The sequence below is a fragment of the Archocentrus centrarchus genome, chromosome 7, assembly GCF_007364275.1.
Source record: "Archocentrus centrarchus isolate MPI-CPG fArcCen1 chromosome 7, fArcCen1, whole genome shotgun sequence".
Lineage (NCBI taxonomy): Eukaryota > Metazoa > Chordata > Actinopteri > Cichliformes > Cichlidae > Archocentrus > Archocentrus centrarchus.
Genome location: NC_044352.1, coordinates 13,793,124 through 14,080,815, shown reverse-complemented (window position 1 = coordinate 14,080,815; position 287,692 = coordinate 13,793,124). Strand labels below are relative to the sequence as shown.

Genomic DNA, 287,692 nt, shown 5'->3' with positions numbered 1-287,692 from the left:
TATTTTCAGTTTCTTGTCCACTGGCAAAGAAGAGTGTTTCTGTGGCATCAAGTAAGAATAACAATGGAAAGGAGATTAAGAACAATGGGCTCAAAAGCTGTACTAGATTTAGCTATAAGGGCAGGAAGTCTTTTTGAAGGCACAGCACCAAAACCCAATTAGAAGACCCAGGATGGATTTGGATTTGACTCCTCTACCTTTGGTCCAGCTCAAAACATCTCACTGTTATGGTTTCAATTTAGCCTTCTGTGGTGTTGAAGCCTTGCTCTAATGGGAAAGTAAAGCCCAGCTGCATAAAGACCAGGAGGAAAGGTAGACAAGGATAAAGAGAAACAGAGATGGGATAAGACAAAGGGGAGTCAAACAGCTCCTTTTTTTTTCGAGTCACAATGAAACACCTTCCATTTGTGCAACCGCATGCAGGAAGAATAGGAACTCCTCCTTCGCTTAGATTGAAGTTTCAGGAAACATTTAATAGTATTTTCTACTCGTTGACCAACAGTCTCAAAATCTTGCTAAATTGTGCCTGATTAGGCACAACAAAGACAATGAGACTGCTTGTTTCTTTATCTGCTTTTTTGGACTATGAGGGCCTGTGGAAAATGCTAAACACTATCACACTGTGTCATCTGGATCCGTTTGGTTACTCATTCTGTGCTGGAGTTCACCCTGGATTCCAAAGCAGTGTTTCAGCAACACCGAATTCTAGTCACTGTTAGGGTTGTCATTGTAAGCAACTGCAGAGGAAGAGAGGAGGAGCGGGAAGGGGGGGAAGAAAAAAAAAAAAAAAAAAAAAAAAAAGAGTGAATGGATTCTCTTGCCTCGTGAATCACAGCTCACGTGGAGTTGCAGTTTATAATGATAAACAGACATGCTCCCTTTTCCCCCGCCATCCTGTCCGTTTCTCCATCTCCATTCACAGGCCACTGCACATCGAGGGACTCGAAAAGACAAATAGCTTCAAGGTGTGTGCTGATTCTATATTTAGCTGCCCGCTCACAACTGTACATATTAAACATATGATGGGGCATTGTGTTAAAAGTCAAGAGACCCACTGGTGAACCAGGGTGACCCTGCAACATGTACTGTATGCATAACCTAGCAGGCTGATACACTACTTTACGTTTCACTTATTTGCGTGGAACATAATAGCTCTCTGTGTTGTTTCTGCAACAGCGTGTAAGGTACTGTAACAAATGCAAATCATGTCACACAGTGGTACATGCTTTTTTTTTTTTAAACTGCTAACTAAATTTACTGAGAACACTGTTGCTGATCAGTGCACATTGCAACAAAGCCAGTGACAGTTGCTATAATGAGTAACAGAGTAGCTAATTATTTACTCCAGACTTTACTCTTCAGTGGGAGTCAGATGGAAATGAAAAGACACCTTCACTTTCATCTCGACAAAATCCATGGAGGTTATGATTAACTTTCTTGCAGTGGAAAGAGCTAGTCTCCTTCCTCCTCTCTGACAGTTCCTCCCCAAAAATCATCTCTCTCTGTAAATTTGGACCTTTAAAACCAATTTTCTACAGCCAAGTAAGCAATATTATAACACTAATTCTTAGATATGTACTTGGCATTTTCATATTGAACAGTGATATATATGCAAGGCCTTAAATGTGCCAAGCAGAAGGAGCAGGGGGAGGGAGAAGAAAAGAGGGTGAGAGAAACGCAAATGAGGGAGGCAGAGATATTTGCCGTTGCCTGGCACGGAGCCACATTGATTTGCTGCATAGCACAGAGCTGCTGGGCTATTATTCACACACACACACAGGCCTGGACAATTTCACAGCCTCAACACACACACACCTCATTTCCAATTTTACTAGTGTTCCTTGCAGTCAGCTATACTGCACCACCTGATACTCCACACCATGTTGAAGCTTGTTCTCCCACCTGAGATAAAGGTGGAAGAGGCAAATGCTGCAAACCTTGTAGGGATTCCACCCAAACTGCAAACAGCTCATGCTTTCAAAGAATAGAGTATATATGTATATATGCTAATGGAAAGGAATATTTCAGCGAGATCATCAGACAGCAGAGGTCAAAGAAACACACCTGCGTGTGACTTTATGAAATGCAAATTTCCTTGAAAAAGAAATGATTTCGCCTCGAGCCGAGAAGCTGCATGTTCTACCATCATGGGACTAGAAGGGCGTGCACCTCCCAAAACCAACTACAAAGCTGTGCCAGATTGTGGATCTATTGTGTTGCAGGGTAGGACAGAAAAAAAAAAGATAATGCCAAAGGGGATGGAGCCACTGGGAGTAGGTAGACACATGCAATTTAAGCACAAACACACAGGCTTCTGAGTAAGAGCAATGTACTAATCAGACTCATGAGGCCCTTTACACAGCTGACTGAGAGTCATCCTCAATGATTAAAAAAAAAATATCAGAATACCATAATGGCAGGGACTTGGTTATACAAAGTAGCTACATAAATTCCACCAGCTTTTTTCAGGCTGTAATGAGCAAGTGCTTATTAGAGCTTTCATCAGATCCGGCTGGGGAAAACTGCATTTCATTTTTTATTCCAACATTAAAAAGGCTACCAATCTGAAGAAAGCATTAGAGATTCTGTGTGAAGTCAGTCTTTGGTCAGATCAGCCTTCGCCTTCAAACATGCCAATTTATATACATCAAACGTCTACAAAGACTGGACTTCCCAGAAAATACCTTCTTTATAAAGTGAAATACCTGCAAAAAAGGAGCCCGACCAGGTTCTCACTGCCATTATGCTGTCTGTGTTAGCCTGAAGGCTCAACACTATGGGTGTTACTGACTGGCTCCTGTGTTATTAGAGTGTAAAAACAGTCATTATGCCCTCGGCAGCAAGCTAAAGAACCTCTGTCTAAGTGCAGTTTACTTTAGCTCGCAGCCAATGTAATATACTATAAGATGAAAACAAAATACACATGATACAGAACAGGTACTATTCATGACCGAACTGTTTACAGAAATGGAGTTAGACCTTTCCTAAATGTCTAACTCCAAGGTTTATCTTGACTTGAGCCAAAAACAAACGTAGTTTTATATTTGGTTTTGACCCAACAATGATTGGCTGCTCTGCCTTGTGTGATAGGACAAGTAAAGTGCAAGATTTAAACTCTTTTGTCTTTATTAATTAATCTTAGCAGTCAATTAAAAACAAGAGAGCATTGTATGTTGGGTCTATTGTCTACCAGCTAAATCTGCTACAGAATGGAATAAAAAACCAGAGTGTGATGGGAGAGCAGAGATTCAATAGGCCCTTACAGAGAAACTGCACCACCATATCAGCGTCTGAGCTGGATTCTGGGTTCTTTATCACTGTTTATATCACTGCAATGTCCTATACAAGTACCAACCTCATTCATTTGCAATGCAAAGCCAACATTATCTGGGCCTGCTGGTTTCCCTTTCTCCCTGATACTCTTTCTGGATGAGATCTCCCTGGTCCACGTGCCCACACCCCAGAGGGGAGAGCTGTTGTTATGGTTACTATGCCAATTACAGTGACAGAGTGAGAGGCAGGTCAGTAAAGGCAAAGCGAGGGGTGCCACTGACACAGATGGCTGTTTCAGATCTCAGCCTAGCACAGCTTGCTCTCCTCCCTCTTTCTTTGGCAGCAGTCGACACCCATGCCTCTCCAGTTTTGTCTGCACAAAGAACATCCTGGCCTGACATTGATTTGAAGCATGTCTGATTTTGCTCTCTGCTATTAGCTTGCTGCTATTAGATATATCAAATTACATCACAATATGTCCAGAAAATTTGTGATAATGATATTTCTGACAATATAGGAAAAAAAATACTCAACCTTCTATCAATGCTTGCAGCTTACAGGCAGCAGCATTTATGAGTTCAAGTAAATGAAGGACATTTTCCATCCTTCTTTTCCAATGAGCTACTGTGATTCATCAATAGTAAATAATGAACACTGAATCAGACCGAGTCTTTTTTTGGGGGCCCCTATATACAGTTTTCCCTGTGGAACCTCAAACATGATTTTCAAAAGTGAACAGCCTCTTGATACTGACATTCAGAGACAAGGGGAACAGCTGGGGCTGCAGCTGAGGCCGCACAAACACAGATATCTGCATGCATTTGTGAACTCAGACACCCGCATGTGAGTATACCCTGTCAGGATCCAAGGTCAGGCACAGAGGAATGAGGGGGAGGGTAAAGAAGACTAATCGAAAAGCTGAATCTATTTGTTTGTGCATTTGCTGTCGAAAAGCTTCACTATTAACAATAACCATTTATTAGATTAATGCTATATGAAACCCTAATGCATTTACTTTCATCATCCTAGGCTGATACATTAATGCTGAGACATGTCTAATCGATCAGGATGTACTGACATAATGGGGGAAGGATTACAGAAACTTGATTTGCCCTTTTCCGCATATTCTCAATCTAAGATGCCTCTAATGTCCTTTTGGATACAACTATTAATCATTCCTAATCAACTCTGTCACCACCACTCCAGTCATGAATCAGCATAAAATGATCTTACTCGTTCTTCAATGTGTTGTCCTATTTCACCTTCTCGTATCTCTCCACTGACCATCCTAAACCCAGAAGATTGTCTCTTGGGGGGGTTCTGGCCTTGCTCCTGGCTAGACAGAAACTAATGGACTCCCCTCCCCAGTTACAGTAATTAAACCCTACAAATGATTGTGCGTGCACAGATACCAGTGAGGCTAAACCCTGGGTCAAAGTGGAAAGACTTCTATTTCAGGTCATATCAGTTTGAAAAGTGGGGGCTCGATAGGACAATACTGAGTGTGTAAAGGATGGTAGGTGTGTGCAAATAAAGACTATGGATTACATATAATTAAGTGTTCACGTGATCACTTCTTCATACTCTTCAAACCTCTCTGCCAACAGAGAATACAAGCAGAAAGAGAAAACCAGATAAGACAAAACACAAAGCCCTTCAATGCTTAACAAATGATGGAAAAAAAAGGCCCACAATTCTTTCATGAGATACTGCAATAAGCCATGTTTTTACACAAAAATTACAGCCAATTAGTCCCAGCACTTAAAACTCATTAAGCCAGCTGATAGAGGAACTCCTCTTCTTTTTCCATCTAAAAGAGCGAGCTGGTTCCCACAGGAAACCCGGGCATTTCCCTTTCTCTGTCTGCAATCCCCACTTCTCAAGACTGCTGAGAGACTGGCACATATCCAATTAAAAACCTTCCTCTCTTTCATCTCACAACCCCAAACTCTAATGTTATTATTGTACAGCCAGCCCCCTGCCCAACTACACAGTTCTGTCTTCTTATCTCCCCTCCCTCCCCTGACCCACTACGCCTGAGGGTTTCAAAGTGTGGGAGACTTGGGTATGGCACACTGGAACAGGAGAACCCAGACCCACTAGCCTATTTACCATTGGGAGCTTGGGGAATGAAGAGGAAGGGGGAAGGGAGGGAGGTGACATGGAGTGATTATGGCGTGTGGGGAGCATGCAGACACACTGCTGTTTTCTGGTGCTAAAGTTAAAAGGACCCCTAGGGTAAAGGGACAACCCTTTGAAATTGGGTTTGCTAATGTCTGAATAGACGGCCTAATAAAAAAAGCAAAGATGCTTTTAACAATCTGCCCTCTGGTTTTAATTAATTTAAGTGAGACAGAAGGCACTACTTTGCCACTCAGGGAATAACTGAGATAAGTGGACAATGTAGAATTTCTGAGGAACCAGAGAGGGGTGTGCCAGAAAGTACCCACATAAACAAAGAGCTGGTTCGGTCTCGATTTCATCTCTGATCTCTTCATCGGCTGTTTCAAAATAGAGTGCCCTGGGACTAGCTGCAGACGAGAAGCTGTAAACAAAAGTCATCTTTAAGGGGAGGATATGGGTGGGGCATACCCAACAAATGTTTGTGCAAGAAGACGAATATCTTGGGGTGAGATTGGGGTTACCCACCATCGGTCTACTTATAGCTACTCCAAGTTTCATTCAGGCTATTAAGCAAGAAGTGCACAGAGCCACCTCTATCTTCTCTTCCTCTTAGTATAGTCAACTTAACTCAAAAATAACCCTTAAACGGCAACCCTTACTGCACCCTGTATAAGTCAAAGTCCAGAAGAGTAAACTATCCCTCAATTACAGGAAACATCAACATCTTTTTTAAGGAGTGATTAAAAGTGCATCAGCAGCTGCAAATCTTATCTGGGCTGCTGTATTGCAATGAGGTTATAATTGCTGTTGTAAACTTGCAAATCTGCCTTTGATCAAATCTAAATGTTTCTAGTGCAACTGCAGTGTAAATCTGAAATAATGTTAAACAGTAGAGCTGGACTCTAAAGGTTATTGAATTTCAGTTCCTCTCCATGTTGCTGTGGTAATGCCATTGTGAGAGGAAAGGCTCAATAATGCATGTTGACCTTAACACACCCTTACACACCAGATATTAAAAAAAAGAAGCATATTAATCTTGATTAAAAAAAGCAAATATATATATTTTATGTTTTCAGTTTTTCATTGTTAGACAAGGAATTGTCCACTTCCTCTTATCCAGTAAGAGGTATCCGCTCTGATACAGAGCCATATTTCAAATGCTTCCCATCCTCTATAAAAAGACTCCTCGCAAGTAAACAGGATGTGGAGCTGGGGGGCACGGGACGTGAGTTATGACCTCATTTCAATAGGAGGAAGAAGAGATTTGATAGAGCAAAGCTTGCTTGTGCCTTATGATTACAGTAAACCCACAGCCAAGATTTATTATCAAAACACAAAGCCATAAATAAGAATTTGAGGCCGTCAACATGTTTCATATGAGGGTGTCAATCTGTGTCAATGTTGTGTGGATTTTTCAACAAAGTAGATAAGGAAGGTTTGAGGGCAATCTGATTCAGCCCTAAGACTTAATCTATGGACCCTTTTATAGGAACGATACAGGCAGGGTTTATAACACAAAATCAAATCTATGCTCTACACACAAGCCCGGCTGATTCATCACAGACTCAGCATAAAGAAATATGGTCCTCCTGCAAACCAATTAAGCTTACCTTAACTAGCATACTCAACAATTGACAGGTGTAAAGCTAACAGAACAGGAAAAAGTCTCTCACAAACACTTTGTGTCTTGAGTTGAAACAGCAAGGTATTACTGTACTGTGAAGAAAACCTGATCTAAATACCATATACCATGGTTATGAAAATCTACCAAATAAATGAATGCAAAAACTAACATATTTGTGGTGGTTTGGGTTTAAGCAGCTGCTGAAAATTTTAATGTCATCCAAGAGACACAATGAAGCTATACAGCAAAGACAAGAAAGCATGTAGGAGTGAAGGGATAAGTGCGTCTATTGTGTTTCTTACCCTCACAGACAGGCACACACAGACACACACACACACACATCTAGCTTAATCACGTGCATGCACACAATGCTCTCTGTTGATGGAGTTGGAATTGTTTAAAGTCAGTATGCAGTTCAGGAGATGGAAAACTGGAGACCTTTTGCCTGAGTGAACTGTGTTGTATTGTCAGACACACACAATCATTACTATGACCTCATCTTCTGCTTTTAGCCTGGACTCCAGCCTGATCTGGCCCTAGTCTCCACTAATTGGATTAAACTAGCAGAATCATGACTGTGCCAGGTTGCAAAAACAGCTTCTCTACATGTACTTCTGACTTATCTGAATGCACATAACACGTCTCTAAAATCTGCATTTCAAAATATATAATTTTGGTTTCATCATAAGCATGATGATGAATTTCATATTGAGGATTAAGTATGATAAAGACACAAAAATATCTACTTTTCTTAACTATTCTCAGGTTAAAGTGTGTATTCTATCTTAGATTACTTAATAACTTCATCATGTTTTAGCCAAAAGGCAGCACCTCAGTGTATGACCTGATGATGCACACAAAATTAAATTGGATGGTATTCCCATGAACAGTAGAAAAATGAATTAGATTCTGCACCCCAGAAGTAGCTACCCTTCTTCAGCCAAGTCTGAAGAAGCAGTTGTTCCTGAAACGTCACACGTGTGGTGATCTCCATTAAAGTTGTTTAGGAGCTACTTCTGGTGTGCGGACTCTATGGTTGTTTTTAGTCCCGCACACAGTTCTTCACTTTCTTGGATCGTGCGTATTTCTTTTTTTCTATTTTATTCCCATAAACACTCACAATGCCATAACTTCTGACATGCTCAAGGAGAAAATTAAGGAATCTCCGCCGTTTAAACAACCAGCAAACTGCTACAACATACACGTTTCTTCTACATCACGCCTTGCCTGAGCAGTTCTTTTGAAATGCTCAGTTTGTTGCATTTAAGCACACTGCACAAAAACACCATTCTTTAAATGTCCAGGCCAAAAACATTCCAAGCAGCCTGAACAATTCACTCACTGAGGCCGAGAGCAGCCATCCACTGCTGCTGGAAAAGTGGCCTCTGTGTGGACTGTGGACGGCCGCTGATGGTATTTTTATTTAGCAGAGTTAAGGAAAAAAGCTTTTTAAATCATCCTGGATTAGAGGGCCATTTTACCTAATACCAGGTGAAATGATTCTTTTAATACTTTGCAATACCATATGGCCATGCTTCTTCAAAGCAGAAAGCAACATTTCTATATGTGAGTGGACCTTATGTGTGTGGAAACATAAAAGATATAGTGGAAATTTATTTGTAAAATTATTGCGTGGGTGTTCGTCACAATAATTTGCTCTTCTAATACTGAGACTCGTGGAAGAGCCTGCCAGGCCCGACAGCACTCAGAGAACTGGAGTAGGCTTACGGACCAGACGAGGCTGATGAACCAGAAAAAGGAGAACAGGGTCGTTTCCCAAGAAGACCTGACAGCCTCTGTGGAGCATTAACCCAAAAAGCATCTACCTGTCGCCAGCTATGGAAGCTGCTGAGTTTTGTTGGTCCTGGCAGACTCCCAGACTGCCGTAAGCCCTGTGCATAGCGGCTGGGATTCATCCTCTTATGCCCAGAGGGAAGGGGATTTGGGACTTTATTTAGTGCCATTTAGAAAAGATTACCCTTTAACTGCAGTCTTGCCATTGGGCAAAAAAAATTTTATGGATAAAAGGGCTGACCAGAAGCCCCAAAAAGTGCTGAAAGGCCCCATATTAGGTCGCAGATAACAATGAGCACAGACTGAAAGCCCACTGAAAATATTCAAGCTTTGAGCGTGATAAACAACAACAATGGCTGGAATAAATGTGTGAAGAGAAAAAGGAAAAATTCTTAGAGTGCGAGACAAGCAGCTGGTGATGAAATATAGCTCGGGTTGGCAATACAAATGAGAACGACTTTATTTGTGACTCTTCATACAAGAGACCAGATGGATCTGTGTCCACGTCGTATCGTACATCCAATCAGCATTCAGCCCATTTAACAACACATGGCTTAGAGTCACACCAGATAGCTTTGTGTGGGGACATTGGTATATATTCTTTAGTGGTTTTGCCATTTCAAAAGGGACAAAAGTGACCAATCCTTTCAAATGTAACCACAATGGAACGCCTCTCTCAATCGCTCCTTTGTCATACACTATGTTCTGCCACCATTTAACCCTCTCTTCATCTGTACCACTCAAGACCAGTTAACCCCAGTGGGCTGAAACACACAAAAGGACAAATAGCCGAGCACAGAGAACCCAGGTTCAACCGACCTTGACAAAATTCAGTTTTCTGATTGTCTGGTTGAATTCCAGTGTTGCTGCTTTACTGGGAGAGTAGAACTGAATGACAAATATTCTCCCTTCGAATCAAATCATTTTTTTTCTACAATAACTTTATTGTGTATTTAGCAAGTGCATGCAAAATTTTGTTTTCACACTGTGAAATTTTTCCATGCGCAGGCCCTCAGAGTACAAAGGGGTGGGTCCAGTATTTTTGAGCCTTCACGACTTCCTACACAAAATTTTCAGGGATGAAAAAAAAAAAAAAAACACATTTAACCTCTGTCAAAAACTGCAACCAGATCAGTTTTAAACCCAGGGATTTATACAGGATTTGTAATGCACAGCTTTCCTATATACAGGAAAGCTATGCATTACTCAGACCTGCATTAGCAGTTGGAGGTATGGCATATGATGTCATCTGTGAGTAGCTTAAATTAAGTATATCAACAGCACCGGACAGTCAATCATCTTATGCTCTCACACTGCTTGAGTGTGATATATATCATCAACCACTTCACCATGTGACTTAACCTGTGATATGTAATCAGTATGACAGCTTGATTAAAGTCCACACAGCTTAGTCATATGGTAATTAGCAACCAGGGGGTGGGTGCTTTTATCAGAGCTGCTTGTTAAGTACAAATCAGCTGTTGAGCAGTTTAGATATAATTTACTGTGTCCAAAAAAATCATTGAGGAAAAGTAGCATCACCAAAAATAAATGGAATATGAAGTCTGAGCAATGTGATAGTCAAGGTCTCCCAGAAGTAGCAGGGGGCATTGGGTTAACTGACTCATATTCATTATAATGTACCAGCAGATGAATCACTCCATCAGGCAGGATGCTTTTGTAGCTGGAGTGTAGTAAGAAAGGAGAAAGGCGGATGTGCTGAGAGTCCCAGATGTACAAATGATAGCCTTTAAAATGCTCAATGCTTATACAGTCAAATGATACAGAATGCAGCAGGAACACTGTATTAAAATTACGGCTGGTAAAGTATGGCTGCTTCTAGTCTTTGCCCTGTACTATTCTAGCTAGCTCCAATCATCTCTCAGCAGTCACCCACAAACCTACTCAAAAAGCAGCACCTGCTGAGGAAGCAGCACGGAGCTGGACAGTTACTAAGCAACGGCAGTGCACGGGATTCCTCCATCTTCCTGCCTCAAGAGGAACGCGCATGTGTGTGTGCGTGTGTGTGTGTGTGTGTTGATGAGGGGTTCGGGACCGGCTGTGTGACTAGGGAAATTTTCCCACTGTCATGATGATTTCTCACTGAGTTTTTCTATCCTCGAGAAGGCAACAAAGTGAATGCATTTCAGTTGCTATGAATAAATCTCAGTCGTTTTCTTTTGTATTGTGTTTGCGCTTGCTACCAAGTCAGAAGACGTTTGGGGTAACTGGACAGAATCCTGTGTTAAGCAACCTTGTAAATCTCCCAGAGTCTGTGAAAAGAGACTAGCAGTCCAAACAGTGCCGCCTTTAGTGTAAATAGTAGCTGTGTACCAAAGACAACGTGACATTTTTACCTGACCAAAGATATGCGCTTTGGTCACAGTTGCAGGGACTGGTGACTCTGACCTGAAAGAAAGTTCTACCAATGAGACAATCATATGGTATTTGTCCTGCAATGATAAGTTGGATCTTTTCAAAGTGGAGCCTGACATAAGCTTTTCATGTCACCCCTCATCTTATGCTTTCTACCCACTACCTAGTGTAGAGTGGGTTTGTATTTCCCCCGTGACAGCATCACTTCTGCCCTTCATATGCAGAGGCTGGGCTGAAGGTTGGGTATCATCTTTCAAAGGTTAACATCTGATCAGCAATCTGCAACCAGCACAACTCAGCCCTGTGGCAAAAGAAAGAAACTCGGCTGCGCCTTTCATCAGCAAGCAAACCAGTTTACTGCCCACACAGATGGATGTTTGTGCTCCGTTTTGAGAGAGAAAGAAGACCAAAAATAATCAAAAAGTCCAATCGGGCTCACAGTGAGGCCTTCCTTTCCAACTGGCATATCTAGAAAAAGTAAGAAAATCTCTACAAATGTTTCCACTTATTTTTAACCACTTCCAGTTTGCTGCCATGGTGACTCTTTTGGTCTGTTTCTTCTATTCAGAGCTTTTAGAGGTCGTTCCTTTCTGACAAAGTGAGACTCTCTTGGCAAAAAAGAAACAAAAAAAAAAAAAAAAAAGCATGAGAAAAATTGAGCAGCAGTTGCTGAGACAGCCCAAAGACCTCCTCCTCCCTATTTTAACAACCACAAGAGAGTGGGCCATGGGAAGACAGGGAGAAACAAGAAGGAGAAGCAGAGAGCTGGAAAACACCTCCGCGTGTGTCTCAAAAAGCAAAGGAAGCAGCAAGCAGAGATCTGGCAAGGCACTAAAGGGTTTATCATGAAGTAAGCTTTCACACATTTTGGTTGTTTTGCTTAGTGGAGGGGACATAAGAAGAACTGGTATTAAAGGAGGATGTGAGCAACTATGAACAGGCCTGTGTCAGTGCAGGAAACTTTTTTTTCACCATGAGTGGGCAGAGAAAGAAGAATCAGAGGAAAACAGCAGCTGGGGGACTTTTCTGCCAAACCTCACTCTAAAGTCATACTCCTCTCCATCTAAATCCCAACACAGTGACAAACTGCTGCTCTAGTGAAGAAAACTGGACACACTGTGATATGACAGTAGGGAATAAGTAGGGCCACTGTTCAGAAAAAAACAGTCACACCCTTTATCTGACTCTCAAGACCAGCTTGAACCATTGCTCTTGAAATTCTTTCCATTCCCCAAAGAGTCACAGCTCATCTGGTTTCCCTCTGAAAGTTGTTCATCCCTCTGCTCAGCGGGAAAGTTCAAAATTCAAATGTACTCCCGCCCTTTCCTACTTAACAAGATATTCTTGTTTGCAGGACCCGCCTGAGCTCAGAGAACACTCTGACAGGCAATCTATGGATCTCAATGTTATTTCAAAACGCTCAACGGAAGTAAACAACTAAATAAGTGTCCCACATCCCTTTTATGTCCAGCATCAAACACAGTCCTACAGATCATTTGCGGTAATAATGATTAAGAATTAATTAAATAAATATCTGTGGAAACACACTGGGCTTATGCTAGCTTTGAGCCAGACAAGAACGTCTTGAAGAAGGGGCCTAAGAGCTGCAGCATCAATAAGTGAAAGTGGCAGTGAAATGGGGAAAACCCTGTGTATGGAGGGGGTGGGGAACAGAGAAAGAATCCCTTCCTCTGATTGCATTTGTGACCTTGCTGGATAAGAGGCAGATGCTTGCCCAAATGTCACAGTAAATCACAGTAAGTCCCAATATTGAACATTGTAGTGATAGGTTTACATACTGTGAAAATGACAAGGATAATCATAATGTAACCTTAATATGTACTCTTAAAGGTAAATCTAAGGTTTATAGTTTTAGGGTTTATGTTAAGGGGCTATCAATCCTAGATGAGAATCTTATCTTCACATATTCTGTGATTTATTTATTTTTGTACACTGCCTACCTCTCTCAGCTGGTCGAGCTCCTGTCGGACGGCCTCGTACTCCATCTCCAGATCTTCGTACTGCTGTTTGAGTTGCTGCTTCTCCTCCAGTACCGCCAGCCCGTATTCCGCCGCCTGGATCTTCTCGTTCGTGGTCTCACTCAGCTCCCGGGAAAGACGCCCGATCTCGGCCCGCAACCATTCCGGGCCGGCCTCCATCAACAGCACAGCGTCGGGATAGCCCTGCTCTTCCACGGACATGATCGCCACTGGTGAAGATCAACCAACGCACGCTAGCTGATCTGCGACAGGAGGATGTCAATGCGTCTTCAAGCGGCGTAACCTTGAAGAAGAAGCGGTTACTCAAATTCTTCTGTATTTAAATTGCATGATTGTTACATTTGCGTTTCTCGTTGCCCGGTCTTGTTTCTTTGGTCATGTAGATGACTCCGTTCAGTTATGTTCGTCAGCGGAGTCCGCTGTTATCTCTTACTGACGCTCCATCGTTGCGCTCCTGCGTTTTCGTCTCCACTCTCCCGGTTAGTCGGAGCGACAGCGCAGGAGCAGGAGTACCAATTGCCAAGGCGAAAGAGCGAGGATAAACAATATCCGGTTCTTGCCTTCAAAATAAAACTGCGGTTGAAGAAAATAGCTTGTGGTAGCCGATTTATTCTGCCTTGTGTACGTAATAAAAATATAAAGGCACAAACATTTTAGAGAATCTATGAAGCGTACAGAAAGGGATTGATACTGTCACACCAAATCAGCACTTTTGTACTTTATTTTGAAGAAGAAAACAGCTTCTCTTCAGCTAGTGCGACAGGCTTGTTTGAAACAGCTGAATGGTCGGTTTGGTTTAATGAGATGCACCTACGCAATCAGCTGGGAAAGCGCCTGCCCCCTGCTAGTGCTTATCGGGAAATGTAGTACTCATAGTAGGTGTAGGCCGCAAACCGGACCGGCAAGCCCACGAAAGAACTCATTTCCCATAAGGCCTATTAGTTTGCTTATGTGGAGCGCGGACATCTTTGTCCAAACCGCTTGTTGTCATAGAAATAGAACGAACAGACGCGCTAACGGCTGACCCGCGGCAGCTGACACGCGTATATCTGCTGCCATCTGTCGGAAAAGTTTATAATTAATATTGAGACGCAGCCATGCTCACTTTTTTGTCACTGGGGCCACACTATATATTATTTGTACATTAAATCAAAAGTAAGCTTGCTACTTGCTTCTCAAATGGAACTTGCCTTTAACACGCAGACTAGAGGAATTAGGGACATTCTGATTAGTAGACAACCCACTCTACTTCCTGAGCCACAGCCACACATTAAAATAAGCATTGCAAGAGTATACAGTCATGTGAACAAGAATGTCTTCCTGGTCTCCATACAGTCCTTTACACCTTCATGAATTCCATAGGAATTAAGAGGGTAAGTAGCAGCCAGGTACTGCTAATCAAATGCACTTGATTAGCTGATTGTGTTAACACAATGCCATCATCTTACCAGGAGTGGGCGTCCCAGGAAATACACCCCAAATACACCCCATGCAATTTTCAGAAAAACTTCAAAAACCCTAAGATTTACATTTCAGATTCTACAGGTCTCAGTTAGCATGTAAAAAGTTAACGTTTATGACAATAAAATTTGAAAAAGACTGAAGAAATATGGCTTGTTTGGAAGGGTTGCCAGGAGAAAGCCTCTCTAAAAAGAACATGGAAGCACAGCTTGGGTTTACATAGTTGCTTCAGAGCAAACCAGAAGACTTCTGGAGAAAGTCCTTTGAACAGATGAGACCAAAGTTGAGATGTTTCTTTATAATGCACAAAGCATGGTACCATTATAGGATGCCACATATGGAACAAGTCCAATTGTGAATTTTTCTTGTTTCTAAATATTCCACAGTTAACTGTTAATGATATTATAACAAAATGGAAGCAATTCGGAATGACAGCAACTCTGACATGAAGTGGTAGGCCACATAAAATCACAGCGTGAGGTCAGTGGATGCTGAGGCGCATAATAAGCAGAGGTCACCAACTTTCAGCAGAGTCAGTTGCTACAGACTTTCAAACTTCATGTGGCTCTAGAGCAGTGGAGATGTGTAATCTAGAGTGACAAACCATTCCTGTGGATGAGTCTGGGTTTGGTGGTTGCCAGGAGAACAGTACTTGTCTGACTGCATTGTGTCAAGTGTAAAGTTTGGTGGAGGGGGTGGGGGGGGGGGGGGGGGGGGGGGGGGGGTTATGGTGTGGTGTTGTTTTTCAGGAGTTGGGCTCAGTCCTTTAGTTCCAGTGAAAGGAAATTTTAATGCTTCAGCATACCAAGACATTTTGGATAATTTCATGCTCCCAACTCTGTGGGAACAGTTTGGGGATGGCTGCTTCCTACTGCAACATGACTGCACACCAGTGCACAAAGCAAGGTCCATAAAGACGTGGATGAGTGAGTTTGGTGTGGAAGAACTTGACTGGCCTGCACCAAGTCCTGACCTCAACCTAACGGAACACCTTTGGGATGACTGCAAGCCAGGCGTTCTCATCAAACATCAGTGTCTGACCTCACAAATGCGTTTCTGGAACAATGGTTCAAAATTCCCATAACCCCCCCCCCAAACCTTGTGGAAAGCATTCTCAGAAGGGTTAAAGCTGTTATGGCTGCAAAAGGTGGGATGACATCATATTAGACCCTATGGGTTAAGAATGGGATGGCACTCAAGTTGTGAAGGCAGATTAGCAAATACATTTGAAAATAAAGTGTATCAGCACAAACACCTCACGCCATCTGTCAAGCACAGTGGTGGAGGGGTGACTGATTAGGACAATGATCCCAAACAAAGCAGCAAAGCTACAACAGAATGGCTGAAGAAGAAAAGAATCAAGGTGCCGCAATGGCCCTGTAAAATTCCAGCTCTCAACCTGATTAAAATGCAGGACCCTGAAAGAGCTGTGCAGAAACGAATACCCGCAAACCTCGATGAATTTAAGCAACGTTATAAAGAAGAGAGGGCCAAAATTCCTCCACAAAGAGGTGTGAGACTGAAAGGTCATAAAGAAAATTATTAAAGTTATTGCTGCTAAAGGTGGTTCTGCAAGCTATAGAGTCATGGGGTGTACTTAGTTTTTCACAAGACTGCATTGAGTCCTGCAAAAACATTATTTTTTTCCCACGACTTCTCTTTATTAGGTGCATTAATAATGAATATGTTAATAATCCCCTAACATATGTATTACAACACAGAGAGAGACTTTTTTTTCTAAATAAAACCTTTTACATTTTGCTGATAATACTTTTCTATGTTTACTCAATTAACTATCTGAATACAATACATTTGTGTGTTTTACAGTGAATTATTGCCCCTTTTACAGCAACGATTTCTTCCACCACTGCGTATTGTTCTTGACAGATTGTATGCCAGATTTGTAATCTTATTGTAAATCCAGTCTTTAACGCTTGTGACACAGAGCTGGTTTCTGACTGAAGCACACTCTGGTAAGTGAGCTTTTTGAGAATGGACTGAAAAGGAGATGTTATGTTTATAGTTACAGATAAGAATGCGCAGATTAAATCTAAGCATCACATGCTTGTTTGAAGGGATCATAAGACACGTCTCCTGTCGTGCAGTCACCTGTTTTGTCACTTGTGACCAGGATCAGGGACTTCGTTAAGTTTGAACTGAATCATTTCTAGATTTTTTTGTTTTTTATTCGTCTGTGATCATGTTTTACTCCTGCAGGTGAAAAGTTCAATATATTTATATTACAGCACCATATAGTTTTGTTTGCACTTCACTGTATTAGTGAGGTCAAGCATAAAAATCCCGGATGGCCGCACTCCTCACCTTATCTCTAAGGGAGAGGCCAGCCACCCTTCGAAGGAAACTCATTTCTGCCGCTTGTATTCGCGATCTTATTCTTTCGGTCACAACCCAAAGCTCGTGACCATAGGTGAGGGTAGGAACGTAGATCGACCGGTAAATCGAGAGCTTCGCTTTTACGCTAAGCTCCCTCTTCACCACGACGGACCGGTGCAGCGTCCGCATCACTGCAGAAGCAGCCCCGATCCGCCTGTCGATCTCCCGTTCCCTTCTCCCATCACTCGTGAACAAGACCCCGAGATACTTGAACTCCTCCACTTGAGGCAAGAACTCGTTCCTGAGCCGGAGATGGCACTCCACCCTTTTCCGGCTGAGGACCATGGCCTCAGACTTAGAGGTGCTGATTCTCATGCCAGCCGCTTCACACTCGGCTGCGAACCGTTCCACTGCGAGCTGGAGGCCCCCCCCGATGAAGCCAACAGAACCGCATCATCTGCAAAAAGCAGAGATGAGACTCTGAGGCCACCAAGGAAGAAGCCTTCCGCCACCTGGCTACGCCTAGAAATTCTGTCCATAAAAATTATGAACAGAATCGGTGACAAAGGGCAGCCCTGACGGAGTCCAACACCCACAGGAAACAAATCCGACTTATTACCAGCTATACGGACCAAGCTCTCACTGTGGTTGTACAAGGACTGAATGGCCCGCAACAATGGGCCAGACACCCCATACTCCCACAGAACCTCCCAAAGGACACCCCGAGGGACACGGTCGAATGCCTTCCCCAAGTCCACAAAGCACATGTAGACTGGTTGGGCAAACTCCCACGCACACTCGAATATCCTTGAGAGGATAAAGAGCTGGTCCAGCGTTCCGCGACCAGGTCGAAAACCGCATTGTTCCTCCTGGATCCGAGGTTCAACTAACGGACGGACCCTCCTTTCCAGCACCCTGGCATAGACCTTACCGGGGAGGCTGAGGAGTGTGATCCCCCGAAAGTTGGAGCACACCCTCCGGTCTCCCTTCTTAAAGATGGGGACCACCACCCCGGTCTGCCAATCCAATGGCACTGCCCCAGATCTCCACGCGATGTTGCAGAGTCGTGTCAACCAAGACAGCCCTACAACATCCAGAGCCTTCAGGAACTCAGGGCGAATCTCATCCACCCCAGGGGCCCTGCCACCAAGGAGTTGTTTAACTACCTCAGTGACCTCACCCCCAGTGATGGTCAAGTCATCCCCCTCATCCCCAGACTCTGCTTCCACTACAGAAGGCGTGTCAGTGGGATTCAGAAGGTCCTCGAAGTATTCCTTCCACCGTCTGACTATAGCCTCAGTTGAAGTCAGCAGCACCCCCCCCCGCACTATAAACAGTGTGAGTGAAGCACTGCTTTCCCCTCCTGAGTCGCCTGACGGTTTGCCAGAATCGCTTCGATGCCGTCCGAAAGTCTTTTTCCATAGCCTCACCGAACTCCTCCCACACCCGAGTTTTTGCTTTGGCCACTACCCGAGCTGCATTCCGCTTGGCCTGTCGATACCTGTCAGCTGCCTCCGGAGTCCCACAGGCTAACCAAGCCCGATAGGACTCTTTCTTCAGCTTGATGGCTCCCTTCACCTCCGGTGACCACCATCTGGTTCGGGGGTTACCACCACGACAGGCACCAACCACCTTGCAGCCACAGCTCTGAGCAGCAGCCTCAACAATGGAGGTGCGGAACATGGTCCATTCGGACTCAATGTCCTCAGCCTCCCTCGGAATGCTGTCGAAGTTCTGCCGGAGGTGGGAGTTGAAGATCTCCCGGACTGGGGCTTCTGCCAGGCGTTCCCAGCGCACCCTCACAATACGTTTAGGTGTGCCAGGTCTGTCCAGCATCTTCCCCCGCCACCTGATCCAACTCACCACCAGGTGGTGATCAGTTGACAGCTCAGCTCCTCTCTTCACCCGAGTGTCCAAAACATACGGCCGCAGATCTGATGATACGATTACAAAATCGATCATCGACCTGCGACCTAGGGTGTCCTGGTGCCATGTGCACTTATGGACATCCTTGTGTTCGAACACGGTGTTTGTTATGGACAAACTGTGGTTTGCACAGAAGTCCAATAACAAAACACCATTCGGGTTCAGATCGGGCAGGCCGTTCCTCCCAATCACGCCCCTCCAGGTCTCACTGTCATTGCCCACGTGAGCGTTGAAGTCTCCCAGCAAGACTATGGAGTCACCAGATGGAGCACTCTCCAGCACCCCGCCCAGCAACTCCAAAAAGGGTGGGTACCCTGAACTGTCATTCGGCGCATAAGCGCAAACAACAGTCAGGACCCGTTCCCCAGCCCGAAGGCGCAGGGAAACTACCCTCTCGTCCACCGGTGAAAACTCCGACGTACAGGCAGCAAGCCGGGGGGATACAAGAATACCCACCCCAGCTCGCCGCCTCTCACCGAGGGCAACTCCAGACTGGAACAGAGTCCAGCCCTTCTCCAGGAGACTGGTTCCAGAGCCCAGGCCATGCGTTGAGGTGAGCCCAACTATATCTAGCTGGTATCTCTCAACCTCACGCACTAGCTCAGGCTCCTTCCCCATCAGAGAGGTGACATTCCAGGTCCCAATAGCCAGTTTCGATAGCCGGGGATCAGTCCGCCAGGGCCTCCGCCCTCGGCCACCGCCCGACACACACTGCACCCGACCCCTACGACACCTCCTGCGGGTGGTGGGCCTGCAGGAGGGCGGGCCCATGTAACCTCTTCGGGCTGCGCCCGGCCAAGCACCACAGGCTAATGCCTGGCCACCAGACGCTCTCCCTCGAGCTCCCTCCCCAGGCCTGGCTCCAGGGTGGGGCCCCGGTAACCCTATCCCGGGCAGGGTAAACTGTTCCCTTGTTTTTTCACTCATAAGGGTCTTCTGAACTGCTCTTTGTCTGGACCCTCACCCAGGACCAGTTTGCCATGGGAGACCCTACCAGGGGGACAAGCCCCCAGACAACATAGCTCCTGGGATCACTGGGACACACAAACCCCTCCACCACGATAAGGTGGCGATTCACGGAGGAGAATATCACTCATTTCTCATATTTCCTATTTGATCACATGAATGCAAAGAAAATATTAGAATGTAACTTAAGTAATTTAGTGAAAATACAGCATATGTATACTAAAGCAGCCATTTATATGTTGATGGTGCCGCTCTACCACCATCAATACATGGTAAAATTTTTACAGCTCAGCTCACACCATAAATAATTTTGGTAATCAAGTCTAATAATTTTAGTTTTAGTCAAATCTTCCTGTGATATGTGCAGCAGCAATTTACATTTACACTGAGATTATTGGCTTTGAAGTCTCTTCAAATGCTGCACACAATAAAGTGATCTCTCCTCTCTAACCTGAAGCTAACCAGCTTTAGCAAGATAAGCCAATAAGATTTTATCTACTTGCTGTGCTACTAAGGTCCCACTATTTGTTGCAGCAGAATAGCGAAGCTTAAGTCTACTGATATCAGAAATCCCTTTATGCCTATTCACATCAAAAGATGTTCTTATAATTAATAAAATATGTAGTTTATGCAGTGTGGTTCGGTGTTAAGTGAATATAATCATGTATTTAGAAAAGCAAAATTTGCATAAGCCCATTAAAAGGCAATGTAAATGTGGTTGGTGTAAGATTTTCTTGAGGAGTGGCTGCTCTATTTTATACTTGTTCCTGATAAGATTAGTAGTCTAATCTGGGAGGAGTCAAGAATAGTCTTACGGTCCCCCCAGAGCTGCAGACTAAGGATCCTGTACATGGAGCTAGTTACAAAGGACACAATCTCTGCTTCCTTTCAAAAGACATCATATGTTTATTTACTTCCAGTCTGGATTTGTCATTTTAGTGGGATATATAGCCTCTCACAAAGGAGCACACAGGATCCGTTGGAAACTTGCGTTGCCCCACCAGAGATAATCTGAGACGAATCAAATCAAGTAAGGCCACGGGATTGACTTTACGCAGAGCCGGGGATGGAAAGACGTCAGTCAGAGCTGTGGAGCTTGATGTCAGAAATGGTGGCACCTGTTGTGAATATTTGTAAATCAGCTACTAAAGGTAAATAATTGATTTTGCAACTTTCTTTTTTTTTTTAAATAGTATTCATTATTAGATTAATTGCAGCTGTTTAACATTTGACTGTTTTGCATGCTGGTTTTGAGGAGTAAGAATGAATTTTGTACTATGATGAGGCAAAAAGGAAAAAACATCCAAGAATGGCAAGTTGTGAATCCTTTAAAATGGTTAAAAATGCTTTACAGTTGACTGCATGCGACTTATGATGTTGATCTTTGACTGTTACTGAAAATGGCTCTCTGTAACCTGTCATATCTCAAAATATCTCTCAGTATCAGTCATATATACATTATAATTTTTTGACATCTGGTTCTTTATGAGATACGTTATTTTTCCTTTCTTTCTTTTCAGAATTTAGGGCCAAGGCTCTGCTATGACTATCAGACTAAGTGACGGTTCATATGGCATCACATGCAACAACAAAAGGTGGATTTCTGATGGAATATAGTAAGTACGAATCCTGTAAACTCTTCAATTAAAAAACAAAATTTGGTCAACTGCAACTGTTTTACCTTACCAGTAATGTCAAATTAAAGCCCATTTTAAAGATGCCAGAACAGTAGCTATTTTTACTGAAATGCACTGATGACTTGCAATGCCAAACAAGATTAAACACTTATAAGTGAGCACTGATGATCTTAACTATTTAGGTGTTACAGTACAGCCTACATTTGACAGTCTCTGTGCTGCACAACAGTTGTGTATTTGAAACTTCTTAAAGGATTTTAACACTATCGCTAATTGACTCGCTAATCAAATAACACTGATTTCCATTTAGAGAACAGATTTAAGTCATTTAAATAATCTATGCTAAAAAAAAAAAAAAAAAAATGAATGTGTATTTTTTTTTCCTTTTTTCCTTCATTTCCCCATAATAACTGCAGTCAGAGCCCCCAGAGCAAAGTACACAATAGTGGGAGAAGCTATACGGTATGTCGTCCCTGGGCATATGCAATGCTCAATCGGTTGCGGAGGTCAAGCCTGCAAGTATGACAATCCAAGTTACTGGAGTGATGACCAACAGGCCATACGAGGGCTCTACTCATCCTGGTAGGCACGCTTTATGCATTAGTAGTTAATTTACCAGAATTATCGGTTTGAGTTTGATGTTCTTAGTTTTGATGTTTCTTTGAAGCCCCGTTTGGTAAACTGAGAAAGGTGGGAACTGCTATTCAAAACAGACTTCACTGTTTTTTTCTGTTGTTGTAGGATTACTGATCACCTCCTTGCCATGTCCAGACCTTCAACAGAGATCATTGAGAAATATAACATTATTGATCAATTCAGAAGGTATACACAACTTTGTCTCATGGTCAGTAGCTTTCAGTGTCTTTCTAAGAATGCCCAGAGAAAATAAGACTAATGAAGTGTTCTCTGTGTTTGTGTGTCTGTTTTGGGGTGAAGGAATGGCATTAAAACAGTGATCAACCTGCAGATTCCTGGTGAACACGCTAGCTGTGGAAATCCACTGGAGCCAGAGAGTGGTTTTTCATACCTCCCAGAGGTCTTCATGGAGAATAACAGTAAGTCATTTATGAAATTCTTGATAGATCCTGTATAACTGTACACTTAACCAAAAACTTGTTGCAATTTCAGTTTATTTCTACAATTTTGGCTGGAGTGACTACGGGGTGGCCAACCTTACAACTGTGCTAGACATGGTGAAGGTCATGGCCTTTGCCCTGCAAGAGGGGAAAATAGCAGTCCACTGTCATGCTGGTCTCGGCAGAACAGGTAGCTTTGTATGGAATGGCCTATAAAATGTTTTAAACTGTTTGAAATAGTCTGATCTTTAATATGTACACTAGACAGAGTTAACAATATTTTTTTTCTGGCCCTCCAGGTGTCTTGTTAGCATGTTTCTTGGCCTATGCTACTAGAATGACAGCCAACCAGGCTATTTCATATGTACGTACCAAACGCCCTAATTCCATCCAGACCCGAGGTCAGCTGCGTTGTGTCAGACAGTTTGTTCAATTCCTTAACCCTTTAAGGAGCGTGTTTTCCTGTGCTAAGCCCCGATCCAACGCAGTTACTCTGCCCCAGTACCTGAACCGTCAGAGACATATGCTGCATGGCCATGAGAGGAAGGAGTTGAGGCACCTGCCAAAGATTGTTAAGTTAGTTTCTAGGCTGCTCTTGGACATTGCAGAGAATCGACAGGTGATTGAGGAAGATATCCTGGAGGCCCCTGATCTCCATGACATTGAAATGTATCTCAGCATTATTGAGAAGATGGATTTCGAAATGAAGGAACCCCGCTTACCAGGTTCACCCACTTTACCACGACATTTTAACGAGCCACCCATCTTCTACCACCGTAAAAGTCTGAGCTACAGTGAGTCTGACTTGAGACGGCTGGGCTCAGAGCTAAACCTTCTCACGCATCCTCTGACCTCCCTGTCACAGAGTAATATTGAGATGTCCATTTACCCATGTGAGCTCCCTGCTTCCCAGTCTCATGGTTGGAGCAGCAACACGTCCGATGTCTCTCACAACTCCACAGGCTCACTCTGGTACATTAAGAATGAGGAAAACCAAAAAGATGGACCCATTCTACTGAAGAAAGTGAAGAGGAAACCAATTAAACGTAGTGAGTCCGTGGGAAACAGCGAAACTACCAAAAAAGATAGCATATTGTCCAGATGGAAGGCCGAGCAGAGGGAAGAGCTAGCAATGAATGGGGTAAAATCTCAAGGTAGAGAAGAGGACCAATCAGAGGTACCCTTTATCACCCTGCAGACAGAGTTGTCCCTGGAGGCCAGGAGGTTGCTTGTGGCACAAGCCCTGGCAGTGGACCTTTTTGTGGATGGGGAAGAAGAACACAAGAGCAAAGTTTTGGCTTGGCAGGTATTTGTAGTGTAGCGGTGTTTGTTTTTTAAAAAAAAAAAAAAAAAAAAAAGCAGACATGTAGAAATGAGCTTAGTTACACAGTGTTTTAAATGTCAGTTCACAGTTGCATCCAGGGTAGTTCAAACTCACTCCTACAATACATTTTCCTTTTGGCATTTATATATATTTTTTCTGCTTATAATAATTTTTAAATTAAAAGTGAAGGACAAAAACTCACCACCAAACCCTGACATGGATTCATACAGAGACATGCTTGTTCACATGTGCAGGCAGAGCTGAATCAAGGTGGTGCATGGGAAAGGCTGTGTATGGAGCGAGATCCCTTCATCCTCACTGGACTCATGTGGGCATGGCTAGAGCAGCTTAAAGAGCCAGTCATCTCCATTCAGGAGGCCAAAGCCCTGAACCCCGATAATACGGATGCTCAAACTGTCCTAAACCAACTTGATCAGGTCACATGTTTTGTACAGATTAAGATTTAATACAAAAGCAATAGCATGTTAAATTGCTGTTAAGTGTTTAGTGTAACCTTCCTTGTCATCTCCTCTTAGGCCCCGAAAGAAACACTAACATGCATATTAGATTGCATGGCTCACATGCTGAAAATACCAGAAGAGGTTGAAAATGCCTTCCTGAGTCGTACCATCAAGGCTTTTACCTGGGTAACGAAAAACCAACACACTGAATTACTTCTGATTTCTTTAATAATTCCGTTCATTTCTTTGTTATTGGTTTGTTTAAACAACTTCAAAATCTCGTTTGTGTTTCAACAGATGACCATTAACTCAGAAGATGGGAGCAAAGTGTTTGAGTCCATGACCAGAGTCTTAAGGTGTGTTCTTGGGGACATGAGATCTACGGCCATCGAAGCAGATCAGACACCCCTGTCTCCCTTTCTTGTAACATAAATATAGATAATCTAGGTTTGGTTCACCGAGACTGTGAAAAAAGATAAGGATGCTTTTGTGCCTTGTGTCAATGTTATTTAATGTGTAACATAAACATTTGTATGTTAACCTGCCTCAGTAGATTCCAAATAAAACCAGATGAAAAGAATTCTTTTTCCAGTACATTAGGCCTTGGGCTTGGTCACCTCATACCTCAGCTCTGAAAGCACAGTGATCAAACCCTTACAGACTTCTCACAACAAACATGTTCACACTCTGCTGATGCCTTTCACGTAAGTACCATAAGGATCCTTAACTGTAAACATAGTGTTCCCAAAGAAAATGTGTATTATAGAATTAATAACAGTTAGTATTAAAGATGAGATCTTGAATCTTCTGGTGAGTGGTGCAAACTGAACGCAGGCACTTTTGTTGGGCTGTGATGCTCAGGTGTTGAAGGAGTAAGCCTTTAAGACGTCTTTTCCATTGTTCCCTGCTACTGAGGCCACAATGCTGGAGTAGTCACAGGCGACGTGAGTAAACCCTCTAGAACAGAGTGTGGCGTAAATATAAGGTGATGTTTAGGTTATCATAAACAAAGAAAAATGCTTTTTTTTTTTCAGTATTTGCCAGCAATTACTGATGAAAACATGGATGGTGGTAATACAGTAGGGATGCTAAAAAGCCAGTGGTTATAGTACCTGGACATTGTGTGAGAGCCTCCCAGTAAGTGGTATCGGCTCTCCAGTGTCAGCCCATGGTCTCTGTCATCTCTCCATGTCAGCACTCGTAAGGAGAGGTCCTGGGATGCTGTCACCACACGAAAGCTGTCCTGCAATATGAAAACAACATAAACCGATCCTTTACACACGCTAATGTAGTGAACTTTTCACAGTACGTTGCATTGCATAAAACCAATAATTCCAACCGCTGCTGGCAATGTCTTTGAATTTCAAATGAGAAAGCAGCCTACCACGCAGATGGAAGAGATTGGCTGAGTATGCTCTTTAAAGTTGGCGAGCATGGCTCCTTTCAGTGAGTACACCCATAGTTGTTCACCAGCTGCCAGCACTATGTGATTGCTGTCCTTGGCTGCTAGAAGGATGTTTGAGTACCAGGTGTTCACTGTCAAGGGGAAGGACTCTACCTGCTGGACTAAAATGTGAAGGAAGCTCAGATTACACCAGCACAAGACAAATACTTAAGAAAATCATCTTTTTTAACATCCCTTCAGTGTAACGCCAGTTCGTCAAGCCTGATTCATAGTGCTGTTCAGGTCTAGGCTTCACATGTGGCTCTAAAATTGCAGTAACAAGAGTACGGCATGTCTTCCAGTTAAGGAACTCTCTCTGGCAGCTCTCTGGAATTTCAAGGTTGTAGTGAGTGCAATACTTGGCTTGCCTTGCTTTCTGTTTTCCTCCTGAAAGTCCCTGGAACACGACTCACTATTATTACGTTCAGAAACAAACCTAGATGCACAATGTGTTTTTAATGTTTAATTCTAATCTAGTTTTCTTATATATGTGCTGAGACAATTGCATCTTTATCATCTAGGGAAATGAGCAAAACACAGACAAATACATCAAACTGCATATTTTCACATACCAGCATTGGCTATAAACAAGTTTCCTTTTTGACTCGACAACTGAATTTTATTTTCCTATTGACTGATTAGTTACTAGTTGCACATATCTGAGCCCTCACCTTGGATCTCTGACTTGTACTTAGTCTTTTTCATGATGACGTCAAAGACCGTGATGGCTCTGCTGTGTTGGAGCTCGTGGTGAAGGACGGCCAGTCTGGCAGGCTGGGTAGGTATAAAGACAGCAGCCTGACACCCAGTGACTGGCACAGACTGGCAAAGGGGATCTTCATCCTCAGAGGGAGCAGTCAAACTCTCACTGTAAAATACCTGGCAAAAAAATAAATAAATAAATTAAATTAAATAAACAGCAGAAATCTACAACAGATTTCTGTTCTGATTTTTCAACATATATTTTCTCCACTGGCTCATTTACAGAGAGGTGATGTGGTAAAAGAATCAGAGCAGAGCTGTCAAAGACAATTAAAAAAAAAACAACCTTTGGGCATAAATCATTATTCTCCGTAGTTCCAGCTGTGATCCATTTCTTGTCAGGTGAAACTAGAAGTATGTTGACTTTAAAGGTGTCATACACCACAATACTGGACTTTTTAGTCAGAGAACAATCTGCTAGTGTACACACAGACCCCTGACCGGTTCCAACCTGGAAGGGAACATAATACAACATATTACTTTAAAATGCTTTCATTTCATTTTCTAATCTGAAACTTGCAAACGTTGTGGTTACTTACAGTTAGAAACCAATCATTGTTTATGTTGTATTGCAGTAGTGTACAGTGTGAAGATGCAGTAGGAAAGGAGGCCAATTCCTGGCCAGTCTGGCCTCGCCAGGTCTTAATGAGGCCCTGAGAATCTGTTGTGATCACAACTTCACGACGTTCATCACTTAAAATCCCCGTCAAAGGATTCTGCACAGGACTGCACCACAGAGGCTCACCCTGAGGAAAAAAAAAAAAGTGCTACTCTATGTTACTGCCTTAATGGCAAACATTTATCAGAGCAGACTTCAACTTTCAGAAAGTACAGGAGAACTGTCTGAAAGGTTTTGGTTCAGCAATGATGAGCTGAAAGAAAACCTGCACAAAGGTGGCTGCAGAGACACTAGTATTTACCAGCACGAATGCAGAATTTATCTTAATGAAAGCAAGAAACAGCTTTGCTTCGATGCACTGGTGCAGATACTTATAACACTGACTTTTTGGATGTTCCATGCTCGGACTGTCCCATCAGAAGACACACTGCAGACCGTGGCATTGTTGCTCCACAGGTCTGGAAGCTGGCTTGAATTCACCTGCAGGTACACAAACCCCTCAACCCGGCCTAATGGAAAGTGAGATAGACAGAAAAAAACAGATTATAGAGATATTATAAAGTCCTGTAAGCCTAAGTTGTTACATTTTTGTCTTTTTAATGTTTTTTTTTATTTTAATTTTTGTTTTATATTCTGTTTAGATTATTGTAGTTTCTACAGTACAGCTAGTTTGAGTTTTATAGTTTAAAAACTTTATTTTTTTTTTTTTCAACAAGCTAGTTTCCAGAGCATCTTTGCTTGTTTCAGTGTGCTTGTTTATTTCTTTATTTCTGTTTTCATATTTTTTTCCAGGGGCAGAGTTAATAAGCTCAGAACAGGTGTTACAATACAAATACTTGATTAACAGCCATGTGGAATCTCAGTTTCAATAAATCTATGCACAAATTAGAAAAATTAACACGAAAGATCATTCTATTTTGTACATTTTGAATTCTACTTTCATCATCTGCAGCATCTGTAGCTGTGTATGTTCTATTACACCTTGATGGCAAGTGTAGTTTTTTTTTTTTTTAATGCAGCAGTGTAATGCCAACAGACTGAACAAGATGATCACGAAGGCTGATCATACCTTTTGATGATGCAGAGGAGTTTCTTCATCATCCTCCTCTGCATCATCAAAAGCTATGTAACGACCAGGTTAAAAACACAAAATTTTCCTTAAGGTTTAATATATTTCTTATCTTGTTTCATTTAGTTTCCCACTTGCACAATATTGTCACAGTTAGTATTTTTAAAAGTTCACTTGTTTTTGTTTTGAATTTTCAGTTTAATTTCAGTTTTCAAGATGTTTAGAACCCCCCCCCCCCTCCCCCATTTTTGTTGAAAGTCTGCTTTTAATTTTTTATTGCAGTTCATTTAAATGTTTTCCCCTCACATTTCTTTCAATTTACTTTTAGTTAAATATACAAACAATGCTGTAATGGAGACCCCACACATACACACACAAACACCGGGAGAGAGCGCATACCTGTGTGCCCCCTGAGGCTTTTGCAGGTGTAGCCTCCTGTCCGACCTTTCGTCATGTTCTTCTCCAAGTGGGATCGTCGCAGGAAGTATCTCTTCCACGAGTGATTGGCATGTTCACTCCCCAAGACGGCGAGGTTACAGAATCCCCAGCGTTGCAGACACAGCTTCCTGAGGGGGGGGGGCACGGAATCGGATGTTTACATGAACATTATTATGATTTCCACGCCCACCGCCTAACAAATGTCGTGTTTTAGGTTGTAAAACTGGCAAACAAGTCACCTCCATAACCAAGGAGTCTCTGCAGCGTCATTCCAATCCTGAAATATAAATTAGCAATTACACACAACAAATAAAAGTCTGACTTTTTTCAATTACTCCGCGACTTCCGCACATTGGACGCTCGTTACCTTACACACACTGGAAGCGTTGATTAAATCTTCTTCGGTCAGAAACGTAAAAATATGAATAAGGCAGTCATCGATCAGTTGCGGTTGACAGGGGTCCATGTTGGCATCAATATTTTTGTTTAAACCGGCTTTCTGCCAGAGTCCTCCCAACACGTCAAAGTGAACGTGCGATAACAGCAGATTTGTGCACGCTACGGAAGGGATGCAGGGACACGGAGGTTGGGTTCGCTTTAACCTGCAGTGCCCTCGCTGTACCATCAGATGTCGCCATCATAAAAGACAGAAGATCCAGAGACAAGTCTGGGACAGAGGCGCACAACAGGTAGCGCGCACCAGACACACTGTACAAGGGCAAGACTGGTGAATACTATTTTTGAGTTAAAAAATAATTAATGCATGTATTAAATTCAATAAATGCGTGATTTAAGTGTTCATCTAAAAGACTTGAGAGAGTAGGCTATTTTTCAATCAGATTCTCCGGTCGGCTTAAAAATCAACTTAGTCGTCTTGATTTGAATTTTAATATTGTTCTTTTTGCTTTGTTATTCTTTTTGCCAAATGTGAGATAAACATAGTTAACGACAGTGAGCCAAACATGTTAACCTGTGGAAAATAAAAGGTGAAGGCTATAAGATGTATTCATATATTGAGACATTAATAATCAAGTCAGTAGGCGTCCTAATCAGCCAAGGTGAATGCACAGTAGAGGAGTGCGCAGTGTGTGTGTCTGTGTTTCAGCCCTGGCGGGATTCTTCAGCAGGGCCCCATGTCTCCTGTGAACACGCCCCAAATAGATGGGGCAGATATATAACCAAGACCTGCGGGTAGTAGAGGAACCGTGAGACTGAGATAATCGCACTTGCTCACCCCAAGAGTTACCTGTGACACCTTCGCAATGACAAGAGGGCCCAGCGATAGGGGCCACGTAATGGGATTTTGGATGATACCCTAGTCGGTGATTTATAAAACTAAATATCTGCTGCTTTTTTGATGGTTTTCGTCAGTTCGGACTTCCTTTGGAGTTACCTGAGTCGTGATCGACCGGAGAATAAGCGAACCGAGTGATTAATCAGCTCCACGAATCGTTGCACGAAACTGAGAGCTGGGCCGAAATGACTCGGAGAACACGACGTTGGATTTTAAGAGTTTTACTTTGCCTGGGAATTGTTTACTTGAAAATCGGGTGAGCTGCGTTTCATTTGAGTTCTCATCAGTTGCTCTAAGTCAGTCACAACACAAAAGACTTTAATAGGTGACGACTGGCGGAGTTTTAAGTGCTGTAGGTCCTTCAGAAACGACACTTGAGCCCTGCATTTCCTCAAAAGCAGGTAGAAGCATGCAGCTGAATTAATAAAAAGCGCAAAGAGCGTGAGTTTATGTGCCAGAAGCGCGCTTATAGGTGAATCTTGCTACCTTTATCGTATCTTTAAATGATCATAAAAAGCATACAGCCATAATAATTACAAATGTATGAAACTAATGTAGGTAAGTTGCAGAAATCGTCTTGGGGTGCACCTGAGCTCACACATGATAGAATCTATTGTAAAGTAAAACAAACAATTATATTGATTATATTGCTCCTTAAATTAGAATTATTCCAGTAAAACTATCTTCAGTCCACAAAGACGTGTTAAATACTCGGATTATTACACCAACTGCTATTTGTTAAAGCAGGAACTGGGGGTGCATCTGATCTGAGAATGTTATGTAAGATATTTAAGGGTCAAACAAATAAAAATTAAATTAACAAAGCTACTAAGAAGTTGATAGCTGCTTTCTCAGTCGTATTCATCTTCCGTTTACAGTGGTTTCTCATCGGTGGTGGCCTTAGGTGCGAGTATAATCTGTAACAAGATCCCCGGTTTGGCCCCAAGACAACGGATTATCTGCCAGAGTCGCCCCGATGCCATTATCGTCATCGGGGAGGGAGCTCAAATGGGCATCAACGAGTGTCAGTTTCAGTTCAAAAACGGACGCTGGAACTGCTCTGCGCTTGGAGAAAGGACCGTCTTCGGAAAAGAGTTGAAAGTGGGTATGTTGCTGTCTGTTAACGTTTGTTTAGCCGGCTCTCTGAAACGTTTTATTTTTATTTTTATTTTTTTGCCAGCCGCAAACACAATTTATCAATCACCTTTGCGTCTTTGCGCACTTTGTGCGTAAAACATTCATTACATTTACATTTCGCTCTTTTATGATTTCTCTCAAATCGTTTAAAAGTACAAAACACACTTAAAAATTAAGTTGCTTAAAGGCTTAAATTTTTACTTGGTGACTTGAGATAACAAAAAAGTGGTCTGTTTTGACCTTGACATGCACTTTATTAAACAATCTAAAGCTGCGTTCACCGGTCAAACACCTGCACATCCTAAGAAAAACCACCACCTGCCCTGCACATTATTGGATTCATAGCATTAGGAGTCACATCAGGCTTAGCCTTGCTCCACACTTTTCAATGAGAAGGGCTTTCTGAGGTATCTGAATCCAGCATTGTATCAAAGCTCTTGTGACCGTTGGTAGCTTTTCTTTTCAGCCCCTAGAGTCTCTAGAGGCACATTTTCACTGGTCTTTATCCTTCTAGTGATGGGTGGCTCTCACTGTAAGGATGTCGGTCTTACCACGGATATAAGTTACAGTTTAGGAATAGCCAAGAGGAAAGCAAGGCTTGAAAGTACTAAATTAGAGAAACAAATAAATCTCAATCGAGTTCCTGCAGCTGGAATAAAGTTTCCTCTATAGAGGGATGAACCCTCTCCTGGGGATGTTCAATTATCTTTGAAGTTTTGTGGCTTGTTTGCTAAAATGGATTAAAGATTATTAGATAGTGGAAAGGAAAGTGTTTGCTCAAGACTAAAGGCATTTTGTCTTGTGATGGCTTTATGGCTACAGGTAGTGGAAGACTTATAACGACAGAGGCAGCTTTGTAAAGCTTTTTTTTCCCTAGCCTTAAAAGACCTGAAATATGCTTTTGTTCCATCCCTGGCTAAAGATGCTGAAATTTAAAAATCACAAATACCCTTACATACAATGGTCAGTAGCGTGGACCAGCTGTTGGAGGCTGCAGCTATTGGAAAGAAAAGATTATCTCTTCATGCTTCTGAAATGAAAACAATGCCTTTGACAATCTGTTCCTTTATGAATGAGTGGTTTTAGCCAATGAAGAGTTTTGGTCTGTGTCTCCAAAAAAGAAGTTGAAGTCTATTGCTTAGACAGCCATACCAAATAGATTGGTTTCACTGATCAGATTAACTTAGAAGACGAATGGTTGTAAACGAATACCATTGTTGATGCCCGGGCTCAGTGGAGCTGTGTAGCTTGCAATTGTTCTGGAAGCAAAGGAAGAACGACCAGGGGACTGACATAGTGCTGACGCAACTCGCACCAGATCTGATACAATTTAGGCCCAGACTATGTTTGCACTTGAACGTTGTAGTTACACTAATAGTTTGAGATGAGGATCATACAAAGAGACTGCATACTGAGAGGTTCAAGTGTGAGTAAACTGGCACTCCTAGTTCAACACGTACAGGCTTTTGATTTCTTTTTTTTTTTTTTTGTCTACTTTCTTTTAAAGATCTTCCTTCTGTCATTACAAGGTTATGAAGTATTCATACCATCTCTTGTGGTGAACCCATGCACTCAGAAGTGCAAGGGAAAAATTAACAACGGTGCAGCCAGAACTGACTGCTCTGACACACCTTCTTTTTTGGCTCTGAGCCCATCAAGTCCACATAATTGATGCCTCAATATGAGGTTTTTTTTTTTTTCAATGCCAAGGGCGCACATCCAAGATGTTTATCAAAAACATGGCAGCTTTACACAGTGAACCTGGTGGCTGGAGGAAGCACAGAGAAGGTATGATGTTTGTTTTGAACAAACAGTAACGAGAGGAGTTTATTTACACATAGATATGATGAATGAAGCACTTAGGAGTTTCCTGTTTGCGTTATAATGAATCATAGATCTGAAACTAAAACGTCCTACTGGCTGATTATGTTTAAGAATGCTTATATACAAATATGTATATTTCAACATTGTATTAGAAGGTAAGTTACTGCTTTGTTTACAGTATACTTGAGGTTTCAAATTTACGAGTGTTATTAGACTTTCTCTTGGCTCATTCAGCTCGGGAACTTTGCTTCCGGTTCTGTCTTTTTCTCTGAGTCCTGTCCGATTAACCTTTAGTTATTTGTCGATATTTCTGTGTGTGTAAATGATTTGTCAGCCGGGCCTGGAACTAGATAACAGCAGAATGAAGATTCTGATGTGACTTCCTTATGAGTTTACACAGAATGTGACAGCTTCAAAGTGGATCAATATCCCTCCTTTGCCGACAACCCTCTTATTCATGCAGCTTTGTTGACGATATGGCCTGCAGACATTTTGGTTCACGAGCACAACAGTTTCCGGGTCAGGTTTCAAAACACTGCAGCCCTTGAGTGATATGTCAGTAAGACTGTGATGTAAGCACACATACTGTTAATAATTGACCTCTTTTTCCTATTTAAAAGGCCTCTTCCATTCTCTAATATCCCTTTTAAACGAAAGGGGAAACACTATAATCTTCTCCTTTTAATGAAATCTAAATGCATACCTACATTTTATTATTACACATCATTATCATATTATTCATCATTTTTTTTCCTGCTCCCCCAGGCAGTAAAGAGGCTGCATTCACGTACGCCATCATTGCAGCAGGAGTGGCCCATGCGATCACGGCCGCCTGTACACAGGGTAACCTGAGTGACTGTAGTTGTGACAAGGAGAAGCAGGGTTTCTACAGTAAAGACCAAGGATGGAAGTGGGGAGGCTGCTCAGCAGACATCAGCTACGGTCTGGGCTTCTCCAAAGTATTTATTGACGCGCGGGAGGTCAAACAGAATGCAAGGACACTCATGAACCTCCATAATAACGAGGTGGGACGCAAGGTAGGTAACTAGCAAGAGGCTTTTGCCTAACTTTATCTATCAATAAAAGTCCTGCTCCATTATCCAGTTCTTCTTTTTGGACTTAAACATAATGGTGAATTGATGTTAAGTAGTCTAAAGCTGGTATGCTTCGGTAGGGGTGAGCCAAAGCACTGAGCAGCGGGTCCAAGCTTAAACAAGGAGTGGAATAAAAGATTGCTTTTAGCTTTCTAAATGGCAGGGTTTGATTACAGCCCAGATCTCTGAACTGAAAACAGATTGACACAGTACAAAAAGGCATTAGCCCAGTCCCCCCCCCATGTTTTGCACCACTGGGACAGTATACAGTTACCTTATGACAATCCCCACCCACAGTTTCCCTGTTCGCACAAACCCACATCAGGTGCAATGTGCATGCACATCCACCTCGGGGGTGTTTACAGTTTGGTGACTAGGACTGATCATCATTGGGTAATATGTGCCTATATAGAAGAGTGCAACTCCACTTTCATGTTAAATCACAGTTGAATGAAGTTAGATATTCGGTCAATGCTGAATGCTCATTGGATTTTTATTCACAGTGCAAAAATAAATAAATGAATTGAGAAAAACACAGGAGAACATATCATAAAAGTATAATAAAAACCAGCAATATCATATTAAAATACAAAAATGACAGTTTAGACAGCTTATTGTTTGGGTTTGTTTCAGTTACATGTTAATTTTATTTTATTTTAATTTTTGCACTGATAGTTGCATAACGCTGCAGAGTGACAAAGAGACTCCAGTACGTCTAGAAGTTGGAACCTGAGTGGAATAATGTGTCTAACAGCTAAGTCTTTGCCCAGCTTTGCCCAAGTTAACCCATATCCTCTCTCCCTGTATAACTCTGCCAAAATAGCCTGATTCCCACAACCAAACACATTCAACACAGAGGCTGAAAAGCCTCCTAACACAATAGTACTGAGCAGATAATTTTCTGCACCCGTTTCAGGACCGTGAATTCAGATTGGCTTTTCTGGACAGCTAAATTGCCTCCCAAGGAATAGACTACTCGTGGATTCAAACTTTGAGCTGTCTCACTTATTTCCTATTCTTTCTGCAAATAAATAGACTCTCTGTTTTCCTTTACGTATGCTAATCAAAAGCAGTGACACTGAGCAGGAGCAGCGTTCACAGCTCCCTGGTCGAAGACGTCCACACAAAGGCTGTCACAAGTGTTGGTCACAGGACAAGTGATGGATTAGGGAGTGAAGCCAAGGTTTTTATGAAGTGGTTTGCTCAGGGAGAAGTTGTTCTTTTTGGTCCTTGTATTTGGGTTTTACTCTTACTGTTTGCTTGCCAAGAACACAGACACGTAAATTTCTCACGATTGGCTTTAGGAGACCGTATCGCATACCAAACACCTAGCATTTTAGAAAAAAACGGTAATTGTAATTGACCTTGTTGCTAAAGACATCTCTAGTTTAGTCAATGGCACTTCTTATTGTCATCAGTTCAGGCTTTAGCAGTAATCCCAGTCACTCGGCGCCTTATACAGTCACTCTTGACATTTGTGTGTTGTGTGTGGTAACTACACACACAGAGCCTGAAATCTGATACATTATTTTGGCTTCTGTGTATATGGTACCACACTGCTATGTGGTGGGGCTGTATTTAATCCTTAGCCGTAGTGTATTTGTCAGTCATGTTGCTTAATAACTTGCACGTTTTTCGGCTGCTTTAGAGTATGGCTCGAGACACGGTCTTAGAATATGTAAGCATAGCTCCATTTTTAATCATTTAACACGATCATGTTCCAGAGGTGAAACAGTAAAATCATTATTATAGTACTTGATTGTAAAACACTCATCACTGAAGTTTGTTTACTACCTTGCTAAGTTGTTTTTGTGTGCCTAGGTCCTGGAGAAGAACATGCGACTGGAATGCAAGTGTCACGGTGTCTCAGGCTCCTGCACAACCAAAACCTGCTGGACTACACTTCCCAAGTTCCGCGAGCTGGGCTACATTCTCAAGGAGAAATATGCCCACGCCGTACACGTGGAACCAGTCAAAGCCAGCCGCAACAAGCGTCCTAAATTCCTCAAGATCAAGAAGCCATACTCTTACCGAAAGCCCGTGGATACAGAGCTGGTGTACATAGACAAGTCTCCTAACTACTGTGAGGCGGACCCTGTGACGGGGAGCTTGGGGACGCAGGGAAGGGTGTGTAACAAGACGATGATGCAGCACATCAGCGGCTGTGACTTGATGTGCTGCGGTCGGGGATACAACACACACCAGTACTCCCGCGTCTGGCAGTGCAACTGCAAATTCCTGTGGTGCTGCTATGTTAAATGCAACACCTGCAGCGAGAGGACAGAGGTGTACACATGCAAATGAAAATATTTATTGGACGGTGTGTGTGTGTGTGTGTGTGTGTGTGTGTGTGTGTGAGATGTATGCATGTGAGTGGTCATGTTTTTGTGTTTTGATGGACAAACTTTGCAGTCTTTACACATGTCATGAGAAACTACTGTACTGTGTATACAGTAAGCTAAAAATGAGGCATCATGATTCTTTTGCACAAAAGCTCTTCACCCCTCTTCTTGGACTGCTGGTTGGGATGTAGTGTTGAAGCATTGTGACAAACACTGTTAAAGGGAGAAAAAAGAAATGTAGCCTGACATATGCGACTGGGTGACCACAAAGGGAGTCTCTAAAGTAAAATGTCAAGACTTTAAGCTATGTGGACATGCACTGACATTCTGACTGCTTGGACTTTGCCAGTGCATCTAAATGATGGTGGACGTGGTGCTGGGCAGGACACACTGCTGTAGTTCTCGCTCCGCCTGTGCACAGATGAAATTAAACAGCAATTTGGAATATTTAACATACTTGTATTTAGAGAGTGAAAAGTAATTAATATTAATTTATTCTATAAATAACTACTGATTTTGTCCATTATGGACCCAAAAAAAGAACTAAATGTCATGAGTTTATTAAAGGATCACAACTTGTGCATGATTAACACACTGGAATGGAATCTGTCTGGAATAATGTGTAATGCTGTAGAATAATGTTGTTCCAGATGAAAATGCTGTGGGCTACTCAAACTGACCTTTTGACCTTCTCATAAGTTTGTCTTCCCTCTGTTTGCTGCTAGTCTAGAAAATGGAGGCAGAAGGCTGTACCTGTATGCTGTACTCACCGTCTTCAGTGCCATTTCTCACTTCAAGCTGATTTAGCTTAACTGGAATCACTGATCACAAAAAAAAACAAAACAACAACAACAAAAACACACACACACACACACACACACACACACACACAAGCACACTTTCCATATTTGGCAAGCATTGGTTAATAGAGTATATTTTGTAAAAGCCTATTTTTATATGAATGTTTTATTTATATATTTTGCATATTCAAGGTCGCATTCTGACCCAGACGTCTGTTTTTAAAACCCCTGTGAAAAAAAGACGCTGATATATGTAAGTTGGCCCCTGCTGTCACTGCCATAGTTGTATATTGTAAGTGATAGAGACTGTTTATATGTGTTCAAATGTCTGTGTTTACTGCATTTCATGACTACTACTGATGGAATACAGGAAAAGAATAACACTTACAAGACACGAGTTCCATTATTTCTTATTCATTCCTCAAATTTGAGCTGTTATGACATAAAAAAAATGTTTTGCAGCAGCCTTTCGAAGCAACTGATCAAGTTGCTTCAAAAGTGAGTTAGAGTGTCTTAGTCTACAATAACTGTAAATGAAAGAAAAGGAGCCCTAGCTATAATTTTGTTGCCACAAAAAAAGTGACGCAGTGAAGCCGCTGAACATTTATGGCTCTGATTATTTTAATTGCTCATAAAAAAAGAATCAAGTAACTGAGAGAGCCATTACTTCATTCAAATAAACATAAAAATTAATTTAATTAATAATAGTTTGACATTTATCACAAAATAAATATGTTTGTTAATATCACACGGTTACCGCAAAGATAAATCAGCTCTCAAAGAACTAGTACAATGTGTGTGATACTCAGCAGAAACAGAGATGTTCTTTGAGAGGGGAAAGTTATTCAGGCTCAATTGAGGCCACATCTTGCACACTGGGAAGGAGTTGAATGTGTCCCAGAAGAAAAGTGTTTGTCCACTAATGGTAGGGTACCGGTGTAATTGATGAGACTGCTTGGGCGGACTGTCACGGTGATGACTTGCTCAGTCGGGGGAGTGGGAGCTGTCAGGTGATAGATTACTTGCACATCTGCTTCATTCACTTCTGGGCCACAAGTTGCTACAACAACTCCAGTGCTGCAGAGAAAATGCAGGGCAGTCTCTAAGAGAGGCCGGCCAGCGTGTCAGGGAAATGTTAACGATGCAAAAGCCCACAGTCGTTTATAGATTCCACTCTCATCGGCCTGGAAGTGGAGTGAGGAGATGGGCCAGAAGGTGCTGATGGAAAACCTGCTCCCAGTAATCTTCAATGATTGACAAATGTAGCCTGTAAAGTTTTCACCCGTGCTGTATATTAGAGACTGTCCAAATGGGCATGTTCTCTGTAAAAGCACCTTTTTTTTACGCCTCCTTTGTGAAAAAAACCCCCAAAAACTGAGACACATGAGAATTCAAGTTTAATTTACAGTAGATTAGCCATATCATGTGTCATTGGCAGTGATAATCTACCTAGAATAAAGGGAAAAGGGCGTGAAGGGATAATAACAGGGGCTTGTCTCTCTCTGACAAAGGCTTTTAGCTTTCATAATATTGATACAAAAGACTCGCACATAAGAAAAGGCAGCTGCTCAGAAAGCTCTGGTTAAAACTAAACTAGTGTTTTGTGTGCAAGACACACATCCCGCTATCTCAAGAACAAAACACTTGCGCCTCAGAGACCTTTATATGTGTCACCCATTTACTTTCACTTGCAGCGATCTCAACGCATGAATGACAGGGGCAAAATCCCAGCTTTGTGCGGATACTCTGAATGTGGCGCTCTAAAGTTACAAGGTGCCCCTTGGTTCTGCTAATGCAGATTTGGAAGATTTACACCGCGAAACCTTTGATGCTATTCTTTACAGAAAAACACGCCTTTTTCAAAACAAACAATGTAGTTTAGCTACTGTTCCAGGTAATCCACCTGCACTGTTTTCCAGTCAGGTGCAAACCCCCGCCACACAGAGGCCACAGTCACTTCGTACTCGAGTCACAAGAACAAAATACCACCTTCTTTGATAAGTCAGACACCCTGCAGGATCACTGGATTGCTAATTATACTCTTAGCTGTGTTTCTCCATAAACAGGACCAGGCCCATGCCAAGATGTTCAGAGGTGTAATATCCATGTTGCTCTGAAGTGGGGTAGTGTTACCCTTTGGAGTTTCATTTATAAACACGCACACATAGACACACAAACACACGCGTTCAGCCATCACCTGCGGTAGCTGGAAATTGGTGGTAGCTGCAGATTTATGTTTAGTAGTCTGGCTCGCTCCCTTTGTTATTGCTGGCCGACTGCCACGGCTTCCCTCTCTGCTCCCATGACCTGATAGATCGGGGCAGCCCAGCGGTGAGCTCCAGCCAGCAATTAGCCTCAATGCCAGCGATGAGCCTTTAAAATATATTTAAGCAAGACCCATCCTGCTCTATGTTTTATCATTAGATCAAGCGTGACTACAGCAGTGATCAGATTTATAGCCAAAATGTGAATCTGTTTGATGTTGCAGACATGAGTTGGAACTAGCGATTGAATTTAGGATTTAGTTTCAATTCATATAATGAACCCAAACCCAATGAACCGCTTACAAAGTGAGCAGATTTCTTTATGCAGTCATACTTCACACCTGTAGCAGATTACACATGAAACGAAGAAGATGCTACTGAAAATATACCACCAATGAATAGGGAAATGATTCAATTTCACAGTTGGAGTGGTTCAATCATACATCTCACAAGGCTTTCATTAGCACATGGCTCTGAGAGTCTATTCTGTTTTAACTGTTTCCAACATTTCACTCAAACAAGTGGACGGCACTAAAGACAATAATTTGAAGGCGGAGGAGGAGAAAGAAAACGTGCTTCCCAGTTTTTCTCTCCCCTCTGCTCTCTCTGACCATAAATCTTCTGACACATGATTATGTCAGTCATACTTTTGTTTTTCCTCTGGTTGAGACATGCACAAGCACCTGAGCGCTGCACAGTAAATTGCAGAGCACAAGGTTGTCTTTATGTGATTCCAGAGATACTGTATGGGTGCAGAGCTCACTCATGCACTCTCTTAACTCTGTTTGAGGCTGCGATGGAAGTTGAGATAGCTGAAAATATCCACTCCCCACAAGAGAGATCCACAACTGTTTGGCCCTCACAGGGTCTACCTGACTTCCCATGGTCTATCTGATTTTACAGGTAAACACAGTGGTCAAATAGCTTCAGGGTATTGTTGGTGGCATTAAGGTAAGAATACAGGCTGGATAAGCTCTCGGGGGGGGTATTTTGAGTTGCACATTTAGAGTGATTTGAATGAACATACCAGCCCGCTTAACCTGCTTCTGAAAGCTTTTAAAATATTTAATCACGGAACAGAAGTGCATCTGAGACATGGGGTAATAAGAATTTTGAGTGAGTTTGTCAAAAGCTGCCTTTGATGGTGTGAAATGGTGTGTCTACAAATGATCTGAGCACCCCATATGATACTTTTCCTTGTTTTTGGAGTGGTTTGGAACAGGGCTATAGAGGGCCCTCATGCCTGCCCCTACCCCAGAAGACGTCACCTGAGCTAAGCTTACAGTAATCCTCCAATGTCTCGAGCATCCTGACACGGGATGTTTTGAACAAAAACACCAAACTCACTACAACCCCGTAAGACTCAGAGACGCTTAGGAAATATCACGGATCATCATCCGGAATCATGACAGTCAGCTGGTCTGGCAGCACCTGACAGCCTTTCCTTGCCCTTCCAAAGAAGATGACACTATCTTCTCTCTTTGATTTGATTGTTTCTTGTTGATTTCACAATGCAGCTCAACTATACTCACGTCTGAGGAAACATTTTCCCTAAAAGTGCTCACCTCACGGAGACCCAACTTTTAAATCGATTTGTAATGGAGCGAACCAATCACTTAATCGGTTTTCCAGTGCTTCAAGCCTATCATTTCTTTGACGGTCCACAAGAAAAGAAAGGTGCACAAACAAGCTGCTGGGATGTAAACATTCTGCGTGTACTTTACGGATGGTGTCATAGCTTCCAAGTTCCTCTCTCTTGGCTGAGTTCAGAGGGAGTTGCAATGAATTCTCTCCTCTAGCATATTGCAACCTGTCCAGACACGCTCCTAAATGTATCATTGCAGAAAGCCATGAAACAATTTGAGCTGATGCTGCCAGTTTAAATAACTAAACCGTGTGGTCAGAGCTATTATATCATTAATCTTCTCCTTCTCTCCACTCATGCTTTGCCAAGATATGGAAACACCCTCACCTTCAACCCAAAAGAGGTAAAGAGATACCTGAAAGTACTTCTTTTGATATGTATCCCTCAATGCTGGTGACAAAAGTGTTTTGAAGTCAGTGCCATGGACCCTTTCAATCATGTTATCTTCATTTCACTGCCTGCTGCTGGATTGACATGCATGTTCCAGAGGAGTCTTTGAAATGAAAATATTTTCGCTACAACGATTTGAGTCCCACCTCTGCGTCCATGGGACTCTAACTGGTCTTAGCATGTGGTTAACTGTGCACACAGTGTCATGAACTGTAATAACCACTTGTATGAGAGTTTTATGTCTGTGTGGCTCCCTGTAAATAATAGCCAGTGTTGGCTGTAAACAAGGTAAAGGCCTGATGTCTGACAGGTGGTGTCTTGGGTCATTTTGCTCATTTGTCATATTTTCCATTTGTAGCTCTTTCCTATACAATGCCTGCATATTCATTATTATGTTCCAAATCCACTTTTGAAAAATGTAATTGAAAAAAAAAAAGGAGTTGATGTGCACCAAATGACCCCAGAGTTGTGGAGGTTACTCAATGACAGTGGTAGATGAGGCTGTGACAGTGGTGGATGATCCTACAGTTCAGCTTAAGGTCAGAGGTTTGTCTGTGGGGCAGGGATGGATGCTCTGAGGTCAGCTTCAGTGATGGTAATGAGATAGAACAAAAAGAGAGACAGGATAAAGAGGGCAATGAAGGGGAGCGAATCTCACTTTCACTCTCCTTTAATGATTTTAAAGAGGCTTTATACCTGCAGTACATTGATTTATGGTTATTGTAATGCTATATTGCGCTTGTTGTCTTTGCAGTACTGAGCTCAGGCAGTACAAATGGCATTTCTTTGGACGGTCATTCATTAGTGAGTGTCTCCTCCTGGCCTAGTTAAAGCCAGAATGAAAGCCTGATGGACAGTGACTCTTGATACTGTGCTAGACAATGACACCCTAAAGGGTTTCTGGGAGGAAGTCTTTAGACTCTTTGCTCTTTGGCAAGCAAAGAAATGACCCTGTCATACACTGACATTGATATTAGTAGGGCATGCAGAGAGAGAGCTGCTCTGTGCAGAGTCTCCTCCATTATTTATCTCCTACCGTTGCCACAAGGGGAAGAATAAAAAGCGGGATCTGGACTATGATCTGATGTCATTTGTGACTCCTGAAGAGGGAACAAAAGGAGCTGGCACAGATGCCGCAGCGATCAGTTCCATCATAAATCACCGCTTTTCAAAAGCCTAGGTGTCTGGTGACAAGATGTGACGGCTGAACAAAGCGGTGTCTGCTGTGACAGAAACTCACATGAAGTGGAAGTAGTTCTTCACACTGCTTAAGCTTATGGTTTCTGCTGGGAAGAGAGATCCAGAGCAGACTGTGAGCATAAGGACGCATTCCAAAAAATGTTTTTCTTTTAAAAAAAAAATATGTCAAACACAGGCTGATGTTAGGAGGGGCTGCAAAATAAATGTGCACAAGTTTGGCTATTTGGTGTGATCCTTTTTTATTTCTATCATTTTGAAAATTCACGCTGAATCTCAGCAAACAAAATGTTAACTTGTGTGACAGTTTAGTCTAGCAAATCAACTTGTTATCATGTTTGCATGTATAGTTACAATATGAAAACTCAGCATATTAAACAAGGTTGTTGGAATTATTTTATTTGCTATTTTCTTGTGTCTTTATTCTTTAGATATTCTTTCTGTTTAAACCCAAAGGGTTAAAACTGCCATTAAATTATGGCTCAATGCCAAAATGAACAGAGTTCACTGGGCACTTGGGGGCAGCAAAAACAAGCAATAAACACTGACAACGTCACTTTTTTTGGACAAACTAAACAACCTTTCCCATATTATGGAAATTTGTGGAGTAGTAATTTGGAGTTCAGCTTCTAGCCAGCTATAAAGCTGTTCTATGCAGTATGAAACAAAACTTTAAGGCTTTATGCTGTAAAACAAAAACAACAACTTAAAGGAGATTTTCTATAAAGTCTTGCAGGACTGTAAAGGGTTGCAGGACTGAGCCGGGGTACACCCTGTACAGATCACCTGTGTACTGCAGGGTTCACGAATATCCTGATGGGAGAAATCTCTTGAATGAGATTGGAGACAGACGACCAGCTAGCTGGCCATCGGATTTAAACCTAGAACCTTCTTGCTGTGAAACTATCCCACCCGCCAATAATATGAAAGGGTTTATTAAAGAATGGCACTATGGTGCAGTGGTTCTGAGTTCAGACCTGCTGGTTGGCTAGGATCTTTCTATGAATATTTGAATATTCTCCCCGTGCCTGCTCCAGCCTGCAAGTTGATTAATTACTTAATTAATGTGAGAGTTAGTGGTTGTCTGTGTTTCTGTGTTGGCCCTGTGAATGGACTGGCAGCCTGTCCTGGGTGTATCCCACCTGTTGCCCAGTGACAGCTGGAAGAGACTCCAGACCTCACCCACCTCTCACCTCTTGGTGGAAAAGCAGTCAAGAAAACAGAAGAATGGATGGCTGCTGCTTTAAAGACTAGTCACAAACTGTCTAGAGAGCTTTTAGAAGTGAAGTGTGCATCAGAGCAGCTTAACAGGTGAATGCTTGCTACTTTTGGGAGGCTTTTTCAAGGTGGAATGGGATACATAGGCTGTTATGATGTCAACCCACTGTGCTGCAGCAGTAAAGCTGAATACTGCCAGTTGTAAATTCATGATCACCCATTAGGACAGTGTGGTCCAGACAGGTCCAAACTGTAGATAAGTTATTTCTCAGTTGTGCTGAAGAGTATGCAAACTACTAAAGGCAACATGAGGGAACAAACAAGCTAAAACAGTTACAATTAGTAAGGCAGACTAAGAGCAGTTCTTCATGGTTTTATATATAAATATTTCAGAAAGTGTTTTAATGGGCTTAACATATTCTCCCCAAGAGAATCTGAAGTGAGTCTAAAATCTGAATGACTCTAAAATCTGAATGAGATATTCTAAGTTATAGTGGATAAAAGTACCACTCTGGTCTCTTTAAGTGACTAAATTACTATTATTATCAAGAGAAGATGATTTTGTGATATCCACAGTTAGCATGGTTTTCTCCTCTAACCCATTAGATAAAACTGATCTATGTTCTCATCAAGTTACGTCCCGTTTCCCGAAGAAGAATTAAGAAGGAAAAGAGAAGAATGTTTCGGGTTTGTCAGTGCTCAGATGACAGGTTTATCTTCAAGGGAGTCAGACAAACATTACCTCAGAGCTGCCTCCTCTAATGCTGCTGCAGACTTGCTGCACACCCGCAAAGACAGTGTCAGTTCACCGAGTCTGTACTGATCTGTCCTCAGGGAAAATTCCTTTCTACTACTGTCCCCCTGTGAAGCAGACTGTAGTTGTCACTCTTGGGTCATATGATGATATATTTGTGTGCTTCAGTGATGGAAAAATACCACTATTGTGCATGAACAGTAAGTCTGAAAGACGTGCAGGATTTAGATGGGGACTAGACAAGGTGTTTTAGATATAGAAAACACAGTGCTTAGGTTAAACTGCTTGGTGGATTATTAGTTAATTCCTGGATCAACTGTTTAGCTTTAAGGCTTTATATAGAAGAGGAGTTTGGGAAGGTGAGGGATATTTGAGGGCAACGTATCTCAGTCACCTAAAAAAAAAAAAAAAGAAATCTAGAAGTGGCAACAAACATGAAACAATGACTGAAAGTGAAATAACCTTTTGCTAAAAGTTACTGGTTAGATGTATGTGCAGTGTAAGAAAGACTATGTCCCTCCTTTCACAAGCTGCCTCAAAGCCAGTCATGCAGGTTTTCTGTAATTAGATGAAAAATGGCTTTGGTCCCTCCGGGGTTTTGGCCACATTTGAGAGACAGAAGAGGTATCTTTGCGTGCTTTTGTGTGTATGTATAACCGAGAAACGCTGACATACAGAAGAAGCAATGAAGGTTAGTATGTGTATATAGAGGCAGGTGGCAAATGAAAAGAAAACAGAACGTAAAGTATCTTAGTAAGGTCCTGTGCAGCCACGTTCCAGCATCGGTGATCCTCAGGAGGGAGGGATAAACTCTATTCTTCCAAAAGATATTCCCTCATTTGGTGTTTTGATGATAGTGTTACTGTTTTGATGATAGTGTTACTGTCTAACATGCCTGTCCAAAATCTCCCATAGGTGTTCCATACTCATGCTCATCAAACCCTTTAGTGAACCATGGTGCCCTATGGATGGAGGCATGGAGACTTCTCCCATCAGGATAGACATGTTCCATAAAAAAAAAACAAAAAAAGATCACTCAAGACATTTTTTAAAATTTGTTTTGCAGTGACCCCTTCCTCTAAGGTGCAGGGACAGGGTGGGGGTCATTTTCCTTAAAGGCCATGTGAGAAACTGGGACTGTTGTGGAGGGCCGCAACAATAAGCTTACAAATAAATAAAATGAATACTGAACAGAACTAAGTTGAGTTTATTGTTGCGGCCCTCCACAACAGTCCCTGCTTCTCACACTGAGAAAATTAATTGTCAACCCTTATTCTCAAGGGTAAAGTGGGCCCAAACCATACAAGTCTGTCTGTATGTGAACAGAAATCTTCAGCATGGGTGACAGTCTAATTCACTGGCTTGCACATATGACCAATATACCAAAAGTCTACTGCAGGAGCCTGGGATTGGGCCCGACCTGGGTTGTTTCCTGTGTGTTATTCCCCCTGGTGTCTGTCCATACTTTCTTCTCTGCTCTACTGTCCTATCAAACAAATATCAAGGCTAAGAAGGCCAAAATTAATCTAAAGAAGTCTTCAGTGCTATAAAATTCTCAGTATTATGATGATGAAGTGTCTGTAAGCATTTCTTTGATTTAAAGAATGTGACAGTCTGTCACGGCTGTGTGCGGGCAGGACCCCAGTGCAGGACAAGGCGAGAGCAGGTTCGGAGGGAAGTTTATTTGATAACACAAACAATTACAAAACAGAAAACTCGAAAGCAGAAACTAGGAACTCGAAGACAAAACACAGGCAAAAACTGACGAAGACCCGAACACTGAACTAAACAACACTGAGACTTAAATACCGTGAGACGTGATGACGGAAAGGGAAACAGGTGACAACACAGGTGAACGAAAAACACTAACGAGACAAGGGGAAGAAAACCTAAACACAAAGCACAATGAACACAAGATTGTCAGAATAAAACAGGAAGTGACCTAACCAAAAACATGCCGACTTAACACAGAGACTGACAAAGGGAGTGAGAACATGACCAACTAAACCAGACCTGGGACAAAGGAGAGACACTAAGAAACACAGAGAACTAAACCAAAGGGAACCTAAACACAAGAGGGTCACGACTTACACACACAGGAGAACAGGGAAAACCAGAACATGAAAAACCAAAACAGAAAACAAAGAAACTAAGATTCCAATACTAAACTATAACCAAAACTAGAAATAGAAATAAACAGAACTTCACAAATAGAAACCAAAAGACTGGGCCACTGGCCCAGGATCATGACACAGTCGGTAAAGTTTATAAACCAACATCAATCAAATCTAAATTACCACATCTGTCATCACCATGGAGTAGTCACACTGTTACAGTCTCCTTAAGAGTGTGTGTACAACTCCAAATGCCACTGGCATTGAGCATCCTTGGTTTATTCTCCAAGACTACTGTGATTTGTGTTAAATTGTGTGAGATTCCTCCCTAAATCCTGGTAATCAATCAAAACATTTCCAAAACAAGCCTTGGGTAATATTTTCAGGAAAAACCCTGTCATGTTTTTCCTGCGGAGGAGGAGCTGAAGATGGCTTAGGTGAGTGTAAACCCCCGCTACCCCCACCCTCCCATCCTGGGTGAGTTTATGATTAATCTAAGTTGTATCAACAGAATCAATATTTTTGCTCTGCACAAGAAACAAGCTTTGAAACTCACAATATCTGCTAACTAGGTTAATCTTTGGCCCAAACAGATGTTGTCTGCAGTTTGATAGATTTGGGTGAGAGTAGAAACTGTCTGGAGCTCTGAAGCCTGCCAGATGCTTCTGTATCAACACCTCTTTTATCACCTGATGAGAGTCATCCTGCCAACTATGACAGTAATTCTATTTAAGAGGGCCACACTGACGGCACTATCATCCCATCACGGATGAGTGGGACTGACTGAATGCACTTATTTACATTTGACACGTGTTTTCTGGGAGTACTCCTGGGTAGTGAGTGCTGTCGGCCAATGTTTGGGCTTCCTGAATTTATGCATTCAAAAAAAAAAAAAAAAAAAATCAGCACATTCTGTCAGAGTTCTGTGCCAACCTGCATAACTGTATTTTCACATGGAAACTGTGTTTTGTGTGTAGGAGAACACCACTAAATGGGCTGCTGTGATGTCAGGTTGATCCTCCTACATGAACACCCAAGAACACAATGATTAAATATCAAAACTCCTGATTCCTGCTACTGGTAGGAGAAAAAAAATACAGTCAACATACCACCTGATGACTTTCTGCCTTAGGTACACAGACTGTCTAATGGTAAGAAGAACTTGTGTTGCTTTACACTTGTCAGATTATACAAACACACATGACATGTCTCACGCTATAATCAACTAATCAAGTGGCAACAGTCAACAATACAGCAATGGGCTTTAAATAGCCTCAGGGGCAAGTCGACATGTGCTCAGTTTTATGGGAAGACCTGCACACTGGGATTTGGCAGCTACTTATACTCACAAGTCTAATTAAAATGTGGTAAACACTTCTGTATATTTATTATTGTTTAGCTGTATCTCTCACTCACAAAAACAGCAGAGTTATGCAGAAAGGCTTTTTTTTTTTTTTTTTTTTTTACATACCTGTGTTCTATGTGCAAGTCAAAACTGCACCTCATGTTAACTGATTCCTGCCTGTTCTTGTGTGCTGGAACATCGTGATGCATCAAATTTAATCCTAATGTAGATTAAGGATATGAATAAACAGTGCAGGTAAGGGAATCAAACAGATTAAGAGTTTTAAAGGAGCATTACGACAAATTAAACCGCTTTGCTGCTTTTGCAGACTAAAAATAAAAAAGTACTATTCTTTCAAATTGCATTGCTATTTTGCACTGCTGTGCAAAATAGATTAATATTCATTATTGTGGACACATAATAACTGGGAACTATCAGTTTTAAATGAAGTTAATATTATTCAAGACCCCAAATAACTTATTTTTTTTTAAAATTTGCAATCAATCTGATCTTTTCAATCGCATCAAACACACTCATACTATTTTTGGATCCTTGTCGTCTTCACTGACAGACATTATTTTTGGGAATGCTAAAAACAAATCCCTCTTCACATTTTCTTTTCAGTACAACATGCCACAGCAGAGTCCACAACTGTATGACGATTGCACCTTGAAGAGGAAAAATGCCTTTTGAAATAACAAACACTTGAAGCCAGCTCATTACTTGGGTGACATTGTTTCTTCCAAGGCAAGCCTCAACTCTTCATCATTATACAACTCTGCCCATTGCTCACCAAAAGAAAATTTATTACCCTTGCTCAAATCCACTTAGAGTAGACAATATGCATTCCATAACTGGTTGGCTATGAGAGCCAAGCAGTTTGGGATGAATGCTTTGCACCAGCTGAGGAGATGTTAGGTTTGAAGCCATGCCTCCAGTGATTTTGGCCACAAATAGATAAATGCAGGGTAATTAGTGCAGGCTTTCAAGAACAGTAAAATCATTCCATGTTTATAAGGCTGTGTAGCTGTGCTAGCAGCTCTGGGACTCTGCAGCTAGTAGGCGCAGCAGTGCTTTGAGCTCAATGCTAATGCTACACTCCTAATATGCTAACAGTATTATAATTCATAATATTTTACCCCTGCTAAATTATTCCATGTTTGTAAGACTGTGTAGTTGTGCTAGCAGCTCTATGACTCTGCAGCTAGTAGGCGCAGCAGTGCTTTGAGCTCAATACTAATGCTAGACTCCTAATATGCTAACAGTATTATTATTCATAATATTTTAACCATGTATCTCAGCTTTTACATTAATATGCCAAACAGCTTATTTTGCTAGTGACTCATTTTGAGCTTCTGTTACCCCAGGTCCTGACAATCAGGTTTGTCATCATTTGAGACTCAATGCAAAGAGATATTGAGATGAGATTCTGCAACCACTGTCAACCCCATATCGCCACAGATTGGGACCGAACTCTATCCTTCAAGATGACAATGCTCACGGGGTTTAATAAAAACTACCTCCAGAATTTCTGAGTGGAGAGGATGGAATGGCCTGCCTGCAGTCCTGACCTCAACTCCACTGAACACTTTTTGTCATGTCCCTGGGTTTTGGACCAGGAGTTTTGAGTCATCTTGCCCCAGCTGTGGCTGTCTGCACTTAGACATCAGGACACTGTTGGTCACATTCAGAAAGGAAGAGGAGGTCTGGGGTCTGGAGAGAGCAGAATTGTGGTCCAAAGCAACTCATGCATAGTGCAGAGGCTTGGTGGTGGAAGAGGTATGTCAACAGGAACAGGCAGGGAGATGTGCCAAAGCTGTTGCTCAGGCAAAGCTTTGGCACATTTCAAATATTGAAAAGAAGAGGCTTACTTGGAAGGAAATGTGGCGCATGGATGTTCACCAAATCAGCTTCCTCATTCTTTCCACATTTGATGCCCTACCATCTCCAGTCAACCTGAAGCAATGGTGTGGAGAAGATCCAAAGTGCTCGCACTGTTCTTCTCCAGCCAGCCTGAAACACATCCTGGTAGGCTCCTCTGCCACCTAAGTCTATTCCTGTAATAGCATTTGTGAATGCTGGTACAAAATCAAAAACAGGCAATACAGTCAAGGAACATCTTGGCCACTTTGGGGAAGCGCAGGACTGGAAGCTGGTGGTGGACCAAAATCAGCGACTGTGCTTTCCTCCAACCCGACCTTGTGCTGTGGTCCTCTTCACTTCACAGAGCTTTAATTATTGAACTAATAGTGCTGTGGGAGGAGTCCATGGACAAAGCCCACAAATGGAAGAGCCTTAAGTATGCTGACCTCGCAGCTGATGCAGAACAATGCGGCGGGAATGTGAGGGTCTGCCCAATCGAGGGTGGCTGCAGAGGGTTTGAGGGCATATCAACTACTAGGCTGTTGAAAGACTTAGGAATTAGAGGTGAAGTCTTGCGGCAGCCCATCAAGGCTCTCTCCAACGCAACGGAGTCACTGACTTGGCTTAAGAGGAGAGATACCACCTTCAAAAGAGCAGACCTGATGGCAGTGTAAGAAGAGGATCCAAGCAGAGTGGGGCACACCTGGGATGCCAGGTGCTGCTGATGAGCCCTTTGGAGGTGTTGTGAGATCATCATCATCATCATGGAAACACCAGGGAAGGAGGGTACCCATCCATCCATTTTCTTCTTCTTATCTAGGGCTGGGTCGTGGGGGCAGCAACCTAAGCAGAGAACCCCAGGCCTCCCTCTCCCCAGCCACCTCCTCCAACTCATCTGGGGGGACACCGAGGCATTCCCAATCCAGTTGAGAGATATAATCTCTTTAGCATGTCCTGGGTTTACCCCTGGGCCAGTAGGACATGTCCAGAAGGCCTCACCCGAGGGGCACCCAGAACGTATACTAGTCAAATGCCCGAACTACCTCAACTGGCTCCTTTCGATGTGGAGGAGCAACGGCTCTACTCTGAGCCCCTCCTGAAAGACTGCACTCCTCACCTTATCTCTAAGGGAGACACCAGCCACCCTTCGGAGGATACTCATTTCTTGCTGCTTGTATCCGCGATCTAATTCTTTCGGTCACTAACCAAAGCTCGTGTCCATAGGTGAGGGTAGGGACGTAGATCGACTGGTAAATCGGCAGCTTCATTTAAACACTCAGCTCCCTCTTCACCACAACAGACCAGTACATCATCCGTATCACTGCAGACGCAGCCCCAATCCGTCTGTCAATCTCCCACTCCCTTCTCCTCGTCCACTCGTGAACAAGACCCCGAAACTCCTCCACCTGGGGCAACAACTGGTCCCAGAGCCAGAGTGGGCACTCCCTCTTTTCTATCTAAGGACCATGCCCTCAGACTTAGAGGTGCTACTTCTCATGCCAGCCACTTCACACTCGGCTGCAAACCATTCCACTGCGAGCTAGAGGCCACCACCTGATGAAGCCAACAGGACTGCATCATCTGCAAAAAAAGAGATGAGATTCTCAGGCCACCAAGGTGGAAGCCTTCTGCCATTTAGTTACGCCTAGAAATTCTGTCCATAAAAATAATGAACAGAATCGGTGACAAAGTGCATCCCTGGCAAAGCCCAACACCCACAGGAAATGAGTCTGACTTATTACCAGCTGTCTTAAAAGTTTCTTTCTGATTACTTTTTTAAGCTGAATGCAGTTATAAAAATATCTGAATTCTTTATGGACTTAACAGGAGATATTATTCAGTATCTACATCAATCACCAGTGCAAATATTCACCAACATGTTCAATTATACGCACACTATCTATATAATTTATATAATCTATATAATTTCTGGGCAGATTAACAAAGAGGAGAGGAGATAAATTTAGGGGGTCAGCAAACTTGTTAGAACTCATTCTCCAACTATTGTTCAGATTTCATGGCAATCAATCTCATAGCTAATCAAAATATTTAAGTCTGCACAAAAGTGGTGGACTGATTGAGAAACCAACATTATTACCCTAAGGCAGAATTCATTTTTGTATTCATGAGAATATATTTTTTGTATTGGAAGCATTAGAAGCATTGCCTTCATGTCCACAATGTGCTGAGATTGCCATTTCTGCTTTGAAGTATGTGTAATTTACATATTCATTCAGTTACTTTCAGAAGCTTTTTGGATGGGAAAGGAACATGCCTGGGTGTGGACTGGCTGTGGCCTCAGGAGCCTAAGGCTTCTAATTTGTACAGAAGTACAGGAGAAGAAACGCAGCTGCCTTGCCATTTTATATATACCTTCCATGTTTGCTTCTTCTGCTGACTTTGATATTTTGATTATGCCTTTAGTGAAAAATGCGTCAAATTCAGTTGTTTCAAACCACAAAGATTTGAATTCTCATCTTGCATCTTTCAGATCATTTTGAGTCATCAGCTCCTGTGGGAACAAGTCTGAAGATAACCCATTCAGGAAGCCCATATTAGAGTCAATGAGGCAGAGGAGAACAAAAACACAGAAAAACACAGCCCTGCAGGTAAAAATACTGAATAACTTGCTTTGCAAAAAGGAAAAAGCCATATCTGCAGAACAAGCAAGAAATAAACACACACACACACACACACACATAGACATATATGTAAAGTTGGTGGCTGAGCTGGGCACACAGCTTAGCCACCAACTTTCTATGATGACAGAGGCACACGGACACACAATATGTCATTCGAGACAAACAGTACTTCCTGTGTTAGTAGTGATATATTTGTTTTGGGCTGAATAATCTTTTTCCCATCATGAATGTAATGAAAAGAGAGGATTACAGTACCATAAGAAAACTAAACAAAATACTTTCCGGTCTTGAAACTTCAAAGCTTGACTAAGACTGACAGGCAGCAGATAGTCACAGTTGCACATTTAAATTTTGATTCTCTGGAACCTTTTGGGGCCACCCAGATCTGTGCATTTCAACAAACAAATCTCATCAAGGTAGATAAGCACCTAGCCAAAGTAAATAAGACTGCGTCATCAGTCTTTTTTTCTTTGCTCTTTTTCTTTTCAGATGCAAAGCGTCTCACGGATATGAGGTAAAACTCAGTCACAGGCTCAAAAAACCTTTTACTCATACTGAGCCAACAACTAATTCTACACACAGGGAGCTATTTGGTCATCATTACATCAGTCATAATAGCAGTGGTGGAACCACTACAACTGTAAGTTTTATAGTTGTAGTCAAGTTTAGATCAGTACTTACATTGAGGTGACCTATAAGTGACACAGGCAACCCCAGTAATGATATTTAATATTAATCTGTTTTAAATATTATAAAAAGCTACTTTTGGCTGCTCCCTTGCCACAAGGGGTCACCACAGTGGGTAGTGCAGCATGTTTGACTTGGCAGAGTTTTATACCAGACGCCCTTTCTGATGCAACTCCAAAGGGGATTTGTGTCTCCAGCTAGAATTAAAACAGCAAGTAAGTGAATGTGTTAACCACTACACCACTGGATGCCCAACTGCAAAAAAATAATCCCCCCAAAAAAAGTAGAGTTGGAAAAATAGTATTTATTGAATGTAACTTAAGCTTAGTGAGTACGCTGGTAGCCCCCTAATTAAGCACCAACTGTGTAGGGTGGCCAGAGCGTATTACTATCACAATCTTACAAATGAACAAAAGAAGGAAGTTACAGCTGTAACCTTAAAACCTGCAGAGGTAGTTACTCTCATTACCTGCAGGGGGTCCTAATCAGCAAGTCAACTTCTCCTGGTGCAAACTGCTGCTGCTGCTAAAGTTATTTTTTCTTTCTAAGGTGACTCTGGTTAGATCAAAACTGAAGGTCCAGAACTGCAGGTGTGAAACTTGATAGTACCAGCTATCTAGCATCTACTGTTACCCAAAGCAACTGGACAGACATTGGAGCACATTTCATCACTAGAACATGTGCAGTGATTGCCAAGTACTTTGCAGCCTCTCTGACCAGCGCTAATACTGAGCTTTGTCAACAACCTTTAATGCAGTGCACCTATTCATTATAAAACTCAATAATTCAGCTTAATCATGCCAAATAATTTACCATGAGTATGCTTTTTTAATAAGAGAGTGTGCATTTGCACAGTCCAATTACATATCCATTTGAGTCTGAGTACAATCAGCTGTTTTCAGGACTCTGAGTAGATATGCATCTATAGACTCTGGCTACAGTGGAGGGCTTCATTTCCAGTGTATTGTTGGCTCAGAGCTGCCCTCTGTGTGCATACCTGCGTTTGTACATGAGTCTCTGCTTGTGTGTGTCGTTCTTTGTGTTTATGTTGCTTAGAACTTGCCTGCACCAGAACTTTCGGATCACAGAGCCTGAGATATGCACATTCGTTGCCAGGATCCTTTGTGTTACTGCACATTGTACTGTTATATGCAAACGTGTCATGCAAATAGATGCATTTGCTGCAAACAGAAATCATCTTTTCCCTCTGCTATCTCTGAAACCAGCTGTTACTTTCACTTTCCTAATAATCTTATTATTGCTCAATAGAAGCTCTCTATGGAAGCTATAGAAATTTCCAGCATGGTCACATGACTTCTACCTTTTTATAGTCATGGTTATGATTAAGGAATGCCTCCTGCTCATCTCTGATCAACTAAAGTGCATAAAAAAAGATGAGAGTTCTTTTTTAAATCAGGCAGAAAGGAATGCACACTTACACTCAACTCACCTTGCGGCTCATCATGCACTAAACATGTTTTTTGGAGTGTAGAAAGAAGACTAATGGGGGCTCCTTTATGTATTGAGCTGTTACGGTATACTGTCCAAGATCTGTCTCTAAAATGAATTCATAGTTTTATTAAACCTAAAATGTGGCAAGAAAAGCACATACTGGGTGAAATGTGTTGCAGATCATTTCTCACATTTGCTGTCTTGTTAATGTCATAAATTACCTCATATTTAGTTTGCATTCATGGAGCTCTATAGCTGACCTGCAGCTGACTTTTATGAATCTCTTATATAATTTAAACAAAAAGAGGTTGTGCCGTTCCTGCTGTTTGTGTGCGTGTATGTGTCCACGTGCACACATGGATACAAGTGGAGGCATGAGTGTGTCTGAAAACATTCACAGATTTTTCAAACATGTCTTCCTGCTGTGATTGATTTTTTTCCACTGACCAAGAAGATGCCAAACCAATTATATTGGAGACACTTTAAGCAGCCTTTTCTGGTGCACTCAGCTCTAACTAAAACATTCACAGTTCAATAGAGCCTCTTGCAAAAGCCGCGCATGAGACAGAGAAGACACGCACTGTCACAACTTTAATGAGCTTTCACACCTTAAGCTCCATGACAGAGAAAAAAACAATAAATGAAAGACTAATGAAACAAAGGTTTTCAAATTGGAAATTCCCCCTCTGATTCATCAGCAGCTAAATTATCCCAAAACAGAGGGATTTCACAACATAGCACACATGATCAATTAAAATGCTGCGTTTATGGGCATAATTCAAATATTGACAATAACAGGGATACACCTTAATGTGTTGTGTGTTTTCTTGTGTTCTTAAAGTCAGATGAATGATACTACCTCTAAATGAGCAAAAAGCCTTGATGACAAAGGCTGAAAAGCTTCTCCAGCTTAGCCTCAACCTTAATAGTGGCACTGTGGGGACACCTAACATAGAATTAAATGCAATTATGAAAAAATGTTTCCAACCCAAGAGGTGCCTGTGAACCATAGAGGCTGCATTCATTTCACACAGCCCCGGGTGCCGAGAGGATATGGTAGTCCTTTTCATATTGGCAGCTGTTTGATCAGACTAACAGCGCTCCTTAGCCATACCATAGCTTCAGGTGTGATGTAAACTCCTCATCAAATTCAAAGGAGACACCGCGTCTCCAATGCACTCCAGGCTCTTTCCATAAACACCGCTGAATTATTCCTTTGAGCGCCCCTTGTTTGATAGTGGCGTCCACTTTTCTTTCAGAAGAAGAAGTGTTAAGGACCGACAAACTTTACAGCAGTAGATATGGAATGATGTTGGACATTGTCACCATATCTTCCAGCAAGGGTGTGAAATTTTACTGTGAGGGCATCTGATAGCTTGTAGATCAGCTGTGACTGATAGCGTTCTCTGTGCTTTGTTGGAAATAAACAGGGAAAGTAGAGCGCAGCAAAAGCAAGAGAGAGAGAAAGAATTCACCACAGACACTGACAGTGAAAGGAGATGTAGCTCGCCTGCCTCTGTGTGTTGATCATGGTTATCGGACCCATACTAGATGACTGATAACTAAGGTGTGGTGTTGTATAAGTGTGTGTGTGTATGTGCCTGTGTGATTTGAATGACTGCACAACAAAGAGTCTGAATGGATTTAGTCAAAGCTCAAACGCTGATGCAGCTGCATTCCTGGAGGTTTATGATGTGAAACACCAAAGGAAAGGAAACAATGATCACATTCATAAGATGTCATTTTCTTCCACTTTTATCTGAGGAATTTCTTAAGTTTTTTGCCCCCCTTTTTTCATAACGTAATGTGTTCACCTTTTGCAAAGTGGGCCCCTGTTAGGAGGTCTTGTTTGAAAACTTGACCTTATTCCCACTAATAATGTCCAGGATGGCTATACATCCATCCTCACATGCACAACCCCATTTCCAAAAACATTAGGACACTGTGTTAAATGTAAATAAAAACAGAATGCAATGATTTGCAATTCTCCCATATTTGTAACAGAACATAGACAACATATTAAACGTTTTAGGTGAGAAGAAAACATTTGAAAACATTTTTAAATTTGATGGCAGCACCACAGTTCAGAAAAGTTGGGACAGGACCACATTTCCCACTGTGTAGCATCCCCTCTGCTAACAACAGTCTGTAAATGTCTGGGAACAGAGGAGAGCAGCTGCTGGACTTTTGGGAGAGGAATGTTGTCCCATTCTTGTCTGATATAGGATTCTGGCTGCTCAACAGTCCTGGGTCTGCTTTGTTGTACATTTTGTTTCATGATGTGCCAGATGTTTTCAATTGGTGAAAGATCAGGACTGCAGGCAGGCCAGTTCATTAGCTTGACTCTTCTACTATGATGCTATGCTGTTGTAATAGATGCAGCATGCAGTTTAGGATTGTCTTGCTGACTTGCTGATATGCAAGGACATCCCTGAAAAACATGTCATCTGGATGGGAGCGTATGTTTTATTCATAATCTAAAGTGTCTCAGTTTTTGGGGAACTGTGTTTATAGTTAGCTACACCGAAAACAGTGTTTTACATGCTCTGTATGAATCATACTGAGAGGCTCAGAATGTGTTTGAGAACAATGCAGTACATTCATCTTATTGTTTGATAAACTACCCACTACCTTTTCTTTTACCAGTGCAGATAATAATTTCATGAGTTTGTTTACAAATGCTTCCAATTATAAGTACCTGCCTTTAATCTGTAATTTAAAATATGAAACTCAGGCCATACTTTTGTGATATTGCAACTATTGTATGGATGTTAAGCTTGTCAAACATTAAAGTTACGATGAAGTTAGTATAGGAGAGTTTTAATTTATTGAGAGAATGCTCCAAAATCACGCATCACTTTTATTTTGTTGAATTTGTTTCCATAAATCTGCAGTGCACAGAAATAAAAAACAGTCCTTTGTAAACATGATATTACTTTAGTCCTGCATCCAACTCATATGTTGGCAATTATAAAGGAAAGAGCAGAAAGCCACTAAAGCTTGTTCTGTGGTACTGGTCATCCCAAACCATTCCAAAATGCTGTAGAGAAACAACATCTCCCACTTCTAACTGCAACACTACACCATTGGATGCATTGTCCTCAGGATCTGACCAAGATGGCGGAACATCCCCACTAAAAATTATGGCCTCATTATTCTTGACAAGTCTCATCATTTTATAGCTCTCAGACACTGCTGCATGTCCAGTGAATCTAAAATAATAGACTCCTCTTACTGGTGCAGTGAAGAAACCTAAAAAAGAGACAAAAGAAAATAGTCACAACTGATGGAAGTGAAATGAATGAACCCAAACTAAAAAGAAGCCTAATCTGCCTACCTGTGTTTGGGTTGTAGTGGTTTCCAATGTTGGTAAAGACATTTTTGAAGATGAGTGTTGTATAATCTGGGCCGCTTTCAGTGTTGCCTTCACCAGTTGCCAGGAGGGAGGCAGAAAAAGCCACTTTCCTCACTGTGGCAAAGAAAAGATTCACATAATCAGTTCTGATGATCCATCAATTCTTTATCTACTTACTGCACACTTATCAGGAAAATAAAATAAAAAAAATCTTTACCATTATTAATAGTTTGAAGTTCCTGCACTGCTGCATTTTGTTCTGAAATCACATGACACACATTAATAACCATACGCTCAAATCATTGCATACATTCCAAGCCTGAGCCTGTACCTTCCTGCTGTTTCTCCAGTTCCTCCACACGAAGTTCACCAACTCTCAGTGTTTCCTGGATAGCACTGAGCTCCAACTGAACTGCTGCAAGCTCTCTAGCTTGAGCTAACATGGTGGAAGAGGAGATAGAAGAAATGATAGCATATTGTAAAGGCTCGCAAGTCAGATAGTCAACACAAAAATGCCCAAATTAGGTCTGGGTGCACTTATTTACCATCATTCTCAATCTGAAGTTCTTCAACCATGATCTCAGCTATAGTCATCCTGGCCTCCATGGCTGTAACAAAAGTGCATATAAGGAAGGTACATGTATTCTGTTTTAAAGTGAATCCCTCTTTGCTGTGTACCTGTATTTTCTTTCTGTAAGGCCTCCACCAGGCTATCCAAAGCTGTTACTCTGTCTTTCAGGTACCTAATCTCTACACTTTGCTCCACCACCATGTCTCTGAGAGCCCTCAGCTCAGCCCAGATGTCTGACTGAAGCACCAGATCTTCTTCACCTGCCCCAGTGCTCGGCCTCTGTGTCTCAGTCAAATCTGCTCTCGTCTCGTCAGAAGAATCATTGTTACTGCTGTATCTTTGGGCCCTGCACACATCACAAAGCAGCAGAACCAGTAATAAAGCCAAAAAAGACTTCATCTTCAACAGGGAAATGACCACTGCTCTGTTTGCTGTGTGTGCATGGGTTATTTATGGGTGACTTCAATGACAAATTTGTCAGGTGGATGGTGATTTGCCAAATTCGTGAGAACGATCACAGCTTGTGTGGAAGATACAGATAAAGGAGTGGATGGTGCAATGTAATCCTTTTAATAGTTCAAATTTTGCTAACTGGCATAACTTTCTTTGTTTAATAATATTTCTTAACTGAAACAATAAGAAAAACTTGATCACATATATATATATATATATATATATATATATATATATATATATATATATATATATATATATATATATATATATATATATATATATATATATATATATATATATATATATATATATATATACACAAGACAAGACAAGACACGACACGACACGACACAACACAACACAACACAGGGATTTGGGCTGAGGTGACCCAGCAGACCACACACACGGATGCCCAGAGGACAGGCATCAATGGACTGTAGATTTTGGTGTTGCGGGTGAGAGGACTGTTTGCTGTGGGCTGAGAGAATTAGTGTGTGACTGTAATGTATGCATAATGCATAGCTGGACTGCAAAGTTTACCTCTGTTTTTAGTTTGTGTTGCCTTTGTCCTCTGTTCATTTTTTTTTAATTGTAAATAAATTGCATGTTTTGACAGTTCATCGGTTCAGTTTACCCTTTGGCTACCACCTATTTCTGTGTTTTGTGGTTTTTTGTTTTTTTTTAAAAAAGCTGCTCTCCACCTGATTTAATTGAACCCCCACCACCACTACCACCACATAAAACACACATGCATCATGAATTCAAAACCCTGACATTCCTGCTAGTTTTATAATTCCAGATTAGTTCTTATTCAGAAACTTGGTGATTGTTTTTAAAGCAAGATCCAAAGAGCTGGCTAAGACACTCAGGTAAAAGAAAAGGGTTGTAGATGCCTGTGAGTCTGGCAAGGTATAGCCAGCTCTCTTAAAATAATCCCACTATTTAAAAAAACAAAAGCCATCTATGCTTAAATTTCAAACAACTGAACCATGATGCCCTGACCCTCTCGTCTCCGTTGGCACACCCCCACCCACCCAACCATATTGCTAATGCGGCTTTAAATGTGCGATATACTCATATATGAGCACCGTACCAGATTAGTTTGTTTTTTTGTATGTCTTGCTGTATAATGACAATAAATTCTTCTTCAGACAGGGCTAACTGCTTCAGCAAATTCAGCTAGACAGCAGACCTGACAAATGAATTTTACTACATGATCATAGGGCGTCAAAGTGTTATCAGAAAGAGAGAGCGTGCATTTGGCCTGAATGAATGAAATGGATGAACATGTAGACAAAGGAACACTGTGCTCTGGATAGATGAATCCAGTAAGTTAGAGTTGCTTGATATGGCTCACATCCAACATTTTTTGGGAGAAAAAAACCAACTGGTGATTTGAACCACTCAGTACAACCTTTAAACAGCTTGCAAGTGGAATAAATTCACATGACATAGCTGTCAAACATTCCAGCAAGCTGATGTCAGTGATTGACGGACAATTACAGAAAGCATATATTTAAAATGGATTCTGCTATTATAAGTTTTGTTGTCCAAATACATGAAAAACCCAACATTTTCCATAGAATATCTTTTCTTTTTTTTAACATGTACACTGTAATAAGATTGCAGTAGTGTTGAACTGCACCACACTGTAGTTTGACATTATCCATGACCTATTTTCAGTGGCAAACATTGATATTAGTGTCCACTCTGTGCACTGACAGCTGGATTCTGTCATTTCTCGGTAACACTGTTTGATATGAACATGGTGATCATTTCCAGTGGTACTGTGGCTTTTTTTTTTCTCTGACAGGTGTAATTGTTTCCCAGAAAGGTTCTGTGATTATCTTTAACTCTTTGAACGCAAAAGGGCATCCACACTGGTCGTTTGGCTACCACAAGTTATTGTGATAAGCTAGGGAAATTTCCCACTGTAACAAGACCATTATGTGGGCGTGTTGCTTGTGAGTCATGAGCGCGTGCATCAGTGACAAGTTAGACAATTAGACAGAAATAACAACAAATCAATCTGTCGTTAAAAAAATATTTCTTGAAGCACATAAAGTGGTTTGAATGACATGATTTATGCTGATTGCTGCTTGTGTTTATGAATAAGAATATTGAGCAGCTGTCAGTCAGAATGAAAACTGCTCACTGCCACATACAGCTGGATTCACACCAGATAAACACACAGACATCAATCTTTCTAAGAAAACACTCAGGTGGTGGGAAAGAAAACACAAATGAGTAAGAATGTTGTTTTTAGTACAGCAAAAATGCTGGATATTTTCAGTTTTGACTGTTAAAAAGTTTTTTTCTATCCATTTTCTCTCTAAAAATGTCATAAAAAAACTTTGCTGTAGGGGTAAACACAAACAAATGTACATATCCCACAGAAGTTTTAAAGAAGTGGGGTTTCTTTTGGAAAGAGAACATAGAGTTTTCTACCCTCGTGCCGGAGGGGGCAGAGATAAAGACAGTAATAGTTAGACTGTGGTCACACTGGTATGCAGACACTCATGAAAGCAGCAGTACTTGTTGCATCTTGTAAGTTCATTTTCTCAATATGGTGAAATTTACCCACTTAAATTAGGGAGACCCTTTCTTATCACAATAATTCATTGGTGAATTACAAATGATTTTTTATTACGATTATCTACTGATATACACTTGTTTACTGATAACTGTAAACCTCGTGATCAGTGTCATCAAAAATGTAATTGTAAATGACTGTAAAATGACACAATTTTGTGAAAGATTATATAATATCTTATATAATGTGTAAATAATGCAAAAACAATCTATGCAGCTTATATTCTTGTCATTTCATCAATACAATATCATAGTTGTTTTGTTCTCTGTTGTGAAACAGCATACATAACCCACATTTATCTTTTGCCCCATATCTGCAAATACACAGCTAGTTGGTTCACAAGTTAATTCAATTCAGTTGGATTTTAACAGGAATCAGCGAAGACTTCAGGAGAGCATGTCCCCAGCATTTCCCTCTGACCATCAACAATGGTGCTGTGGAGAGGGTGAGCAGCGCCAGGTTCCTCCACAGAGACTCTCAGCACCAGTTCTCTGGCCAAGAAGGTTCCCCAACGCCTCTACTCAAGCTGTGAAGAGCCAGATAGCCATGCTAAAGGCTCTGTGAGACTGTGGTTAAGTTTTTAGCTAAATGCTAAATGCTAAAAAAAATGGAATGCTAACAATTCAAAAATGCAGCTACAGATGTAATGTATATCATCATAGTTCGGTATGTTATCCCTGTTACACACTGGACACTTTGTCAGACACACCTTGCTAGTACAGGTTTGGACACCTTTTTACCATCAGAACTGCCTTAATTCTTCATGGCAGAGATTCAGCAAAGTGCTGGAAACATTATGGTCTGTGCCAGTATGATCAAAGATTTTGAATAATATTCACATGATAGTATCACACAGTTCCTGCAAATTTGTTGGCTGCACATCTGAGATACAAATCTACTATTCCACACCATCCCAAAGGTGCTCTATTGGATTGAGATCTGGTGATTCTAGAGGCCATTTGAGTACAGTGACCTGTCATTTTTAAGTCTTAAAGCATAGAAACTAAAATATTTGGCAAATATTTCAGTTACCAGTAGCTATAAAGTGGAGGATTATCAAAGTTGGAAATCACATACTCAAGATCAATTGGACATGAAAATTTAATGATAAGCTAACAAATATTTGTGGCAGAACTCTGAAAACAATATCTCAAAAGGAAGTGAATCAAACCTGCTGGCAGGACTACAGAGGTAAGTAAGAAATGTGCCAGTAATTTGGATAAACTAAACTTTTAATGAAAAATTTCTGCAGGTGTAACTCTATTTCAGCAAGTCGATACAAGAAACCCAGAAAGAGGAAAACGTTGCTTGTAGTCTCAGAAGTACCACATGCCAAAGATATCTGGCATTACATTCTGTCAAAATGGCAGTTAACAAGGCAGCACATCACCTGTGACTTCTCTCCCATTGGTTGTTCTCCTAGAGCCTGTTGCCAAGGTACTGACCTGTGATTTAGACTCTAGTAAATCTTTCCGCCCACTGAGGTCAGTTTACTCTTACAGGGATGAGTCTTCCTTTCTTCTGTATCACCAAATCTCACGTCAAAGTCTCTCAGAGACTGGAGACAAAGCTTTGCTAGTCTTATCTGGGCGTGCTTTGTGATTAATTCAATTCTCTGGAAAATGGTGAAATATCTAAGTGTGATAGATGACAGCCTGGTTGAACTGCCAGGCGCCTCAAAGCGACAGGCAACTTTGCATACCTTCCTTCAGTCTCCTGTCAGGCAAATTCCTCTCCTTCTGTCTCTCCTTCCAGATTTCCCAACTCTTCTCTGGCTTTTTTTTTTTTTTATTATTATTATTATTGATGTCCTTTTATATTTTCCATCAGCAAGACAAGCATAATTTCCTGCTCTGAATTTTTCTGCCAGCACCTATTTGCTTCTTTTGACCTGTTAAGTTTGATCGAGCCTTGCTATGCTCAGTCTGTATCAATTTATTCACCCATTGGCCAGAGTCCTTAAGAGATGGGGTTCTAGGTATTTCTTTTGTCTCCTAATGTGATTCAGATTTTCTCTCAATGATGATTTATGATATTTGGTATAAATGCTATAATGTTGACACATAGTGCAATCTACAATAATACATCTCTCTGTGCTGCAGGTCAGCAAACTGACCAATCACAATGCAGAACTTCTAGACCACCTTCTGATCAAGCTAATGAGAGAGGATGCATCTGTTCACCCTGCTACTGTAAGAAGCGGGCTTGACTGCAGGTACTTAGCCTCAGCTTAATCTAATGATGCATATTTCCCCCTGTTTACGGCAGCCAGGGAAGAGGGAACACTAGCCTGTGCTTGTCTGCTGCTGAGAATGCCCATTAATGCTCTTTTTCCCCTCGGGTGGTGACCACCTGAGCTATCAAAGACAAACGTGTCTGTAACACCACCCTCCCCCTTCCTCCTCCCACTCTCATCATGCTCCATCCTCACCCCTCCTTTGCTCTGACCTCCACCCAGACACACGATGTACAGCTGACTTGGTTTTCCCCTGCGAAAGATTATTTAGATTTTGTGCAACATCATCATCATCATTATCACCAGTGTAATAACAATCTTTCTGACTATTATTTATCCTGTGCAGATAAACAGCAGTCAAACTGTTACATAAATTCTGTTCAGTGCATTTCACTCTCTCACTCAGTCACTCACCCCATGCAGTATTTAGCCAAGCAGATAATTTAGGTTTTATTTGTCAAGGTTTTTAAATGTCAGTGATTTCCGCTGCCCTCTTAATTCAATGGAGGATGTAATTTTGTTTGTGATACTCATGCATGTCTGTCCATCCTGATTCCTTCCTTTGTTTTTTAAACTTCTTCATTTGTTGCCCATTAAATGGGTTTTGTGAGAGTTTTTCTGTATTAGAAACACTACAGGTTTATCTTATTTATTTGTTTGTTTATTTATTTTAGGATTATGAAAGAAGTTGTCAGGGACAAATCATGGTACAAGTGTCCCTTGGCAAATTTCAGCCAGATGGCATACTTCACTGTTGGCAAACAAACCACAAGCACCTGTGCCACCAGTACAGGAACTTGGACGCGCAGGGTCAAAACTGACCCACTTTGGGTCTATTCAGTAGTGTCATATTTATTGCTTGTTAGTGCATGATGTTCAAAATGTCAAGAAATCCCATTTTATCAATAAGTAACTATATAAATAATAAAATATGCATTAAAATACAGCTAGAGTGGATGATAACATTTATGATATTTTTAAAAGTCTAGTTAAATAGTAGAACAGTTCAAAAGAAAAACATTGCAAACATGAAGAGTCGATGAAAACACCATCAATGAACAAATATAAGCTAACCAAGTATTGATTTGATGCTACACTGATCAGCCACAACATTTAAGCCACCTACCTAAAATTGTATGGCCCATCCTTGTGCCTCCATAACTGCTCTGGTCTGTCAAGGTGAATTAGTTAGCTCTTGTCAGTTGTGGAGCCTCCTGGGCTTCAGTTTATCCAGCACATCTCATGGATGCTTATTCTTTTAGGGAACGATGGAATTTCAAGGCAGAGTCAATGCCTTGGACTCCTTATGTTCCTCAAGTTGTACCTGAGCTGTTTTTTAGGGTTTGCCACAGTGTCCTTATGGGGGAGACCACTGCTGTCAGGGAGTGCCCTTACTATGGATGAAGTGCTTGCTCTGCAGCAATGTTTAGGTAAATGGTACATGTCAAAGTAAAATTCAGATGAAGGTCAGGACCCAAAAGTTTTCCATAATTGTCACAAAATGATTAATATTATTCCGTTCACCTGGCAGTCGTATGTGCCTTGCTCAGAGGCTTGTCCACACAATAATAATAATAATAATAGTAACCTTTTAAAAACAGTGTTGTGAAGATATCTACAGTCACATGAAAGATAAACTTTTCACAGCACTCTACACAGTCCTGTGAAAAATACCATGATTCAGTAGCAGCAATAACATGATGTAATCTGTTTCTGTATGATTTTATTTTTAACACTTTGGTGTGCAGAGGAGTTCATGGTTGGCACAATGACTGCAAGGTGCCCAGGTCCTGTGATTGCAAAACAAGCCAAAAATCATCAGTCCTCCAGTGCTGTGCTTGATATTTGATATGAGGTGTTTACGTTGATATGCTGTGTTTGGTTTTTGCCAAGTGAGGTGCCGTGCTGGGCCAAACATCTGCGCTTTGGTCTCATCTGTCCAAAGGACATTGTTTCAGAGGTCTTTTGGTTTCTTCAGAATCACCTTTGCAAACCTAAGCCACGCTGCCATGCTCTTTTTAGGAAGAAAATACTTTCTACTGGCTGATCCCTTACTAATCATATTCTCCTGAATTTAAATATTTAACATGATCACTGAGGCCTGTCAGATGCATTGCACAGTCTGGCCTTGGATATCAATTTCTGGGAAACCTGTGGTGTTTGTTAATACACATTTGAATACTCCAGACCACCAAACTAACATAATATCTGATTTTATAGAGGTCCTCACACTCAATTAATCAAGCACATTTGATTAGCAGCCCCTGACTGCTACTTCCCTTTAGTAAGGGTGTAAAAGAACCATATAGAGTCCTGTGAACACTTTCTTTTTCACATGACTGTAGGTGATGAAATGTCTTTTATGGAACTATTTACACATATATGTATAATGTATATGCTTTACATTTCTTATTATAAGTGGATATTTGGCAGATATGTCACCAAGCATATCTGGGATCACTGAGGCTTCACGGGTCTCTATTAGAGCAACTTTGCACGACTATATTGGTCACTTCCATAACTGCCCATTCCCATAACTCCCCTACAGTCCATCTTTCTTTGTCCAGAACATTTCACAACTTCCTGTCAGTATCGCTAAACCCATAATAGATGTGTATATCTTCCCCTGTCTTGGATGCGTGATTCACTGTCCCTGAAACCCAGCACCACCTAATCTTGAACAGCAGATAAAGCTAATTAGGGGAAAGAGACATCAATCAGTGCTCCAGGCCTTGTTATGTAGGCTACAGCACATACCAAGAGTGGCATCTCAGTCAATGGGTGTGTTTGAAAACTTGAGTCAGTCATACACACATAGCTATTATTATGAGTTATGTCTAGAGGAAGCTCTAAGACTTGAAGATTATGAAAGTAGAACTGAATGTTTCCTTTATGCTTTTTAAACTAAACAGATATGATCATTTTCACCAAGTAAGTAGACTAAAATTAGTGCAAAATTACAAAAATTACTCTTCTGTTGAAATGACCTTTGACAGTATAACTCATCTGGGAGAACAGTAATCTGGTAAAGGGCTCTGTTTGGATCTGTAACATGCATTAATACAGCTGTCAGAGAAAAGCACACACCCTTTCCGATGATTACAGCAGGTCCAGAAGGTTCACTGAACTCCGAGCAGTGACAGATTATAGCTTAAAGGGGGGGAAAGAAAATCATCTGTTTTCCAGGGTTTTTTAATACTGAATTTGATTAAAATTTATTCACAATTAATGACCTACATTTTTTTTTCCTGCTGTTGCTTAATTGTTACATTTGAGCCAACATTTGAGAATGTAGCATTTGTTTCATCCTGTAGGTGGGAGTGTAACACTTTCTATTTTACAAACTACAGTAGCTGGGGCTGTAATGTGCAGAGCCTACAAGACCTCGCATGTTAGGATAAAAAGATTACATATTTTTTTATTAAACACTTTACATTTATGAGCCACAAAATTGTGTGTGAATTAACTGGTGTGTGATGATGTATGCTTATCCTAATTTCACCAACCTGTGTGAACAAATACAAAAGCAGGTATGGGTATTTATGGTGTGACAGGCACTGTGATAAGTTAACTGGGGAATTCTGTTCATAATATACAAAGCACCAGATCTAATTAGTTATAAAAATAACTAGTTTGTCACGTGAAAAGAAAATACCATTCTTCTAGAAAAAAAGGAAAAAAATGCACACCTTTACAAAAAATATTCTTTCCTCCAAAAAAACAAAACAAAACAAAACAAAACAAAACAGAAGAAGTAGGACAGCACTCACCAAAACGCACAAGTTGTTTTTAAAAAATATTTTACTAAAACACTTTGTCGTTTATCAGTCTAGCATAAAAATATGATACATCCATCCATAATGTGTCAGAATACAAAGATACAAAAATATATGATACAATGCAAGATTACATTTTTTAAAAATGTGTCAAAGACAAAACAAAAGCAACAGCGCAGAGTAAAAAGAATAAGACAGTTTGTCTGAAATGGAAACAAAGAAGTCTGCTTTTTTCAAAGTTTTCAAACTACAAATTGGCACCTCACAACACAATGATATCAGCAGAAAATAGATATATAAAAAATAAAGGCCAGAAGCTAGCTTGTCTATCATTTTGCAAAACGGGTCATTTTTAATGGTATTATAAGCATTTTGTATCCCCAAATATGTTATTTCCGATTAAGACTTTGAAGAGTTTTAAGTGGCACAAAGTAGAAAGCTCCTTTCTACTATTTCTACTGCTAAGTTTTAATATTAACTTTAGTGAGATTAACTTTCCAAGATCATTAAGACAGACAGTGGAATTGTTAAATAGTGCTAAAAAAAAAAAAAAAAGTCCTAACAAATTGCTTAAAGGTCCATATTGGCCACAGTACAGCTCCAGCTGTTAAAGTGAATTGCCTGTGATGAAGACATATATCTTGGCATGGAAGGTGGTAAATGTCCCTTGTCTCCATAGCTTCATCTCCAGGTTGATTAAGAAATCCCTCGGACCCTGAACCTGGCGGTTTAAATACACGGCACCCGTATATGCATTCAGTTTCCTTGTGCTGAAATAGTTTTCCTCATTTCCACTGGTGATACTAACAATGACGTTGTCTCCCGAATAAGCAGGAGAGGGTCCAATGCGGAAGATCTGAGCAGGGATGATGATGTTGGACTGGAAGCTGAGGTAGTAGTAGGTGATTCTTAGTGGAGAGTTTTGACACTGCAGGTAGTTAGGACAGCTGATTCGCTCACAGCGTCTATGAGGGACAAGGAAAGGAACATTTTATTTGTAAAGCACCTTTCAAGAACAATACATTTCAAAACATAGACTTTAAGAGAGATTGCTTTAACTGGGGAGGGGACCAATGTTGCTAATGCAGCTCCATATTTTAATTTTTGATAGTTAAAATAGCTTTGCAGTTCAAAGTATTCAATATTTATCTTATCCTGCAGCAAATCAGTTCATTCACTCTCAGAATGAACTGATTTTGGCTCCTTTCCCTTTAAGGACACCCTGCCTTTAAGTTATAATTCTGATTGGTTACACCACACAAACAGAACAGATATTTGTGTCAAGCTGATTCTTCAACAGTTAAAGTGATCCTTCCCAAGATTATACACCCTCTGTGACTAAAATACCATACACAATGTTAATCTTTACAAAGACACACTGTGAAAACAATTTTTTAAGGGATGTTATAACTTACGTGTCAGACACTTTTCGGTAGTTCGCTGGACAGCTAAAAGAAAGGCAGCGGTACCCTCCTTGAATGTTGTAGCAGGTCTCAGCTAAAGAGCAGTTATGGGCCCCTGTGGCACATTCATCGATATCTAAAACAGACAGTTAATACACAAGTGCAGGTTTAGTGCCTCGAGAAGGAGGGAAAGTGAGTTAGTCACAGGATAATAGAGGAAAAACCTCCTTGTGGAGAAAGGACTGCTCAAGTTAAAATTTTTAGGCCAATAAAGTTTTATAGGCTGTGTAATGACTCCCGACCTGTTCAGGGTGTACCCTGCCTCTCGCCCTATGACAGCTGGGATAGGCTCCAGCCCCCCCGCGACCCTGACCAGGATAAGCGGAAGTGAATGGATGGATGGATGGATGTAATGACTCCACCACTGTACAACTAACAATTATATTTATCTGAGCAAAACCATTACCATGTGCTCTATTAAGAATAAAGTGGGTGTTGAGCCATTTTTAAAAATCAGTTTCACGGCAGAGTTCAATGAAGTACATTTGCACTGAGGCGGTCGCAGTACAGTGAGTGGACGCGTGTTGTCTCTGTATGGTTTTCTTTGGTGGGGTTTCTTTGGAGGGGTATTCACCTCTGCAAGATCGTCCATTTGGAGACATGGTGTACCCATAGTCAGGACAAGCACACTGGTAACTGCCTGGAACATTCACACACTTATAGGTGCACAGATGGCCAATGCTCTGAGAACATTCATCAGTGTCTGCATAACAAGGATGATAAATCATGTCAAATTGATATATGAACTTGTACGTTTTGTATAAATACGGTGCTTTTGATGTGTAATAGAGCATGCTGCACCTTCACAGGTATGGCCATCCTCCTTGAGGTAGTAGCCCTGTCTGCAGTAGCACTGGTAGGAGCCATAGATATTGGCACACTCCTGACTGCATAGGTTGGCCAGGCACTCATTCACATCTGGAGATTAGAGGTTAGAGCTCATTACTGTCACAATTGACTTGATCAAAGCAGTTTCAATGTTTTTATCCTAACATATAAATAAGATGTTGTTATGAAGCCAATTATGGTTTTAATGGTTCCTGCTTGAAGGCATGGCATGATACACAGTACAATACGCTAATACATCTAACCGACTCTTGTTGTTCAGTACCCAGCTTTAATATAAGCTCAGTCTTGGAACTTGGTCTATGAATGCATACAAGCGTGGTGTCTCAAATACACGAGAACACGCATATTTCTATGCACAAATGCACAAAAACCTACAGTGACATGTGTCAGCATGCACAGACTGATGCAAACACACCCATACAGGCAGACATTAACACATACACACCTTCACAGTTCTTGCCATTACCAGATAAGCGGAAACCAGAGGTACAGGAGCACTCATAGGAGCCTGGGGTGTTCTCACAGGTCTGGGCACACAGACGGCCTCGGTAGCTCCAGCACTCGTTTATATCTGAAAGGAAGCAGCAGCATCATCGCATCATCATACTTCGGTGAGTGCACTTGTGTTTGTGAGTTTGCACCCATGTGTGCAAGTGCATGTGTTGCAACCAGGCATGTGCAGCTTTGCTGCACAAATGCGTACGTGTGCATGCCTGTGCGCGCTTGCGTGCATGTTAACAAGAGTGTGATGCGAGGGGACCATCTGTCTGCTGATAGTCTAAACACATGAGCAGAGTCCATTATTATGAGAGTCACAACACAGTGAATCCCAAACAGAGGGAGCAGCAGCAGCAGCGGGGGCAGAACAAAGTCCTCTGCTGCAGGAGGTGTGATGGGTTGCCCAGTGGCTACTGCAGAGACCAATAGAAGAGGCTGGGAAACAGCAGCAGTTCTCCCACAACAGAATAATAAACAGGAGGAGAAGGGTGGTTGTACTCTGGTTCAAGGAGGAAACTGGAATTTAGTGTTCTTCTTCACATTGCATATATAATATCCATCATACCTACACACATCCTTCTGAATGAATCATACTGATAGCCTGTTTGACATTCACAACGATAGGAACCAGGCAAATTGTGGCACAGCTGGCCCTCTCCACATCGATGCAGGTTGCTCTGACATTCATCCACATCTGAAAGAGACACGCAAATTGTAAAAAGAAGGTGAAAAGGCAGAAATTATACTCTCAAATAGCAACCAACATAAAAATTTGTTATCATTAGCTTGATGTTTGTTTTAAAAAAGATAATATTCTGCCGACTTTAACCTTAAGTCTGTATGTAGTAAGCTTGTGTGGTTAATACACGTTTTAATATGGATCTTACCAACACATCTGGACCCATCAGGGCTAGCATGATAGCCACGGCTACACATTATCTTTCTGTTGCAAATGTAGGATCCCACTGTGTTGATGCAGTTAAATCCTGGACTGCACGGCTGGGTCAAAGTACCACACTCGTCAACATCTGGTATTGAGGAAACCGTGAGAGGAGGAAGATATATTTTAAGAAAGGTAGGAGGAGAGGAAAGTCCAAGGCACAAAGACAAGGGTTCTGAGACCAGAGTGCAGCATTTTAGCGACACTGTAGCAAAGCAACCGCACATCACACAGTCGCATTCCCCTGGATAACTTTGTTTTGTGTGTGTGTGTGTGTGCGCGTCAGTTATTTTCTCCATTTTCTCATTTCTCAGAGCATTTCTTTTCACACTCCTTTTATAGTGGCATCTTCTGCCTCGACATGCCTCAGTTCCTGCCCCTGGGGGCTAATTCCACAGCATCAGTTTGTACTGGAGGAGGGCAGAGGATTGGCTTTTATCCACCCCTTTGCAACCCCTAACAGCAACTTCTCTGATCTCATGTCTGTGTGGCATTTAACCCCTCTGTCACTGCAGCCCTGCTGATTCACCTGCATGGTGTACAACCGTGCATCTTCCCGCACTATGATTCACCTGTGGGGAAATTTCTTTTCGTGCATCTGCCCGGATTCACTCATTTGTTTTAGAACAAGATAAGAAATCTCTTCTAAAAAACAAAACAAACAAGGCAAAAATTGTTATGTTTTGCCATTTCTTTAGTTTTTTTTTTTTTGGTACCTCTTTCATGCATTTTGTCTTTTCCTTGTGTGTCCTGTATTTCTCTGTCTCTTTCCATGTCTGCCTGTATAACTTTGGTAATGACTTCTATCTCTGTGTCTCTTGTTGCTTCGCATCCTTTGTTTCCCTTCCTTTTTGACTGTCTGCCTGACACTCATTAGTTTTATCGGTCTTTGATAAGTTCTCAACATAAGTATTTATGGCACTCTTCGTCTCCTTATCTTTTGTCAGGCCATCTCTGTTCCCATAATTCCCTGGCTGGTCTTCACCCCATGTTCCTGTGTTTTTGGATTTAGTTTCTTTGCGTCCTTAATGTCACGATTTGGATTTTGCCTTCATTTGTTCCTGAACTTTTTGGCCACCTTCTCTTTGATCACCTGCCTGACTTTTGTATCTTGGCATATAAGTTTTGGATTAAGGTTCACAATTTCTTCCTTTTGCAAGCTTGCTAGAGGATCTAACCCCACATAAGAGGCACATTTTCTATTCCAGGAAAAAAAAAGTGTTTATTTCCTGAATTGCAGTTAAAAACAGAACAATACATTGACTTAAAAGCTTACTGCTGAAATGAAAACTACATAATTAACATAAAAAATCTAATTTAAAAAAAAGTATTACGATTACCTATAGAACCATATGTTTATTCATCTTATTAGTAGTGATGCCTAATGAAATGAAAAGAAATGAATGAAAAGGACAAATTTATATGTAGAATATTGAGAACAAGGACTTTGCAGCTAATCTGAGGTAAAGAGTAAGCTCATTTAGAGACAAATGTGGAAAAAAATTTAATTAAAAGCAAAGAGAAAATCTGTGATTAAAATCTGCAGCACTATGGAGTTGGGCTAAACAAAATAGAGCATTGAAAATGGTGACATTTGAATGTGTCTTTGTACATGTATCCTCTCTTTCTTATATTTTACAGACAGAACAGACAGAACAGAGTTAACTGAGGATTTCAGGCCCAGCAAAGACATTTATTGGTTTCTCTTACCTACACAACTGCCCTGTGCGTTGTGGTTAAAACCCACAGGACAATTACGTTTGGGGTTGCATCTGAACGAGCCCTCTGTATTCACACACTCAAAGCCAGTTCCACAGTTATGGCGTCTCTGCACACACTCATTGATGTCTGCGGGAAAAGAGAGGATTTAACGAGGATAGAAGAAATGTTTAATTTCAATGTATACACATCCATGTAATTGCATATTTTGCCACTAGATGGCGCTGTGGTTAAATGGCAGATTAAGTACTGCTGTTCAGTGATCATAAAGCTTTTTAAGTCAAGGCTAAAAATGTATATTATTACTTAGAAATCATATCTGTGCTAAAGAAATCTGTTACAAACAATAGAGCCTTGATGTAATATTAGCCTGATTAGTACATCTAGCCAAACCGGCACCAGTCTCCTGTGCATTGCGTGAGTGAACACTGCAGTATATTCCCCGAGAGTCCCCCAACACCTGTCTACTCAAAGATTTACCTGCTGACAATCAGCCTTTCACATCTGCTGCCACAGTCTGAACCAAAGCTGGAGGGAAATCACAGTCTCAAATATCACAAAATGTTCATGTGTTTGCATATGGCTGTGCATGAAAATGAAAATCTATGAAAATAATTCATAGATGGCTTGTGCTTTCAAGTAGGTTTGCAGAAATTCAGCACTGTAATTCCTGTGTAGAGGCCTAAACCAGCACTGGCAGCCCTGCAGACATAGGGTAGATCTCTAAACAGCAGATAGTGATTGAGCATCTCACTCCTGACACAAACTTGGCAGAGTCAACAAGAAGCTGAGTGAGCCTGACACCAACGGAAAGACAGAGAAAAAGCAGGAAGCAGGATAAATGTGTGAGAGACTGGTAGTGATTTCTCTCCCAGTGAAGTAAAAGGGATCAAGGAACCTTGAAAGGTCAAAGACTCCACATGCTGCTATACTTTTTCGATTTTTTTATTAACAGACGTATAGTTAAATTAAATACATTACTGCTAGATACTGTAGAGTTGGGCAATGCAATCATGTTCAAGGGTTGACAAATGATTGTTAATATTTTCTAGCTTTATTCTCCCCCATCCTGCTCTGGGTGGTGCAAACAAGAAATGTATCCTGGCTTAGCTTTGGGCTACACATGTTTATAATCTCCTACTATTAAAATACTGGCAAATTTGCATGACAGAAAATCATGCTGCATTTGCTGCTAGCTGTTTCTGTTTGTAAGTACAAATGCTCAATCTGAAACTGCACTGTATTTCATAATGGGAAAAGTCTTTATTTGCTCATCATAAGCCAAGATTTTCAAAATCAATGGCAGCGAGTACTGATGCGACATCGCTCGATTCATTTTCTGGTCTTAACTGAGTCATTCAGTTCCCCAATGAGGGAGGAAAACATTTGTTTCTTTTTGAGGGGTGACTGCTGCATATGTGAGAGGAAGCAAAAGTGCTTCATTACGGTATCATAGTAAGATATTAAGTTGGAATAAATAGCACACCACAAAGATGTTTTTGCATTACACTATCTTGGGTAAGACAGCCATGTTCTTGGCACTGCATGAAAAAAAAATGATAAACTCTGTCTGGTTTTGATAGACTATCGTTAATATTGTTTCCAACATGCTTTGGATAAATTGGTAATTCAGAGCCAATGATCTGTTTGGAGGCTTACCCATTAAACATAATTTCTTCTTAAATGCTCACTTTGCCTGATTGAAGCTCCTTTACCTTCACAAGGAATTGGGATTAGCTGTGTCTCCTTGCTCGAGCCCACAGAAAGCCCATCTGCAGTTTCAAATAGCTCTAAAACTGTTCTTAGAGGCCCTTCTTCCTGAACACTGCTGGTGCTTTATGATTGAGACCTCTGCACAGGCCCAATTTATGGTGCGTGGAAATAATGAGACGCATAGGGAGGTTTACTATTTCATCCCAAAGTTGGGCACCACCTACAAAGAGCCTGGCAGTTCTTCAAACAGTTAACAGCAAGAAATACTATAGAAAAAGTAACAATGTTTTGGGGTGGGGGGTTGTCATTTTGTGGGGGGTGGGGGGATGTTATTCAGTCCCAACTGTGTGCTTACATGCAAAACTTCATAATTACTGGGTGACCTTTTCAAAGCTCCCAAGGCTAATAAAGGTGATTGTGCTGGAACAATGCGCTTTCCTTACATTGTAGTAATGCAGCAGTGCACATAGTCCCTTCTTGGTACTTACAATATAGTCACTGTGGGTGGAAGTGAATATGTTGATGCTGGTTAATGCTGATAAGGTGTGGTGTACCTTCACAAATGTCATTGTTGATCTGGTATCCAGGGGGACAGGTGATCAGTCTCTGACAGGCATAACTCCCTGCAGTATTCACGCAGCGCTCATTCAACTGGCAGGCGTGTGCAGACAAACACTCATTTATGTCTGGATGTTGAAAAGAAAAGAATCAGGACAAATGTGTGAGTGCAAAGAAAGAGAATAAACTATGAGAAGTGCACAGAAGAAGACGTACAGATTTAGAGAAGCCAGTTGAGATGTAGGAAGAAAAAAAAAAAACATCTTTGTCTGCTGTCTGACAATCAGCAGTCTGACGCAGAATAAAGAGACAGGTCAGACCCTCCTCCAAGAGAAAGCTCAGGAGTAAAGCCAGTGGGTATAAAATCCACACAATGAGAAATTTGTTGCCACAGTGAGCTGCTGTCACAGTTTGCTGCTGCTAAGTAGAGAACAGACCAGTGGTTATGGCTTAAAGATAGATCTCCAGGGAGAGAGCTTATATGCACACAAAGCAGTAGCTGATCGGACTCAGGATAAAAAGGATAAAAAGTCCATTCTGGATGTAAATAAGAGTTATGGTATGCACTTTGTAAGCTATATTGTGATGATGCATGGATAGTTGGGATAGTCCTTTTGGAAGATCAAAACTTCCACCACTTATTTTTTTTTTTTTTTTCTTCCACTTGGTGGCTGAAATTGAAAGGGATTAGAGCTGTAACTCCTCTGCAAATCTAGAGGCGCTGATCAGAGAAAGAGACAAAACAGTGGCAGGTCAGTCTTGCAAAGAAACTTCTCAACTGGAACCAAATTTCTCTGAGCCGAAGGAAAAAAAAAAAAAAAAAAAAAAAAAAGCAAAATGAGCACCGAAAATGCTTTCCGCATTACTGCTCCATTTTTTACCTCCTTACCTTCACACGAGCGTCCGTCAGCTCTCAAGGCGAAACCTGGAGAACAGAAGCAGTGCGGCTCTCCACCCACTGGAGTGCACTGTTGCTCGCAGATGCTGTTTCCTGAAAATGAGGCCGTGCAGTCAGGTCAAATGAAATGTACTGCATTATCATTACACACAGCACTATTTCAGCAGAAACAGAGGAGGGCTTGTGCTGGAGGGAAAAAAAAATACTCTGTTTACTGTAATGCTGTTTGCTTATTTTCTTCCAGGTTTCCAGGTTGATTCCTGACCTGGTCATATTGAATTTCATACTATTGGCTCACAGTGTGGTGGACCTCCACCCTGGTGTCATGGAAACCAAACAAGAGCAACAAAATGTGACACGGCACACGCGATGATGTGAAGAATGAGTTACCAACTCCAAAATGCCACTTGTGTTTGACATTTGTGGCACTATTGCATGTGATGGAAAGGGAGAGTTATATTCAGCAGCATTAAGGTGCATGCTCCAGACTCTGATGAAGACATAAGGATGCAGAGCCACCAGACCTGCAGCCCACTCTCCATTTATCAAGCACTGCATCTCTAACCTTCACAGGGGTCGAGTAGGACAGAGGACTTGGAGGGAGGCGGAAGTGGAGAGGTGGGTTCCGCTGCTGCTCTGGTAACCTCCTGGAGTCTGTTCTCCTCATCCACCGTCTCTGCACAAACATGAATAATGTCAAGACAGAAGCGATGAATTACTCTGTAATCACAAATTCCACCTCGCCACGTACAAAGGTCTCCGAGACTTAGATCTTGCTCAATACCTGCATTTTCAGATGATATGAGACTAGTGGCTACGGATGAAAGTTGTAATAGCAATGGAGGTGAGACAGGAAAAAACACTGCCTGCAGACAAACATTTGGTTTTATTAGTGAGGCCCATCGCTCACTGTAATTTGCTGAGAGCTCTGACATTAGTATCCTGTTGAGACAGGCTTGTGTTGGTAAAAGCCACTGTTGATTAGTCTGGTGCGTCGCACAGTCTTCTCTAAAAATACTCCTGAACTGTGGATCTGAGCAGATCTTCACTCGTGACTTGAAAAAAACAAACATGCTTTCTCTTCAGCTAAAACCCTTTTGACGACAGCAGAGATGTGACCAGCTGGCCATTGCTGTCAGTCAGGAAAGGGATGTTGTTTGAATAGAATAATTATTATTAGGCACTATCAGACCTTGCAGACAGGAAGGAACTCAATAGGCCAGGAAAAATAATACACAGTGAATGTGTAGATAAATGGGCTCTCTCTGGGATGCATGCAGACTGTAAATCACCGCCTTAAAAAATTAAATGGCAGAGAGAGCCTTTTCCCTGTGTGTTGCTATCACTAGAAAGGTCTGGTGGTATTTTGTGTGACAGAAGAAGATTGGTGATCTTTACTTACCTTGTGCACAAGAGAAACCGTCCTCTTGCAGCACATACCCAGGGTTGCACTCACACTGGAAAGAACCTATTGTGTTAACACAGATCTGTTGGCAGATGCTGCCCTCATATATCAGGCACTCATCCATATCCTCCACCTCAACAGGACTCTCTGCTGCATTCTCCCCATCCTGCACTTGACCAATGGAGAAGGCCTCTCTAGGATACGGGCTGTCCAATACTACAGCACAAGGAGAGAGTAGCTATTAGTCTCACAAGCCATAACATACCATAAGGGACAAAACCTATTAATTAACTACAATATTTACATGGAAGGTAGTTTTTTTTTTTCCCCACAAGGAAACAATAACAAGGTGGATTTCTTCTCTTATTTTTTATTGTAATGTTTATTTTTACAGGGCTATCTGCAGTGGATCAGCTGTCATGACAAATTTCTAAGGTGGGCACTTGTGAAAATCCACATGCAGCATAACAAGATAAACATAATGTGCCAAAACATGCACCGTATTTCTAATTCTGTTCCATATTTAGCCATGCAATGGGTAAAACATTTGTTCAAATCAGTGCAAGACAACTTCCAATAACAGAGTGGTGAATACAGTGCCAAGCGGCCAGGCAAACACTAGATCTCTTAGAATTACATTTGGCTGTTATACATGTATTCTTCAATATTGTGTAGCATTTTTTTCCCAAGGTTGGTAAAAAGGTTGGTACCAGGCGCAGCCTCTTTCCCATCAATACTCCTTCTTTTCAACCTGAAACATGCCTTTCATATTGTGTATTCATGCATGTCAATATTTGTTCAGAATACCTTTTCTTGGTGGTGGAGTAACGTTCAAAGGAGGCCTCTCTCTGATAGTGTGCCGACCATCTTGACTCACAGTCCTCCCCTCCTCCCCCTCGCAGCAGCTTAAAAAGATGTGTCTGCAGTGGAAACCCATATACTGGTGGGCTTCGCAGCGATGCCCCTCACTGCGGAACTGTAGCCCAATGGAGCAGCAGCTGCAGCAATCCTGCAGTTCACACAAACAGCCTTCCAATGTGAAGTTATGGATTATGTAAGTTTTGAAAGTAGCCACGGTACACGGTAATGAGTCCAACCCATTTTACAAAAAACAAAACATACTGTGGTCCATCTCATGTGCATGATTTGTCCTCCTGGCAATGCAGGTCTAATGATGGCAGTTTTAATCTTTCGACTAGCAGATCAGCTGAATTGCCAAACAGTGAAATTACTTTTTTTTTTTTTTTAAATCGAGAATAAGATCCCTGAGGATAATGCTTTGTGCTTTTAATGAGCCCCTGATGTCTCCTCTAGTGGCACTGTAAATTGTTTTTTTAGGCAAATGTTTGAAATGGGATTGATTTCAAGAAACTTGGTGGGCATGCATGGTGTCCATAAATCCTACAGATTTCCCCGGACTCTTCATAGCGCCACTAGCACTAAGGTATAGTAAAATATCTCAAGATTTGTATTGTACTTTGTGGATTGGTTTTGCGCAGACATTTGAGGAATAGTTTGCAGAGGAGACACATTTCATTAGGTACATCTGTTCAAGTGCTTGTTAACACAAATATCTAATCAACTGATCACATGGCAGCAACTGGATATAAGAGAACCTGCTGAAGTTCTAACTGAACATCAGAGTGAGGAAGACCGGTGCTTTAAGTGAATTTGAATGTGGCATCCTTGAAGCAGATGGCCACTGGCAGCTAGGAACAGGAAACTGAGCCTACAATTCGCACCGGCTCACCAAAATTGGACAATAAAAGATTGGAAAAATGGCACCTGGACTGGTGAGTCACAATTTCTGGTGAAGCATTTGGAAGGTAGGGTCAGAATTTGACATAAACAAAATGAAAAAAAAAAAAAAAAGGCTCAATCCTGCCTTGTAGCAACAGTTCAGGCTGGCTGTGGTGCAATAGTGTAGGCAATATTTTCTGAACACACTTTGGGCCCCTTGGAATACACTGAGCATCGTTTAAACACCACACCATACCTGAGTATTGTTACTGACCACGTCTATTTATTTATGACCACAGTGTACCCATCTGCTGATGGCTGCATCCAAGCTGGATGACGCGACATGTCAGAAAGCTCAAATCATCTCAAACTGGGTAATTGAACATAATGAGTTCACTGTACTCAAACTGGCCTTCACAGTCACCAGATTGCAATCCAATCCAATCCATGATTCTGCCATATCAGTATGGACCAAATATTTTCAGCAACTTCTTGAATCTATGCCACAAAGGATTAAGGTGTTTCCGAGAGGAACAAGGGGATCCGACCTGGTACTAGTAAGGTGTACCTAATAAAATGCACCATGACGTTGCCATTTATGGGTTTGTTTCAGAGAACTAGTGGATTAATCATCCTGAAATTTCATACACAGATTTCTGTTCGCCTCTGGATAAATTTCCCTTAACTTTTCTCTTGTGCTATCCTTAAGTCAGCTAGTTTTCTTCCACCGTGAAAATGAATGAAATTCCCTCATCCTCAGAACCTATTGTGTTAACCTTTGTGTTAAGTGCTTATTTCTAAATTGAAGATTGTTATTATTGTGCGCATGTTAGCAGGCTCCTGTTAGCATTTAGCCAAAAGTACTGCTGTGCAAAGAAATTCACCAGGCTGCAAGCTTTTCATCTTGTTGAATTGATCTTTAGTAGTTACAAGTCTGAATTTGGGGCAAATCTTCCCCTGTGTGTGGCCTCTTACTCGTTTTCCCTCTGGCTCTCAGCAAGAGCCAGAGTGCCCAGGAGTATAGAGAAACATAAAACTGAAGTAATGATTGCTGTGATGGAGCGTGGTTGTAGATGGAATAATATTACTAAAACTACAGGGGTTCCTCGGAAAGGTGGTGAAAGCCAATATTTAATACCTGTACAGCACCACAGTGCCAGTAATGGCCTCACGCTGCTCAAGCGCCTCTGAACAGATGGGTTGATTTCCTTTAACAGGTCAGGTAGCAAATGAGCAACTGTGGGTATCTGGACATCTAGTACTTATGCAGTCCTCATGAATGGACCATCACTGATCACCTCAATGTCTCTACTGTACTGCTGCTCTTTAATTATCACTCCATGTTTACACAGTTTCACACAACTGCTAGACATGCATGTGACATGTCCAATAGCTGAGGTCTGCTTTGAAGATAGTAAAGCCTGCAAAACTGTGGGACTCTTCAGTTGTTAAATGAGTTAAATAGGATGATTAAATAACAGGGATTTGGCACAGCAGCAATAAACCTCAGAGGAGATCTACAATAAAACACAGCAGACTGTATTAATATGACCTTATTTGATTTTTAAAATATCAAAGTTTGTCTCTGAGTCCAGAGAACTGTGTTTCCCCTTTTTCCAAGGTTACCTGGTCACATATACTTGCCTTGTAAGAATCAATCCCACATTTATTGCTGGCATCCTCTCCACACATATTTCCTGCTCTGGCTGCATTCATTCCAGCCAAGCACTGACTTTCTCTCAGGGAGCCGAGGCAGCACTGTTGTTGGGCAGTCCTGACAGAGAAAAGCACACATGAGAAATGACTGCAGAAGTGTTTGGACTGCAACTGTGGCCTTCCAGCGACAACAATTCTTCCCAAGCCTGTTGCCACAGATCTGAATGGACTTTCAGGTTTTTATGAATTCTATCAGAGAGAGAAATTGAAATGGAAATCTTAATAATTTAGCAGTCAAAACACAGAGGCTCATTCAGAAAAGTGAACTAAAAATGATATTAAATCATGCGAGAAAACACCTCGCTGTAACAAAATGTGAGAATTACTTTGCCATTATGTCTTTTAACATGAAAAATATGCTCTTCTGATAATAGATGGGTGTTATTTAATAATGCTCTTACAAGCACATAGAATGCACATCATCAGCAGGTGGTTCAGTGTTGTTACAGTGGCCATTAGCTGAAGCCCATTTGGCCCCTGTCTCACAGCAGGTCTTCAGCAGCTCCTTGGCAGACACTGTAATAAAACGCAAACACCAAAATCCAGATTTATCCTGCTCAATGTGCCAGGCTTTCAAGACACATAAAAAAATGTTTACAACATGCATATCACTGGATTCAAATTGTGTCATTTTTATCTAAGAAACCCATCAAGTGAGATGCTGTAAAAATGTGGTTATTGATATCTGAAATACAATCAGATCTCATCTCCTACGGGACAGAGTTTGCTGGATTTGGTGACTACATTGTGAGAATAGCAATTGCAGTGTGTGCGTGTGCGTGTGTGTGTGTGTGTGTGTGTGTACCCTTTTCTTTTTTTGTTTTTTTTTGTTTTTTTCTCTTTTCAGACTCCTCGACTCTGCTCTCACTTTAACTGCAAGGAAAAGTATAAAACCCAAGACTTTATAAAATTACCTTCAAAATAAAATTGCTCTTTTTTTTTTTTTCCTGAAATCCTAGTTAATGACAGCTGGATCCGAGTGAAAGGGTAACACATTAGCACTTCATTTCAAACTGGGAGCAGACAGAGCAAAAACACATGATCCAGTTTACAGGGGGAAAAAAGTGTATATGTGTTTCCTGAATAATAGAGCAGTGCATTCCAGTGCTGATTTTTGGCCCCTGCACTACTGTACAAGACAAAACTCATGATATTTATGTCCTCTCAGCCAGTCACACCTTGCAGGATCATAAAAATCATAAAATCCACACCTAACTTAAACGCAGTGGTTATGCTTTGCTTTTTTAACTCGTCCAATTAAATCAAAGCACTAATTCCACAAATTACATTTATTTAATCATTCAATTTTACACATGTTAAGACAAAATTGGCTGTTAGCCAATCAATTCAACAGTTAAGCAGATATTTAACACATCAGTGGTCGTGAAAGTTAGGCTTCAGTCTTGTGGGAATCGTTAATGTCTGTAATAGATTAAATAGCAATCCATTCTTTGGTTTTGGAGACAATTCCGTTAAGTCTCGATCAGAGTGGTAGATGCTGGAGCATGGCAAAAAAAATTATGAAAATAACTCTCAGGAAGCTTTAATTGGTTTCTCACAGCATGGTTGTTTGGAAAATAAACTTTAAATAAGGGCAGAGGTCATAAAGAGGGAAGACCGAGCACAAATCTTTTTCAGAGAGATGAAGCTCAGGAGAGAAATCGTGCACGTCTGAAGCCATTTTAGAATTTTAACTTCCACAGTCACTTATTTTTGTTGAAATATTTCTCTCTGACCTGCCTGTATAATAAGGCCAAGGCAATTACTCACAGCAGAGTGAGTGAATGCTGCAGTGTGCATAATTTAAGGGTTTAGAAATGAGGAAATCTAAACCTTGAAAGGTATGATGCCTCTTTGATACACAACTACAGTGTCTGTATCTACCCCGTGCAGGTAAACAAGTCCTTTTGAACCTGTGTGAAAGTATATTAAAAGACAGAGAATGTAATCATTCACCCTGTCCTTATGCCTCCTACTCATTTTCTCCAAGTGGAAACACTCCACTTGTCAGGAACAAACACAAATTCCACATGTCAAATCAAAATGTGGGATGTATACATACAGCTCATGTTCCAAAAGGATTTTGCTTCTGGAGGAGATTATGTTTCATGAAAATAGTTACTGGGGACAAAAAAACTGAAACTATTTCAGCCAAGCTATATCTAGTCTAACCAAGTCTTTTCCTTTCTCTCTGACAGTCTTTATAATTAAGCCCGTGTAGCAGCATTTTCCATTCAGCTGTGCAATAATTAACTAAGCTAATTATTGTGCTTCCACGACAGCGATTCAAGATACACTTGAAAGGTGGCTCTCTGTTCCAGTCCTGTCATTATACCTGTCCATTAGACTAACATTAACACCAGATGCTTCACTTTTCTCCAAATCCAGAACTGGTGACATCACACCCTCTGAAAATATGAAGCTAGAATAACAACTAAAACGGGCAACTCTCAACATGTCTTGAGGTGTCATAAAGCAGCTCACTGCCACAAATCAAGGCTCATGTGTCTCTTCTTTTGTGGACTTGGACAGGTGGGCTGAAGAGATCAAGATCAGCACTGAGGAAAAACAGCACATGCCAAAGGTCCCCAACATACAAACTCACGAGGCCGGATGATTTATGCTGAAAGCTTAAAAGCATGAGGATGTGTGTGTGTGTGTATGTGTGTGTGGACTGGAGTTAAGCACCAAGGAGGTGACACAATGTTCTTCCCCACTTCTACATGAGTACTTGCAGAGATATCATGTCTTTTGAAACACATGAGCGCTATCCAAGAACAGCTGGCTGTGACATAACAGGGATGACTCGCATGCTATGATTTCATTTCCAAAACAGACATTTCAGGTTTCAATTATTGACAACTTTGGCCTTAATTTCCCGGGAGATTGTGAGCCAATAATCATGGGATTACTGGCTCGCCGACTTTTGTGCAGTCATCAAAGCCCTGAAGGTTTGTCGCATCGTTTGATAGTTTTACACAATAAACCCCAGTCCAATTACCTCCTTGTGGTTAAAATAATCTGAGTGAAACACTAATACATGCTTTCCAGAGCTTGTCACTTTTTGGTGCATTGAATTACTTTGAATTATGGCTTCCTAATGTTTCCTAATGTTACCACCCATCATCACAGCCCACACAATTTTGTGAATTTTGAGTTATTTACAACATCTGAATCAGAATCTTTTTTTTTTTTTTCTTTGTATGAGTGTACACTCCACAGCTCACCTCTGTCAAATTATTTTCCACAGTCTTGTAATTTGAACTAATTTCCCCCTGCTTCATGAACTCTTATGCATTCCAAGTTAGGTTCACAAGCTGAGTTAGGTTCATACCCAATTTATGGTTATCAAGTTTTAAAAGTCTGATTAGAAATAACTATTTGTTGCATTAGATTCATTATATCACTCAAGTATTAATAAAATATTTTGTGTTTCTGTGTGTGTTGTATATTTGGAGGTGAAACAGTGAATGTCTTCTTGGATTTCGTGTCTTTATTTATATGCTGTTTGTGGCAGAACTGCAAATTGGTGCAAGATATAGACCTGTTATTCTTCTACAATTTATCACCAGTGTCCCTTTACTTATACTGTGGGTGAGTTTTATGAGTCGTTTCCAGCATCTGGAATTTAAAAAAAATATATATTTATAAGCACGGGTGACGTGAGGCTCAGGCGGTTTTTTAGTAAGCGCATGTTGAGTATGGGAGATAAGCCAAAATTAAATGGACTGAAAGGCATTCTAGATTTATTATCTTCTTCAAACTGATCTTTACAGCAGTAGGAATGAACTCTCACATGGCCAAATCTGGATTTCACCCTCCTTTAATCCCAAGGAAAATTATACATCTGCCTTCCCACACCCGCATGCAACATGTTGTGACAGTTTTGTTGATGAAAAACAAGCTCTTCTCCACTTTATTTCAACTCACCTCAGATATTTGTCATCCTTTCCGCTTGTGTTTTGTCCAGTTTAGTTTAATTTTGTGGTTGGTATTTGGTAAGGCAGAAGGGGAAGTTAGTGAGAGTAGATTTGTGCAGAGGTGTGCTTCAGATGAAGTGATTGCTGGGAAGATTACTGGGAAACCAGCATTCTCGTGAGAGATGGGTAATCACACTGACTCACGAGGGAGCAAGAGTAGTGCCTGGCAATCAAACCATAACAGTGGGCTCATTCATCACATGGGTATTATGCTACACACAGGTACAACCCCCAAGAAATCCTATACCAGGTTGGAAAGTCTAAACAATCCCACCCTCCTTCTGAGCACATCCTGGATCTGCCTGGAAAGAAGAAAAGGCAAACGAGCGGAGTTATTGATTGAACAATAACATAAAACATTTATCTTGAGCCATTGCAAAGGCAACCTGTTTATGTTTAGTGAAAAATGCCCATGTGCTTGTTATTTATGCTTTCTGTTTCCTTGTCCAAATAACTTTGGCATCTTCAGATAATTGCACTGATAAAAAGGCATTAGTCAGGACCCTTATCAGCTGGATTTTTTTTCCTGTTTGTGCTTAAAACCTCACCAAACTGGACATCTTCCTTTAGCCCAGCCCAGAGAACTGTTATTGTCATTTTACTGTGCAAACTGAGTATTCAGACCAATTAGTTCAAGCTCCTTATGACCGGAGAAAAAAAAACATCCCTGCTTAGACTTCCAGCTGTGTTGCATAATGTTTATTTGCCAGTGTCTGAAAAATGTCTATGTAAGGATAGATGACTTGCCTCCTGCAAACCTATGGGTACAATTAAAGTAACCTCTCTGTATGCGAGCTTCACAGATACTTCTTGAAGTGCACTCAAACAGAAACACCGCATAGATGCATTCTACATATACTGTACATACCTGTAGGGGCCAGGCGTTGAAAGGAAAAAAGGTTCTGACAGGTCTCAACAACAAATCGGAGTTGCAAAGCAGGGTAACCCCACACCTTTGGACGGCAGTTTGCTGGACAAAAGCCTCTCCCATTTGATCCACTTATTATTTTATAATACAGTGAGCCCCCCATGCCTTAAAGCCATAAAGCCCAGCATAATTAGATTTCCTTGAACTAAAATTCTTCACTGAACCTGAAGCAACGTAAATTTGGGATTATGAAATTGTATTTCTGAAATAAAGATTACAGCGCTGACTTTTTCGATTTGTTGCGTTTATGTAAACTACCTTCACATATTTCTTGTGCCGTGTAACTTGTCTTAGAGAGACTTGTAATTGCTTCATCATCTCCTTTCTATGCAGTAGTTTGACCAGCATTATATGCACCCAATAGGAACCGTTCTGTTAGAGAATATGCTAATACTTGCATGAAGGTTTTAGACAAGAGGTGTGATCTCACTGGAGCAAAGCAAGGAAAGCTATCAGAGACAGACTTATCAGAAGCATTGTAATGTATAAAAAAAAAAAAAAAAAAGGTGCCTGGCTTACTATTTGTTGCTGTTTAGAAACCTCTAGAGAAATAAAATGAGCATTCTCTTAATGTGAATGTATGAAAATGAATACATCATAGATACAGTAATTTTCCCTGAGTAAGGCAGATAAATGCTATCTTGGGAGGACAGTCTTTCCACAGACAATTGTTTTTCCTGGATTCCTGCCAGCTAAAATAGAGTGATTATAAATTCCTCTTGAAAAGAAAGGATGTGAGAAAAGGAAAGGGAGATTTCCTCTAAAAGAGGACATCAGTACATCATCACAGTGCGATTTATTTTGAAGCAGGTCTTGAATGTATCAAAACATTTTATGTTTCAGATTTGTTTTAAATTCAGTAACTTCACTGAACATTCAACTGTGCAAGGATGCTTTCATTTATCAAAGATTAGGATGACTTAAAACTGTCTATTATATGTTAACTTACTTTCTGTGTAGGCCTCAGCATCCCGAGTTTGGTAACTGTTGAGGGCTTGAGGTTGTCTTTGAAGCTCCTCGCCTTCCTCTCTCATCCTGACTGGAGCTCTTCTCGTGGCACTGAACTGGACTGTAGGGTACAATCGTTGTTCCTCTTTACCAGTCAGCTGCTCATGCTCCACTACTTGTTCATGTCCCTTATGGTAGACAGAACGGGAGTTGCCCTGATTTCCAGTAAAGCTACCCTGACTGTGCCTGTGCTGGCCAAAGTGATGGCCGTTGGTACGGGCAGTGTGCGCTGTGTCTTTTAAAGTCTCCTGTCCCGCTGTGTTTCTGTGACTGCCATGTTTCATGGGTCTTCCTCCAGTTTCCTGTTCTGGCCTGTGGTGCTCGGTGGTCACTATCTGTGTGGTTGTAGTTGTTGTTGGTGATGATGTTTTGTTTTCACCCCCTGTAGCGGTTAGATCCAAGTTATGAGTACCCTCATCCTCAGTGCTCCTTTGTGGATTTGGGGTTTCTTCTTGCAGCTCATGACTCCTTTCATCATGAGAGCTGAGGCTAGTGGAACTTGACTCCGGGTAAGCTGGTGGTAATGTAGTAGATTCCAGTGGTCGGGCCAGATTTTGGATAGTGGAAGATGTCGGTTCTGCCAGAGTGTAGTCATAATCCTCTGTGCCAAAACTGGGTGGGTCCTTCTTGTACAGTGGTAGAGTGTTTTTGTGCACCAGCTTGGAAAATGGTTCTGCAAGGCTTGTTTGCCGGCTGTCATGACTGCTTCTAAAGTCTCTCAAAGGTTTGTTGTTCTCAGTAGTTGATACCCTCACAGGCTTGGTAACACTACGAAGGTCACAGCCAGGGATGGGTGAGCACATTAACCGTCCACCTTCATCTGGACAATGGCAAACTTGGCAATGATCAATCTGAAAGGAGTGTCCTGCTTCATACTTCTTGTTGCCATGGGTACAACCAGTTCGACCACACTGCGGACATCCATCTGCAGGTTGTAAAATGTCAATGCAGTTAGGGGGAATTTCAGGGCATGGAATAAAATGACAGCTTATCTTCCCTCCTCCCTGAGGACAGGAACACTCGGTACTTCCGAAATCCACAAAGTAAGATTTCGCCTCTGGGACTTTCCCGTTGCTGAAGCCTGCTCGCACGCAGTCGTAGTACTGGTACCCCTCACAGGTGCAGCCGTGTTGTATACATTTAGGACAGCAGGCACCTTTTTCTGAAACATTTTTGATGCAGTTCTGCAGAACAGGACAGTCCACGCCTGTGCAATCGCTCTGGCTTAGACACAGGTCCACATACAAAATCGTCCAACATAGAAACAATGTTGCTCTTTGAATGTTCATTTTGGATTTAAAAAAAAAATGATTTAAAAAATTAACTTCTTCAGAATAAACTTCCAGATGAGAAGGATTTTCCCTGTAAAAGTAAAATAGTGGTTATTAATATAAAAGTCACATCTATTACCAGAAACATATTTTTCACTTAATAACCTGTCAGCTTTAATTTGACAACACGCCAGATGTACATTTTTTCTATGCCTAATGTTTTGGCACCAAAGTGGGTGAAAGCTGTGGTTTATATTTGATTGCACATGGAAATTTGGCAACCGGTAATGTTGACTCAGGGAAATATAAGCAATAATAAGCCAACTACATTTCTCTGTGCCTGAAAACAGTTGCTCAATAACAAAAACACCCTTCATACATTATAATAGTTTACGATTCAAAAATCTGCTTGTCTGAGTTCATGAATCCATATACTATATTCTCAAAGTTCCTGTCTACGTCCCTAGACTATCGTGGGTATGCTGACAAAGTCACTTGCTGATATCTGCCCATAATAACCGTTTCTAGGAAACTATGCTCTTGCTGCGGCATACACAGAATTAATATTATAAGTACATCTGACATATTGCGCTACACAAAGTATTACACAGGAGCTATAAATGCACGTCACAAGATTTCTGGAGCCTTTTCAGTGCACAGAGTGGCAGCATACAGTCAGAAAAGTGATGCGACTTCAAATCCGAGAGCATATTGGAAACCAGGTGGTTTCTATTTTACTTTTCCTGTTTTTCCTCTCTGCTTGCGCTCGTGCCAAGTGCAAAACACGTATGTGACATTTCCTACTAAAAAAAAAATGATTCAAAATTAGAGATTAGCCCAAAGCTGTTCTGCATGACAAACTTGTCTGTAGTCATTTCCTGCTGAAATGTTTCTAACCAGTTTAAGCACAGCTCTTCCTGAAGTTTACGTTGTTATCACATTTGCCCCAGAATCACTGTCCTTGCAGCAGATTCCCACCAAGCGAAGAGCTGCTACACAAGGCAAAGTGTATGTACTTTTTTTTTTTTCCTCAAGAGAAACACCTGACTTGGGTTCTATACAATCTAAACATATGACTTTGAACCTTTGTTGTAAGTTAGTTATTTTGTGAGAAGCTGAGTAACTGTTCATAAAATATGAAATCCATCAATTCCAAAGTAATAAAATGAAGTCTAGATGCAATCGCAATAGATTCCAGCTCATCAATGGGACATCTACTGCTATGTCTTATTTCATAATACAGGCACAGCCAGAACAACAAAGAGCTTTGCAGCTCCATTTAAAGAATCAATGATGTCTTTGTGCTCCTCATGCAAAATCATTTTAGCAGATCTTACAGTCTCTAACCAGCACTCTGCTGTGGTGCTTTAGGAGTGTTAAACTCAGCCCTAAAAGCACTAAAGCCTCTGCCCGTTTGTCTCTAAAAACCCATAGTAAGTAAAATGGAAAATTCAACATAGAAAGGACCACTGATGAAGAAATCTGATGGACAGTGCTTTAAGACTCAGATAATGTTGATTTCTGTAAATAAAAAATAGTCTGTGGGGTTGGCTGTTCAGCAATCAGCTCATAAAATGTCCAGCAAAGCATGTCAATCAGCGACTGTGTTTTGCCATCCCAACAGCCAAAAGTTGACTTTTATCCTTGTGCTCAATGGAACATGCGCGCGTGCACGAAAACACGTGCAAGAACTGTTTTCGCCCTCAACGCAGAAGCAAACGCGCTGACTCGTCAAAGCGTGAACGTTGATCACCTTTTAAAGCAAAGCACGAACGTCATTTCAAATTATTTGTGATGAGGAGTACTCCGCCTCGGAGGTGATTTGACTGAACGTCTCAGTCACAGAGACGCATCCAAAGATTACATAACTGAGGTTTTAATTCATTCATCAGATTATCAGGACATGACGAGAAACAGCAGTCCAAAACTAACTCTTAAACTAATATGATCAAAAATAGCTATAACAAGGCGGTGGAGTACACTGCGTTTAATCTAAGTTTCCGTCCATATGCTCACATGATGTTGCACGGGATTTAAGCGCCAGTCAAAAATCTAATTTTAGCAAGCAGTTCACTGACATGTTGAGATTTTATTTCTTAAAGTGCCTACCTCGCGTTCAGGATCTTGCAGCTCTGGTGTGCGTCTGAGCAACAATTGTGCGTAAAGTTTGGACTGACTCTTTGAAGGCTGGGAGCGCCTCCGCTCTCTTTTTTGGGGAAGGGCGGGACAAACTTCTATAGAATTAATTCCAACTTTTTTCAGCCTTCTCAGTTTCCTTTTTAGCGCAATGATTCTATAAATGCAAGAAATTACAACACTGAAATGTGCGTTGCGAAGAAAAAAAATGAAGGAAGTTGCTGTTGTGTAAGTCTCTCTGGAAACCTGACAACAGTGAAATAACAGTACCGCGTTTGAAGTGGTCTTAAATGAATATAGGGATGATTTGAAAATCACAGTTGTCCTTTGTTTTGTACGTATTGCACAATTCACCTTGAAAGCCTGCAGTTCAGGTGCCTAATTATCAACTGATCTTAAAAAGGTGCACTGACAAATCAAGCTCAAACGAGTATTATTAGACATCACATGTTGTCTGTGATCTTTTTCAGTGGGGTTTTGGAGGGAGCTGTAACTGTATTACAGCTCCAATTATTCAGATCTGATATTTAAGAACTCCTCTCTGAATTTTGCCTTCTCTGTGTTTCTCCATTGTTTTATAGACAAAAGATGTTTGGTTGGGTGGATAGATTAATCAGCTAGACACAAGGGGCAGATGGGCCAATGGCCAGTTTGTTTGAGGGTCATCCCTTGACTAATCAATGACACGGATGAGTCAGTGGCCCTATTATTAGTATTCTCTGGTCATTATAAACCTCCCAGGTTCTCTTAAATGTATGACCTGCTTGAATGAAGTCCTTATGTCTCATTTAGTGCACAATTCAGCATAAATACTCTGCTTTTCATATTCCTGATTTGTTAGCAATGTGTGGATCAAAGCATGCAAGGAAAAAACACATCCAGGGAAGCAGCATCCAAGTCTTTGACAGCCATGGTTGCACAATTTAGAGGGATTAGTACATGAGTCAGCTACATTTTTTTCAATAATGGTCAGTGATATGATCTCTTCCAGAACTCCTGGTAGTCAACTTGTGTTATGCCCCAGCAGGAGAACTATGTATGATGTCCACTGAACTCAAGTTCATCCTAGAACTGACCCACACGTAAGATCATTAAAAATCAGGACAAAAGAGCTAAGTAGCTGGGGAGCTATTCTACAGGGAGGCTGTTGTCACTCCTTTGCAGAGCTTTGCCCTGTTGTGGAGTTTTAAACCGAACTACATAACGCCCATCAGCTTCAGACCTTTAGAGTGAGCGGCAAGCAAGTAAACTCCCGATTAAAGGTATCAAAGTTTTACAGGAGCCTTTCTTCCACAGGTGTTGTATAAATGACAAAGATGATATAAAACACATTTCCTCTGGGCACCTGCAGTAATTTGTATGCTAAAATACACGTGACTCACACATTTGGTAATTACCACTCCAGAAATAGATTAGCCCTTGTGCCATTTCAACAATCACATATGCTGGTTCCAGTTCTAAATTGTACTGAAACCAGCATATTCTACCGGTTCCAACATACACTTAAAAACGAAGCCTGTAATTAACAATGTTTTAACAGAAGTGAAACCCTAAATGCCTCATGCTTTGCAGATTTTAGAACATTTGAAGGCCTCAGACTCCACAGAGATGTTTTCATGTTGCAAGCAGGGACCGAATGATCTTTTCCCCCCACAGTAGTTGACCCCACTGACTCTTCTGTGTCTTGAAACTCTCAGTGTAGTAATAGCTCTCAGCCGGTGAGATAATGTCATCTGACACGCAGTGATTTAGGAGAGCTAATTGCACCCCACACTGTTGTAATTTCTTATTCATGCATGCTTGAATGGTGACTTATGCCACTGATAATTGCCCAAGCCCAATGACTGCACCTCTGCCTTGTATCATCCTGCCTAATGGGCATTTTAACTTTCTTATACAAGAAATATTGAATTAAACTTTAATACAATGTGTTTATCTTTTGATCTTGAGCAAAGTGACGTCTTTCTGCCCTCAGTTTATTTGCTAGCGATAGTGCTCCACATGGATGCAGTTAATGGTGTTAATGTTATCTTTCCATTGTGTGATACATTGTTCTCTGCCCTTGTTTAAATAGGTGGGTTGGATTGTGACCCCTGCTAAGTAACAAGCATGTAATGTGGTGTAAGTTGAGGGATTGCATATATTTTAAGTGTAATCTACACAAAGTGTGACTAGAGTCATCCTAACATATAATGCCATTATAGCATCAAGTAATATGGTTGATCTGCCAGAATCCCCTCAGTAAGTACACACAGATAAAATATACCAGATGAATCTGTTTAATCTTCTAATAATAGCGTTCACATTTTTGTAAAACTGAAAATGTTTCTCTTGTGTACTCCAATATGGTTCTTGTCATTGCACCGCTGCAGGTCGACTGGATAAAGTGACGAGAGGAAGTCTTTAAAGTGAACCAGCAAAGACAGGGCACTAAAGCGCTGCAGGGGGTTACACCACTGGAAATTAAGACCCAAACGTAATGCGGTGAAAGTAGCTCCCCCACATGTGTCTGGTAAAGACTTTCCAGGCTGCAGTAATATGTCGTGCCTGCTGATAAAGGGTGCAGCCCCATGCTGCAACAGGTTTTAGTTTAACTACAGCAAAATGTTGGATTCTGCGTCATTTGTTAATTAAATATCTAGCAGTTTGTAGCAAGTCATTAAGTGTTAAGTGTGTTAAGTCATTAAATATTAAGTGTGACTTAAATGGAATCACTTTAGCAAAAATTACAATGTCCACGATCATTAATGTGCAGAGCTGCAAACCCAAACCCACTGAGCTCAGGTTGTTGGGTGTGCCATGGAAATGGCAAGGGAATTTAAAGCATGCTGCAGATTGTGTAAATGGATTTAATACTTGCTGCACAGCTCTTTTGGCTTGCCCTGTTCTGCCTCTTTTACTTTATGTAGACCATGTTAATCTGTAAGTGAAAAGGTGTTTTACTTCTCAAGGGAAATGTCGATATTTAAAGATTTTTTTCTTCTGTTATGATTCATAAAAACATCACCTGATGCATGCAGTAGAAACCCTGTGGACACATATACTCTTATCACAGAGTTATACCGTGGAAATCGTTTGTACCACTCCCACTTCCCTGTCCCCTTTTACATCTCTTGGAACACCCAAGAAAGTTCCCCGAGGCAAAGGCTGATTTCACCGGATAGTAACACCTTTTATTATGCCTACCTACAGCAGCTTTTACTGCACCTCACACCTAGGGGACCTTAAAGCTTTGTGCTTCCAAAACTATTTGAAGCAGTGACCCCTCCAAAGCCTATTACATTTCTGGTGAAAGAAGACCCACCATTTGAGAATGCTGCCAACGAGTAAGAGTTTAAGTAATCGCTATGGCCTTCTGCACCCACTTGTTTGGGCCAAGCCAAGCACGGTGGCCAAGAAAAGTTCCTGATTTCAAACCAGGAAGGATGTAACTGCTGATGCATACCAGATGAGGAGACACTACGCAGCTTTGCCAAGCAGCTGCAGGCATTTGTAATGCATGAAAATATTTAATGTGCAACATATGAGTGCTGTGACATCATTTTGGTCTAATAGTAAAGGTGAAAAGTTTTGAATGGCCATTACCTAATTTTTAAGAGGTTGCCAATTACAATATATTGAAAGGTAAGTGAAATAAGTGAAAGGGTAACCTTAGAAAAATAATCATTTGTTAAATGTTCTGCATAAACATTCCCATTCATTTGAGAATTGATTTGAGATGAAAACACATAAAAATCTATCCATTACCAAGAAACAACTCAGATAGAGTGCAAACACATTTCCCTTGGAATGAGCTCAGTCCTGCACTTTGTGTTTTCTAGTCTTGAGCCTGCTCCTGCACTCACAGAGCATGACATTCAGGTATTGTTTTCCATGTTCACAGACATTACATCATTCACTCCTAACATTAATTATATGTGAGCTGCCCATGGACAGGGTACAAAGATGAAACTAAATGTGATGCTGGAGCTTGCAAAGTGCAGCCTTGTCAAAGTAAATGAAAGCTGTATTTTCTTCTCAGGTTTCATTCTCGGCTGGTATTATTGCGCTGAAGAAGGATGTGTGACTTTATTTCAACCCCAAAACAGCTTGAAAAAGTCAAAACGAGTTGAAACACCCATCGCTTTGGTCCATGTTAGCTCTGCAGAGTGAATGTACAGTTTATCTCTCATATATTTTGAATGCAACTTTATGGATGATATTAGAATCTGCTGAAACACAGCACCAGTCAGTGATGGACATTGTTTGCTAATGCAGCCTGACAAAAACAATATGTCACCTTTGGCACAAAGCAGCATTATGTAAAACACTTCTAAACTATAGTGCATCTGCTAATCGAGTTGTGCATCTCTCTCTGCGTCTAGAAGATGAACAATTCAGGAGGAGCATTTCTGTATTGACTTCAAAGGAGATGAGAGGATAGATCAAAAATAATACTGCTGCCAGTTGAACCCGCAGTGTATAATTAACAGTCTGTTAACAATTCATGTTTTATCTCAGGACCAATTTTTAATGCCAGAAAATGATCTCACACAAAAGGAGAAATTAGATTTGAGATTTTTAGAGCGCTGCCCTTGATTTTTCATGCATTCAACTTTCAGACATGTCACCATTCAGCTCATTTTTATTCATATGGCTTCAAAGCACTGTTCATTTGTTAAATATGACAGTGTCTGAAGAGAAGTGGTGACTTAAAATGAACTTTACATTAGTGTTATTCATGCCCAATGACAAACAGGTAGCTGTCAGTGACACCTAGGGGTAAAAGGTTGAGCATTACATTTTCATGACTAAACGATCAAGGCCCAAACAAGCATATATTGGTAAGAAAGAAAGAAAGAAAGAGTTCTGACAGAGCCAAAAGCCATCCATCCATCCATTTTTCAGGGTCAAGGGAGAGAGGCTGCAATCAGGACTCTATGTCAGCTGTCATAGGGTGAGAGGCTGGGTACACCCAGGACAGGCTGTTAGTCCATTGCAGGTTTGGGTGCTGAAAATGTATTAGGGAATACCAATTTTGTTTTCATTATTATACATGGTACATGGTCTACAAACAAGTTAATCAGTTGGTTACACTTGCCAGAGTGCACTTTCAGGTTACCATAAGAAAAAATATATAAAGTTATCAGTTTACTTTTGCATTCTGTTCTATTGAGACAGAATCATATCTTTGCAAGAGAACAAGGGTAGTTTTTGTTGAACTTAATAGTCAAGTTTGAGGCCACCTTTAGAAAGACTAACACTAAAGATATTTCCTGTTTATTTTTAGTTTAGTTTATTTTGCAAGAGGAAACATTGTTTAGTTAATTTTTGTTCTGCTTTAGTTTTAATTTAAATGTTTTATCTTGGCAGACCAGGCAGCATTTTCCCAGTCTTCTATTGTTCAATTTTCTTGAGCCTGTGTGAACCATAGCCTCAGTTTCCTCATCTTAGCTGACAGTGTGGTTTTCTGCTATTGTAGCCCATCTACTTCAAGGATGAGATGTTTTTCTGTATAAAGCTATTTTTGGCTGCTCCCTTATTCACAAGGGGTCACCACAGCGAGTAGCTCTGCACGTTTGATTTGGCAGATCTTTATGCTGGATGCTCTTCCTGATGCCACCTACTCAGGATCTCCTCACAGGATCTCTTGCTTGTCAGGTGAATGTGTAAACCACTACACTATGGAGACACTACGAGACGCTCTTCTGCATACCAAGTGGTTATTTGTGTTGCTGTTGCATTTCAGCTTTAAGCAGTCTGGCCATTCTCCTCTGACCACTGCCGTTCACTGGATATTTTCTCTTTTTTGGACCATCCTCTTTAAACCCCAGAGATGCCTGTGTGGGAAAATACTCAGACCATACTTATTTCCAGCAACCATGCCACTTTCAAAGTCACTTAAACCAGCTTTCTCTCCTATTCTAATGCTCGGTTTGAACTTCATCAGATGTCTTAACAATGTATACCTAAATCTATTAAGCTGCTGTCATGCGATTGGCTGATTAGATAGTTGCATCAATGTGCAAATGAACAGGTGTAACTAACGGATGGGGTGTATTTTAAGCTTGTCATTTGAAATGAACTGAATCTCTGTAGTTGACAGTATAACTTTAAGAACTAACCCACCAACTATAGCCCTCCCCCTCTGTTATGACGTTTCCTAACTCCCGGCATGCTCACTGGAAGTCCAATTATTGCTAATGGCGGGTATTGTACGAAACATGCGTATTTTAAGCTATTGTCCGCTTACTGTTAAACAGCGAATTTCAAATTAATAGCTGCTTTGTGTTTTGAAGCCCCTTCGAGGATAAACAAAGCCAAGGAGTCGAACAGAGCGCCGGGGAGGACTTTGCAGCTCTTTTCGTCATGTGGTGGATCTCCGTTAATAACTGATACAAACTGAAACTGTGAGGAAGGCAGCGTGTTTGGCTGAGAAATAGCTTCAGTGTTGGCAATGCTAGCTCACCTAAACGCCTGTCTTAGAGCCATAACCCCAAAACTACTGCAGAAATAGCTAACTTAATGAGACGGAGGAAGTTCAGCTAGTAGGACGGAAACTTGGCGTTCATTCATTAGACCGTTGGTAAATCTCCGCACTTGTGAATCGGAAATGAAAGCGTTGACATTATCAGCGTTGGTGTTGCTGTTGTCATTAACTGTTTATCAGGTTAACTGTAGCTCGAAACTCAATATTCCCAAAGTGTTGCTACCGCTTGCCAGAAGTACAAGAATTAACTTCACACTGGAAACAACTGAAGGCTGCTACAGATGGTGAGTAGACAAATTACAAATGCTTAGCCGAGGGGGGAGCATAGTTGGTGAGGGAGTGTCGTGTTGCATGGTGCCTGAGAGGCCACATGGCCATCTGGGCTGTATGCACTGTGTGTACAGGTAAGGCCGTATTGGACCATAAACGGCTAAACTTTTTGAGCTTAACATGGATTGGCAATGGCTTAATAATGTCCTTTGTCGGCTTTTGAGTTTATCTTTGAATCCAAATTAAAGCTTTTTGTTAATTAAGGAGCTCATAGTGGGTGATGTTGGTGGTTCACTGGGCTAAGTTGCATTTGCAACCATCCCATCAGCGCACAACGGTGGAGGTTTTGACAGTCTCAACAAAAACTAAAAATGTAGAAGCTTTAGAAAAGAAGAATTCACAGATGCTACCGAATAAAATGGCCATTGGTTCAATATAACTTATAGTGGTCCTTGTTCTTCAGGTCCTCCACGAGACCAGAGGTAGCAAGCATCCAGGCTGTGGATGAAGACCTCATCAGAGGTTGCTCCAGGAAAGCTGTTCTCCAGGCGCTTTCCACACAGCCATCCAGACTGACCAGTATTATTCTAGCCGAAGATGTTGGTAAGTACAGCAACAGCCTTTAATCAAGTTCCATAGGAAATTTAAGGCATAAGTCATGCTGAAAAAGATAGAGGTATGAAGAATATGTGACGATCGCTGATCCCTTGCCACTTCTTCATAGCAGTCGTCACTGCAGTTTTGTTAATATTTACATATATTTTTAAACAGCACAAGTCTGGCATGCATGTAGCTGCGATATACGAAAATCACAGTAGATCAGCAGTTTCAGAAATACTCAGACCAGCCTGTCTGGCACCAGCAACCGTGCCACGTTCAAAGTCACTTAAATTCCCCATTCTGATGCTCAGTTTGAACTTCAAACCACGCACCAGGATGGGGAAGTCAGCTATATCTGAATAATAGAACTGAGTGATGACAGCATCTCCCATGTTCAAAAATGGGCTTTGCAGTTCCTTTGGTTAAATTCAAATTGGATAACAGAACTCAACCAGCCTAGAAATCTTGATATTTACAATGTGGTGGCTTGTTTTTAAGTTTTTATTGGTATTGACAGAGGACCCTTTATTCGATACTTTATGGGCGTGTGACCACACATTTTTGCGGTTTCATTTTTACAGCGTCATTCTCATTATGGCCCTCCTGGATATTTAATTGTCTCTGTAGGGTCTGATCATTATTTTATAATCTATCCAACTAATGTCTTATGGTTAGTTTCATACAAATCATGATGTTGCACAACACACTTTCTCCATCCTTCCTTTTTATTTTATTTTTTTTTGCAGTTGTGAAATGCTGTTATCTGTTGCCAGAGGCACTTTGTGTCATTGCTGTGACATGTTTACCCTGCTGCATGCATCTGAAATGTTTTACATAAATAAATCTGTGTATTCCTTTCACACTGCCTGCACTGTTTTAGGTTTACAAAAGCATAATCTAACCTTTCCACTCAAGCAAATGCCCACTAACCAAAAAAGCCACAACATTTGACTTGGCTGATAACAGCGCATACTACAAGGAATAAAGGAATTTTTTTTAGAGCTGTTGCTCTCCGCTCATTTCCATACACTCATGATAAAAGGTTTTAGTCAGGAGGTAGATTTCAGGCTTTGCATATTAGCGAGCGTGGCTGTTTCTTTAAAATTCCCAAAGCATTTGATTCAGTTTGGAGAAAATCCATTTTAACTACTGTCCCTACATACATGTATAATAATGCTTTGGCTCATCATCTTTTTGCAGTTACAGGACAGGTGCTGCGTTGTGACGCTATTGTTGACATCATCAGCGAAATCCAGATAGTGTCCACCACCAGAGAGCTACATCTTGAGGATTCACCACTGGCACTCAGGATTCATGCACTGGACTCTGAAGGTGAAATTAAAAAGGCTTATTATAGGAGAGCATCATTCTAATTTTAGGCTATTGATAAGTAAATAGCTCCTCATATTGTACAATTACTCAGTTCTCAAGTTGTAAAGAGTCCACATTGTTTATTTTGTGCTCTGGAGAGTTTTCAGAGTAATCAGTGTACTGGCTCTAGGTAGTGTTTTCTTTCCCCTCAGGCTACTGCTGTGAGGTGGCTGTTTGTTCTGTGCGACTGGTTCCATTTAGGGCAGGCACACTTAGTTTAATGAGCTGTAGCTACAGCCTGATTCTTTCTGATAGTGGCTTCAGGGTCTGATGTTACGGGTGTTATGCTTTTACTCCAAAGGGTCTGTATATATGCTGTAATTCCTTCTTGGTTTTGATTTGCCTGTCTCAGCTGCTAGTTACAAACAATTGTGATTAGCAGCAGTTTGGAGAAAAAGTTAAAGGGGCAAGTAATGGTTTGGACATGTGCAGAGGAGGAATGGTGGATATATTGGACAAAGAATGGTATATATGGCGCTCCCAGGCAAGACGAAAAGAAGATTCCTGGGTGTAGTGAAGGAGGACATGCAGAGGGTTGGCGTAATAGAGGAAAATGCTAGGGACAGGATGAGCTGGAGGCAGATGATCCATGTGGCAACCCCCTAAAGGAAATAGCCTAAAGAAGAAGGGGAAATAAATAAACCACTAATGACTTTGGCCTTAAAGCACAGGTTGGAAATCCATTGCAGATAATCCTCACGAAGTCTCACACAGCCACGTTTTGTTTTGTGACTTGAAAGAAATCTTTTCTTATATTGCAGGAAACACCTTCAGCACTCTTGCAGGTCTAGTGTTTGACTGGACCTTAGTGAAAGATGTAGATGTGAATGGATTCTCTGACTCTTACAATTCATTACGGTAAGCTTGCTTGTGTTATTACTCTTAACACTCTCCATTGAACTGCATGGGTTATTTGAACTCTGATAGTAAACTTAAATAAACAAAGGTATCTCGCTGATTTCTTTATTTTTATTCTGTATGCAAGGGTACTTAAATTCTCTGAGTCCACATATACCCCTCCTGGATACATATCTGAAATGGAGCGTGTTGGGAAACAGGGTGATATTATTTTGGTATCAGGACTGAAAACAGGACATGCTAAGCTGAAAGCGAAAATACAAGAACAACTTTATAAGGTAAGTTTAAAATCTGGCCTTTTTTTTTTTTTCTCACTTATGTCACCAGTGCAGTCTATTTTGGAAGAAAAAAGAAATCTGAAGAGTAAAGTGAGTTCTGGGAAAATCTGGCCAATTTTTAGTGATATCTCACATTGGCGATGAAGACATCTAAAGACAATAATAGCAATACTTTAGGATGTCAGGGCTGCCGTGACAGTTAAATTGTATTTCTGTCTTGTCAAAAATTTATTTATTTTTTAAGGTGGCGTTTCCTTTTCATTTCACCCACTTTTATTAGGAGTAAATATCCAAATGAGTCTATAAGTAACAAAGAGAGGTTTTTTTGGGTCATATATAAATTCTAAAACTGAACTGGTTTGCTAAGGCGGGAAGCTGAAGTTGTGTTGTGTTGTGTAACCATGGTATCCATGCCCACAGGATGTGGGTGCTGCAGAGGTGAGGCTTCTGATCTTAGAGAACATCCTGCTGAGCCCTGCACATGATGTCTACTTGCTGGCCGGAACTTCGATCAGATACAGAGTCTTGAAGATAAGACAGGGCACGATAACAGGTCTGACTCTGTTTTAATGAAGAGTGAAGTTCTTCATTTTATGTTTACTTAAGCTCATGTGTACTTCCTGAAGGTATATGTCCAAAATTCAGTACTGGTACATGAGTTTAGCTGATATATGAAATGAAAATGTGGTTGAGTCAAAGCTTTGCTCCTCCCTCCCCCAGTTTCAAATTTGTGCATTGGACGGAAATGCCAGCCTTTGAGCTAATTTCTGTGTGTGTTTATCTAGAGCTCTCGATGCCTTGTGATCAGTATGAGCTGCATCTTCAGAACAGTGTTGTCGGCCCTAATGGAAACCCAGATGTTGCTGTAGCCAGTCTGGCTCAGAGCACCTCCACTGTTACAGCAGTTCAGCTGGGACACATCAATGTGGTGTTGGATCATAAGAGTATCCTTCTGACCAGTTGCACCTCCATTATAACAGTTAGTGTAATATAGAGTACTTTGCAAAAGTCTTGAGCCACCCCTGATTTCTTTGTATTTTGATAGTAAAATGGGGATGTAAAATGGTTATTTATTGAAACATGTTCAAGCATAAATGGAAATACAGTGTATAAGGCAAAAACAGAGTAATTCCAATTATAATGAGCTTGACCAACTTTATACTGCGACACAGCGTGAAACCTCTTAGGCAGCTTTCTTGTAATTTCTTTAAATAGTCTTCATCAATAGTTCTCCAGGCTTCTGAGGGACATTCAAAACTCTTTGAATGTTGGCTGCCTTTTGTTCTATTCTCTGTCAACATGATCCCGCGCTGCTTCAGTAATGTTGAGGTCTGGGCTCTGGGGAGGCCAGTCCATGGCTGATGTTTCATTGTGTGCCTTTTTCTAGCCAGGTATGCTTTTGCTGCATTGGTCTGGCTCCTTGGAAGCAAAATATAAAGAAATGAGTGGTGTCTCAAGAGTTGCACAGTACTGTATAACCTAATGTTTACTGGAACATGTATTCTGTTGTTTAATTAACTACAGTGAATAAGAATCTATGCTTTAAAATGCTTTAAGCAGTCATTATACATTTGACAAAAAAAGAGCTGTCTTTGTCAAGATCATTCCTGTCTTAATTTTCCTTAGCAGCATCTGCTTAGGCCTTCGGATGCAAGGAGTGTCTCGCCTACCCAACAGCACCCTATATGTCGTTGAACCGGGCTACTTAGGTCTGTTCCTTTCACTTATCATTAAAAGCCCAATTTAAAAATTCTATCATGTGTATATATATATAATTAGTTTTTTCTGACATTTTTTTTTTTTGTCTGTAATTTGTTTTAGGTTTTAAAATTCACCCAGGAGAGAGTTGGATTCTCGAAACGGGAAGAGTGTATGATATCCACATTGAAGTATTTGATAAATCCAGCAACAAAATTTACCTCTCTGATGTAAGTGCTTCTGTAAAATTTTTTTTTTTTTTTTTTTTTCCATCTGTGCCAATGCTGTGTCTGTTACTAAAGAATTTCAAAGCACTTGTTAAAGTCAGTTAAGTATTCTTTTTTTTGTGTGCGTTGTATTTGCTAGTTGCAGATAAAAATCTAAATTTAGGGAGTATTTTATAAATCTGTGTGTGTGTTTTTTTTTTTTGTTTTTTTTGCAGAATGTCCGTATCGACACTACTTTCCCTTCGGAGTATTTTGAAATCCTCGAATCTTCTTTGAATGGATCCTATCATAATGTCAGAGCACTCAAAGAAGGCCTAACACTCATTGATGCCACCTTAAAAGCTGTTGTGGATGAAGTAAGTTTACATACAGCTGCCTGGATTTCTTATTATTGTAATAATCTGCTCGCCCTTTCCGCCCCTTCACAAAAGAGTACTTGATCGTTTCCTGTGGCATCTGTTCTGTTTCAGCGTGGAAATGTCCATGCTCTCGCCAACCCAGTCAACAATGAACAGGATGTGGAAATCTATAATCCTATAGTGCTTAGTCCCAGTATTCTCACATTTCCATGGCAGCCCAAAGTTGGAGCATATCAGTACACAATAAAGGTAATTATTTCTTATCAGTTTTCTGTCATGGGGGTAGATAATTTGAACATAACAGTCAATAAATTGCTTTTAAGTGTTTACCTTCATTCATACTTTTTGAAAAACCCTAGATCCAGGTTTGTTACCACCAAGTCAGCCTGTGAGATCTAAAATTAACTCATTTCTGCTATTAAAAAAAAAAAAAAAAATGTGATACCTGTTCTCTGGTGCTTGTGACAGGCAACAGGAGGTAGTGGAAATTTTAGCTGGACTTCCTCAAATGCAGCTGTTGCCACAGTGACTGTGAAAGGAGTGATGACCACAGTTAGTGACATTGGCGTCAGTGTGATTTATGCTCATGATCTACGAAACCCACTGCACTTTGGCCAGATGAAGGTAGGTTGATATGCCAAACTGTTACACTGTGACACAACAGAGCTTTTTTTTTTTTTTTTTTTTTTTTTTTTTTTTTTTTTTAAAATAAGCAGGGTTATTAGTCTTTTTCTGTCTATAAGTGCATTATTCTCTAAACATGTTATGTTTTGGTAACAATTTAGTGTCTAAATTTATTTTGCAGCCATAGAAGCCATAAAAATTATATCAGAGCGGAATTTTACTCTTATAACATGAACCCCCCCCCCCCAGTTTTTTTTTTTTTTTTTGTTTGTTTTTTTTTTGTTTGTTTGTTTGTTTTTTAAGCTAACCTCCTTTAACACATTTTGGATCATGCTTTCTTCCAGGTGTATGTTGTTGAGCCTGTAGCAATGGACTTTGCTCCTTGCCCAGTCGAAGCCAGGTTGGGCCTCATACTGGATCTGCCTCTCAGGATTTTTGGCCTGATTGAAGAGGGGGAAAAAGAGCGGGTCATGTTAAGTGACTGTTCCCATTTTGACCTGGTGGTCGAACAGGAGAACCATGGCATCTTCGAACTGCTGGACGGTGAGTCCAAGTGATCTGCCTGGGTTGGACTGTGACACAGTAAATAAGGCACAAAAAAAATCCCATACAAAAATGTAAGCTTTTAGATGGTTTAATAACATCAGATAGTGTTTCATTTCACCTTAATTTTAGAATGACTTTTGATAAAGGCCACTAACCAAGTGATACTCATTCTTGGGACTGATTGATCATTCTGTTTGGTGTCAGTTAATCCAATGCATCCCCCCAGGTTGGGGTTTGCGGGGGCAGATGGACTATGACTGAGAGGTGTTGGTGGAAAATGTATAGTCCGCTTACTTGTGTACTGTTGACCATTGTGTATTGTAGTGGCTGCACCCTTTCTTTTTATTGTATTGTTAGTAGAAACAAAGGCTAGAGAAGAAAAATCTTTATGGATTTCAGACATTTATTCTATATCTGTTTGGTTTTCATTTTGGAATTGTTTTTGCTGATAATCAGGAGTCACACTCTTAGACCCTGCGGAGTGTGAATCCTTTTTTTTTTTTTTTTATAAATTTGTACATACATTTATCGTATTGAATTATGGCTATGGCTTTCTCCAACGCTGTTTTTCCTGATTCAGGGAGGCTGGCTCCAGGCCAGGACCACTGCAGTGGAGTGAGAGCCAAGGCTTTAGCTCCTGGGTATACCGTACTTAGCGTCAGCTACACTCACGGCAATGTTCACCTCAGTGCCAAGATCACCATTGCTGCCTATCTTCCTCTCAGAGTGAGTTTAAAGGTCTTGTCCTTTCAGGACTTGGCTCGTCATGATGCATGAGGCATATCACTTCACCTCATCTGTAAATAATATACATTTCTTAAGGTTTCCATGTCCAATTACTAATGTAATTTTTGGGGCATTTTTAGTTGTTTGTGTGTGACAAATCTTAATGTGTATCAGTGTTTCCCATAGAATTAGATTCTGTTTGTGGCTGGTAGCATTGGGATGTGCACATGTATGTGTAAAGCGCATAAAGGCACACCCCAGTTTCCTTTAATAAATGATGCCATCCATAAGGTGCACCTCTATTTTTTTTTTTTTTTTTTTTTTTTTTTCTTCACTTGTTAAGTACCTCATAATAAATAACTGAACAAAATATTAAGTCACATCTGCAATAAATCTCTTGCCCTGCAGTCAGACAGAATGCAAATCTGATCTGTGAGAGATTTTCAGTAGTAGCAGCTAAATGTCATGGACTGCAACAAAAGTGCACTAGTTTACCAGCCTGCAGTGAAACACAAGATCAGGTGGTTAGCAGCGACTGAATTTTCAAAATAAAAGCAATAACAAATCAATCATCTGACTAATTAAAAATGCTAAAATATATTTAAGCTGCCATTAATAAACCTGGATAGCCTGCTGTCACATCTTTGCATGGGAATGCTCTGTTCATCATGTCACACAAAAATCTTTGCCTTGACTGTGATTTGCTTTTGTTCTTTCACCAAGTGCCAATTAGCACTGATCTTCTGAGGAAACATGTTCATTGAAGCACATTCATGCACATTAATGAATGCAGACTAACCCTACAGAAGTGCAATGATCAGCGAGTGTTACATTTTTCGCCTCTTGGATTTCTTTTGTGAATTTTGATATTGCATTATACACAGTATACTGCTTTGCTTTGGGTTTTTTTTTTGTTGTTGTTGTTTTTGTTTTGTTATTTTTATACACTGGCTCTGAATAAATCTGACAGCTACTGCAGTACAGTAACTGGATGTAACAATGTGACACATCAAATCTTCTCTGCTAAAATATTTAGTCATTTTTTTGAACAACACATACAGTAGCTGTGGTTTTTGTGCATATAACAGTCAAGCTGTCAGTAGCATACAGCACTGTTTGATGCCTCACATGGCACTGATTTCTGTTCTTCAAAATAGTGCACACATGTTTAGTGTTTCTTCACTTGTTTTGCCCTGGTAGCTAAAGTTTGACCCAGTTTTGTTTCGCTGTTGTGTAATACCTTGAAATTTACCTTAAGATCCCCATAGCTAAGTTCTTCTTAACAGCTGAATGTTATCTGGCAGGCAGTTGACCCTGTATCTGTTGCTGTGGTGACTCTGGGCTCATCCAAAGACATGCTGTTTGAGGGTGGGCCACGTCCTTGGGTTTTGGAGCCCTCGAAGTTTTTCTGCAACTTGAGTGCTGAAGATGAGGCCAGCCTGAGTCTTACCCTGATTAGTCCCTTGTCTCACAACTATAATCAGCGCTCGGTCAGAGCAACTTGTCGGGCCTTGGGAGAGCAGGTAGGAGCCTAATTGTATAATGTCTATTAGTTCTATTACCGGTGTGATTACTATTATTGCAAAAACGTTTTTAATAGATTTTTGGGATAACAGAAAATTTTTTAAAATAGAGTTGTTTATCTTTCAACTGAATTTTAATATTGTTGTTCAGGTGTTGGAGGTGATGGTGGGGAATAAAGCCAGTGTGACCAATCCTTATCCTGCTGTGGAGCCAGCAGTAGTCAAGTTTGTGTGCGCTCCTCCATCTCGCCTTACTCTGGTCCCCGTGTATACGAGCCCACAGTTAGACCTGACCTGTCCACTGCTGCAGCAGAATAAACAAGTGGTATGCATGCGGTCTCTCTGAATAGAATTCTTTGCTGTATTTATATGTCAAATGATTTTTTTTTTGTTTTTTAAAGTGGCATTTCTTCTACTGAAATTTATCCATTGATCTTAACACTCTGCCTTAAGAAATGTCATTTTGATGTTTTTAAATATGATAGTCACTTCAAGAATTTTAAAAAAAGGCAACAGCTATCTATATGAAATGGCATTGGAAAATGATAGTTAATTATATTTGTTCAAAAAGAAGTACAGGCTTAGAGCTCTTTTTAGTTTTTCTTTAATGGAAGTAAACTGTTTGAAAAGTACATTCATCCAAACAATGTTCTTCTAGGTACCCGTTTCAAATTACCGCAACCCCATTTTGGATTTAGCTGCTTTTGATCATCAGGGGAGGAAGTTTGACAACTTCAGCTCTCTGAGCATGCTGTGGGAATCAACAAAGGTGTCGCTGGCCAGTATTGAACCCACTATGCCAATGAAGCTTCAGGTGATCAAGGAGGGCAACAAACAGATGAAACTTCACGGTAAAAAAAAAAATCATATTGTGTTTCTTTTAAGATGGGGCTTGAGCTCAGTGTAAGTTTAATATCATGAAATAAAAACAAGGAAAAATGTGATCTTAAGACAGCTGAATGAAATGGTGAATCATCAGTTTACCTATCACCAGCAATATGTTGTTTTTATGTGTTGCTATTATTTATTAGTTGCAAAAAAGACCTTTGCATTGGTGTTCATGCATATACTGGTTGTTTCTTTTTGTAATCTATGACAGGACTTCAGGAAGTTCTTGTCCATCAACAGACTGGCATTGCTGCCATTACAGCAACAGCTCTGGGTTACCAGGTTTCACACCTGGCTGCAGCCAAAGTCCCCAGTCCAGTAAGTGAAAATAGTTGCTCTGCTACCAAGTCATGTCAGGCAGCTTCTCACTTCCTCTTAAAAAGCAGAAGCAGCTCGATAAACATTCCAAAAAAAAATTAAAACTTGCACATCTGTGTACTTTGCATATAATTAATGTGTGGAAAGTTTTCATTTGCTTTCAACAAATGATGTCTGTTGTTATATATTTACATCATACATGTAACCACTTCACTAATCATATTTGAACTTGTCTTCCTCTTCTGGCAAGTATGACCCCATGACTCCTGTCTCAGCCACTCTGGAGCTTCTGCTGGTTGAAGATGTGAAGGTTTCTCCTGACACAGTGACTGTATACAACCACCCAGATGTGCGAGTAAGAGATGGCTTTACTATTCCAGTGGACTGACACATCACTGCGTTATGTCTTTATCTTCACAAGTCTGGACACCAGCACTCTCACTGACTTGTCATGGCTTGTTTTACCGAAACATGTATTTAATATGATCATTTATCATAGGGGATGTTATTTGATCTTTTCACCATTCCACCACTCAGCAGGGCAAAAATATTAATTAATCCCACAGATAACTGCTGAATTAATTCAGATGTTACTTATCACCACAAGCAGTGGAAGCTTGTACCTTTTGCCCTCTTTGCCTCCTTAATCCTGTGTGACATAGAAGCAGGGTTTGGCAGGTGTGGGGGTTAAATAACTGCTGGTGACCTTTTGTTAGGTGATTTTAAAGGGTGGTCAGGGGTCCCCTGATATGTAACAAGCAAGGCCAGTTGCCTGTCAGAAAAACGATAGCGAGCAGAGATGGTGTTCTGAATCCTTTTTGTGATTACTTTTAACAGCTGACTGTGTTTTGTTTTCTAGGTGAATCTGGCCCTGCGAGAGGGTTCAGGGCACTTTTTTGTTAATACCAGCGCTAAAGGGATGGTGAATGTGGTCTTCCAGGAGGCCCAAGGCACTGCTCAGGTAAGAAGGAACATCTGGACTGTCTCTTAGAGGAATGACTTTGGTGGAATGCACATCTGTGATATGGAATGTATAGAATTTCCAACAAAATGTGTGGTTAAATTCTTTGAATAGACTTTATTGCACCATCAACAAAATGTTTTATTTTCTATTTATCCAGGTGTCTCCCATCCATCCAGGCACAGTGAAGGTGATGATTCATGACCTTTGCCTGGCTTTTCCAGCACCCGCCAAAGCCACTGTGCATGTTTCTGACATCCTGGAGGTTTATGTAAGAGTGGTTGACAAGGTCAGTTTCCTGCCTCATCCCGTTGTCTTGGTCTAGGCACTGTTTGACTATAAAATCTCAGTATCACACATCCCTGAAATGCTTCAGTGACTTCTAAGCACTAAATATGGTTATTGTCTTTGAGCACTTCCATTCCAAATTCCAGTGAAAGTCAGCTTGCCTTTAACTAGCATCATTAGGTCTGCCCTTCCTGTGAACCAGAATTATTTCGCCATTAATGGATGCTTTTCATCTCTTACAGGTAGAGATTGGCAAATCCGTGAGAGCTTATGTCAGAGTCTTGGATGATAATAGGAAGCCATTCCCTGCCAGCTATTTCCAATTCATGAATCTTAAACTCAAAGCAGCTTCTGCAATAGTCTCTCTGAAGTAAGTAATATAAAAATGTGTTTTTTACGTTTTTAGAATGGAAGTGTTTCTAAGGTTTTATTTCTTTGTTTCTGAATGTCCCCTCTACAGACCATTAGTGGAGTCTACAGAAAGCGATACTGCTGTTTTCTTGGTGAAAGGTGTTGCTATCGGTCAGACCACTCTGTCAGCTGCTGTTGTGGATAAAAATGGGAGAAAAATTGCTTCAGCACCCCAGCAAATAGAAGTATAATTTTGTGTTTTTGGTATTCAGTTTTGGCTCTTCCATTAGCGGCACACTTTGTACAAAAAATGTGACTTTTTTTTTTTTTTTTTTTTTTTTTCTTCTAGGTATTTCCACCATTCAAACTCATCCCGAGGAAGATGACCCTGTTAGTTGGAGCAATGATGCAGGTACTTGTAATATTAATGCTTGGATGGTGTCTGGAAACAGTTGGCCTCAATTCATTTTGCTATAATAGTTGACCTGCTCTTTAGTTTTTCTCCTGCTGGAGCTCAATGCTGGAACTCTTTGTTAGCTTAATTTCTCATGGTTACTTTCTGACCCTCCCTGTCATTTGCTTCATCTCACGCTCTAATTAGAAAACATTTACCATCTATCCAATTAAGCTTCCTTATTACTGAACATTAAACTCAGTACTTCATGGTTACTAGACATTTTTTTGCTTTGGATCTAGGTTTTTATAGTCTTGAGCATTTTTTTTAAAGTGGGGTGGGGGGCTGCTGCCAAATAGGCATAGTATAATATAAATAAGGAAAAACAGACTTGAATATCAGCATAATAGGTCTACTGTAATACACAAAACATAACAGCTTTCAGCAAATCCATATCCTATGCTCATGACAGCTGTGTCTAAATTGTCAGTTTAGTCAAGATCCCTTGAAGAAAACTACTTTTGGCTGCTCCCTTATTCACATGGGGTCGCCACAGCAGGTCGCTCTGCAGGTTTGATTTGGCAGATTTTAACATCAGATGCTCCTCCTGATACAACCCAAAAGGAATTTGTTTCCCCTCCCAGGAACAAACCAGGAACCTTTTGGTTGTTAGGCCAATGTGTAGACCACCATGCTGTGGAGTCAAGGTCCCTTGAAGTTTTTAAATTTTGTTTTATTTTAAACTAAATTCCTTCTCATTCCTGCTATTATTTACAGATCACGTCTGAAGGTGGCCCTCAACCTCAGTCCAATATCCTGTTTTCCATTTCCAATGAGGAAATAGCTTCTGTTAATGCCATGGGCCATGTCAGAGGTATTGCCATTGGTAATGTTTCTGTCACTGGACTGGTCCAAGCTGTGGATGCGGAGACTGGGAAGCTAGTTGTTGTGTCTCAGGTAAATGTATATCAGTGGTTTTGAACAGTGTAATGCTCGTGTAGATTTTGCACATAAGACAATTGTTTTGTTTTCTCAGGATCAAGTAGAAGTTGAGGTTGTGGTTTTGACTGCCATTCGAATCAGAGCACCTATTACAAGAATGGAGACAGGAGCGCAGGTTTGAACATTTAATACTTCATTCTCTGCAGCCGACTCAAAATCGAATCATTGATTAGAGTCTAAGCACTACTTTTTAGTACTGTAGTAAAATCTAAATGCATAACTGAATAGTGCAATGTTATTTATGTATTCATAAATCTTCTTTCCTTTTCTAGATGCCTGTATATGTGATGGGTCTGACCAATAGTCAAACACCCTTCTCATTTGGCAGTGTACTACCTGGTTTCACCTTCCACTGGTCTACCACTAAGAGAGACATCCTGGATGTCCAGCCAAGACACATCGAGGTACCCTGCACTTCATTTGATATCGGATGCAGTTTCAATTTTTGGCTCCCATCTCCCTTTGATCATTTTTATTAGATTTACTTCAGAACTGCTGTCCCTCCATTTCAATGTGGTTTTATAAACTGGTATCTGCTTTGTCTCTGTTTCCTTGTCAGCCTCTGCTTTGTCTCTGCTTCCTCATCACTGTTGCCTTTTTTATTTGATTTGCTGCTTCTATTTTTGCCATGCCCATAATGGTCCTTGTCTTATCTAGGCTAATGTGGAGCTTCAGTCAGAGCACAACTTTGGCATGAGGGTGACTGGAAGAACACGAGGGCGGACAGGGCTGAAGGTGGTACTCAGAGTTTCTGACCCTAAGGCACAGCAGCTTGTGAACAACCTGCAGGAGCTCAGTGATGAGATCCAGATTCAGGTACAGCACCACGGCTACAGCTCATTTTTTATAGACGTGTAAACAATGCATCTGTCAGTCCATAGAATCAGTACCATAAATACTTTGTATTTAGAGGTTTTAAAAATACCCCTTTTAATGAAGTGCTTTGCATATCTTGACTGTCCCCTTCTGCTTCTTTATAATGGGGAAAACTGGCATTTAAGGCAGCAGAGCGCTGAAATTGCTGAGCTTTTATAAAAATCTGATAACACTGCAGATTATTTGGAGCAGAATGCATCGAACTTCAAGCTGTATTAAACTATGACATGTCACTAGTGCAGAAACATCAAAGAATGATTAAGGCTCTCGCATAATTGGAGTTTCAATATTTTGCTTTGATCAAGGTCTATGACAAGCTGCACATGCTTAATCCTAAAGTAGAAGCTGGGGAGTTATTGATGGCTCCGAACTCCGCTCTTAAACTCCAGACTAACAGGTGAGTTGTAATCACCTGCACAGTGGGTTTTGTCTGTTTATAAAAATGTAGAAAATGTGATTGTGTTTTTTGTTTTTGTTTGTTTTTTTTCTTGTCCAATAGGGATGGTGTGGGTGCTCTCACCTATCGAATGTTGGATGGCCCCGACCAGGTTGTTATTGCTCAAGTAGATGATAAGGGCTTCCTCTTCTCTGGCTCTGTCACTGGCATCTCTTCACTGCTGATCACCTCACAAGAGACTTTTGGTGTCAATCAAACTCTCATCCTTGCTGTGAAGGTCAGTTTAAGAGCTACCACAAGAAAAGTGTTTGAGATTCATGGATTAAACCTGGGATAATGTGGATACTGATTATAAAACACATCTTCTGTCCTTCTGCCAAAAGATGTGCTGTTTGACTGCTTAAACCTTGATTAACCAAAATTAACCAGCTTAATATGCACAGCAGTATGCAGTTAGTTTTTCTGTGATCTAATACTTTTGCTTCATAACGTTGAGGAATTTTGGTACAAGCAAGCTGTGGACCTATATATTTAATTCAATAATATATTGGATAGTTTTAGGTTTTTGTAGTATGGCTTGTATTAAAAAACAGTGTTTTTTTTTTTTTGTTTTTGTTTTTTTTTTCAGTTGTTTGTTCCTGCATTTATTTATTTTTTTAAAATAAAATGATAGCTTATTTTTTTTTCTTCATTAGAGCCTGGCAGGAATACAGGAGAGAGATTTTACTGTCAGATTTCTTTATAGAATCTTTGTAAAATAATTGAGTAGTAACTGTGTGTCATATGCCAAACTGAATGATACGCTGTCTTTATTGTTCTGCCCACTGAGAATTGGCCTATAGTGAAATTGTTATAGCGACTCTGTAACTATGAGCAACAGCACAGGCCTTTGAAGTGGCAGCTGACATCTTGCTGCAGTTACTGATTGAGACACTAATATTATTCTTCAGGTGGTGCCTGTGTCCTATTTGCGCTTCAGTACCAGTCCGGTGCTCTACACAAACACCAAAGAGAACCTGAAGGCTTTCCCCCTGGGAACAGTACTCACCTTTACTGTCCACTTTCATGCCAGCACTGGAGAGGCAATACACAGCTCCAACTCCCACCTCACATTTACCACAAACAGGTCAGTGACTAAGCAAACCTATAAGTTCTTTAACAATTCTCATTATACTTCAGCAATTGCTGCCAATTACTGACATAAATTATGCATTCATAAACTGTGTGACTCACAGATTGAAACATGACTTCTTATTTTTCTGTTTGTTTAATACCCCAAGCTTGAAAAGCCACTTGTCTTCTGTTCTGGGCTTTATTTATAGAGGAAAAAGCAAGGCCTCTCTTTGAGTGGTCATTTTGTGCATCCTCATCCAGCCTTGCTTGAGCTAATATCTCCATTTACTTTTAAACTCTGCAAAACAAATCATGTCAACTCACAAACTTCTTACCCATTTATCAACTTTATTTCCATTAGAAGCAATTTAGCCAACAATTTTCTCAACAGCGTTTTTATATACTTTACTAGTACATATTTGTTCTGTTTGTGCTGTTGGCTGTGAAATGAAAATCATATCGCATTCTCGTAAGGAGTTATAGGTGCATAAATGCAAGAAATTGCCCATTGTAGAATACTGCTAGGTGACTGATAGTAACATGTTACATCATGTATAACTCAGCTTTTGTGTATATAAATGATATCGTTGTGAAATGGAAATAATAAGATGGTTTCATAAGGTGTTGTAGGTGCATAAAGGCAAAGAAAAAGAGGTAATTCAAGCATGTGGTTGTCAGACATAATATATCGTGCATAAATAACATTTTGGGAATTTTTCATGAAATAAAAACTATAATGCTTTAAGGTGTTGCAGGTGCATAAATGCCAAAAATGGGTAATTTTAGCTAGGTGATTGGTGGTTGATAGACAGCATGATTATAACATAATATCTGACATTATCTAATTGTGTTAAAAGTTTACATACACTCATCATAGGCATGAATGTAAAGGTCATTTCTGGTTTTTAATGATTTCTTTGAACTGCTCTTTTTCCAGTGTGGAATGATTGTACAGCATACATCTTTAGTGACTTTAAACAAGCAAGAATTGGATGTACAACTTTGAATATATTTTGCATTTTCTCTAATCCACACAGGGTTAAAAGTACACACACACCTACTAATATTTGGTTAAATGTCCCTTAGCAAGTTGCATCTCAACCAGATGCTTTTGGTAGCCATCAGCAAGCTTTGGGATTGATATTTGTCCACTCCTCTTGCCAGAATTGGTAGTTAATTTAAAATGGTTCGTTTCCCGGTAGGGACCCAGCTTTTAAGTTATCCTCCATTCCAGAACCAGTTTTGATGTGTGTTTGGGATCATTGTCCTATTGTTTGTACCGTAACTGTTTTGCTCTTGATATGAGGTGAAGTTGAAGAATTTTTGAGGTAGTCCTCCTCCTCCTCTATTCTATCCATGTAGTGCAGTGTACCAGTGGCAGCTAAACAGCCTCAGATAGGATGCTACCTCTACCATGCTTGACAGCTGGTACAGTGTTCTTAGGTCTGAAAGCCTCACCTTTACTCTTCCAAACATACCTCTTGTCATTGTGGCTAAATAGTTCTATCTTTGTCTTGTCTGACCATAAAACTTTTCTTCAGAAGGGATTTGGCTTATCCATGTGGGCAGCTGCAAATTTCTGTCGGATGTGAAGGTCTTAGTCAGCACCCGTTCATGGTGATGTAAAACTTGCTTTGCTGTGGCCAGTGGCACTGGTGTTCCAGCAGTTTTCAGTTCCTGAACATCCTAACCAGTTTCCTCTCGTCTGAGGGTGACAGTTTGGGTCTTCTTCCAAACGTTGGCAAAGTGGTGACACACGGCATACTCAGTGCTCTCGGTGAGCAGTGGTGAGTGCCTGGTGGTCTAAGATTGGTCAAACCATGACCGGTGTGTTGGGGGATATGCTAGAACAATTTTGATTCATGGCAGCTCCAACTCACAACCTGGAAAATTTAAAGGACCTGCCACTAAGGTCCTAGTGTGAAAGTGCACTTTTAAATATTGTTACAAGCCACCCCTCAGTGTCATAGAGGTGCTTTGAGTGCAGGTCAAGGAGCAGCAGCTTATTAGCCAGATGGTCGTCATAATGTTTGGCTCAACTGTGTATCTCCTTATACTAACAACATTTTTTTATACTTGGCCTCTCCTGAGATGCGCAGTACTACTCTAGTACCACTCCTGACTCATACTGCGTGCATTAATTTCTGTACAGTTCAACCAGAGCAGTTGAGGTCACAACAATGCTTAGTGGCAGGCTCTATGAGGAGTTAATTGTATTAATTTAGAGGGCTGTTCCTTCAACCTGAGTTTCAGAACAAGTTTTTTTTCGCCTGAGTGAGCAAGGTAAATGAATGTGTTTTGGGCAGAGCAGTGCTGCACTTTCAATGAGGGACTCCCTCACCTTGCTACACAATAAATTGATTCTATTACCTTTTTCCTCCAGGTGCCGACAGGTGATTTTCGGGGAAAAGTATCAAAATTATGATTGTTGGCCTGTGATAAAATTCTACTCACTCCCCAAAGAGCCGATTTTACTCGTATCTGAGGCTGGAGCTATTTGGTCCTATTTCTTTCTAACTTGTTTGATTTGAAGCACACTGAAAAATTGGGACTTTTTTTGTTTTTTGTTTTTTAGAGGAAAGAATGAATAAGCCAGGATTTAGAACCTTTCCAGCTGGAACTAAAAACAGTAATAGTAATAGCTGTAATAGTTGCATGGTTTTTTGTTTTGTTTGTTTTGTTTGGGGGGGGGGGTTAAGTATGTATTGGCCCAGCTCTCAATAACAAAGCCAAATGAAAGGAAATTTATATATACACATTTGTTTGAGCTTTACTTCTGCTCTTTAACAATAACATGTACAAATAATGTCATAATTAAATCTGTATATGTTCTTTTCTTTAGAGATGATCTTGTGCAGGTTGGGGTTGGGCCTAGTAATCACACCCTCACGGTGAGAACTGTCAACGTAGGACTCACCCTTCTTGCGGTTTGGGACAGCGAAAACATGGGCGTGGCAGACTATGTTCCAGTTCCTGTCGAACATGCTATCCATATGGATGAGGCCAACAAACTGGTGGTGGGAGATGTGGTCTGCTTCAGTATCCAGTTAACCAACCCTAGTGGTGAGAGATCTGTGTGTTTAAAATGTCACCAATACTGCGTCATAAAATGACAGTTCTGAAGAAAAAGTAGAGTGAAAAACATTTGGAAAGTTAATAAAATGTTAATAAAAAGCTTTAGTTTTGACACAAGTTGACAATCTAAATAAGTATTATCCATTTTCCCATGTGTTCTGAATCTTTATGCAGTTTCATTTTATTAAATATATATATTAGAAGCATTTTCTTCCACTGTTTTTTATTACATTTCCTTAAGAAGAAAATGTTTTTTTTTTTTTTATCTTAAGTCCACTTAAATGGTTACCCCTTAAGTTATTAATTTATTTTATTAAGTGGAGTGTACATATTTTTTTTAAATGCACAGTATTATCTTGCCTTTCCTGTAGGTGGCCATGGCACTTGGAGCTCCTCTGCAGATGGTGTTCTTCAGGTGGACCCTAAAAGTGGAGCAGCTGTGGCTAGAGACTCTGGGACAGTTACTGTGTACTATGAGATACCTGGTATTTTGAAAACATACAGAGAGGTATGTTATGTGGAGGTGACTTTACTGATGGGCTGTATGAGGCAGATTAAAGTGCAGCCTGGTGTATCTTGTTTAGTCATAGCTTTAATGAATGTGCAATGATAAACAGAATTCTGATTATGCAAGCAGCACCATGTTGATCTGTCTCTGCTCTTGATACCTTTATTTCCCTACTAGTGAATCATATTGCATCAATCCCATGGCCAAATGTCATAACAAGAGTAAAAACAGGTGGATTGCAAAACCATCACCACTTCCACCACACTTAGTTTATGCATAATTTGTGTATGAAATGCTGCTTTTGGGATTCTTGTACACTTTGCATGGAAAGGATCAACTGGCTTTCTGGATGCTACCATTATTTTTTCAGTCATGCTCCTACACACACCCCCACCCCGCCCTGAATGTGACCACAATTTTAAATGAATATTTGCTTTTAGAGCAGTTAAAAATGTTTTTTTTTTTATGTTGGCTATTTATCCTAAACTGAAAAGAGCTCACATGCATTTTAAATTGATCTGAATGAAGATGTTTTTATAAGTGTGAGAAAGTTTTTGACACAAGTGGGTGTAATGTTATATTCAATGCTCAGCTGTATTTTAATGAGTTTTCTTCCCTGGCAGTCTGATGTGATTGATGTAAACAGTTACTAGTGAATGCAAATTTCAATGTGATTATTCCACATACACACTTAAATCTTCCTTGGATTTTCCTTTAGCTGTTGTCTCTTTCTCTGTGGCTCTGTAGGTGGTAGTGGAAACTCCTACACGAACAGCAGCTATGGCACAGGCTACACCTGTTAGGAACGGCAAGGAGACAAAGGTCCTCCTGACAACCAGAGAAAGAGGAACCAACCTCATTGGTATTAAACTCATTTTTAGTTTAAAAAAAAAAAAAAAAAATTGTTTTCTTTCTTGCTGAAACTTAAATGAGAAGGCTGCTGCTACTCATCTGTTTAAAAAATGCAGAAAGCCACAGAAACTGGCGTGTTTAGTGTAGCCAGTCATGCAGACTTGAAATGGGGAAATGTCTAGCCTCATCCTGTTTGCCATTAACACAATATTTAATTCAACACCAGTATAGCTCACCAAAGAAAACTATGGTTAAGTGGTTGTGACCAACTGGTAAATTCTGAGTCACTTTTTCCCCTCCTTTACTTATTTTTATAGATTAAACAAAATACAGCACATTTATTTGTGTGTTTTACAAAGAGTTGTTAAGAGGCTGGCTGTTTCACCCAGTGAAAGCGTTAGAGTGCAGATATGAAAGCTGTATAAATCAACTCTATCCAAGAAAGGGGTTAAGCAGATCAAAACTTTGTTTTTGTTCTTATTCCGAGTCCGAGTCATATATTTTAAATGAGGTTTCATTTTATTCTTTTTTTAAAATTTGTTTAATAACAAAAATTTCTTGTTCCATTGTGCTCATCACTGCAGGAACCTGTTCCTCTAACCAGATTGAAGCCATTTCACAGCTGCAGCCAGAAACATCTGTAACCTGCCGTCTCAGCTTTACCAGCGATACTGTTGATTTCTCTGCTAATGATGTCTTTAAAACACACGTCAGCTTTGACGCCAGCATTGGTAAGAGACCAATCTAAATCAGAGCAGAGCAGGGGAAGCAGTGGGGGTCCTTTAAAGTGATGTACAGGCTGTGATGTACTGGTTAAATACATTTAACAAATTTGGTTACTGCGCTGCATCCTATCTCGTGTGCATGCTTTGATATTCACATCGGTTTCAGGTATTTTATACACACACACAAAAAGTACAAATTAAAAGCACCTCTTTTTGTTTGTGTGTGTGTGCTCTGCGAAAGGGGGCAGGGAATATTGTTTACAAGGTATAATCAATACCTGCATTCCCCATAGAATGAATTTAGCAGGGGCTATAAAAGGTGTCCGGGTGATGTATTGAACCCAGTAGACTCCCTGGTGCCTGAAATCACTGATCTAATTGTGTTTGGGATTTTGGGACTTCTCCCCAGTTGATGGCTTATCTCCGAAGGGATCCACAGTGTGTGTATAAGGTTGTAACCAGTCAGCTAAATTTGAATGATTTGGTAATGGAACCATATGATTATGAAATGACCCTTTCTGAGGTATTCAGAGGTTAAATCTGAGGGGAAACTGCATATTTCTTGCAGGTGCTTGGCACCTTTTTTGTAACCAAATTAATATCAGTGGTCACATGCATGGTGGCATTCATGGTCAGGCCTCGTTCCAAATGCGCACATTAGTAATTTATTTGTAACTCTCACCTTTACTTCCGTCCAATGCCCCAGGCCTCTATACATGCTCCATGACCTTGCGGCCCATGACTGACCAACAGACCCGCGTGCTCAGCATATCCATGACCAACCTGCTGGTGAAGGCAGGCCTGGAGGACAGTGCCTTCTCTGGGGTGCAAGTCAGTGCCAGATTGCCAATAGAGCCAGGCCTCTACTCAGACCAGACTGAGCTGTTGCTCTCAAACTTGCACCCATCTGCTGAAATCACAGTCTATGGCCCTCCTGCAGCCCTGTCCAATGTAGAGGTTGGTAAAATGTCTTTTTGTTTGTTTAAATCTACTATAATAATGTCATTATCCATGTTTTAGTAAACTTTCTAAGACATTAAATTTAGATGCATGCAACACTTTGTGATCTCTTCAGGTGGCATCTACTTCTCCCACCATTGTTGTCCAAGAGAAGGAGGTACACCGTGGCTTCCCCAGTTTCTCAAAGTACACAGTCAGTGCTGTGGACCCCCAGGCAGCAGTTTCTGCTTCCATTTCCATAAGCAGCACCTCCTATGAGCAGAGTCTTGTCATCCCAGTCACTTTGATTCACGTAACTGATCCCAATGCTGCAATTCATGGTAAGATATTATCAGTGCAAATGAGACTGTGCTAAGCCTAAAGCCAGCGAGATCATGTTACTTTAAATGTACTTTTATGTGTAATGTCACAGGAAAGTTAGCTGGGTTGTTTCAAAATTTATTGCTTTTTTTTTTTTTTTTTTTTTTTTTTTAATAAATTTAAAGTTGCTTATAATTGTAATTTATTCACATTGCTTAGTCTTAGAATATTTAGAAGATGCATTATTGTTTTATTCATTCGTTGTCCAAACACCTGTTGTTGTTGTTGTTGTTGTTGTTGTTGTTGTTGTTGTTGTTGTTGTTGTTGTTGTTGTAAGGCAGCAATAGATAGTCAAATACTACAAAAGATAACTTAATGCTAACACTTAAGCTTTGATGATGCTAATTTGTGTTCAGATCAGGTTTTCAAAATGGCATTATCTGGGATATCTTCAACTTTGCATTAAAAATGCACTGAATGAATGACATAATTGTCATAAACATTCATAGACACAGGCGTCATTATGTGATTATGGCAGTCATGTCAGTGTTTATATACATATCTTCAAGGACAGTGCTTAACAAATTCTTCCATCAGTTGTACAGAAATTAACAGACACAAAAATGCAGCCGTAATGTATAAACGTTTGTGTTGTAGTAATTAGCTGTTTATATGAATTAGATTATTTTACTGTTCAGTAATCAGTGACGATCACAGATTCAGTTCAACCATCTGTAGGAAATGAGAACACTGACATGGCATATTTTAGTAACCATCTTTTTATTCAGTTACAACAACATCGTTATCCTTTCTGCCAGCTAATATTGTGTCCTGAGTTGCATGTTTTCAGCATTTCAAATAGGCTTGTTATCTCGTCCACCTCTCTCTCAACAGCTGCTGCTCCAGTTGGTTACATGGAGGGGGGCCACTCCTTTCACAGCTTCATAAACTCCTACCAGATGATGTTCTGCACCCTGTTCGCTCTGCTGGCTGGTACAGCTATCATCATAATTGGTGAGTCGCCTTATTTCTGTTGGAATAACTATGCTTTAGATGACTGGAGGACCTGTTAGATCAGTTGTTTAAATAACTGGATTATTTTGTGCGATAACCAGTAACACTTGTGCACTGGTTTTGTTTTAGTTTCTGTTTGTCTGGTTTCTGTTTCACCATGTCACAGCCTGCCATCTAAATTTTTCTTGTGCAACTGGAGTGTATCGGGATTTTACTTTTTGACAGTTGTGCACAGACCAGGCCAAGTATTTGGACAGTTACACTTTTTCGTTGTTGTTTTTTTAAGCTCAGTGCACATTGACTCACACAAAATAAACATTGCAACAAAATATTAGAAATATTTAGTATTATTAATAAATTATTGTGGTGGAAATGCAGCCTGTGCAAAACACAGACTATGGGCTCAAAAGTGATTGCTCAGATATGTGTGTCAATCAAAATCTCATATTCAGTTTATTGTGGAAAAACCCTCAGCTTCAGCTTGTTGTGAGGTCACCCTGCTTTGAGTCAGCTCTTTATTTATGAAAAAGCACCATGGAGGGGTTTAATAGTAATTGGTGAATCAAAAATATTTTAACTACTCCATCTAGAAAGCTCTTTGGACATTTCTTCATTCAGCGATCCTAAATGTACATCCAACGCAACCAAGTAGTTTTGATTTGACTGAATCACAGCACACAGAATGCTCCTGTATACCTCTGCAGCCATCCTGTTGCTTCTGTCAGCAGTGAAATCAATAAGTCAGCCATAACTGATGTACCACCTTCTTTGACAGATGAGGTGCCATGCTTTGAGCTCTACACTACATTCTCTTTCTATCATTTTGATATAGGTTGATTTTTTTTTTTTTTCCCAAATCTGGCTTTTCTGTTTTTGAGGCTTACCAGCATTTTGAGGGTAAGGTCATGAAGCTGTACTATGATGACTGACAGGGAAACGGGTTGTGACTGGTAGAGCAGTCTCTAAAATAATTTGTCCTAACCATGTAAAGTGCATTCTGGTCATCAGCTCTTGATTGTCAATCAACTTTGAGCCACAAGTCTTCTGTGTAAGGACAAATGCTGGAACAACATAACCAATTACTGGAATAGCCATTAAAGCTAATTACATGTTTTATAAATAAAAATGAATTAATCTAACATTGCAGTACACTGATGCATCGTCTTTTGTTTGTCTGATGGATAGAAACAAGTTCCTTCAAAGTGAAGTGCTCCTTTACCTTGACAGTCTGATCATTAACAAAGTGCTTGAAGTTCTGGTGCTATGATTTGTGCCTTCTAAGAGGTTTTTATACTGAGCTTCACAAACGCTAATGTTTTTAAATGTGTCCTCCCTGCAGTCCTCCACTCTGTGTTCACTCCAAGGGAACAAACGTATCATCCTGCTTTCATCCAGAGGACACCACCACCACCAGTCTCAGGTAGGGCAGTGTCACTGACTTTAACCACACAGGTATTTGTAAATACCCGTGTACACAGCTTGATCTAAAAGTTGAGACTGCCCAAAAAGCAGAAACATGATCTAATTTGAATTTGGCTACCGTCCCCCTCAAAGCAGCCCCCTTATGCAGCTTTATGCAACTCCCCACCTTACCTAAAGTTGGCATCTTAGCCTGGGGGATACATTTACCCCTGTGAATTTATATGAAAACAGAAAGCATACTTTTGGTTGAGTTGCTGACCTGATGGAGTGTGTGGACTCTTCCACTGTTGTTTGGGGTCTGGGTCATAGCCGTATACAGACGTTTGAGCTTGATGTTTGTTGGATGTCTATGGTTAAAAAACACATGACACAGAGGTTCTAATGGTGATTGTGCAGAATTTCATGTATTATTGTGCATGCAATGCTGCACAGTCATGCATTTTCTTTTTTCTTTTTTTTTTTTTTTTGGTTGTTTTTGTTCGTTTGTTTTTTTTTTTTGTTTTCGGGTTTTTTTTTTTTTTTGTTTTTTTGCTTCAAGTGGTGAAAAACATTTGTTTCCATCTTAAGCAAAAACAGTTTACTTGGATATTTTGCAAAGTACTGTGCTTTGTTTGTTTGAGGAGCCTCTTGTATACTAAACTACCATCTGACCACAGCTCTTGCTCTCAGATGTGCCCGGGTCATTATTACATGCATTAGGGAGTATATATGTGTGGTGTTGTTATTACCAATGACATTGCAATATGACACTTTCAATTCTGACGGCGGGCTAGTAAAGATCTGTTCCCGACAGGCTAGCTTGGCGTGCTAGCAGTCGCCGGAAACTCTTCATAGTGAACTTGAGATTTTGTTGCCACAAACGCAGAGTCGAGCCCCGGCCATTTGGGCGGCGCCTATAATGTGGTTGGTCACTTTGATGGATAGTTCAGGTTACTGCGTTGGACCAAGTTATACCGTGGCAGCAACATAAGAGCTGTTTTAAACCGGATTTGCTCACAATCTAGAGAATCAAGTTTCCAGAATTAACTATCAGTAGTTGTTTTCTGTCAAGTGACTTATTGCATGATATCATCTTTTTAATGTGATTAAAAAATGTGTGTGTGTGTATGTATGTATGTATTTGTATAAATATGTATGCCAGTATTAATGTGCTGAAAATCTTGAAAGTGGACCTTGAAAGTGCTTAAACAGTGCTTGAATTAAACCCTGGAAAAAGTGTGTGAACCCTGATCCCGTAGTGAGACATCAAAACGAATGCTACTCTGAGAACTTAATCATTCATCACGCCAGACGGTTCAACTAAGAATCAATTAGAAAACACAAAAAAGATGCTACCTCATCAGGTATAAAGATCATTTGTATGTAAAGCCAAGTAAAAATCTTCTACAGATTCATTTATCATAAAGGAAGCTGCAGTGATATATATAAGATATGTTACTGCATCAAATTAATCAATTGACTTCAAAACCAAGTAGTGTTTTCTTGTCACTGTGTATTATTTGTCTAAATGTAGAGTAACTTCTAGCAAGCATTCCACTTACTTCTGGTTTGTGGATCACACAGCAGTGAAATTCTGCTGTGGATGCTTTGTTTACTGTTCAACATTTTAATTTTATTTTATTTTATATTTCAGGTTTAGACTCACCCATAGCAAATTCCTTCAACCGCACGTTGCCAGGGACCACCCTAAACAGCAGCCCCAGGTACCGTCTCTATTCCCCAGACTACAAGTCCTGATGAAGCCGGCTGCTTGGTCTGTTCCTCAAAATGGAAAAAAAAAAAAAAAAATGAAAAAAAAAAATGAAAAAACACCCCAGGCCGTTAAAGTGTAGAGAATGTGCCTCTGTCCCTCAGGATGAATGCTGTGGGATGTGACAGCAACATCTCTGTACCTTTTTGTTTTCAAATGTTGGTACAGATGCATAAATAGATGATGCAAGATAATTATAGGGCTATTTTCCAGTTGTCTGTGTGTTTGCTTTTGTGTGTGGAGGTAAATATAAATTATGTGTGCGCACAGCTATACATATACTGTACGTTTTTTTGTTTTTGTTTTTTTTTTTTGTGTGGTTTGCTATGAATAGTTTTTATACAAAACCACTTCATTGACTGACACCTAGTCCTTAAAAACCTCTAGTTTATGCTTGTCAAAATGTCTTCTCGTTTGCTTGGCTACTCAAATTTGACATGTGACTCAGGATAAACCACATTCTTGAAAGACAGAAAACAAATGTTAGCTTGAAATTATTTATTTTTATGAGCAGACGTAGTTCTCTGTGATTTTTGTAGCTTATACATTTTGGAAAAGGTGCCATCCACTGAAACCGTCCTCAAAGATAATGAACCCTTTAAATGTGCATAATCCTAATCGTGAAAAAGTTGGAATACTTCTGTTTAAGGGCATTTCGGGGGGAGAGTTTGATTTTTTTTTTTTCCCGTTTTTCAATATTGCTGGGGTTTTTTTTGTTTGTTTTTTGAGCCATAATGCATCTAGCTCCTGTCTAATTCATTAATGTGAAATAACAACAAAATGTGAACTGTCTGTTCAGTTTTTATCCCAGTGGGGCTTCGTTGCAAAAGCACTCAAATGTGACCAGGTCTCATTTCTGAAAATGTAATGCTTCTGTTTGTTCTTACTGCCCACATATCCTGAAAGAGATTACTGTAGCATTGTTGAATTACCTGAACATTGTGTGATTTTTCTTTTAAATGCCATATTTTTGTATATGAAGAAAAAGTATTGGCAAGGAATTGTATTTATGCTAGCCAGTCTGTTTCAGATTCATGCCTTACCGTCACATCTGTACTGCATTCAGCACACAATGCAGATACAAGTTTGCTCGTGTGAATATGCTCTTGCCTTTGCTGATTAAAGTTTTTACTTATGTTCATTGTTGTCAGAATTATTCATCAAAAACTTTTTATGAATTTGTCTTCTTCCCACAAGCTGTCAGTTTAATAGAATTGTGACAGATGAATAGACTTACAGAAAGTATTGTCTCTTCTTTGAACAGTTTAAAATACACAAAACACTGATGCTGCCACTCACATCTGGCAATTTTGTAGATCCCTGTGAATTTCTGCATCAGTGTTTCATTAAAGTGCTCATTAATAAATTTTGTTTTCCTCTGTTGCTTTCTGATGAAGTCTTTATCCTTTTAAGTGTTATTGATCTATATTTTTAACTTCTCAGTAAAGTGAAAACTAGTTTAACAAGATCATTTTCACAAAACATTGATTGCAGGAAAGGAAAGAAAGCAAGGTGATTTTTGCATTAGCAACGGTTGGCTTCCCACGTATCCAAAGGCCAGCACGCTCCATACACACATCTGCCTTATTTCACACAAACACAAAGGGGGTGAGGTAGGGTGTCTTTCTCCCGGCCTCCCTGAGGGTATGTACAGGTTTACAGCCACTGATCAAATATCTCCCATCTGTCTGTGACACTGCTCTGGGCTGCTGTGGTGGGACCCAGTCACCTGGCTCATTTGTATGCCCTCAGCAGCCGCCTGCATGTCAGCAAACCCGAATAGGTGAACAGACCAGAATGTGCACCACAGGATCATTTGTAAAGCAGTAGAACATCAGTTGTGGCACACACACACACATGCTACAGCCCACAGAGTAGCTCATGGGGATTTTTACTTTGTCAACGTGCACTTTTATAGTAATTCAAGGCTTCATCTTATTTAGGACTGCAGCTAAAAATCATGACCTCAGTTTTGATTAAATGCTTAGTGTAAGAAGTGTCTTAAAGTAGTAAAACCTTATTGATACTATATAGCAAGAAAAAGCATACAATTCATATACACTGCTCAAAAAAATTAAAGGAACGGTATTTAATCTGTATAGCATCAAGGCAATTAAATGTCTGCGATATTGATCTGGTCAGTTAAGTAGCAGAGGGGGTTGCTAATCAATTTCAGCTGCTCTGGTGTTAATGAAATTAACAACAGGTGCACTAAAGGGGCAACAATGAGGCAGCCCCCCCCCAAAAATAGGAATCGTTTTAGAAGTGAAGGTCACTGACATCCCCCCCCCCCCCATCTTTTCTGTTTTATTTTTACATTTGGTTAGGGTCAGTGTCACTACTGGTAGCATGAGGTGATACCAGGACCCTACAGAGGTTACACAGGAAGTCCAGCTCCCCCACCATGGCACATCAACATGTGCCATTGCCAGGTTTGCTGTGTCTCCCATCACAGTGTCAAAAGGATGGAGGAGATTCCAAGAAACAGGTAGTTAATCTAAGAGGCCTGGACAGGGCTGGAGAAAATCACTAACCCATCAGCAGGACAGCAGAGCAAGGAAGCAAGTCCTGCTGCTCCACCTCCTCTCGAGGACGCGGATACAATTTCTGTCAAGGGTAACTAATTTGCCACAACACCAGTATCTGCTCTTTGTGCAAGGATGAACACTGCCAGAGCCCTACAGACGACCTCCACGGGCCACTGGTGTGAATGTCTCTGACCAAACAATCAGAAGTAAACTTCATGAGGGTGGCCTGAGGGCCCGGTGTCCTCTAGTGGGCTTTGCACTCACTGCCCAGCACCGTGGAGCCTGATTGGCATTTGCCATAGAATACCAGAATTGCCAGCTCCACCAGTGGCACCCTGTGCTTTCCACATATGAGAGCACGTTCGCACTGAGCACATGTGACAGACGTGAAAGGGTCTGGAGAAGCCGTGGAGAACTTTATGCTGCCTGTGACATTGTTCAGCATGACCATTTTGGTGGTGGGTCGGTGATGGTCTGGGCAGGCATCATTTTTTTCACTTTGATTTTCGGAGTGTCTTTGAATTCAGCCCTCTACAGGTTTATAATTTTCACTTCCATCAAACAATGTGGCAACTTTTTTGTACCTGACACATTACCCTGTCCATATCATAGCATAGATATTCAGCATGAGATCTGATGTTTTCAAAGTGTTCCTTTAATTTTTTGAGCAGTACATTTAGAACAGAAAACACAATATTTCTAATAATTGGTTCACCAACACTGATTATCATAATTGCAGATTATTTTTGTGATCTATTGAATATACTGGACAAAGGATGTTGAATATGGAGCTGGCAGGCAGAAGAAAAAGATCACAGAGAAGATTCATGGATGTAGTAAAGGAAGACATCCAGAGGGTTGGTGAGACCGAGGAGGATGCTGGAGATAGGGCGAGATGGAGGCAGATGATCCACAACCCCTAAAGGGAGCAGCTGAAAGAATAAGATTTTATTTTTCTGATGATCTATTAATTAAATCATTTCAGCTCCAGTGTTGTTGTTGTAAGGGTAGTCCCAGGGGTCAGTGGAAACTATATTATGAGACATAAACCTCACAAATGTTCCTGCTGCAGAAGAAGAATAATCCTGAGTGGGACTTATTCAGCTCCAGCTATAGTCTTTGCATTATTTCCCACACGCTCCTTATTTCTCAGAGGGGGTGTTAGACAGACAAAGCCTCAACTCATGCCTGAGAGCTGTTTATGAGAAAGCTTAGGAACACCAGCTGCTATGGCCACAACAAGGGCTCGTGGGTATTCTTAAGATGTTGGCTGGCCTAAGAAAAAGGAAACATTTAACCGGTGTGTTGTGTTGTGTAAGCAAACCCACCAACCTTTGACTGCCTTACCACTTCAATAGCTGCTTTCAGGAGGCGCTGGTACCATATGTTATTTTACTGTCTGCTTCAGTTAAAATTCATTGAGATTCAAAAGTGGAAGTGAACATTTTGAAATGACTTCCATCAACAGATATTTGGATGTGGGCTTTAAATGTGGCCTTACAGTATTATTTATAACTTATAAAGGCAGCCATCCCTGCTTAATGACACTAACTTTATTTTCTCTAAGGAACATAGGTTGTGGAAAAACTGCCTATCGGCCTGTTGTGTCTGGGCTGAAGTGAAACTGCCACTGTTCCAGATGTGTCACTTTGCTGGAGGTGGAGAGGATCAATGATGTGGTACTGAATGAGACCTGACAAGAATGATAAGGCTGCTCCCACATGTTTTTCAGGCTGTGTATGAAGGTCTCTGTTTTTAAGGGACATCAGAGGCTGATGAACCCAATGAAAGACTTAGTAGATAACTGTCTTGTTGCACATCTGTATTAGAGCTGCAATGGTTTTAAATACACTGGCGATGGGTTTCCTAAGCAATACCGTGGCAGTATGAGGAGAGAAGTGCTGAAGTTCAATTTTCAGCATTCATATAAAATCGCTCAGGCTAATCAACTCCCTCTGTATTATTACTGTTTTGAACTGTTGCAGAAGCACTATTCAGGAAACTCCCCATTTGATTCATGTATTTATGATTTTAATTATATATTTTGTGCGATATGAGATCAGTGAGTAAATTGCTCTAACACCTACTGTGCTTCCTCTTGTGTGTCATTTCAGATCCATCACACAAATGCACATCTGTATGAGATGGTTCCTGGATCAGCAGAGACTATTTAGTATTCTCTGAGAGGGAAAAAATAGTTTTCCACTCTGCTGGTGAGATTATTGGGGCCTTTTTTTTCATCACAGCTGGCAAATGTTTTGCAGGGCTGAACCAAGAGGCTTCGGGTTGGGTTTGTTTAGGTGCAAATATACTGTATGAGCGATTTCAGAAGATAAATCCCTCTGGCTGCCACGCACATTGGCAACGGCAAATGACTGGTCAGCCAGAGGAAGAAAGGAGCCAGCCCAAGAGCATAATACTGACAGACAGTATTTTTGAAGTGGTTAATACCCTGTGGTTGCTGGCTTTTCCTTATCCACGAGCCAGTTGCTCCAGTACATTCAACTTGGAGCTGAAGGTATGGCTGAGTGAGTTGTCTGGTTTGATAGTGTAACTGTGGACTTTAAGTTTAAAGGAATCAAATTTTATGTTGGGATTTTTGTGGCATTCTATTTATCCCCTCTTTCTGCCTTTAAAACACAGGGTCAACTTGAAGAGCAGCTTCATCATTGCTGGATGGGCTTCAGTGACTTGCTAACAGGCAATTTAATTTGTCCAAAAGACACTGATTGAGGTGTATTTGAAATGGGGATAGTGGGGTGGCAGTTTTGGCAAGATACATTTTTACCTGATGGCATTATGTGCCACGAAAGACAAATGCTTCAGAAGTAAGAAATAAAGCATGGCATTACGCAGTGCTGACATGTGACATTAGACTGCGACATTCAGCTGTTGATAGCTGTGTACTGTATATCCTTCTGGGTGGCATTTCAAGGCTTGTGCACCTCTCCTTGGCCTCCTGCCATGTGGATAAGGAAGCCACAGAGAAAAACCTAATGCACTCCATCTGTACTGCATGTCCTTAAACCACGTCCCACTGCTTCTGGTTAGCTGCCGCTCTATCTTTACATTATAACAAGTTAGCTCAGTTGATCCAAGTGTAGCTGTCAGGTGGTGCAGCATGAAGGTAAATCCCTCAGTTTCATGGATGAAGCACTCTCTATTTGCACTGTAACTGTATCCACGAATGCAGCGTCTCAACTGAGCTTTGAAAAATTGATCAAAAGAAAATGAGGAGTTATGAGGGAGTTAGAGCAGCAGAGTTTTTGACAAGTCAAGTGTGAGTGTGCATGTTGCTTTGATTTTATTTTTTTATTATTTTTTTTAACCCAGCAATGGGGGAATGGTTACAAGAACAAACTGCCATTTTCTTCTCAGTTTCTACACAGATGTCTGAAAACCACATCCTGCAGGAGACCTATTGTGCTCATTTCGAACTCCATATTTATTTCTTGGACTCTTCTAGGGTGGCTTTGCACATAGTTGATTTGCAGTTCAAAATAAATTTTATTTATCTTCTTGGAGGCCCTAAGTTTATTCTCTGTCTAAATCAAGCCCCCCCCCCCCCCTTGCCTTAAGCCAACTTTCTTCTGAGCTTTGTGCCTGAGATGACCATATTAAGAATATTCACTCATTAACATCATAAGGAGCCAATAGTAGAAGGGGAGGGGGGAAACTCTACAGCAGGGTGAAGCCCAAGCTTTTGGTTCATAGGGATAATTTGCACATATACTGGCTATTATTTGAAACTGTGATCATTGCTGCAGTACATATATATAGGATAGGATTTCCTTTCTCCTACATTGCAGCTTATTTTTCTAAGTTGCAGTGATAGTCGTCCTAATGTGACATGCCAAACTGAATTTAATTTGAAGACTTCTGAAAGTCTGCATTTTCAAAGCAGCACGTGAGGAACAAATGAGATGATCAGACATGGAGTCCGGTGCTGCAGTTTGCGCATGTTGGTGGCCTACTCTGGGACACCGCCTGTTTAATGCCCCCCCCCCCCAAAAAATGCACAGAACACTTCAGCTATTTCTCATATACGCTGCTGCTAACGCGATTATTTCATTAAAGAGGATACAGCCTACTGGTGAAATGGCAATACACAGACAGCATAGTAAACAACTCTGCAGGGAAGGCGCAGCACCACTGTGTGTCTACCAGACTGTGTTACAGCGTTAAACACAGACGGAATACCGCGCAACAAAAGTTCTGCCTAATCAAAAATTGATCAAAATGCGTGCGTCTCTTTGCAATATGAATGCTTGTCAGAGAGAACAGATGATGCGTGTGTCTGCCTGCAGAAGAGGACGTGCGCTGGAAATAAATCTGCCGAAATGGGAAAGGGTGGGAAAAACGGAGCTCCCGACAAACTCAACATTCATTTACCTCCCTGCATTAGCTGGAAAGTAATTACCTCTGCCTGCGAGCAGCAGATTCATAAAACTTGAAAACCCCGCCTACTCCGTCGGCCAGCGTCTGTTTACGAAAAGTCACGGGAACAGCATGGAGCGAGAGGCACCTAACAGAAAATGTCATACCGCGTTGCCAACGGGAGGAACAAGCAGACTTAAGAGAGAACCAGCCGCGATCCTCACGATGAAGTCTGTCACATTGGGTTGATTGATATTTTGATGCCCGCTTGACGTTTCCAGCCTGATAGGTGAGTAGTCTCTAGTTTTGTGCAGTGGGACTTGGAAACGCGTGTACCCGGGGAGTATTTCTGATTCGGATTTTATCACCCACATCGTTTTAAAAACAATGACGAGGCGTAAAAGGCGCAACGCACTGAATTGTTGCGCTTAAACCCCCCCAGCCTGGACTACAGAGGACCATCTCCCCGGCTTCGGCGTTACGACAGGGACCCACAGCGCAAAGAAAAAAAAAAAAAAAAAAAAAAAAAGGCAGTTGGTGCGACATGGAAAGCCCAACGGAGAACCCTACTAGGGCTGCGGAGTATTTGAAGGAGCTTAATAAAATAATCGAGACCCAGCAGGAGTTGCTGGAAAGGCAGAGGGGAAGGATAGAGGAGCTGGAGCAGCAAGTGTCCGACTTATGCACGGAGAACGCCTGTTTGAAGGAGCAGTACCAGCGGCACCTGGCAACCTGCAGGCTGCTGCAGGGCAGCAACAGCCTCTCCGCGCTGGGAGCCATAAAGGAGCACGCCACGCAGGAAAAGTAAGACACAACAGCATCTCACGTTGCTTCTGTCAAACTTAACTGAATTCTGTCAAGCTGTGTTTACTCAGTTTGTCTTTAGAAAAGTTAGAAATGTGATAAAAGTAATTAATGCTGAATCAGACCCAAAGTGCGTGGAGCTACAGTATTTTGCACACAGCTGAGCAGAGCAGCTACTTACTTTGGAACCGACTCTCTCTTTTCATTCATGTTGGCGACCAAGCGAAAATGGCAATTGGTGGATCTAAAACTGGCCACAGCAGCCACCGTCATTATGTGTTATGTTCAGCAAACAAACAGCACATATATCTTAAACTCCACAGCAGTTTTTTTTCTCCCCCTTTTGCGTGAAGGAGTGTATTGAGACCTATTGAGTGTATTGAGACCTCTAGATCTCTCAGTGGTGGGAGAGATCTAGAGGTCTGCAGACGAGACGCTGTAAATTACACAAACATTTTCGTGGTTCTGTACACTTGTGAAAAGCTTCTTTTTTTTTTTTTTTTTTTTAATTTAAAACTAGACTTTTAAACTTACTGGATATTGTTTGAACTCGCTGAAAGGTCACTCACGGATCTTGAAGCAGGATTTGATATGCATAGACAAACACGGCGAAACGTCACGCATAGGCTGAATAATGGTTTAAGACTGACCCAGAGGGTTAAGCCCCAGGCGGAGCAGAGTAGGTAGGACAGTTGTGGGGCATCTGTTAGTAGTCTTAGTAGAGCCTTGATAGGGGGACACTCTCAGTACCCTTCCTGTACCATTTGTGTTAAATTTCACTCCCTGTTGGCTGGATCTCCAAAATACTTCAGCATGCAGACACTGAACTCCGTTTTGACTCTCTGCAGGATCATGTGATTGTGCTTGACCTTCATCTCCAGGGGCATGTTCGAGTCATGAAGATCAGTGGCAGCAAATCAATACTGATGACTCATGGACTGTATGACTTTGCCAGCTGATAAAGCCAGACTCTTGAGATTGGGACATTGTAACACTGACCTTTAGTGCACTCCATCTGTAAATCTCACTCGAGTATTCTGGATGATTTTGGTGGTGGTGGGGGGGGGGGGGGGGGGGGGGGGGGGGGGGGGGGGACCTGTCACCATCTCATTCTGTGCTGTCACAGTGTCTGAACACTATTTTAGTCCCGTTGTGGTAGACTGGCACAAAGGTTACTGAGGACCCGGTGATTACCCCAGTGAACTTAATGAAATATGACAGCTGTTAATAATGTAAAGTGGGGTTTATGGAGGATGCAGGATTTAAAATGTCATTTAAGTGCAGTGAGTAATTTAAGGAATGCAGCTGCCTTAAGCAAGACTGATTCTAAGATCTGCAAAGGTCATTTTAGTAAAGAGAAAATGGGATTTAAATAGCCTATGCTTGGAAATTAAACTGTCTAGCCATCCCTCCCCCCTGTGGAGCAAGGTCCCGGACACTGGTACAGTAACAGTCAGCAAGAAAAAAAGAGGCCCAAATGTGTTCTGAGTAACTGTTATTCCCGAGGAATTCCCACACTGGGAGTCTTCTCTTGTTTGGCAGTATCTATGCATACCTCTGTAAGGAGGAGCGAGCAGCTTTAGAAAGACTAGGAGACGTGTGTTGATACCATTGGGAGGTTTGGTGTCACCCATGCCAGCAGCATGGCTCTAGGGATGGCAGTGCTTGTCTGTAGCATAGTTGATCCACCACTTTGGTGTGTACACACACACACACACACACACACATTGAAATAAATATTTATATTTATGTGTGTGTGCACCAAAGTCCTGTACACACATTTTTACCAAAAGGTATTTAGTTTTGCAACTAATTACCAGCGAAACCATTAAGATTCCTGTCAGCCTTACCTGTACTTTGTTTATTGCTAATTAGAGCATGTTGGAATGCTTGTTAACATGCAATATTTAGATGGCTTTTAGTTCAGTGCATTAATCACAATCTCACTAAACTAAAATTCAGTTTGTAATGGCAGCTATTCTGAAAATGTCACCAATTCTAGTGCTATCATTCACATCTCCCAACACAGCAAAGAAGCTCATTTTCTATCAATAAGAGCCTTCTGGACTGCTCAGTAGACAAACCTCATTTTGCTGCTTGTTTCTGCTGTTTCCTTTTTCTATTTTTACCACCCAGAGCTCGTCATTGTAGCTCAGTCACAACAAACACTGGCCAAAGAAAGGCAGCTGTAAGACCTGTATGATTACCCTCAGTGCAGACAGACAACGTGTCCACTCGTTTCTTTCTTCAGGAGGAGCTGCCTGCCATCTTATCTTAACAATGGCTTCAAACATATGTATGCTGATGCTCACTGTGATCACAATGAGCTGTTAAAACACTTCAGTGCAAATCAAACATCACATGCCCGAATACCCGAATGTCAAAATCATCTGCAAACAGCAGATGATAATGTTCAAACAGACACGCATCATACGTGGCAAAGCATGTTTGTCCACCAATGTCAAGGCAGTCTTTTTTTCCTTTTTTTACATTATGCTGAGAACACAGACAAAGCTTTCTTTGCTGTGTCAGGCATGTCCTCTTTCCTCTTACTGTGGTAGTTGTCATTCCAGTTATGTAATCAGGAAGTGACTAGCATTAAAAGTACAGAAAGGAAGGCAAATACCTTACCAGAAAAACAAGTAATTTCCCCAAACTAGGCCAGCTGTCTGTCTCCTCTAGAGGCATAGACTGACCCTCTGAAAAAGCCCCTTTTTTTTTTTTTTACTGTCTTTCCAAGAAATAAAGAAGAATATTAAGTATCAACTAACTAGAGCACCAATTCATGACTATATATTGGCTATAAACCCCAAGAGATGCTCAACTTAACTTAGAAAAACAGTCTGCCTGTTTTTTTTTTTTTTGTTTTAAAGATGTCAAAATCTGACTACATCTAAAGCTCCCTAATTAAGGTTTTACATTGCTTTTGTTTAACCAGAAACAAAGTTTGAAAACATTTTCTTTATAGTAAGTCACCGTAACTGTCTCATCACCTTATGTTTGACACGCAGACGTGTGAGTGGTTTCTTTGGCAACACTGGAAGAATTGTTTTTCTTGGGATAAGCGACGTTTGAAATTCCTTGAGTTTTTTTTTATTTGTATTTTTTTTTAGAGATTATGATCACTACCTTCGTAAGACTCCACCCAGCCCCCACAGACAGGAGTCCCCTGTGTGCATTGTTGTTTTACTTTTTTAGAATTTAGTGCGAGACGTTACATGTTTTTTTGTCATGGTGTTAAATGTTGATATTTTTGACTTCCATTGCATCTTTTTTTTTTTTCTCTCAGACTAGCAGAAGGAAAATGTGGGTGTACATTGTACTACACTTTAATATGTTGGGTATTTATTCAAATGAGCACGCAATAAGACTTTACCTCATTTGCCTATTTAAATATAAAATGTCACGGAACTTGCATGACAAAGAAGAACTGTGTTGATGTTAGTAACTGAAGAATTTTTTACGGTTACAGCTGTGAGACACAATTTTCATATGCAAATTGCCCCCCCCCCCCCCCCCCCCCCCCCCCCCCCCCCCCCCCCCCCCAAAAAAAAGCATTGACACCTAAAAATACATTTTTGTTGTATTCCGAGTCAGAAATTTTCAAACTTTCCAGACTTATTCCTGTCTACAGTTTACTATAATCAAAAAACACAACAATGGACTCATTCTGGTTGTTGACAGTATTTTCAGATTTCTGGAATGATGGAGAGATTTCCAGAATCCCCTCTGTGAAAAACTTTGACTTTCATATGTCAGATTTGTTCTAAAAAAGTATAATTGGCACATATTTAGCCAGATAATGACTCATTTGCACATTTTAAACACATTATTTCAGAAAACTTGATGTAATTAATTAACTGGGATTCATAATGATGTCTTTTACCCAGTTCACATGCAGTAGCATTCAGCATGCTGTGGTTCCCCACTGAAAGATGTTGGATATGTTCCCATGAGACCAGAAAGGTAACTGCTGAGCTCATGCTGTATGTTAAACTTTTTATTAGGAGGGGAAAAAAGCACGGTGGGGGTTGGTAGGAGGATTTGCTTATTTCTTTTCACAAGATTAAGTCCATTACCTCTAACTCTTGTTGTTGCACCCACTAATATGTAGTGAATTTAGTCTTTATTGTATTTTACGGATCAAAAAAGCCATTTTTTTTCTCTTTCTTTTTTAGTTTCAGTTTGTCATCCGATAGCAGCTGTCTGCATGCAGCAACAGCATGTCTTATTTTTTATTAGATAGTGATCTTGAATAGAGTTTGTGGCGTGTGTTCATACTGTATATGGAAAGTGTTAAGCTGTGTTGACAGGTTCAGTTAGTGCTAGCTGAAAATGACATCTGTAAGTACATTCTTGATGGGAAAGAAAAAAGAAAAGAAAACACAACCAGTGTAAAAAAAAAAAAAAAAAAATCTTCTGAATGACTCATTACCTTGTTTACTGCTGTCTCTGGCTGGCTATAAATGGAAGGCTTTTCCCTGTATTTTTGTACATTTTTCTCTTTGCGCTCTTTTGGAAACAACACAGAGAGCAGGAAGTGTGATGTGAAACTGATAGTGGAACCTGTGGTGAAGAGTAAACCCATTTATCAGTGAACTGTACAGAAAAGGCTCTTGTAACATTGTCAGTCAGGTTCTCAGGATGGACAACTGCTGCAAAAATACCAAAAAAAAAAATCCTCTTGCACAGATCCTGCTATTTCGCGACTTGCCTACCTGGGTGACTGCAATCCTCTGTAGATGGTTTAGCAGAACTAACAGAATACGAATTATTTACAGTCAGTTTCTACAGTGGCTTACAAAAGTATTCATACCCCTTGAACTTTTCCATATTTTGTCACATTACAACCACAAACATAAATATATTTCACTGGAATTTAATGTGAAAGACCAACACAAAGTGGTATACAGTTGTGAAGTGAAAAGAAAATTATACATGATTCAAAACATTTTTTACAAATAAAAAACTGAAAAGTGCAGTGTGCAAAAGTATTCAGCCCCCCTGAGTCAATACTTTGTGGAACCACCTTTTGCTGCAATTACAGCTGCAAGTCTTTTACGGTATGTCTCCACCAGCTTTGCACATCTAGTGACTGAAATTTTTGCCCGTTCTTCTTTGCAAAACAGCTCAAGCTCAGTCAGATTAGATGGAGAGCGTTTGTGAACAGAAGTTTTCAGATCTTGCCATAAATTCTCGATTGGGTTTAGGTCTGGACTTTGACTGGGCCATTCTAACACATCAATATGTTTTGTTTTAAACCATTCCATTGTAGCCCTGGCTTTATGTTTAGGGTCGTTGTCCTGCTGGAAGGACACCCCAGTCTCAAGTCTGTTGCAGACTCCCAACAGGTTTTCTTCCAAGATTACTCTGTATTTGGCTCCATCCATCTTCCCATCAACTCTGACCAACTTCCCTGTCGCTGCTGAAGAGAAGCAGCCCCAGAGCATGATGCTGCCACCACCATATTTGACAGTGGGGATGGTGTGTTCAGAGTGATGTGCAGTGTTAATTCTCCGCCACACATAGCGTTTTGCATTTTGGCCAAAAAGTTCAATTTTGGTCTCATCTGACCAAATTACCTTGTTCGAGATGTTTGCTGTGTCCCCAACATGGCTTCTGGCAAACTGCAAACTGGACTTCTTATGGTTTTCTTTTAACAATGGCTTTCTTCTTGCCACTCTTCCATAAAGACCACATTCGTGCAGTGCATGACTAATAGTTGTCCTGTGGACAGATTCCCGCACCTGAGCTGTGGATCTCTGCATTTCGTCCAGAGTCACCATGGGCCTCTTGGCTGCATCTCTGATCAGTGCTCTCCTTGTTCAGCCTGTAAGTTTAGGTGGACGGCCTTGTCTTGGTAGGTTTACAGTTGTGCCATACTCTTTCCATTTCTGGATAATGGATTGAACAGTGCTCCGTGAGATGTTGAAAGCTTGGGAAAGCTTTTTATAGCCTAACCCTGCTTTAAACTTCTCCACAACCTTATTCCTGATCTGTCTGGTGTGTTCTTTGGACTTCATGATGCTGTTTACTCCCCAATATTCTCTTAACCAACCTCTGAGGCCTTCACGGAGCAGCTGTATTTGTACTGAGATTAGATTACACACAGGTGGACTCTTTTTAGTCATTAGCAGTCATCAGGCAACTTCTGAATGCAATTATTGCACTCAGAGAAAAGGGGGCTGAATACTTTTGCACACCACACTTTTCACTTTTTTATTTGTAAAAAATGTTTTGAAAATGTATAATTTTCTTTCCACTTCACAATTGTATACCACTTTGTGTTGGTCTTTCACATTAAATTCCAGTGCAATATATTTATGTTTGTAGTTGTAATGTGACAAAATATGGAAAAGTTCAAGGGGTATGAATACTTTTGTAAGCCACTGTATATGTAGCACTCAGGCAAGAGTCAACAATCACATACATATTACGTTTCTTCTTGCTCTTGGGTTACCTGCCTTATCAGCCTTTTAGTTCAACAGTATTTGCTGACCATATAGCTTCTTTCCTAATGGAGTTTGTTTTTAACAGCCCTCTAAAGTTTCTTGCATCTCTTGGACTCACAGTGGAATTAAATTACAGGCATTTCAAGACAAGGTTGCAAGTTTTTGCTGTACACCTTAATGATAAGTGATTACACGTGCACTTATGTTGAGACTGTGGCAGATCTTCAGCCACACATGGCCGGTAAGTCTCATAAGTGATTAAAGACAATTAGAGCCACAAATTAAATTTTTAATAAAATAGTTCCAGCAATTGTGAAAAATGTTGTCCTTGTGTGATGCAGGGGGAGGTGCTGGTGTAGTCAGAGTGGATCCACCGTGATCCTTCTGGGGTTTGGGGTGGAATAGTGTTTGCTAATACTTTCATTTCTTATCTCGGAGCTGGGTGGATGCATCTGCCAGCTCACATTTAGCAATCGGCCTTTGTCCCAGGTCCAGATAGCCAACCGAGTATAAACAAAATTTTGGGATGTTGATGTGATTGCTGGAGAGATAACTTCTTCAGCTGTAGATGACAAACAGCTGATACGTCTTTTTTTTTTTTTTTTTTTTTTTCCCCACGAAAGGGGGATTTAAATGCAGGTGTTTTTTGGTATTGCTTTGCTTTGGTGACAGATTGCTTTGGTAATCTGTCACAATTATGTGTTGAAACAATAGAGGAAAATTCAGAGGTGTGTCATATCTCAAAAATGTGAAATTTGAGATCAATGGCTGTGGGAGAAGGCTTTGAGGAATTTTTTTCTTTTTTTTTTTCCTTTTTTCAGGCAGTCCTTGAAAATGAATGTGAATCCAAGTGAGCAAAAGAAGTATATGTACTCTTGAGTGATTAATTATTAACCTATAACACAAGAAATAATTTCAAACTCCAGTGCTCAAGCAAGTCTTTCAAATGCTGGTGAATGAGCAGCAAGTTGCTCGAGTTGCTGATTATGTGCAGAGCTCAGCTTGGTTGTTTGCCAAGAAACTGACTGCATAGTTACACTTTCTATAGGGTTGTGAGGACAAGGAGAACATTTTTAGGCAGGAAATGGATTTCAGTATATGTTTTACAGATTAATTTACAGTCACTGCGTATATCGAGCTGCTAGTAAACTGCGATTGCTTTGATGCTCATGCTCTGCAGCTTAATATGTTTGACAGCAGTTGCATATTTCATTTCCATCTTTTCCAAAATGTGTTTGAGGGATTCCGGTTTTCTTTAAAAGTTTAACAACACTGGACATATGCCAAATTTGAAATAAATGAATAAGGAGTGGGACAGACCACAATTATGGCAATATATCCCGTCACACTCTTGTGATACAAATTTTTACCAGACACTCCATGATACACTGCTATCACAATACGACACTCGTGATACCCTGTTTTTGTGATTTTTAACATCTTGTGATATGCTGAGTATTTGCAATAACATATATTGCAATCTATCACCTTTTTTCAACTGCAATTTATGTCTCCAAAGTTAGTGTTTCAGTAGCTGACAAAATTAGATTGTCAAGCATGCCAACAGGGTAACTAAAACCTGCCATAAATGTTGCCATATGATGGAGTCAGTCTGCGATTGAATGGGGTTAAGTTGGTGATTGCATGCAATCTGTTTCTGATTAATATTGCAGTTAACTGTGATAGGTGATTGAGAATCACATATCTGTTGATGTCTACATACAGTAATTCACATTTAATAGAAATTCATATTTAACTATTACAATTGTGCTCAGCAACCTCCCTGTTCTATAGGACTCTAACCAGAATGCAACCAGCTCACAGCCAATTGAGTCGAGTCCCCTCGAGTTGTGCTCATTGACAAAGACTCATTCAGACTGTTGGCAACATGTTGGCAGTCTGTCTGCACTTATAAATTAGACACCAATAATTTGCAAACTTTCGGCAATCTGTCTGAGAGTGATTGAAGTCGGTCCAAGTGAGACTGTGACTGTTTGCAGAAAGGTTGCCTCCTATCAGGTGACCTGTGCAAAAGTAGTTGTCAGAGGCTCCAGTTTAGCTCATTGTGTGAACAGGCGACCATATGCCACATGGCCAGAGTGCAGCGGCCCGGGTTCAAGTTACTGGGTTGTTTTGTTATTGTCTTGCAGTATATTGCAGAATCACAGTATTGTGATACTGTCATTATCAGTATTACTGTCAATATCATTGTCATATCATACTGTGAGCTGCTCTGTGATTCCCATTCATAAAATAAATAATTAATTTTTCATTTTAATGTTTAAAGCTTTGGTTTTCTTAATTTTATTTGTCTCATTACTTTGCAGATCCGGCTCTTGTAACTGAGCCTTTCAGGAGTTATTGGAGTTAGGCTCTCCTATTGAATCAGTAGATACTGAAGTACTTGATAAATGTTCTTTCAGATAGCTGATTTTGGTCAGTACTGTTGGTCAGTGTTATTACTAGTTTTGTGTTGTTTTCTTTGTGGGTTATAGATGCTATGTCTTGGGTTTCTTTGCTGTAATTTGCTGCCTAAGAAAACCTTAGCTGCCCTTCCTGAGCCCCTTCTATGGAGCCTGTAGACTGGAGATTGGCAGGTTCATAAATAGTTCACCCCAAGCCACTGTAACAGCTTTAGCATGTGTTTTGGGACCACATGGCTGGAAATAATAGCATAATGGAGAAAGCTGCTTCTTGTGGCTGGCGATGTCCACTCATTTACTCAGTGATCTGCTGAACAATCAGTGTGCCAAACTAAATTTACGAGCACATGGACTCCCTCTCTCCAGCAAAGCCCCCTCTAATGAAATACCTCTACTAAATTAATGTCTACACAGGGATGATTTGCATCCAGACTCACCTATAAATTTCAGGCAGTGGCCAAAGAGAATTTGAAACCTGCACTCAAAATCAACTGCAGGCTGCCTTTATGTGTAATAGACTGTTCTTCGTCAGCATGACCGCAGTCTTGCTGGAAGAAAGCCAGACACTGACCTCTAGTTTCCTTAATCAGGCCTATTAAGACACAGTTAATGTTGTTTTGTGTCCTTTGATGTTGCTAGTTGTCCCATAAGGAAGGATAATTATGGCTATATTGAACACTGTTACCTCACAGGGTTACTGGTACAACAAAAAAACCTTAGGATTATAGTCAATCATATTTGTTTAAATCACCAAACTCAGCTTGATTTTAAATTTAGTAAGTAAAAAGTCTTGATATGAATTCCTGAGTGATTTGATAGTAATGATGTTCTGAAATTCCATAACACGGACAGGATAAGGCTAATGTACAGTGCTGTCAAAAAATATTTCTGATTTGTTTTTGTTTTTTTTGTTTTTTTGCATTCGCATGTTTCTCACGCCTGTTTCAGATCATCAAACTAATTGTAATATTAGACAGAGCTAACCTGAGTAGATAGAAAATGCTGTTTTTAAATGATATTCATTTATTAAGGGAAAAAGCTACCCAAACCTACTGGGCCCTGTGTGAAAAAAAAGTAACTGCCCCCTAAACCTAATAGCTGGTTGTGGCACCCTTGGCAGCAAGAACTGAAATCAAGCATTTGCAATAACTGGCAGTGAGTCTTTCACATCGCTGTGGAGGAATTTTGTCCCACTCTTCTTTGCAGAATAGTTTTAATTCAGCCACACTAGAGGCATGAATTGCCTGTTTGTTATGCCAAAACATCTCAAACAGATTTAAGTCCAGACCTTTGACTTGGCCACTCAAATACCACCTTCTTTTTGGTTTTTTGGTTTGTTTGTTTTTTTTTTTTTTGAGTGATGCAGAGATGGACTTCCTGGTGTGTTTCTGATCATTGTACTGCTGTATAACCCGCGTGTGCTTTAGCTTCAGGGCACGAACTTAAGGCCGGACGTTCTCCTTCAGAATTTTCTGGTAGAGAGCAGAATTCATAATTCCATTAGTTACAGCAAGTTGTCCAGGTCCTGTAGCAAGAAAGCAACCCCAGACCATCACACTACCACCACCATGTTTGACTGTTGGCATGATGCTCTTTTTATGAAATGCTGTTAGTTTTATGCCAAAACTTCCAAAAAGTTCAACTTGTGTCTCATCAGTCCACAAAATATTTTCCCAAAAGTCTTGGGGATCATCTAGATGTTTTTTTTGGCAAATGTGAGACGAGCCTTTGTGTTCTTTTTGGTCAGCAGTGTTTTTTTTCATTGGAACTCTCCCATGGATGCCATTTTTGCCCAGTCTCTCTTATTGTTGAATCATGATGTTGTTCTGGGTTCCTTTGTGACCTGATGAGTTGTTGGTGCTCTCTTGGAGTAATTTTGGTATGCCAGCCAGTTCTGGGAAGGTCACCATTGGGGTGGGGGGTGGGGCAGTTACTTTTTCACATCGGGCCAGGTAGATTTGGATAGCTTTCTTTCCCTTCATAAATGAAATCATCATTTAAAAATTTCACTTTGTATTTACTCTGGTTATCTTTTATTAATATTAAACAATTTGATCTGAAACACGTGAGTGTGACAAATCTGCAAAAAACTAAGAAGACTGGAAGGGGCCAAATATTTTTTTTTTCATGGTATTGAATCCACATTTGAGTCATCTGTTTCAAAGCCAACAATCTTTGAATTGTGATTACACGCTGATTCAATGAATGAAATGAGTGAAAACAAGACTGCACGAAAGCCGACCGTGTGGCTCGTGCTTTCTGCTTGAATGATCTATGAACAGGAACTTCAGGGATAAACAAACAGGTCTGTGTGCAGCTAATGTGTGTTGAATAATATTGAGGCATAAGTAAACATGCTTGTATCGTTAAAATGGTAGACTCATATAAACCCAACTTCTCATGTCTGTTTTCCTCTCTTTTTGTTCTTTGTAATAATTTAATCTACTCAGCTGCTGATGGTAGTGTTATATTTAGTGATGTATATGAACAGTCTCACCTTACTCTGTGCAGGAAGTAAAGAACACATCCTTACTTCTCCAAGTGCTGAACAGCTGTTTTGCAGATCAAAAGATCTAGTACATGGCCATGCTACAGTACTGTTTGGCCTATTCTTGCTGTTGGCCATGAAATGAAAATGAACAATGCTTTTATATGGTGTTGTAGGTGCATAAATGCAAAAAAATGGGTCATTTTAGCCCATTGCTAGGCAGTTGCTAGGCAACGTGACGACATTATCATATATTGTGTATAATTCATGTTTTGTGGCAATAAATGAGATGATGTTGTCATGAAAATAAAACAATAGGATGCTTTATAAGGTCTTATAGGTGCATAGATGCTTTTAAAAAAAAAAAAAAAGATTATTTTAGCCTGTTAGTAGGTGATTGCATGGTGACATCATAATATCAAATACAAATGCGAGCCTTCAGGGGTCTGAGATGTACCTGTGAGCCAGGTTTGGTTGCTCAGCTCCTGATTGTGTAGGAGGAGTTTGCGGACAAAGAAACAAACCCACAGATGTACAGAGATTTCATGTATTAGAATAAAATATTGTGTGTGAGGTAACAGAGCACTCGTGGTTTACAGGTAATTCATTACCACGACGGGTTTTTTTTTTTCTGTCTGATCTCATAGTTAAAGTTGTTTTCAGAAAGAAAGCAAACCAAAAAATGTTCATGTGGACAAAACAGCTTTTTGCGATATAGCTACAATATTATGTACACTAAAAATGTACTAAAATTTTCTGTTTATCATAAAACTGGCAAAAATGGAAAAAGATTCATAGATGATGAATTGTTCTCTATTCCCTCGAGTTTTTGCTTTATTATTACAAACTGCGATCAGCACTAAAGCAGCACACTTGTAGCGGCCACAAGGCCAAAGTGTAGTTGCCTGTTCATTCTTTATTTCTTCACAGTTGAACCAATTATCCGCCTCACAGCTGTCAAAACCAGCTGATGCAGCAGCTGAATCAAAGGCAATTTGTAGCATAGTACCTGTGGAGAGCTGTTTGAAATGCTGCCACTAGTTTTCTGCCAAGTGTGTGTGTGTGTGTGTGTGTGTGTGTGTGTGTGTGTGTGTGTGTGTGTGTGTGTGTGTGTGTGTGTGAGAGAGAGAGAGCGAGAATAGCTGACAAGGTGGAGGCTGAGTCAACAGTTAAACACAGATGAGCTACTGCTTAAACACACTCTTCTTAGTCACCATGGATAGATATCAACACAGACCTCCTTACAGATGGCTGGGCTGAATTTTCTGTTGTGAGTACTTAGCTAGTATGTGTAGCTAGTATGTTTACTTTGCTGGTTACTTGCTGGTTTAACAGGTTCAATTGCTTCCACTCAGGTGCTGGATTACAGTATGTGTGTTTCGATGCTTGCAGATGGAGTGCACTTCTTTTCTTGTTCTTTATGACACCTGACTTTGCAAGAGACTCAACCAAATCCAAGCAATATGTTCAGGAATGCAGCCTGAATAAGAGCGAGATTCCCCTGTATCCAGCTCACTGTGTTGGGTCAGGTGTTTAAAACCACTCGGATTCAAAGCGGGAGAAAAGGGCAGTGCACTTGTTTGTAACCTGAACAAGTGCTTTAAATTTCTGGGAAAAAAGTAAGATATTATTTAGATGCTATTCTAGTATTTCTGATTCTGCTTATGTTTGAAATACAGCAAAATGAAAAATTAAACAAATTTTGAATTTGATTCCAAAAGCCTGTTTTCAGGGAAAACAATGTATGTGTAATCATGTAAATACAGTAATTAGTTATAAAAAGAGCTTCCTCTGGGAAAGAGTTCAGTGCTTTGTCAAATATTGTGGCTGCAAAGAGTTTAACAATTTAAGACTGAAGTCGGATTGCAAAGAATTTTTGGGAGTTCCCTTTTAAAGAGGCAGAGAATCCAGAGAAATCCCTGTATGAAATGAACAAAGCTAGAACTAATACTGAATGGCCACACTCTTTGGCCCCTCAGGCAGCATTTTACTGAAAACATACATTATTGTGTAGTAGAAATGTGTTTCTGCATCCAGAAATAATACCATGCAAAGAAAAAACAAACCGACTGCTGCCTCCTCTGGGCCAGTGCTCAACTGTCCTGTAGTCTTATAAAACAAAATTTTTTGAAATTATGGACACTTTGTCCTCAAGGCTGAAGAGCACACATTCTGAAATAGAGACGTCACCCAGCTGTTGCTGCCTCTGTTGGAGCAGTTGTTTTGCTATGTCAAGTTTTTCTCATACACAGTCTAAAAGTCGGACGTATCTACCCTGATGTCACCTGTTGGTTTCCGAAGTCTCGTTTTGAAGCCTCAAGATGAGCATTTCCACCATCTCCATCTTGGTTGCAAAAAAGTGAATGTGACAAGCTGGGGTGGGTCTGACTGTGAAGCGGCTAACGATTTGTGATCGACAAGTATTTAGCCAAGTTTCATACTGTCAGGGTTTGATGCTGTGGCCGACAAGGCAGAGGACCTCAAAGCAGGGCTCGCAAGGCGACAAGCTTAATTTTAAAGTCTTAGGCTTTAATAGCAAAACTTTGCTTGGCAAAACATAACATAACTTGAGGCATCACCATGAACTTGAGCCATAAACATGAACACAAAGCGTAAAGGCACACAGCACGGTGAACAAACAAAGATGCGACAAGGCCCAAGGAGAAACGCAGACAATAAATACACAAAGGGGTAACGAGGGAACAGGCAACAGGTGAGGGGCACAGCTGAACATAATTACACAGATGAGACAAGGGGAAGCAAATCTAAACACAAGCACATAGGACAAAGGACTATCAAAATAAAACAGGAAGTAACCAAACAAGGTACACGCAGACTTGACACATACAGGGAACCTAAACATGACCAAAAAAGAAACCTAAATGCAACACTCAGGGAAACACTGGGAAGAGAAACAAAACATGAGATAAGGGACAAAGACATGACAAACAAAAACAGACACAGGAACACTAACCAAACAGGAGGACATGGGAATCAAAACAACACAGACTCTACACCGGAGGGATAACACAAAGACCTGAGCACAGACCACGGGAAAGACAACATGAGGGAAACAGGAACTAACACAGATAACTAAACAGAAAACAATGACAAACTAAAATCCTAATTCAAAACTAAACAATACAACTCAAAGAAACATAAGGTGCATTGGGCCACTGCCCCAGGATCATGACACATACCGCAGGTAAAGCTCCATTTTAAAATGTGGTATGACAAAAATGTACAAAACAGACTTAAATTTTTCTTTTAATATGACCCCAATTGAGTGACTGAGCCCATAAACTCAGTAGGAAAGTGTTTACAGAGGTCAAGCCAGAGGTTTTGCAGACATTTGACCACTAGTCACATGACATTAACTTGTCTGCTATTTTGGACGTGTGACAATTTTCAATCAAGGCACCACTAAAGTCCCAGTCACACAGGTCTAAAGTGTCATCCGCTGACAACCACCCATTATGAGGGAAAAATTTGCATTCTCCAACTGGTTGTGAGTGGTTGCTGGAGGTTAATGGCAGTTGCTTGGAAAATGATTGACCAGTAGACCTGCTGGACTGGGACTTCAGCAGTCACTAGGAAAAAGTGTGTATTCCCCAAATGATTGCCAAAAGTTATAGTTTGAATGGAAGTGACGAACTTATCTTCTAACATTGGCCAGCTGCTCACCTGGCTGTGATGAAACTGTGAAACCTGCAAGACGAACCAGAAATGGAGACGATTTGTGGCTCAGGATGTAGAGCAGGTCATCTACTAATCGGAAGGTCGGTGGTTCGTTTCCCGGCTGCTCCACTCTGCATGCCAAAGTATCCTTGGTATTGAATCCCAAGTTGCTCTCCGATGCAATCATCAGAGTGTGTGTGTGTGTGTGTGTGAATATAGAAAGCACATTGATGTAGAAAAAACAGTGGTTGCATATATGGGTGAATGCAAACGTGTTGTATAAAGCGCTTTGAGTGCTCAACAAGAGTAGAAAAGCGCTCTATAAGAACTAGTCCATTTACGATTTCAATAGCTTGGCTCCTTAGAAAAGAGTTTTTCTGAAAGAACCCACTGAAAACCTTTTGCTAATTATGATACAAAAAAATTGACAAAGAATGTTTTGAACCTTTTCTGAAAATCCTGTCTTAGGCAGGAAAAGTCTCTGACTGTTACTCCAATGTCAGAGTAGATCATGAGAAATTAAAGTGGGCTGAAAAGAAGGCAGTTTTGAGCAGTTTTCTTGTACAAGTGTGTATGTGCCTACAGATGTGTGTTTGTGAAAAATTACCACCCTCCTTTTTAAGCAGGAGCTGACAGCCTGTGGGGGTCATGCACCAGTAACTCCTCAGAGATACATAATTTGACAGCGCCATGAGAAACAAACCACTACAGAGAACGGGACTCATTAGATCTGCTTAGCCAGACACATTTGTGCTTTTAATTAGCTGTTGATTAATACAGATCATTTAGGTCTCAGTAATATGGACAAGTCTGTGTTGCACTGAGGCACCTAACACTTGATAAATGTTCTTATTTATGTATTTGACTGGGGGTAAACAAACCTTTAAAGGGAAGCAGAAATAAAGACACAGAAACATCTTACCAGAGAAGCAAGTGTAAAATCTACATCAAACATTGAGATGGTGTGTCTTGACTGCAGTGTTCTTATAAAATATCAACAGTAAATATCGAAAATATTGTACAAGAATGTCGCGCTTCAGCGTTCCTCTGAGGAACCTGTCAGTGTGAGTGAGCTGTTAGAGTCGACCACAGGTTCAAGTCATTGATCATTTGGTGACATTGTTCTGAATGGAGGCAAGAGCCACAAAATTGCAAGAAGGGCTGTTCTGTTTTCAGTAGAAAGTTTTTTGTAAATTGAGTGTAACTCAGGATGTGATTTATTCTTTTTCTTCACAGCTTGAAGGGGTTTGATCGCAAAAGCTTAAAGGGCTTCATGACTGCCACGCTTACTGCAGAATTACACGGTATATTTATTCAGTAAACCCAGTAACTGTTTAGGTAACTTTGGAAATAACTTTGGTCTAAGCAGGTCGGTTAAGGACTGTGAGGTTCATAATAGAATTCCAACTCTTACCTTTGTCAAGCATGGTCAGAGGTGAGGTCAGGTGCTGCAGGTCTTGATTTTTAAAGTTGCAGGATGGTAGAACTGAAAGTACAGTAAGAGAATAATAATACAAATATATGGTACAGCAATGTTTGCCTGTAGTATTAAATATAATCCCTCAGTCTTGTGTGGAATGTCATCAATCAAACACCTTTTGAAAAAAACTATAATAACTTATGATATTTTTCTGAGTAAAAGTAAGGAAATGGGTCTATATGTTTTTCTTTATTGGCCCAGCATTATTTTTTTTCCCCCTTTAAGCTATATTAAAAATAATGAAATGCTAGAAGTCATTTCTTCAAGGCCTAACCCTACTGAATATTTTACAGTGAAAAACAAATAATGGGTTTATAATTACATTGGAACAGGTCTTTCCTGAAAGAGGTGAGGAAAGTAAAACAGCTTTAGGGAAAAGTGCCCAAGCTTTAATGATACATGGGGATGTATCTGAAAGTTAAGAAAATGTTATACCTAGAGTAAGCCATACAAACAAGAATTTATGGGGAGCAAGATGTGTGAATGGATGTAGCTGTATGGTGCACAGTTGATGGTGTTTATTTGATGCTAAGCAGGGAGCTATGATTAAACGAGAGGACTAATGCGTTTCTGCAGTCGTGTCCAGTTGCACTTACTCTTGCAGAAAGGCAGATTGATAAACTCTGAGTCAGCGTTCTTTGCGCTCGCTGTGCCCTCTCTGATCGTTTCCTCCCTCACAACAGGAAACAGACTGTCCTCACTGCAACAGAGTCTATCTGATCCAAAGGGGGGTTGGGGGGAATGGGCATAAGTATGTACTTTCCACATGCAGTGAGGTAAAGGGCAAGTGGAAGCCACTAGGTTGGCAGTAAATGCAGTACTGATTGTGGGGTGGAAATCTTAATTCTACCACTTGAGATTTATCTTCTCTGTGGGCCACTATTGGAGAAACCAGCCTCACAGCTTGAAGAGGCCTTCCTGTGGAATGATACTTCCAATGGGATTTGGCATTTCATGCATTATTTAAAAGGCTTTGGGAATGCACCTGAATGTAGCTGGTGTTTGTGCGCAATGCAGGAGAAAAACAGCTTAACTTGGATTCTTACTTTCAGTCATTCATTTGTCATCATTAGGATGGTAGTTTCCACTTAGATAAGGCAATAAAAAAGTGGATTTCATTTTTATTTCCATTACCACCCAAATTGGCTTTGCGAATCTGAGTGAATTAATACTCCATTAATATTCTCCATTAATATTCTTGTCTCATATAACCCTACATTCTGAACGAGCTTTGTCTTAACTCACTATTTTCCATAGCCATTTTGAAAATCTAATTTAGCTAAAATTCAGTTTGTACAACTCCTGATCGAGTTCTAATGACTCACTCTAAAAGGCAGGTCCTGCAAATTGCAGGAAAGCAGCTATTACAGAGTTTTTACAGTGCATTGTACTTTAGTGATAATATCCTCAGCATGTCCTCAGTGTTATTCTTAGCCAGCAGGATCTTTACTGCATGTCATTGCCCTGCTTTCTTTCCCACCTTCTTTCTGCCTGTCTGTCTGACTAATTAAGGTAAGAATGTCTTGAATTTGATGCACCTGTCACTTACAGTCTTAAAAATGACTTTAATTGGTATTTCTGTCACATCACTGTAACAGTGACAGAACTTTATGGTGAGTTTCAGCTTACTGTTTAGGTAACCTGATCATTTTGAATCACTCTTACAGCTCGTTCGTGTTTTTTCAGCTGTCGCAAGCAGCTGTAAAACCCACTGAGCACTGCCTGCTCAGCACCAAATAGCAGAGGTAAGAAGGGACGAGATGATGAGCATCAGTTAAAGAGGGGAATATTTCCTTCAAGGATTATTAGAGAGACACACACACACTGGATTTTTAGACTGACGTTCACCAAGTGGCCTGAAACGTGATTCCATGAATGCTAATTTTAGTTGGTAAATTAGCAGCTGCTTCCTATCAGTTTTCTGTATTAAATTAAAAGTTGACTGTATGACCACTTGCATTCACAACTTTTTTTTTTTTTTTTTTGCCACTGCCCTTACATAGCCAACAAGTTAGTGACTCAGAAATTGGGGGCAGAAAGAGAGGCTCCATATGAATACAAATGACTGATGATACATGGAACTGTATAAGATGCAGCAGACTGTCCATTTGTCTTCTGTACAAGGGTGATAATTTTGCAGGACCAGACTGTAAAAATAATCGACACCTCACCACACAAGCTGGGATTTCTGTAGGTGCTGTAGTAATAATGGTAGTAGTACTAGTAGTAAAAGTAAGTAGTCATTCTGCAGGATGGAGGAGCTGTCCAGGGTACTGACCACTTCTTTTCTGCTGTGGGTTGGATCTCTAAGTGGGAACTTGTTTAAAAGACAGATATATCATTTAGTCAAAGATTTGAGAAATATTGTTTTGGTCTGATCTTTTTTTTTTTTTTCTTTTTTTCAGTGATGCATTGTATACACAGCAATCAATAGCTCCAGTAATTGTATCTGGGCTGCAGGATGTGTGTCAGTGAATCTCATCCCACCACTGCACTATATTGACTCAGCTCGAGGTCTTACCTCAGCCTATTTCCACAGTCGAAATGGGATTTGCTCTAATGAAAATGCAGACGGTATCAGGTTTGTTCTGTGCTTTATGGAAATAATTAAAATAATTTTGGATGTCATTGCTAAAAAAAAATTGCTGACAGTCTTAAGGAGGTGTTTAGGTGAGATATAGATATTCTGAAATGAGAGGAATGATACACGACCAACGCGCATGCAGACAAACACTTAGAGTGACGAGAAGAGAAATCGCAGATGGAGAACTGTCATGCAGCTGTTAAGCAATGCAGAGAATTAGCAACAGTGAGGGTGAACAGCAAAACCCATCCAAGAAGAGCCTTTGTAGGTACAGTACCCGTAACTGTACAAATTAATACCTCATTGTTTTCTGCATGTGAAAAGTGAAATGTGGCAACAAGGTAGCTCATAAATTTACACTGACTCAGCCAAGCATTTGCTTTATTGCCTTTTTAATGCTTTGGTTCACAGTAGAGACTACATTTTATTTCTGTGGCGTGAAGAGCACTGTCCTTGCTGTTGCAATGCCATTTACTGCAGACAATTTCTAAAAGATCCTATGAAATGACAGGGTCAAATGTTTCACAGGTATGTCCAACAAAATATCTCTTTTCATCCACAGAGAGTGAGCGCTGCCTTTCAACCATCTCAAAACTATTACTTTGCTACATACTGTATACTTTGCTACACCTGTGCAATACATCAGGCTCTGTTCGTATTGAACTTCCATCTGTCCGTCCATCCCAGCTGTGATAGGGCGAAACCTGTACCTATACCTATAAAGCCAAAACGGTAAATGTCCACGATCTAGTTTTGGTTCTGTCATCCAGTGAGTTGATGATCTCCCACCTGAACACTCAGCCCTGTTGATCTCTTTACTAACAGAGGTATCCATAGGACGTTAGAGAAAGCGATATTGTAGCAGTTAAGATTAGCTGTTCACGGAGTGAATGTGAAAACAGAAAAAAACGAAAGATTAAGTGACATACACTTATTCAACACTTATATCAGTAACAACAATAACAATGATCTGCAGCTGGTACCATCATGAAGATGATGCCAGAGGCATGAATCAGAATAAATTCTTGATTAATCCAAAATCCTCCTTTTGATTGTATGCTGATTTTTCTTATCATTGTAATCTTTTAAGCAGAATTTTAAGCCTGGTGATGGATTTCTTGTAGAAATGCACATTGGTAGTTGTACAGTACTGTGGAAAACTATTTGTCCCCTTCTTGACTTCTTATTTTTTTTTTGTATATTTGTCAAACTTATGTTTCAAAAATCAAAGAAATTGTAATGGTAGACAAAGATAACCCGGGGAAATACAAAATGCTGTTTTTAAATGATGATTTCATTTATTAACAGAGCAAAGCTATCCAAACTTACCTGGCCCTATTTCAAAATGTAACTGCCCCCTAAACCTAATAGCTGGTTGTGGCACCCTTGGCAGCAAGAACTGCAATCAAGCATTTGTAATAACTGGCAATGAGTCTTTCACGTTTCTGTGGAGGAATTTTGGCCCACTCTTATTTGCAGAATTATTTTAATTCAGCCACACTGGAGACACTAATTGCTTGTTTGTCATGCCAAAACATCTCAAATGGATTTAAGTCCAGACCTTTGACTCAGCCACTTAAAAACCACCTCCGTTTTGTTTTTGAGTGATGCAGAGATGGACTTCCTGGTGTGTTTCTGATCATTGTAATGCTGTATAACCCACGTGTGCTTGAGCTTCAGAGCATGAATTGATGGCCAGACATTCTCCTTTGGGATTTTCTGGTAGAGAGCAGAATTCATGGTTCCATGAATTACAGCAAGTTGTCTAGGTCCTGATGCAGGAAAGCAGCCCCAGACCATCACGCTACCACCACCATGTTTGACTGTTGGCATGATGCTCTTTTTATGAAATGCTGTTAGTTTTATGCCAAAACTTCCAAAAAAGTTCAACTTGTGTCTCGTCAGTCCACAAAATATTTTCCCAAAAGTCTTGGGGATTGTCAAGTTGTTTTTGGCAAATGTGAGACGAGCCTTTGTGTTCTTTTCTTTTTTGGTCAGCAGTGGTTTTCTTCATGGAACTCTCCCATGGATGCCATTTTTGCCCAGTCTTTCTTGTTGTTGAATAATAAACACCAACCTTACCCGAGGCCTGCAGTTTTTTAGATTTTGTTCTGGGTTCTCGTGTGACCTCCTGGATGAGTGGTTGATGCACTCTTGGAGTAATTTGGTAGGCCGACCACTCCTGGGATGGTTCCCCACTGTTACAAGTTTTCTCCATTTGTGGATAAGGGCTCTCACTGTGGTTCGCTGGAATCCCAAACCCTTAGAAATGACTCTGTAACCCTTTCCAGACTGACGATATCAATGACTTTTCTTATTTTTTTAAAAAAAATCGTGGCATGATGTGTTGCTTCTTGAGATCTTTTAGCCTGCTTCACTTTGTCAGACAGTTTCTTTTTAAGTGATTTCTTGATTCAACATGTCTTGTAGTAATCAGGCCTGGGTGTGGCTAGTGAAATTGAACTCTGCACAAAACTGCATTTTGTATTATCTTTGTCTTTGTTTTGATGTGAAACATGTAAGTGTAACAAATATTCATAAGAAGAAATCAGGAGGGGGCCAAATACTTTTTCACAGCACTGTAGTTGTTAAATCCAGAGTTCTGTACTTTCACATTTTTATCCAGGAATCATCTATTTTATTACATAGTCCACGAAGAAAGTTTCACGCCCATTTAAGGGCTAAGTGCTCTGATATCAGTTACTTGAAAATTGTGTATTGAAAAAATTATTCTGACCTTTACTAACAAAGCATATACTTCACAGCTTTATACCAGGACTCTGAAGAGGGAGGAAAAAAGTAGCTAAAAGGAATGTGGCTCAGTGTCATTTTATTACCGCTTGTGATTTTCCTACTGTGACGCGTCTGTCTGTGATGGATTTGGTCTCTCTTGTTTCCCCATATACCTCAAGGGGACAAATGATAGAAACTTGACCCAATCCAGTACAAGGCAAGCAGCCACTATGTGGACTCAGAAACAACCACACAATTTAATCAGCACCAATGTACAAAAAGTTTTTGTCTGCAAGGATAAAGATACTGGATTCAGTAGACAGATTTTTGACACACTCAGTGGAATATTTTGTAAATGTCACACCTAAGTTGTAGCTGGAATATAAATTGTGTCCATTTCTCAGGAGAGCAGATTGATCTGTTCAAAAGTGTTGCACCTGTCAGTGGCAGATAGGTGCACTTTGCTGCAATAATGCAGCTGCTGAATCAAAGCGTGGTGGTTCGTGGTGCATTTTATGTAACTTTAGCTGTGTTACTGAAACACTGCAGGATCCATGTTTCTACATGCTTAACAAAAATCATTTCTCTTTGATTTTCAGATCTGAATGTGACTCTTCCAGAATGGTCAGGTATGTCCACCTGCTTTAATAATCTATTTTTGTTTTTGTCATATCGGGATGGTGCATCTGCCTTTTACTTATCTCATTTTAAACAAAATCTGTCCCTTTTGGGGAGTTGTCATATTGCTCTAGAAAATACTTTGATGAAGACACTGTCCTCGGTCTTTTAGTTTGAGTGAGGGGGTGAAAAACCAAGGATCACGATGCCAGCCAGGGTAAGTGAGGAACTGAGGTAGGCCCGATGTGGGTGCCTGTTAATGGTGTTTGTGGATATTACACTGTGGAGGAAGTAATGAGATTTTATGTCCAGTCCAGTCCAAGGTCACATTCTTCTGTTGATAGTTGCTGGCTGTGTGAACTTTGATAGCTGGAGATTTATAGGTTTGTCACTCTTGACAGAGTTAAGTTGTGGGTTGATTTAAAACTGTAATGTGAGTCCATCATTTGCTGTGAACACAGCTAAGGGAATATGGCTTGCATGCAGAGAGTAGATGGGCTTCTCTCGCTGGTAAACACACTCCTTATCTGCAGTTTCTCTCTTTAGGGATGCCTCACTGCGGGATCCAAACAGCCTCTCCCTCTGCCTCTGTAGTGCTGTGTATCAAGGACCCAACAGTGTCTAGAAAAGTTGAAAAGATTGTAGCGGAGCCTGTCCCGTGTTTTTTTTGATTTAAAAAAAAATTTTCCAGGCTGCGTCTGTTCTTTCCTCATGTTCTCCGGTGTCTGCTCTCCCAGGCTGCTTCTCTTCTGCTCTAAATGTCCCATTACAAATTTGAAGCAAATTCAGAGGGCCACAGCCTGGAGATGTGTACCGTTCTTTATCTTTGTACAGTCCCAGGATATTTGTTTTTAATCTGTGCATGTGAGGCAGAGACATTTTTATATGAAGTTTGTTTCACACTTAACGGCTTAATCAGCCCAGAAAATGTGTTATATGGAAAATTTTTGTTCTGTATGAATTTTGATAAATCTAAACATTTTATATTTTTTAGTCATTGTTGACTGTTAACAATATTAACATAACTTAAAACATCAGAATTCTGTAAGTTTCTATTTATTTATTTTTTACATTCTAGCTGAATAAAAAGCATAATTTATTCCACAGTACAGAACATTATTAGAGTTGTTTTATTTTTCCTGTGTCTGAAACAGATGTGGAAAGTCTTTTTGATTATTATGATCCCATTTATTTATTTTTCTCTCATATCTCTCAGCCCTGTGTAAGTGCAACAGTAGAAATGGAGGACAAGGCTTCAGAGCCAAATAATCCCATCTCACCAAATTGATGTTTTGATGTGCTTGGAAACCTCCCAAATGGCAGCAGCCTTCTGCTCGCAGTTCTTGCTTGTGAATTTGGCCACAGGTCCCAGAATCTTCCCTTCGTTAGGCGTCCCAAGACTGTTAATGTGCTTATGTGTAAAATGTGGTTCGAAGTGCAAGCAGGCATTTCCACCTGCACAATCTGGATTGCGTGGCTTTGGTGGAAGCTGCATGCAAACTTTATACTGACTTATAATAAATGAGACCGCTCACCTTTTAGCAATAGACATGATGATGGTGGTCTGCAAATCAGTGAAAAGCTTTGAACAATCCCCCCCAATTGCAGGACTAAATCTACACATTTTAAAAATTTATTTTGTATGTATAATTGGACAATATTTTAGAAAATAATAAAATACTTTTCAAGCCAAGGAATAAATCCATTAATAAACAGGTGAAAATTGAAAGCATTCATTTATTTGAATGAGTAATTAGAGCACAGTGCTGGAAATGCTTTTAGGGTTGCTTGATATGTATAGAAAGGTCCAATAAGTTAAAGAGAGTAACCAAATTAAAAAAACAATTAATTTAATACAATACACAACAAAGAAGAAACTTATTTAATTTGTAAGTTATTATTATTATTTTTACTATAGTAAATGTGACAGTATCTCTGTCATCTGTGTTTCTTCATCTGCCAACTCCTCCGTGATCAGGAAGTGAGCAACCAAACTTGACACACGTACCTTAGGCCCATGAAGGTTCTTATCTATATCACATTTTATAGCATTGTGATGTTGCCTAGCAACCATCTACCAACAGGCTAAAAAAAATAACTCTCTTTAGCATTTATGCTCCTATAACACCTTGAGAAAGCATAATTTTTTTTTTTATTTCATGAAAATAGCATCCAATCCATATCCATAAAACTTCAGTTATGCATATATATATATTGTGATACATCAGGTTGCCTGGCAACCACATAGCCACGGCCTAAGATGACCCATTTTTTTTTTTTTGCCTTTATGCACCTACAACACATTGTGAAATCATCCTATCATTTTAATTCGTGACAGTAATATCTCAGTCATAGCCACAAAAGCTGAATTATGCTATATCTTCGTGTTACCTAGCAACCACATAACAATGGGATAAAATGACTTTTTTTTTTTTTTTTTGCATTTGTGCACTTACAATGTTTGTTATAAGGTGTCATTTTAATTTTCATGACAATAATGTCTAATTCATATCCACATATAAAACTTCAGTTATGTATGATATGTTATGATGGCATCAGGTTGTCCTGCAGCCACATAGCAACAGGCTAAAATGACCTGTTTTTTAGCATTTATGAGCTTAACACCTTTCATGTTAGACTAAACAATACTCTATGCATGTACTAATGTTTAAAATGAACTAAAGATGATTGGTGTGGGTTTAATTTCCTTGTCCTCTTGACTTTTGATGAGGTAATTATGAGTTGAGAAACAAAATAAAGTCTGTGCTTTTAATAGTTTATACATTGAAACTATCCACTGTTCAGGTCAGATGTATTTCTCAGCTTTGAGACTTAGAAATTCAAGTAAAAGCAAACAAGGTGTTCCACAGCAGTGGTGCAATTAAGATTAAATCAAAAATAAGAAATTCTAACTTTAACATCCGAGGAGCCCTTTTTAATGATTATTTTAAATTTCAACATTCAAACATTCACAAGCTGTTAAAACTGCCAGTTCAGTAGCTTCAATAAATGAATCTTATTATAGCTCTTTGTGATTCCATACTAAGCTTCATTACACCCAGCTTCTGTGAAAACTTCATTTATGCTACCGCTTCTAATGTTGTTCCCATGATAAGGATATACTATCTCAGTGCAAATATTCTTAGCAACCAACCAGCAGCCAGTTTCAAATAGCTGTGACAGTTACCTTAAATTTCTCCATCATTCACTCAATTTCTCTTGGCCCTGAGTTCCCTTTTGTATCACAGCTTAAAGCTGTTTACTGTAAAATCGCTACAACTGCCAAAACAGCACTCTGCTGACAACACACAGCAGACTTACAGTCACTTACATCTCTCACCCTGTTAATATGCCACACCATGACACAAGTGAGCCTGGCTGTTTAAAATTTTGTGTGTTACATGGCTTGGTAGGTTTCATTATCATTAATAATGGAAAAGCCACCGAACTTGGCTCAGACGCTATAAATAAATAAGCCAAGCTCCCAGAAGATTGCTTTGCACTGGTTTGATAGAAGTTTGAGTGTGGGTGGGGGTGGGGGTGGGGGGATTGGCCCAGTCGGTGATGGAGATTATTCTTATACACACTCTATGGCTAATGAGAGAGGAGTAGCAACATGGTGGTGTTTAATTGGTCTGCTGTTGTGTAATCAGAATGGACGGTTTCATTCAGATGTGATTACGCCCCGGCTCAGATAGGAAGGCAGGCGCTCATCAGCTTCAGTGACCTGCTTTTATTGGATTGTTCTTTAGTGAATGTTTAATGATAAGGTGTTCTCCCAATCCCACTCCACAATTTGTACAGCACTCATTCATAAACCCGACGAGCACGTGGCTGAGGCCTAGAGCTGAGGAGTAGTCGGACACTTAATCACACCAAGTGCAGTGGGAATGCAGGATGAAAATGCTCGTCTTATTTATTTATACCTGTTTACTTGGGCTCGGTGAGATTGTGTTTTGTGATGGATGGCAGTTGTTAGAGTTGTCTGGGAGTGTCTGAGAACAAAGAGCTGGTTGAAATTTTAGATTGTTTGGGATGTTGCATCCATGACTGTGGACCTTCTGAGCGCTCCACATTCTCTCTGTTTATTTATTTATTTATCTATCGAACATGTTTGGTTTGACGCACATGGGGTCCAGCTCGTCAGCACGCTGCAGTAACAGTGCCTGACTTAGAGGTATTCTGGAAAGCCTTGGCGAGGGCTGCAGCTTTGATTTCCCTGTAGTCCTCCACGGGGAGTTGGGGAAACGGAGAGGAGGGGATTATACAGCTCAGTCATTATTGTAGGAATGACAATGAAGAGAATAAAGCTCTGCTGGGCTGCTGTTGTGGGGGTCAGAGCCTCTTTTCAGAGCATGTCTCAAAATAATAGCATAGGCAAAGTGTTTCCAATTAATTCAAACATTAAGTCAGACTAATTTGTTCTTGTAACAGGATTGTGAGGTGATTTATGATGTTCAGTGATATATCAGAAGAATTAACATACAGCATTTAAAGAGCCTGCACTCTTGCAACTTCTTGCTCATGTGCTGTTTCCTAAAATAGGCTTTCGGCTGCAGTTTTCTATCTGAAGGCAGGACATCTTTGTAAAACTGCACAATGTGTGGAGTGAACTGCACTTGATTCACACACAAATCTAACCTACAAAGAAAAGGGGCTGTTCTCTAGTGCACTGTCAGGCCAGCTGAACTGATATTCGTCTGCAAGGACGAGAAGTGACAGTTCTGTGTTTCAGAGGCTCTCTAGTGCTGTCTCGCACCCGCGGCCGGTGTGCTCCTCAGGGATCACACAAACCTATCTGTTGTTGCCATGGCGAGTGAAGCTCAACTTTGATGGGTAGGACACAGAGCCTGCTGTTCTTGTGTTTGTGTGAGTCTCTCTTGATTAAGAAAACTGGATTTTCAGATCTTAACGAGGAACCGCAGCATGAGTGTGCCGTGTGCGGTGACAGAAAGACGCAAGTGGAAGGCACAGAAAGTGTCTCTTGTGGAAAGAACTGACATTTATTTATGGTCTGAAGCAAGGTCTGAGTGTTTGACTCTGTGGGACTTTCGGAGAAACTAATGGAAGACGGGAAGAAAAATTCAGACTAATTCAAGGTTCATAACTCTCAGCTGAGCCAGAGCAGAGACATTAGCATTTTTGAAATTAATAATTCATTGTGCCGAAACAGCAGCAAATGGCAGCAGCCCTGACACAATTAGCCACTGATATATCTCAGGGCCTCGGTGCAAGATTCTTCATCTTGACGCCGTGTACAAGCTAAACAATGAACAATAATTACATTTTCCTTTCTTTTTTTTTTTTTTCTTTTTGAGAAAGATGCATCTTTTTGTTTTCGATGAAGACTTCTTCCTCTGACAGAGATGGGTGGGTTGACTGCAAGTTGACAGCTTGAGAAATGTCCTTGTGAGAAATGTGCTCATCAGAGGCAACCAATCCAAAGGTGGCCTGGCTCAGTGAAACCTTAAACAATAGACAAGAAAGAGAAATATCTCTGCAGAAATGATATCCTGTGGAAGAAGATGAGAAATGTCTGAGCAATCAGAGTAGAAGGAAAAACTATTTGAACTCCTGCACACAAAGCACAAGCTATGAAGTTACACAGATTGACCAAGAGTCTAACTCATGTAACCTTTTTTCTTTTTCTTTGATTCAGCCAGATTGTGTTCTTTTACCCCCAAATTTTCACATATTCACATTAAGCCATTTAAGTCTATTTTTTGATTCCATTTTACTGACATTTTATCCATGTATATGGTTCAAAAAACACTGAAGTCAAGCTGCTTCTGATAGAGGTTATGGTAGCTGTGGATGTGAAGAATTACCTGATTAAATTATCTGGCACTAAAAACACTAATTTGTTAAACCAATTTGTTTTGTTATCGGTGTACAGCACCTGGTAGAATCTCATATAGAAACAGGTATTGGAGCAATACAGCCAACAGATACAGTATGAGCTAATGCAACTTAAGCATATCCTGACTGTATTTCTAGTACATGAAGTGTTAGGAATACTTAATGTATGGTGTGGGCGTATTTTCTTGGCACACTTTGGGCCCCTTAGTACCAACATATCATCATTTAAACACCACAGCCTGAGTATTGTTGCTGACCGTGTCCATCCCTTTATAACCACAGTGTACTCATCTTCTGAAGGCTGCTTCCAGATAACGCACCACGTCACAAAACATAATAAGTTCACTGTACTCAAATGGGCTCCACAGTCACCAGTTCTCCATCCGATAGAGATATGTGGGTTGTAGTGGAATGGGAGATTCCCATCATGGATGTGCAGCCAACAAATCTGCAGCAACTGTGTGATGCTGTTGTGTCAGTATGGACCAAAATCTGAGGAATGATTGCATAAGGATGTCCAACCTAGTACTAGCATGGCGTACCTAACAAAGTGGCCAGCGACAATATCACAGGAGGTTTTTACCAATCGTAGGTCTTCTCAGACCAAAACAGAAGAGTGTAAATGAGGATAAAGATGGGCACAATAGGTTTAAAGGAGAGCTATCACCTGATAGAGTAGGGCTGAAGCCAAAAGTCCCTAATGACAAAGTTTTTTGGAAGTAAAAATTATGTGCATAGACAGTGTTCTTCTGGTAGGAGGTGCTCAGAACACAAGAAGCAGAGAGGAGAGCTGAAGGAGGAGGATTGTCAGTTTTTTTTTTTTTTTTTCTTGATTTATGCTTCCTGCAGCTTTAATGGGCCAAGTACTTATCTGGGCTTTTAAATTGAATATATTAGTATGTCCCAATTTCTACTCAGCTTTGTCGTGATAATACTGTGGTAAATGGTGTAAAACTGATTGTATTTAGGGCCCTGTTATTTTCTCTTTTTTTTTGGGGGGGGGGGGGGGGGGGGGGGGGGGGGGGGGGGGGGGGGGGGGGGGGGGGGGGGGGTGGGGGGGGGGGGGGGGGGGGGGGGGGTGGGGGGGGGGGGGGGGGGGGGGGTGGCAGGGGGTGGGGGGGGGGGGGGGTTATGAATGGTGAGTATGTCCAAACTTTTGACTGGTACTTTGTGTGTGTGTGTGTGTGTGTGTGTGTGTGTGTGTGTTGTGTGTGTTGTGTGTAGCATCCTGTACTAAAATGAATGTATATGAAAAATGGAGTGCACTGAGATCATCAAAGTCACAGACCCCTTGTGGGGACCCTCTGAGTTAAAATGGCTGATTGTAATGCAGAGCAGTCGCTTCATTATGAAAGATTTCTGTTTTTCTTGTAACATAGTCCTGTCCTTCTGTAGGAGACATACATCTCTACCACTCGAAGTCACAGAAAATCCAGGAGGTTGGTCTCTGAGGGTTGCAGAAGAGTCACCCCCTGCTGCAAGTGGAAGTCTGCTTCCTTTGGGTACAGTAAATGTTAATTTTAACAATTACTTCACATTTAGGTTGTCCCATAAGCACCACAGCGAAACAGTGTTGTCTTGTCTTGCTCGTGTCTCTCGTTAATGTCTAAAACTCTTCACAGCTGATATTGATCGCCCTGCTAATTAGCCTTCCTGTGTGAGAAGTATTGGCCATGACAGCTTGACAGCTGCAAACTTTGCCGCGTCCTAATGTTTGAGGCTTTGCAGCTGCTCTCATCAGCTTTTTATGACACAGCAGTTTGATTGCTGCAGTGCTTTTTTTTTTTTTTTTTTTTTTTCCCCTGATGTGCACAGTGAAGTCTTCTAACCAAATGCACTGTAGGAGGAAATCATTAAGTACAGCCTTCATGAATAAGATCCTTCATTGCTGCGTACCCATTAGCCGTGCTGAGCTTGGACCTGACAACCTCTCGACAATGAGGAGGGAACAGAGCAGACTGTCGCATCGATGGGAAGACTTTGGGGCCTTCAAAGAGAATTTCAGAGGCACCTCCTTGTGCTGTGTGCTTCATCATCAAAGCAATGTGCCCTAATCCACAGCCCAATTTTGGCTCATGTGCAGCCCAAAAATAAATCCTACTGCATAGTGGGAACATGTTCTATTTTTAAAGAGCAGTGTTCAGAAGTTTCTGATGAGTAGTAACATCTGCGGGTTGTTTTTAGACTTCTGTAACATTGCAGAAATGAGGCTTTGCTATTTTTTGCTGATTAATATCTCACTCACTTGTGCGCCCTCTACTACCCTCTCAGTATGATTGTTATACAGTAAGTAATTTTCAAGCAGAAAGCTAATAGTTAAATGGATCATGACTGTAAACAAGATGATGGCTGTGCTCTGAGGTTTAATCATCAGCTCGGCAGCACTGTTTGCGTCTCTTTAGGTTGACTTATCTCGATGTTCAAATAGGATAATTATTAAATGATGGTAGTGAAGGGGAACAAGTCTCCTTCCTGATGATTTTGGCTTTGATGATTTATTTCAAATGGCTGCTTTATTACTATGTATCCGATGTAATTATTAAAGTACAAAAGTTAATTTCTATTGATCGTTCCCTTTATTTAGGGAGCTCTGTGGCAAATACTGATCATTACAAACAGCAAAAGCATGGCTGATATAGTGGGATTTTTTTTTTTTAACCTTATGAGGTGTGTGTGTGTGTTGTGTGTGTGTGGTGTGTGTGTGTGTGTGTGTGTTTGTGTGTGTCCATCATTGTGTCAAAAGATGGTCCTGCAGCCGGAACTAAAATGTGTGTTTTTTTTTTAAGTTGGTACACTGGTAGATTTTTATATCCCTCTGTAGACCAGTTTTGTCAGCATAATAGTGTTGCGTCAGACACACAACACCCGCACTTGTACACTCACAAGGAATAGTAAGTGACAGGGCAGACTGGAAGTTTTCAAATCGGATCACTGCGTGACCCAAACTGCAAGCAAACATTTGTTATAAAGGCCTTGGTCACAGCTGTCTTTTGTCATGCTTGGCTTGTTTGGAGGTATTATTTCCTTGGAAAGACAGGAAACTTACTGGATATGATGTTTCAAAGGTCCCGTGCCAGATTTGAACCCAGGATGTTGTGCTGTAGACCAGAATGACTAGAAAACAATATTTTTTTTCACATTGTGTCTGAAAAGAAATGTTGGTTTTATCATTCCCTGTCGAGGCGCGCTGGCTGTTCGAGGCTCTCTGTGACTGCTTGATATTTTTGGATGTATTTTCTGAGTGTGTTTATGTGGCACTAAGAAAATGGAGAGAGTGAAATATTAATTACCATGGCTTTTGTGGTCTGCTGTGCCCATGCCCTGCAGTATGATTAAAAGTCACTTGCCTGAAGTCTTGAGTGACCCATAATGGAAAATTTTACAGAAACCTTAATTATAGGAAATGTTTCTAGTGGTGAAATTATTTACTTATTTACATTATTTCAAATCTTTTTTTGCCCGCCCAAACAAACAAAGAAACAGATTTATGTTTAGCTTTTGTTGCCCTGTTATTTGAAGCTTATTATTTTCAGATGTCTGTTAGATGCTGGTCATTTTATAATTTTCAGTAATTCTAGACTTTCGAAACTGAGTTAAAGAACTTATTAGACTTAATGGAACAACTCTGTGTTGAAGGAGTGTTGTTCATAGGGTCTAGCTTGTGCCTCATCCTTATGCCAGAGTCGGGCAATCTCTGGGGACGACCAATCAGATTCAGAGCAGGGAGAGAGGTGCTATACTGCAGTAGCATAAACACACTCCAGGGATCGACTTTAATTTGCTTCTGCTGTATAGTGTTTCTTACTTCTCTTTTCTTGTTTGCACGCTGTATTTGATATGCACCTGTTCTTTTCTTCTTTCTCTGTTCTCTGCCTCCTATATCAACGCAATCACAACGCAAGTAGCATTTGATGCATGTTGGAGTCTAGGCAAGAGTGATGAACTGTTTTCATGTCATGAATATGCATTTTGATTCATTGACGGACATTTTCTTATGATGATTCTGCCACTAAACTTGGTAATAGTATTAGAATGTACAGATTAAATGAGGCCAGCACAACAACAATAAGCCTAGAAAAAGTTCACTTCCTAGCACCAGAGTGGAAAAGCAATCTCCTTCAAATGTTTGGAGCACAAAGAGAAAGTAGTTCCAGCAGGTTTTGTCAGTGCATGATTTGTTTTCTTTAATATAGACAACAGGCCAAAAACATTGTGGCTTTTTCTCATTGGGGTTCTGTTCAAAAACTCTCAAAACATCCAGAAATTGCAGCAAAAGGCAGACAGTAAAATATATTTTATTCAGTTAGGTCCATAAGAGTTTGGAAAAGGACAGTTTTTGTAGTTTTATCTCTGTACAGCAGCACAAAAATAAATCAGTCAAGACTGAACTGCAGACTTTCAGCTTTAATTCAAGGGGTTTAGTTAAAGCATTGCATTAATTCTTTAGGAGTAAGGTGAAAGTTCTTTGCAGTCAGTGACTGCCTGAAGTCTAGAACCCATGGACATCACCAAATCCTGCGTTTCTTTACTGCAGCCGGCTTCACTTGCTGCTTGTTTGCGGGTCTTTCTGCAATCAGTTTTTAATTTAATAACTGAAAAGCATGCTGTGTTGGGTTGCCAGTTTTTTTTTTTTTGCCTTGAAAACTCTCTGTTTGCCTTTGCAGTATGCTTGGGGTCGTTTGCACTGTGAAGCTCCATCCGATCCATTTTGCAGCTTTTGGCTGAATCTGAGCAGAGTACAGTTCAGAATTGATCCTATTACTGCTCCAAAAAGAGACCAATGGATGTTTTCTGTCAAAGTCTAGTCTGGCCTTTCTTGTTCTTCAGTATAACCAGTTGTTTGCACCTTGTATTGTTATAACTCTGTATTTCCACTCAGGGTGCCTCTTGATTGCACACCTTGACAATCAACTCCTCAAGAGTTCTTTACTTGGTTAGATGTTGTGAAGCTGTTTTTCTTATTAATCATGGAAATAATTCTGTCATCATGCACTTTAGTTGTGTTCTGTGGTCCTTTGGGCTTTTTTTGGCATGCTGTTTCTCTGATAGGTTTATTTGGGGTTTTTCAGACTGATCACGGCCTCCTTCACTTCCTTCGATGACTCTCGTTGAAAGTTTCAGTGAATGGCCACCAACTCCAGATGCTTTATCTGCTTAATTTGTCATAGAATAATGAGGGAATAGGCCTGTTCCCTTGGGAATTGATAAGGACTACAGTACTTTTGTTAAACCCCTTAAATTAAATCTGGAAGCGTGCAGTTCACTCATATCTTGATATCTTGAAATTTATAATCCACTGTGTTGGTGTACAGAGGCGAGAATACAATGGATTTGTAATCATACAAATACTTATGGATCATACCAAGTATACTATGTGTTTTATAAAGTAATTTGAATGAGATCCTGGAGCCTTATCTCCTCAGGTGGATAAATCCAAAGCTGAGGGTCCCTGATGGCAAAAGTCACCTTCAGATTTAAGCCTTGATTTTTGGAACAGCCAGGAGGGCCCCACCTGAGGATCTAAGGCTATGAATTAGCTCAACATTTTTGCTATGTAGCTTGTTGGCCAGACCAGACTTTTTGCTTTAAAAGGTAAAATCTTTGTTACTCTTGCAGCACCTTAGACAGGAAAATGTGTCGATGTAAACTCCAAGCATTCACACATGAGTTCACACTGTGATCATCACCCAGCTGACCTACTGAAATGTTACTGGTGTGATGATGTCCTCCAATGCAAGAGCACAGCTGAACCAGAATAAAGGTGGTAGATTACCTGACCTTTATCAGGACGCCCACATCATTTTCCTCAAGTTATATAATGTCTTTCCATTTTTGACTTGCTTTAAAGTGCAGTAAATCAGGAGCTAGCAATAAATCTGAGTCTGCAGACCACAGAGTGGAAAGGAGGGAGGAGGAAACATAAAATTTAAAAAGAGAAGTGAATGTTAAAGCAGCGAATTCATGGAATGAAATGGATCACTTTCATATTAATTATAAATTAGATATTATTTTGTTAGCTACAAAAATGCTTGGAGCTAACTTTCAAATAGAGCAAGAAGTGAAAAAACTTTGTTGAAGCGCTGCACTTACACTTAACAGCAAGCTTTACTAGACCTAATTCAAACTTGACTCAAGGACAGCATGAGATGTAATGAGCACTCAAAGACATTATTTTACAATATTTCAAATAGTTGACAAGTTAAGGCCAACATTCCTTTGGCCTAAGAGAGAGATTAACAAGAAAAGGAAACTCAGTTTTCAACTGAACAATAAAAATATACTACATCTGCAAGAACTGATCATTTTTATTGGTACAATTATTCCTGAATTATAGAACTGTCAAAAAATGTGTTCATTAGATTATAATTTCCCAGCTTCCAAGGTAATTTTTATTTTATTTTTTTTTTATTGGCTGTTTGTTGCATATCAGTGTTCATGACAAAAAGACAAACTGATAATCAGTATAATGTGTTACACTAACCAGTTGTAAAGTTATTGTAAATATATCATCATTGGGATATACAGTATGTAGATAGACAAAGAAAACCTCTCAGGAACTTGAAAAAGACAACTGGACTTCTTAATTTCACCTCTTATCCAGTTCTAAAACCAAAAGGTAGAGAGTCCCGTGGATTTAAACCCTAGAGGGGCTTGTCCCCTTTGGAGGTTATTCATGGCCCATCATCACATGAGCCAAGGTTGTGAAAAAAGGCGTTTCAGGTGAAAACACTGGTGAGACCTTGCCCCACCCTATCAGGTGACCTAGTGATGTTACCTGAAGTAAGGTGTGAGTGGAGGTTGAGGTGCCTGGGAAAGGATCTCGAGATTGCATTGTTGGTGGGTGACCACCTCTGTTCAATGATGGTCGTTCGCAGTGGACATAGGGGAGTAAAGGAGACCATCTTTCAAACTGTCTTCCCGGTCCAAAATGTGAACACTGGCATCCTCAAAAGGGCGTCCTTATCCTTTAGGTGCAGAATTACAGCTTGTCCTGTCGAGGTGGCTCTTCTATGATTCTTCTATGTGTTTGTGGAGTGGCCGTTTAGTTTCTTGAATGTAGAGGTCCGAGCACGCCGCACTGAACTGCATGTGTTTGTGTTTGGGAGAAGAACTGCATTGTCATATTCTCTTAGTAAGGACACATAAATAACTACACATAAAAAAATGTTGGGAAATCTTCTTATATTTTGTGTGTTCGAAAGGCCAACGTATGGTCAGTATAGTCTGAAAAGCCAGTGGAGCTCTAGTTTGTTTCATTTTGTTCAGTCTTTGCTTTCTTGTGTTGCTCCTGTGAGCCACTTGTAACATGGATTTTGAAAAGTGCTGTATAATGTTGTTGTTCTTATTTCTTAAAACCTAAGGGTTCCATGTCAAAATAGTAGATAATCTAAATATCACTGTTGGCCACAAAAATATATCTTTGGTCAAATGGAGTCTTTGTTCTCCAATTCTTTTTGTATTTAGCCTTCAGTCACATCGCTTTTCCATTTCCACCTCTGTAATGATTTCTCCCACTTGTATCTTCTGTGGCTCTAGCTTAATTTGTAAAGACTAGTGACTGTTTCATTTCTACTCCCCTCCCACGGCTATTGAGTGTAGAGTGCTCTGCAGCAGTGAGAGAGGTGAAAACAGGAAGTGTATTTATGTCAGACTAGGAAAGCAGAACTGGAGCATACAGCCAGTCCAATAGGGATGCAGGATTTCAGCTTATTGTGAGAAAGGATAATTTCTCTATACGGTTTACTGAGGGAGAAGAATCCAAATTTATCTGCAGGCATGTGGCGGAAACTTGAAAGAAAATGGTACAAAAGCAGCGTATTATATGTTATATGACCAAATGGAATGTAGGAATGTAGACGACCACATTAAATGAGGAGGGGAAAACAGAATTCTTCCTAAACTACGTGAACAAAAAGCATGTTTTAACTGATTGGGGGTACTGCGCGTGTAGGAGCTGCTGTATTCATTGCCTGCAGCTGCCTTCTAGTTCAGTCCCGTCCAGAGTTAAGACTTCTTTTGCACCATCAAGCTCAGCCCAGGGCTGAATGAATGCTCTTAATACCCAAGATGCTTCCTTCTCTCCCTCTCATGCTTTCCCCCCTCACTTCAGGCGTTCTTTTTAATTCCTCCCTATTTTTTTTTCCTCCAGATATTCTTTGTTCTTTCACCTCAATCAAAAAAAAAAAACCAAAAAAAAAACCCCCACATCTGCTGGTCTGTATTCTTACACCCTCTTTGACGCTGTGGTGCGTATCTGTGTCTCCCTTCTTCTCATCAATTACAACAACCCAAATCTGACTTGATTAATAGCTAAGAGGCCGGGGATTTACAGAAGTAAAGTAGGACTTGGTGATCATGGTGAAGGGTAAATCTTTCTGAAGTGTTTACACCCCTCTCTTAAGGCTCCCATGGTATTACCAGTAGGTTGTAAAGTTGCTGTTGCTGGACTGCTCCATTTATCTGAGTCTGAGGTTCTCATTTGGTATTTGACTTTTAGAAAACATCTAAACCTGGAGTTCCACTTATACATATATAATTCTGGGGTTTTATGTTTTTTAATTATATTCAATGGCTATTTCGTAATAGAACCTGTGATTATCTTCACTGCAGAGCTCATTGATTCCTGCAAAATGCCTTTTTTTTCCTGGGATCACAGACCCCTGCCCCCAACCTTCTTCTGAAGCAGCCAGTGTCTTATTTGCTGATGGCTGGAGGGAGGAAGGCAGCCCGTGAGACTATGATCTGGCTGCAGGGGTGAATAAGGTGCGAAGCGACTTATACAGAGAAATATTACAATATGTAGGTTTATGAACCCTGCATCATGACTGTTGCATGCATTTCACTGCACATTTCCCCTCTGTAAGGCCTTGACAGTATCTGTGGTCATTTAGAAAGGAGCTTAACGACGCAGTAAACATTTATTGTATGTGGCTGCAAACAGTCCTGGATAAATGAATGAGCAGTTGTTGCATCGATGAGTTAGTGCTAGTTTAAAAAAAGCAGCAATGAAAGTGCCTTCCACCCTCCATAAAACTCAGCCGCTTATATTAATTCCTTCTTTTTTTGGGCTTTTTATTTTACCGCTGTTAAGATTGTAAAGGTTTGATTTCACAGATGGAAATTACAACTGTGCAGTGATTTAAAAGACTGTGAAATAGAGGGCCCAGTACCTTAAGTGTTTGAACTCTTGAGAAAAACTCCCATTGTCTTTGAAGTTCCCCGTTTCTGTTTCGTCATCACATTCTCTAAGAGTAATCACAGGCTCACGCTGCGCTCTGAGGCTGGATCACTGGAAATGCACAGTTTTGATTCAGAGTGAATGCAGGCCATTGTTTCATAATAAGTTGCTTTGACTCTAAGAAGCAGAGCAGAAATTGATACTTTTTTTGTGCAATGTGCCTTTCACGTTCCCTCAGTTCTGCTGTTACTCCTGTGGGCAAGAGAGAATATGTGCATGTGCATAGGCTGTGTGGTGTCACTGTTTTGCATTCAGGCAGCCATGCATGCATAAACAGCTTTGAAGGATCGTGATGCTGTATTATAAAGGCTGGCCAAGTGATCACTTATGAGTATTATGGCTGTTGATCATATGTATTTTGACTCTCAGTGCTTTTTAAATGACTTTTCTTATTTTCTGTCTCATAGTTAGGCCCATAGGTCCATCAGGACAATGACAGTTTTTTGTTGCTGGGTTGGTGTGTGTGTGTGTGTGTGTGTGTGTGTGTGTGTGTGTGTGTGTGGTGTGTGTGTGTGTGTGTGTGTGTGTGTGTGTGTGTAATTTGCCTATGTGCACCACCACAGTGGATTTTAGATCAACTAATTGACCGAAGTTCAGGTTTGCAGCTTTAATTCAAGGAGTTTCAAGTATTGCATTAACTTTTTAGTAATTAAGCTAATTTCTTTTATACATAGTCCATCATTTTCAGAGGCTGGATATACAGTGTCTGTTCAGATAAGTCACTCCCTGGATTTAACTGTGTTTCAGCTAGCAATAGGTTGTTTAGGCCCTGATGCGTGAGGAACTTCTCTTTTTTCAACAACCATGTTGGAACACTTATCCTGTGGTTGTGGAAAAGATGTTACTCCATCAAATTATTATTATTGTTATTGCTTAAATCTACTAAAACTGGGTTAAGAAACCGTCCAATAAATGATTAAAACCCTGGAGGGATTGCAGTGAAACATCATCTTCAAGGAAGAAATGTTGTTGGAAAAAAAATCTTGTATGATCATGATCAGAGATCGCCTAAATGTTTGGTGGAACTCAGATCATAAAAAAATCAACAGTGTAACTCATAGCTATGTTTTAATAGTGAAGGTGGCACAATATGAAGAGAACTCAAGGAACTGGGACTAAATGGCTTAAGAAAACCACTTATCAGTGAGCATAAAGAGTGGACTCTGAAGCAGCAGAAAAAGGTCACATGGCCAGATGAGTCCTGTTTCAGAATGAAGGGCACATCAGGGTTGGAAGAGAATCAGACAAAGTGATACACGTCAGACCTGGTGCCTGTGGGGGGCAGTGTTTATGATCTGGGTTTGCTTCAGTTCAACAATGTTATGTGCCAAAAAATGAAGTCAGCTGACTACCTGAACGACCAGGTTTTTCCATCAGTGGATTTTTTTTTTTTTCTTTCCTGGCACAGGCATATTCCAAGATGCCAGGATTCATTGGGCTCAAATTTTGAAAGAGGTGTTCACAAAGCATTAGACATCGTTTTAAAACATAGACACCACAGAGTCTAGACCTTAAACCCAATGAGAATTTTTGGGCTCTGCTGGAGAAGATTTTATGTAGTGGTCCAATTCTTCCATCATCAGTATAAGACTGTGGAAATAAAAGAATCCAACTCTTGAAGAAAGCTGGCTTAAAGGGAGGGGAAGGGTGTATTAACATCTGTTTCAGACAGTGGATGATCTGAGCTGCTTCAAGAATCTATCCATAACTGCAAAATGTTTTACAAAAAGACCCCGCTAAGCTTTTAAAATCAGTTTAAATCATAGAAAATAGCTGCCTGAAATTTTGAGAACGAAAATATTAACCTAATTCAAACAGTGTTGATAATTTGCTGGCCTTTTCTTGGGTATTATGTCATCCTAAACTGAGCAGGTTTCTGGTAACTGTTATTTGGTAAGGTGCTGATAAGAAGTTTAAAGGTTAAATTGATGGATCACAAAAACAAAATCACTTCTAACCATATGAAATTATTAAATAATCTGTTGGCATAGAAGCTTTTTATAATATTGCCTAACATTTTGGGTAAAAAAAAAACAAAAATTTTTTTTTTCTTTGTTTATTCCCTGGTGAGAGCTGCCATGTATGCCCTATTACCTTGACAGTTGCAATAACCAAGCTGTCATACAGCACAAAAATATTACTGAAATGAGCACACACATCCTATTTGCAGCTGTAGCCTTAAACCCTTCTTAAATCAGGTATCAGCAGCAGCCCTCTTAATAATTTGCCATGGCACGATCTACAATACAACATACTGCTCTTGTAAAAAAAAAAAAAAAAATATATATATAATATATATATATATATATATATATATATATATATATATATATATATATATATATATATATATAATTATACAGATGAAAAAATAATTTTCAATCTGCAAACTATATGCATGGAAAAGCTGTTTAATTAGAATAAAATGTATTTGTGTGGTCTCCAGGAGCTGGAGTTTGCACTTCTTCAGCCATGACTGAAACCAGTGTGTCTGTAGTAAATGTCTGTGTTCAGGAGTAATAAAAAGACACCCAGATGTTTGGTGACAGGGCACAGGTGTTACATTTCAAGACAAAATCATGTGTGACATAAGTGTGATTTGGAAAGCCTTTGGGTGATACATGTCCAACTGCTGAGCCTCAAGCTAGAAACACATGTCAGAGCACCCACCCCCCCACCCCCCACCCCCAACCAGTGCTTTTCTTTCACTGTATTATTTCCCACTGCCACTTTCCATGGTAAATTAGATGTAGTGAGAGATTAGTGCTACTGTGCGACTGCCTCACACAGCTTATCCTTTCATTAGTTCCATGCCACAATATCAGGCAAAGGGGACCAGGAGCGTTTCAGATCTGTGTCTCAGTTTGATAGGAGGCATTTGCAATTCCAGAGATCTATATCGGTGCTCGGATCGAGCTGAGGGACAGCTCAGAGGGATAAGGTGAAGGAGCAAGGAGCAGGTTACCCAGGAAATAAGACTGAATAGCATGAATGCCTGTTTTTCAGCTCTACCACTAAAGAAACAGGGATTTGTCTGTGCAAATGCAAGAAGATATTAAAATGTTGCTGCTGCTGAATGAATGATCTGTTTGTGTAGGGGTGAAATTGCCTGCAATCGCAGAGCAGAATGACAAACTGTACATTACATCATGAGAATAATTTATACTAAATTACCTAAAATTTACATGTAGTATCTGGATCATTTGTTTGTTTGTTTTTTGCTAGTCTGTACTATGTAAGTCAAGTGGTGCTAACTGGTGGAAATTAAGGCAAACAATAATATACTGTATACAAACATGGAAGTGTACATATTCCCAAGGTAACTGAAATAACAGCCACTTAAAATTATTTCCAACATGTTGGCTACTTTCTATATTAATATTTTTAAATAAAAAGAAGACATGCAGATGAGTGGCTCAGTTACTGTGGAGGGCATTTCGCTGCAAGGGACTGGATCCACTTGTTCCCTAGTGGAAAGGGACGGTGCTAATAATTACAAAGTCGCGGTCTCTTCCCGGAGGACGATGCTCCATCTGAGTATAAAAATGATGTAAATCTCATGCTGTGGCCTTCACAGTCACCAGATTTTAACCGAGCTGATACTGTTCTACACACAAACACACACACACACACACACACACACACACACACACACACACACACACACACACACACGCACACAGTGAAACACCTTACTTTTCCTTCTATTTGTGTGATAAGCTTATAACTAGGGATCTTCCTGGCAACTAATTTCTTAGCCAGAGAAAAAGATTAGACTAGTACAAACAACAGAAAATCCTCAGAAAACATTTAAAACTGGGTGTATGTCAAATGGATTAAGTTAAACATTGGCCAAATAAATATTTTGTGTGTATTTTAGGGGCCATATGAAACTGTTAATCACTGTTAATCCTTATTAATCAAATTTTTAGTCTATTCTTTTTAAATGCAAACACTCAGTGTCAGTTAGCAGCGGTAGCCTCAGTTTCCTTCATGCTAGTGTCTATAACCCAGTGCAGAAATGGTTAAACCTCCCATCTGCTGCTTGGTTATATGCCTTTTCTGTTTTTTTTCCTGACACAGCCGACGTACAGCTGCTCTTTTAAACATTGAAGTGTTGCTGAACCACGCTGGTTTCCCCCTCGCTCATTGACAAATTCCAATCACAGAGAGAATGAAAGAGAGCAGGGCACAGCTGTCTGTTCCCGAGTAGTGGCTGGTCATGTCATAACATCTTTGAACTGGTAATTGCCATTGCACATTAATAATATAAGAATAATACGTTTGACTGACTTAGATTTCTGGCATCGATTAGGAGGGGCACCAGTATTTATAGCAAACATGGTCAAAACTGGTTGTGATGCAACGGCAAAAGCTGAACTGTAGATGGATGCATGTTAATCTTTGTATCCAGAATTGAAGTCTAGTCAGATCATCTCTTACAAAATGAGAAATATAGATCAGGTTATTATGAAGGAATTAAATTTGTATTTTCTTTTCTTTTCTACAACAGCTACTGTACAACCACTAGAAGAAAAGTAGAAGAAGAAAACCCAAAATCTCACAACTGAAATGTTTCTGGGGAGACAGTAATGTGAGGGAACAGCTGCAGAAGTGACAGAAACCAAAACATGCGAAGAATCACAGTGAGATATGATTAAAAGAAGCAGGTGATTCTTCAATGTGTAATGTGTGTTTTTAATTGTGTGATTCAGAAAATACTGTAAATACATGTTTGCTATTAGCTGTTTATTGTCAGCATGTCACTTCTGCAGCTGTTCCATCACGTTTTTGTCTCCCCTGAAACATTTCTGTTTGGTTTCATGCGCTTTTTCTTTCTTTTTTCTTTCTTTTTTTTTTTTTTTTTTGGGAGCTTTAGTCGCATTTATGTATTTGTTGTATTCAACTTTTGTCTTTCTTTTGGTCTTTTTTTTTTTCTATTTCTTTCTATTCAATTCAGATTTTGTGTTTTGTGTGCCTCTCAGGTCCACTGTAGAAAGAGGCTTAAAAGTGTGAGATCTTGAGTTCAATTCACCATGGAGTTGTGTATTTTCTTTTGCTTTATTTCTGTCAAGGATGAACAGATAAACAGAGAGTAGAAAGCAATTCTTGAACACGAACTTTCTCTAACTAGAACATCTAACGGCAGGCTAAGAGGTGGCGTGAGGATGTACCTCAAACTGACGTTGGAACTATTTCTCAACCGTGACTAGACATTGAAGAAAAGATCGCCCGCTGATGGTTATTCAGTTTTGAAATGTTTGCTGAGTACTTGTAACGCAGTCCATTTTTCTGGTGACCTCTCCAAAAATTAATTCTAAAACATAATAAAAATATTATTTAGGTTTTCCTTTTTACGCCTAAATAGGTAACATAATCCAAAGGTTGGATCACCCATAGGTTGATTAAGAATATATGTATATATTATTATATCAATAATATATATTGTGATAAATCAGCCACAGAGGTGGCATTCCTCGTTTTCCTTATGTATTATATTTAAATCTATGAATTTTATTTGGAGGATTTTTATATTAATGCACTGGTAACTGTATTTACCATAAAGGATCTCTACACATCTTCCTTTGCATGCTTTATCAGGTATACTGCACATGAGTGCAGCAGCAGTGTTACTGACATCAGCTTACTGCGAAGTCTAAACTTTGGTGATGAGCCTCAGCTGAGGCCCAAGGGGTCAAGTAATGGCTTTGTCTATACTTCATAGTTAGAGGCAGAGAGACAGCTCTTTGTTTGGCCTGCAATGAAAAGCTTGTCTGTCTTTCGCCTCTGATGTTCTCAGGCTTGAGGCCAAGTCAGTGACAGAAGGAGCCTTTGCACAGCACTGTGCCCTCTGCCAGCGAGCTACAGAGAGGATGTGCAGTGTTGTTTCATGGAAAACCAGGCAAACTAAACCTCTCACCTCTTTTCTCCAGAGCATTGTGCAGAGGTCCCTATCTAAAGGGGAGTGGTCAGTTTTCCCAGCTGTTGACACTGTAATTGTTGTGATTAGGAAAATGTTTTTATGGAACAAAAATGCTAGGGGTGTATTTTTTTAAAAGAAGGGGTTACTGAAAACCGAAAATAACAACAAAGCTGAAATAACTGAAGTGGTCATGGGTTGGAATGTTTTTCATTTTAATGGTTCCTTGTTGTGGTAAAGCACATAAATGGTACATAATCAGGCTTGTTCCTGGATTTAATGCACTGTTATCTCTCTTACTGAAAAGTAGTTTGTTCAATCTGCATGCAGTGTATCCAGATTAAGCATGCAACATTTTTTAATTTTGTGGCCCAGCAGCAGAGAGAGAGGTTTTCCCAGCATCAGTAATTTTATTGATCACATCCCGGTGGTGCTTCTCCTGCAGAAGATGTGATGCACTGCCATCATGTGGTTTGTAGCTCTAAGTGCTCTGCCTAAGGTCTGCTCTTTCCCGCTCTTCTTGTTCTTCATCACTCAGTATCTTTGTCTGAAGTGAGCTGAATCTCATGACAGCTCATTTTAGGACAAAATATGCCTTCCTGCTGGCACAGTCAGTTCCACCAGAGCTATGGTTTTACAGATTGTGCAGACACACGCAAAACACTGCACTTTTGATAAAATAGGAGGCACCTAATCACCCTAAGACAAGAAGAAAATGGATTGCATTTAAGTGGAAATGCATTGACACGTTCGTTTTGAGACATTAAACCAAGCAGAACTTGCTTTTTTTGTGAGCACTTGTTATCTGTCCATTGCTGTTATGTCTTTACATCAACTTGAAAAATGCTGAGTTGAGAAACTGGTTTTTCATATTTGAACAATGACAGTATTGTACAGCGATAAGATATGATAGGACTTTATTTATCCAACCGGGGGGGAAATTCACCTGTTGCAGTGGCAGTAAGACAAAGTGCAAAAAACAAGAGCAACAAAAATACAACACAATAGAACAACAAAAATATACAGAATATTACAAAATAAAATATGCAAAAAGATCACACATTGATACATGATGTGGTTTCTTGCATTTCTGCTGATGTTATTGTGTTCGATTATGTGGTCTGATGGCTGTAGGCAGGAAGGAGCGGTAGTGCTCACTGGTAGTGAATGTAAGAGCCTTGTGCTGAAGGAGCTGCTCAGGGACTTCAGTGTGGCGCAGGGGGTGGGAGGAATTGACCATGATGGATGTCGGCCTGGTTAGCGTCCTTCTGTCTGCCACCTCCTCGATGGAGTCCAGTGGGCAGCCTGGGACAGAGTAGGCTCTCTTAACCAGTTTGTTCAGTCTCTTCCTGTCTCTACCCGTGCTGCCTCCTCCCCAGCACACTATGGCATAAAACACTGCAAAAGCCACCACAGTGTCATAATATTTGAAGTAGAGCTGGAGGACCTCAGTTTTCTCAGTAGGTGTAGTGAACTCTGGCCCTTCCTGTACAGGGCATCAGTATCTTCCCAGTCCAGTTTATTGTTGAGTTGAACACCCAGGTTCTTTTGGAAATAAATTACAGCAGGGGTAGGGAACTCCAGGCCTCAAGAGCCAGTGTCCTGCAGGTTTTAGATGTGTCCCTGATCCAGCACACCTGACTCAAATGACCGAATTACCTCCTCAGTCTGCAGTCAAGTTCTCCAGAGTCCTGATAATGACTTCTATATGTGATTCAGGTGTGCTGAATTACAAGCTCCTTGGTCTTGCTGGTGTTCAGGATCAGGTGGCTCCGCTGTACATCAGTGAGATAGTTGATGGTCCACAGCAGCCTCCTCCATTTTTCCCTGTAGCAATGATGACTGAATGCTGTTAAAAGCACTGGAGAAGTCATAAAACATGACTCTCACAGAGCACCCAGGGGACTCCAGGTGAGACAGTGCCCGGTGTAGCAGGTGGTTGACGATGTTAACCACCCTGATGGTGAGGACTGTCCTCTCCATGGTCTTCATGAGGTGGGAGGTCAGGGCGATGGGTCTGTAGCGGCTTAGCTCTATGGGATGGGCTTTTTTAGGAACTGGCACCACACAGGAGGTCTTCTGTTTAGTGTAAGATAAAGTTTAATGATTATTATAAGTGATGAAGTGTATGATAATTTGTCTGAACTATTAAACAACAGGGGGAAAAATGATAATCACAATTAGGGCTAGAGTGCTGATCTTCAAACTGATGACTTCAAGTCTTCCAAGTGTCAGTGCTGTTAAGAAGGTGGGACTAATGATTTTTAGGATTTGTGCATAAATGATGTTCAAATGCTTAATCAATTATCCAAGAACTGCAGATTAATTTTCTGTCAATTAAGTTGTTTTCAGCTTTGATAGAAAAACATGAGACACTCTTTGATTTGTTCCTGTTTATGATTCACTAAGACAGTCCTATAACTGTCTCTATTTCCTTCCTTACATTTAATCAGTGTGAGTTTACCAGCTGGTTCCCTCTTTAATAAGAAAGACCTGTGGCAGTAGGGTTTAAGCTCATTATTAGGTATTTCCTGGGAGGGAAAAAGTCTGTTTTCATGTGTTTCTTCTCTGTTTGCATATTTTACATCGTGTGCTTATGTTTGGTTTTGTGTTCTTGTCCTCTGCATAATATCCTGCACGGCATCTACGGCTGAAAATTTAACATCATGCATAAAGGCCACATAGAAGTGTATCTTAATATGTGCAAAGGTATACCTGGCAATAAAATAAGACTGCACCTGAAATATCAACCTCAGCATGTAATTTTGTCATCTTGAACAGAGATGAAAACCTGCTCCTTTTGTACTGAATATGGTAAGCATGAATTTAATGTTATTTGTCACATTGAAAGAACATCTTTCTCACCACTGTGCTCCTCAGTCTGTATGTGCCCTGACTATTAATACTCTGCTCTGGGTTTGCTGTTGAACACTACATGTTCAAGAGAATGATGCTCACCATTGTCCCTGTCAACCGCCACCCCAAGTATCTTTTTGTCATCTATGCAGAGAAACACACGCATTGACTATATTTAAGTTATGGTAATTTAGATGCCAAATTGCAGTTATATACTTTTATTCCTGAACATAAAAATTAGATTTAGTTGCTGAATGTTATGCTTGATTAATTTCTGACTTCTCAGACAAGTGTACCAGCTCAAATTTGGATATAAAAATGCAAATTCAGTTTATGTGCCAAATAAATAAGAATCAGTTTTTTGTTTGTTTGTTTTAAACACAGTTTTGACAACAGATTTCTAAAATGCGTTCTCTTGCTTTCATTTTACGACAGCAAAGCTCTGTCATAAAAGAGTAATAAATGGAAAGATTCTTCTAAATAGAAAAAAAACAGCAAACAACAATGGAAAAACATTTTCCTTTCAAACAACATAAAAACAATAAAATGTAACTCCTGCACACTTTCTTACTGCTGATGTATTTATTAAGTTACAGTGTGTTGTCCACAGCAGCCGGTGACGGTGGAAAGTTTTGCTAGTCGCTGTGCTAACGTTTCCTTGTTCACCCTGAGAATTAATCCGACATTCAACATTTGTTCCGCATGACTTTTCTCCCAGGTGTTCACGCCCCACCTGTTTGAGAAACACTGGACTAAGACTTCTTGATGATTTCCATGCATAGAAACTCAAAAAATTGCTTATTCAAGACAGTATGTTAGATCTGGAGAAATTTGCACTTTTTCTTATTTGTAACTGCAGTTAGATGATGGAAATACTGTGTTTAATTAACCACTGCACAAGTTCTTTAACAAAATTATGGTGGTTGTACTAATTTGACAGCACTGAATGCAGTTCAGTTGAAACACATTCTCCTTGGACTTGGAACCACAAGCCTCAAGTTTGTGTGTGTGTGTGTGTGTGTGTGTAGCCTTATAAAGTCCCAATGGGAGTTGTTGTTTACACACACACACACACACACACACACACACACACACACACACACACACACACTCTCCTCCCTGCCTACAGTCTCACTTTGCATGCTGTTACCTGGTGAAGGTGTCAAGTCAACAACACTAACATCTATTTCCTAAGGGCATTGTAAATTGTGACTATCACAAGACACACTGTACATCGTGTACATTTTGTGGTTGTTTTGATGCATTTTTCATCCAAAACTTCAATTTTCTTCTTGAATTAAGATGGAACCGTCATTAATATTGCCCTATTTCTGCTTGATCTTTCACACTTCCTCTCTGGTTTTGGCATGACTTGCACATGATGCAATGTCTGTGCAAACCATGTTGTTTCTATTTCCCCAGTTTGGTGTGTCAGACATTACAAAATTAAGAAATGCAGAAATGTAATCTGTAACTTGTTTACCCCCCCCACCCACCCATGAGTATATGTGAAACATTTGTTTGATTTCATTTCTCTCTTAGTTCGTAGTCTTTTTTAATATGCAAACATAATCAACCAGGGTCATGCAGCATCTTTACCTGTTTGCACCACTCTTCATTAGACAGAAAGGTCCTGTGTGTTTTGAAAGACACTATAGAGAAAAGTGCATCGATTCCAGAAGAGAGAGAGATGCGGAGGGAGGGAACAGGGGTTGGGTATGCGAGAAGAAGAGAAATGGTAAAAGAGAGAGGGAGTAAAAACAAAATGGGAGGGGAGGGGAGAGAGAGAGAAGGCATGATAATGAGCCCTACCTCTGACACATCCTCCTGTTTCTATGGAGACCAAGGAGCCAATCATATGGCCCTGCTGAGGACTGTACTACTGAGAGCGGATAAGAGGGTGGAGAGAGGTGTACGGCGATGCTCCTCTGTATTTATGAGAGGCAGTAATATCCCATTAGCTCTCCTGGAGGTAGTGTCCTCTTACATTCATTTAAATGTGGAAGTCACTCCTGGCATTGCTATCAGTAAAGAATTACTAATCACACAGAAGAAGAAGAAGAGGAAGAAAAGAGGCTTCTCATCAGACATCTCCTTTAGAGCTCTACAAGACCCCACCCCACCCCACACCTTCTCTTCCACCATCAGCCCCACCCCCGCGCCCCCCACCAGCTGCCAGCCTCTTGGATGCTCCTTGTTACATCACACACACTGCTCTCTGGCAGCCCGTGTTTGTGACTGGGAGGGAGAGGGAGTGTGAATGTGAGTGAGCCCGTGAGCGCACGCTGTCCCACCATCGAGTCCCGTTGACCAGCATACAGGATGGACAAACCAAGTGTTTGGCGCGCTGTGGTGAGCAGCACAGACCCCAGGAGAACGCGAGACCCCGGGTCCCACTCAAGCAGACCGGGCTCCGCCATGGGTTACCGGCTCTACGACATGTGAGTAGCATGTTCCGCGTGAATGCAGACAGGATAGCCAGACAGGCGGATTCACCTGCCTGGGCGGCACTGATGCAGCTCCCATTCATAGAGACAGCAGTTGAGTGGGTGGCGGTGGAATACAGGGTGTCTACCTCTCCGGTGTCCATGCTGAGTCACCTATGGCATCCAGACCTTGCTCCGTCCTCTCATGTTTCCTTCCTGTGTGGTTCATCGTAAACAATGTCTCTCCTGGGGAGGGGCGGCGAAGTGGACCATACGTTTGTGTGAATGACATTCTTAGATTTCAGCAAGATGAGTTATACCATGTGTCTTCATGCAAATTGATAAAAACCTATGTGTTGTTTGGTATTTGTGAGCCTGCCATTATAACAGAAAGCACAACAGAGTCATGTGAATAATGGTTTTAGAGCCTCTGGTGGCTGGGAAACATGACTCATTTCTGGATGATGCTGTGACAGCTTGTACTGGGCACATGAGTTCCTCACAGTTTCTGCTGTATATTTGAGGGTGTGAGTGTGTTCTCGTGTGTGTGTGTGCGCACGCGGCACTGCTAGTGTGTGTGCTCGTGTGTGTAAAATGCGGCTGGTCTAAGCTGTTATTTTTGGGATGGCGATGAGTCCTACGGTCTATGTAGAAAGCTTGCATTTGTGCTTCAATAAATTGCGTGTAAACTCCACTGTAATGAAAAATAGACAAAATTCAATTATGTCTTTTTGAAACTGAATAATAGTATTGTTATTTTGCTACACAATTTTCTACATGTGCTCTTCCATTGGCTAGCACACAAAACCATCAGCTGAATAAGCATTTTGCTGCCTTATTTCTCTGCAGAGGGACCTTCAGGTTTGTTTTCCTTCTTAAAGTGTGTCTTTGCTGCATCACTGTAGACCCGCTGATTTCCTTACAACCCTTTAAGTGTAACCATGTACTTGAACTCTTGCATTTTCACACATGTACTTACTGAGGCATAACGCTGAGCTGAAGTACCCTGTCATGTCAGGATTTACTACCATACATGGGTATCAGTCATCTTAATGAATATGAGACCTTCATGGGTCTCCACTGAGTCTTTCACAGGCAATCTGGCACTGCCATTTACTGGCTGTAATCTCTCTGCCTTGTTTCTGTTCATTGAGTTCAGCATGTATTTGTAAATATGTATATTCCTCAGATCCTAAAGTTTCTTTAGTGTATCACAATTATAATTTTATGCTTGACTTGGAAATGCATTTCTGGCCTTTGTTGTTGTATAATAAGCGTTTGAACATCCCAGTCAGTCTGTGTTCAGAGATAGTGGCTGATTTCTTTCATCCCCATTCCCTCACAGCTTTAATCCAAGTAAAAGCTTTAACCACACACTGTCACATGACCTGGCTGAGGGGCAGACAGCAGGAAAGTGAAAGTGTGGTGCAAATTGTTGTTATTGTTTGGAGACTGAGAAGATGTACTGCGGACTGACACTAATGGTTGTGACTTTTCTGTCTGTCAAACAAACTGAGGTACACAATGTCTGCCCAGAACGCCTTTAATGAGGAGCTGGAGTTGGACGAGCATGATGTGTTGTAAATGTCATTTCATCGTAGCTGGCAGCCCCCATCTCCCTCTGGAATTCCAATACTGTCCCTGCAGCACTGGAAGGCCAAAAGAAGGATGATGTCCTGGATTTCACCAAAGATTTTCTTGCCCTGAAGAGGTTGTCTTGAGCTGAATACACCATGATACGCAAGGTGTAATTTGTTCAGTTTAGCACAGTGGAAAAAGCATGCACTGCTTTTGGCTCTAAAATGTATGCTCTGCTTGCAAGGAAAGCTTAAAGAAGAAAAATTAAGGCATTTTCAGAAGGCATTTTATGCAAAACATTTAATCTACATTATATTCACACAGCCCTGAGTTGTTTTGGGGGACTTTGACATAAATGAGTAGTCATTTTGCACCGGAATTGCTGACCAGCCACAGTAGTCAGTAGTTGTTGTTTTTTTTTTTTTTTTTTAATTTGTTTGTTTGTTTGTGTTTTAGTTTTATTTAGCTTGTGCACAAAAAAGAGTAACTGCTTTTTAATAATAGACTATTTTTGTTATTATAAATCATGAAAAATGCATGCGTTGGAGTCGATGTACACAAAACCAATTGAGTTGGTAATCCTATTGTCCATGACATTCTCATCCAGGAGGTGTGATCTTTGTGCATGGATTATTTTCTGGAATTCATAATCACTTTCCTACATTCTACAGCGCACTGAATATTCAGCCTTTCATGAACGAGGCAATTAATAAACATCAATTGGCTTTACCTCTCATTGAGATAACGTCACACATTGTCAGAGGGTATTTGTGCCGTGAACTCATTTTAGCAGGAATGCCCATCCCCGTTACTGGTAGAGACGTTCTAAATGCAATGCCCCTGATCAAGTGACGCCAGCGCTGATGAAAAAGCAAATGCGTCACCAAGGGGGTAAGGCACTGACGACACATTCCTCCACTTTGCGTGCTCTCTCAGTCTGCAGACCTAGCACGCTTTGCTGTCAGAGGCTCAAGCTCAAAGACAACTGCCAGCACTGCTCTGAATATGCCTCTGCTGCAGATAGGAACTGTGAGATACATGGAGCTATTGCATAAGACAACAACTGCATATAATGCATCGCCAGCACATGGCATAAGAGAGCATGCTGTCAGTTCACATGGCATCAGCTGATGGGGCATAATGCTACAAAGCAGGAAGTGAGTCACTTGTTAAAGCACATGCTCTTAGTATGTACAAACCTGTCATCATGCAAGCCCTTTGTTCTTTTATTTGTCCTAGATCTACAGTGACTCCCCTGCCATAAAAGACTGCAGTCGTGCTGGAAAGTGGACCAGTGAATAGAACAGGACAGTTTTTAATTTGTATTTGTTGATCAGCTGCTTTATCATTTCTTAATGTCTGACAAATAGCAGGATATTCACACATTATAAGTGCCCTTCTTACCCAGAAAACAACTCATTCATGAATAAATGAAAGTGAAAAATGCCCTTTATTTTTTTTTTAGTATAGTATACTTCAACATCAGGTCAGCAATCTACCAGCAGTACAGTAACATTTTGGCTTTTGCCGAAATAGCAGAAACTTGGCTGAGCTCAGTCACCTCAACGGCTGTCATTTGCACACTAAAACGTCAACAGCTGGACATCTGTCGACTGGCACTGAGTTAGTGGCTGAGTTTGCAGCTGGAGCTGTGTCAGCCATGTGTGAGGATGATCAAACCAATGGGAGCTGTGGGGCTCTCAGGGGCACATCTCAGTGAGTTGAAGTTTCCTCAGGGGAGTAGCTAGTGCTGATGCATTCGTGGTTTGAAACAGCCCATAATAAGCCCCTGCCTTTGCCAATGGCACCGTCAGAAGCCTCAGCGTAGAGGAGAGTTGGGTGCTTCAGAAAAGGATGCATCTCCAGAACATTTTGTTCCTCTAGCGAAAATAAAAATGGATATGAGGATATGTTTGTCTGCAACAATGTTATATAATAACAATACCAAGATATAACTGGCTGCTGTTATCTTTTCATTTTGATTCAGATTTCCATGGTTTCCTGCTTACTGTTTCAGAACTGAAAAAAGGTGTAACTGTCACACTTAAAGCCATCTCTGCACAGTTGCCTTTCATTTCTTCATGTAAGAAATGGTAATCCTATCAGAGATATTAAACTCATAGTAATGCGTTCATAGTAATTGGCTCATGTAAGCCTGCACACTTGATTCAGTACCGTATTTTTATCTTCTTTAAAAACTATGTAGTCTTACTATATTTTATATTCAAAGCATGTGCCTTTGACAAATGCTGTACCCATGCACAGTGCTGGTCACCTAGTGTCTGTGTGCACTATATCAATTCTATGACCAACCTTAAGGTTATAACAGGGCTTCAGGATAGCTGAGAGACTGAAAGGTATGAGATCCTCCGCCAGCAGCCAGAAAGTATTTCCCCCACTATTTTTTGTTTTTATTATTATTATTTTATTTTATTTTTTTTGTTCCCTTTGCTGTGCTTTTTGTCTGTGCCTGTGTTTTCTGCTTGAATACAAAGCAATAACTCGAGGAGTCAGTGTACAGCCAGTATGGCTCATCCTCGGTTTCTCTTTTATTCTTCCAGGTTTTGCATCCCCACCCTCTTCCTCTTCTGCTTGTCCTTTTTTTTTTTTCTTTTCTTTTCAACATCCAACTAATGTTCTGCACGGTTGCTTTCAGGCTGACAGCTGAGCAGCTGTGCTGTACAGTCTGTGTGATACGGGAGCTTTTGCACATGCAAACTGTGCTGTAACTTTAATACAAGATTAGCTACCCTGTATTGTAAACTGTGATGCTAGTTGGATTTTTTTTTTTTTTTTAAACTTCTGTGGCTCCACTTTGCTTGTAATGGAATTTACATGGTGGGATCGGGAATTCTGTGTCCCAGACAGGAGAGGAAGAAAAGCTGTGTGACACACACTTAAATTTTAGGATGCTATTTATAATAAGCAGTAACAAATATATTTTTAGTTATTTAAAAATGTATGCTTTTGTGAAAAGATTTGAAGTTGGCCACAAGAAATCTGAGACCTGCCCTGCTTCTCTGATGTGGTATGAATTTGGAATAAATAATCTCCATGTTTTTTGTTTTTTTTTGGTATTCTGAGTGAATGTGCAAACTTGTCAGGCTCCTTATTGCTCCGATTACATCAGCTCTTTGGCTTCTAAGCCTTTAAAGCATGGAAGTTACTCCAATTTGCCACCAGGGGGTGAACTTTTCTAACATATTCAATCAGACAGGCTGTCCTTCACAGACAAATAAATATAAGCTCAGTGTACTTAATGAAATGGTATTAAGACATGTGCTGAATAACATGTGGTTCTCTTTGTGCTAGCCTTTTTCTGATGTCATAAGTTATATGGCATGGTTTTTGGTAAAGGTATCATCCTAACATGGCCAAATCAACCACCATCTTACTCCATATTTTTTTTCTCTCATCATGAAGTCCTTAAGCAAGCGTATCAGTGATTGAGTGTGGCAGTCAGGGGGAGAAGTGGGGTCCTGTGGTTGTAGTGCTCAATATCATCATTTATCACTATACTGCAGTTTAATGCAGCAGTACAGTGGAGACAGAACCTGTCACAAGGATTCTCAAATGAGGTCAGACTGATGGTTGAACAGGAATTTTATAGCCTTTTGATCTCACATAGTGTAGGCAGGTATTGATCCACCTGCAGTGGTATGGGGATTTTAGTCATGAAAGATTTGTCATATATATATAAAATTATATAAAATAATATAAAATCTCCATCCTCACTGTACCTCTGAGACACACACACTAAATTAAGGAAATTATTGGGCCACAGCGTTTAATCTTTGAATTCAGGTGTTTTCAGTCCCATTGCCTCGAGTGTATAAAACCAAGCAACTGACCATACAGTCTGGCTTTGCAAACATTTGTGAAAGAATGTGTTATCCTAAAGAGCTCACTGAATTTGAGCATTAAACTATACTAGCATTCCACCACTGCAATAAGTCAGTTCATGAATTTCTTCCCTCTTAGAAATTCCATGATCAGCTGTAACTGGTGGTATTTCAAAGTGGAAGTGTTTATCCACCACAGCAGTTCAGCCACAAAGTGGAAAAAAAATGGAATGTTACAGAGTGGGGTCGCTGAGTGCTGAGGCGCATAGTGCGTAAAAGTCGCCAACCCTCTGCTGACTCAATAACTGCCGAGTTCCAAACTTCCTCTGATATTAACATCACCACAAAAACTGTGTGCCAGGAGCTTCATGGGATGGGTTTCCATGGTCAAGCAGTTGAAGCCTTACATTGTCAAGCATTGGTTGGAGTGGTGTAAAGCACACTGCCATTGGACTCTGGAGCAGTGGGAACATGTTTCTATGGAGTGATGAATCACTTCCCTATCTGGCAGTCTGACAAGCTGGTCTGAGTTTGGCAAATGCCAGAAGAATGTTATCTGCCTGACTGCTTTGTGCCAACTGTACAGTTTGGTGGAGGATGGATAATGTTATGGGGGTGTTTTGTTTTGGTTTTTTTTCCTGGGTTTGGCCTCTGCCCCTCAGGTCCAGTAAAGGGGAGCCTTAATACTTCATCAAGACATTTTGAGCAATTCTATGTTACCAGCTTTGTGGAAACTGTTTGACAGTGTGCCTTTTCTGTTTCAGCATCACACAAACAAAAGTCCACAAAAGCATGGTTGGATGAGTTTGGTGCGGAAGAACTTGACTGACCTGCACAGAACCCTTATATCTATACCCCACCGAACATCTTTGGGATGAACTAGAATGGAGATTGTGAGCCAGGCCCTCTTATCCAACATAACTGTCTGATCTCACAAATGCTCAGTTCCCCCAAACACAGTCCAAAATCTAGTAGAAAACCTTCCCAGAAGAGTGGATGCCATTATAGCTGCAAAGCCTATGGATTTATAGTGAGAAGTAAAAGGTGTAATGTGTAGGTGGCCCAATACATTTGTCCATATGGTGTATTTGGCTTACATTGTTTTTTAGTAGCTTGGGACGATACATTTAATTTTTCTGCAGAAATACACTTGACATTGTTTAACAGGGTTTATATGCACACCAAAAGGGTGGGGGCAGGATAGAGGAGGGGATGGGGGTCCTTATGGGAGTTTGAAGCACCTACCATGCAGCCATATACCTGCATTCCCTCTCATCACCATCTCGGGCATGCTTGTCACACATGCCCATTTAAAGAAAGTTAAAAAAAAAAAAAAAAGTAAAACCATTAGTAGTGATTTATCTGTCACTGAAAACACAGCATCCATTTTGACTACAGTTAGCAAAACTTTAGACAATTCCCTCACATTTCAGCTCCTCACACATAAGGACGTGCCAAAGCAGTTTTGAACAATCAATCTGCTCATAAGATTACAGCCTGTTGCTCTTGTGTACACACTTACTCAACTTTTTGTCCTAAAAAGAAAAAGCAAAACAAAACAAATAATAGTCTGTCATGTGTGCTTGAATCAAATTCTTATGCCATCTATAGTGCTGTAAAAGCTGCACCTCTTTGGCTGTGACAGACTCTAATATGTTCTGCTAACAGAGCAGCTCACCACTGGCATGACAAAGAAAGGGGGAACTAAAAGGGTTTTCCATCTGGTTTGACCCATGTGAAGAAACGGGCAATATGTGCTTTTGGAAATGTTTAGAAATGGAAAAGTTTAGTGCACTTGCTCGCTCTTTAACTGCAGCTTAATCGTTATTTAAGGATTTTATCTTCCGAATTAGTCTCTATCTCTTGATGCCATCTGATAATTTGCTTGAACTGTCAAATTACATGTATCCACTAAAATTCAGAGCGCAGTAATTTACACGGGAGAGTAACTGCATTTGTTTTCTCACAGCTTTCATTAAAGCAAATTGAGAGAAAGCGCGCAGAGAAAAGACACTGATGGTGTTTTGGTGATTTTTCTTTGAGATGTGTGTAAATCGGGAGGCCTAAGTTGTGACAAACGGCTGATGAATGGTGTGTAGATTCATTAATTCCTCAATGTCCCTGCTGTTCACATAGGCTCTCACTAAAGCCTTTGTGCCGCTCCGGTCTTTCTATATCTTGGCTTGGGAAAGCAGACGAAGCCCATATTGTGTGGAAGGAATCATGTGGTGATTGACTTGTCAGCCCAAACTGATCTAACTATACTAATTAGTATATTAATGTGTAAATATGCACATTACTCCATGTTTGTGTGTCCGTGTTTGCATACGTGAGTTTAATTGTTTGTGTAAATATGTGGCATTTTGAGTGTTTGTGTGTTTGGACATTGACAATGGCTGAATATTGATGAGAGGCCCCTCCACGCCCATTTCCCATGACTGCTGGGACTGGGTGGCACTGCAGCGTGGCACTGCATCTCAGGCAGAGAAAGAACAGCTCTGTGCTTTTGTTCAAATGCAAAAAAAAACAAAAGGAAAAAAGCCCTTTAGCAGGAAAGGAGAGCAGTGTTTTAAGCCTTGTAGCTCTATGAAGAACTGCAGCATATGAGCATGGTTTTAATTAAGACACAAACTTATCAATGAGGATTTAATATGCTGGCCTTTCTTATGCCCAGAAATTACATTTCACTATATTTTATTCTGCATAGGTCTGCCATTTCACCATTTATGTCTTAGCTTATTTATAGTGTATGAATAATTTTATTGACTATAACCAGGCATTTGTTTCAGCAATTTAAGTACACTTATGCTTTTTTTTTTTTTTAATGCTTTTATGACCTTGAAGAATCTTTAAAAACAAAACAAAACAAAAAAAACAGGGATTTTTCTTACACTGAAAAAATCTGAGAAGCCTTGAAGCTCATATTTATTTTACCAAAGCATGCATATAAACTCATGTGGTCATACAACATTGCTGCAGTCCCTTCTCGCTGAAAAGCCAACCAATCACCACTTGCTCTGCTAGGCTTCCATTTGAAGCTTCAGTAGTACGGTAGTGTTGCCCAGCAACCAGAATCAGCACATTTCTGGGAGGTCCTGTGTGGATGGCAGTGGCTGTAACAGGGAGAGGGAGACGGAGAGCGCAAGAGGGAGAGGATGAGGAGAAGGAGACAGAGATAGGAGGAGAGCAAAGGTTTGGGGTTTAGCTGGAGGAAGGAGAAAAGGAATAACAGATGGCATTCCTGAATCCATCTTGCCTTGTAAGAAAGTTTGCTCTTGCAGCGGGAGGAGAAAAAAGAGGGAACCCACTGATGATTCCTGTTGAGTCTGTGCTGTTCAAATAGAGATGAGTGAGTTTTGGAATTCCGCTTCCTATCTGCATTCCTACACATTCCGCTACCTGTGCCTGCTGGAGCCGTGCAGAGCATTGGATACAGGCATGATGTCTCAAAGGATCCAGGGCTGACGCACTGTGTGAAGGGACTGGCACAGAGGACACACTGCTGACCTGAATAAGAGTTAAAACGGAGCCGAAGCAGCTAATATAGAGCTTATTTTGGGAGGTGGATCCCAAGCATTAATACTTGGTCCAAATCAGTCCCAAAGGGTTCCTCATAGGGCTGGCTTTCTGGGTTGGCGATGACTGAGACAGGTCCAGAAATGATGTGGTTGTTCTGGGCGGGTTAAAACCACTCAGGCTGTCATCCAGTGGCAGTGGTGAAGCTGGAGCTCCAGAGGAGAACAGATCTGAGGTCCACGCCGGGGATTGACTGGCTGAAGAAATGAGCATGCTGCTGTGCTTGCTGTGCCGTGGTGCCTTTTAATGTTGTTGGATTCCACTGCTATTCAGCCATTTGATTATCTGACTTGAAGATGTGGAAGTTCAAAGCTTTCTGCCTGGATTATTGGCATGTGCTGTGTTTGCACCCACACAACAACTTTTATAAAAGGTATGTTTTGAAAATAATTTCTTGCAGTTGAAGTGCTACGTGTTTTAAACGGCTCATAATTAAAACGGAGCGCTCACAGCTCGTTGATGTTGCTACCTGTGCTGCAGTCGTCCCAACATCAGGCAAATCAGTGCTTTTCTCTTTTGGGTTTTTTTTTTTTTTTTTTATAAACAGACTCTTAAATTACTTCTTAAATCGTCTGCTCTGCTCGCTGACATACTCATGCTGAAAGACATCATTCAGGGGAGAGTGAGCTGGCTGAACTATTGTCACTTTCTCCCAGCAAACCAGGTTATAGCTGTTATTGAAGCACTTGGTTAAGTAACTTAGAACTATCTAGTTAGTGTCTGTTTAGTGTTGGCACTGCTGAAAAGAGTGGATTGATCTGGCCATCACTGAATTCATTCATCTCAGTCCCACGGGAACCTCTTCTTGTTCACCTTTCACCTACTGCACAATCTATGCATAACTGATGAGGCTAGCTTTGTTGCTTACATAGGATTTGGCATTTTTTTCATCTTTCACCTCAACATGCCAAACTTCACCTCAAATTTGATGTAAATGTCCTTGCTGACCTTTCAAATTGCAAATCACAGCAGTGAATCAGAGCTTGCAAGTCGCTCAGTGTAATGTCTTGACCATCATGCTTTAATTTTCTTCCAGGTATGTTTGAAGGGATACACTCCCTCCTGTTTTATGATGGATGTCTAATATCCTCCACGTCCTTAAAATTTAGATGCTTGTTGAGGTATTTTGCACAAAGCCAACATCATCTATTTAAGATATAAAGAAAAATACAAGTGGATGTATTTTCCATGATGATGAAGGTGCTTTAAGGTTTGGGAGGTCTGTTTGTTTGATGTTCTGTCATCTCAAGTATTTCAAGCAACAGTTTTAGGTTCAGATGACTGGTTCTCAGAATTGTTGCTTTCCTTTCCTATTTAAACAATATAATTTAGATACCAGGATTTAGAGTTGCACAGAAAATGACTGCAGTATTTTTGGTCCATTATCACCCCTGCTACACTGGAGAGCTCTTACCAGTTGTGTGTGCAGAGGTTTGCTCTATGTGCATCCCGTCGTGCTGATGTTTGATGTCTGAAACAGAAACAAGCTGCAGTGTGATGACAGTGATCCAGGATCTGTGAAAATCAGAAGCACCTGCCTTCTGTTGCATCTCTGTATGTACATAAACACAGAGTACTTTGGCATTAGTACTCTGAAGGCGAGGACACAGTATGTCCATGATTCATTAATAATGCATCACAGATTTAGCTGGAAACTGTGAACACAGGCTTCAGGGAATCCCCCAGCTTTAGGTGGATCCTCATCATGTACGTATGCTATTATACTATTAAACTCATATATCAGCTTTTTTAGGTTGTATCTTAGTTCTTTATTTAGTGGAAACTTTTGTACTAACAGCTGCTCTTACTCTGTGACTCAGTGGGTTTTTGGAATTATTTAGGACAGTTGTGTATGTATTTTTTCCAAAAACTGCAAACAGCTCATTATGTGTCTAATCCCACAGAGTTACTGGAATATCCTGGTCACTGGGTGTAACTCATTACATTGCACTGGCTTCAGTGTAACAGTCTGTGTTGTTAAAGCAATGTCAGTGTAGTAACTCAAAACAGTCTCTTCCAGCTGCTGAACTGGGGTTCACCTTCCCTGTAGCGTGGCCTTCCCATTGAGAGCAGTGTAATTGTTGGACGCTTGCCGAAGTATTACCATGTCGACAAGCACAAAAAGCTCTCATGCTCTATCTCTTCATCTACTTCTTTCTCTCTCACTCACTCACACACTCTCTCTCTCTCTCTTTCTCTCTCTCTCGCTGTCTCATTAAAAGGCAAATACACATAAACAAGTATCCATGAAACATATGACACAGGCCCAGCCCATCACAGCTGAGGAGCATGCATCATGGGAGCAGCAGAGAAGTGAAAGATTGTATTGGACAGAACAAAAAGCAAGGGGTGTCTGCAGAGAGAAGGGGGGAGAGACTGGTGTGTGGTTCATTGTGGGTGGAGAGCTTTTGTTAAAAAGAGGCATGATTTTCTTCTGCTATACATGCTGGGCCTTTACCTTACTTGGTCATCAGGCAGCTTGCAAGAGCAGCAACTCTGAGCCCAACATAAACTAGGACGGGGCGAACTTTGAAAAGGCACACACAAAGTAACTTTAGCAGCGAAAGAATGAACTTCTCTGTGGGTTTTCTATGGAAAGTGAAGGATGTGGGGTGTAATTTGTGGTTGAGAAGGGAGTGAGCACAGACTGTTCTTCTTCTGGCTCATTTAGGGGGAGTTGCTGCAGTTTTCGTGTTTTTGAAACTTTTTTTTTTTTTAAAAAAACTTTGTCTTGGTGCCATGTACATTTTTCTCGAGCATGTCTGATGCTTCTGGTGATGTCACTGCCGTCTGGAATGCCATGTGGAAGTACTGCATATCCAGCCGAACTATAAGGTAGGAGACCATCTGGCATTGACCACTGCGGATGGCAGGGGCCTTGAAAAGTGATGGTTGTCTTTCTGACTGACCACAGCAGTCTGTGTAGATATTTCTGACTAATCCAATAACATTCCTGTCTATATGCTCTAGCTTGGTGGTTTCCTTTCTAGAACTATGGAAATATACTATCACACAGTAGAACAAGGCAGTCAGGCAACAGTAAAGACTTTTCAAGGTCTTTCTTGACAGTTTACCTTATCAGGGACATGCTTTTAATAATAAAGTCTTAAAAATAATCTATGTCTTCTTTTCTGTCTCCTTTAAGTCCTCTCCCTTATCGTCTTGCCATAGGACTACAACAGAAATGTCCTCTGACAAATCGCTTTGGGAATGGGCACAAAAACCAGTATGCAGAAATGATCTTCTTTCCACCTTATATTATTCAGTCTATAGTGACAGGATTATGAGATTAAGTGACCTGTTCATTTTGTCTCTCCCATTGTGCCTTTCTATTACTGTTCAGCTTGCAACCTGATTATAAAACCTGCAAGGATTCTCAGGTGTACTTTTGACTTCAGTCTGTCAGGCCTTTTCTTATCATTTTTGATTTGTGCCTCTTTGACCGAATTTCAAATGCTCCCCACTGACTGGCAAAGAAAATACCCAGAAAGATTTCCAATCATTACGCTATGCAACAATTTTAGGCAATTTAGATTTTTAGTTGTTATCCTTTCCATCAGGGAGGAATCTGATCAGTCCCAAATTCATTCAGTGACCCCAGGCATGCAGCCAGAATCATAAAGGACTGTTGTCAAGAAAACGGGGGGGGGGGGTACCCCATCTAAAAAAAAATTGGTGGCTGCCTGGTTTTTGTATTGAATTTGCACATTGTACAACTGATTGTAACTTCTGGTGACTAAACAGTTGCCCAGAGCTTGTTACTTAGCAGAACAGGGTGTTGACCATTTTTTAAGGTGGTTGAGGTGATTGCACAGGTCGCTTGATCGGAGGCTACCTTTCTGCAACCAGCTGCAGTCTGACTTGGACCGACTGCATTCACTGTCACGAAGATCGTCCAAGGTTTGCAAATAATTGCTGTCTAATTTATAATTTAGAAATCCAGATTGCCAACATGTTGCCCTCAGTCTGAATTTTTGTCAATGAGCACAACTCGAGGGGATTCAACTCAACTGGCTGCCAGCTGGTTATATTCTACTTATACTCCTATAAAACAGGATGGTTGCTGAGCACAAATGTAATAGTTTAGTGTGAATCTCTGTCAATGAAGACAGCAACAAATTTGTGATTTTTCAATGATTTATCACAGTTAATTGCTGTATTATCAGAAACAGATTGCATGTAGTTGCCAACTTGACTCCATTCAATTGCATACTGATAGCAGACTGACTCCATCTTATGGCAACATTTATGACAGGTTTTAGTGTCAGTGTTGTATGGCTCACAGATTTCATTTTGCAAGATTCAAATTTAAAATATGTCTTAAGCTCTGCTTGCACTGCTAAGTACTCAGGAAGTAGAGTTTTATAAAAATGCGAATTTGCTGTTATTGATGTGTGACCTAATGGATTTCAGAATCACACTGATGCAGAAATTGTATTAGTCTGCAAATTGTCATGTCTTTTGCATCTCTTATCATGCTCAAGTATCATGCATGGATTATACTAGTTTGCGCATGCGCACATGAACAGCTGTGGGTGCCACAGACGAGCAGTCCCTTGCATTAGTCTGTTTTCAAGGCTGCTTGAAGTGTGTCTGAAGGTCACATGCAGAGTTGGTGCATTGTAGATCAGTGTCTATGTAGTAGAGTCCTTGCAGTCACACATACTGTTCAGATCCTTGCATTTTACTCTTTGATGATGAACTTTACAACACTAAGTCCCAAGTGGACCCTTGCATCAGCGTCAGTCTGTGAAACGAATGCAGTGTTGCAAAACAAACATTTTTGGAAAGATCTGTTTAATTTACCATTTATTTACTGTTGGAAAACGACTACACTACAGATTCACGATAAAACGGCAATATCTCCGATAAACTTATATCAAATTTATATACAAATTTGTAAACATATTTTTAGCTGCCCGTGCATACATTTCTATGGACAGAAGCTGCCCAAAATGAGGCCTTACTCCATAGATTCCAAAGACAGACAAACAAACAAACAAAAAAAGACAAAGACAACACAGGTCGGTGGAACCTTCTTGAATAGGTTATGCTAACCAATTTCTGAGGTGATGCATGTATGGCTGATTACATTATGACTCCTTTAGCTGTGACACTGTAGACACCAGGGAGGATTTGATCTCGCTGTTTCAGTGTCAGAGTGTGTGACGACGAGAGCATTATTTATTTAGTGTCTGTGGATCTGGAGCTTGTCAGCGGTGCCTCCTCACTTCAGTGGATTTTCATGGAACAGAGTACTGAAAAGAAACTCTGTGGAGTCTATTCTGACTGAACTGTGATGTCAACCTGCAGTGCTTCCTGATAGGTAAAAAGGGACTTAACACTTGGGACATAACTAGGTGTTTGTCAGACATGAACCGAGTGTTTGCTGGTAGGCAATTGAAGAATGTACTTGTAGAAGAAATGAGAGCAGACACTGACCTCTCTGTTGGTTCTCTGCTTTGGCAAACTGCCTATAAGACAAGTTGGGTCTTTTTGGGTGGTGGTGGGGGGGTTGTAATGGAAAAGTAGCAACCTGCCAACACAAGCTTGCAGTTCCACTGCGGTGAGGGGATAAAAAAAAAAAAAATCCAGGGTGGAAAAGCTTAGACGTGTCTACGATGGAAGCCGTATTCTGTTCAAAAAATGTCACGATGATGAAGATGTGAAGAGGCTGTTACTGCTGAAAAGAGGTTCTGTGGTTGCAGTTAGAAACGGCTAGTTTAAAAGCTTCCACATTTGGCGTTCTTATATTAAAGTGAGAGTAGCATTTCTTTTGTAATAGCAGGTATGTAGCAATATATCTTCTTAAAATAGGTATTGGCTGATGTTGGTCCTGATGACTTGCATCTGATAAATATGGTGTTTACTGATGCCATCGGCCACTCTTTTTAATTCTGTTGTCAAACTGATTTTGCATGGGTGAAATGTTAATAGGAAATAATGTGATGAAGAGCTGAAAGACTTTAAAACATGAGTTTTTTCTTCGTTTTCCCAGTATTTCCTCTACTACAAACTTTATTTTTACCTTCACGCTTAATCAAATGTTTTTATCTGCTAGAAAATAGCTTCACACTGCATCTCTGTGTATGGGATCTTTTTAATGGGCTGACTTTCACAGTATGAAGTGCGGTTGACCAGAAAAAGACCTTGATGCATTATTTTGTCTAGTTTTGTTTAGAAGCCTGATGTCTAAAGTTTCGTTTTGTGGTTTGATGTCTAAAGCTGGCTTTAGACAGTCGGTATCCACAAACCACTGAATAATTTAGATTCATGTCTTTACCAGAGGGACATAAGTATTCTGTGAAAAAAAAAAAAGTTTTATTCTCTTTATATTAACTTAAGAAATAATCATTGTTCATAATAGTTGTTCACCCGGTTGTGCTGAGAAGACGTTTGAACATCACAGTAATAAATGTGCATGTGTAGTGTAGGTATAAGGGACAGGCTCTTACCGTCTTTTCACCCCCTATTGCTGCAGGGTTGTAACATTATGGGAGAATATATTTGGGAACATTGCCTGTGCTGCAGTATCTACACTGCTCATGTTAAGCTGTGCAGCTTTTGAAATGCTAATAAGCAAGTTTGTTTACTCTAATGCTTAAGAAAGCTACCCTCTGGAGACACGTTTCGTGTTCATGGTGTTTACTGGAGTGTCTGATGTGCAAAAATGCACTAAACAGAAATGCATGCATTTGTGGAAAAAATGCCATGTTTCTAGTCTTCATTTTTCTGCACTTTCTGTGTGATTAAAGCAGGGGCCGAAATATGTGTTGCTCTGCTCTGCTCTTTGTGATCAGTCAGGGACAGTGAAAGCTCAGAGAGAAACACGGTCGCTGTTGCTTTCTGTGCCTTTTTTTTTTTTTTTTTTGCTTTTATACTACTTTTGATGACATATTCCTTTGCATCTCTTTACAGCGCCTGCCTGGAGAATAATGAGCATGTGTGCTGTATTAACTTATGTAATGGTGAGCAAGAGGAGGGGTGAGATTGGAGGGGGGCCGTGAAGGAGGAGGGGGAAGAGTGATGAGCTCATGCTGCTGCACTGCAGCTCTTATAGACACACTCTGCATTTTGTGGCCTTTTATTTATTTATTTTTTTGTCATGTGTTATTGCACATGCACATATGCACCCATGCAGACTCATTTTGTATGCATCAGGCTGATTGAGTAACTTTCAAATATATAGGAGATGTAGAATGAAAGAGAGCAGATCATCATTGTGTGGCTGGAATTTGGCGTTCTGCTGCAGGCTGCCGGGCTTGCTTTCTATATCTTGATTTAAAATATTTCATTTTTGGAGCTTTATTGATAATGAGAGAGAGAGAGAGACAGAAAATACTTGGAAAGAGAGTAAGGATTGACATGCAGCAAATGGTTCACTCAGCTGGGGTTCAAACTTGGATGACACTGCTCAGAAGATCAGTGGTATGCACCCTCAGCTCGCCCATGTGCCCGTGGTTTCATATTTTCATTGTTAATCTCTTGCAGTGGTTTGCTATGAATGGGATTTAGCGTGTGTACAGTCATTTACCTGCATCACTGTTGGTCCAAAGAGCTGAAGCTCAGCTGTGAACAAGCTGCACCTCCTGAGCTCAGCCTGATAATTGGTGCTAATCCACAAACTCTTTTCAGTGAAAAAGCAGACTGTGACTATCCAGTGTGTTTTGGGGGTTTTTGTTGTGTTTTTTTTTTTTTTTTTTTTTTTTTTTTTTAATGACAGAAATGAGCAAGGTGGGGAAGGGTCAAGAGATGGGAGGGGGAGTTTATAATGCTATGCCAGTGCATTTGTGCTGTCAAACAGAGTGCTTCCTTTGGGGGCATTTAGCTCTCTCTCAGCTGACAGTTCACAGGTTAAAAAAAAAAGGATAAAATACTGATTTTGGCAGAAGGCTAAAAATCTGAACATCATTCTCCAAGGTTTTCAGTGCTAATATAAGAATATAAATTAGGTCTGAGATATACTCTCTCTGTATACCATGTGGCACAGCTAGCTGATTTGAATTTTTTTCCCCACCAATTAATATTTGATTATAAAGTAGATTTTACTCACATTCATCGTGTGTGCCTAGGATTTGTGGAATTAGCACATGTCCCTGTGTGAGAGTGAAATAAGCATGTTGTCAGGGAGGCTGGGGCTGCATCCGGTAAACAGTCATTAAAGTTAAATGTTTATCGTGGTTGGACTAATTGGTTTGGACTATGTGTAAGTGGAGGTTGATGATTTCATACACACATTCACATATTATCCATATTTTCTAACGGTATGGACAGTGCTTTTTTATTTTATTTTTTTTTGCTGTTGCCTTGACAACTGGCCTCAGAGATCTGTGCACGTGCACGTAATTGTGATAACTCCCGCTTTCAATCTATGAGGAACCGTTCACAGAGACCTAAATGTCTGTACCATTCACTGCCCATCATAGTAGTAGAAGTAGTAGTACGTATGTATTTTGGTCTTTTATTAACAATTTTACAACATAAAAGACCAAACCATAACCAAAAAGATTTAGACTGAAAATGTTTATAACACCTTTATCCCTTTTGCCATAACATATTCTAGTAATGAACACTATTACTAAAAGAAAACAAATAACAAAGGAAAATAATGGAAAGAAAAATTATTCCAGCAGTTCCAAGCTGCTAATAAACAGTTATGATCATTCCTCACTTGTTCAGCACCTTGTTATGAAAAAAAATGTTGGTCACTTAATTTCCATCCAGATATGGCTAGCTTAATACATTATTCACAATTTTTTAATTATTGATAATTATTACTATCATTCTTGGGGTTTTTGGTTTTTTAATTAGGTGTCAGTTTTTCACCAGAAATCAATTCAATTCAATTCAATTCAATTTTATTTATATAGCGCCAAATCACAACAAACTGTTGCCTCAAGGCGAAATCACTCCTTTCCAATAAATTCAGACCAGTCACGTCAAATAGATCAAACTGAACATGTCTGCCTGCAGTTTAAATAAGCTCTCTTAGGAGCTAAGTAATTTCCACTCCCTTGCTTTGTGTTGCCCTTGCTCTAAATTCTTATATATATATAAGTATATATACACACTTTTCCCAGCTTTTTGCAATAACTCTCCTCCTGCTGCTCTACATTACATCAACTTTTTTCCTCCCCCGTCTTGATAAAGATGAGTGGGACTCTATTAATCAGTCATATAGCCCTAAACCCAGCATCATTCTTTATACAGTGAACTGTACACCAGCACCATCTGTTGGTAAAAAGACTTCAGGACGGTGAACAGCCTCAAGGACTGAGAAAATCTCCTGTGACTACTTGATAGAGGTCTTATGTTAATCTCCCTCCCACTGTGTGGATAGTCCGTGGGTTTGGCTGCATTCTCCATGAAGAAACTGAGAAACAGTCAGAGTTGTCTAATGGGCGCAGAGTCATGCTAGTCGGGCTTTCCACTGTGAGTAAGTCAAGGGCAGAGAGCTAAGAAATTAAACAATGGGAGACATTAAAAGTCAAATAAACGAGTAGACCTGAATTCCATTGTGACTCATCAGAGAAAGGAGAAAAGACAAATTAAGGCAGATGGGGGCTCTTGCCTTGTCTGGAGTCCCACAGTGGCTACTGCAGTCTTATAGCCTGGTTCTCTGGCTTTTCTCCCAGATTGCTGATACTGAGCTTAACTACCAAGGCTTACTTAACTGTTTCATATTATCTGGAAGCCAAAAAATAAAAATAACTGCTTTTTATTGTGATGAAATGGATTTATGTCCTGATTTTTTCTTTTTTTCCCTAATACAGAAACCATGGGTCTTTTTTTTTTTTTTGCCCCTTTGTATTTTTTTCTCATTTAAAATAATTACATACTTTTAAATATTTTTTATTTCCTCTTTTTCTTTTTTTAATGGAAAATTCTTCTCTTATTGAGAAGAAATGGTAACTGCAGGAAACAAAAGCCAGTGAAGCCACAGAGATACAGTGTGAGCTCCCTCAGGGTGAAATGCCACAGCGTTTCCTTTCCTGAAATGGAAAAGATGAATGGCCACAGAAAGTAATTTTTCACTTCTTCTTGAAACCTTAAACATGTAACGTAATCTGAATGGAATTCTTATTTTGCCTCAGATTTAAAGATCCTGTTAGACAACCTGTTATCTAACTGCAGATGCTCTGGCTGTCTGAGGATGTGTTCTGGTTGAGTGCTCAGATTTTCCCTTTGGCAACGCTATGTGTCCTAAAGAGGAGAGGGGGGGGAAAGGAAGAAAAAAAATAATGGTGACCTTGTAGAGCTGTGGCACGCAGGCTCCAAACATGCCCCCACTGATTTACAGACATCAACACAGCAGCTGAATAAATGACCACAGACCAGGGCAGAGACATGTTTGGATGTGAGAGTAAGAAGGCAGCTGATGGTAGAGAGAGAAGGGGAGGGAGAGAGAGAGGTTGACTAAAGAAAGGAAGAAGAGATTCAAAGAAATAGAGGCTGTGAGGCACAAAGCTGATAAGTGAGGCAGGAGGAGGGTGTTCAGTGCGCGGAGAGCCTCCTCTTTTCATTGACGTTTAGGGGAATGTGCTGATTAGCAGAAAGTAAATTATTCAGATGGAGGTTCCTAGTCCTGTCTGAGTGGAGACTAAGAACAAAAACATTTAGTTTTCCAGTAACTGCGGTCACCTCAACTTTCTCTAAAGAGCAGTAGCAGTTTGTCATCGGAGCCTGGCCCTTATTTGATGCTGTATGGACCAACTGGGAAGCAGATGTGTGGAGGTAGGTGGGCTCTCCTCTGGAGGTGTGTGTGTGTGTGTGTGTGAGTGTGTGTGAGTGTGACCTATCCTAGCTGTGAAGTGCAGGTTCAGGAGATCTCAGCGGTTTACATATTCCAGCTCCACAGGTGTGTGTCAGGCTGGGATACATGCATGATCAATCAATTACCAACAAATTTTGTTTAATATATATATATATATATATATATATATATATATATATATATATATATATATATATATATATATATATATATATATTAAATCAAGCTTACTGGTATGTGAAGATATGATGTGCTGCATCAAACTGTAATACCCTTTTTATTTATTGTTTGGAAACTTAATCAACAGAATAATTGAAATTGGAATAGTAAAATGAGAACTTTAAGCTGTGACTATATGGAGTGTACATGATTTAGAGTTGTAGCTGCTGCATTGTAGTTTGATGTTACTCTAATGTGTGTTACTCTGTTATATTTAAACATGATTTGCCATCTCTGAGACCTTTTTACTGGAGAAGACTCATTTTCAGGCTGAGACTCTGCACATTCCTGCTGATTGTGTTGCTCATAAGGCACATCCTGTTGATGTATTTTCAGCCTATAGCCAGATCTTCGATGGCCTCTGATCTTTTTTTGCTGTTTATGAGGGGCCTGTGTGCTTTGTCCACTCGTTCATCCTGTCATTAGTCCTATTAACAGAATGGATGGCTTGATGAGGACATCGTTAGAACCTACTAGATGCACTCACCGTGACTGCTTTACCCCCCCCCCCCCCCCCTTTTACTGAACATGAGAATACAGAGCTGCACTGTACTCAGTGTATGCAAACTTTGCATTTTTTTTTACATCACATGCAACTCACCCCTTCCTCTCTCTTTCCCTCAGTCCATTTGTATCACTGTCTTGTGTTTACATGCCATCACGTCACATGTGTTGTTATCCCTGACAGGATGTTGCTAAATTATTGTATAGCAGAAAAAATTCAGAATTCCCTTCTGGGACAATTAGGCATCGTGTGGCAGGTATGAATCTCAATAGTTTTTTTATTACAGAGAATTTCTTGGTGTTTCATCATCAAATGCACTGTAATTGCAAAAAAATTGTCCACATGGGAAACTGTTAAAATATGAACAGTTTCTGTTTTCTTTTCTTTTCCTTTCTTTTTTTTTTTTTTTTAAGCATGAAGCAGAGAAGCATCTTGTGGAAGAATTTACCTTATACTGGCCAGATGTTTGTGTGCTTGAACAGAAGGTTTAGCAGACAACAGTGTGACCTGTCACACTCACAGTGGCCCTCCTGTGGAACCTGAAGCACTAAAGACTGAGCTGTAAGTGCTCAGCTCCAAACATATAAACAGATTATAGAAGGAAGAGTATCTCATCCTGTTATCATGGTTGGTTTGAGGATGTTATGTCCCTCCCTCTGGAATGGCTCCTCTCGGCTGTTACTGCAGGATTGTTGTAGCAGGCTGTACAGTTTCGGTAAAGTTTAAGTGCGGGGGTTGACCTTATTTTACACAGTGGATTTGTTGAACAGCAGTGATGACAAAGTACATAGAAAGCTGACATTGACAGACTAGACTGAGTTCCCTTCAGTATAATGAAAGCCTTCACCATGTCTGCACTTCTGTGCGGTCACCTAAACTGTGCATGAGCTTTCAACAAAGCATTTTCACTACTGTTCATTTTCATATCTGTGGATCATTAATTGAATATATTTAACAATTCAAAATAAGTTTACTAATGCTAAAGAAATGCTGTGTGTTATATTTGTTTCTTGGTGTTAAATCCGGTAACACGAATGTCCCCTATCATTTATCCATACCTGGGCTTAAGAATAAAGGAACAGCCTTTGTTAAATCTGCATTCTAAATATGAAGCTTGAATCAGGAGCCACTTTGCTTTGTTCTGCATAAAGACAGAAAATATGGATAATTGGTGAGCGTCAGAGAAGCTGCTAAGTATTTAACCTCTGAATAAAGGCAGGCTAACTGTTTCCAGTTGTTATGATGGTTTAGCTTCTTGCTGGCCTTGGCTTTTAATTTAGTGTAAAGATGTGACTGGGATGCTGATAATCTCTTGGAAAATTAGTAAAGAAGAGTATATAAAATGTATTTCCTTAGCCAACTCAGGTAGTCTGCCAAATAGATCTGGATCAACGATTGTTCCAGTTATTGGAATTGTAGCTAATGAATAACAAACTAAATGCACCTAAATGACCTCACTTGTCATAAGTGAATTAACTGTGTTTTTGCTTCCCACTGTTTTCATGCTTCTGTATGATGTGTTTAACTACCTGGCCTTACCCCGAATGTGATATAAACTCATGACTCCAGACCTGGAAATAAAGTTGTCGGTTTTACAGATGGAAAACTGTGTCTCCTGCTCTTTCCCAAAGACTAAATATAATTTTTTTTTTCCCACCATATTTTGGCCCAAGTTCTGCCAAGCCAGTATAAAAAAAAAAGGGAATAAAATTAAGGAAATGGACTCCACCAAAAGAGAAAACATTCTCATTTGGATCCTGTTGATTTTTATGTCCATCATAGATTCCCATGTGGGTGTGGGAATTACTCTCCACCGATACAGCCTCCTGCTTTTTATTGACCCTAGAGGCTATAAGGAAGTTCAAGCGATTACAATTTGTCCTGACAGTTCTTTATTGAATAAAAAGAGCACCAAACCAGCATGTTGAGACACTTCAGTCTCCTTGTTACACCCTTGAGTTCTCAAGAAAATAGAAAATGGGAGATGGCGAAACATCCTTTCTGGCCCCCTGTGTTTCTATCCTCGCCCAAACCTGTTTATTTTGGAAATCTGTACTGTATCATGGAAAACAAAAATGAGTCCCTATCAGTATTGACTGGTATTTTTATTTTTCACACCGATAAACCAACATGTCTTAACATTATTGCAGTTTGTAATAGAAAGATCCAGCTGTATAACATCTTAGTGTTTTGTCCTGTAGGCTCAGAAAACCAAACGGGTGCCTTCAATAAGTAATTGATGGTTTACAGATCGATGGGCCCTGCAGCCTACAAAGACATACTTTGAATCAATAAGACTGAAAGCTTTATAGGGTGTAAATCCAGCCTCCAAGGACAGGTAGCAGATATATTTTTTTCCTTTTAACCTATTCCTTTGAAATGATGGGAATCTGTCTGTTTCAAGCTTTGTGTTAATACATGATACGGCTGGCTGTCTGTTTTGCATCTTGCTCCTAAAGGACTAGTTGTTATTGACTTCCCCTGTGAGTTCGTAGCCATCAAATATGCTTTGATTGTGTGTGAATTAAATGGAAGCCAAATATCATTAACCTCTGTTAGTGTCAAGTAGTTTGTCACTGAGATGGCAAATTAATCCGTAGCCTGTACCCACGTGTGACCTTCTTTTCTTGTAAAATGCTTTGGCACTGTCTCAGGAGGAGGTTACAGGAGGCATTTAGAGAAATTATACGATAAACACGGTGCTGCATAATCGCTCCTCATGAATTTGACTCCGCATGCTATTCTCAGAAAGTCTCCATCACTGTTAAACTGGGCTGCATGTCCTACCCAGACTGCCTGAATGGAGTGTATGTTGAAACATAAGATCTGCTGACATGCACCTACCAGGTCTTGTGGAAATGTGGTATGAATGGAACTTGCACATTCAGGATATCTTGTTCCACTGGAATATGTCAACATGAATCCATTTCTCAGCACTCTCGTGACCTGCACAAAAGGTTTTCTCAGCTTCCTTTCACACTTGTGAGGAAAAGGAGCGTAGATCGAGGATGCATTATCTCTGTGCTTTTGTTCTGTGATTGATTGCTTCCTTGTTGTCTGTGGCTTTGAAACAAAAAAAAGAAAAGAAAAAAAAAAAAGAATCATGACCAGTTTGTAATTTTTCAACTTTTATAACTTCTGAACTTTAGGCTCATTGTCAAGATATGAATACTTTGACATGCATGTCTCTGCAGGAAGACAGGTGGGGGTCATGAATTATTTTGTTTAATTTTGCTTCCATTGTTGAGGTGCTTTCAACTGTGGCTTTCAATTAATATTTAAATACAACTGATTAAGTTTTCATTACGGCAGGGAAAAGCTCTCATAACATGTAAACCCATCTTGAGTTTTCTCATGTTAATTCTGTGGCTGATCTGGGGTTTCTGCTTAGATGTGCAAAGTTTTTGAAAAAAGGGGAAAAGCAAAACAGAACAGTCAGGATTTCCTTTGACAGCTGGGATCCTGATACAGCAGTCCTGCTCACTAACTTTCAGTGCTGCCTGTCTCTTTAGAGACTAAAACAATCAATGGAAGAAGTTCGTACCCAATGAACTTGCAGTGGCAAATCAATTTAGATTTCCTTTCCAGTGCATTAACAAATATTTCTCCTTGTTTGATTCGTGTATTTTGATTCTTTTTCTGAGTTTCTTTTGTCAGTGCTTTGGTCAATTTGATTAGAATGGAGCTAAGCTTGAAATTACATTAATCTTTACAGTAAGAGCTCTTCTGTGGCATCTGTGACTTGAATTTCTTTGTTAAAATTATTCCCAGTATTGGAGCAGCAGATACTCATAGCTGTCTCAATTTCCCCACATCTGTATTCAGTTCTCCTTTTTCTTTTCTCCTGAAATAACATTGGGTTTCCTGAATGATTCCTTCCCTGTCAGCCTAATGAGGGGCATTAAAATGAAATACATTTTATGCTCTCACTTCCAAGTGGAGCAGAATCTGAAAGGCGTAAAGAAGCAGACATGAGAGAGGCCGCCTTTACATGCAGTGCCAGTACAAACAATGGCTTGTGCCAGTGTATATGGCCGAGTGGGAAGGCCCTCCTTAGGGCACATTGAAGCTTAGTCGTAGTGTTTATTCTGTGGGCTTCAGGTGCCATGGAGGCAGTTTGCTTTGCTTTAGGGAAGGGCAGCAAAGCATGGCAAGAAACTGGAGTCTTGACTGGGGAGTTCAGGCCTGTAGGAAAACAAAGTGAGGCAAGTTCTGTTAAAGTGATTAGACAGCTGTGTGTGAAGAGGTGAGTGGCGGTGGAATGTAAGCAGTCTAAGTATTATAGGAATGTCGAGATTTCAATTTGCGTCTCCTCACTTTATCCGTCTCTCTTTAGTCTCCATCATCTTCGACATAATGTAAGCAAATTATGTAGATGATTTATTTAAACGGTCGAGCGTGTTTCTTTATTGACGCTGAACCGTACATTTGAAAGAAGACATGGATTCAAAACCTTCCATGCAATTAGCATGTCTCTTCACTAGACACTTAATTATACCACAATCACCTCTAAACCACAACATCATTTCTTGCTTGACTGCTAATGAAATCTTGTGAGCGGTTTGAATGATTGAGCAACACAACGTGTTCGAGATCATCAGCTATTTAATCAGATCTCTGTTGCTGTCGGCGAAGAATGGAATCTGATTGAAACAGCAATTATTATCATTGTAAGCCTTGAAGTCAATTTACCCAGTTCAATGATTTGACTTAGCTCATGGCTCTAAAATGATTGCATTGTGAGATACACATACAGTGCATGCTCAAAAGTGCAAGCACAAATAATTATTTTGGGAACAAGTGTGGTTTATGTCAAATGATTATATATTTTTAATCTGAGATAATATTGATAGATCGCTCCAGGGAAGGAAGCAAGACGTGATTTTAAGTGTTTGGCAATAAATCGGGAGTCTGTTTGATGATTGATTGGCCAGCATGGTGCTGTTAGGAAGGTTAGACATGACATTAGAGATATTTTCTAAAATTATTTTGAATATGTTTATTTAGTTAAACCAAAGTTGCTTACACTGCACACTAGATAGCTTTGTACATTCTTAAAATGTGATACAAAGAAAGAGAAATGTGTTGAATATATTTATAGAAGGCATCTTTGCTGTGGGGTCTTGTTGCATGCCACAAACTCATCTTTGCCGTGCCACATTTTCCTGACCTGTAATGCATATAAACCACAGTCTGTGTGACTTGAGACAGGTGTGACTCTGCTGCTACCTCAAATAGATTATTGCACCAACCCCCTCCCCACCCACCAACATCTCTCAACTAGAAAAAGCTGGTCTGCTACATCCTGGTGCCTTTGAATAACCCAGCCACCCTCCTGATATGCAGCTGTGGCAAACATGTCTGACCCTGGTCATCCTGAATGACATCATCACCACCACATGTCTGCCCCACCCCCCCACCCCCACCCCGACCTAATATGCATCTTCAAGGGAACATATAGTATCATACCTAACCAGTGGGTGGCGATATCATTCTGAGAGCCCATTGTGGACTGGGTCCAGTCATGCAAAGCCACTTTCAGGTCTGTTCTGTCGTTCCATGGCAGCTCTTTGGAAATGCAGTCATCCTGACCGCCATGAGTATTTATACCCACTGTGGCTTATGTCACATTTACAGTCATGGCTGCTCTGAGTACCACTCTGTTTTCCAGTTGACCTCAAGATTTTAGTGTGTCACTGAAAAACGCTGCACTTTGATGCGCCACAAAGGAATCGATAATGGGATGAAGTCAGCAGGGCATTCAGTGCCAATTCTGTTAATGTGCATTCTTTCTCTTGTTCTTCACAGCTTTGTCTCACTCGCACTGTTTACCAGAGCGTGTCACCTCACATGGGTCTATTTTTAGCAGGGGAGAACTGTGCTGTAGTATGCGTCCCTGATGGGTGGGGCTACGGTGAAGAGCTTTGGAGAAATACAGTAACTGGTAATAGAGTGAGCTGAAAGGGGAAATATTGTAACTGGACAAACAGGGCCGCCTTCTGATACTGGTAACAACACAAAACCATGACCTCTATTTATATTTATAGGCGAGAGATGGCATCTTCATGCAAAAACGATGGTTTTGAAGTCATGTATTTGCAGTGTTCATTTTTTAAAAATTTTACTGCAGACACAAAAAGGAAGACAAAAACATGATTGATTTTGTAAAGTAAAGGTTTGTTTAGTTACAGGTCTCATCTAGTAACAAGTCACTAGATGTTTGCGTTCATATTTCAGTGCAACTTAGAGACTCCACCTGACCTTCATTTTAAAATGTAAGAATAAACCAGAGGACACCCACACAAACACAAAGACCAAACACCACTCCACCCAGAAGAGGCTTAGAAGTAAACCTAAGTCCTTCTTTCCATGTTTGAGCAGGCCCAAAGTCATTTTTGACAATATAATAAATAGTTTTAAGCACACTGGCACATTTTTGATTTACATCAGTAAATTTTGGGATTGAGCTGCTATGTTGAAATATTTTCTTTGAAACCACTATCATGCCTGCCCAGATGTGATGCTATAGGCAGGAGCATAGCACAAAAACCACATGCAGCAGAAACAGATTATGAATTTCTGACTCAGGCTTTAAAAATGACCTACCAGCACCTCTTAGTTTTTACAAATTGAAACTAATGTATTCATTTATGGATTTTAGGTTGAGCAGTCTGCTGGAGGATCCAGTCTTAATGATAATCTAAGTTAACTGTCTCATGGCTCAAGCTTCAAATTTAGCAAACAAATATGGAAAAGTTTCCACTAAAGTTTCAAAGAATAATATAGCAAGCCTGCAGTTATAACCAGGCTGTTGGTTACTTTTGTTACTTGTCAGCTTGTCGTCGGTCAGCGTTTAAAAAAAAAAAAAAAAAAAAATCGCAAGGTTAAAACCCAGTCATCGTTAGGGGAAAGGATGTGATAAGACTTGATGTTAAAAAACAGTAATGCGTGCCTTTAAACAATGTTGTGATGTAGCAAAATTCAAATGTCACCTCTTCCAATTCAGCCTTCAGTTTGTATGCATGTGGATGCGTTACTGCAGCGATATGCAAACAGTAAAAAGAGAAAAGCCTCGCAGACATCACTTGCCACTGATAATCTTTGATCATTCCCATAGGATCCCACAGGCAACACATCTGCTCCAGCTTTGCTGCCAGGATGTGATGAACAGAGGCAGCATATCCTTTAATTACTCCTATTTCAGCTCTATTTATACATCTGCTGCCAGACCCTTATTATGCACAGAAATTCTTTGTTCATGAGAATTTACAGAGGAATGATGTTTCTTTCTTTTTTTTTCTTCTCCTATACAAAGTCCTCTGTGTTCACAAAACTATCCTGGGCCACTACATCTCATTTAGTATGCTGTTGTATCAAACTATGACATCAGCCTGTTCTAATTGTTTCCAGACCAGGCGAGGGCTGAATTTTCATTTTATTTTCCATTTCTTAGTGCAGGTCTCAGTCGCGCAGCATCCAGGAAAAGCAGATAATGAGAAACGATAGATGATGTCATGTAGACAGAGCACCATCTGCCAAACGTGTGACCAAGTTTCCAGGAAGCTATCACTTTCCCCTGTTGTTTCTTTTCTTCTGCTCTTTCTTTTTTCATTGTCTTTGCAGTGGGAAAGTCCAGGTTTTTTTTTCTCTGCCTGATGATACTCAGGTATGACACCCGATAAAGCCGTAGGTGTGTAGTTGACTGGTGAGGGCCTGTTGGGACTGGTTCCATGTGTTATGTAGTTAACTTTCTTAGGAAAAGAAGGGAGGGTTTGGATCTGAAGGAGAGTGATGGAGTAGGAGCCGAAATGCAGAGAGACCATATGTATTGAGTTGAAGAAATGCCGTTTTATGAGCGGAGAGTGGGCCTCTGCTTGGAATTCTCAATGACATCATTCTGGAGCAAAGCGTTGTGCAGCCAGAGCTCAGGAGATGGAGTGGGCCTTCACCAGACGGGACGACTAGACTGCGTTGTAACACTAGAGGAGGAGGAGAGAGACATGGAGGGAGGCAGACGGGGAAAATTACACAGGACAGCTATGTCTGAAAACTTTGACAGCCCAGTTTTACCTGGAATATATCTAATTAGATCATTTCAGCATAACCCTCCTTGATGCCTAAATTGATGCTGCCCCTGTGCCTCATGATGAAAGTCATAACAGACGTACATGCATCGTGTGCATGACTTCAAAATGAGACCACAATATTACTTCACATCGCAGTCAAAAACAAATAAACTCTAGTTAGCTGCTCTCTGTGGTCCACCAGGGGGGAAAAAAGGAAAAAAACAAAGCCTCTGCTGGGGCTAATATCTAAAATCATACACATATTTCTAAACTAAACGCCTGCCTCTGTGTTTGCCTCTTGGGTGAAGTCTAACAAAATTGATTGAGTAATGAGGGTGCCAGATTTATTAAAAAGGGAGGTCTTAAATTGCTTTTGTTCCCACTTTTGTTTATCGTGTGTTTGTGTGATAGTTGAGATCTGTAAGTTGAGTCAAGTATCTGCAGCTCCACAAGGCATTAGCAGCTGTAGCCACCACAGTATGGGCCCAAGGTCTCACACTGAAATAGACCAGTCGGCCAGTTACTGTCTGTCTGCCTTTCTGCACATACTCATTCTGTCTGAGTCACACATTTCAAGTAAATCTATGTGTCTCCCCTGCTGTGATCCATGACACATGTTGAGATGCACTTGTTTTTTCTCTCTAAGTAACCCTTTCTTTTGCTTTTGTCTCTCATTCTGCATCTTTCATTTAAAGCCTCACATGAAAACCGTCCAGACAAGGTGATCATTTCAGGGGTTCAGGTCTGTAATTAGAAGGATCCAGGATCTCTGTCTTTACAGACTGGTGCATGTACCTCTGTGGATGATTGGTGTCCCTGTAAACTGGCCCCATGTGGGAGCCATTCTCCCTTGTTTCCTGTGCCTGTTGTCATTAGATAGAAAATACCTTTGACTTGGAGGCAGTTTACTCCAACCCCCTTTTCTCAGAGGAGTGATTAGTCTCTGGCCTGTCTCAACAACGCTGTGAAATCTGGAGACAAGACACTGTCAGTTTTTGTGTTTGGGGCTTGTTGAGCTTTGCACTGATGGTGCAGTACAAGTGGAATTTTATGCAGTGTGTAACACTATCCATGAAACAATGTTTATTTGAAGGAGAATGAAAATGGAAGACATAAAGATACACAGCTCCTATTGTGTGTCCGTTGTGATTTTCTGCAACAGAAAGACACTGAATCTGTAGCTCTTTTCTTAGTGCATATCTCAACAGTCACTTCTCAGCCCTGAAAGGCTCTATTAATAGAGGTGCTCTCTTTTATTTGCCATCTCTACCCAGTCAGTCCTTTTCCTTGTGTAAAAAGCGCTAACAAAAGGTTCCTGACATTTAAACACTCCAAACCCTGTTTCCTTCAACCACTATCTTTTTTTTTTATGCCACTGTTTCCCATTTCTCTCTGTTCCATCTCACTCCTATTTCTCTACTATACCTATATGCACTTAACATGATTGAGCTGCCACTCTCTTGCCCTCCCTCCTGGCTTTTTTTTTTTTAGTGGATTGGTTTAGCTTTTATTCTCGGCCGTCACTCTCTGTCTGACCTTTTCGTAGTTTTACATTCTCTGATAACGTGCCTGAAAAACATGATTTTCTTTGCGGGTCATGTGTGTCCCTTTCTTTCGTGATAAGTGTTTCATCCCCATCTCTCTCGTCCTGCCCAGCTACAGAGCCTCCACACTTCACACCCCCTTCCCTGCACCCCGCCCCCTTCCATACTGCTCAGGCCCTGACAGAAACTCACACTCCCCTGTCTCATAGCCTCCACCCCCCTTATACTCCTACCAGCCCCGCACACTGACGACAGAGAGGAAGAAAGAGAAAAAGAAAGAGCTCCATTTGACTGTCAAAGATTGCAGACTGCCACTTAGTACTGACCATGCATGCCTACCATCCATAGGAAGCTATCACAAGGCAAAGAAATGGAAACAACTGTAAGAGGCAGAGAGCTACAAACTATAGCAAATGGTAGTTTTGAGTTGTCTGTCTGTTAGAGGAGACTTTTTGGCAGTAATGGGGATTGGTGGGGAGACCTGCTAATGTTTGGAGTACATCTTCTTGCAAGTGCTGGCCAGCATGTGGTGTTTGCAGTGTAACTCAGAGAAGACGCAGTCACTGCTGGAACTGGAGCTGAATGGCTGGTAAGAGTAATAGGAGAGTGTAAACTGTGCTTGTTTTAGTGTGTGTGTGTGTGTTGTCACTGAATGAGGATACACCTGGCTGCTAACCCTCATAAGCCTCTGTTTAATAAACACAGGAGAGGAAAAGAGATGGTATGAGCTTGGATCACTCACCATTTTCCAGCACTTCTTTTATGATTTCACACGCTTCACGTGTGATGACAGCGTAATGTAAAGCTTTGAGTTTTAAATGATTGAATTTTAAATTGTTTAAAAATTCCATTTCCAGCTTTGACTCCATTATAATTAAAACCAGATCATGCCCTCCCTGTGCGTCATCGTTTGCATGTGCTATCATAATATGTTTAGTCTTACTGTACAGAATCCATCTGTGAGTCGGATTGCCCCCCCCCCCCCCCCCCCGCTCCGTTTGAAGGGCATTCCTGTGGTGTGTCGTGGCCCTCCCACTTACTTGGCCATGACTGTGTGCTTTTTTTCATAGCTCTATCTTCAAGGGCAGGTGCTGAGCGTAGTGCTGGAGGATAGCTTAATTATTCATCACTGAAAGATAATGACAGTGGCTCTGTTGTTGTTGTTGTTGTTGTTATTGAATCTTGACATAAGGGAGGAGGATGGATGCCATGATCAGACAGAATGAGGACCGGCAGTTACCAGGGGAGAGTAATATTGACTTCAGATTTTCTTAAGTACCAAGTACTTGAGCTACTACATACCCCCCCCCCCCCCCCCCCCCCATTATTATGAAGAAATTAAGTGGTAATTGATGGATGTTGTAAAAAAAAAAAAAAAAATCATACTCATAATCAGAAAGCTTGATGCAACTAGAAGGGCACTTGGAAAGTGCGTCCTCCACCGAGGCCGATACCCATTTCAGCTTAGTTATCAAATTCCTCTGCCTCAGCTCTCTCCTTGGCAGAGAAATGAAAATGTTTTTTACTTATAAATAAGAATTTTACACTTAATAATTATCTTTAGTTATGGTTGTAGTTCTCAAAAAGTTTTTTTTCCTTCTCTTGGGCATTGCTATTTAATAGCCTGAGCAATCAGTCATCCATGCAGTCAGTGTTATCATTAGTCAGTTAGCTGTACATGAAGAAACATTCAGGTATTAGATGCCAAATGGCAGTTTGAAATATGTCAACACGCTCAGATCATAAAATTCTCAATCTGAAGCACACCACTTACAGTAGTTACCAGTCATGAGGCTTATGAGACTCCAGTTGACCATATACTGTCTGCTGCAAACTGTCAAGAGCATTACTGTCAGTCTGCTGGCCAGAGCAGCTTTCCAACTCACAGCCATGTCCAAAAGTAAATTCCCAACTCCCTCTTCGGTGTGTTTTTGGAGCAGCTAAAAAGTCATTCATTTGCACAATTATTGGTACTGAAATGACAGATAGACCTGGGTGATTTCTGGGAATTTGAATATAAATGCTGGACTTCATCATTATGTATCTGTGTGGTCTCGAACCCTTTTACCTGAAAAGTGTATTGCCTCACATCTGTGTGCAATGAGATCTGATGTGTGCATCTGAGCTCTCTGTTACTTTGAAAAGAGAGAAAACATCTGCTTTTGTTGTGCTTGAAGCTCATGCTGTCACTGCATGTGGGGTGAGCAGTGGAATATGGAAGCACGGTTTCATTTTATTAGAAGGGTCAGTTCACAGCCTGTGTTTACACACACACACACACACACACACACACACACACACACACACACACACACACACACACCCACACACACACACACACACACACACACACAAATATTTCTATAAATAGTAAGGTCCCCCAAAGAAACTATAGAACATAAACTTTGTAGATCAGATCTGGCTTTCCGCGTAATTTTGATGGTACTGTAATTCCATATATAACAATGTCTAGATTGTTCTTGAGCAGCATTTTTTTTTCTTCAAATATACATGAGGTAAACTACTCTGGGTCTTTTCTTTGCAGATGCTAACACTTAAAGAAACTCCCCCATGAGTTGGCTTGAGTTCAATGAAATCTCACTGCATTACATACATGTTTTCAAAGTTGGAAAAATGGGAAAAGCGAGGATTCTCCAGAATGCTGCTAGTGGAAATACTTTTTTCTGTGGTTGTAAAGCTTTGAAATTCACAAGTGAATTGGGTTTAGTCTGGTAGTCCTCTCTGTGACGCTGTTTGGAAGTTCCACTAGTTCCACACTGCAGCGCTCTCTTCCTCTCTAACTCCAGCCTGCACTTCATTAGCCTTCTTCTATTCCCAGAACTCCTGTAGATGTGACTCCTCTTTTCCGGGATGTAGGAATGTTTCTCCCTCAGGTCTGACTGATGGAATGGGCTGAGGCCTGGGCAGGGGCCTGGGCCTGTTTGTTCAGGATGTGTTGGGAGGAAAGAGAGATTGTCGATTCCCCCCCACCCCTCCAAATCCCTGGATCCTGTGGCCGAAAATCACTGCCAGCCGTGCTGACGTGCTTATCCATGCCTACATCAGAGCTCACGGGGGGCTCCTGGTGGATAAAGAGCCAGACGGAGGGGCAGTCGAAGCTAATATTGTGAGATCATATTTCAAGGCCTGTACAGTCACTATCAGGAAGTGGTGTTGGCATGACATCACTGCTTTTTCCACCACTCAACAGCAGTTCCACAATGCTCACATATTAAGGACCACAACAGTTTAATGTACTACAACATTCATTTCAGATGAATTTGAAACCACTTCTATCCATCCATATAATTAATATCCAGCTCTGTAACAGTTCTCCCGCTCTTTTCCCCTTCCACCATCCATTGTAGCTTAAAATATCAGCTCTTAAAATGCTGCACTCTCTTCCTTTTCCCGGCTTTTTCCCTCCATCACTGGCAGCTGACCTCACTCAGTTTTCTCTGACCTCAGAACAGTACGGCAGTACTTATACTCGCTCTCTTTCTTCCATTTATTTTCAGTCACATGCTCTCTGGATGCTAGGTTGGTAGAAAGTGAAGGAGAAATGAACAGAATGGAAGAAAGATGCTGGCTCGCAGGTCCGGGTGGGGGGGGGATACTGCAGTTATACTTTTAACTTGAGCTCTTGAATGTTTTTGGAGTTGGTAGCTTGAGACAGAAAAAATCCCCCAAAGGAGCACTGCTGTAACTATTAAAAGTGGTATGCACTTTATGTTGGCAGTGATTTCAATTAAACTCAATTCTTATTCCCACAGTTATACTGTCTTATTAGCATAAGTTGAAATTTATTTTGGTTCATAAATAATTACAGAAGCAATTAGGCAAAACAATGGAAAGGCAATTATTCCCAACAAAGTGGTGCAAAAGATTAAAAAAAAATTTAAACTACATTACATAATGATACCAAGGGTTTAAAGCTATCCTAATGGCTCTGACAGACTGATGTTAGCAGGTAAATGTTAACATGGGCATTCTAACATTTTCACATTAACAGTGCTATGCTAATATAGCGTCTACTGGGTCTAATGTAAGTTTGCCACCTTACTTTAACCGGTAACCATAATAACACTTGCTAATTTTACATAAACATGAGGAAGAAAAGACACAAGTTTGACCTGATGATGGTGCTAGATGAAAATTAGAGGGATCACCAGTGACCTTAGACTTAATTGGGTGTACAAAATATAATTTCAAACAGCCCAAATATTAAAATGAGTTGATGAATAAATGGATGTTTGGGATAGCTTGGCTGAAAATGTTCGTAGAAATGTCTGAGTTTTAATTTTCATCAAAAAATGTTTTCATATCTTATCATTTTATCCAGGTCAGTAATCAAACAACAGTAATGAAGAAATTAGAAAACAAATATGACTGCCACCTGTATTCTGACAGTGACAGCACACATGGTGTAACTTTTAACTCCAGGGATGGCAGCTTTGGCAGATGGCTGGGAAATTTTGTCCCAGCTGCGATTATGCAGTGAAGTATGATATTGAATGTGTTGTGCTAGGTACTGCTGCTGTTCCAGCTATGTAAAGGCCAGGTCTTTGGCTGTGTTGTTGTGCACTGGTCCATATTAAAACACTATCTGTATTTACTACCCTCAGGGAGTCAGTAAGCATTTACTTACCGTGAAGTTGTTCTATCTCACTGTGGCCTTGGCTGCCCTTGAATGGCTCATCTCCACTCAGACAGTGATGCACAAGAATTTACTCTGCAACCGCATTTGGAAGCAAAAAGCAGTACTGTATGCACTCACGGGCCACTATATTAGGTATACTTTGCTAATAGTGGTTTGGACCCGTTTTTACCTTCAGAACTGCCTTTAACTAATTCATCAATGAAGCATTCCACAGAGATTTTTTATTCCATATCGACCTGATGGCATCATACAGTTGCTGCAGATTTGTCAGCTGCAGCAACTGTGAAATTATAGAACAAAATAAACTTTATAGATCAGGTGGGAATCTCCTGTTCCACCTCATCTCAAAGGTGCTTTATTGGATTGAGATTTAGTGACTGTGGAGGCCATTGAGTACAATAACCTTATTGTCATGTTCCAGAAACCAGTTTGAGATTATTTGAGCTTTGTGACATGGCGCATTATTGTGCTGGAAGCAGCCATCAGAAGATGGGTATACTGTGGGCAGGCTGTGCTGTGTGAACAATGCTCAGTAGATACTAAGAGGCCCAAAGTGTCCCAAGAAAATATCGTCCACGCCATTATGTCACCGCCAGCCTGGACTGTTGATACAAGGCAGGATCGATCCACGCTTTCATGTTAATGCCCCTGCCATCAGAATGTCACTGCCGAAATTGAGATTCAGTTTTCAGTTTTTCCAAATCTTCTGTTCAATTTTGGCGAGCCTGTGCAAATTGTATCCTCAGTCTCCTGTTTTTAGCTGACAGGAGTGGCACCTGGTGTGTTCTTCTGCTGTGGTAGTCCATCTGCTTCGAGGTTTGATGTGTTGTGCATTCAGAGATGCTCTTCTGCGTTTCTTGGTTGTAACAAGCGGATGTTTGACTTACTTTTGCCTTCTCATCAGCTTGAAGCTGTCTGGTCATTCTCCTCTGATCTCTGGCATCAACAACGCATTTTCGCCCAGCGAACTACTGTTCACCGGATATTTTCTTTTTTCAGACCATTCTCTGTAAACCCTAGAGATGGTTGTGTGGGAAAATCCTAGCAGGTCAGCAGTTTCTGAAATACTCAGAACAGCCCGTCTGGCACGAACAACCTTGCCACATTCAAAGTCACATAAATCACCTTTCTTCCCCATTCTGATGCTCACTGTGAACTTCAGCAGATTGTTTTGACTGTATCTACACACTTAAGAAGATTGACTTTCTGCCACATGATTGGCTGATAAGACATTTGCATTAAAGAGCAGTTGTATATGTGTACCTAACAAAGTGTCCTGTGAGTGTATGATTTCCATGGAAATCATGCACTCACAGTGCCTGGAATCAGGCTGAATATTTTCTGGATTCTTCTAGTCTTAACAATTAATGATAGCTTGGCAGCCAAGTGAAGTGTGTTTTAATATTTCACACTGAAATGTTTGGTTGAAAATCAGCAGTGCTTTTTTCCAAAATGGCTTATTTGTTAATCACTAATGACTTGCCTTAAGCCTTGGAAATATAGTTATTGCAATTTAGAAAACATTTTCTTTTTCTGTTGCTATTTTTCTGTTAATTAGAAATCTACAGACAGCAAAAGACAAGCTGTGGGTTGTAAATGTGATTCAAATTTCTTGACAAGTATAAATCAGACTGAGGCTGAGTTTTGCTGTGATTTATTAATCATAAAACGCTCATGCTAAGTGGTACTTGGAAGTCATCAAAGGGGTTTTCACTGACATTACCGTATATTTGCTGAACTTTTGAACCAGATTCAGTTCCCCTTTTTTCACTCTCTGTTAGCTGACATGCTGTTGCTGAATGTTGATTTCAGGCAATCTAATAAAGGAAGTTGATGTGTATACTGCATGGGTGTGTCAAGTCACAGTTCAAACACATTAGGCTGCCAGTGAACTGTGCATTAATCGCGCAAGAGGAGAAGAGAAGAGGAGAAACGTAGTGTGACGTTAGTTACCGAGCAGGTCGGCACCTCTGAATGGCATTTCTGGTTTTTCTGAGGGACCGCTAAAGTTGTATTTACTCACTCTTCTTTAAACTGGACTTTGTAACGAGTATTGGAACAGTGTGTCGTCTCTACTCCAAATATGATGCAATTCCCCTTGGCCACTGATTGGACCCTGAGGTGACATAAACGTTGAGTTCCTGGAGGATCCTGTGTACTCTGGACTTCACTTGACGGAGAGAATGGTGGACAAGATATGGAGGAAGAGCTGGCACTTTTTTGAAAATAGACGGTCTATTCGTAAGAGGCAGACCTCTAGTGTGGTAGAATGTAAGAGTGAGTGAGTAACTTCTTGTTTTTTTTCTTTCTCAGTATTTGTAAAGGAGGCAGTTGTGCAAGGAGAGTGGCCCTGCGGCCACATAACAAGTGGTTATTTGTTTTTGTGTTTTCTAAATGTAGTATAGCAAAAGCTATGGTATTCTAGTAATTTCTACCGAGCTATATATTAGTATCAGGCAGCTTTGAATTGAATTAAGTATGGTTTATCCAGTATGTCAGAATCGGCACGTCCCAGAAAAGGGACATGCTGATTCATTCACAACCCCACTGCAGCTCACTTCCGTTGACTTTTGCAATATCACACTTGTTTGTATATAACAGAGACTTAACTTAAGCTTCTTTCTGTTGAGACATTTCTGGCCTGAACTAACCAGACAATACTTAAAAGATTAGAATTTTATTGTTTAACTTTCCTTCTGTCATCTCTAATCATTCATCCCTTTCCTCTCATTGCAGTGTGGAAGGGGATGCACGGCCCAGTGAGAGTGGCCCTTCCTTGGATGGGGGAGCCAGCTACGGCCAGGGCCCCGTGACTCACGGCTCAGCCATCAGCCCCGACCGATTTGACAGCCCGCTTTACAGCCACGGGGTCCAACCTGGGCCTCAGAGGCCCCGACGGCCTAAGCTCCAGCACTCGCAGTCCATCCTCCGTAAGCAGGCTGAGGAGGAGGCCATCAAGCGGTCCCGATCGCTCTCTGAGAGCTATGAGCTCTCTGCTGACCTCCAGGATAAACAGGTATTCTGCAGTCAACTTACTGCGTAGTTCCTTTTTGGACAAAATTTCAAAGCGTCATGTATTTTTATTTTGCTGTGAAATGAAAACTTTATTGTTAGCAGCAAATTATCAATGACATCCACATCTAAGAAAACCAATTAAGTATCAGGTGGATGGCACAGTTTTACGGTTAACTTACTCCTGTTTTTGCTAGGTGGAGATGCTGGAGCGTAAATATGGTGGACGATTCATAACTCGGCATGCAGCTCGCACCATTCAGACGGCCTTCCGTCAGTATCAGATGAACAAGAACTTTGAACGTCTCAGGAGTTCTATGTCAGAGAACCGTATGTCCAGACGCATTGTACTGTCTAACATGAGGATGCAGCTCTCATTTGAGGGCCCCGAGAAAGTGCACAGCTCATACTTTGAGGGGAGGCAGGTGTCCATGACGGAAGATGGCACTCCGCTCTCCATGGTCCAGTCTGAATGCGGCGATATAGAGGTTCACCAGCAGGCCAACATGGCATCACACCCTCCACCGCAGGGTGACCTAACAGATGCCATCACAGAGCTGGAGGATGCCTTTTCCAGGCAGGTCAAGTCTCTGGCTGAGTCTATAGATGATGCTCTGAACTGTCGCAGCCTTCAAGGAGATGAGGGTCCTGACCCGGAGGTTATCGTCTGCTCCGAGAGGGAGGGGGACGTTCCTTATCAGGTGAAGTCCCACCACAGGGCAGCTGGACGGATGCGAGATGAAACAATGACATCTTATAGTGATGTTACTCTGTTCATCGATGAGGAGGACATGTCCCCTTCTATTGCCTTGTCGAGGTCAGGGGACCAGCCCTCTAGCACAGAATCAGACTTACGGTTGCGGTCAGTCAACTCCTCCCAAGATTACTGGCCTATTGACCCCAAAGATGAGGGTCGTGACACAGACACGAGCTGCCGGAGCACTCCTTCTCTAGAGTGCCAAGAGCAACGTCTTAGAATGGACCATCTTCCTCTGTTGACCATAGAACCTCCTAGTGATAGCTCTGCAGAGCTCAGTGACAGATCTGAGCGGAGCACTGTCAAACGACCACCCGTGTATGAACCTCACGGCCACATTGTAACGTCATCCCAAGCAAGCCCCAAACACATTTCCCATGGCCCCCCACCACGAGCTCCCTCCCGTGACGAGGATGCACCTCTGCGCCACCGCCACAGACAGTTAGAAAGCCACTTAGCTATCAACGGCTCAGCTAACAGACAGAGCAAATCGGAGTCTGACTTCTCTGATGGGGACAATGACAGCATCAACAGCACATCAAACTCAAATGACACAATTAACTGCAGCTCTGAGTCCTCGTCAAGAGACAGCCTGCGAGAGCAGACCCTAAGTAAGCAGACCTACCACAAAGAGACTCGCAACAGCTGGGATTCTCCCATCTTCAGCAATGATGTTATTCGCAAGCGACACTACCGCATCGGCCTGAATCTCTTCAACAAGTAGGTACTCGGCTCTGCTGGAGCACGTGCTTGACCCGTGTTTGTAGTACAGGCCAAAATGTTAGAGAAGCCTCTTGAAAAGTCCTTCACTCTCTGGATTTGCAAACTGCAATCAGCTGTGTTCATAACAAATGTAAATTTTGAAAGACGTTTGCATTAAAGAAGAGCATATATCAATTTGTGTTCCAGGTTGTTTCACTTAATTAAGGTTATTGCATGACTGTGTCATTCCCTTATCCCTAATTATTTTTAAAAAAAAATGTATTTTATAAAAGTATTTTATTTAAGGTATTGTATTAAGACCAATAAAAACTTTTTTTTTTTTTTAAAGAAAAATAGAATAGAAAAAAATAAACTCATTCTGGACACTGAACATGATGAAACCCATATTGAAAAGTACAAACTGTAAAACTTCTATTTGTGTTTGACAAACAGTGGTTCTATTGGTTGCCTAGTAAGACTGATAAAAGTGAATTGCACCATCTTTGTTTTAATATTTCCAGAGAAACCTCTTTCACACTGCTCAGATTCAAACTGACATAATTACATGACAATAAGATGTTGCTCATTCGAGGTTTGAAAAGTGTTTGTGTGTTTGTTTTTAGGGCTGTGTTAATAATTTGGGTTATAACAGTAACATATAACGTGATTTTTTTTTTTTTTTTGAGAACAGCTAGCTGACAAGAATGGCTTTTCTGAGATGTCGAGATTAAGCAGCAACAATTTCTTCTCTCCAGTTTAAAAATGTACCCTGCATTCATCCAGAACAGAAAAACAAACCATCCTGGTGCATGTTGAATTTTTCAGGAAGCCGGAAAAGGGCATTCAGTACCTGACTGAGAGAGGATTCATCCCTGACACACCAGTTGGAGTGGCCCACTTCCTGCTGCAAAGAAAGGGGCTAAGCAGGCAGATGATTGGGGAATTTCTTGGTAATCGACAGAAGCAGTTCAACAGAGATGTCTTGGAGTAAGTATCAAGATGAGAATGATCAAAAAAGAATAAAAATTGTGTTATTACTGGCAGGAACACGTTCAAAACATACAAGAATGCAGTACATATCAAAACAGTTGAGCAATTGCTCGGAGGATTTTAATAAAAGGAAAGGAGACGAGCATGGCGCCCAGATCCTACAGTTTAGAAGAATGACTTGTGGCACCAGTATGACAAGAATTCATTTAAATACCCTCCAGGATAGAATCTGGGCCAAACGATCCCTGTTGAGATACCAGCGAATGAGGGATGAGCACAAAAACTCTGGCAGGCTGTGTTTTTATATATTTCATTGTCTTTTTCTGTTCACCTCTCTCCTCACGTACCAGCTGTGTGGTAGATGAAATGGACTTCCAGGGCATGGAGCTCGACGAGGCCCTCAGGAAATTTCAAAACCATATCCGTGTCCAGGGTGAAGCGCAGAAGGTGGAGCGGCTCATTGAAGCTTTCAGGTTGGGTTTTAAGCGATGTAGTATCTCCATCAACTGTTTGTTTTTTGTTTTTTTGGAGAACGGTTCGTGTGAAATGGATTATTTACAATGATCATAAAACCAAGCTGATTCTTAACGACCCCTGCGTATTTCATATAGTTCAGTGCAACTAAAACATTAGTGTTAGTGTTCATAAAGCTGAAAGCATTTTAATAAGCATCATCGCTCTTCCTCACAGCAGTGTTAGCGTCATAATTATTGGTTCATAAAGAGAAGCCATTACAGCAATACTTCTGTTTTCTTCAGGCAGTGTGGAAAGCATTTCCTCACTACGTGCTTGACTTGTTTGTGCCAGGTTTTGTAGTCTGTTTTCATCTTCCTTAACATTGCTTAACACTCATGTTTCCTATTTTTAGCCAGCGCTACTGCATCTGTAACCCCACAGTAGTGCGGCAGTTTAGGAACCCTGACACCATCTTCATCCTAGCCTTTGCAATCATACTCCTCAACACTGATATGTACAGCCCCAATGTCAAGCCAGAGAGGAAGATGAAGCTGGAGGACTTCATCAAGAACTTGAGAGGTAACAAAATTGTCATTATGAAACACGCGTGAAAGCATTATATGTCTGCTGTTCTAATTCTGTAAGTGTATATGGTGCAGTAACTCAGCTCTTCCCTGTCGACTTTCAGGGGTGGATGACGGAGAGGACATACCTCGGGAGACTCTGGTCGGCATATACGAGAGGATTCGTAAACGAGAGCTCAAAACCAACGAAGACCATGTGTCACAGGTGCAAAAGGTTGAGAAGCTCATTGTTGGAAAGAAACCAGTGAGTAAAGTTTGTTTATTTGTTTGTTTTTTAATCTTTCTATCAAGATCACAGAGTTGTTAGTTGGATTTCTTATTTTTAATTTTTATTCCAAGGCAAGAAATCACACTCTACGGCATATCTGGCCAGTGCTGATTATGTTTCACTTCATCCTTCTCCTCTCCTTTTCCTACATGGTTTATATCAGAGAAGCAACACTGAGATTTAGAACAGTCTTCTGACACGCATTGCTTTAGACCTTCACACTGGTGATTTCAACACACACAAAGCCTTAGCTGCAGTCTGGTGGAAAAATGTCCACATCCTGCTATTTTAGCACAATAAAGTACCAAAGTAGATTTAGTGGGAAAAGAAATGCTGTCCCTGAGCACAGCAAAATCAATTCTATTGAAATGACTGGCATAGGTTGCATTGCTTTAATCTGTTGATTCAATTGTCACTAGTCTATTTCTTTCCATACATACAGGATCAAAATTATTATCAGATTTTGTTCTCCTATTACTCCATTCCCTTGGAGCCAGCAGGAACTGCAATATTCTGCAGGCAATACTGTTTCTGTCATGTGTGAAGGTTAAAGGTGTGATTAACTTAGCCTCAGGGAGAGGCTTGTCTTGCATGGATGACTTTGTTTTAGTTGGAGTTCAGATGAATGGAATCTGTGCTGCTCTGCTAGTAATATTTGAATGTAATGAAAAATTATCCCTTTAGGTGCATAATTAAGGAGGACACTTAGTAAAACAATTTACCGTAAAAACCTCGCTAGAAATCCTGTCCATAATAGTCAGGTCCGCTAGTGCTAGCAAAGCATTTGTAGTCATTCCGGTATCATTATCGATTTCTACAAATCTGAAAAAGAAAAATCGTACACAAAACAAATGAGGTGCATGCATCTTCATGGGCTCTATAATGGGTCAACAGTTTTCAAGGGCAAATCCTTCTTAAAAAGTGAATGAGATTATTTACTTTTTACATTATAGGAGGCATTAGTGTAAATAATCCCACCATTCTAACTGCACCTAACGTCTTTTCTGTTGTCTCTGTTTAGATTGGATCACTCCACCATGGCCTGGGATGTGTAAGTATTTATCATTCGTTATTTCACTTTATCTGTCCCTGTCTCTGTAGTGGTTATCGCACATCATGCAGATAGTTTTTAAGCCAGTTTTCCAGGAGTAGCAGCAACTTTTACCTTAAGTGTTACATTCTTTGGTGAGACATGGACAGTTAGTGTTTATGCTGGTGGCAGAATCTACAGACAGTGCTCAGCAGGGTGTGCATCACTGCTCAGTGGTTGTCACCCCAATCCTTAAGGGATGAGCTGTGCTAAGCTGACTTAGCTCTAGTAGTACATCAATTTGCATCAATGAATGCTACGCATACTGACGAATACTTTTGATATATGTAAGGGCGGCTAAATTTTAAATGAACAGTTTTCCATCAGTGCATGCAGTAACAACTTCATAAAAATGAAGTTAGCCAAACAATGTCTTTGCTAAAATGTCACTTACTGTCTACTTATTGAACATTTTCAAAGAGAACACCTAGTTAAATATATATTCACCTTTTAGATCATATACAGTCTGCACTTTTAGGATCACTTTGCTCGCTATTATTCTTGGCATTTTATGATACTTGCTACAGGACAATACGTCGCCAGACTTTGAAATCAAATGGAAAATCCAACAGCTGTATTCACCGTCGGTCAGTTTTCCCTGTGACATGAAAAGGGTGAAGAATCCAAAATATCAAGTGCTTTAATGATGCTAACATGACTTTGTCCGCATCTTTGCTCCTACCAATGGGGGCGTATGGGGGACGCTTGGGACAGACTCTAGCATGGTTTTCTTGAGACATGTTGCACAGCTATATCACCTTTCAAACTGTTTCAAATGTCCACAGAACCTTTAAGAACAATTTTATAAACTTATGGCAGCTTGTCTTTCATAGTTGGATAGATGTGAAATTCTCTTCCATATACAATTCTTAGATATGTCAGTTTTTCAATAAAGATGGTAATAATGATAATAATGTTAAATAAAAACTCACTTTATTTCTATAGTGGCTTTCAAAACCAGAGTGGTTCACAATATTTGCAAAGATATTACCATAAATTGTTATTGTGTCTTCAGAGTCTGCACAGGTACAATTTTAAAGGCAGTGAATTAACATAATCAATTATTAGTACTCAGTTTTATTTTAACACACATTTAATATTCCTCTCAAATCTTGTAATTTATGTAAAGATCAGCATTACATCATGTTTGCATAATTATCTGCACCCCCAATGGGTCGCAGTCACCAAGTCACCAAGTTCCCACTGTCACCAAGTGTTTGCTCAAAAGGGGTCGTCTGATTGTTGGAGATTTCTCTGTATTATTGTAGGGTCTTTACCTTATAATATGAAGTGCCTTGACACAACTGTTGTTGGGATTTGGTGCTATATAAATAAAATTGAATTGAATCGAATTAATAACCTGCATAACTACATAAAAGTGTTTGTAGTAAAAATTTTAAAAATGCCACTTTATAAAACATTTTTGCAAAGGGTACATCTGTGACTCTTTGCTCTTAGCTCCTCCAGAATCGCCTCTCTTTGCTTCCTGGGTCAGTTAAAGAGTTTGAAGATCTTCCCTGATGGCAGAGGTTAACAGTTTCAATGTCACTGGAGGAGACAGAAAGTGAAGAAGCACAAGTTGGCATAATTAAAAGCACCCAAAGGAGGAATAAATCATTTGTCTCTTGGGCTTTTTCTAGCCTTTTTCAAATTTGCAGTTGGCAAATAACGTCTGTTCCTTGTTACCCAATGGACTGTGGCCATAATTACCTCTAAAATGTTGTGCTCTTTTCTTCTGCCTTGTAGGTGCTGTCACTGCCCCATCGTAGACTGGTGTGTTACTGCCGCCTGTTTGAAGTGCCAGATCCAAACAAGCTCCAGAAGCTAGGCCTGCATCAGCGGGAGATCTTCCTGTTCAACGACCTCCTAGTGGTAAAATGCCATCCTCTCCTCTCCTCTCCTCTTCCCTCTGCCTCCCCTCTCCTCTCTAAACCAACCCTGAAAGTATTATCTTTGCATGATTTCAGGTAACCAAGATTTTCCAGAAAAAGAAGAATTCGGTGACATACAGCTTCCGACAGTCCTTCTCTCTATATGGGATGCAAGTCATGCTGTTTGAAAATCAATGTAAGTTGCACTGAGTGTTTCCATTTATTCATTCTATATCACTGCAGCATGTTAGCTGACAGTGTTTACATCACAAGTTTTGACGTTGCACATTAACACTGGCAGGAGAAATGTGAAGTCAAACCAAATGGGCCGTGACTTTGTTTATCCTCTCCAAACTTCAGACAGAATTCATCCAGAGTGTTTCGCCTCAGTTTTGATCAATGAATCTTTTGTAAATGACTCTCTCTCTCTGTTTGCCATTGCCCCAGATTATCCAAATGGAATCAGACTTACATCAGCGATACCAGGTGCAGACATCAAAGTGCTTATCAACTTTAATGCACCCAACCCCCAGGACCGCAAGAAGTTTACAGATGACCTAAGAGAGTCCATTGCTGAGGTCCAGGAAATGGAGAAATACAGAATAGAGTGTGAGCTGACTTTGTCCCCTTCCAACCCCCTTTTACTCTGTCTGCTTTAGGCTGGGTAAAGTAGAAACAGAGCATGGGTCTCATTACTCAAATGCAGCAGTTTTCAAGGAGAATATTTACAAAGTTCACAGGATGGTTACCAGTAGGGGTGGCAGATTGTTGTAAACATTAAAGTGTTTTCCATTTTTACATACAAGAGCAGGATGTTGAAAATTAGGTATATCAGTATTGCACACCTCGTAAATTTCAGACAGCGAAGTGTGGCTGAATACATAACAGGGGAAAAAAACACATTCCATGGCCAAAGTGAGATGTAAAACCACTGCCACTTACCTCAGTCTTTCCTTGGCTTCTTTTTACAGCTGAGCTGGAGAAGCAGAAGGGGGTGGTGAGGCCCAGCATGTCGCAGAGCTCTGGCCTGAAGAAGGAAGCAGGCAATGGGAGCATGAACCGGGCCAGTCTGGATGATAGCTACGCCATGGGAGAGGGCCTGAAGAGGAGTGCCCTCAGCAGCTCCCTTAGAGATCTCTCTGAAGCAGGTATAGCCAAAACATCTTTGCTTTTACTAGCTGGGAGAAGTGCACTTCTTCTGTCATCCACATCTCTGTGATGATATCAAGGGGATAAAAATAGCAAAATGTTGTTTCACAGCACCATGCGTTCTTCCCTTTAAATCCATAATCTAACTCCCCCATGACTGGATGGTTTGGTCTGGACGGTGTTTCCTTCAGTGTTGAACCTCTTTTGTACTCAGCATACTTTGTTTTTAGAGAATCTTCAACTTTCCACAACTCAAAGACTGAAAACGGACTTGTTTAAGAAGAGGTTTAGCAAAGCAGATTTTTCTTTTCAGTGATGAATGAAACTGACAGGCAGTTGCCACCCCTGTTCATTTGGATGAGTTATTTCTAAACATTTTTCCATTTGTGTTTTCATCATCAAATTATTATTATTTTTTTTTCGTTATTTAGCACTTTGTTTAATTCAGAAACATTTCCCTATAATGTGTTAAGTTTTATTCAAAAAATCATGTGCCATTTCCTCATATGTATGTTTACAAGCAAGTCGGTGCTGATGCACGCCATTCTTAAGCAGCAACGAGATTAAAATTTAGCTTCTGTCTTGGTGTTAAGAATCATTTCATACCCATGAATATCAGTGTTTAACACAGCTGCTGTGTCTCTGAAGCAAGAATACATTTCATTCATTACAGATAACAGCTATGTGAAGTTATCAGGTGATTAACTTGATAACAAAATGAAATCCAGTCAGGGGTCTGCCTCACTTCCTGGTAATATGATATGCTTTGTTCTTAGGATCACTACCTGAATGGGAAATGATAAGGTCAGACAGTGAAGAAGTCTGTAGAAGCGGTCCCTCTGCCCTCCTGTCTCCTGTGTTTTTCAGTGCAGGATGTGGCATGTTAGTGGGGTCACTTTGGTTAAGTGTTTTTTTTTTTTTTTTTTTTCTTTTTTTTTTTTTTTCCTTTCCTGCCATACTACATTTCATGTGTATTTACTGTGTTATGTCCATACACATCAGGTATTTTCCTGTCTATGTGTAATTATTGGTCATATATCATTGGCTGAGTGTGCCTAACAATGGCAAAAGTGCTCTGTCCACCCTCAGACCTTTATATGCCTGTACATTCCATGTGCAGCAACCACTGTATTGCTTTTGATGTCTCCTCTGTGACTGTCACTGAGACTGGCTTTTTGCTAACACTGACCTGTGTGAAAATCTACATCTTGAGACAACATTAAGAATGAGTTGTCGAATTTCATAAATAAAAAAAAAAAAAATCTGGGAAAATTCTGTTGAAGCATCAGCCCTGTTTGAGGTTTTTAGAGATAGTGGCTGTGTCTTGGTAAAACTTGACGGTGGCATTTTCCTTAGTCTGTCAAGACTCGATGGTCATGGAGTCTGTATTTGTTGAGATTTAAGATAATGCATCCAAACATCTTTTAAGTATTGCTCGATTCAGCCTCCGTAGTGCGTTTTTAAGAACAAAATAGCTAAAATTTTAACCTGAGTGAAGATTTGCCTTCCCCATAAAGAAAACCACAGTACCAGCTGTCAACCACCACCTTCTCAGACCTGAATGCCCTCTCCCCTACCTGCCCATATTTGGATCTTACTCACAGTCACAATCCACTGCACTGCCCCCTATGGGACTGGTGGGCGGCCTAAACATGTGTAGTCGATCCAGAAGTGCTGTCGATCTCTAATCTCTGGTATTGCATGTCTCGGGCAGGCAAGCGGGGGCGTCGCAGCAGTGCAGGATCACTAGACAGCAATGTGGAAGTAAGTTGGAAGCAGCTGGTATCCAAGCTATTCTCTATGTGATGATGTGCACTGTGAAACACTCCACTTTATTTTTGGTCTTACACCTTCTTTGCTTCATAGACTCAGTCCATTTGTTTGGATCATTTATTTTTCTTCCTGGGATGCCTTATAACCTGCTTGCCTCAGTTAGTGTGCATGCGTGGGTTGCCTGCCTCTGATCCTGCCCCTTTTTTTGGAAGCCAGAGAATCTCCCTGATTTGGTCATGTTATATGACCAATATACACTTTACCTTCAAACAAGCATGACTCTACTAATGCCTTCTCTGAACCCTCCCCTTGTCGCCTGTCTCTGTCTTTCATTCAATCACATCCAAGCGGTTTTCATTTGGTTCTTCTCTTTGGCAGGGTCGTAGCTCTGAAAGACACTAGGAAACTGTACATCCCCTGCAGCCTCTCTCCCTGTCTGGGTCTTTCTTTTTCTCTTATTCACAACCTCTCTTTAAATGATGTAGGTTTCAGGGAGGAGCGTAGCCTTTCTAGCCAGGGGTCTAATGATGGTTTTCACATGGATTTAGAAAGATGTGGATTTCATTCATTCATATTTCACTCATTTCATGTGTCCATTGAGTTCATGTGTCCGGTTGTAGTCTTGGACTCTGTAAATTTCATTCTGCTTTCAAAGGCATCTTGTGGTTTTTCTCCAGTTTTATAAGGAGCATGTCCCAAAGGAAAAGCCTTTTTAGGAGAGTCACACCTGGATATCGAGTAGTGTTGGACCCAAAACGTGGGGGAAAGTGTCCAGGCCTGTTGAGAAGTCTGCACATGACAGCTTAGTTCCTCCTGCCTTCTGTCTTCTAGATGAATGCTACTGTGTGGATGATGAGTTTGCCTGCCCCACCCTCTGCATGTGGAAACTATGCCTCCATTGATTATAATATGTTGCATGTGTGACTCTTAGAGGGGTTGGCACATTGACTACAGTGAAGATTTTTTTTTTTCTTAACTTAATGTAATTATCTGTACTCCTAACAGTATTTATGCAATTTCTCTTGTTACAGATTTACTGTATGTCAAGGCAGTTAGTTTCCTAACAGCATTTATTTTATTTTATTTTATTTAAGCTCCGTCATCATGAGGTCTTTTCCCAAGCTGAACTATTCCTAGTGTTGGTGCTGCCTCTCATGAAAACATTTTTGGTTTCTCATTTGCATGTCCTATAACATTTTGCTACTTGTTTATCTGAAAAAAGAAAACTGTGAATTCATCCTGCTGGTGCCTTGTAGCTATAATTTAGTGTAGGTGTTCTGCAGTAGCACAGTGTCTCACAGACATGCTGTTACCTTTTTTTCCCTCCTGCAGGGGTCCATCATTAGCAGTCCGCACACACGAAGGAGAGCCACCACGCCTCGTGAGAGCGTGCCCCGCGGCCATCCGTCCATCCCTAACTCAGCATCGACTTCCATCCTTGGGTCGCTCTTTGGCAGCAAGCGAGGGAAACCGTCGTCTCAGAGCCACCCTCCTTTCCCCCAACCTAGTCACCCCACTCTCATATCCCACAAGCCCCATCCAACCAACCTCCATCACACAGCACAGGCGGTACACGCAGTTCAGGCCCAACATCACGGCCACCATCCCCAGTACTGCCAACTTCCGCAGAATCCGCCGCCTTACCACCACCACCACCACTACCACCCCCCACCACACACGCAGTATCACCAGCACCCAGCCTATTCCTCACACGCACACCAACACGGCCATTCGCAGCACAGCCATTACAGCCAGCATTCCCATCACTCCTCGCACTCCCAACACTCTCACCACCACAGTCAGCAAGTGGGTTCGGCACCTGGCGGACCCAAACCCAAACACAGTGGCATCAGCACCGTAGTGTGATGCTTCTAACTCAGAGAGGAGAAGCAAGGAGGGAACTTAATGAAGGAGGGACATTTGCTTACACCAAAGGGACTGACAGCATAACTCTATGGCCTGTCCACTGTGTTTCTGCTGCTGTGATGGAAACCAGTCACATGCAGTCACCTTTTTCACTTCCAGGTCCAATAAATATGCAGGATGGATATTGGACTCAAATCTTCCACTAAGGGCCTTTTACTAGTTTGCCTGATCAGGGGCTTTTGTCCCATCAGGGTTTTGTGTGTGCTGGGTTAGGGTGGGGTTCTGCACAGGAAGATGCTCTATGTTTGACACACACACACACCACCCAGCCGTGACAGCCGCGGAGAAAATGTGTTTTCGCACCAAGCTTCTTCCCTGCTGCTCCATTCCCTCAATAACCTGTCTTACCTTCACGTAATCACGGGGAAAAGATGGCCTGAGATGAAAACTCGGCTGACTGTTTTCTCTGTCACAATGACATCATTTCTTGTGCACAGCCTTTAGGAAGTGAGTTTTTCAAATCTTTGGTTTGCGGATCCTACCATCATCTGAATGCTATTTGTTGTTGCCTCCCGTAGAGCTCATAAGTAGAAACCTAAAAAAAAACCTAGATGTAATCATTTCACACTAACTTAAATCAAAGGACAGGTAAAGAACTCGACTGAGTCAGTCATAGTAGTTCTAGTGCTGTATTTACTGTAGATGACAGCTGTATGTGTTGTCTCCTAGCTCTCATAAATAAATGTGCCAATTATTAATGCATAATCTATTTAGTCAAGATTTCATGTACAGTATATTGTGTGTAAAGTAATTTGTAAGATTATACTTACAATTATTATCAGCAAAAATGAACTTTATCAGTATTATACTGACTCTGTGGTAACAGGATGTAGATCTGAAAGGAGTGAACGCCCATTTAGTCCGGCCGTTAATCTATTCTGGAATTTCTGCCTTTCCAGATGGATTAGAAAGAGTCTCTGGATGGCAGTTGTTGCATATGGGCTTCAAAATGCTGTGCAGCCACAGACTTCCCTTGTCAACTTTAGCAGCTGATAAACTCGGTCTCTTGTGCGCTCTGTTTGCTTCTCGTACTGTGGCTGCGTAAGATGTAACATGTCATAAGGAATAGCAGAGAAAAGGGCATTACATGGATCTGTTCCTGTTACAAATGCAAAGTGCTGGACATGTTAAGTCTGCTGCCTTTCACATGTGCAACATCTGCCTTCTCGACTCTTAAAATCAAAATCAGAAACAATTCTTAGCTCTTCTTTTGCCTTGTTTAGAATATTTTTTTATTCACCAGGATTTGGTGAGTGAATAAAATCAGTTCTTACATAGTGAAGTATTTTTTCATCTTTTTTTTCTATTATATGTGCAATATCTTTGTACTGATTTTGTACTTTAAGAACAAGCAAGGTGGTCCCTCCTATCTGTGCATTATTTCGTGTTGTCATTATTTATTTTTGTTTTGTTTTGTTTTGTTTTGTTTTTACCCCTGTCAGTCTTTTTCTCAGTAAATTAATGTTTGGCTGTCGAGGTCTCATTAGAGGTACAGATTTGGAGTTCAGTGGAATGTCAAGTAAGTGATAATTTTGCATGTAATGTTGTTGATGTGAGGCTATCCTCTGCACATTGTATAAAAAAAAATCAGTGTTACCATAGCAAGTTTAAGTGCAATCATGTTCAGAAAATGCAGACTTGTACTGAAAGTGGAAGTCTCTTATCTTGTTGTGCAGGATGAGATTCAGGTGAAAAAAAAGTTTTTTTCATTTTCAAAAAAAAATATATAAATACTTACACAGTTCACAGTGGAAAGAAGAATGTGTGTATATATTTTAATAAAGGGGAATATACTTCTCCTTGGGCTGAACAGAAGAAATATTTTGCTGGATAAGCACATTTGAAAGAACACTTTCATTTTTTTTCAGGAAATGCAGTTACAATATACAAAATGCAAACTGAACAAACAAACTGGGTATATGTAAAGTATAACTTTCTACATTCTACAAATAAGAGTTTATTCTAGTGTGTAAATTAGTGACAGTAAACTGTTTGTCCCAATATTCAGGTTGTAAATGTATTTTAACATTCACAAAGAAAAACCATTGCCATAAGTCAGGCTTATTCTCACACATTTGTACTCATGTGAATTAAGAAAGTTCAGATGACAGACATATCACATACTGGACATTAATGATCAGCTGAATGTGTCGCTCCACTGATATCGTATCTTTGCTATAACTCTGATATCTTGGGATGATTTGAATCTGTTTATTTTTGGTGTGTGGTGTAGTTCTTCAGATGTCTACAGTCATTCTTTGTGAGAAAGCACCCCAGCAATGCACTGCATGGATCTGATGCATCATGTGTCCTATTCACTGTGAGCTGATGGGCGGGGGTGGGGGGTGGGGGAGTTCAGTCTATAAATTTTGACTTCTCCTTTGGTTTTGATTAGGTTGGAATTTTCAGATGACTATGTGTTCCTGTTGTTCCATATTAGCCTCATAGTTATTAAAGCTCAGCATGCATTTCATCAACAAAGCCATTGTGTAAATTATAAACATGAAGAACATTGCACTTCCTTTGCTGAGGGCTTTCATCGTGTAAATATGGGATTTTGATGGGCAAACTGATGAGCTGCTTGGCTAGAGGGTTTATCTTTATGAAACTGTTAGGGGACCAAGACTGGGGGTTAAAGGAAATGTAAATAATATGTATATGATCAGTACTCTATTCTGATATCTCAAGTTAAGATCAGGATGTAGATACATCACCTCATGGATGAGTGTGAGGGGTGATTATATGAACATATCGACTGTCTCTGCCTCCAGCAGTGGTGAACTGACATTTGCTGTAGAAAATCAAAAACAGACTGTTAGGAAGTTTGCTGCCATTTACATCCAGCTCTCTTTTCATACATGCCACCCAGTGTACACACACGACAGATGACACACATCCTGCTGCAAGCTGTTTAGTCTTGCGTGAGATACATTTTAAAAAGGACAAGACAGGAATGGCCTCATTTATATGTGCATTCTGTTTGTACAGTGAGTAGTGAGTCAGTAAGACCCCAGTTATTGTAAAACTTCAACTGTGACAATGTTGAGAACGCAAAATAAACAAATATATGACTTATGGTACATGTGTGTTGTTTTTTTTTTTTTTTTTTGTAGGTCACCATTCAGTGCATGATTGGGAGTCGTAACGACCTGTCTTTGGAAATCAAAGGGAAATGACTCTGCCCCCCTCCCTCCCTCCCCCTTTCATGTAACACATTTCACATTAGCGCCTTATCTTTAGCTTCCCATATCTTCCACTTCCAGACCTTCCACTAGTGTTTCAGTGTTTCCACTAGAGGGCATGAATATAAAAAATAAAAAAAAAGACATGAGATCTGAAAATCTGTGCCATTACACCACCTATGGGTGAAAAGTATACTAGCTAACAGTTTTCACAAGGACCAGCATCTGAACATAATTATGACACACTTACCTTTCAGCTTTAAACCAATTTTCAAAAGCTGTGAAAGTGACTTTTTTTTTTTTTTCTTGGATTGTTGGGATTCGGTCTCACTGTCCATTCTGCTTTGTAGCTCAGCATTTCCATTAAAAAGCATGTTCTCTTTTGGCCTCGAGCTCATTCAGTGTTAGGTTACCAAAATATTTCTTATGCGTGCTAATCCTCATGAAGCTTGGTCAGAGCTGTAATTTGCAGCAAAATGCCCACTGTGCTCTCGGCACTGCTGTGGACGTTAGTAATAAATGTGTGGGAGAGCTTCAGATGGTGTCAGCCACTATTTTAGCAGATAAACTCTTATCTCTTTTAAGCAGATGGATTTCCTTCATGTCATACGCGCCACAACTGTGTTTGTCATTGGTGGACTCCTCAAACTGATCCTGTTTTGTATTAGGCGCGTCATTACTGAGCTTAACGGCACATCGGTTAGAAAACAGCAATACCGCAAGATGTGGAGAATTTCTGAAATAGTCTCAAACTCAAATGTTGCATTAGACGGAGACAGTGGCAATATGATGGCATTTTAAAAATGACCGGCGTAATAAGGAGCAACTTTGAAGCTGACTTCACTCTGTAAGGTTTGTATGTTTTTTGTTTTCCAGTATTCGATGCAAGGTTATTACTTGAATCTTAATAGTTCTTTGGAAATTTAAGGCTGTACACAAACAATTGAGTTCACCGCACACATTAGTTCACTCATACAAATTAAGATTGTGGAGATCCACTGTTCTTGCTTGTTGCTGAATGTTAATCTTCTCCTAGTACACAGCTTTTTCTACACAGTTTCGGGCCATAAGTGTTCTGTAAGCATCTTCTAAAGTATTCACAATTATTGTGCAGTTTTATTATACTTTGACCTTTTTCTGATCTTACAGGATGATCTCCAGTATAAGCTTAGTGGTCTTCCACCTCCTGGCAGCATACAGTACTGTTAATCCCTGCCTTTGTTCGAGCCTCAGTCCTGCTGGACCAGTAGTCAACTGTAGCTCTTTAAACCTCATGGAGGTGCCCCATCTGCCCTCAGAAACCACGGAGCTCTATTTGCAGAACAACCGGCTCACTTCATTGTCTCCAGGCCTGTTTGACAGATTTACTGGGCTGAAACGCATCTCCTTGTCTGAGAACCCTTTCCACTGTGATTGTCAAATCCAATACCTGAGGAACTGGTTGCTGAAGAACAGGGCTATTGTTTTGAAGGAGCCCACTTGCTCCAGTCCAAGCTCTGTGGCTCAGAAAGCCATCACTGAACTTAGTGATGACTACTTTTCTTTCTGCACGGTGGCAAAATGCACTCATGGAATGTACAACACCATAATAGGAGTGATGCTATTCGGCCTCATTGTTCTGCTTCTGTGGAGCTTGAAAATAGCCAGAAAGTCCACTTTCACTCTGGATATAGACGAGAGACATTCAGGATTCGAGGCTGACTCCCTACGCTCACTGAAGCCCAAACACAGGAGGAGGCTGCACACCGGACTATCAGAAGTCAGTGTCGACTCAGAGTCTCTCGCTGATAAGGAGGATCTAGACAGGCCACTTCTCAACATGGAGTTGCTGCCACAAGTATTGGATGTGTTACACAAGAAGCATAATATAAAGATAAAGGCTACCTGAATGATCTCTGTCCACTACAGTTGCTCCTAAACATTAAAAGGGGGGCTTGAAATATCCTGGCTTTTCAAAATAAAATTCAAGTAATGGTAGCCTACTCTTGCTTGACTTTTTTTTTTTTTTTTTTTTTTAAATAAAGTCCATGGCTGGTAAGTGTCTTGTCCTTGCCTTTTCACCTTCTCTCTTCATATTTCCACACCATAGCAGACCCTTACATTTCTTGTAGATCCTGCAGTATTACTTGATGTTTGGGATATTTTGCTTATTTTAATTTAATTTTAATGGGTTGCCTATTTCTTTTTATTCAAGTGATATTGAACTTTGAACAGGCTTTTGTTTTATGCATTTATTTTTCAGTGAAACATACAATACTTTTCAGGTCATTCAGCTTCTTCAGTTGTGTATTTTACAGACAAAACATTTCAACTCTCTGATCCTTCGGCCAGTGCGTGTAGTTCCAAGTTCAAACCAATGCATTTCAGTTTGGAGCTTCTCCAGCAAAACAAAGGGAAAAATCTTTCATCATTCAGCAATCACAAGAATTCCTTAGGAAAAACTATTTTGTTTTTTTGTTTTCTTATAATGCTGTCTTCTTTCAATCAGAGAAATTTTTAACATTTAACACATTTTGCACCAGAACCTACAGTCTGACAAGTTTTCTAACTCATGGTGCGAAAATTGTTCATTATAATTATCCTAACCTTACTCTGACCCATATTTGAAACTGACAGATACCCTTATACATTTATTGATCTGCTGAAAAAATTAAGGGAACACTTAAAAACAGATATCGCATCTTTAAATATTCAAGTTGTAAGTCTTTACTAGCATACATTGTGTAATAACTCAAAATGAAACCAAAACCATCAACCCATTGTGAGCTAGATTCAAAATTAGACCAGAGATCAAATTTAAAAACTGTTCCCTTAATCTTTTTGAGCAGTAACTGTTTTTTTTTTAATTATATATATATATATATATATATATATATATATATATATATATATATATATATATATATATATATATATATATATATATATATATATATATATATATATATAATTTTTTTTTTTTTTTACATGTCTGTTGGTCCTACTAAAAATTACTTTCTAAATTATAAGCATGTAATGGAAGGATGATATGGTAACATTTAACAGATGAAAATCTGATCTGTGCAAAAACTGGTCAAGGTTCTCAAAACTAGATAAACTGTATAGACAGTACTATTAGAGGACAAAATTGCACACCAAACAATTGTTTTAACAGTACAAGTATTACTCTCATAGTCATGCATAGATTTTCCATGATAAAGGGTAAACAAATGACTAAAAATGCAACGACAAAAGGTCACAACGTTAAGAACAGGCTTCTTAAAAATCAGTCTCATTACCATAGAATAAATATGGGATGGCTTCAGGATTTGTAACAATGTAGACCAGTAGTATTATCTAGAAAGATACTTGGTAGGGTCAAATAAGGCAGTTCTTACGCATTTCCTTCGTGGAAAAACAGGCTAATGGCTATCAGAAAAAGGAACAGTTATGCAATCTATATTCACTAAAATTTGTTTTATTGTTAAAATTTTAGAAGATGACCTATAGATTTTGTCAATGCCCTGTCAGGTTTTTAAACAAAGTCCACAGTGCTAGGTTTCTAGAGGTTTGTACATTAAGTGGTATTACCAGTTTAACCCCACCCCCAAACCTCAAACCTCCATGACAACACAGAGCCTGTTGGCTCAAAATACTACTGAGGCACAAACTTTTCTTGCTCAAAGATGAGGTCAACAGCTCCATCCACATCCTGCACAATATGACCCGGCTCCACGAGCGCGGGGTCAAATATGAAGTCCCGGTGCCCGTGGAACACAGTCTCCTTGATGCACTGATTTGCATCAGACGGCACCTCTGCATTGGGGTTGTAGACGCCTGTGCAGACTAGGACAGACTTACAGGAAGTAGCAGAGGGCAGCGCGAGCTCGCTTTCCCACAGGCTGTCAATCTCTTCCTCCCCAGGCACTGCTGCAGTGGACCCAGTGGCAGCTGCCATCTTAGCAACAGCTTTGGGGTTTTTTCTAGCAACTCTCTCCTCCAGGTAACGGTTGTACAGATTGGCGCCATAGATGTCAGTCATGAGGTTATCCCTATGAAGGCAGAAAAAAGGGATTACTCTGTGCCCCAAGCAGGAAGCACGAAGTTGACCTATATATCAGTATGTGTTGAAATGTGTGGTGTTTGTTTGTTGTTTTTGTTGCTTGCTGCAACTTAAATGATGAATTAGAACAAAAAATCTGGCTAAAAAAGTTGAAGTGAAACATGCAAGCTCTCAAAGTAAAGCACGAAAGCATGACATGCAACACACGTGAGCATTTAAAAAAGGGAAGAGTTTTTCTGAAACACACATTTTCTCCCTAAATTACTGAGCAACATTGCAATAAAATCCAGACTAATTTTAAGTCTACAATTGTTTTTCTTTATATAGCATGCAGGGGCTATTAGACATCATCAAAAGTGAGTTTTAGTAATGAGCTCTTTACTTCCTTATTTTATTACACCTATGTTCTTAAGCATGTAGACCATGCAGAGAAAAGCTGGTGTCTCACCCTATAGCATAAAGGGAAGTGATGGGAAGTTCCCACTGCCTCTGCATGGCCTGACTTCTGATGAGGTACTCCGCAAAGTGGTATGTCAGCTCGCTAGGTTTTCCCATAAGTGCCTCATACTTCAGGTCTTTACCAGTTATCTTCTTGTAGATGTTCTCTAGGCACACAAGGAATGTTCCATGGCCAAACCTGGAAAAAATTACATAGTAGAAGATCAGCTCACTGATTTGGTCACTTGAAAGACTTTTACTTTCTTAATTTACAAAATGAAATTCTTCTTTTACACTTGATGAGAGTGATTTGGATGATTACCGTGGAGAATGTGCCTCGGCCATCCACATGAGGTCCATGTTGCAGGCCAGGAGGGAAAGGTGAGGAGTGTTTTGGGTTTGGTGGCTACTACTGAGGTTACCGTTGGTCAGCAAAACATCAATTATCAGCTGCAGGTTGGTCTCCCATCGGATCGGCTCGCCAAACAAAACCACAGCTGTTGGTTGAATTCAAAGCTTAAGACAGTCTGTATTAAGATATCAAGACTCTCAAAAATACCAAAGCAAGTGTAGCAAGTGCACCATCACAATGACAAAAGAAACATTTAATTGGAAAGAAGCGCTAAATGTTCTTACCTTCAATTTTAGGAAGGTTGACAACAGGATTGGACTAAAATGTAAGAATTGGAAATTAAAGTTGGTTGATTGTATTTGACTAAATAAATAAATCAAGTTTTATATCAAACACAACATCCTATTTGTGCACCAGATTGTAATAGCTCACTGGCAATTTTGGTCTCCTGTTGTGATCCACCATGTCCAGCAATGGGTACGATTCTCTTAGCATATCGATGCTGATTACATTCTTAAAGCCCACACTAAAGACAGAAGGTTAAGGAGAAATATGTAGTAATATTCAAGTTTAAATATAAATACATAATCTGCAGGAATGATAAAGCAAAAATCCAGGATACTTTTTAGCAATTTCCAGGACAGGTCCTTGTCCTGACACCAAGACACACTTGTCATGGAACTTCTTAAACATCCTCAGAGGACTATGGGACATGATAACCTGGTCTTGTGTGATCTGGAAATAGCACAGGTGTAGTGCAGTTAATAGCAAAAGGAGTCAGGTGAGACCAGACCAATCCAAAAATGAGTAAGTGTATGTTTCAAACAATTACAGTACTGTGCAGCCACCCCTCATTTCTTTAGATTTTGCTTCCAATGAGTCGGACTTTCTTGGAATTATTTTAAATGTGGTCTTGAGGAAATGTTCGCCAGGCTTTGTGTAGGTCTTTCAAAGGTTTTCTTTGGACACTGGCAGCTTTTTCGCTCATTTTCTGTCCAGTCCTCATACCTGACCATTTTCAGATGAAACATTTTTTGTTTTGTTAAATAAATCTTTTTTTTTTCCTCTTTCAAAAGATCTATGAATCATTCAAGCATAAAAAAGCACCTAACTCAAGGAATGAACCAGTGTTATGTCTACACATATCAGACAACTTTACTAGCAGCCTGTTGTGAAAAAAACAAAAAAACCCAAACAATTGGCTTCAATTCCTAGTAGTTGAACCTATAAAAAATTGTCAAAGCTAACACAGGTTGAAAGGCATAATATTTTTACACCAACAAGGTGATTCCTAAAGTGCTATTAGCCAAAAATTGGCATATCTAGGCATGGTGTGCAGTGTGTCCTTAAAAAAAAAAAATTGAGGAAACTGGAAAAGCAGAGGAGAAAAGAAGTGACATGCCTAAAAATTATCCACATCAGACGAACAGTATCTGAAAATCATGTCCTAAAGAAATAGAAGAAGAAAAAAAAAAATCAGCAAAGACCTAACACAGGACCTGACATTCAGTTGATCCATCTATTGTTCACTGAAGCCTCATAAGAAATGGTCTCAGTGGAAAGGCAGCTGTCAAGAAGCCATTCTTAAGGAAGGGAAACGGGGAGAAAAGGCTGAGGTATGCCAAATTACACAAGACCTGGACTGAAAATTGGTGATAACAGGTCTTGCGGAGTGACAAATCAATATGTGACATTTTTGGCTCAAATTGTAGTCCATATGTACAGAGGTCAGGAGAGAGGCACAACACTGACTATCTACAGCCATCTGTAAAACAATTTGAAGGCTATGTCACGGTTTGGGGTCAAATTCAGCCAGTGGTGTTGGTGATCTTGTTAAAACTGATTGAATCATGAATGCAAAAAAATGCCATCAGATTTTGACCCACCATCTGGAAAGTGTCTGATTGGCAACGGCTCAATTTGGCAACATGACAATGATCCCAAACACTCTCCCCAAAATGGAACACTTTTAGTCATGGATTGGCCTCCCCAGCGCCTGGACCTCAACATTACTGAAGCACTGTGGGATCATCTTATGGAGAATGGAACAAAAGACATCAAACATCCAAAAAAAAAAAAAAAAGAGCTTTAAATGTCCCTCAAGAAGCCCAGAGAACTATTCCTGAAGCCTACTTAAAGAAATTACAAGAAAGCTACCTAAGAGGGTTCAAGAGGGTTGAAGGTTGAGGGTTGAAGAATAAAGCTGGCTGAATCTCATTAGAATTGTACAGACTCTGTTCTGCCTTATGTACTGTATTTCCATGTATGTTTATGCATGTTTCAATAAACTGCTGCACCTATTTCCCATTCTCCTATAAAAATATAAAGAAATGAGGGAAGACTCAAAAGCTGTGCACAGTATTGTAGATACACCAAAGAACACCATGAAACTTGTATAGGGATTTAAAACTCACAGGCACTCCCAGGATATGAGAGAGCTGGTCTGCTTTTGTTTGTCTGAGGCAATTCCCTGCATTTGTGACAAAAACGACTGGCACCACAAATTGTCCCTGAGAGTCGACCAACTTCTCAAATGCTTTTGTTGCCGCAGGGATTGGCATCCTCCCTCTGACAAGCACGCCATCAATGTCAAACAACAGCCCAAACCTCGGCTGTGGCTGTAGAAGGAAAGGACAGACACAGATTGATTGTAAGTGCTTTTTCACCTGGGGAAAGAAAATGAATGATTAATAACATATGGCATAAGTACAGTTGGGGATCACTAAATACCTGGGTAAATAATGGGTTTTAATGTCACCCTGCAGTATTATATATATTGTGTATATATTGTAAATGCTGTGGTGACACAGCAGTACACAGGCCTGTTTGGTTAGACTGTTAGCATATTACAAGCAATCTTACAGTTACTGAAGCATATCTGTAAAAAGTCTTTTTCGCCTGTAGCTGGGACTGATTGAAACAAAGAAAGAACGCAGTGTATCAGTTGTTTTTCTCGAGAGGGCGAAAATACAGCAAGCTACATCTGCTGCTGCCCCTGATGTCAGAGCCCCTGTTGTTTCATCCCTGAGCGCATCCACAGCTGAGAAAGTTGCAAGCAACACAGTACGCCACGTCGATTCGCTACATTGTAACAAAAAAAAAAAAAAATCCGAGAGAACAAAGAAAGTACCGCCTTGTCATTAGTATTAACGACATGTTGTTTGCCCTGAGCCCGAAGCGCAGCGATAGCTCGAACCGTACCTTGCTATTAGACTGAGTTCCGCAAAGCCTGCACCAAGAACCGACAATCCCAGCTTGACGACTGGCTTGGCGGTTACTCAGGGTGTACAAACCCCGGTAAAACGGCAGGAGTCCCTTCATCTCCTTTACTTATCACCGTTTTTCTGTTTTGTTTTTTTTTTTTTTTTTTTAAGGGGAGACAAATATAAATCTGAGCCCCTTAAGAAGCATGAGCCGGCTCGCACCGGCCGCGCTGGCTGGCTGAGTGTTTCGGTTTGTTTTCTCTCATATATCTTCTCGACTATAATTTGACTGGTCGAGACCCAATGACGACATATGAGGAGTAGGAGGGTCTCTTGCTGCATCTGCACTGCAACTCCCGCTGCCATTTTAGACACCGAGGTTGAGTTTTCCATTTCTTGCACGCACAAGGATTCACAGGGATCACAGGAGCCGCAGAGAGAAAAAAAACCAAACAAAAATCCCCACCAAAACAGCGGAGCTCACTGATCACCGTTTTTTTTCCCAGGTTGCATCAGTGTGTATACCACAGCGCTCAAAATGGATCCGGATGAACCCGATCTAACACTTGAATTGCTTCACATTTAGGAGACAAAAATCAGCTTAGTTTAGTTACTCGTGTCACATGCAGGGGTATGTCTCCATGTCGTAAAACTGCCAGGAATGTGCTGCAAGGTCGAGGAAGGACTGTGATTGGGAAAAACGACCCATTCAATAAGAGACTAGTTTAAGCCTCTCATTGGAGGAAAAACAATTAACAAAAAACCTGTACCATGTGTGCCTATTCATCAATATACCTGTTCAGGTCAAACAAAGCTTGACTTTATGAATGTAATGCTGCAGATACCTTATAAAATGTAGACTTAACAAAGGGGCAGACAGCTTTAATAGTACAATATAATGACTGGATTAAGTCCAGCTTTGCATGTTGTTTAATCTTAAAGTAATCCGTATGTTATCTAGCAGATAATCTTTCATTTGGACTAGTGGAATACAAGCAGATGAGTAAGCTGAGCAGCAGCTCAAAGTTATCAGCATCCCACTTCTTGCACAAGATGTACAGATGACCTGAGAACAAAAACATCTGCAGAGACGAGGCATGACAAAACAAGCTTTGGTACACGCTGCACACACTGCAAAGAAATCAGACAAAAAGGTTCTCCCCGTGCTCCTCCAGCTTTATTGATAGTTTAAAATTACATTTCTATGTTCTAGGACTTCAGTTGCACTTTCCTTCCGACTTAAAAACTGAGTACAAGCAAATGGTATTTATACAGTAGTCTAAGTGATATTGTACAAAAATAACATTTTTGATTTCTGTGAAAACATTTTTCATTCCCAAATAACTCCTAATTCTGCTGTTCTGACAACTGTTCTTTATGTTAAATTTTGCCAAGGTAAAAAACAAAAAATTCCAAAGCCATTTTAAAAGGAAACGTCTGCCTTGGACTACCAAGTGATACTTAAATTGTAAACAGATTTCTATAAAAGAGCATGTTTCTTTTAACACCTCCAAAATTTTTATATCTTAGTAATATAACATGTAGTTTGTTATCGCCCACTTAACTGCTGTAGGGCTGAAATGCATCATGTTATGAACTGTTTCCATGTCATACTCTCTTGGCCAACTCATATCCCACTAAAACAAACCAAAATAACCATACATGGAAGTTTGGTTTCCATTTACTCCCTTCTTCTATCTCATTTTACTGAGATACACTTCCACAAGCTCAGAGGTCCTATAGATTCCCATATATTTAGTCCCATTTATTCATCTCTGGTCACCAGTGGCTTGGAAAGGGGGGTTCTTTAACAAAGCATTATACATAACACCGCTACCAAACTAAAACATTTTTTGTATTGAATGCAGAAAGATATTTTTTTCACCCCTTTCTTTGTATTACATGTCGAGAGGCTCACTGGCCTGGGACTAGCCTCTGTTAGCCAACCTTTGGCCAGTGAAGAGGATTCAGAGAAAATAATACAACCAACCATCAATCTGAAAAAAGGAGGGGCAACAGAGGGCACTGATTATGCGGTGGCTTCAATGGTGCACTCTTTTGCCAGGTGGCCCGCCTTTCCGCAGTTGTAGCAGTTAGTCTCGCTTGCTTTACTGCAGTGTACAGCAACGTGACCAATCTCACCACACCTGGAAGAGACAAAGTTGTTGAGAACCTTCAATGAGGGGCAATGCATCGTATGATTATAAAAGGAGAACTTCAAAACAGTAGACATTTTGTAAAACTAACACTGAGCTTGTTTCTCCAAACGTACCTGTAACATTTCACCTTATCGCACAGCTTCTGGATGTGGCCAAACCCACCGCAAGAGTAGCACTTTTGCTCATTGGCGTGATCGCAGTCACGGGCCATGTGGCCAGCTTTCCCACAAGTGTAGCAGAGCTGCTCTCTCTCCTTTTTGGGCTCCTTGCAGTCCCGGGAAATGTGACCACTCCTGTGGCAGTTGTAGCACGCTGATCACAGGGAAAAATAGAAATGTTTGCCATTTTATATCTATATATATGTTCTAATTACAGCAAAAAATACAATTTCATGTCAACCAACTAAAACTAAATTGAAGAAAAAAAATTGCAATTCACACCATCCTCAGTTTGGTCACAGTCCCTGGCCATGTGCCCTTGGTCTCCACACCGATAACAGAACAGCTCTGTAATGACACAGATAGATAAGCAAAGACTAAAAGAAGACTACAAGTTTTGAATTTCTCTTATTTTTACTCATGGCTTCTACAGTTAATGTCAGTTTTTACATCAGTGCTTAAAATCAAACCACAAAATACAGCTGCAAGATAAGCTAAAATGTATGGGTTAAAAAAAAACAAAAAACAAAAAAACTCTCAAAACTGTGCAATACTTAACCGGTCTGTAATAATTATATTATAGTGGGTGTGGCGAGAATAGTGTAGTACCCTTGCCTCGTCCTCGTCCCCTGCCACGGCCACGTGAACCACTGGCATTAGGGCAGTGCTTGACCCAATGTCCAGAGCGGCCACATCCAAAGCACTCACTGTTGCTGCTCATCTCCATTACCTTTACAAAACAAAATTTAAAAAAAGAAGCACAAATCAGTAAAATTGTTTCATGCACTCACTGTTCCTTATGAGCTTACATAATGCTGACTTTCAGCTGTTTTCCAGCTGTCCACGTTACACAGCTTTCACACAAAAAAAAGACCCCCCCCCCCCCCCCCCCCCAATGAAGAATGTGGACATCACCTTGACACGCTCCATTTCCCACAAGGTTCTGATTTGACTATTTAATTCAGCTTTGGCCATCTAAAAGGCTAACCTCTGTGAGGTACATGTATGGACACTGAATGACAGAACTGCACTTTAATTCCATATTTAATTTACTTCCAAAACTTTTTCCAACTGTATGCATCCAATGTCCCTTGTGTGTTACATTTTCTAGATTACGGTTCAAAATTAGAGCAGTTAAGAATGACGTTAAAACATAAAAGCAGTAACAGCACATTAATCTAAATCTGTCTTAACATGCAGAGTGCACTGTGTCATATTTAGTGCAAAATTCTGATGATCAATAAATCTTGCATTTTAACTTATGAAGCCATTTACTGCTAAAGAAATCGAGTTGTCATGAGTACCTTTCATCATGAATTACATCACCATGAACATGATGAAAATCATGATTCTGCAGGGTGGTCAAAATAGAAAACTCAAATTTTCTCTTGTTTAATAATCACTTTATCCCTCACAATTACAGTTATTTTAACACACTTGCTTATGTCAAAGTCAAACAAGTTTACCACACAACTGTAACATGAGTACTGCAGGAGTCACTCTAGTATAAAGACTACCAGGGGGATCTAAGATCAAAAAGGGAGGTGATTTTCTCTTTTCTTAACTTTCATAACTGGCCATCAGACTACATTTAACTACTAAGCTAACTTACACGACTTCCTCAGTTGGGATCATGCCATGATTGCCATAGGTGAAACTTCTGTTTGCTGATAATGCTGAAGACATCAAGTCAGGAAGAATGTGAGTTAATGAGTAATCGATTCCCCTGTATTACCCACCCAAAAGACAACGTGGGGCAACAAAATGAGGTGGATAGCTTGGAATTACTTTGCATAGAGTAAAACTTGTTTCTTTATTGTTTCCCTGGTTATCCAAGTGTCCGTCTCACTTTAACTTACAGCTTAAGTCACTAAACACCTTCAAGTACTTGCTCTAATATTTATCTACGGGCCACATGGAGGACGCACAATCTTCGATTTGAGGCAGAGATCTGCGTTGAAGTAATCCCCGATAAAATAATCAATTTAATGCCACCAGCTGCTTACTGCTACATAAATAATCACGAAAGCATGCCAACTTAGAAAGCTAGCTTCAGAGGCCAGCACGTCGCATCGTTTGTTGATTTAACGCCTTCAAAAATACCAACAAACTTGAAGTCCAAATAGGAGTAAGATCACTCGATTCGTTTTAAAAACGTTATCTGTATGTCTAGTCAATATATGTACCAGACTACATGTTTCCGAAATGTTTTGCGCTTCCAAAACAGAAATCAAATGCCAAAGGTTGAAGCTACGCTAACACGGGCCTAGTCACGTTGATTTTTCTGCGTGCTCGCGAGACACTAGTGCTGCTGGTTAGCACATGCTAGCAAACCACCTCACGACCACGATCAAGAAGCACGGTTCAGTCGACGATCAATCCTCTTTCCCCAGTAAGAAAAGTGTCTCGTCAACGCTTACGGCGACACATGTTTACGATGCATTGTTTTCGCGGGCATTTTAGTGAATTTACCATAAATACAAAATTTCCCGCGCAGGGCGCAAATGCCAAAGTCGTTGTGACGAGCTAGCGTTAGCAGGCCCGAGTTAGATCCCAATGCTCCGTTATTGAGCTCAAACTAAACCAGTGCGTATTTTACAAAAGAAATCCGATTAGCCGCTCGAGTTTCCGTTAAGATCACTTTTCACATGCCATCGTTTCAAAGTAAAAATATATACAACGTCAAATGATTAAAATATTTTTAATGTCGTTTTATTGCTTACCTTGATGGCTACCTAGCTATGTCACTGTTTACGCCTCCTTCTTTGCGCTACATGCGGTGCGAGCAGGAGTTCCTGAATTGTCATTCACCGTATCCATTAAAAACTCGCACAGTCATTGGCCAACTACTCTGCAAGCAGCCAATCACACACGAGAGGTTCTGGACACCGCCTCTATGAATCAGCCAATCGTGGTTTTAGAACGGTGCCTTTTCCCTTAATCGACTGACCTTATTTTCTGCCCAGTTCATTTTCAACGTTTAAAAACTTCTTAAAACAAACACTAGAGAATGTTTTAGGCTTGGCATTACGTACACTACACTTCTAGCACTACAAATGCAACTACAGTACAACACTGCTTTTAGTAACAATTCATAGGTTCTTCAAAAGTTAACCACATGCTAGAGCCACAGCATGGATACAATAGGCTTGCCATTTCAAATGCTAACAATTCTGCACATTTAATCTGGAAACTTTAACAGTTTTCATGTGACAGTTTTTATTTATCAGCTTGCTTCATTTTATTGAAGTAATTCTGCACATTAAGGTACAGGTCTCTGAGCAAGTTAAAGAGTATCCTAAAAAGTAAAGATTATACTAAAAAGATCTGTTGGTTCTACATGTGTGAAAAATAATCAGTACAACTTTTGCTCTCACAATATTTAACAAATATTGGCTGTACTGTGCATGCCCCTATCAGCCAAATTAACAAATACATGAGCAGTTTTGTTGAATTAAATTGGCATTAGCTGAGAGATTTCAGAAGCCGCTTTGTTTACAAAATTAATCCAATAAACTGTTTAGACATTTATCTTTTTGATCCAAGCAGTTGAAAAATATATGTTTAAATACATCTGAAGCAAATGGGCATTCAAAGACTAAAGTATTGTTGTCAGAGTCTCTGACTCAGAGCAATCAAGCAGTATTGGAATTATCCCAAATTGTTTTGAGTTATTAGGTCAATGAAGAGAACAATCTGATGAATAATGAACATATTAAAAATCTGTCCTCTTTTTAAGCACAGCTAAATTTACAGTTTACAGAACATTTGTCTTCTTTGTGAGTGCCCAAAGGTAAGAAATAAAAATTAACACATATTTCTGAAAACTTCTAAGGATAAAACTTCATGAAGGCTATTGTTACTAAGCCTGTGACACAGATCATGATCAAACATACAAGGGTATGTGTTTCAAGCTGCTGATTTTTCTTTGTTCATTTGTATTATTGTACAACCCCAGCTGTTTAAAAAGTCCTAATTGCATCACATTTTGAATACAGGATAACTGATAGAGAGACAATCTATGGGAGCTGCAAGCATCTCAGCTAACTGGTTTGAGTGCTGTGCCAAATCAATAAGTGGGAAATGCATTCATCTCAGTCTTAAGGTGGCTTTGGTTGTCTGCCTTCAGGATGGCAATTTCTCTCTTCTACAGTCTTCATTTTGCAGCTCACAACCTTTAATGAATATCTGGCAAAATATAACTACCTGTAAAGCATATGTCTGCACAGATTAAGAGATTTGTAATATCCTGCACTCACTGAGAAGCGGTGCTGCTGTTGTATGTGGAGTGGGGTACCTTAAAATGCTCCACAATGACAAAGCCCTGCCCTCATCTTCACTGAAACAGTATTTGGTGTTTCTGTTACTTGTTCGGTTAAATATCTGTCAGAAAATGGCATTTTCAGGAAAGAAGACCTCTGAAAGTTAGACTTAGAGGACTGAAAGCAGAGTTTCCTGTTAAACTGGATTATGGATGGTAGGTTTGTGGTTTTGATATATGACTAAAATGTGTTTATGCTAAACCCATCTAGGCACCACTTTCTGGGACATGGTGATTTATTCTCAGATTATTATTATTTATTCTCAACCACAGCTCGCTGAAAGACGTTATGAAACATCTGTGATTAGGGAACCTCAGGGGACCCAGACCTGGATACTAGAGAAATGGTGAACACATGGTGAGTGGGATACTGTGATACTGTATTACTCTGGGTAAGATGAAGCGGTGGTTTCAGTTGATAGAAACAGCTGTGATGTCTGAAAAACATTAAAATCTAGTAGAAATAAAACAATGATGCATTTCTGTCAAACAAATTATAAGTGACTTTTTTTTTTTTTTAAGTCTGCAGCCTGCATGCCATACCACAAGACTTTATTGTCCTTTTCACCACATAAATAAATGTAACATTAAGAGCTGAAAAAGCTGTAAAATAATTTCTAGGGCTACAACATTGCACTGCCCCAAACTCTCCAGATGATGGTGCCCTTGGAGAGGATTACTACTTCACACCAAACCGGTAGTGGGCCGAATCGTTTGCTTTTCAAAAGATACTCTTGCAACTTCTTTCAAAAAATTAATTTAAAACAATATAAATTTTTCATGCGCAGTACTATTTGAGGAAAAAAAATACTTTTGCAGGTAGGAACTCGTCGGACTATAGTATCAAATGTGGCGTAAGCTGCACATTATGGCTACAAAGAATCTTATATATAATTATATTAAGAACTCATTAATTCTTGTGTAATTATATACACTTTTTTATGAGCAAAAACAACAATACTAGCGAAGTGGGAGGGCTTAGTTTGTGCTCTAGTTGCGCAGTGTGAGTGATGCTTGCAACTCTTGTTATGACTGCAAGGTCCTGTTTCAATCAGTGGCGTCAGCCGGACGCAGGACGCCAACTTAAACCGCTTCACCTTCTCCCGAACAACGTAAATATTGAGTTGAAAAGCGAAGCACTGCGGACCTACTTTTGGAGGGGGAGGTTTTAATTTGAAAGTGCTTCGCTGGTTTTGAAGAATATCCCTCGTCGTGTCACTTTGGGTCCGACGGATTTTTTTTTTCGCATTTACCACGACTTGGAGATTAAAAAAAAAAAAAAAAGTTTTCTTTTATTTTGAGTGGTTCGAAAAAGAGACCCGCCTATGACTTGACCGTCTTACACTAATGCAACATTTACCGGATACAGGGTTATTTGATACACGCCTTGGATCTTTACCGACTTGGACTTATTCCTTTTTTCTTTGAATGCGTTGCAAATATGATGATGTCACCGACGCCACTTTTTCCTGAAGTTATGGCGGAGCACAACTTTTTTAACTTCTCTTGGTGAGCATATACTGGCTACTGGACCCTAGCATTGCTACTCTTTTGACTCATGTTTGAAGTGCTAACTGTAGTTAAAACCGCTTCATCGCGACTCGCGTTACCAAAGAAATGGCTCGTTTGAACAAGTGAAATTGAATGGAGGGCGAACGGAGCCGTGCAGTGAAGTTTAACGCGATAATCCGCGTCTGACGGCCTTCAGGCAATTTCATAGTTATAACTGGATCTACCAGGCTTGATAAAACACGTAACTTCTAATAGCTGCTATAGCTAAACAAAGCACTCGAGCAGCTTCGGTCGTAGCTGTTCCTTCTTGTCTTTTTAGCAATACGTTTTATGTAATTGGAACTGACCGACAGGCTTAAAAAAACCCAAATTAAGTGATCCGCTCTACCTAACACCCACAAACAATGGTAACCTTCTATCATTGCCCTCACCTATATTTACGACTTTGAAGACTTGTCACAGGATCTTATCTGGATGCACCACTGATGTGAGGAACAGATCTGAGCTGATTTAAGTAAAGTCTAATTATTCTAGCCTTAACAAACATACTTTCTCTTGAGGCTCTGTTCTGAATGGGTGACAGCACTTGTTTTGGACACAGTTTCAGCAGCATGGTGGGAAATGTGGACGAACCACAGTTCTGCAAGTTCCTGCTTTTCTGTGCTGCTGACAAACCAGTGTACCTGCTGTGACAACTAACAGTAACTACAGTAAAATCATCTCTTCGATGCTAACAGGGTTTTGTTTAGGTGTGAAGCCACAGATAATTAGGGTGAAAGTATACCTGCTACATATGTAATTGGACCGATGATCTGTGTAAAGTCCTGCCGTTTGTATTGAAAACAAAAGCAGAAGAGGGGCAGTAACCTATTTGTTTGTGATGGGTACACACACCTTAAGTTGTAAGGACTAAATTTAAGTTCTAGTTGACACACATTTTTTACAAGTAAGTACATATGTAAGCACATATTTTTTTTAAGTTATCCAAAAAAATTTGACTTATTAATTTTACATTTATGTATTTAAATCAATCCTGTTTTGTAAATATTGTGAACCTCGACAAAAGATTCTGAAAGTAACATGACTGACTCCTGTGGATGCCAGAGAATTTCCTGGTTTTAGTGGAGTTTTAAAAATGCATTTCTTTACAAAAAAATTTGAAAGGACGATAGATACCATTCTTTCTAAACCAAAATGTGGTTTTCTGTACCTCAAAGAGCCACAAAATGGATAACAGATGCATTTTACATTTCCTGTCACACTTTGATACCATTCATATCAGCATTGTACCTAATCTTGCCATAATCTAAAAAGTCAGTACTTGGTGAGGTTATATTTAGCGATTACAGCAAAAAAAAAAAAAAAAAAAGTTGGTGCCATTAACCAGTTCTGTCTTTGTTGTGGTACTTTTTCATGCTGTGGAAACACTCACTGTTAGATTCAGTTGTAACTGACATGCACTCAAACTAGCTCTACATGTTTTCTTAGTATTTAAAAAAAAACATTTTAAGCTGCATGGCTGAATGTTTGATTTTTTTTAGTACAAGCAGTTTAAGGTTTAATCCTGTCAGAAAAATTAATAAGGTGCAATTGATTTCTTTCTTTTTCTTTTGTTTTGCAGGCTTTTCTTTTACACCTTTTCACTGTCCCCTTACAAAGATCAATAACTTTTTTTTTTTAAATTTCAGACTATCGTGAGCACTTGGCTTTACTAATGGCGCACCTTCAGGGAGTGTGGAAGAGCCTGAGCAACGGTTTCGGAATGAACGACCCTCCGTTTGAGGGCCCCTGCCTTTCTCCGACCATAGTCCATCCCTGCCAGCGTCGCTCTTCAGATGACAGCAAGATGCCCGACTCCAAGGCTAGCAGCACTATCCGTGTCTACCTCCCAAACCAGCAACGCACTGTGGTGAGTTGATTTCCACTAAATGTGAATCATGTCATATTGGTGGCTCAGAAAATTTCACCACCTTGATTTTTTTTTTTTTTTTTTTTTTTCCCCCCCAGACTTCAAACAAACCTGCAGAATTACTGAACAAAAATACTTGTGGCATATGAAATGCCACACATCTTACCAGAAAAATTAATAGATTTTTTTTCATTTTTATTGTCACAGGTAAATGGGCGACCAGGTATGACTCTCTACCACTGCTTGATTAAAGCACTGAGGGTGCGGGGCCTGCAGCCTCAGTGCTGCGCGGTCTTCAGGCTGCATCCAGGACAGGGGAGGTGAGCTCAGGACTGCTGTGGATTTTAAAGCAGGGATAATGAAATCAGAGCTTAGTGTAGCTGCTTTGCAGGTGTTGCATTACATTTTTTGTTTTTTTTCCTCAGTAGAAAATTACGGATGGATTGGAATACTGATTCCTCTTCACTGATTGGGGAAGAGCTGCAGGTGGAGGTTTTAGATCACGTCCCCTTGACGACACATAATTTTGTGAGTACCCAGAACCATCTACAGCATCCTCGACTCTCAAAAGAGCATCACTGCTAAAGAAACAAATGGATATTTATCTCTGTCCTTTTTCAGGTTCGGAAAACATATCTGAAACTAGCGTTCTGTGATATTTGCCAGAAGTTTCTTTTGAATGGTTTCCGTTGCCAAACATGTGGCTACAAATTCCATGAGCATTGCAGCACCAAAGTGCCCACGATGTGTGTGGACTGGATCAATATCAGACAACTCCTGTAAGTATATGAGAATGTTAAAAACATTCATTAAATACCTTGTCAGTAGGTTTTACTGCAGTATTTCTGTATGCTGTATCATTAATAATTCCTTTTAGAAGTATAACTGAAAGACATACTTGACATCCTATACACGCTCTCTGCATAGAATCATGATCAAATATAAGGATGGATTTAATGTCGTGCCAGAGTCAAAAACAAAAACAGGTTTTACTGATGCTGCAGTTCTTGCATGTAGGTCTGTGCTCATATACACAGCTTTGCATATTACTGCTTAGGTACTTGTATTTTGCATGCAGGCTGTGGGTAATCTTTTCAAGATCTATATCAGTGAAACTGAATAGATGAGCTATTTCCCCTCACAACCACTGTACTGTGTATCTCAGCTTTTACTCGATTAAACGCCCATGTATTCTTAGGAACTAGTTAGTAACACTTTGTATCTGTCAGATTGTGTCAAACGCCTGGTGAGAGCAATGCCCCGTCCGTGCCGCCACCTTCATCTCGGCGTATGAGAGAGTCTTTAACGCGGTTTCCAAGGTGAGTTTCTGTCTTCAGTTGATGTATAATGTGTGATTCTTGTGTTATTTTCAAATACTTCATTTACATGCATAGATAAAATTCAAACTATCACAGCCACATGCTCTTGATGTAACGGTTCTTTTGTAAAAAAAAAAAAAAAAATACTGAAACAGCTTTTTCTAAAAGGACTTTAAGAAATGTTTGTGTTTTACATCCAATTTAAAAAAAAAAAAAAAAATTAAAAGAAAGTACTGGATTGTGTGAATCCTTTGGCAGACATGTTTGTCATGTCACCAGCATGCATTTGTGTCCAAGTGCACATGATTGATATAAACAACAGCAGGCATTCACTCATGTAAACAGCTTGATAGCACTAGCAGAAGAAAACAAAACCCATGGGGAAGCTTTAAGTTGAAGGTGTAAAGATGCTGATCATTAATGCATATGTGCTGTTTGAAAGTGATGTTTTTGCCTTGTGGTTTTCCATGGATCAAGGTTGTATATCGCAGGGAGAGCTAATAATGAAGGGTGCTACTTGCAATTGGATGACTAATACAGAAAGAAAATGCTTAACTTGTGTTTTTATTTATTTTTGTGGTGCTTGTGTGTGTCTGTGTTTGTAAGGGGTTGCTGTTGGATTCCTGTACTGTAAATGATCACAATTGTAGTGATGTTCTTATTTGTACCAGAACCGTAATCTTAATTACATTAAATCCAGTTTTTAAATGACGTCCTTGGCTTTATGAGGGCTTACCAGTCCAAGGGCTGAAGTAGCACGGTGTGAAAAGAATCTGTTGTTTCAGTAGCTCTTAAAATGGCTAAAGAGCACTCCGAGCTGCCAAATTAGCACTTACAAAGTATCAAGTTGTTCCGTGTAGCGCATTCACTCCAATACTCTTTTGAAACATGGCTGGATATTGCCAAAAAGGGGATTGTACTCAAAGAGTTCTCTCCATGTTTGTGGGTGTGATATAATATGATCTCGGTTTATACACATCATTCAGCTGGGGTTCTGCTGTCCCAGTTTTAAGCAGCAGCTACAGCACATTATAGCGAGTCTAGTAACAGTAGGTGTACCAAGACCCTTGAAAAAATTCAAAACAGAAAGCTTCATTTATGCATATTATGCGCAAGTTGTGTTCAAATTTTCATTTTTCTTGCCTGTAAATGAACATCCCAAGTCCGACCAGCTTTATGTTCTTTGGATGTTTGTGAGCTTTGTTCTTTTCAACTGAGCCAACGCTGATCTTGGCAAACATCGAGGACAAAATACCTCTGCAATTTCAAGTTTGCCAAAAATGGTATGAAGAGATGGCCACAATGAAATTGGCCAACAACTACTTCCCTGCAATGTTTTTTTTTTTTTTTTTTTCTTTCTAATTCCCCTTTGTTTTTGTTGTTGTGGTTACAGTATAATACATTGTATATGAATTTGTGTGTTAGGCATCTGTTGATGGCATAACACACAAAAAAAATGGGAGTTGGGAATTGGGAAAGGGAGGGGAATAAACTGACAGAAATGAAACCAGAAAGCCCCTGCACGAACTATAACCACACCCAAGCTGGCCCAAATTTTAAAGAAGTTACAGAATTCAGTTTGTGTTTCTGTTAAGTTTTGGTGGTTTGTACATCAAAAGCAGTGACACTAAAACTAGCTCATTCTTAATATTTAAATTTTGCTCTCCCTCACAGCTCAGCCTACCGGTATTCTACCCCTCATGCCTTCAACTACACACCACCCACTGGTGGTGGTCTCTCCCAGAGGCAGCGCTCCACTTCTACACCGAACGTCCACATGGTTAGCACTACTCTGCCTGTGGACAGCAGTATGATTGAGGTAACTACACACCATATGGGCCCCTTGGGTACTCCTGTAGGTTCAGGCAGTCACTCCTAAAATATCTTGTGCCTGCAAGTGTTCTTGCCCTCCTATGTGCATCTCAGGCATTCCAACTATTTTCATGTTGCTTTTTTCTACTTCTTATCTACCTGTCTGTTAACTAAGCAACTTGGAAGAGCTCAGTCTATTTTTCTGTCAAGTGGCATCATATTTTAGCAATTTTTTTTAAATTATTTGTGACAATTGACTTCCCACTGGTTAGGTCTAGCTTCTGCTTTATCGCAGCTGCTGTTCTTGCATAATCAGCTCACTAGTTTCAAATGCTTTGTCGAGTGTTTCCCCGATTTCTGTCCAGGTGAAACCTGGAAATCCATTTTGTCTTTGTTCTTTCCTCACTTTCCTTTGCTCTGTCCCTTTCCTTCCTGTCTCCTCACTGGCCTGTTGTATTGTACCCTTCTGGGGAGTAGCTAGACTGCCTGAATACCTCCCCCAGCTCCTGGTGCCATAGATTCTGGCTGAAGAGGAAAGTAGGTATTGTGCACTTCTCCCAGTCTTTTGTTGAGGCCTCACCTGAGAGTCCAGAAAAGGTTAGAAAGCAGAGTGTCTGTGTGCAGTCTCAATGGCATGCCTTGCAAACAGGCTATCTGCATTCACATCTTAGAGCTACAGTCGAGCAATGAGTGACAGCACAGCACGAGGTTTGGTGTTTGCACAAACTAACAAAAACTTTGCCTGTGGTCTTTTGTCTCTTTAGGATGCAATGCGTGATCATGACTCAGGTAAGCGGCCTACTCTGCATTTCATTAGCTTCATATCATATACTTTTGGGCCTTCTTCCTCACCTCAATTTCCTTTTTTTTTTGTTTGTGCAAAACAAATACTTCAGAACTTAATTTGACTGATTCAGTATCTGGCCATCCCCTGCTCCCTCTAGTGTTTAGCTGATATGGTCACTGAGCCACAACTACCATTGCATTTTTCTCAGAAAATCTAGACTGCTCTTAAGAATGACCTTGATTAGATGGCATGTCTATATAGCACATAGTGAATCATATGGACACAGGTTAAGTCTTGTATCCTTAATTCCTATATTCTCTTTTGTTTTGTATTCCTGAAGCGGGGAGTTCACCCAACCAGAGTCCTACAGGCTGGACCCAGTCCCAGTCCAAACCCCCTGCACCTGCCCAGCGAGAGAGGGCCCCATCCTTCAACACTCAGGAGAAAAATAAAATAGTAAGTTCTGTGTTTTTGTCTTGTACATTGGAAATATAGTAAATAACATCACATTGGTGCAGTCTGTCTTTCAGAATAATGCCTTATAAAAAAAGCATATGTCCAGTTCGCATGACATCAGTTGCATCGTGTTGATTTCCGTTTATTCAGAGGCCTCGCGATAAGCGGGACTCCAGTTACTACTGGGAGATTGAGGCCAGTGAGGTTTATCTGCACTCACACATCGGTTCTGGCTCCTTTGGAACTGTGTTCAAAGGAAAATGGCATGGTAGGAAGGCATTGCAGATGCCACACACTGTCATGTGTAACACACTGCATCTTCATACCACACTTAACATTGAGTATTTTTGTTGTAGGTGATGTAGCAGTGAAGATTTTAAAGGTGACAGATCCTACACCAGAGCAGTTCCAGGCATTCAGAAATGAAGTGGCAGTCCTCAGGTAAGAAATTGTGTAAAACCTTTGTCTTACCAGCAAAAGGTTTTCAGGTGTTTTTAACATTATACACTGTTGGATTCTTGTTGAACCATCTTAATTTCTAACTTTTGTCTTATCTTTTGATATGGTGATTTCCTCTTCCCCTCTGCATCTGTTCACAGGAAAACACGACATGTTAACATCCTGTTGTTCATGGGCTACATGACTAAGGACAACCTGGCCATTGTGACGCAGTGGTGTGAGGGTAGCAGCCTCTACAAACACATTCATGTCCTGGAGACAAATTTTAAGATGATCCAGCTCATAGATATTGCCAGGCAGACTGCTCAGGGCATGGAGTAAGTTGTATTGAATGTTGCTTCTCCCTTAAAACCAAAAAAAAAAATAGCAAAGCTATAACAATTTTCTCATTTTTTTTAGCTATCTTCATGCAAAGAACATCATTCACCGTGACATGAAATCAAACAGTATCCTTTCCATTGGTTTTTGTGTGTATATATTAATGAAAATAAAACCCCTTAATGCCCCCTGCAATCCTCCTCGTGTATAGGATGTGTCTTTCCTCAGGTGTGTTGTAGCTGAGGTTCCTTGACAGCAGTGCAGATATCTTCTTGCATGAAGGGCTAACAGTAAAAATTGGGGACTTTGGTCTTGCTACGGTGAAAGCAAGGTGGAGCGGTTCACATCAGGTGGAGCAACCTTCTGGATCCATTCTTTGGATGGTTAGTAACACACTGCCCGATAGCAGAGTGCCATACTGCTGATTCAAACCTCGTTCGGTTTTTCTCAGTGTAATCCTCAGGTTTAATGAAAAGTTGGAATAAGCTGGTACTGTCAGTCACTGAGGAATCAGATGATTTTAAATGTGCTAAAGCTGATTAAAAATGTAAGTGTATGTTAAGGGGTTAATTCCACTAGAGCAACAAGTAGGCTATGTTGAGACACTTCATGAGTTTTCATGAGACAGCATTTACAGATATTCTGCCAACTATTCATCCTTTTTTCTTTCTTTTTTCCCCCAACCATTGGGTTGTGGAGGTCTCCAGCCTGACTTGTCTATTTTTTTTTTTTTTGTATAATTACAGGCTCCTGAAGTTATGCGGATGGAGGATAACAATCCCTACAGCTTCCAGTCTGATGTCTATTCCTATGGAATTGTTCTCTTTGAGCTCATGACAGGAGAGCTCCCATATTCCCAGATAGGAAATAGAGATCAGGTAAAGACACTTAAATATATTAAACTGTGCACCACATAACGATGGTTTAACCGCATATCCCTGCATGTCGGATGAGATTAAGACTTAAGTCCCTTCTGTTTTTGTTTTCCACTCCACTGGCAATTTTTATTACACAAGGGTTAACCTGAGGGTTCCAGTACTGTATGTCCACAATCAGACACACGTCTAAGCTGTAGCTCTCTGCAAACCTAGCCTGCAAGGTGGTGGAAAGACACTGTGTCACTGTCTGAAGGGGGTTGTGGAGCTGGCCCAAGGCCCACTGTGGAACAGAGGCGGGCACCATGGAGCCACTTGCCTAATTTTAGATCCCGTAACACAACCCTGTATGTGTGTGAGAAAAGTGGCGCATGGGTGTGCATATGTGTATGTTTAGGTTTTTTTTTTGTTTTTGTTTTTGTTTTTTTGTGTCCTCTCATAGTCCATGAGACCTGGCCTGGGTCAATTCTGGCTTCTTACTCAATTTACTTTACTGTATTCAAATTCAATTAATGTTCTGCACAGTGTGTGCCAGTAAGTGTTATGATCCACTTTTGTATTCTGTTCTCCTTGATACTGTAGAATGACTTTGAACACTGCTGATCTGGCAGGCACATAGAGTACGTGTCATCCTTTATCTCTGTAGCATCGTGCACTCATATCTTCACAATAGCTCCAGTCTTGGACTCACTGGCCATATTTATATATCTCAGAGATGGACTGATTAGATGTCCCCTATAAATGTACTGGCTTTAATCAACTGTTCAATTCTAAAATACTTTATAAAATATGATTGCTGTTCTACTCAATCATCTGCTCTTTGTGACTCCTCCTATTAGATTATCTACATGGTGGGAAGAGGCTATTTGTCTCCAGACCTCAGTAAGCTCTACAAGAACTGCCCTAAAGCCATGAAAAGGTTGGTGGCTGACTGTATCAAGAAGTCCAAGGACGAGAGGCCACTGTTTCCACAGGTGAACTACTTTCATGGCAATTGTAGACTGTTAAGCTAAATTGCAAGTGTTTTGTTTAACTCGTAATCTTTATTTTTCTCCTCTTCTTTTTTTAGATCTTGTCCTCCATTGAGCTTCTCCAGCATGCCCTCCCTAAGATAAACCGCAGTGCCTCAGAACCGTCCCTGCACAGAGCCACTCACACTGAGGATATTAATGCCTGTACTCTGACCAGAGTGCCTGTTTTTTAGTGGCTCAGACAGCACTACCCCTCCTCCTCTGCTTACGCTTAGCCGCCGCCTCCTCCTCCTCCTCAAACATTCAGTATTCCCAAATTCTCTCCATAAAGATGCTAACATAGATTGACAGACACACATCCAATCATACAAATCATACATACATGTTAATCAATAAATTATGTAAGAAAAAGGAGAGAGGGAAGTGCATTTGTAAGGGATTGAGTAATGTTGGATTACATTTTGATGTACACATGAAGAGGCGGGCATACGATACATCAAGGTGATGCCTTAGTTATCGCCATATATATTTTAAATGTATGCCGGTGTTTCATGCTGGCATTGTTTGGTATAACTTGTAAATAAATGCACGCACACCTACCTAAGACAACCATGAATGGACCTTGAAGAAAGCTCAAGACAGATGTCTCTTGATTTGGGCTCTGTGATGTGAAGCCTGTCCTCCTATCAGAATGTCCTGTTCTCTGATGAAAAGGACTTTTTAAGCTTACCTGCCTTAAGAGGAAATGAAGCCTGGATTAAGATCCTGCACAACTTCAGCACCTCCTGTTATCACAAAGCGGTTGGATGTAGTCCATTTAGTTGCACAGTAGTAGTTGATTTTGCATTGTCTTAAATGATAATGGAGTAGATGTGGGGAATTCTTTTTGTCTTTGTTTTTTGTTGTTTTTGACTTCTTTTAATTGTCTTTTATTTGGGGGGTCCTTTTGGATGACTTATAGCCTGTCAGACAGCTAGCATAAGTGATGATGGGTACATGCACATTTTTAAAGGAAAAATGATGGTTTCAGCAGTCTGCACAAAGGTTTCATACCTCTGAGTAAACAGATACCCACACGTCCTATCAGTTCTTACATTGTTAGGTTATCATGAGCTGGACATTAGGCAGTTGTCTTAAATATTTAAAATTCTTTGGAAACTAATTTGTATTTGGTTACCATGTCACTTTCAGGCAGTTAAATGTTTTGTTGTGAACTTGGTGAGAAAGTTGTTTATTCAATATTTTAATAAAAATTAAGTTAAATTCAATTGCCAAAATAGACTGCATGGATCATCTTTCTAACTGCTATGGAAGCAGGTTTTTTTTTTTTTTTTGGTAATTTTCCCTCCACAGAGGGTTTTGAATAGGTCAAGATGTAATAGAAGTCCAGACTTTAATTCAGGTTTAACAAAAACAAACAAAAACATTTGTATTATATATGGTCCTCTATTTAAATGGCTCAAGCATAATTGGATGGTTGACTGATAAGCAGTTTCATGGCCTGTTACCTCATTATTTTATGACAAGTTAAGCCGATCGAAGGTCTGGAGATTTTTTCCAAGTGTTGACCTTGTATTTGTTAGCTGTTCACTTGAACTCAAAATATGAGTTCCCAAGAGATGTTGATGCCATTGAAGGAGGCCATCATCAGGCTGAAAAAACAAAATAAACCTATCGGATTACAAAAACTTTTGGAGTGGCCAAATCAGCAATCAGCAATGGTACATTCTTTACAAGATGGAATGCACCGGCCAGCTCAGCGATACCTAAAGTGGGTGATCATAGAAGTCTTTCCTTGGTTAAGAAAGACCACTTCACATCTAAACCAACTCGAGAAAACTTTTGAAGTGGGTGTGCTATTGTCAAAGTCTACAATCAAGAGATGGCTTCATGAAAGGAAATGGAGGTTTAACAGCAAGATGTAAAACCACTAGTTACACTCACACCAGAAAACCTCTAAAAGCCTGCACAGCTATGAAAAAGATGAAACCAAGATTAACTTGTTTGGGAATGATGTGAAAAAAGCGTGGAGGAGAAGAGAAACAGTTCAGCGGTATTTATTGATGATGCGACTGCTGACAGAAGCAGCAGGATGAATTCTGAAGTGTACAGAGCTATACTGTCTGCTCAGATTCAGCCAAATGCTGCAAAACTTACAGGGTGGGGCTTCACAGTGCAAATGGGTAATGGCCAAAGCACACTGCAAAAGCAACTCAAGCTAGAGAAACTGGATATCCTTCAAGGGCTAAGTCAGTCACCTGATCTCAATCCAGAAGAGCATGCTTTTCAGTTACTGAAGACAAACCAAAGGCAGAAAGACCCACAAACAAGCAGCAACTGCTGTGATGTCTGTGGGTTTTAGACTTCAGGCAGTCATTGACTGCAAAGGATTTTCAGCAATTTTTATATTTAAAATTGTTAGTTTGTCCAGTTACTTATAAGCCTCGGAAAATGGGATTCAAAGTACAAAAATATGTTGTTCAAACACCCATGGACCTGACTGCATATTGATTAATCAGCATGAATGATACATTAAAGTGCATCAATGGAAGCGGGTGATGTAGGCACTATTATTGTCTTAATTCTTGTTTGCTAACACAGCAAAATCCCACACATGTGCAAGACTTTGTGGCATGGTGCAATGTTTGCTGTAGCAGTGGCAACGTGGTGCAACCTCACAAGGGACTCAGTCCAGACACACCACCAAGGGATTCCACCATTGGCTGATGACACTGTGCACTGTATAGCCACTGGCAGGCTCAGTGGAACAACAATCATTCAGCAAGGGAGGGACATGTGGTGGAAAGAGAGAGGACAGTTATATTTTGTTTTAGTGTAAACATCCAACGTGCTGTTCCTGCTGGGCAGGACCACTGAATTTGGTTTAGTCCCAAGAGCAAATTTATAGTAAATATGGAAAAAAAAAAATGACTGCAATTTAAATGTGGAAAGTGTTTTGATTGCATATGGCCCTTTGCATTGAGGACAGCAGCAAACAGGATGGAAGCTTTTTGAGTTACTGCTGTTGATTTCAAAAGGATAATGTGATCAAAAGTAGAGCAACACAATAAGAGCAAAATATTAGGTCAACCACTAGTCATCTATCTTTGCACGTCTGCTATATGTGTTTATCTGTTCTATTTCTGCAACCTGACGAGCCACACAAGCTGGTTAAAATGAAATCAACAGATCCTAACTGCCCTACTTTCCTGGCTTACAATAGCTCCATCTAGTGGCCTTTCCTGCATGTTGATTGTTGTCAGGAGGAGGAAGCGACAACATCAAAACGTATGCGCATGTGTCACAAAATTCTCCTATCAGACTAATATAAATTATATTAGACTAATGATGCACCGCTCCAGACCGCTCTAGACTGATGTAGCAGGGTGAGATAGTGCTGCAGTAGTTTGCCTACTACTTTGTGACAGTTTAAGAATGTGGGTCCATAATGACCACTCTAGTGGACCACAAGATGATTCTGATTAAAATGTAACTAAAATTTTCTCCTTTTTTGTCACAAACATTTGTTTAAATTAAATACTCTGAGAAATTTCATGTTGGTAGAGATGTCCTCAATTCACAGTCATCTAAACCCAGTTGACAAGCTTATGGTACAAAATTTTGACCACAGATCGCTGGGAAAAAGTGGTATTTCTACAGGTTTTATCAATCTCTCAGTGCTCATAAACAGCTAATGAAGTAAGGTTAGATGCTAATAACTGCAGTTTTTAATGGTAGAAAGTTTTTAAAGATGTTTTCTTCACTGAATCAGTGCCTCTGTTTCATACTTAGGATCTGTGTATGTGCATTTGGACCCGGTTTTAGACAGTGGACATGGTGTTAACCACCAATTTAGACACTGGAGCAAGATGGCGCTGCCAACATTCAATGAAATGTGATTGAATTGCTGAGAGTTTGTGTCACTTAAGCACTATTCTGAATATATTTCTGAGTGTACACTCAGAAATATATTCAGTGATAGTGCTTAAGTGATGCTTCCAAAAATAATTGCATCAATATCTGAGTATATACAAATATTTACAAATAAATTCAAATCCGGTATTATTGTATGCAGGTGTTACCCAACATTGGTTTTCATGGAAACCCAAATTTTATTACAATCTCTATATTTTTTCATCAATTTTGATGAGCTCAGAGGATTTACCATGCCAAAAAAAACCCTCAGAGCCAAAGTTTTATATTCTTCTGATGACTAATGATAAACCTAGAAAGAACCTGTACAGGGTGTGCCCCTCTCGCCTTATGATAGCTGGGATAGGCTAATTATGCACTTCTGTAATGCAATGTTTGTGACAAAAAAGGCGCAAGTCACTCTCATTAGAACTGCCATATCTCAGTCTTTTTTTTTTTTTTTTAAACTTTTCAATAATTCAAAAACGTGCTTCTGATTCTCAGGGGCTTCCATTGAACCAGAGAAATGTAATGAACAGAGGACTTTGAATTTTTTTGTCAGGTACCTACTTATATAACTGACTTTAGCTCGTTAGCTAATTAGCAATCACAGGTGTAAACCCTATGAGAAATAGACAGCTAACATTAGTATTTTTGAATACTGGTCTTTGTTCAACCACTGAAGACCAAAAACTGGTAGTATCATAGCCAAAAAAATAATTTTAATATTCACTAAACTGTAAAGCTTAAGTCACAATTATTTTTAAATTCAAAACAAGTCAGCAAAACATTCCTGACACAGTTAACAAAAATTAACAGTTCTAAATAAAATTATATCGAGTTAAATCTTTCGAGACAATATTTGAATGCAGAAATAAAATGTTTAATATTCACAATAGAAACTTTAACACTGTTTCTCCACCCCCAGAGTCCAAAATCCAAATGAAGTCTGTCAGTGTAATGGCTGCTTTCCCTCTAAGGTTTCCCTCCTTTTGGAGTTCTTGCTCCCACAATGCATTGCAGTAGATAAGAAATATGGAGAAACACCTGTAAATGACTAATATGAAAAATTCCTTCACGTTTATACATTTTAGTGATTTTTACAGTTTACCAGTAGTGACACTGACCCTAGACAAATGCAAACTAGTGAAAAACAGTCAGGAAAGATGTGGAGGGAAAAAATTTAAGTAGCTTCCACCTGTAAAACCATTCCTGCTTTGGGTGTTGTCTCATTGTTGTCCCTGTTGCTATTTTCTTGCTTATCTAGTTCAATAAAAAAATGGTTGCCATCCAGAATTTGCTGTATGTAAAAAGGGCAGGTATAATAAGCTTAAGCTTCAGTTTACACCTTTTTGGTCAATAGTTTGTGTTCTTGACCGAAAATTCATTCATTCATTCATTAAAGTGTATAAGCAGATTGCTAAGCCTGCCTCCTTAAGGCCTGTTTCTGTCATGATACTGAAGTAGACTACACAATTCCAGACAGTGCAGACCCAAAGAGCACAACAAGATGTGTTCTCCTCTGACATTAGACTTATGTAATTTTATAAACAACCTCAAACAATCTTAGATTTATGTGATGTTGTCTGCCAGACAGCTGCTTGCCTCTCTCTGTCAAGGCTTTTACATCCTATAAATAAAGAGTAATAATAAATACAAAGCAATTAATTTTCATATTTATCTACATAGTTGATGATATTCTGATTGTGATGCCAGTAAATATATTCTGTGAAAACATCAAGGCACACTTATGCAGGTCAAGTGGCTGATTAGGCAATCTTAAAAACACAGATACTATGTCTAGGCCTTTTGTACCTCAACTTCACCACCAGATGGCAACAATAAAGCTCAATATTTCTGTGTTCTTTTATTCTTTAGCTGAAATTATTAAATCAGTTAGTTTACAGAAAAATAATCGGCAACTACACTGCTCAAAAAAATAAAGGGGACACTTAAAGAACACAATATAACTCCAAGTAAATCAAACTTCTGTAAAATCAAACTGTCCACTTAGGAAGCAACACTGATTGACAATCAATTTCACATGCTGTTGTGCAAATGGAATAGACAACAGGTGGAAATTATTGGCAATTAGCAAGACAGGTGGGGACCACAGACCGCTTCTCAGTACCTGTGCTTTCTGGCTGGTGTTTTGGTCACGTTTGAATGTTGGTGGTGCTTTCACACTTGTGGTAGCATGAGATGGATTCTACAGCCCACACAAGTGGCTCAGGTAGTGCAGCTCCTCCAGGATGGCACATCAATGTGAGCTGTGGCAAGAAGGTTTGCTGTCTCTGTCAGTGTAGTGTCCAGAGGCTGGAGGTGCTACCAGGAGACAGGCCACTTTAATTTTGTGTGTGACTCCAAATCCAGGCCTCCATTGGTTAATAAATTTGATTTCCATTGATGATTTTTGTGTGATTTTGTTGTCAGCACATTCAGCTTTGTACAGAACAAAGTATTCAATGAGAATATTTCATTCATTCAGATCTAGGATGTATTATGAGTGTTCCCTTTATTTTTTTGAGCAGTGTATTTTGTCAGCAGATGGGTTTCAGTCTTACCAGCTAGTTAAAGTTTGATTGATCCCTTTTAATCCCATTATTGTAAAAACCAATGACAGTAGTGAGTAACCTACCTTTAAAATATGTTATAATTAGGTGCATTAAATGACATTCAGAGAGCCCTCAGAGACCTATACATTTTCTTTCATTGGGGTGGAAATGCCTTTCTTCCACTGTGATCTTGAGCAGATAGTTATTGCAACATGCTCCCACAGGACACAAGTTGTTCATGTTGTGCAGCAGCTTGGTAGACAGCTGGCAGAAGTATAGATAAATGCTCTTCAGCTGGAGCTTCAAGAACCCACAGTCATTCCTCTTGAGTTCTTCAGAAGCTTTAACTATCATTAGGCCAGGTCGGTCTGCTGGTTATGAGAAAAAGCATCGGGACCATCTGTAAGTCCGACAAAGGCTGCCTGTGGAACATATTTTATCTGTTTGAGATGGCTGATATTTGTTGAAACAGACAAAATTAATCTGCAGCATGAATGTTGATATTTTCTAAAACAAACAACAGATTTGATAGTCATCTAGCTCCATTATAGTAGAATTCCTAGCAAAGTTATTCCCCTATAAAGTAAGAGGGATTCTGCAGCCATGTCAATTATTCATGGATTGTCTGTCAGCAGAAAAATGTATCAGTGCTGACAGCTGTTCTTACCAATCTCTCATATCAGGAAGAGAATGACTACACCAAGATAGCATTTGAGTGAAAAGAGTTAAATATTAAGTTCATGAAGACTTATATATATTCTTATTCTTATTACAGGTGGAGGCCACTGACATTTTGACATTTTTCTCTCCTCATCTTTTCTGACTTTTTTTTCACTATTTTTGCATTAGCATGAAGCAATACCTGAACCCTACAGAGGTTGCACAGGTAGTCCAAATCCTCCATGATGGCTGTGATTGCTGTGTCTCCCAACACAGCCTCAAGAGTTTGGAGTTCCAGTAGACAGTCAGTTAATCTAGGAGAGCTGTACGGGGCCATATACTGTCCTCGAGCCATCAGCAGGACTGGTATCTGCTGCTTTGTGCGAGGAGGAAAAGGATGAGCACTGCCCTACAAAGTGACCTCCAGCCAGACACTAGTGTGAATGTCTCTGACCAAACAATCAGAAACAGACTTCTGTGGACCCTGTGCTCACTGCCCTGCACCTTGGAACCTAACTGGCATTTGCTGTAGAATGCCAGAATTGGCAGGGTGGCATCCTGTGCTTTTCACACATGAGAGCAGGTTCACCCTGAGCACATGTGACAGACGGAAAAGGGCCTGGAGAAACTGTGAAGGGTTGCACAGACCACTACAAGCTAGGCAATTGTACCCTGACTGCCATTAGGTACTGGGATGACATCCTTGGACCCACTGCCAGACCCTATGCTGGTACAGTGGGTCCTAGGTTCCTCCTGGTGCATGACAATGCCTGGCCTCGTGCAGAGAGTATGCAGGCATTTCCTGGAGGGTAAAGGAATTGATACCATTGACTGGTCCCCATGCTCACCTGACCTAAATCCAATAGAATACCTCTGAGACATTATGTTTCACTCCATCCAATGCAGCCAGGTTGCACCTCAGACTATCCAGGAGCTCAGTGATGCCCTGGTCCAGATTTGGGAAGAGATCCCCCAGGACACCATCCATCGTTTCATTAGGAGCATGCTCCAACATTGTCAGGCATGCGTACAAGCATGTGGGGGCCATACAAACTACTGAGTACCATTTTGAGTTGCTGAAATGAAATTTTGGCTAAATGGACTAGCCTGCCGCATAATTTTTTCACTTTGATTTTCGTGGTGTCTTTGAATTCAGCCCTCTGTAGGTTGATAATTTTTCTTTCCATCAAAGAATGTGACATTCTTTCATTCCTAACACATTACCCAATCCATATCAGTATAATTTTCCTATTGAGATCTGATGTGTTTACAAAGTAGCTCAGTGTTTTAATATCCACAAAAAACAACTGCAATCGCAACAAGAGGTTGATGAGGTATAACACACTGAAACCATCAGTGATCCTTGAGATGCTTTGGTACAAGATGAACAGCCAAGAAGACCAGTACCCTCCATGGAGGAAGAGACTTGAGGCCAAGATCAAGGCTACATGGAGGGTAGTTAGCCAACTATCAGAGCTGCAGAAAGGTGTGAAGAGAGGGATTTATAAGAAGTACAACAAGCTGTCCATACCTGAAGCCTTAGAAACTTCCAAGCAAAGATTCACAGCCTTGGCAGCTAGGATACTGTGCAGGAACCTCAAGAAAAAATCATGACTTAAGCATTTCTGAGTAAAATTTTATGGTTTCAGATAGACTTCATATGAGTATAAACAGTGCAGTAACAATAATATTAAAAAATACTAATACCACAAACAACAATAATTTTTACAAAATCTGGTGGAACACTGTGATGCTGAGAATATAAAGTATAAAAATATAAAGCAAGATAACTGAGCAATTAGTGCCAGAAATATGTTTGTATCCAAACTTTCTCACATACACTTTATAGATACAAACAATTACAAATAAAGATATAAACTGCTTCTGCAAACACTATTTTATGCAGAATATTTAGTATTACTGCCATAATCATTTTATACCACCAGGAGACACAGCAATGCAAAAGTGCAAGAAGGACATATGTTCATGTTCATGACTGTAATATTGATTATAACAGGTAACAGTTGATCCTGTGGATTGAAGAGTGCAATCAGAAATTCACAAGTCAAAAAGTCTTGTTGTTATACTTCAAATATATTCACTGCAAGAAAAAGATGTGAGATTTTAGCACTGTTTTTGCTGTAAAAATCGAATTTTCTTTTTACATTTTTATGGATTTTTTTTTAAATAAAATTAAAATATGTTTTTTTTAAGGCCATCTTTTCTAATAAGAAGACCTGATTTTTGTTATTTTATGGCAGGACTCTTTTCTGTTTATGCTGCAACATGTTGAATGATACAGGTTGAAAATTGCTTCTTTTTTCAGAAAATAGCCTTGAAAAAGACTTCCTCAAGTTGCAGATGGTCTCAGCTTTTGCTGGCTTCACTGGAAATGCAGAAAAAGGATATGTTTTTCATTCCAGCGGCATTCCTCGTAGACTGGGATTTACAGAGACAGGAAACTCGTGACTTTTTAGGTGCAGTCAATCAGTATTTGTGTGAATTCATGCAAGATTTTAATATACTATCTAAATAAAATATTATAATAATAATATAAATAATTTAATAAATAACTGTCTTGGTGCACAGTCTTACAAATCTGCTAAGCTTTGTTTTTTTGATCTTTTATGGAAGATTTGAAGACCAGCTTTAGAGTAGACTTTTGTGAAAGTAATAATCATGTTAGTTAAACATATCACATCTATGGAGACAAAATTATAAATGGACCTTTCATATGTTATATATGTTCATATGTAGACTACCCAGTTCTCCAAGATTACTGTTTTATTCATGAACTTATCTGATACAAATTAAGTAGCCCACATTCTCAACATATAAGACAAACAGCACAATATGAAGGCACAAAGCAGAGGAGATATTATCACAATCGCTTTCACAATACACATAATTTCATGCACTGGAAGCATCGCAGTGTGCGTGCTTAGCAGCTGAACTTTTGTCTACTAGACTATTTAATTTAGATACATTTGTTACATTACCCAGTGTTTCCTTACTGAACAAAATTATTAAAATCTCACCACAACAGATATGAGGACACAGACCAAGCATATATTGCAAAGGAAGCTTTATTGCCAGTGACAGAGGTGGAATAGCCAGAGAGGATTTTTTTCCTCCACAATGTATTGTACTCTGATCTTGATATAAAGAGCTCAACCCTGGTCTCAAACGTACCCTGGCCTTTAACAGGTACAGTCCACTAGACCTGAAGACAGAAGTTCCACCTCGACACAGTGACCAAATAAACACGGCCAGGTATAATTTAGTTAATATTTAATCACAATCACTGACCATGCACCTATTACTGATGGGGTTCCTCTGCTCGTTCTTCCTTTGAAAATCATTGTCATGGCATACTTCCTATTAAACAGAACAATACATCCATAAAGCCGCAGGCATGGCTTTTACAAGGACACGCTCACAGTTACAATGGCACTTTATACAACTTAGAAAAAGATTGCACACAGAACTTGCTGAACATGTTTTATACTGTTGTAACAAACAAATTGTTGGAAAATGGAACAGATTTCTTTTTACAGTTGATTTGGTTGCTTTTTAGCTGTTACACCATTTAGTGTGTTAGAAATGGCTTCCACGAAAGCCACTGGACAACAAGCAATTGTGACATTTGTGTAAAAAAAAACAAACAAAAAACTAAACAATTCAAAGCATGGGTGACGACAGCTTTTTCAAATCAATTTGATGGTTGGTCCGATAAAAAAAAAAAAAAAAAAATACATTATTGAACTAAAAGAGGCAAAATAAATAAATAAATAAAAAATGTTATTGCTAATTCCAGCAACTTACAGGAATCTTTGAATGGCAGTGACGGGGACAGAGTACCACTACCGGGAATCCAGACTAAATCTCAGAGCACTTGCATTGTTGTCATAGCAACACCTCCAATGATAGCCGATCTCCAGAGTGAGAGAGGAACGGAGGGGGCCGATCATACATTACACAGCTTTTTATTATCAGAAATAATGTCTGCCTCCACACAACTGGCTGCAAAAAGACAACAACCGTTTGAATGCAGCATCACTTCGCTGCTGTGTGATTTACAGCGGACAATCTGAAAACATAAGTATTATCTTGGAGCACTCCTCGCTGATTAAATTGTACACTCCATTTGACAGCAGCAGAATTACTGGTCTCATCACTGGTACTTACATTGTGGGTTACTGGAGTGCAAAGAATGGTTGAAAGTAACCGATATATTCTTTGGTTCAAAATATATTGAAGTTGTGTGTGTAGACACCTGCACACCCTCTGCATAATAAAATTATCAATAAATCTTTGACTAATTCTATTATTGATTAAATATCTATTAAAACTCTATATAATCTCTTTTCTAGTGAAACTAGTAATGGAAAAGTGGAAAAAAAAAGATTTGGAAAGGCAATATACTGTATGTCTCTGCTGTATGTGTACCTGTATCCTGTACAACTTATAATATGCATTTCTTATGACACATTCACAATGCATGAATCACAGGGAACACAGCTTAGATAAATACAGCGATGTTACATGAACATCCCACTTGAGCAAACATTTATAACTGACTTGCACCTAACTTTGTTATCAATCATGCAAAACAAACAAAAAAAAAATTTATTAGTATTAGTATGAAAATAATCACTACTACAACCATACACACCCACTTACTGTATACATATTGAGATATACACAAGTTTCAAACTGTACAGTCATCCACAGTTTGAACAATATTTAAAGGTACACACCAAAACAAAAGAAAAGGGGGCGGGAGGGGCAAATGAAAGATCCATAGCTGGGTTAAACGGGTACCACAGAGTAGCACTGAACTCAGTGTAGGCACAATCTGCTTTTTATATCATCAACGAAAGCCCCAAAGAAAACCACAGCTACTGAAACACAGGTGTCCTATAAAAGCACACAAATCAACAGGTCAACAAGTAGACAGTACGTTTTGACACTGCATAGAGTTAAAAACACAGTCCAGGCCAGCACTCATCTGTACTGAGCTCACGCCACCAAGATTTGACTCTAGCTATGAGCATCCACACACACACACGTCTGTGAGTGTGTGTTCAGCTAAGGTACATCGCTGTTATCAAGACTCACAGATACCTTCATTCTCCTGGGTTACTCAGTTGGCCTGGACTGGTTTTGGACCCACTGCAACGCCATTACAGTCAAGAATGTACTGCAGACAACCTTGAGGAGGGCGCCCAGCACCATTCTTGGTGGGTTCACCAGTAACCTCTCCCTTCTGGCCAGCCCCCTGAAAACATGAAGAAATATTAATTTACTAATGCAGCAGTAATGTTGAAGATTATGAATTGGTAAAAAAAAGAAAAAAAAAAAGATGATTTTAATCTTGTAGTATACACCACTGATAATGTCCAAAAACAAAAATAGCAAGAACAGCAATTACACTAAACGTACACAAGTCTCCTGCTTCTAATCGCTGTGCCTGTGTGTTGCTGTACCTGGGATGGCTGTATGGTGGTGGGTCTCTTGGGAGCATTAGTTTCTTTCTCTGCTGACTCGTTCATTTTTGCTAGCACCATGTCAGCAATGAGCTGCCGATCCTCAGCCTGGTGTTCCCCTACCAGGGGCATGGCAGAACCCACCACCTGTGCCACGTGGAGAAGGGTTATAGTAGAGAGACAGCAGAGGGCAATGATTCATGTAAAGCTTGTCTTAATATAAATGATGTGACATTCATTTTAACTCATACACTGAAAAAACAGAATGTTCAGCATGTTCCAAATGTATGAATTGACTTTCAAACATGATAACCCTACACTCCTACCTCAGTGATATAATCCCTGCCATCTTTCCCATGGATAGCTTTAACTGCGCAAATATCCAAACCCCCGAAAATCTCTGAGCAGGTGTCAACCCACATCTTGTACCTAACCAAAAAGATATACATATAATATATATAAGACTTGAAACCACTAACAGCATTATGAGACATAAATAGGGTAATACATACACTGACTGGCCGCTTTGTTAGGTATACCCGTTCAGCTAACATAAATTTCTAATCAGTCACATGGCAGCAGCCTAATGCAGTTAAGCACGTAGACGTGGTCAAGATGACCTGTTAAAGTTCAAGCTGAGCATCTCTGGGTGAAAATGTTTTGTTGATAACAAAGATGGGAAAAGAATGGCGAGAGTACTTTGTGCTGAGAAGAACAACGGTGATTAAAATAACTATTTGTTGCAACCAAGGTATGAAGAAGAGCATCTCTGAATGCACATGTTAAACCTTGAAGCAGATGGCCTACAGCAGCCGAAGACTACACCAGGTGTCACTCCTGTCTGTAAAAATTGAATATGCCTGGTCTGATGAGTCTCACCTTCTGCTGCAACACTTGGATGGTGGGGGCAGAATTTGGCATAAACAACATGAAAGCATGGATCCATCCTGCCTTGCATTAATGATTGAGGCTAGTGGCAGCAGTTTAATGATGAGGGTGATGTATTTGTTCCTTTTGGGCCCCTTAGTACCAAGTGAGCATTGTTTAAACTCCGCAGCGGCCCTGGTGCCCGGGGTTGCCCGTTTCCTGGCTGGGCCCCTCCCTGCGCTGGAGGGGTCTGTGCCCCCTTGGGCGCGCCGCCATGTGGGGTGGGTTGGCTGTGTCGGGGTGTCTGGCTGGCATTCCGGGATTCTGGGTGCCCTCCCCCATGGGGTGGTGGGGCGCTCAGGTGAGGGAGCAGCAGTTGCCCCACACGGGGCCGGTTGGTTCTGACTCAGGACCACTGTGTGCGTGTGTGTGTATGTGTGAGTATGTGTGTGGGGGTGTGTGTCTGTGTGTGTGTGCGTGTGTGTGCGTGCGTGTGTGTGTGTGTGCAATATTTGTTGTCCTTTGTATGCATGTGGGGTGTGTGTTGTGTCCTGTTCGCAGTGGGGGCAGTGGGTGCCGGCCTGGAGTACGGTGGCGTCCTGGGGGTGCGGTCACTTCAGGCCCTGGACCTGCCTTCCCTGGGCTGCGGGGGGGTGTAGGGAACTGGGGTGCCTAGTGAGCCAGTAGCTAGCTGGCTCTCTTCCTCCGGGGGGTAGTCGTCTGCCTCCCGGTCATATTTATCCTGGCCCCTCCCCTCCTCCCACTCAGTTTAACATCACATTATGCACACATAGGTTCTCGGGGGAGGGGGGCTCGTGCTGCAGTGAGTAGGGCCATCACCTCGGCTCTGCTCGCTGTGCTGCGTGATGTCCCACTCCTCCTTTTTTAATTGCATTATACAGCTCACAACACATCATAGTACATATAGGGCCTTGGGGGGCAGGTGTGTCACACAGTGGTTAGTGGGTGGCACTGCTGAGGTGGCCCCACTTGTCTGTTCACTGCTGCCTGCACCTCAATTTTATTTACATCTTAGACATTGAGGACCTTGGGGGGACAGTGTGGATGGGCGCTGTTATTCAGTGCTCATATTACATCTGTCCCTCCAATTTTAAAAGCACTGTAGTTTTCACACAGCCATACACATTCTTCTCAGTACATACACTCACATCACCCCCCCAACACGCTGAGTGGGAGGAGGGGGCGGGCGGGCCTTCTCACACCCCAGTTCCATGCACCCCGCCTGGGCTGGGGACTGGCTCATTGTTCGGGGCTGGGTTGGCTGCTTCCCTGGGTTGCCGCTGGCTTGGTGCTGGTACCCGCTCTCCCACATTAGGTGTCCATGTATGTCACATGTGCGTATGCATGAGTGTGTGACTGGTGCATGCGATAGTGCGTGCGTGTGTATGTGCGTGTGTGTACATGAGGGAACGACTGGTACGTGTGTGTGTGTGTGTGTGTGTGCGTGTGAGTGTGAGTGTGTATGCATGAGTATGTGACTGGTGCATGCGAATGTGCGTGCATGTGTATGTGCGTGTGTGTACATGAGGGAATGACTGGTACGTGTGTGTGTGTGTACGTGCGTGCTTGTGAGAGTGTGTGTGTGTGGACAGCTGGGCCTGGGTTGGTGGCTTGCCAAGCCTTGGCACCTGTGGGACACGAAGGGTGGGAGTTACCCCTCCCTACCGCTCCACACTGCTCCCCACTGGTCGTCACTGCCGCCCCTGGGGTGTGGGTGCCCGTGGGTCCCGGGGTGTGTGGCCGGATGTCTCGGCATGGTTTTTGGCCTGCTCCCTTGGCGGCCGTGGCCTGGGGGTGGCTTGGGCCTCTTTGGCGCGTGGGGGGGCTCTGCCGGGTGTCGGGCTGCTCTCGGGCGCTTGGGGCCTCGGGGGCCGCATGCCTGGCTCGTGCTGGGGGTGCCGGCCTGCCGGGGGGGGGTGGGCTGCCCGTCGCCTCTGGCTCTCTGGACTCTAGCCCCTGGATTGTGGGGGTTCCGTCTGTAGCCTCCCTCCTTCCTCTTCTGGGGAGTGTACGCGGTTGCCATCAGGATGTGTGGCCCCAAGTCTTCTGAGCTCCTGTGCTGTGGATGGCCTGGGTCCCCTGGGTCCTTCCCTATCTGCCTCTGGATCGCGGGGGGCATGGTTGCAGTTTCTCGCCCTCATTATCGAATACATTGCATGACAAAGGCGCATACACACACATTACTACAAACAATAAACTTGTGTGTGTGTGTGTGTGTGTGTGTGTATATGTAGGTGCATATGGGTGTGTGTATGGATGTGTGTGTGTGTGTGTTTGTGTGTGAGTATATCAACCCCTTTTATTTATTTATTGTATTTTTTTTTTTTTATCTATCTCCTTTCTTCCTTTTCTCCCCCCCCCCCCCCCCCCCCCCCCCCCCCCCTTTTCTCCCCCCCACCTCTTGTTCTTGCCCCTTCCTTGTTGCCTGTCAGACTTGGCATGAATAACTAAATAAAAAGATAAATAAATAAAAATAAAATTGCAAACATTAACAAGAAGAGCCTATAGGAAACATATAGAGCTGTTCTTGTCAAAGCAAATATGTTTGGCACATCAGTACATTCGGATCATCATTCCGATTGTGAAAGATGCCAGACATGACAGGCTAAAAAAAATAAAATAAAATAAACTCCGCAGCCTACCTGAGTATTGTTGCTCAACATGTCAATCCCTTTACAGTCACAGTGTATCCATCTTCTAATACAGAAATTTTCCATTTGTGCAGTAAAAAAGGAGGTGGACATGGTTCTCAAATCATCTCAAACTGGTTTCCCGAACATGACAATGAGTTCAGTGTACTCAAAAGGTCTCCACAGTCCCCAGATCTAAATCCAATAGAGCACCTTTGGGATGTGGTGGAATTGGATATTCACACTGTGGGTGTGCAGCTGGTAAATCTGCAGAAACCGTGTGATGCTATCATGTCAATATGGAGCAAAATCTATGAGGAATGCTTCCAGCAACTTGTTCAATCTGTGATATGAAGAATTAAGGCAGTTCTGAAGGCAAAAGGTGGTTTAACCTGATACTAGCAAGGTGTACCTGACAGCATAACTGAGAACATTCGCTATATCAAAATATAACACTGACTGTAGCACTCTCACCTATCAGTCATGGCCACTTGTTCAAGCATAGCTGAGCCTGTGTTGGTCTTCCAGTTTCCAGATATAGAAGTTCTCCTAATGTGAGTAAAGCACAAAGATTAGAGCAAATTCAGCTTTTCTTCTGCTTTTTGTTATAATGCTAAACAACAACAGTGTAATTCTACATACATGTAGGCTTTGTAGTCATTGCCAATCTTCTGGATTCTGATATCATACTTGGAGTCAATGAGAGGCTCTGTGGTAGTATATGTCTGGGTAAGAGCCACAACACTGGCTATGTCCTGGAACTTACTGTGGTTGTCCACCTTCACCTGTGCACAACATAATAAGTCAGAAAACAGCAAAATATAGAAAAAAGGAATTCAAATGTAGTTGCTTTAATGACCAGTACCCACAGAAAAATAAAATTCTGTACACTTTCATGTTCCTACAACAGGAAACATTTGTATACCTTTCCAATACCAGAGTGGGCATGTCCGATCTTCACAACAACAGGAAATGATGGCATGCTTACCTAAAGTAATGTGGCATAATTTGAGTTATTTCTCACATTATTCTTTCATACAAGACATTAACTAATACAGAAATTATCAGTTTGTGCAGTAAAAAAAGGGAGTGATGACATAGTTCTCACCATCTCCTTGTAGTTAGGGTAAAAAGTCTGCTCAATCAGAGGGAACTTCTCAGGACCTAATTTTCTGTAGGTGTTGATAAGCTGGGCAAACTGCACACATATGAAGTTAAACAAACAGACACACATAACTTTATATAATACGTGAAATCTGATCCAGAATGCAGGCATTCAGAAAAGATCAGTATTACTGTCAATCTGCCTGCTATGTTTTTCTACAGTAATGCACTCCCTGGCTGCTGATTGCATACCGCCCACGGCTTGTCACACAGGTTGTAGATGGACTCCAGGGAATTAATGCTTGGCACACCACCATACTGCAGGCCAATGATCAAGTTTCGAAAATCTTCATTCTGGGTCATACTGAAGGCATGTTGACGAATGAGCACAAAGTCTGGTTTGAATGACCTAGAAAATAGAATTACAGGAGAGATGTGGCAAAAACTCACCATAAAAATGACAGATTGCTTAAAGTGCAGATAAAAATGTAGAAAAATCAGGTGGAGACTGTCAGTGTGCAAATTTTGATTGTCAAAAACCAAAACTAAGGTAGTGACTTATTCAGTTAAAATATAGTTTTTTCTTTCTTTGTTATTTTTGCCTGTAAAAGAAACACAGCCGAGCAGTGTTGAGCACTGTTCCTTTTGGAATTTGCATGTTCTCACTGCGTCTGTGTGGGTTCTTCAGCTACTCCACCTTCCTCCCACAGTCCAGTGCACATTAGGTTAATCGGTGAAGCTGAATTAACCATGGATATGAGGTAGATAAAGAAATCAAAGTGTACAGAATAAAGTGCTGCATGAATATAGGCTTAGATGTGACTTGTAGCTCAAAGCACTTTGAGTAAGACTGGAAAATCGCTATATAAATTCCAATCTACTTCCATATGACATTGATTTAAAACAGTCCTTTTAAAAAAAAATCTTATATGTGTGTTTGCATGTGCTTACCTGACAACCTTGGTACCATTTCTGAGAACCTGCATGTTAACATTGCAGGTTCCATTCGCATGAGCTACGACATTGATCTCATTGAATTCAGCCTGAGGAATTGATCATTCAAAAAGAAGACAGTGCATTTGAACTTATGAACTTGCATACTCTGTTCTCAGTAAACACTTGAAATGGATATCACTCGGCTGATGAATGTACCTGTTCCACTTTGATGTCATAATCCCCAAGTATTTTCTTTCCCCGGAATAATTTGGCCCTGGGGAAAAGAAAGCATTAACTTTTAATGTAATCGCAAAATAAACAATGAACTTACTGAATTTTACTCTGCAACAAATATAATATGGAATATAGAAATACATTACTGTTGAACATATGCAAATGTGTTAAATGCATGAATAGCAGAAAGCGGACACGTTCTTTCATGGATTTCTAACTGTGGATGCAGAGCAATTCTAACACTTTTCCCCTCGATCTGGCAGGGACATGCAGAAGACATTACAACACTTTTAAAAGTGTATTTATAACGGCAAGCTGTGCACAGCGTACACAGAGCTGCGACTGAGCATTTCTGACTGCCTCGTCCACTAACAGTGGTGTCCACAGGGATCACAAGGATGATGCAATGAGGTAACATTCACTGAATACACTGAATTCAAAGATCGGGAAAATGGCTGCACTTTTCAGTCTTGTAATTCAGCACGTAGAAAGAAAGAGTATGACACCCCACATTTTTCTTCACCTGGATCACTGCTGAAGAGGAAATCTTATTATTGGGTGTTAAGATTAGGGTCTACACAGGGATGAAAACTGCTGAAACCACACAGCCTGTTATTCCTGTTACTTATACTGATGTACAGGGGCTGGCCCAGACAAGATTAGCTGTGACTGTGGTGTAAATCAATACTAAGGAGAGCCCAAAAAAGAACCTTTCCTCAAGTTGCCATTAGTAAGGTCTCATTTTGGTTTTAATTTCCACAACTTCAAGTTCATACTTAAACTTACTGCAACAGTGGTACATGCATTATAATAGCTTTATCCAAAAAGAATTCGTAGATGATATGATATGAGTTTATGGTGGTGTAAGTATATTTTGCCAACATGTTTTCCCCTTCCCACTTGTTCTTCCTCTTCATTTGCATCGCTCTCCTGTCACATAACCTGCACTCCCTGCTTATTTAACGAGGAGGAAAAGCTGAATAATTCATTCACAATTTAATTAGGGCATGGGGATCTACTTGGCTGATGAGAAAACAAGTATTAAAATATGAATCACCGCTCTAATATTTGGGAAAATGAAGAGCCTCCTTGCAACTGTGATGAATGCTCTCTGTCAACACACATGAAAAAAGACATTATTTCCAAAATACGATCCCTGAGATCACGCTCATGATGCACGATGAGGTTTATTTTGTACAAATAAACTTAATCGTTGTTAACATAAGGAATGACTGTGTGGAAGAGGTGCAGCATTATGTGATTGATTTATAGCGTTCTGCTGTGCAAAGGACTTCCCATCTCAGCACACCATAAAGGCCACAGAAGCCAGACATTCAAAGAAGACGTGATCTTTCAATTTAATATGCATTAGAATTTGAGTGCACCTCGCAGCAGCCAGGCTTACGTCTATACCCATTCCGTGTCAAGCTTTTGTCCAAAAACCAATGACTTTATTTTATATAAAGCTATATCGTTTTTCTTCCTTTGCGTCTGATTCCTGCATCTGACACGGCTTTGTGCATATAGCTGCTTGCTTTGAAACAAGGAAGCATGAGAGCAGATGTTTACTGGGATCATTGATTTGTAAGAATCGATAAGGGTGCTTTTGACTTGAATTAACCATGAGATTAAAAACCAGATAAGATATTAATGTTTTGCTTTTGGTCATTACAAAAATATATACACAATAGAAATAAGAAGATGATGGTGATGGCTGAGTGCTGTTCAGTAAAACATTTGCCAAATTAAAGATTGCTGTGAAAGAAATTTTCTTCAGATGACTCACCGAGGACTTGGTAAGCGAGAGTCCTTGCTGAATTTTAATGTCTTATTACTTTGCTTGCATAACATTCACTCTCTTATGTCGGTAATGTCTGAGCCAGATTAAGCTCACAGCATCTTCTTTCTGATATCAGTTGAAAAAGCAACCTAATCTTTTTTTCTTTTTTTTTTTTTTTGGTAAATGTTTAACAGTCAGTGATTCAAAAAAAGCAATGTTGTTCCCTCACTGTGGAAATTGAGCTACATTACAGAAAGAATAAGGAATAAGGTCATCTCAGCCATTAGTCTAATAAGTAAGACAGTGTACCATCTGCTTCTGCTGTCCTATAAAAGCAATTTATAGCGCAGCCTTTCTGGAACAAAACAAACAACTCTGGATGACTGACGGCGTCATCTAACAAGTCAAACACTGGCCGAATAACAAAAAGCATCCGTCTGTGCTTTGAGCCTGGTAAACACCTCGATTTTATCAGCACACTGTTGAGTATTCTGCTTAGCTTATTACATAATGAAGCCAATAACATGTCTACACTAATGCAGACTATTTTCTCTATGTTTTGTATTTTGTGCCGTTCTACACATATTATATTTTCCTCTTTGCCTAGCTTTTACTATCATCATATAACACATGAGACATCTAATAATAAAAACATTTAAGTTACAGGTTGTTACATCTTAGACACAAAATTTAGTGTCTTGCTAGATACGTGGCAACTTTTAAAAAGGGACCAGTATAACACTTAAAAGTCGTCATGCTGCAAATTATTGTCACTGAAAAACCGAGTAACACCTGGGAAATCTAGAATGTTTTCTTCTGGAAATAATAATACAAATATGTACTTGACAGTGTCATAATCTTAGTCATAATTGACTGTTTTTACACAGAAACTTTCAGAAGTGAAAAACTGAAAAGTATATAAAATGTATGTATTGAATATTTTTGAGCTGGTAAACAGACTTTAATGGTTGAGCCTTCTTGCAGATGCAATTGGTCTGGAGACCTCTTAGCTGATTCCAGTTGTGTCCTGGGACAGCAGATTCTCATTAATCTTCCTTACATTAGCAGCAGCGTGCAGAAGAAAGTCTGGACATCCTGTCACACAGTGAGCACATAAGCAATGCCTCAGACTTAAGGTGTGCCAACATCCTAAAGAGTCATTTCACCTTCTCAGAGCTTGCCAACAGCTATATTTTAGTAAAGTCTTTGTCCAGACACTGTGAGTGCAGAATACAAACCATGTATTAATTCAAAAACAACTTTTCTGAAGCGTCTCTCTCCGAATCGTTCTTGGATAGGGTTTTTTATGCTCCAGCAATACAATTTCAAATAAAAGTGGTACAAAAGCGACCCAACACAAGCAGTTCCAGCCTAAACTGTCTAAACTAATTTATACTGCCGTAGTGACTTTAAACCACTAGGTTAAAGGTCCCAGAAAACCAAAAGAATCAAAACCTAGTCAAACCTTCCTTGTGGTGATATTGAGCAGGCCAAAAAACAAAAACAAAAACACACACGCGGATTCAGCACTCAGAAAGAGAAAATCCTCTGAAAGAATTATTTAGCTGATCTCCCAAGTGGCTGTGCACTGGATGAATATGAAACAATAAAATGTTTGGAACAATAATAAACAGTAGATGTTATGAACACTTCAAACACTTCAAGCGTACAGCAATACAGGTACTGTCAGAGCAGAAAATTACTTGAGATTTTTACACAGGAGCTTCTTCATATCAGGTCTTGTTATATACTGGCAGTGAGAATAATGGTGCATGAAACATCGTATCAGCGCAACCTACTCGGCGTTTTCCATAAGAAGGACCTTGATGAAGGACAGGGCTTTAGTTTAACATATTATATTGTGTTTCTCTGCCAAATAAGCTTCATTTCCTCACATAAGAAATATGGCACAAGTGAATATAAAAGGCTGGCATCCATCCTGCTGACGAGGGTCTGATCTTATTAGCAATGATCAGGGTTTCTAATCCATAAATAGCCAGTCCAGTACAGATAAACACACACACACAAACACACACAGTGGCATTTAGCTAGGGTCAATACATGATACACAACACAGGTGACATATTAACCTCCTGAGACATGATGTCTTGACAAGGTCTACCGTGCTTTCTTCCTGTTACTGTAACTCTTCAACTATTGGTGTTATGATCCCTCCAGCTACACATTTTCTTAATTTCTTATTCAGTTTAGAGTCACTGGGGGGCTGGAGCCTGTCACAGCCGATTGGGTCAAAGGCAGGGTGCACCGTGATCATGTCATTAATCTTTGTGCAATCAAAATTATTTCAATTGGTCCTAAAAGTGGACAACCAGCACTATATGGCAATTTAAAGTTTATAACTTTGATCAAATGTTTTGCACCAGTTAGACTGGCTTCAGTTTCTGGAAGAATAGGGTATTTTTCTGAGTAAAAAAAAAACAGTAATCATGTTCTTTGACTTTCAAAGCACACCAAAATAACTGTAGGATATTTAAAGCCATTAAAGGGTTACACTTGATCACATTTTCAATAAACAGATGCCAATTCTAAAGACTTTTTGCCAGTGACATGGCTGAGGTTAATCAGTTGAAAACATATTAAAAAAAAAAAATTTCTTCAGGGAAATAATAGAAATTAACAAACAAATTTCACATTGGTGAAACTACATATAATTGCAAGATATTACCATAGGTGTCCAATGTTTGAAGTAAAGCATGCAGATTTTTTTTCTTTTTACACCCGTAAGTCTCAATAATCTACAAAGTGTGAATAGCAAATGCTGTTACTTCATTCTGTACAGTTTAAAAGACATCAAAGTTAAGTATAGTTCCATGCTTTCTATCTCAAGTGAAAATGACTATATATACTATACTATACTATACTATACTATACTATACTATACTATACTATACTATACTATACTATACTATACTATACTACAAAAGGATGGAATGACTCTAGCAGACACACAGCTGTGAAAAACATGCCAGCATGTGTAAATAAATGTTAATCATGAGGCGACAGAGATAACATATTCTATTGTTTGACAATTTATGAGTCTACACGCAAAGTAATTTCCTTATAAATCCGTGTGCGTACTCATTTAGGACGTTTTAAGTCCTTAAAGCAGCCAACTGACAAAGATGCTTGCTTTAAAAGCTACCTCTGACTAAGATCCCCCCAGGACATAGGCTGTCAGTATAAAGGCTTAATGCCTTAAGATTATTGAGCCTAAGGGCTGAGAAACATAACTATGCAGTTAATGTTATATATTTTTCTGTTGGACTCACGATTAGGAGAACCCTATGCACTATGGGTTTAATCTCTTAGCATGTCATGTGATCTATCAGTGAGCAGGGGGAAACCCCATTGATTGAGGGGAAGCACTGCAGTATTTAGACTGCACACAGAAATAACATGCATTTCCCAATTCTGCACAACCTGTGGAATATCTTTTTTCTTTAAATGGTAAAACATCATATTACAGGACAGTACTTCAACATTTTTGCTTAATTCATCAGATTTTTGTACAGATAGATGCATAACTAAATAAACTAAAAGCATTTATGACAAAAACAAAAAGGGAAAAAAAGGACAATTAAAGTCCTCCATCTTGGTGTAAGGGTATTACTGCTTAGACTCAGTTGATTTTGATTAGGTTTTGGCTGGCTCAGTGTATTATCAGAACACTGGCATGGTGTAACATCAAACCACAGCAGCAGTCCCTATTCATCTCTGCAGGGGGCTTGATAGAGATGTTGTTTCGACGGTTCCTTAACCATTACCTAACAGCCACATTAAAGATGGAGCATGCAAACAATGCACAGAGCAGCATGTGAATGGTTCAAGATGAATTATGTAAGAGCAGCATTTTGTCTTACCACTCCTGCTGTGGTTCGTCAATGACCAGGAGAATTTTAAACTTCTTAGGTGTCGTGACTTGGGTCTGCTCCACTAGCCCTGCTGAGGCAGCTGTCTGTTTAACAACGTTGGTAATGGAACTGAAGAATCCTGCGCCTGTCGACTGAGCTGGCTGGGGTTTCCTCTCTGGAGCAGGGGAAGTGGCTGGAGGTGTTGGTCCAGCTGTAGGAGACTTGGCAGGGGTGCTGGAGGCAGGTGGAGGAGGCTGAGCAGGATCGGGCCTCTGAAGATCTGTCATGTAACCATTGGGCAGGTTGGAGATGAATGTGCTGTCTGAGAGACGCCGGCGCAAATAATTCATGGCTGCAGAGGAAAGAGAAGAAGAGTCAGCAAGCACTGGGTGTGGATAATTATTCTGCCGAGGAGCCCCTGTTCTCAGTGGTATAGCTGATAATGGCTGAGCTCTCAATGCAAACTCCCAACAAATGTATTCCCTCTCAGCTCAGTGGAGCATCCTCGAAGCTCCCCCTCACTGACAGTGACGTGACACTCTCCCGTAGCCAATCACTTTACCCTGTGCTTTCCTCAAGCATTGCAAATGATGCTCTGGCTGTGCCTCTTCTTCCTGCTATTGCCCTCCACTCTCTCCTCTCTCTCTCCCACGGCATGCCTGCCTTTTCTACCCCTCCCCCATTTTCCACTGCCTCAGAGACCTCATCCTTTTTTGAACCAGAGCATGAAAAATAGAGGGGTTTCCAGTGAAAGTGCAAGAGGGTGCACTGTGTACTACATCACCCTCCCCTTACTCCTGCTCCCCTTGTTCCTCAGGTTCACCCTGCTCTCTGTCTAGGCGCAGTGTTTCCTGTTTGTAGAATGCAGCCATGAAATCTAAAATGGCTGTTAGGACTGGTGAATGAGACGGGAGCGTCATCAGTCATCCCTTGAGACACAAATTCATGTGATAAACTCTCTGTCTTAATTGTTTCATGAATCTCTATAGCTAATTATTTTTCTTATTATAATTTCCTACAATACTTGTTTCATTTTACAGATTTAATAGAGTTAGTTGGCAAACATGTCTCCATTACAGGTGGCATAAACCACTGTGTTCATTATGTTTTATATAAATGTTCTAAATGCTTATGGCAGCACAAAAACACAGCATATAATATTTTAAGCACTAATTACCACAAGTTTCATTGAAAAGCAGAAATCTCTTTAAAACATCATCAGTAGTTATAAAAATATTTGTATGACAAAACAAACTGCTACTTAAAAAAAAAAAAAAAAAAAAAAAAAAAAAAAATATATATATATATATATATATATATATATATATATATATATATATATATATATATATATATATATATATATATAAATTGGCTGCTGAAACTTGTTTAAACACAAAGTATTAGAAAAGGAGCAAAAATCACCTTTAACACAGGTAACAGATGGATATCTCACAAACAAATCAATAAATCAATAACTTGTGATGTGCAGAGGTCTTACAATCCAACTTCAGCCCTGCATTTTAATGATAGTAATATATACAATAGTAATATAACTAGTAATACTAATATGAGCTGCTTGTACATACTAGCTACAACCTACAGAACAGAGTACGTACTGTATCTGGCACATGAAGTAAAATTTGGCAGATATTTTAAATATCAATATGTTTTGGGTTGGTTTGGGTTGTGGCAGCCTAGTTAAAGAAGACGGTGTGAGATTATAACATAAGCTTAGATAAATGTGTCCACTTACAGTGTGCGTATGTAAGAGAGAGAGAGAGAGAGCGAGAGAGAGAGAGAGAGAGAGAGAGAGAGAATGTGAGATGGTGTGTTTGCTCCAGTCCAACCTGGTGGTAAGGGGCCCGAAAAAAATATCTGAATTATTACACCTGTGGTACAAGGTTAAAGCTGGGTACAACCACTTCTGACATTCATGTATTTATTTCATATTCATACATACTTTGGTCTTACTTTTTCAGTAAAACTATTGCCTGGAAAATAATATTGCTAAGAGATGCTGCAGCTTGCAATGACTGTTATGCACGTGTGCTATTGTGACCCCACGTGGTAGAATCAGAGTAGTGAACAAGACTACCAACCTCGGCTTTGCGACAGTCTGAAGTCCAGCGTTTCCAGTCAGATGTCTGAGGATGAGCAGGTCCAGCAGTGCATTGTGCCCTCAGTTACGAACAGACTGCCTGGCCCTGAACTGCAGTGAAAAACACTGGAACCATCCCATGATAATGGCCCATGTAAGATTCACAGTAGCTCAGAGAAAACAGCTCTTTGTACTTGAAATTTGTTCACATATTAAAAACATTATTTACATGGCCAGTAGTATGAAATATTTTGATATTAAGTAGCCTATTGTGTTTCGTGTTAAACCCTTTTCATCTTCATAGTTAGTGTAGCTTGATAAAACTTGAAAATACTCTTGTTTTTAGTATGACAGGAAGAATTTATTAATAGCTTTATATCAGCGAGGCCACACCGCATAAAGAAAGCTTTTTAACACGCTTCAGATGGCCCCTGTTCGCCTCGTCTCTCTCTCCGCTAGGGCCGCTCAGCTCTCTTTTGTTGTCTGAGGACTGCTGCTGCTGTGGGAAAGTGCGTGAAGAAGGCAGAATACGTAGGCAAACTCGGCTAACTATGCTGTTGCTGTAAAGCTCATTTTTGTCGATGAAGTAAGTAGCATGGACTGGAATTTAGTTTGTTGGATGTAGACTATGGAACCTAATCTAGCATTAAGTGGATACCGATGTGTAGTTTTTAGGTTTTTGCTAGGTAAATCGAAAACAGTCGAGCTAACGCACTGCAAAGTTAGCGGTTTGGCTAACGTAAGTTTGTGTCGTGAGTAGAGAAAGTTAGCTGTCTAGTATTTTGGCTTCTGAAACTAAGCAGACCACAGTCACGTTACATGTAAACAGTTTATCTTAATATCACCAATCTCTACAATATAAGCGTTTATAACTTTATATTGTAACTTAATGCTCGCATTGAGGGATGGCTAGTAGCGGCTAACTAAACAGGTAGCAAGCTACGTGTTTGGTTAGCCACGCTGAAGCTCTGTTTTCAATTTTAGGATATCTGTCGTTGAACAAATAAAGGCTAATGTCTCGGGATTTCCATTAATTGGCGTTTAAACATTGTCCATGTTTTTAAACATTGTTTACAATGTTTCTCTCCTTCAGGATAGCTTGCTAACGTTGATGTTAGCAAGTAGCCTGTTCGTGTAAATGCTAGAATGGACATGATAAACTCTCAGTTCTTGGACAAGATGAACAATAACATTGGGAGACTGCACTACGAAGGTCAGTTTGCCACTTTTTTCTTTCTTATTATCTTTCTTAAGCTTCTTTATAAAACATAACAGATTGAGGTTTCCGTAAGTATAACGATAGATACTCCTGTGTTTTGATTTGCGTTACCCTTTTTACTATCCCGATGCTAGCGTGATGGAGACTGGCAACGACATATTTCACAAGTTGTTAGTGAAGAGTACAACGTCTATTATGTTTAATAACTTCGTAATTTTAAATAAGAAATTTTTTATGGCTTTTATCTAACACGTTAGCAAGTTGCGTACCAATAACAATGACATACACATAAAATAGCTGCATAAATTCCCACATACTAACGACACACAAATCTACAGTTTACTACAAATCCTGTTTGATTTGATGTAGCAGTATAAAGCTTCAGATTGTGTAACACGTTGTGCCACTGGTTAGTCAAACAGCTAAATAAATCAAGCGAGTTTTGCTCAAAAATGCTTAATCATGTGTTTACACACAGTTTCCTTGGAGCTTAGATGAGTGGGAGATTTTTAGCTCCTTGCCGCACTTCTAAAACAAGTTCCACCTCCTAAGACTAAACAAAGTAGGAGTCATTGTATATTAGGAATTTTGGTAAATTAATTTTAATTAGAGTTTATTGGCCATTTACCTAATTGGTGGGTTGTCATGATCTCCAGTCTCCCAATGAAACTGGCACATGGCACCACAAAATATATATATATTTTTTAATTCACCAAAACGTTTATCCATTTTATAACACATACATACTAGGTGTTTTCCTTTGTACAGTGGGCCTAGATTATATCACATTGTCACCTTTTCAGTCACCTGCTAAGCCCTTTAAATTTACTTTGCTTTGTGTAGATCATTGGTTTATTGAAATTTGGCCAAATGGCATTGTTCAGAATGATTTAAGGAACTCTTGATCACCCACCAGCGTCTCAAAAAAATATTTTAAAATGAAGTGATTGAGTCGTTGTATTTTACTGTCTTCTTTGTGAATTATGCTCTGGAAGCTTCATTTTAATCCAGATTTTATTTAGTTATTTCCAGTACTGAACTATTTCCCACAGATGAGTCCAAGATGCCCTCCCTGTCTGCCACCATGTCCAATATAACTGGGCCACCTCCTCACTGCCCAAACAAACGAAAGTATGGTGAAGAACAAATGGAAGACCGAATCAACTGTGATGAAGACCACATGACCAAAATGAGCAGATTGTTTGCCACCCAGCTGTAAGTGCCTTTTAAAAAATGTATTCATTACGATTATGTGCTGGGCTTGAAATTATTACTGCATTAGCTGATTGATTAAATAAATTGTGTACAATGCTGAACATCACTTGTAAATGTAATATTTTGGATCTTGTGGCAAGTAACATACATTGCACACAGTTCCCCTGATTCTTTGCTGATTGTCATACCAAAATGTAAAATTGTTATGAAGCTTGAACAACCTTCTGTTCATCTCTTTTTTATTTGTAATTAGTAAAGTTCGCAAGCCACTCTTTTTATCAAATGTATTGTTAGCTCGGTTGTTGTGAAGGAAAGAGTCGAGGTAAATTAATTGCTTGCTAGCTATTGCTAATTTCCACACTGCTTGCTAATTGTGGTAACAGTGAACAGTTCTGAACCGGTGGAATTCTCAGCCCAGCACAGTGCCAGGCAATCAACCGCTGGCTAATAATAATAATAATAATAATAATAATAATAATAATAATAATAATAATAATATAAAATTTTATTTATAAGCGCCTTTCATGACACCCAAGGACACTTTACGGGGGTTAGAACAAAATAAATCACATAAAGCACAAACAGAAACTAAAATGACCAAAGGACCTAAAGCGAGTATGCAATCTTGAACAGGTAAGTTTTGACTTGTGATTTGAAAACACAGAGAGTCAATATTGCGAATGTCTGGTGGGAGAGAGTTCCACAACTGGGGAGCAGAGTGGGCGAAAGCTCTGTTCCCCATGGTACTGAGGCGGGCAGGGGGAACAGTAAGGCGGATAGAGGAGCAAGAGGAGGTGATGTGAAGAAGTTTGGCTAGATAAGGAGGGGCTAGAACCCTGGGTATTGTCATAGCCTTGGTGTGGGCAGCAGCGCCTGTTCCACAGAAACTTTGTCGGCCATAACTTGAATGATGTGACATAAGATGTTAAAATTCACACCATAGATCAGGGGTGTCAAACTCAATCAAAGGACGGGACACAATTGATAACACAGTCTGAGTCGCGGGCTGAATAGGATTAAAAATTATTATTTTAATCAGTAATATGAATTAACTTTTCCCTCAAAACATTAAATAATGTACACAATTATATTTTTTTTCAAAAATCACACCAGAAAAAATCATTATATTTCAAGCTGATGAAAATTTGAAAATTTTTCAGGTAAAAACTGTAATGTGAATTTCTGCGCTTCAGTTGGCAAAACACTGTAAACTGTGCAGTGTGTCCAGTTTCTCAGCAAAAAGCGCAGCTGCAAACACAGTGGTGGAGACGCATAATCACGCGGCCCCGTCTGCGAAGCTGCAGGGACTTATTAAGATGCTTCATGAGAAAAGCCGACTTACACAGCCTCCTTTCATCCTGGAGCCCTGCTGAGTCTTATACTTTACTTTTCATGAACTTGACAGATTTCCTCAGGTAGCTCATTGCACCTGTGTGATAAGGCACGTCACCAAATTCAGAAGCTATTTGCTCCAGAAAAGACTGAAGCTGCCCGTGACTTAAACCGTTGCCTCTTATAAAGTTCACTGTCTGTGTTATGGTGCTTACCAACCCTTGCCCTCTGTTACGAATCCAAAACAGCCGAGTGTTGGTACTTGCTCAGCAGTGCTCTTGTTTTAATATAGAATTCGGTTTTTCAGTGTGTGCTAGTAGTGAAGCATAAGCAATGCGTGTGTGGGAAACACTAGTATCACCAG

At 40.5% G+C, this 287,692-nt stretch overlaps 14 protein-coding genes across 25 annotated transcripts in view; 7 read left to right on the top strand and 7 right to left on the bottom strand.

Moving 5' to 3' along the window:
* The window catches only part of bicd2 (BICD cargo adaptor 2), a 39,275-nt gene extending 25,596 nt beyond the window's left edge, over window positions 1-13,679 (bottom strand). For all 3 annotated transcript variants that reach the window (XM_030732768.1, XM_030732769.1, XM_030732767.1), the window contains exon 1: window positions 13,153-13,679. In XM_030732768.1, coding sequence (XP_030588628.1) covers window positions 13,153-13,392 — 240 coding nt within the window. In that variant the 5' untranslated portion in view covers window positions 13,393-13,679. The remainder of the gene's footprint in view (window positions 1-13,152) is intronic.
* A 7,038-nt stretch (window positions 13,680-20,717) lies between these two features.
* Window positions 20,718-24,834, top strand: ptpdc1b (protein tyrosine phosphatase domain containing 1b). The gene is made up of 10 exons (XM_030733071.1): window positions 20,718-21,029; window positions 21,399-21,494; window positions 21,932-22,097; window positions 22,257-22,337; window positions 22,452-22,570; window positions 22,644-22,781; window positions 22,891-23,897; window positions 24,170-24,352; window positions 24,452-24,562; window positions 24,674-24,834. The coding sequence occupies exons 2-10, from the start codon at window positions 21,449-21,451 to the stop codon at window positions 24,806-24,808; spliced, it is 1,986 nt and encodes a 661-aa protein (XP_030588931.1). The 5' UTR covers window positions 20,718-21,029; window positions 21,399-21,448; the 3' UTR covers window positions 24,809-24,834.
* A 2-nt stretch (window positions 24,835-24,836) lies between these two features.
* On the bottom strand, window positions 24,837-29,313 carry fbxw12 (F-box and WD repeat domain containing 12). 2 transcript variants are annotated; one of them, XM_030733073.1, is made up of 10 exons: window positions 29,076-29,313; window positions 28,948-28,985; window positions 28,670-28,836; window positions 27,586-27,710; window positions 27,122-27,328; window positions 26,869-27,033; window positions 26,492-26,699; window positions 25,761-25,942; window positions 25,496-25,619; window positions 24,837-24,992 (listed from the first exon to the last, which is right to left on the bottom strand). In XM_030733073.1, exons 1-10 carry the CDS (start codon window positions 29,172-29,174, stop codon window positions 24,973-24,975), a joined length of 1,335 nt encoding a protein of 444 aa, XP_030588933.1. In that variant the 5' UTR covers window positions 29,175-29,313; the 3' UTR covers window positions 24,837-24,972. The 2 variants fall into 2 exon arrangements, with proteins under 2 accessions (XP_030588933.1, XP_030588932.1); XM_030733072.1 differs by having other exon boundaries at window positions 24,887-25,333; window positions 25,489-25,619; window positions 29,076-29,312.
* A 612-nt stretch (window positions 29,314-29,925) lies between these two features.
* On the top strand, window positions 29,926-37,554 carry wnt7ab (wingless-type MMTV integration site family, member 7Ab). Its single transcript, XM_030733074.1, has 4 exons — window positions 29,926-30,258; window positions 30,881-31,107; window positions 33,729-34,000; window positions 35,879-37,554. The coding sequence occupies exons 1-4, from the start codon at window positions 30,188-30,190 to the stop codon at window positions 36,359-36,361; spliced, it is 1,053 nt and encodes a 350-aa protein (XP_030588934.1). The 5' UTR covers window positions 29,926-30,187; the 3' UTR covers window positions 36,362-37,554.
* A 20,061-nt stretch (window positions 37,555-57,615) lies between these two features.
* On the bottom strand, window positions 57,616-59,109 carry LOC115783615 (uncharacterized). Its single transcript, XM_030734526.1, has 6 exons — window positions 58,804-59,109; window positions 58,671-58,733; window positions 58,457-58,561; window positions 58,343-58,384; window positions 58,108-58,239; window positions 57,616-58,022 (listed from the first exon to the last, which is right to left on the bottom strand). Exons 1-6 carry the CDS (start codon window positions 59,093-59,095, stop codon window positions 57,739-57,741), a joined length of 918 nt encoding a protein of 305 aa, XP_030590386.1. The 5' UTR covers window positions 59,096-59,109; the 3' UTR covers window positions 57,616-57,738.
* Window positions 59,110-67,814: 8,705 nt separating this feature from the next.
* On the bottom strand, window positions 67,815-90,579 carry LOC115783028 (fibulin-2-like). Its single transcript, XM_030733622.1, has 17 exons — window positions 90,553-90,579; window positions 87,114-88,534; window positions 81,658-81,772; window positions 81,185-81,314; window positions 78,608-78,809; window positions 77,798-78,016; window positions 76,961-77,071; window positions 76,387-76,488; window positions 75,494-75,625; window positions 73,218-73,355; window positions 71,455-71,595; window positions 71,133-71,261; window positions 70,515-70,640; window positions 70,022-70,138; window positions 69,795-69,923; window positions 69,173-69,296; window positions 67,815-68,722 (listed from the first exon to the last, which is right to left on the bottom strand). Exons 2-17 carry the CDS (start codon window positions 88,459-88,461, stop codon window positions 68,365-68,367), a joined length of 3,621 nt encoding a protein of 1,206 aa, XP_030589482.1. The 5' UTR covers window positions 88,462-88,534; window positions 90,553-90,579; the 3' UTR covers window positions 67,815-68,364.
* A 6,156-nt stretch (window positions 90,580-96,735) lies between these two features.
* On the top strand, window positions 96,736-124,509 carry nup210 (nucleoporin 210). The gene is made up of 40 exons (XM_030734719.1): window positions 96,736-97,332; window positions 97,782-97,921; window positions 99,119-99,250; window positions 100,051-100,147; window positions 100,275-100,425; window positions 100,846-100,978; window positions 101,211-101,369; window positions 102,066-102,134; window positions 102,247-102,353; window positions 102,566-102,706; window positions 102,821-102,958; window positions 103,178-103,333; window positions 103,678-103,876; window positions 104,460-104,605; window positions 105,910-106,128; window positions 106,280-106,453; window positions 106,787-106,979; window positions 107,228-107,334; window positions 107,585-107,689; window positions 108,194-108,295; window positions 108,456-108,584; window positions 108,826-108,953; window positions 109,044-109,179; window positions 109,284-109,346; window positions 110,106-110,285; window positions 110,365-110,445; window positions 110,603-110,734; window positions 110,988-111,146; window positions 111,512-111,603; window positions 111,706-111,880; window positions 112,554-112,729; window positions 115,559-115,779; window positions 116,163-116,299; window positions 117,047-117,161; window positions 117,736-117,882; window positions 118,583-118,833; window positions 118,952-119,156; window positions 120,031-120,150; window positions 121,490-121,570; window positions 123,206-124,509. The coding sequence occupies exons 1-40, from the start codon at window positions 97,172-97,174 to the stop codon at window positions 123,307-123,309; spliced, it is 5,661 nt and encodes a 1,886-aa protein (XP_030590579.1). The 5' UTR covers window positions 96,736-97,171; the 3' UTR covers window positions 123,310-124,509.
* A 5,896-nt stretch (window positions 124,510-130,405) lies between these two features.
* On the top strand, window positions 130,406-232,208 carry LOC115782662 (IQ motif and SEC7 domain-containing protein 1). Its single transcript, XM_075074382.1, is given in 18 exon segments — window positions 130,406-130,516; window positions 130,670-131,031; window positions 153,469-153,498; window positions 160,742-160,782; window positions 160,785-160,848; window positions 217,287-217,566; window positions 217,760-219,039; window positions 219,847-220,008; window positions 220,362-220,484; window positions 220,880-221,046; window positions 221,156-221,295; window positions 222,341-222,370; window positions 224,156-224,281; window positions 224,377-224,476; window positions 224,728-224,889; window positions 225,252-225,428; window positions 227,144-227,193; window positions 228,535-232,208. Coding segments are annotated over 17 exon segments (3,726 nt in total). The 5' UTR covers window positions 130,406-130,516; window positions 130,670-130,771; the 3' UTR covers window positions 229,069-232,208.
* A 746-nt stretch (window positions 232,209-232,954) lies between these two features.
* On the top strand, window positions 232,955-234,292 carry gp9 (glycoprotein IX platelet). The gene is made up of 2 exons (XM_030734181.1): window positions 232,955-233,162; window positions 233,460-234,292. The coding sequence occupies exon 2, from the start codon at window positions 233,461-233,463 to the stop codon at window positions 234,196-234,198; it is 738 nt and encodes a 245-aa protein (XP_030590041.1). The 5' UTR covers window positions 232,955-233,162; window position 233,460; the 3' UTR covers window positions 234,199-234,292.
* Window positions 234,293-235,276: 984 nt separating this feature from the next.
* On the bottom strand, window positions 235,277-240,598 carry LOC115783176 (haloacid dehalogenase-like hydrolase domain-containing 5). Its single transcript, XM_030733877.1, has 8 exons — window positions 240,344-240,598; window positions 239,557-239,760; window positions 237,765-237,877; window positions 237,575-237,668; window positions 237,427-237,460; window positions 237,113-237,287; window positions 236,801-236,989; window positions 235,277-236,341 (listed from the first exon to the last, which is right to left on the bottom strand). The coding sequence occupies exons 1-8, from the start codon at window positions 240,461-240,463 to the stop codon at window positions 235,945-235,947; spliced, it is 1,326 nt and encodes a 441-aa protein (XP_030589737.1). The 5' UTR covers window positions 240,464-240,598; the 3' UTR covers window positions 235,277-235,944.
* Window positions 240,599-241,500: 902 nt separating this feature from the next.
* On the bottom strand, window positions 241,501-245,526 carry cnbpa (CCHC-type zinc finger, nucleic acid binding protein a). 4 transcript variants are annotated; one of them, XM_030733880.1, is made up of 5 exons: window positions 245,386-245,526; window positions 243,278-243,392; window positions 242,945-243,010; window positions 242,618-242,816; window positions 241,501-242,492 (listed from the first exon to the last, which is right to left on the bottom strand). In XM_030733880.1, exons 2-5 carry the CDS (start codon window positions 243,387-243,389, stop codon window positions 242,375-242,377), a joined length of 495 nt encoding a protein of 164 aa, XP_030589740.1. In that variant the 5' UTR covers window positions 243,390-243,392; window positions 245,386-245,526; the 3' UTR covers window positions 241,501-242,374. The 4 variants fall into 4 exon arrangements, with proteins under 4 accessions (XP_030589740.1, XP_030589738.1, XP_030589741.1 ...); XM_030733878.1 differs by having other exon boundaries at window positions 243,272-243,392; window positions 245,386-245,525; XM_030733881.1 differs by lacking the exon at window positions 245,386-245,526 and adding an exon at window positions 244,275-244,366.
* A 1,535-nt stretch (window positions 245,527-247,061) lies between these two features.
* raf1a (Raf-1 proto-oncogene, serine/threonine kinase a) lies at window positions 247,062-258,669 on the top strand. Of its 6 annotated transcripts, XM_030733872.1 has the most exons (19): window positions 247,062-247,139; window positions 247,257-247,341; window positions 250,184-250,404; window positions 250,612-250,724; window positions 250,830-250,932; window positions 251,026-251,183; window positions 251,634-251,723; window positions 253,398-253,542; window positions 254,013-254,132; window positions 254,300-254,324; window positions 254,663-254,778; window positions 254,929-255,046; window positions 255,135-255,219; window positions 255,378-255,554; window positions 255,637-255,683; window positions 255,820-255,938; window positions 256,302-256,433; window positions 257,270-257,404; window positions 257,500-257,640. In XM_030733872.1, exons 3-19 carry the CDS (start codon window positions 250,210-250,212, stop codon window positions 257,632-257,634), a joined length of 2,013 nt encoding a protein of 670 aa, XP_030589732.1. In that variant the 5' UTR covers window positions 247,062-247,139; window positions 247,257-247,341; window positions 250,184-250,209; the 3' UTR covers window positions 257,635-257,640. The 6 variants fall into 6 exon arrangements, with proteins under 6 accessions (XP_030589732.1, XP_030589734.1, XP_030589730.1 ...); XM_030733874.1 differs by lacking the exons at window positions 247,062-247,139; window positions 247,257-247,341 and adding an exon at window positions 248,029-248,492 and having other exon boundaries at window positions 250,833-250,932; XM_030733870.1 differs by lacking the exons at window positions 247,062-247,139; window positions 247,257-247,341 and adding an exon at window positions 248,030-248,492.
* Window positions 258,670-267,294: 8,625 nt separating this feature from the next.
* syn2a (synapsin IIa) lies at window positions 267,295-282,008 on the bottom strand. The gene is made up of 11 exons (XM_030733082.1): window positions 281,471-282,008; window positions 275,792-275,849; window positions 275,591-275,682; window positions 274,892-275,048; window positions 274,644-274,733; window positions 274,461-274,523; window positions 274,178-274,320; window positions 274,010-274,084; window positions 270,344-270,446; window positions 270,018-270,164; window positions 267,295-269,809 (listed from the first exon to the last, which is right to left on the bottom strand). Exons 1-11 carry the CDS (start codon window positions 281,809-281,811, stop codon window positions 269,675-269,677), a joined length of 1,404 nt encoding a protein of 467 aa, XP_030588942.1. The 5' UTR covers window positions 281,812-282,008; the 3' UTR covers window positions 267,295-269,674.
* Window positions 282,009-284,007: 1,999 nt separating this feature from the next.
* The window catches only part of vgll4a (vestigial-like family member 4a), an 8,830-nt gene continuing 5,145 nt past the window's right edge, over window positions 284,008-287,692 (top strand). Inside the window, exons 1-3 of the mRNA XM_030733083.1 lie at window positions 284,008-284,148; window positions 284,656-284,775; window positions 285,834-285,996. Coding sequence (XP_030588943.1) covers window positions 284,709-284,775; window positions 285,834-285,996 — 230 coding nt within the window. The 5' untranslated portion in view covers window positions 284,008-284,148; window positions 284,656-284,708. The remainder of the gene's footprint in view (window positions 284,149-284,655; window positions 284,776-285,833; window positions 285,997-287,692) is intronic.

Coding starts and splice junctions, on each gene's coding strand:
- ptpdc1b (XM_030733071.1), top strand. CDS start 21,449: ATGGCATCACATGCAACAACAAAAGGTGGATTTCTGATGGAATATA. Junction 22,098..22,256: donor CGAGGGCTCTACTCATCCTG/GTAGGCACGCTT, acceptor CTGTTGTTGTAG/GATTACTGATCACCTCCTTG. Junction 24,353..24,451: donor TCCTAAACCAACTTGATCAG/GTCACATGTTTT, acceptor ATCTCCTCTTAG/GCCCCGAAAGAAACACTAAC.
- fbxw12 (XM_030733072.1), bottom strand. CDS start 29,174: ATGGACCCCTGTCAACCGCAACTGATCGATGACTGCCTTATTCATATT. Junction 27,329..27,585: donor GAGCATGGAACATCCAAAAA/GTCAGTGTTATA, acceptor TTTTTTCCTCAG/GGTGAGCCTCTGTGGTGCAG. Junction 25,943..26,491: donor GTACAAGTCAGAGATCCAAG/GTGAGGGCTCAG, acceptor TTCACATTTTAG/TCCAGCAGGTAGAGTCCTTC.
- wnt7ab (XM_030733074.1), top strand. CDS start 30,188: ATGACTCGGAGAACACGACGTTGGATTTTAAGAGTTTTACTTTGCCTG. Junction 30,259..30,880: donor ATTGTTTACTTGAAAATCGG/GTGAGCTGCGTT, acceptor TTCCGTTTACAG/TGGTTTCTCATCGGTGGTGG. Junction 31,108..33,728: donor CGGAAAAGAGTTGAAAGTGG/GTATGTTGCTGT, acceptor CTGCTCCCCCAG/GCAGTAAAGAGGCTGCATTC.
- LOC115783615 (XM_030734526.1), bottom strand. CDS start 59,095: ATGAAGTCTTTTTTGGCTTTATTACTGGTTCTGCTGCTTTGTGATGTG. Junction 58,385..58,456: donor ACTGGAGAAACAGCAGGAAG/GTACAGGCTCAG, acceptor ATGTGATTTCAG/AACAAAATGCAGCAGTGCAG. Junction 58,023..58,107: donor CCACTACAACCCAAACACAG/GTAGGCAGATTA, acceptor TCTCTTTTTTAG/GTTTCTTCACTGCACCAGTA.
- LOC115783028 (XM_030733622.1), bottom strand. CDS start 88,461: ATGAACATTCAAAGAGCAACATTGTTTCTATGTTGGACGATTTTGTAT. Junction 71,596..73,217: donor CGCACAGGGCAGTTGTGTAG/GTAAGAGAAACC, acceptor CCTCAATACCAG/ATGTTGACGAGTGTGGTACT. Junction 68,723..69,172: donor TACCGAAAAGTGTCTGACAC/GTAAGTTATAAC, acceptor TGTCCCTCATAG/ACGCTGTGAGCGAATCAGCT.
- nup210 (XM_030734719.1), top strand. CDS start 97,172: ATGAAAGCGTTGACATTATCAGCGTTGGTGTTGCTGTTGTCATTAACT. Junction 112,730..115,558: donor CTCACATTTACCACAAACAG/GTCAGTGACTAA, acceptor TCTTTTCTTTAG/AGATGATCTTGTGCAGGTTG. Junction 116,300..117,046: donor TTTTGAAAACATACAGAGAG/GTATGTTATGTG, acceptor GTGGCTCTGTAG/GTGGTAGTGGAAACTCCTAC.
- gp9 (XM_030734181.1), top strand. CDS start 233,461: ATGATCTCCAGTATAAGCTTAGTGGTCTTCCACCTCCTGGCAGCATAC.
- LOC115783176 (XM_030733877.1), bottom strand. CDS start 240,463: ATGAAGGGACTCCTGCCGTTTTACCGGGGTTTGTACACCCTGAGTAAC. Junction 237,288..237,426: donor CAACCTTCCTAAAATTGAAG/GTAAGAACATTT, acceptor TTCAACCAACAG/CTGTGGTTTTGTTTGGCGAG. Junction 236,342..236,800: donor ACTTCCCTTTATGCTATAGG/GTGAGACACCAG, acceptor CTGCCTTCATAG/GGATAACCTCATGACTGACA.
- cnbpa (XM_030733878.1), bottom strand. CDS start 243,389: ATGGAGATGAGCAGCAACAGTGAGTGCTTTGGATGTGGCCGCTCTGGA. Junction 242,817..242,944: donor CTGTGACCAAACTGAGGATG/GTGTGAATTGCA, acceptor CCCTGTGATCAG/CGTGCTACAACTGCCACAGG. Junction 242,493..242,617: donor GATAAGGTGAAATGTTACAG/GTACGTTTGGAG, acceptor TGTCTCTTCCAG/GTGTGGTGAGATTGGTCACG.
- raf1a (XM_030733873.1), top strand. CDS start 250,210: ATGGCGCACCTTCAGGGAGTGTGGAAGAGCCTGAGCAACGGTTTCGGA. Junction 254,133..254,299: donor CACCTGAGAGTCCAGAAAAG/GTTAGAAAGCAG, acceptor TTGTCTCTTTAG/GATGCAATGCGTGATCATGA. Junction 256,434..257,269: donor AGATAGGAAATAGAGATCAG/GTAAAGACACTT, acceptor TCCTCCTATTAG/ATTATCTACATGGTGGGAAG.
- syn2a (XM_030733082.1), bottom strand. CDS start 281,811: ATGAATTATTTGCGCCGGCGTCTCTCAGACAGCACATTCATCTCCAAC. Junction 275,850..281,470: donor GACGAACCACAGCAGGAGTG/GTAAGACAAAAT, acceptor TCTTTTCCCCAG/GGCCAAATTATTCCGGGGAA. Junction 270,447..274,009: donor CAAGTGGCCATGACTGATAG/GTGAGAGTGCTA, acceptor CTTTTTGGTTAG/GTACAAGATGTGGGTTGACA.